At 42.1% G+C, this 215,851-nt stretch overlaps 4 protein-coding genes across 9 annotated transcripts; 1 reads left to right on the plus strand and 3 right to left on the minus strand.

Moving 5' to 3' along the window:
- The first annotated feature begins 14,237 nt into the window (after positions 1-14,237).
- Positions 14,238-58,106, plus strand: LOC311517577 (uncharacterized protein). 4 transcript variants are annotated; one of them, XM_084622528.1, is made up of 8 exons: positions 14,238-14,333; positions 36,002-36,096; positions 41,086-41,229; positions 45,465-45,530; positions 45,948-46,000; positions 48,711-49,055; positions 49,880-49,921; positions 54,530-58,106. In XM_084622528.1, exons 4-8 carry the CDS (start codon positions 45,523-45,525, stop codon positions 54,631-54,633), a joined length of 552 nt encoding a protein of 183 aa, XP_084478654.1. In that variant the 5' UTR covers positions 14,238-14,333; positions 36,002-36,096; positions 41,086-41,229; positions 45,465-45,522; the 3' UTR covers positions 54,634-58,106. The 4 variants fall into 4 exon arrangements, with proteins under 4 accessions (XP_084478654.1, XP_084478655.1, XP_084478652.1 ...); XM_084622529.1 differs by lacking the exon at positions 36,002-36,096 and adding an exon at positions 43,580-43,768; XM_084622526.1 differs by lacking the exon at positions 36,002-36,096.
- Positions 58,107-64,133: 6,027 nt separating this feature from the next.
- Positions 64,134-79,714, minus strand: GATD3 (glutamine amidotransferase class 1 domain containing 3). Its single transcript, XM_084635347.1, has 7 exons — positions 79,387-79,714; positions 75,515-75,567; positions 74,245-74,358; positions 73,764-73,883; positions 68,135-68,227; positions 67,582-67,738; positions 64,134-66,927 (listed from the first exon to the last, which is right to left on the minus strand). The coding sequence occupies exons 1-7, from the start codon at positions 79,480-79,482 to the stop codon at positions 66,799-66,801; spliced, it is 762 nt and encodes a 253-aa protein (XP_084491473.1). The 5' UTR covers positions 79,483-79,714; the 3' UTR covers positions 64,134-66,798.
- A 2,836-nt stretch (positions 79,715-82,550) lies between these two features.
- Positions 82,551-110,063, minus strand: PWP2 (PWP2 small subunit processome component). The gene is made up of 21 exons (XM_084612171.1): positions 109,929-110,063; positions 109,090-109,202; positions 107,668-107,762; positions 107,197-107,296; positions 106,398-106,541; positions 105,635-105,770; positions 104,954-105,180; positions 103,677-103,820; positions 101,928-101,998; positions 100,640-100,776; positions 98,609-98,757; positions 97,108-97,255; positions 95,413-95,563; positions 93,448-93,628; positions 92,071-92,218; positions 90,900-91,008; positions 89,999-90,064; positions 89,156-89,374; positions 86,850-87,000; positions 84,123-84,197; positions 82,551-83,961 (listed from the first exon to the last, which is right to left on the minus strand). Exons 1-21 carry the CDS (start codon positions 109,944-109,946, stop codon positions 83,811-83,813), a joined length of 2,733 nt encoding a protein of 910 aa, XP_084468297.1. The 5' UTR covers positions 109,947-110,063; the 3' UTR covers positions 82,551-83,810.
- A 2,191-nt stretch (positions 110,064-112,254) lies between these two features.
- On the minus strand, positions 112,255-209,357 carry TRAPPC10 (trafficking protein particle complex subunit 10). Of its 3 annotated transcripts, XM_084611942.1 has the most exons (24): positions 209,073-209,110; positions 186,918-186,986; positions 180,996-181,077; positions 180,186-180,321; positions 177,457-177,653; positions 172,230-172,425; positions 170,341-170,452; positions 168,885-169,132; positions 167,194-167,340; positions 165,044-165,158; positions 163,575-163,651; positions 159,391-159,482; positions 157,936-158,076; positions 156,663-156,775; positions 149,311-149,825; positions 143,999-144,140; positions 142,749-142,907; positions 137,986-138,215; positions 136,684-136,784; positions 136,039-136,165; positions 133,138-133,308; positions 127,014-127,191; positions 122,397-122,591; positions 112,255-115,628 (listed from the first exon to the last, which is right to left on the minus strand). In XM_084611942.1, exons 3-24 carry the CDS (start codon positions 181,037-181,039, stop codon positions 115,390-115,392), a joined length of 3,675 nt encoding a protein of 1,224 aa, XP_084468068.1. In that variant the 5' UTR covers positions 181,040-181,077; positions 186,918-186,986; positions 209,073-209,110; the 3' UTR covers positions 112,255-115,389. The 3 variants fall into 3 exon arrangements, with proteins under 3 accessions (XP_084468068.1, XP_084468067.1, XP_084468069.1); XM_084611941.1 differs by lacking the exon at positions 186,918-186,986 and having other exon boundaries at positions 209,073-209,356; XM_084611943.1 differs by lacking the exons at positions 112,255-115,628; positions 122,397-122,591; positions 186,918-186,986 and adding an exon at positions 124,426-124,572 and having other exon boundaries at positions 209,073-209,357.
- Positions 209,358-215,851: the final 6,494 nt, after the last annotated feature.

Here is a 215,851-nt window from a genome sequence, read left to right on the forward strand (position 1 = left end):
TTATCAATTGAATCCTCTATTAGCATTTTCATTATTTTGCCCTGGTTCCAAAACATGTCAAAATATGCCACTTTTTAAAATTATAGTCAAAAAAAGGAAGACATCAGGCCAGGAGATCACAGTGTAAATATTTGTACTGTTCCAAAATCTTTATAATAAATATAAAATGTCAGACCAACCACAAGGCAGCTGGAACCTTCTTATCAGGAATCTCATTGTAAACTGGCTTCGCAGGCTGGTTTGATAAAATGCCAGTGAATTTTAGTTCATTTGGTGGTGAAAGTACACACAACATGAATTATTAATGCTGTCTTTTAAAATAATGTATTGTGTGTTTCTTATTTTTAATGTCTGCAGTAGACAGGAGTTTCCCTATAACTTGTAAAAATCATGGCAAGTCATTGAAGATGGCAATATATGCCAGTGTACCCCCAAAGTTTTTCCCTCACAACTTCAATTTTGGTTATTGTTGCTAAACTACCAAATACAGCTGAGCAGAAAACAGAATTTCTTCCCTGTGAAAAAATGAGGGTTTTGGTTTGTTTGTTTGGGGGGGGGGGAACTATCCTGATTTGGTATGAAAAGTCTAAAACTCCACCACCACCTCCACCCCTTTTTTCTTTTTTGTAAAGAAAGTAAATCCAGAGAAATTCCCTGTCAGGAGAACTGAAACTTGCCTTCTCCCTGCCTGGTATGCAGGTATGCTGCCTGACCTAGCTGGCAGGCAGGCGAAGGACCAGTTAAACAGAGAAGCTGGCCAGCCCAGGGAAATAGCTAGTCAGGGATCTAGGGATACTGGGAACCCTGAGAGCCCACAAGTAATCCGTCTGGCAAGTGAGCTGGCCATCAGCCTCCCCAATTAATGTTGAGAGTGGAATTAATAAAATCAGCATGTTCCCACAGAATGTTTTGGTTCTGTTGAATCAACTTTTGAGATGGAAAAACTTCTGTCAGAACATTTTTGACCAGCTTCACACCGCCGGCAAACAAATTTCCCAACTGTATGAACATTCCTTTCACCAATCTATAGCTACGTTTGCACTGTTTGTTATTAAGGTCATGAACCAAGTTAGACAACTGACGCAAATTTAACCCTTATTTTTCTGCCTAATCATCTTCAGTGCTCTTTCAACCAACCCTGCCAGCTCCAATTGAACAAAGAATTACAACTGGAGGAATAACAACACTTAAAGTTGTATGAGCATTTCCATTAGAAACCCCCTATTTATTTTTAATCCCTCTTAACTGTGCATGATAATCAAGGTGGGCCATTTCCAGCACAATAGGATGTGGTGCACACTGCTAGCAGTTTTTACAATTGACGACAAATTGTACTGTATATGCACTTAGGCCTCAGTGAGTCACGCTCCACTCTGCAAGTTCCAAAGCATGTCTGAACTGATTGCTAAATTTTCTCAGAAACTCAAGAAAAGACAAAAGGTATTGTTGTTATTCTCAACAATTCCACAAATTCAAAGTTCACAGAATTCAACTCCAGCCTAGGGCAGGAGGTCAGAAAGTCCTGAGTTCCAGGCTCATCTTTTCCACTGACTGGTCTTCAATCTGGTGTTTTTCTTAGACCTCCAGTTCCTCAAATCCTGGGATTGGGTAGGACTCTCAGTTTTGATTTTAAAACATTTGCTTGAATGGCAAAACTGCCCATGACCTCTATGCAAACAGGGTCCAACCCCTTCCTATTTCATTTACAGACCTTCTATTTTTCTGAGAAAAGCATTTTTTTGGGTCCCTGCCCTACCATAAAGAACCAGACACATCAACAGAATAGTTTGTAGTTTACTCTCAAGGAAATGCATATTTGCCCTTTTCTTCTGAGATGCCGAGTGTATGCATGTGGTTGGAATACCAGAATGCAGCTGGAGACCATATCTGTGGTCTGAACTTTTACGGAAACAAGATTGTGTTTTCTTTTGTAAGTGAACTGAAATTGGTCCTTTGGGGTTTTCCAAGCTCAGTTTCTAGTTTCCCAGTGTTGGCCCTGTTTTTCACTCAGGTAAAGTCCATGCACCCCTTACAAATAAAGCATTGTCTTGAATGAGTGCCACCAACTTTTGCAGAATCTAAACTTTCATTTATGTTTGCAAACAAACCCAGATAGAGGCTGAGTTTAACCCAGTACACTGCTGTCCTCCTTAGGCTACACAGAAAGCTTCAGTGCCTCTGCTGATGCTCTGAGCTTTGCCAAGCTGTCGCACAGTGAAGGAGTCTGGTCTGCTCTCGCTGCTGCTACTCAGAGCTCTGTGAAGAATGACAAGAATCAGGCCAGTTTCATTCAAGTGCTGTTTGGGAATGTGATGAGCAGCTTCAAAGGCATGTACCAGAGCTCATTAGTGGAGAGGAAAGGATTCCAGAAATGTAAATGGGGGGGGGAGGGGAGAATCGAGTAGTAGAGACCTTCCCAATCACAGCAGCCAGGAGGCTGAGGGAGGGGTGCAGTACTGAGATCCCCAGCACCCATCCACAGACCAGCCAGGCATCTCTGGAGTAGGAAGAGCACAGTGAGACAATGTGCCTTCCCCATCCAGCAGTCAAAGAGGGTTCTGAGTTGGGGGGAAAAGACAGAGGAGTAAATCCTCAGCTGGTGTAAATTGTCATAATTCCATCCAAGTCAATGGAGCTGTGACGATTTGCTGCTGAGTCTCTGCCTGCCTCAGTATCCAGAAACAGCACCCTGTTAAGAGTACCAGCAATCACTTCTGTCCCAAGAGCTAGGGAGGCCGGTGTTCACTTCCCATTTATGAGAAGGGGCTGGTGAGGGAGTGTAGGAAAGGGGTGTGTGGATGTAGAAGGGGACTCAGACGGGAGGGATCACAAGAGGGATTGATGGGAGACTTTAGAAAAGAGAAGTACCATGCTGCCTAACGCTGGGGATATAAATGAAAGGAGTGAAAGAAAGCATAGAACACACACGTAGAGGGAAAGGAAGCCAGAAGGGGTGACAGAAGAGAGGAAACAGACACTGAAGACACAAACAGAAAGAGATGCACAATGATCTATTCAAGGGAAGAGAGAAGGGGGAAATAAAAGCAAAGCCAGGAATGGTGAGACGATCTCACACAATTAGTAATACATATTTTTTTTAAAAAAGCATTGGCCATAAAATTGCTTGCTTACTGTACTAAATTATAAAATATTGACAAACAATACGCGGCTGCTCCATTCCTTTCAGTTGCAATAGTGTAGCTTGCAGAGGCCATGGCAGCACAGCTAGTAGGTGCAGGTACAATTTCTTTAAGCCCTAATCTAGGATTTTTCATCAGTCTGTGTTGAAGCCTGTACCCCACCAGGGAGGTACTTGGCTGGGAACCGCACACTATGCCTTTATGAAAGCAAGACTTTCCTCCCTTCCCTTCTCTGAGCATCCCTGGCAGCACCGCACCCTGTACCGTCAGGCCCATGTTTTCAAAAGTGGTCTCTGATTTTGCATACCCAATTTAAGACATTTGAGGTACTCATTTACACATTACTGGGCACTCACAGGTCCCATCAATTTCCCAGTCGGGCGTGCTCAGCATCTCTGAACACCAGGCCTCTTGGTGTTGAAAGCTGGGCAGCTGAAAGCTGAAGCATCCCAAATTAGGTCCCTTTTAAAAGTCTGGGCCTTATGGAGCTAGAATGTTCCCTGCTTGTTTTGCCAATTTCTTTCCCATGTGTCATAAATATAAAGGGAAGGGTAAACCCCTTTGAAATCCCTCCTGGCCAGGGGAAAGCTCCTCTCACCTGTAAAGGGTTAAGAAGCTAAAGGTAACCTCGCTGGCACCTGACCAAAATGACCAATGAGGAGACAAGATACTTTCAAAAGCTGGGAGGAGGGAGAGAAACAAAGGGTCTGTCTGTAGTCGTCTTGGCCGGGGACAGAACAGGAATGGAGTCTTAGAACTTTTAGTAAGTAATCTAGCTAGGTATGTGTTAGATTATGATTTCTTTAAATGGCTGAGAAAAGAATTGTGCTGAATAGAATAACTATTTCTGTCTGTGTATCTTTTTTGTAACTTAAGGTTTTGCCTAGAGGGGTTCTCTATGTTTTTGAATCTAATTACCCTGTAAGATATCTACCATCCTGATTTTACAGGGGGGATTTCTTTATTTCTATTTACTTCTATTTTTTATTAAAAGTCTTCTTGTAAAACACTGAATGCTTTTTCATTGTTCTCAGATCCAAGGGTTTGGGTCTGTGGTCACCTATGCAAATTGGTGAGGCTTTTTATCCAACATTTCCCAGGAAAGGGGGAGTGCAAGTGTTGGGAGGATTGTTCATTGTTCTTAAGATCCAAGGGTCTGGGTCTGTAGTCACCTAGGCAAATTGGTGAGGCTTTTTACCAAACCTTGTCCAGGAAGTGGGGTGCAAGGTTTTGGGAAGTATTTTGGGGGGAAGGACGCGTCCAAACAGCTCTTCCCCAGTAACCAGTATTAGTTTGGTGGTGGTAGCGGCCATTCCAAGGATAACGGGGGTAATATTTGTTACCTTGGGGAAGTTTTGACCTAAGCTGGTAAAGATAAGCTTAGGAGGTTTTTCATGCAGGTCCCCACATCTGTACCCTAGAGTTCAGAGTGGGGGAGGAACCTTGACATGGTGGCACAGTGGTGGGATTAACCTGAAATCATTTTGAGATCCAGTTGAGATTTTTTGAACTAGAAATACAGATTTTAAAAAGGAATTTTTAGGAAGTCCAGAAGGCAGCTTTGAAACTGAAAGCAGCTTGGTTTCTCTCTGCTTTGTGGCCAAGCAGAGACAAAAGGGGATTATCTTGTGAATTGCAGGTTTTCTTGCCTGGAGGCAGGGTACTTAACTCCTGCAGGGAAATTCACAGTCTTCCAACCCAGAGGTTTTTTTTTTTTTCTTTTCTTCCTAAAAGTAAATAGGGGGTGTGTGCTCTACCCATTTGCCTGGAGACAAAAGTGGCAGGGTTTTTTTTTTAGGATTTTGATTTTTTTTTTTGTTTTACAAGGAGCACAGGTTTGAAAAGAAATTTTTTTTTTCTTTGGGCTGGGTAAGCAGTTTTCCAAGTAGTTGGAGGTTTTTTGCTTTAATTTGGGCCCAGAGCAGAGACAAGGGAATTGTCTTTTTCTGTAGGCTGACAATCACTATCAGAGAATAGGTACTCTATTCCAGCACAGCAAAAGTTTACAGCCAAGTTTTGTTTGTTTATTTCTAAACCTCGGGTGTAAAGTTAGTTAAAAACAGAGAGGTTAGAATGGCCAAATCCTCAGCTCGACTACAGCTGGAATTAGCCAAATTTCAGGCTGAGGAAAAACAAAGGGAACATGAAAGACAGATAGAACTCATGCGGCTGGAGAAGGAGGTACAGGAGGCTGCCCACAAGAGGGAAATGGAGGCAAGGAAGCATGTGGAGGAGATGGAGAGGATAAAGGCCCAGCAGAATATACCAACAAACCCTAGCAATCCTTCTCCAGGTACCACTTCCCATCCCAGAAAGTTCCCCACCTACAAGGCAGGTGATGATACTGAGGCCTTCTTAGAAAACTTCGAAAGGGCCTGCCTTGGGTACAACATCTCTACTGACCAATACATGGTAGAGCTGAGGCCGCAGCTCAGTGGACCCTTAGCTGAGGTGGCAGCTGAAATGCCTAAAGAACACATGAACAAGTATGAACTGTTTAAATCCAAGGCGAGAGTCAGAATGGGGATAACACCCGAGCAGTCTCGTCGGAGGTTCAGAGCCCTAAGGTGGAAACCAGACCTGTCATTTACCCGACATGCCTACCACATTGTAAAACATTGGGATGCCTGGACATCAGGAGCAAGTGTTGAATCTCCAGTAAATTTGCCCTTCCTAATGCAAATGGAACAATTCTTAGAGGGTGTTCCTGAGGAAATAGAAAGATACATCCTAGATGGGAAACCCAAAACTGTAATTGAGGCAGGAGAGATTGGAGCCAGATGGGTGGAGGTGGCAGAGAAGAAGAAAACTGGTCGCAGTTGGAGCAGAGACCAGAAGGGACCACCCCAGACCACACCCTATTACCGGGGGCCGCCCAAAGCCCCACCTACCTCCCAAAGAACCCTCCAGACCCCTTATCGTCCCACCACCCCGTTCTCCAGCAACCCTCCTCGCCCCAGTGACCCGTCAGCTGGACGATGTTTTAAGTGTAACGAGCTGGGGCATGTAAAGGCCAACTGCCCCAAGAACCCCAACAGATTACAGTTCATTGCACCGGAATCACACCAGAGGTCCACAGGCCCAGATACCTCCCAGATACCCTTGGAGCGGAGGGAAACTGTGAGCGTGGGTGGGAAGAAGGTCACCGCGTGGAGGGACACCGGAGCACAAGTGTCAGCTATCCATGCTTCCTTAGTGGACCCCAATTTAATCAACCCAGAGATCCAAGTGACGATTCAACCCTTCAAGTCCAACTCTTTCAATTTGCCTACAGCCAAGTTGCCTGTCCAGTACAAGGGCTGGTCAGGAATGTGGACTTTTGCAGTCTATGATGATTATCCCATCCCCATGCTGTTGGGGGAAGACTTGGCCAATCATGTGAAGCAGGCCAAGAGGGTGGGAATGGTCACCCGCAACCAGGCTAAACAAGCCGTGAGGCCTAGCTCTGTTCCGGAAACTTCTATCAGGACCCAGTCAGAGGTGATGGACCTGGACCCCAGGCCAATGTCTGCAACAGCAGTAGTGGATCCAGTCCCAGAGACCCAGACGGAACCAGTCCCAGAACCGGAACCAGCCAAACAACCAACACCAGACCCCGTGCCAGCACTGAATCCAGTACTTGCAACCTCAACACCAGAGGGCCCCACCGAACCTGAACTGGCAGCAGCCAATAACCCTACACAAGAGGCTCAGCCGGAGCCTGAATCCCAACATAGTGCACCAGCGGAGAGCGGTTCACAGTCAACAGAAACAGCTCCATCCCCTATATCGCTTCCAGAGGGACCAAGCCTAGGTCCACAATCCCATGAGGAACTGATGTCTCCAGCATCAAGGGAACAGTTCCAGACCGAACAGGAAGCAGATGAAAGCCTCCAGAGAGCTTGGACGGCGGCACGGAGCAACCCACCGCCTCTCAGCTCTTCTAATCGATCCAGGTTTGTTGTAGAAAGAGGACTTTTATACAAGGAAACTCTTTCTGGGGGACACCAGGAAGACTGGCATCCTCAGAGACAGTTGGTAGTTCCAACTAAATACCGGGCCAAGCTCTTGAGCTTAGCCCATGATCACCCTAGTGGCCATGCTGGGGTGAACAGGACCAAAGACCGTTTGGGGGGGTCATTCCACTGGGAGGGAATGGGCAAGGATGTTTCTACCTATGTCCAGTCTTGTGAGGTGTGCCAAAGAGTGGGAAAACCCCAAGACCAGGTCAAAGCTCCTCTCCAGCCACTCCCCATCATTGAAGTTCCATTTCAGCGAGTAGCTGTGGATATTCTGGGTCCTTTTCCGAAAAAGACACCCAGAGGAAAGCAGTACATACTGACTTTCATGGATTTTGCCACCCGATGGCCGGAAGCAGTAGCTCTAAGCAACACCAGGGCTAAAAGTGTGTGCCAGGCACTAGCAGACATTTTTGCCAGGGTAGGTTGGCCCTCCGACATCCTCACAGATGCAGGGACTAATTTCCTGGCAGGAACTATGAAAAACCTTTGGGAAGCTCATGGGGTAAATCACTTGGTTGCCACTCCTTACCATCATCAAACAAATGGCATGGTGGAGAAGTTTAATGGAACTTTGGGGGCCATGATACGTAAATTCGTAAATGAGCACTCCAATGATTGGGACCTAGTATTGCAGCAGTTGCTCTTTGCCTACAGAGCTGTACCACATCCCAGTTTAGGGTTTTCCCCATTTGAACTTGTATATGGCCGTGAGGTTAAGGGGCCATTGCAGTTGGTGAAGCAGCAATGGGAGGGATTTACACCTTCTCCAGGAACTAACATTCTGGACTTTGTAACCAACCTACAAAACACCCTCCGAACCTCTTTAGCCCTTGCTAGAGAAAACTTACAGGATGCTCAAAAAGAGCAAAAAGCCTGGTATGATAAACATGCCAGAGAGCGTTCCTTCAAAGTAGGAGACCAGGTCATGGTCTTAAAGGCGCTCCAGGCCCATAAAATGGAAGCATCGTGGGAAGGGCCATTCGTGGTCCAGGAGCGCCTGGGAGCTGTTAATTATCTCATAGCATTCCCCACCTCCAACCGAAAGCCTAAGGTGTATCATATTAATTCTCTAAAGCCCTTTTATTCCAGAGAATTAAAGGTTTGTCAGTTTACAGCCCAGGGAGGAGACGACGCTGAGTGGCCTGAAGGTGTCTACTACGAAGGGAAATGTGCTGGTGGTGTGGAAGAGGTGAACCTCTCCATGACCCTTGGGCGTATGCAGCGACAGCAGATCCAGGAGCTGTGCACTAGCTACGCGCCAACGTTCTCAGCCACCCCAGGACTGACTGAACGGGCATACCACTCCATTGACACAGGTAATGCTCACCCAATTAGGGTCCAACCTTACCGGGTGTCTCCTCAAGCTAAAACTGCTATAGAACGGGAGATCCAGGATATGTTACAGATGGGTGTAATCCGCCCCTCTGAAAGTGCATGGGCATCTCCAGTGGTTCTAGTTCCCAAACCAGATGGGGAAATACGTTTTTGCGTGGACTACCGTAAGCTAAATGCTGTAACTCGCCCAGACAATTATCCAATGCCACGCACTGATGAACTATTAGAGAAACTGGGACGGGCCCAGTTCATCTCTACCTTGGACTTAACCAAGGGGTACTGGCAGGTACCGCTAGATGAATCTGCCAAGGAAAGGTCAGCCTTCATCACACATCTCGGGCTGTATGAATTTAATGTACTCCCTTTCGGGCTGCGAAATGCACCCGCCACTTTCCAAAGACTTGTAGATGGTCTCCTAGCGGGATTAGGAGAATATGCAGTTGCCTACCTTGACGATGTGGCCATATTTTCGGATTCCTGGGCAGACCACCTGGAACATCTACAAAAAGTCCTTGAGCGCATAAGGGAGGCAGGACTAACTGTTAAGGCTAAGAAGTGTCAAATAGGCCTAAACAGAGTGACTTACCTTGGACACCAGGTGGGTCAAGGAACTATCAGCCCCCTACAGGCCAAAGTGGATGCTATCCAAAAGTGGCCTGTCCCAAGGTCAAAGAAACAGGTTCAATCCTTCTTAGGCTTGGCCGGTTATTACAGACGATTTGTACCGCACTACAGCCAAATTGCTGCCCCACTGACAGACCTAACCAAAAAGAAACAGCCAAATGCTGTTCAGTGGACCGGAAAGTGTCAGAAGGCCTTTAACAAGCTTAAAGCGACACTCATGTCTGACCCTATACTAAGGGCCCCAGACTTTGACAAACCGTTCCTAGTAACCACAGATGCATCCGAGCGTGGTGTGGGAGCAGTTTTAATGCAGAAAGGACCTGATCAAGAATTCCACCCTGTAGTGTTTCTCAGCAAAAAACTGTCTGAGAGGGAAAGCCACTGGTCAGTCACTGAAAAAGAATGTTATGCCATTGTCTACGCTCTGGAAAAGCTACGCCCATATGTTTGGGGACGGCGTTTCCACCTGCAAACCGACCATGCTGCACTAAAGTGGCTTCACACCGTCAAAGAAACTAACAAAAAACTTCTTCGGTGGAGTTTAGCTCTCCAAGATTTTGATTTCGACATCCAACACATCTCAGGAGCTTCTAACAAAGTGGCTGATGCACTCTCCCGTGAAAGTTTCCCAGAATCAACTGGTTAAAATCGTCCTTGAGATGTGGAAAATATTGTTAGTCTTTATGTACTTGGTAGTATATTTAGAGATGCATGTGTCTTATTAACTCTGTTTTCCTAGAGCTCCAGGAAGAAATCCCAGCCAGTGTTTCACCCTAGCTGAGATTTGGGGGGCGTGTCATAAATATAAAGGGAAGGGTAAACCCCTTTGAAATCCCTCCTGGCCAGGGGAAAGCTCCTCTCACCTGTAAAGGGTTAAGAAGCTAAAGGTAACCTCGCTGGCACCTGACCAAAATGACCAATGAGGAGACAAGATACTTTCAAAAGCTGGGAGGAGGGAGAGAAACAAAGGGTCTGTCTGTAGTCGTCTTGGCCGGGGACAGAACAGGAATGGAGTCTTAGAACTTTTAGTAAGTAATCTAGCTAGGTATGTGTTAGATTATGATTTCTTTAAATGGCTGAGAAAAGAATTGTGCTGAATAGAATAACTATTTCTGTCTGTGTATCTTTTTTGTAACTTAAGGTTTTGCCTAGAGGGGTTCTCTATGTTTTTGAATCTAATTACCCTGTAAGATATCTACCATCCTGATTTTACAGGGGGGATTTCTTTATTTCTATTTACTTCTATTTTTTATTAAAAGTCTTCTTGTAAAACACTGAATGCTTTTTCATTGTTCTCAGATCCAAGGGTTTGGGTCTGTGGTCACCTATGCAAATTGGTGAGGCTTTTTATCCAACATTTCCCAGGAAAGGGGGAGTGCAAGTGTTGGGAGGATTGTTCATTGTTCTTAAGATCCAAGGGTCTGGGTCTGTAGTCACCTAGGCAAATTGGTGAGGCTTTTTACCAAACCTTGTCCAGGAAGTGGGGTGCAAGGTTTTGGGAAGTATTTTGGGGGGAAGGACGCGTCCAAACAGCTCTTCCCCAGTAACCAGTATTAGTTTGGTGGTGGTAGCGGCCATTCCAAGGATAACGGGGGTAATATTTGTTACCTTGGGGAAGTTTTGACCTAAGCTGGTAAAGATAAGCTTAGGAGGTTTTTCATGCAGGTCCCCACATCTGTACCCTAGAGTTCAGAGTGGGGGAGGAACCTTGACACCATGTAATAGCTGAAATACTACTCTTGAGTTTTTGCTATTTTCCCTTACGCCTTTAGGTCAATAGGCCTTAGCCATGTGGATGGGGGTTCCCTCCCAATCAAGTCCCATTGCCAAGTTTCAGCAGTAATTTTCTATTGAGGAAAATGTTGCTGTTGACCATTGCCTCCCTATTTGTGTTGCGTGAAGAAGCTTGCCCTGACTGCCTATACATTGACCTGTATAACAATGGACTTTGTTACTATACAGGTGTGTGATGGTTGCCATCTTCTTGTTGTTTTACACTCTCTAAACCTTTCCCCCTCCTTCTTCTTCTTCTAGTTCAATGGAAAGTGCAACTTGTGCCATCACAGAGGTGAAAGGGGTGAATTGCAATTGGTCATAGTCCCAATATGCTAGAGCAACCTAAGGCTGCGGTGAAAGCTGGGTTCTGATGCAGACAAGTTGGCAGCTATATTAAGTGGAGAAGTGCACATAGTGGTCAACATGCTGAGATAAATAACCTCTCTATCCTTATCCAGACTGAGGCAGAACTAGCTTTAGCAAAAACAAACCATTTCAGAGAAGTTAAGTATGGCAAGCCAAGTGGTAGACCTATAGATCTGGTAAGGTCATTCCCTCACACAGCTTTATGAAGTAGGATTGTTTCTTTCCCCATACAAAGAACCTGATTGTTTTGGCTCACCTATCTGTAAGTCTTAAAAGGGAGGGGAAGAAAGAGGTGGAATCTATAATAATCCCATGTTCTTTTTAGCAATTTTCACCCTACTCAGCAGTCACAAAGATACAGTCATATTTCTAGATCTTTATTGGTCATAGTGTGTAATCAAAATTCTAATGAGTTCAGCTGGAAAGTTCTGTCCACATGTTTGATAGAGTGGTTTTCCCAACATATATAAAAGCTACACACCGATTCTGAGGTCACTCTGGTCTTTGGACTGTATCCTTTAAGGACTGGATCTTCTGCTATCCGGGCACTCCCACTAACTCCAAAGGAAGTGTGAGGTGGGAAAGTCTTTGCAGAAGGTTTCTGGGGAGGGCTGCCTTATTTCGTCCTCCACGGTAGGACACTTTACCATGCCAAGCCAGTAGCAAGTAGTCTAGAATCATTGCAGCACAAAGCATGGCAGTGAATGGTCCTGGGTTTTGGTTGCATTCAAGCAACATTCAGTCTTTATCTTTCTGTGTTAGCCTCAGGAGAGTGATATCATTCATGGTCACCTGGTTGAAACAGGGGAATTTTTGTAAGGGAACAGTAAAAGGACCCTGTTCATGCCTGGCTGTTTGTGCTTGGCTAAAAGGGATCATCCCTGAGAATAGCCACGCGATGGAGGGAGGGGTGAAGGGATCATCCCTGAGAATAACCACCTGGTGGAGTGAGGGGAGGGGTGTGCTGCACATCTGTAGAACTGATCGATGAAATTGTTTTTAATTGTTCACTTTATTAATATAACTTCATAAGTAAAGTTTCATGAATGAAACTACATTAATTCATAAAACCAGGTACCCCAATAACTGGCTAATTGAGTTTCACTTTCAATCCAATTGCGGCTTAAATCGCTGAAACTTACACTGTTTCAACATTGTAACTTCTGTTCACTGTTTGCCATTCCCTACACTTGTCCATATTGTAACTCAAAATCCATTTTTACTTGTCCCAAACTCCATTTTAAAATGCTCACTTCATTTTGTAAAAGCTTGCTGCAACCTTCATTTTTGCAAAACCCTGCTGTAATCTTATTAGTTTAGTTTAGATGTGTGAATGAGGTATGGATGGATGATGGAATCAACCTCCAGCCCCAGCCTGGAGGTGGGAAAGGGGGAGACAATAGAAGCCACCACCCAAGGCACTGAGCCACATGGGAAGGCCTAAGAAAGCTCAAACTCAGGGATAAGAAAAGGTTTTTTCCCTTGGAATGACTGAAAATGTAGGGGTTGGGGCATTGATTGGTGGAGCTGTTTTTGTCAGAAGCAGAAAGTGAGCAGACAATGAGAGAGAGAGTGTGTGAATGTGGCTTTGAGAGGAAGCCAAGAGAGTTTCTTTTGGGCAGAGTACTGGCCAGAAAGGCAGGCTTGGAAATGATGACAAAGAAATTGCCTCTTATTTGTTTTCATGAAACAAGACATCGTACATGCTTTGTAAATAAACAGAACTGCCCCAGAGAAATTCCTTCAGCATCAATTTCTCCTCCGAACAGATATCACAGACAAGGTCCTGTATATTAGCTAAAACACTCAAGCAAAGGGGCAGTAATTCTTTCAGAAATGTTAAAAGTAGTTCATTAATGTTTTCATGCAGTGTATTCATGGGGAAAAGTGCTTCCTATCGGTCAGATGGTAGATTTAACAAAATGGGGTCTGATTTTATTGTAAGAGAGCATGGGTACAGCAGAACCTCAGAGTTACGAACATCAGAGTTACAAACTGACGGGTCAACCATACACTTCATGTGGAACCAGAAGTACACAATCAGGCAGCAGCAGAGACCAAAAATAAAAGGCAAACACTAAACAAACTACTAAAAATATAAAGGGAAAGCTTAAAAAAAAATTTGACCAGGTAAGAAAACTGTTTCTGTGCTTGTTTTATTTAAATTAAGATGGTTAAAAGCAGCATTTTTCTCTGCATAGTAAAGTTGCAAAGCTGCATTAAGTCAATGTTCAGTTGTAAACCTTTGAAAGAACAACTCTAACGTTTTGTTCAGAGTTACAAACACCCTCCATTCCCGAGGTGTTCAGAACTCTAAGGTTCTACTGTATTCTAATTCTGAAAAGGACTGAGATACCTGAACATTACATGGCAATTGGCAGTTTAAGAAAGTCATTGGGACACATTATTAAATACCTCCCAGTAATAGCTTGTTCCGCTCTTATCCTCATCCATTCGCTTTGTTCCACTTCCTCACTCCAACTCCCATGTTTAAAAGATAATACTGCTAAAAGACCAAAAAAGGCCTGTGCAATAACTAGCCTTTGCAGTTTATAGCTAACCCATGTTTTAAAAATCCTCTAAATATTTTCACATAAATCACTGTAGGATTTTGGATCAATAGGTATGCTCTGTGACATTTACAGCATAATGTTTAGCCAAACAGGAAGGTGATAAGATGGAAGATCAAATGTTGCTGAGCATTTATTATTAGGTGGTACTTCACCACTAACTTCCAGTGAAGCAAGCTGTAGTTAGTGTGATTATTCCTTTCATTCCACAAGACCCACTATGCTACGTTTCTTAGAGACTAACCAATTTATCTGAGCATAAGCTTTCCTGAGCTACAGCTCACGAAAGCTTATGCTCAAATAAATTGGTTAGTCTCTAAAGTGCCAAAAGTCCTCCTTTTCTTTTTGCGAATACAGACTAACACGGCTGTTACTCTGAAACCTATGCTACATATGTGAGTCATTCCCGCAAACATCCTGACTTGTATCAGCACTTCCTCATTTAACGCAGGGAGTTGGTTGCAGTACTGCATTCAATTTTCAGCCCTCTTAAGCAAAGTATCAAGAAATTCCAGAGACACGTAAGTTAGTTCTTTTCAATATGAGGGGGGGGGGGGAAACTATCGGTGCTGCATGTGAGACAGGAGCTTAGATTGATCTTTTTACACTGGCTTCAGGAGTGGTGTGTGTCTAGAAAACAGGGAGTGAGAAGTGAAAGTTGTTTCTGTTGTAGGTGGCAATGTGCTGGGGGAGATAAAAAAAACCCCAACATTACAATTTCCAATGTCTTGTAAATGCCATTTGCTTTAGCTTTGAATTGGGGGCTGGAGGGAGTGTGAAAAGTGACTGCTTAAAAACTAATTGTAGAAGAGGAAAACAAATCAAGCCACTAAAAGCATACCGGTGAGAACAAAGGTAGCTCTCATCTGAAGCTAAACGTTATCTACACTATTTGCTCAATTAACTAAATGGCATGCACTTTGTACCCACTTTTCTTGAGCATTGTATTGAATGAGATTTTGGCATCAACTTTGCTGCAAATGTGAAGCTTAGATTAGTTTGCAGAAAGTGAATGCTGGACTCAAACGTGAATACTCACACTGAACACTTGATGCTGCACATTATTTAGCCAGTCTGGGAAGAGAAACTGTAACAAACCAATCTATTAGTCACATCACTAAACACACTTTAAAGGTTCAGATGCAGAGTGTTCCTAATGATCTGCTTGTGTCCAATTCACAGAGTAATTGAGCTCATGCTCAAATAAATTGGTTAGTCTCTAAGGTGCCACAAGTACTCCTTTTCTTTTTGCGAATACAGACTAACACGGCTGTTACTCTGAAAAAAATTCACAGAGTAAGAGTCAACTGCTGAAATTATCCAGCAAATATTGAAAAACAAATAAATCCAAGAAAATCTCAAGCTGCTGACAGACAACTGACTTGCTGAATTATTATTTATTGTTGCTATTGCAGTAACATCTAAGGACCCCAATGAGAGGTTAGGGTCCCATTATACTAAGCAAGTAATAAAGATGGCCTGTGCCCAAAATAGCTCAGGTGCAGTTGCATAAACTATGTAAGTCACAGAGATCAAAGTAGTCAGCGGTGTTTGTTATTTTAGCTAGTGTGAGTGATTTGTACACATCACGACAAAGGCAGGCTTTAGGAGTTATGTAAGACGATAAGTTGTTGGCATTGTGAATTTTCATGGGAGTTTGTATTCAGTACAGTACTTGCAAAAAGAAAAGGAGTACTTGTGGCACCTTAGAGACTAACCAATTTATTTGAGCATAAGCTTTCGTGAGCTACAGTTCACTTCATCGGATGCATACTTTGGAAAGTGTAGAAGACCTTTTTATACACACAAAGCATGAAAAAATACCTCCCCCCACCCCACTCTCCTGCTGGTAATAGCTTATCTAAAGTGATCACTCTCCTTACAATGTGTATGATAATCAAGTTGGGCCATTTCCAGCACAAAGCCAGGTTTTCTCCCCCCCACACACACACACACAAACCCACTCTCCTGTTGGTAATAGCTTATCTATTAGCTTATCTATCTAAACCCCTCCAACACATTATTAAGGATCTACAACCTATCCTGAAGGATGACCCAACACTCTCACAAATCTTGGGAGACAGGCCAGTCCTTGCCTACAGACAGCCCCCCAACCTGAAGCAAATACTCACCAGCAACCACATACCACACAACAGAACCACTAACCCAGGAACCTATCCTTACAACAAAGCCCGTTGCCAACTGTGCCCACATATCTATTCAGGGGACACCATCACAGGGCCTAATAACATCAGCCACACTATCAGAGGCTCGTTCACCTGCACATCCACCAATGTGATATATGCCATCATGTGCCAGCAATGCCCCTCTGCCATTTACATTGGTCAAACTGGACAGTCTCTATGTAAAAGAATAAATGGACACAAATCAGATGTCAAGAATTATAACATTCATAAACCAGTCGGAGAACACTTCAATCTCTCTGGTCACGCGATTACAGACACGAAAGTTGCAATATTACAACAAAAAAACTTCAAATCCAGACTCCAGCGAGAGACTGCTGAATTGGAATTCATTTGCAAATTGGATACAATTGTGAAAGTACAGTGAAACCACATTTAGGTCATAGCATCATAGAATATCAGGGTTGGAAGGGACGTCAGGAGGTCATCTAGTCCAACCCCCTGCTCAAGGTCTGGTCTACACTTGGGAGGGGGGGATAGCGATCTAAGTTACGCAACTTCGGCTACATGAATAGTGTAGCTGAAGTCAACATACTTCGATCTGCTTACTGCAGTGTCTTCACTGCGAGAAGTCGATGGCTGACACTCCCCCGTCGACTCCGTCTGCGCGTCACCCTGGTGGAGTACCAGAGTTGACAGGAGGGTGCTAAGCGGTCGATTTATCGCATCTAGACTAGATGTGATAAATTAACCCCCGCTGGATCGATCGCTGCCCGTCAATCCAGCTGGTAATATAGACAAGCCCTAACATACATCTCAGTCAGTCTGAAACCCAAAGGTCTGCTGCAATTTGCAGTCTGCCTCTTAGCCCCAGTCTACACTACAAATTTATGTTGGTATAACTATGCCGCTCCAGGGTGCTGGAAAATCCACACCTCTGAGCGACGGGGTTACACTGACTGAATTCCCTGGGCAGACAGCACTATGTTGATGGGACGGCTTCTCCCACTGACATAGCTACCGCCTCTTGGGAAGGTGGAGTACCTACGCCGATGGGAGAAGCTCTAGGTAGCATCTTCACTAAGTGCTACAGATGGTGCAGCTGCACCGCTGCAGCGCAGTAAGTGTGGACAAGCTCTTAGTAATATAGTGTATGCAACACAAAAATGCAGGGACTGTTGAAGCTGATCCTCCTCAGGAAGCCAAAGAATATTTTCAAGAAGTAACAGTTGCCTTTTCCACCTAACATTAGGTCATCTAAATGTTTTCAAAATTCAATCAGTCACTTGCAAAGATTCTCCCATCGGTTAGTGATGTTCTAATAGAACATTTCTCAAGTGGATAGTCCTCACCCGGCAATGCAAAGTGTTCCTTCAGTCCTGTGAAAAGTCAAATGCCTTTGCTGAGCTTTCCTCTGATGGCATGAGTGTGCCCCTCTTCAAGGGAGGCCACCCCGAGAAAACTAAGTAACATTCTATTCTTTAAGAGCAGGCCAGCTGGCTCCCACTCTCTCTGTGCTACGTTCACTTCATTTATAGTTGATTTTAAGTCAACAAAAACAAAGCCTTTTAAAAAAAAGATTGTGAAAACTAAAATAAGTTTTATTAGTCACCTCTGAACCTCACTGCGTAACATCCTGCTCTGGTTCCCTCCCCTTCCCTCTTTCGTTGCAGAAATCATACCCAATGTAAGTCGGCTCTAATGACCTGCACAAACTCTCACCAGAAGTAACATTGCTTCTGCACTTGTTTTTTTCCTCCTTAAATATTTGCTCTCCTCTTTTGCTCCATTACCATCTGCCCCTCTCCCTGTTTGATTCCCAGCCCCACATCTGCTTTAGTCCCTAAGGGTTTGGCTACGCTTGCAAGTTAGAGCGCATTAAATCAGCCCTGGGCACCCTAACTCCCGACCCGTCCACACTGGCAAGGCACTTAGAGTGCCTGGGCTCTGCAGTTGGAGAGCCCCTGGTACTCCACCTCCACGAGAAGCATAGAGCTTGCTGCGCCTTGGCTGAAATGCCCGGGTGTCAGTGTGGACAACGTGTTGCATTACTGCGCTCTGATTGGCCTCTGGAAATGTCCCATAATCCCCTGAAGTCAAGTGGCCACCCTTGTCATTGTTTTGAACTCGGCTGCCGGCATGCAGATATCCCCTTTCAAAGCTCTGTTTCTGACAGCCAGCATGCTTATCTGCTCCAGGAAAAAGCAATCATTACTGTGGAATGCTGCTGCTGAGAGTGTGTGTGTGAGAGAGAGGTGTGTGGGGGGGTCTGCTGCTGTCTGAATTTACAAGACAGCATGCTGACACACTCTCTGCCCCCCAAAACACACTGTCTCTCCCCACACATACACACAACACACTCCCTGTCATACTCCACTGCTCACCCCATTTGAAAAGCACGCTGCAGCCACTTGCACACTGGGATAGCTACCACAATGCACTGCTCTTTGTGGCATTGCAAGAGCTGCTAATGTAGCCACACCAGTGCGTTTGCAGCTGACAGTGTAAACACACAGCAACATTTTCCCTGCTACAGTCTCTGAAGGCCGGTTTAACTCCCAGCGCTCTACATCTGCAAGTGTAGCCAAGCCCTAAGGACCAGAATCTAATACCCTTACTCATGCTAATTATCAGCTTATTGCATGAGTAGTCACAGTTAGGTCTATGGGTCTATTTTTGCTTCTCAGGGTGAGTAAGGGTATCAGAATCCGGGCCTCGGGCTTTCATTAGGACTTTAGAAAGAAGCTCTGAAAACATTTTGTTCCTAGTATATACGATTATTTGAAAAAAAAAATTAACTGGTTTCTCTCCCTCTCTTTTTTTGCTGAACTTATTTCATGACATTAGCTCCCTGTAAATAGGAAATGCCTTCCCTTCCAGTACAGTGACAGCAATCCGTGTAGGCAGCTTTCGCTGTCATTCATGGGAGTTAAAGAATAATCTTCCTACAAAAGCATGGGAAAAGATATCAGACAGTTGGTGACTAACATACAGATGGCAATGGAGCAATTTCGTTTGGTTGGGCAAGTTTTGGAGGACAATAAAATTAGTACTTGAGTAGACATTTCATGGACATAGTGCAAGTTCAGTGGTAAAGAAGCATAGTGAATTCTGATGTGTATTATTGGATTTTGTGGGAGCGAAGGTCAGCCAGTTATCAGTACATCACTCCCTCCAGAGCATTTCAAGGCAGATCAAAATCCCTAGTAGGCAATTATTGGTCAAGTTTTTACACAGTATCTATTAATAATGATGATAGTGCCCCTGCCTGCTTGTCCTTTACTCAATTCTGTTTATTAGTGTGTGTAATAGTCACATAAACTTTTATGTACACACACTATGCATTTATAATATAGTCACACACAGTCCTGCTAACATTTACATACAAGTAATTTTACTCACATAGATAATCCCACTGCTGCAATTAATTACATCTTTGCACGTTCTTCATTTAAATAGGCTAAATTCAAGCTACAGGATTCTAATTTCTTTGTGAACATAAATGTTTGCAGGATCAGGCCTCAGGAAGAGTAAGGTGTATCAGTGTAAAGGAAAAGGAGCCACTGTGATTTACAGATTACCTACATACAATGAAACAAATGTAAATTAATTTAAATCTGACACCTCCAATTTTGCAATTTTTTAAAATCATTGTAAGCACTCAACACATGACAGCCTGAGAAGCAGAGATATCATCTAGCTATTTCAAGAAAGGAAGGGCAGAGGCAACTTCACTGCATATATTCTAAAAGAAATTATTCACTGGAGAAAACAGTGAGCCAAACTGTTCTCTGGTACATCCATGTAGGACCATTAACTTCAGTGGCCTGGAGCAGAATTTAGTCCACAGTCAGTATGAAGGGTAAAAATGAAAAAGAACCACTTTTCTAATTGCAAACTCTTAACACAGAGAGAGAAGTTTTCTAGAGAAGCCTAAGTAAAGGCTAAACCAGGAATTGCTCCCACTAGCCCAGTGGTTCTCAACTCTGGTCCACCACTTGTTCAGGGAAAGCCCCTGGCGGCCCAGGCCAGTTTGTTTACCTGCGGCATCTGCAGGTTCGGCCGATCGCGGCTCCCACTGGCCACGGTTCGCTGTTCCAGACCAACAGGGGCTGCGGGAGGGGCAGCCAGCACATCCCTCGGCCTGCGCCGCTTTCCACAACCCCCATTGGCCTGAGGCGGCGAACCGTGGCCAGTGGGAGCCACAATCGGCTGAACCTGCGGACGCCACAGGTAAACAAACCAGCCCGGCGCGCCAGGGGCTTTCCCTGAACAAGTGGTGGACCAGAGTTGAGAACCACTACACTAGCCCATTTTCACTCCCTCAAGACCTTGATATATCATCTCTGTTCCACTGAGTCAGTGAGCTGCCCACCCCAATAAGATTAATAGGAGGAAGGAAGTTCATACTTCTAAGTCATTCGTTCAGGCTGCCTGATGATGCAAGGTAAAAACACTGCATCAGTTACACTCATTCATATTTGGAACATTATTTTGCACAACCATGAGGGCTAGAAACTTCCTATTTTTTAAATTAAATCTTAGATACTACAACCTTATAATATGCCTAGCACACTCCAAATACCATCAAGATGCACAGGCCTTTGACAAACCCGCTCTATAGATTATTATGCCTGGGAGTGTTTTGGCTTCCTCTAGCCCAAAAAGTTTAAAGGCATACTGGCTAGAAGAGGCAGAGTCATCTACAAACAGCTCCAGACATGAAGGATCTGCTTCTGGTTTCATGTCTATTTAACTATGCAAATTCTTATAAGGAATGTGATTCAGTGAAGATTAGTCATAGATTTTCTAAGAGTCTTCTAGCTCAAAATAATTTCAAACCCCCTCCCCCCGAAAAAAGCATCTTTTAGAGTACAAACCCTGTACACACCACAATTTTTAACTGAGTTTGTAACAAATTAGCGGCATAGTTGGCGCTAAACATAATTTGTGTCCACACAACAAGGCTGTAACTTGGTTAGTAACCATAGCAGCTAATAGTGCATCCCTCTTGCCACAGCCATAGGGTGGCACATAAGGTATGGCTACACTGCACACTCCTCTTGGCAGCACGTAGAGCGTATACGCTACATGCCTCCCGAGCACGGGTATCAATAGCAACGGCAATGGTGAGGCCTGGCTTAGGTGAGCAGTGTAGACGCTCCAGAACCTTAGGGTACTTACCCTACATGGTTCTCTAGATGCCCAAGCAGTGCCTCCCCCCCCCCGCAACACTGTTATTTTTAGCGTCCTGACTCGAGCAGAGGAAGACTCCGGTAGCTCCCCGCTTCCGCTCCTTTGCCCGCTGCCAGAGCTTTTCACTGACAAGTGTAACTACACACCGCAGTGTGGACACAGCCTGCTTTTCACTGTGGCGTGTAGCTATACTCCCTACATTCTGCCACAAGTGGTATGCAGTATAGATGTACCCAGAGTGGTCTTACTGTCACTGGGTCAGCATGCTCTTGGTTAAGTATACTGTGGGTAGATGGGGGGTTTGCTTTGAGGACAGGTGCTGTGGCCATGCCTCTAACCAATTTGGCTAGTCCTCTGCTTTCCCAGATCTCCGTGCAGCTGGAAATCCCACAGTGCTTCACCCCACACACTGCTGGTGTCATTCTACATCTCTGTCCTCTGGACACGCTGCTCCCTGCTGCAGCGCTGTGGGAAAGCTGCCCATGCTTCATATTCATGCACAGTAGGAATTGCAGTTTGGCAGCATAGTAGATTTGCACACAAGCTTGTGACAGCAGAAAAGCTGCTATTTGGACACAAACAGAACCATGTTACTTGTAGTTGGTTAAGATGACCATGCCTCCAATGAGTTACACTTTGTAGTTGCACTTGCAATGTGGATTTATACTGATCCAAAGCAGAGCTGAGCAACACCCACACTGCAGGCATCAGCACCACTCACAAATATGAAAATATGTGTCACCGAGCTGTGTGGAACTCAGTGGTTTCACTTTGCAGGGATTCACTTGGGCATTTTATTCAGTTTCAGTCCATGCGATTTCACACACAGAGTTTCACTTCGGATTGAAACTCACAAGTCATAAGACTAACTCAGCTGAAGCCACAAACCTATATCTTTAAACAAGTTCAAAGCTAAACTGTAATCTGACCTCCTTTGGTTTGAAACAGAGTTTGTTTGACTGAAAGGCTCATGAATCTTAGCTAATCTTGTAATAAATCTCATGTTATTATTCAAGTTTGTAATGAAACCCGAAACAAGGTAAATTGCACACAGGTCTCTATACCAGCGTTGTTAAGTTTGGCTTACTGGGGCCAAAGATCCTCTGTATTGTTTTGTTTATTTTCTCTTCCAATTCCTCATGACCAGCAGCTGGCAAGATTCTGAATAATGGGCTGGAAGAGGAAGGGGGTCTCAATGCACAAACAGGGAAAAGCAAGAAGTTGTTTAGCTGTGGAGTCCAGATCCATTTCCCAGCTAAACCTTTCTCAAAGAAGGATTATAATCTTTTAATCTACCCTGTGTGTTCAGGCTGTGGATTTCTGCAAATTAACAAGGTTTCTGCATTTCTCTCTCAATCCACTGCACCATATGATGGGACTTCTGAACCAATGTACTGCTTCTATAAAAATGAACTTGCTCTCTGGGCACAGTTACTGACTGGATGGAGAAATTAGATGCTGCTGTTTCTGGGATATGTTTGAGCTGTGGCTGAGGAGCTTCTTGCTAGCATGTCTGACAACACTGAGTCCTTTGTCTGCTATTTTGCTTTAGGAGGAGTAGCCAGTTCTCCTGCTCCACCCTGACCAACTCTTTCTGGAACCTTTCTTTTTTAGGGGTAGATTTTAGGGATTTGTTTTGTTTTACCCCCCAAGGCTAAAGATGCTCATACAAACTCTCAAATTCAGTCTAGAGCGGGCAGTTGGACTATTTTTTCATTGTGAGAGTTCCACAGGAAAAAAAAAGACAATGTAAAATTGGTATGCTCCCAAGCCACAGGTGCTAATCTGAAAGTTGTTCTGCTTATTTTGTTCCAGTTGTGCTGAACTTCATCACCCCAAACAGTGTTGCTCTTCCCTTCTCCCCAATGTACACTACCATCTGAGGTGGACTACATCCATTTGTAGCTAGGAGGGCAGGGCACAGCGCAGCCTTCATCAGAGTAAGAATTAGTTTTGTGATTTTTTTGTTTTCTAAGACTCAAGGCAGCAGAAGGGACTTCACTGCCCTGCTGTGTAAATTCCTCAGCTTGAACAACAGTTGGAACTGCTCTCAGGATGTTATTCTAGAATCTTCTTTTGAGAGCAGGTAGCTGCCACTTGGTGCTTCCAAAGAGTAAAACAAGGATGCAGCTTGGTGTAGTGGAGAGGGAGGCAGACAGGGTGGGTTCTATTCCCACCTGTGCTGCCACTGAGCTGCTATAGGACCTAAGGCAAGCCACATTACCTCTCTGTGCTTCCATTTTGGTCATGGCTATTTAAAATGTATGCTCTTTGGGACCCAGATTATCTCCAACTAGGTGTTTGGGGCCCTCTTGGGCTGGACCATTGTATAGTCTCAGCTAGGGACTCTACACTCTACCATACTACAAACACAAAACAATAAAACATTCATTGTTCAGAAGTGTCTTCATGAGCCATGGAGTCATTCCTAGCAGAAAAGCCCTGAGCAGTATCCAGAGTAGAGGGTAACGAGGGGACTGTTGTGCTAGAAGCAATGACACCTACCGCTCCAGGTAAAACACAGCTGTGCTTGGTCTCCAGTATGTTCCCACATGCCTGTTGTATACATTTCTATAGAATATATGTGCAAAAGTGCTCACATAACCCAGCTGTCGGTGTCTAACATTAAACAGTGTTGAACAAGGTTTGGTATACAGGGACCTCAGCCTGCTTAGCACTATGGCAAACACACTATTAATTTTTTTAGCCCTTTATTAAAGATACAGAAAAGAAGGAAAGACAGGTAAAGCATTTGAAATGTAAAGTGTTAGATACGGCTTCCATTTTAACAACACCCCTGTTCCCCTTCCCTTTAGCTGGAGAGAGTCTTTAGAAAGAACCCTCCCCCATTTGTTTGTCAGTCTTTTAGATGGTACTAAAGATACTAATAACTGTCCACATTGGGAAAAAAGAGAAGAAGTTAGTTAGATGGGCTGGGCTCAGGCTGTCAGTGTTGCTATCCAATTCCATTGTTGCAAAATATGCAGTTTTGGGCAGCTAAGCTAGACTCGTGTTAGAGAGATAGGAAAGAAATATGGTGGGAAAGGATAGACGCAGGAAAGAATCAAATGCCAAATGATGTTCGGTATTTAACTGAAGCTGGTGACATCACTGGATCCCTTTCTGTAGCCTGATCTGGTTGGGACATCTCTCAGGATCAGGGTCCCAGAAGACAGTTGGTGTGGCAGCCATGACAGTGAAGCTCACTCTAGTAGCCTATTTTTCACCTCAAAATCTCTTTAATGACACAAAAAAGGAGCAGTGGTGGAATGTCCATCCCCTCATTATTTTGTCCACCAATTAGACCAATTTCTGACACACCACTTTTGGTTCATTGATAGGGCCCTACCAAATTCACGGTCCATTCTGGTCAATTTCATGCTCATAGGATTTAAAAAATCACAAATGTCATGATTTCAGCTATTTAAATGAGAAATTTCACCGTGTTGTAATTGTAGGGGTCCTGACCCAAAAAGGAGTTGTGGGGGTGCTATACCAATAAAATAAAAACCAGCAGGATCTTATTAAAGGGGAAAAGACAAAATGCCACATTCATTGTGAATACAGAAAGAATCATAGTAAGCAGTTAGTTATAGCTATAATATTCCATTCAATTTCATATTTATTCACATATTCATTCATACACACACACACACACACACACAGGTTCTGCAAGGTTGTTATCATAGTTACCAGCCTTAGAGTTGCTCATGCCAAGCCACTGGCCAGGTGGCCTGGACATGAGGAGGGAGCAGGGCCTTGTTAGATGCTCATCTGATGCTCCTGGAAGTTGGTTTGCAGAATCAGACCCCAAAGTTCTCACTTTCTAGAGTCCATTTTTATAGGAATTTCTTCCTATGCCAGTCTATGGGAATTGCTTCATCATGCTGTTGCTGAATCAATCAGCAGATGGTCTCAAGTTGCAGTGGGGGAGGTTTAGGTTGGACATTAGGAAAAACTTTTTCACTAGGAGGGTGGTGAAACACTGGAATGCATTACCTAGGGAGGTGGTGGAATCTCCTTCCTTAGAAGTTTTTAAGGTCAGGCTTGACAAAGCCCTGGCTGGGATGATTTAATTAGGGATTGGTCCTGCTTTGAGCAGGGGGTTGGACTAGATGGCCTCCTGAGGTCCCTTCCAACCCTGATATTCTATGATTCTATGAAATCCTGACGGCTCCGTGCTGCCAGATTCTTTGGTTCTTTGGTGTTCTTTGGTTCTCCCATCCTGCAGGCTGTTGGGTGGATTCCAGCCTGCCCTCCGGGGGTCGTCTGGTTATTTCCACTTGACGCCTTCTTCAGCTGATGGACACTGGATTCTTAGGCTGGCACCTCCCTGATCATTAAGTTATTATCCACACCAAGCATCCATCCACATACATCCTCTATCTCTATTTTAATCACAATTGTTAATACAACAAAAGGGCGGGGAGTCTCTGGGTGCTGTTTCTGTTGTTACAGAGTATTGCTTTGAGTCTCTCTCTGTGTGAGTGGTTGTTGTTACAAAGAATTGCTTTGAGAACAGACTCTGTCTTAGAAATATACTAACACAATTAGCAGCTTGCAAGTTTCACACATAGAGGGAGAGAAACAGTACCAAAAACCAAGAGACCTCTTAATTAGTAATACCCTGGAATTTAAACTATGGGGAATCAAACTCATTTGTGATTTCAATACAGAACTTCTTTAATATGATCCAACGGAGGGGCGGGGGAGGGGGGGTTGGAAAGTTATTGTAGTGGGGTGGTTGTGGTACTACTACCACCCTTACTTCTGCACTGGTGGCAATGCTGCCTTCAGAGCTGGGCAGCAGGAGAGCGGCAGCTGTTGGCCGGGAGCCCAGCTCTGAAGGCAGAGCTGCCGCCAGCAGCAGCGCAGAAGTAAGGGTGGCATGGTATGGTAAGGTTTGGTATTGCCACCCTTACTTCTGTGCTGCTGCTTGCAGAGCTGGGCCCTCAGTCAGCAGCCACCACCCTCCGGCTGCCCAGCTCTGAAGGCAGCACAGAAATAAGGTTGGCAAGACTGTGATCCCCCACCCCCTAAAATAACCTTGTGACCACCCCTGCAACTCCCTTTTGGGACAGGACCCCCCAGTTTGAAAAATGCTGATCTCCCCTGTGAAATCTATATAGTATAGGGTAAAAGCACATAAGACCAGAGTTCATGGGGGGGGGGAGAGACCAGATTTCACGGTTTGTGATGCGTTTTTCATGGCCGTGAATTTGGTAGGGCCCTATTCATTGATTTCCACTCCCCTTGTTTACCAATAATAATTTTAACACCGTCCTTGAAGTATATCAATAGGCCTTTTGTTTTAGCTTATTCAGTCTGTCTCCCTTTTGCAACTTTTCTCATCAACATTTATTATAAGATATCACAATCTATGAACTGACGCTCACTTTTTACAGGTTTCAGAGTAACAGCCGTGTTAGTCTGTATTCGCAAAAAGAAAAGGAGGACTTGTGGCACCTTAGAGACTAACCAATTTATTAGAGCATAAGCTTTCGTGAGCTACAGCTCACTTCCTCAGATGCATATCGTGGAAACTGCAGCAGGCTTTATATATACACAGAGAATATGAAACAATACCTATTCCCACCCCACTGTCCTGCTGGTAATAGCTTATCTAAAGTGATTTCCAGCACAAATCCAGGTTTTCTCACCCTCCACCCCCCCACACAAATTCACTCTCCTGCTGGTGATAGCCCATCCAAAGTGACAACTCTTTACACAATGTGCATGACAATCAAGCTGGGCTATTTCCTGCATAAATCCAGGTTCTCACATCCCCCCCACCCCCATACACACACAAACTCACTCTCCTGCTGGTAATAGCTCATCCAAACTGACCACTCTTCAAGTTAAAATCCAAGTTAAACCAGAACATCTGGGGGGGGGGGGGTAGGAAAAAACAAGAGGAAACAGGCTACCTTGCATAATGACTTAGCCACTCCCAGTCTCTATTTAAGCCTAAATTAATAGTATCCAATTTGCAAATGAATTCCAATTCAGCAGTTTCTCGCTGGAGTCTGGATTTGTAGTTTTTTTGTTTTAAGATAGCGACCTTCATGTCTGTGATTGCGTGACCAGAGAGATTGAAGTGTTCTCCGACTGGTTTATGAATGTTATAATTCTTGACATCTGATTTGTGTCCATTTATTCTTTTACGTAGAGACTGTCCAGTTTGACCAATGTACATGGCAGAGGGGCATTGCTGGCACATGATGGCATATATCACATTGGTGGATGTGCAGGTGAACGAGCCTCTGATAGTGTGGCTGATGTTATTAGGCCCTGTGATGGTGTCCCCTGAATAGATATGTGGGCACAGTTGGCAACGGGCTTTGTTGCAAGGATAAGTTCCTGGGTTAGTGGTTCTGTTGTGTGGTATGTGGTTGTTGGTGAGTATTTGCTTCAGGTTGCGGGGCTGTCTGTAGGCAAGGACTGGCCTGTCTCCCAAGATTTGTGAGAGTGTTGGGTCATCCTTTAGGATAGGTTGTAGATCCTTAATAATGCGTTGGAGGGGTTTTAGTTGGGGGCTGAAGGTGACGGCTAGTGGCGTTCTGTTATTTTCTTTGTTAGGCCTGTCCTGTAGTAGGTAACTTCTGGGAACTCTTCTGGCTCTATCAATCTGTTTCTTTACTTCTGCAGGTGGGTATTGTAGTTGTAAGAAAGCTTGACAGAGATCTTGTAGGTGTTTGTCTCTGTCTGAGGGGTTGGAGCAAATGCGGTTGTATTGCAGAGCTTGGCTGTAGACGATGGATCGTGTGGTGTGGTCAGGGTGAAAGCTGGAGGCATGCAGGTAGGAATAGCGGTCAGTAGGTTTCCGGTATAGGGTGGTGTTTATGTGACCATTGTTTATTAGCACTGTAGTGTCCAGGAAGTGGATCTCTTGTGTGGACTGGACCAGGCTGAGGTTGGTGGTGGGATGGAAATTGTTGAAATCATGGTGGAATTCCTCAAGGGCTTCTTTTCCATGGGTCCAGATGATGAAGATGTCATCAATATAGCGCAAGTAGAGTAGGGGCTTTAGGGGACGAGAGCTGAGGAAGCGTTGTTCTAAATCAGCCATAAAAATGTTGGCATACTGTGGGGCCATGCGGGTACCCATAGCAGTGCCGCTGATCTGAGCCATTTACAAAACACTTTGAGAATTTGTTGTGGTAGGATAAAGCAAGCCCAAAGGTCAGAGCCGGCAAACCAACCAAGGCAAGGCATTTTGTCGGTACTTCCAACATGAAACTAAAACATTAGGATTCCTAACATGATCTGATATTTCTACTAATCCTAACAGAAGAAAATCCAGAACAAATAAGAGGTAACATTTACATTCATTACAGAAGAGATTTTTCATCCTCTCAGGAATTATACACTGGGGTACAAATTCAGCAAAACATTTAAGACCGTCTCTATTCATCAAAGCTTTTAAACCCTTGTTTAACTTTAAACACATGCGTGAGTCCCATTAACATCAGTGGGATAACATATGCTTAAAGCTAAGCGCAGGCTAAAGTGCTTTGCTGAATGGGCATGGACTGCTGAATTAGGGCTTGAATGAGGCTTCCATACTATAAAACAAAATAAAAGTAAAACAAAGGCATGTTTTAATAAACATATCTATCAGAAAACTACTGCTAGCAAACTGCAGTTGCTTGGACGATGTGGATTTATATCCTCTTTAGTTCAGCCATTTGGCTCCCATCTGTTTCATGTTACCCTGCGGTTAGTTTAAAATCTTTGTGGGTTTTGTGGTGATGACGGCTATGTCAGGGAAGGGAGGCGCTGTTATTCCGTCTTCTACATACTGCTCCTTTAAACAGAGTCTTTCTGACTCAAGAAGGGCAGCTGCCATTTTCTGTGTTACATTTCAGATGCGGAACATTACAGAGAGAGTCAGTGGTCTCTCACTCACTCACATACGCACGGAGGGCCAGACCCTCAGCCGATATAAGTCAGTGTAGTTCTGTCCATTGGAAGAGGTCAGTGAAGTGTCACCAATGGATACCAGCTGAGGACCTGATTTGGATGGGTTAGATTGTTCTCTCTTTGCTTAATCTGAAATAGAAGTAATCTAGAATGGGGAGTAAAAAAACCCACATTATTTGTGCCAATTGTTCCTGCTTCATGCCTCTTTGGTAACTCACAGCAGGAGTAAAGCCAGCTTAACCTGCTACCCAGGAATTCCTCCTGTGAAGGGGAAATCCCTGACTGGTATAGAACCGCTGTATCAGCTCCACCCCTCGTTTGTAGCCTGGGATAAAGGAAGCATGTTGGGGAGCGGCTAGCAGAACTACTACATCAGCTCCACACTTTACTCACATGTGTAGTCTGGGATATAGAAAGCGTGCTGGGGAGTGGAGGGGCATGCCTGGAGTGTCGTGGCATGCCAACTATGCTTGGCTTTTAGCAGCCAAGGGTAGGTTAGAGCATCCTGGGGGCTGCTCTAGTTTATACCAGTGATCAGTACAATCCCTGGCTGGCCCCAGAATCTAGGAGGCCCCAGAGACGATACAGAGACATTTACCCTCACCCCAAGATATAGCCCAGAACTGGGGTCAGTATCTTTCAACTCAGGTCCCCACTTCAGCGCTATCTTGAACGGCTCATTTTGTCTCATCTTTCATCCGCCTCCATCATTTTCCCTTGAACAGGTTTTTTTTAATTATTATTATGATTTTATTTAAACACAACATGGAAGAGGTGAAAGAAAGGGCAGCGTGCAGTAGTATTAGGTTCGATCCTTTAAGTTGTCACGTTTCATGCAAGACCCCAGGCCACTCGTGAATTTGACAGAAAGCCTTGTATCCCAGTATAACAACGTAGTAGGGAAGGATCTAAGGACCACAGCAGTAGCAACCAGGCATGATACTGGGAAGAGGAATCCCAATTTGAACTGCATATGTGAGAGCAATACAGTAGTTTTGTTTGTGGTGGAGACTTACACAGTGAGGAGAGGAGCTGGTTGCCTAGTTTTGGAAGCGGCTGTGTTGAGAGGTCTGTACCAGTCAACTGTTTCCTTCAGATTCTACAGCTGTATTTTTGTGACTGTTTTCTATAAATCTTGTCATATTGCACTTCATATAAGTGACATGTTAGCCAGTGCCCAGGACACAGCAGGAATCAAAGCACCAGTGATTAGTGATCTGCAGTATGTGTAGGCAAAGTGTCTTCGGCATTTTTCGTGAATCCTCTTAATTTTGTGAACCCTTTGAATTTTGTTATCTTGGGGTGGAAACTGTTTTATTGTGATGCTCAGATCTATATATACTTCCCCGTGACGTCAGTTATGAAATACTTAATCCATGTGAAAACCACCTCCTTTATTACTACTCACAGTCACTTGGAATGTCTATTGATTTCTTTGTTAGAAAGATGCTAAGGGCTCTAACAACTAGACAGACCGCTCAATTCACCCAACAGTGATGCAGCCTGCCCAAAATGACAGATGGTAGCCAGTTAATTCTTGTGTAGACTTGTTCTCTGTTGAGGATGTAAAGTGAAGAATCTTATCCAGTTAATATGAGTACTTTGAGATCCTTGGATGGAAAACATTTCATCATAGCAAAATGCTTTTCAAACTTCCACCCCTCTGAAATAGATAGGCATATCCTCATTGTATAGGTAGGGAAACTGAGGCACTGAAAGTTTAAGTGACTTACTCATGATCACAAAGAAGACTGCCCCATCTCTTCCAATTCCCCAAATGAAACGACAAAGCAAGTTTTAAGCAGGCAGAATCTAATTACCCTATAAAATGTTGGTCAAGATCCTGGGTCGAGGCATTCTAAGCCTTGTGAAACTCGACACTGCTTTTAACTGCTGGAGCAAGTCGTAAACCAAAGAAACAATTTCCCAAAAACTATCGTGAAGTTTTTTCAGTCACAATTTTTCATTAAAGTTTCTAATTTTGGTAATGTTCAGTCAGCTCTATTAGGCCTTGATTCAGCCAAGCGCTTGGCATGGCTTTAATTACCACAATAGTCAAGACTTCAGTTTTTCACCCCATCCAAAACAGCTTAGTTTCAGCAGCACCATGCTAGCATCCAGCTGTAGTTTTGAATCAGAGATAAATGTGACTCCTAATGCCATTACCACTTCCTACAGTGCCCTGGGTTCATGTAGGAGGAAAAGGGGGTTCTTTTCACCACCTTGTCCCTGCCTTCAATCCATGCCCTGTGAAGACCTCTCCAATCACTAACAAGACTTTGCTGAGGAATTCTGCCAAGTTCGTGGCCTGGGATGGCATGGTCACATTGATCAATCACCCCTTCTGGTTACAGTGATGCTATTGTCCTGCCACAAGCCGTCTCTATCCCTAAAAACATAGGGCAAGACAAAAAAAGCTGCTTTCCTGGCACACTGCTGCTGCAGGCACAACTGGATATCACACCTTTTAGTGCTATAAGAAGTGGTCTAGGCATCCCCTGAATACTTCTACTAATACAAGTTGAACCTAGTATTATAACAGTGTGTGGGCTTCTCTCAAGTAGAGGCTACTAACAGTGCTAAATACTGTAATGATTCTTTGAGATTACCAAATCTATTTCACCGAGGATTAAAGCCATTCTTGAAGCCCCTACCCCATACCACCTCTTAGTTTATTTGCCTGTTAGTTCACAATGGAGTTAAATCGTTAAGTTAGATGCTACTATAGTAGAAGAGTGGCAAAACAAGCAAACAGGGATAATTTTCATGGACTCAGTACAACCTATTTGCAATTATCAGTTATCCAGCTTGATTTTAGCATGTACGCTTACATAGCATTTGTCATCCGAAAGTATCCCAAATTGCTTTACAAGATTAAACTAATACACTGTGCAAACTACAGAGTAGTACTGAAATACAAGTTATGAATGACATATGGGTACTTACTATGAAACCTTCCATATAAAGGGCAGACAGGGTTTTGCCCAAAGAACTTCATAAAAACTGGTTACAGCAATTGCACCTGGACCATTATTTCTATGGGTTTTTATGGGTCTTTTGCCTGGATAGACAATTTCAAAGAAGCTAGCTCTGGAGGACATTGGTTATGGTTGAATCTCTTAGACAAGGTGAATTTAAAAAAAAAATTAACATAAAAATCAAATTTTAAATCAGATTTTTAAAAATTTAAATATATTTAAAATTAAATTGGAAATTGACAACCTATGTTAAGGTCTAAACTTATTATAATCTATTAAGATCATTACATTAGAAAAATAATTTAAACAGTACATGTTTGCTGCCAAAGTTTTAAACAAAGTCAAACCACTAAATTGGTGGAAGTCATTTGCTAAACTCCTAGAACCAGAGTTTGTTAAAGTGCTAAATCAGCTTTTGACAGTAGTGCCCTCTTCTGCACACACAGAGAGATTATTTCCTTCATTTCAGTTCAATGACTAGTTAATTCAAAGTTTAAAAATAAATTGGGAGTTGAAAAAACAGGAGAGTTTGCTTTTGACTTCCAATCTCTGAATAAAAGGAACCATCAGTTGCATACACACAAAATGGGAAATGACTGCCTAGGAAGGAGTACTGCAGAAAGGGATCTGGGGGTCATAGTGGATCACACGCTAAATATGAGTCAAGAGTGTAACACTGTTGCAAAAAAAGCAAACATCTGTCTGGGATGCATTAGCAGGAGTGTTGTAAGCAAGACATGAGCAGTAATTCTTCCTCTCTACCCTTCACTAATTAGGCCTGGAGTATTGTGTCCAGTTCTGGGCGCCACATTTCAGGAAAGATGTGGACAAATTGGAGACAGTCTAGAGAAGAGCAACACAAATGTTTAAAGGTCTAGAAAACATGACCTATGGGGGAAGATTGAAAAAAATCGGGTTTGTTTAGTCTGGAAAAGAGAAGACTGAGAGGGGACATGATAACAGTTTTCAAGTACATAAAAGGTTGCTCCAAGGAGGAGGGTGAAAAATTGTTCTCCTTAACCTCTGAGTTTAGGACAAGAAGCAAGGGCGGTTTAGGTTGGACATTAGGAAAAACTTCCTAACTGTCAGGGTGGTTAAGCCCTGGAAAAAATTGCCTAGGGAGGTTGTGGAATCTCCATCACTGGAGATTTTTAAGAGCAGGTTGGACAAACACCTGTCAGGGATGATCTAGATAATATTTAGTCGTGTCATGAGTGCAGGGGACTAGACTAGATGACCTTGAGAGGTCCCTTCCAGGCCTATGATTCTATGTGAGAGGGTGAGAACTACTAGTTCTAACATCTTGAAGGACATGGTGATCAGAAACAATTGGTTCCGTTCACTAACTGCAGATAATATCTCCTTTGTTTAATAAATCAGTTAATTTTAAATGGAAAACATGTTTCGATAATCTTTTTTCTCAGGTATCCATGACTTTTAAGTTACTGGTAGGTCAATAAAAAAAAGAAGAAGAAGAAGAAATCCCTAAACTTGAAATGCTGGTTTTGTGCATTTTTAATCGAATTTAAATTTCCATCCGAACAGAACTTGACCAAAATCACAGGTTAAAAATTAATAACCTAGTGAATCAGAAATGCATCATTCATCATTTTCTAACATAATAAAAATATAAAAATTAAGAATCGGAATAAATTTAGCTAAGATACATAATTGCTTAAATAAATGTGTGTATAGTATAGTGTATCCTCTTGGTTATCAAAACTCAAAGTTCATGTAGAGGCTATATTCAGCTGCAGATCAACAAGTTTTAATGGTTACCAATTAGTAAGAATGAACCTTTCTTTAGGAAAATAACTAAATGTGCAAATGCAAAATACAATTGAAATCAAGGTTTCCTGCTAGCTGATTTTAATCATGATTAAAGTAGGTGATTTAAATTGCTCCACCCTGTTCTTGGAGTAGTTCCTTTGTGTTGTACAGCAGCTGGGCAAAAAGGGAATCAAGACCCAGGCTTACCTGAGCTAGGCCTCATTTATTATGAGAGCCATTGAACATTGGTCTGTGGGGTTTCCCAGCCAAGAGTGCCCTGGAGGGTTTTCTAGATTAGGAAAAAGGGTGGAGGTTAGGGTGGCATTAGCTGACCCAGTTTAGCCAACCCAGACCTTTGTGTACCCTCAGGGCTACCTAAGATAGATCTCAACTAGCTAAATTGAAATGAAATGTGTTGACCTGCAACTATGATGGATAAAATGTAAAAGTCAGGTTGCAGTTAGCAGCTAATTACTGTAAAACTAACCCCAGCCTAACGTTGGCCTCTTCTTCTAGTGTAGACACATCCTAATGTGCAGAAAGGCTGTTGTGTCTACTTTAAGATTTTTCAGACCCAATGGCTGCAGCTCCAGCTGTGCCAGTGGAGGGTGCTGTGTACACAGGACTCCGTTGTTGGTTTTGTTTTGTTCTTGAAACCACCATGTTGCCTGTGCTGACTTGGATCTGCTCTAGAGCACACAGTGATTAAACACACCTTGAACTTGGTCTAGCCATCTGCTTCCACTGGTGCTGCCCCGCTGTAGGCAAAGCAAAGGGTCAGAAAGGAAGTGGTTTTCTTGCTACAGGGCTGAATATAGCAGAGTCTTACTAGAGTTTCTCCAAGTTGAATTGCATGTGTACAATTAGGCTATTGTTCATTTTCTGTGTCCAGGATAACAGGACTTTGTGAATAAAACTAGGCTAGGAGAAAAGACACGGGGAATGTGTGTGACTAATTGCTCCTCAAAAAGGAAACTAGCCCACTGCAAATCCCCCAAATTGCCTACCCTCTTGGCAAAAGGAGCAATAATAATTTGTCTCTGCTTTGTTTTTGCGGAAGGAAGCTCAGGATTTCCCCCTTCTCATGATATTGGAACTTGGTTGCAGTTCAAGGGAGTGAAAATCTCCAGAGGAGCATGGCACACTTCCTCCCAGACATTATGAAACTGAATGGATATCAAAAAAAAAAAGAGCTAACAAAACATTCCATTGCCTAGACTTTGGTCAGCTTGAAAGTAGTCTCTCATGACTTTGATAAATAAAGTTTCCCTTCCACTTCCTGGAAAATTCCCAGAGAATTTTCCCTTGTGACCATGTTTTTTTTTTTTTTTAAATAGTAAGATATGGATTTCAGAGTACAAGGGTGGTTTCCCCCTTCCCACCTCAGTCCCCCTTTGTGTGTCTGGATTGGTGACATTTGTTGAGGGGATTTTGTAGTCCAGCAGCTAATTTTAGCATCAGCCTGACTGAAAACTTACATTTGAATGAATTAAATAAATAAACAGTATTTATTAATTAACAGAAAATGTAAAGAGCCAGTCTTCAATCACGGCACCTCAAGAAATCCGCAAGCTAATTACAATAATTAGAAGCTGACAATCTGACATTTTTAAAAAGCTGAAGCTGAATAGAAATGCTCACAATTGGGATTAATTGGTTATACAGGTATTGTGTTTAGAGGCATCTGTTGCACTTGCTTGGGGTTTGATTCTGCTCTGTCACACTCATGTAACTCTGGAGTAATTCCATTGACTTCAGTGCAGCTACTCCAGACTTACACTGCTGTGACTGAAGATATTTATCCCTAAGTGAATAAAAGGTTTAAAATGAACATGATGTGGGCACAAAATTTGACTCCTCCACTTGATTTCCCTACAAGGTTTTGCACTATCCATGTAATTCCCTTTGCAGGATGTGGTGACTTCACCAGAACACCCCCACCCCCTCAAATACTTTGTTTTTCTTCAGTTAATTTCTCTAGGCAACACACACAAATATTAGTGTCAATATAGCTCAACTTTACAACAACAAATCATTGCACACACCAGATAGAGAAAGATATACAAGTGAGGAAAATAACCTAATTCATAAAAAGTTTTAAAAAGTTGTCATCAAATGTGAACAAAAGAGGATTTAAAAAAAATAAAGATACCTCAGCTGTGTGCTTGTCACCTTCAGATGTACAAAATATGGCTCTTATTATGGAAGCACTTAAGCAGATGTGTAACTGGACTCATGCTGGTAGTTCTGTTCACGTCAATGGGGATATTCAGGTCAGTAAAGTATAAGGTATGTGGTGAAATGTTTATAGAATCTGGACCTTCAGTAATTTAGTGGTACAGCACTTAACTAAACCCAAGATCAAAACACTCCTGAGCTCTGGGATCCAGATCTCAGGGCCGGCTCTAGGCACCAGCAAAACAAGCAGGTGCTTGGGGCAGCACATTTCTAGGGGCGGCATTCCGGCGCCGGCCATAGCACCCCTAGAAAAGTGCCCCCCCCAGCTCGCCTCCACCTGCTCCCCGAGTGCCCTGCCGCCATTCTGCTTCTCCCCCCTCCCGCCCAGGCTTGCTGCGGGCGAAACAACTGTTTGGCCCGGCAAGCCTGGGAGGGAGGAAGGAGAAGCCGAGCGGCGGCACACTCGGGGGAGGTGGCGGCGGTGGAGCAGAGCGGTTCCTCTACCCCCCCCCCCACCTCTGCTCCGCCTACTCCCCTGAAGGCGCTGCCTCTCCCTCTCCTGAGAGGGAGGGGGGAAGAAGCGGAGCGGCGGCGTGTTCAGGGGAGCAGGCGGAGCGGAGGTGAGCTGGGGGGGAGGCGCAGGAAGCAATGGAGGGAAGGGGAAAATGTGGCATGCCCGGGGGAAGTGGGGGGGGGGGCCGGGGATTTGGGGAAGGGGTTGGGAAGGGGCGGAGCTGGGGGCAGGGAGGCACGAAAAAAAAGCGGGGGCAGCCGAAAATGGTTTTGCTTGGGGCGGCAAAAATCCTAGAGCCGGCCCTGGCAGATCTAAAACTGACAGCTGGCCTCTATTGCTATAGTAAGCTTTTTGGAGACCCAACCCTTACTCTCATGCACCTCCCACACCTTACGTGTGTGACTGAATTAAATTATTGCACACAGGAGCAGCCAACCTAGGTGACAGAAATACCACTAGGACAAACTATAGTTACTGGAAAAAACTGAGTGTCTCAGGAGATATTCAAGATTACAAGAAAGCATATGGTAACAGACCAGGGTAGAGCTAAGAACCTCCAGTTCAGGCATCCTGGTTCAGTTTTCATCTGTGCCAACTTGAAGAGCCAGCTACTGTCAGTCATGTCACTTATTTTAGATAATTAAAAGTGGGTCAAAACCTATGAGAGGCGTTTTTGAAATGCCTTTGGATTACTTTGGATGATCAATCTCTATATGTCTTTAACACAGAAATGCTAGAAGTCAGACACTCTTGAATGAAAAAGATATCAAATGGATTTGAAGCTGAGCTGGTAACTCCCTCCCTACTCCCATATGGCCTACTGTGGTTACCCATTTCTTACAGCAAGAAACTCATGACAGGGGGAAAAGAAATGCTGCAAGTACACACACACTTTGAAAGGAGAAGGCTACGCTTCTCCAATATGCCTAATTTTCAGAGGTGTTCAGCTCTCAGTTCCCACTGACATTGATCAGAACTGTGAGAACCCAGCACCTCTTAGAAATCAACCCACTTTTTAACTTTAGTCACCCCGATTTGAAAATCTTGGCTTAAGGGTTAAATCTCTAAGGCCTTGATCCCACAAATATACACGTATGTGCTTAAATTTTATATATGTAAGTATTCCTTTTGAACTCCATGGGGCTCCCAACATCCATTAAGTTAAGTACATGGATAAGTCCATATTATGTAATTGATATTGTTTTAAAGAAATTCCATACTGATTTAGACAGAAGTATCTTCCTAAAACAAAAACAACCTATCCATAACATGAGATAGCCCTTAATTCCACACTAATGCACCTTACACTGGTTACTACATGATGCTGCTAACTGACCAGCAGCTCATTGCATTGTTTTAGAGAACTTCTTAGAACCCTGTAAATACATTTTAAGCTGCAGCTGCTTTTGAAACCAGTCAGTCACACCCATACCAATTCCACCAATCAGCATTTATCCCTGCTCACATTAATACAACTCGCAGTCTAGTCCTGGGAGATTTCTGGTTCAGTTTTCAGAGCCGTGAGCTTTTCAGATAAAAATGAAAACCACTTCAACGATCTTCCTTGCTATTCATTTCATTCCTCCAGTACCCAAAGGAGTTTGGAAATGACAGGGCAGGGGCAGCAGAAACTTTCAGGGGAAGAAAAGGGAATCAGAAGAAAAACAAAGTTCCTTTCTGGCTGTCAGAGAGAGACCACAATAAGGAACAAAATCTTCTTCTGACTTCCTTTAAAGTTTCACAAAAGGGCAGGAGACCATCACGTCACTAGCCTCAGGAAATAAGTCTAGTCCTACAGGCACAAAGCAACGCATGGACAGAACGTGTTTCTTGGGATTCTGTTTCATAGAATCATAGAATCATAGAATATCAGGGTTGGAAGGGACCTCAGGAGGTCATCTAGTCCAACCCCCTGCTCAAAGCAGGACCAATCCCCAATTAAATCATCCCAGCCAGGGCTTTGTCAAGCCTGACCTTAAAAACTTCTAAGGAAGGAGATTCTACCACCTCCCTAGGTAACGCATTCCAGTGTTTCACCACTCTCCTAGTGAAAAAGTTTTTCCTAATATCTAACCTAAACCTCCCCCACTGCAACTTGAGACCATTACTCCTTGTCCTGTCATCTTCTACCACTGAGAATAGTCTAGAACCATCCTCTTTGGAATCACCTCTCAGGTAGTTGAAAGCAGCTATCAAATCCCCCCTCATTCTTCTCTTCTGCAGACTAAACAATCCCAGTTCCCTCAACCTCTCCTCATGAGTCATGTGTTCCAGACCCCTAATCATTTTTGTTGCCCTTTGCTGGACTCTCTCTAATTTTTCCACATCCTCCTTGTAGTGTGGGGCCCAAAACTGGACACAGTACTCCAGATGAGGCCTCACCAATGTCGAATAGAGGGGAACGATCACGTCCCTCGATCTGCTGGCTATGCCCCTACTTATACATCCCAAAATGCCATTGGCCTTCTTGGCAACAAGGGCACACTGTTGATTCATATCCAGCTTCTCGCCCACTTTCACTCCTAGGTCCTTTTCCGCAGAACTGCTGCCTAGCCATTCAGTCCCTAGTCTGTAGCGGTGCATTGGATTCTTCAGTCCTAAGTTTGTAGGAAGGGTTTTCAGTACTCTCCATGGGATATTAAGGACTCTGGGCTTTCAGAAACCCCGAATAATTGACTTCAGGAGAAATACACCAATCGTGTTTAATGACACCCTAACCTGTCACAGAAAGGCAGTCACCAAGTCACAAGCAGTTTCTCCCTGCAGGTCTGAAGAGAAGGTGGCCCCTGCTCATCTTTCTGCAATGGATTGGAGAAGCAGGGAGTTATTTACTAAAGTGTAACTGCTGCATCTGGTGCACATGTGCTATGAACAAATCCCATTTTAAAATATGGGATGTAAACATTCTGTAGAATGGAGGGCTTGTGAGAGGCATGGGATTGATTGTCCTGGAGACTGAAGTCCAGAAGAGGTTCACCACAGGCAGCCGCAGTGCAAGCTTCTTCATGTACTCTTATACCAGCGTGCCTCAAACCTTCCCTAGAAGGACCTTCACAGGAGTTCAGGCTCCATTCCCATTCAGGCATTTGTCTCCAACCCGAGATCAGCCACACTGGTGGCGCTTGAAGTGGATTTCATGGCCCACTGAAAACTGGACTCAAACCAACCATTTCATAAAGACCACTAACCAGCCATAAGATTGTAACAGCTTTTGGTCGCTACAAACCAGGGCTGGCTTCTAACCATTTGTGTAGCAGTGAGAAGTAACATCCTTATCAGTTCCCTGAGCCATCAAGAGCCTCTCCATTTTTCAGACACAGCCAGAGACAATATTACATCTATTAATATGATGAAACTTTATTCAGAAATCAAAGAGCAAGACCAGGAGAGTCCCTGTGAATTTGCTTCCTCCTCTCTTTTGTCTGATGCTCCCAGACTTTGTTACTTTGATGGCAAACTGCGAGGTTCACCTATTTTACCTAGCTTTATAGAAGCTGTGTGTGGAGAGGTGGAATACAGGTTGTGGGAAGGGAAAAAAATTATTCTGATGGAGGAGGCTTTTTTTTTTGAGGGCGGCAAATGTGAGTTCTGCAGAATCCTATCAAAGTCACTCATGTGTAGAACAAAGCAGCTAAGGGCTTTGGAACTTCTGCAGACTATAACTTGTGGCTAGAATTTGTGATTTCACATCATTCCTATATCCTTTTAACGTGATCCCTTTGTCAGTCTTGAACACCAGACTGATATCTGAAATATTCTCCTTTATAGTGACCTTTCAGAGCCAGATTGCAGTCTGTGCTATGAGAATTTAAAGCTGCCCTAAATGGGCAACTGGGAATTCCTACAGCATGGAGAAATCTCAGCAAGCATAGGGCTACCACCACAACCCCCTTCCTTCCCAGCATAGGGGCACATTACCTGAGGAAAGAAGCAAGCATGCACATAGTATGCTATATTCTGGGGATAACCAGCTGGCATGACAACCTTCTACAAGGCTATCACAAACCACAGCAATTCTGAACAGCCGTGAGATTGTTGTAGATTATGTCAGAGGCCAAACAGCCTCCAGGATTGAGGGGAGGGCAGAAAGGTGGCATAAGTCACCTTTACTCCTCCATCCCACAGATGGCCCAAGCTCTGCTACAGTGTATCTGAAGACTGAGCCCACACTCTGTGGCTGGCCTTTCACTTTGCGTGACCTAGTCATGTTTGGCAGCATGCAGCATGAGAAATAGCAGTGCATCACTTTCGAAGCATCAAAGGAAATGCAGCAGATAATCCTACAAGGCTCTCATTTGCTGAGAAGATGAACTATGCAACAGGTAAAATGAATAAGCAGCAGCTGCCAAAGCCCTGTCCAAAGCCTGGAAATCCCCAGAAATTTACCTTCAGATTAGAGTTAATTTCATATGGTTCTGTGACTTTAGAAACAAAAACCAACAAAGTGATTTAAGATTAGGAAGAGCTACATCTTTATGGAGTCTGGCCAGTGTCTTTGTCGACTTGAGACACATTTGGGAAAAATCTCATTGAATGAGCTGCAGTGAATGACCTTTCATTCCATTTACAGGTTTGGTATGCTTAAGAGAAGGCTGGGAGTATTGCCAAGTTTCAGTATGGACTGCTGAATCATCAGCACAATCTGTCAGAGAAGCCAGATCTGGAGTTCTATTTGCACGTTCACCTACGAGTGCCCTGAAAGCCAGATATCAAGGTAAGAGGATTGTGTTGGTTGAGACAGGTATAACCCACACACCTTCTGGGTGTGGTGTTCTGTCCCATCTTGTGGCACCGAGACCACTTAGAGAGAAAGATTAAGGAGTCTACTCTGCAGCCTTAGCTAACAGTCATTTGGCTTTTAGCTCATGCAATAGAGGTTCATTCACTAAGCTCCCGAGACTGCAGGTTCAATACCGCCCACCGAGAATCCAGGTCTATCAGCGTTACACAGGCAAAGGGTGTTTGCCATGAAAACCCATCATTTTTTCAGCTTCTTTTCACTGGAGAGTAGAAGTTTGGCATGTCTCTCCTAACTTTAGTGTCATGGTTTACAGGAGTAGGTCACTATGTAAAAGAGTTTGTCTGTTTGTTTTTTTTAAGTTCAGGCAACAAGCATCAGACAACTCTACTTTCTCTTAAAAGCCAAATAACTCAAGAAAATCCTAAAGGGACTAATTAATAACCCACAAACCCTAAAATGATGCCTGGCAATTCCCTTCTTGGTTCTCTTAGTCCAACTACTAGGGTTTCTGGTTAACCCTTTTGAAAGTGTCTGTGTCTTATAGAGTAGAAGTTTGTTCAGTTTCACCACCACACTGCACTGAAGAATCTCACTGTAAACCAGCAATACTCTCATTGCTCGGTGGTGTGGTAGACTTGGGGAGCCGAGAGGAAGAGTTGGCAAAGATATCAGCCCTCTTAAGGGTGGTGTGTGCCCACCGTTCATTATTCGAGTTCAGTTTGGAGGTTCTATTAGATCCACAGCTGACTGTAGATCAGGACTTTGTAACCAGGGAGGCACAACACAAAGATGGCTCATGATATGGCCGCCCTTCCCAGGTCCTCCCATCCCAGCACCCTACCAGTATCCAACAAGCGCCACCAACCAAACCCACCCAGTACTCCCAAGCCAACTCTCATTTCTCACCCAGGCCCTAATCCCCCTGTCCTCTGCAGCCAAAGCATTTGGGTGCATTGCTGCAAAAAGTCACAGCTAGATTTCGGGTTCTGGGTGAAAAACCACTGTTTTAGATAAGGTATCAAAATGTGACTCAAACTCATATATCACACTAGGAGCACACTATACCAGCTCTCTATGATCTGCTGACCCACCATCCAATGGCTGCTTATTGATTTCTGGGTCAAACATGGCCTGGAACATATCTACCTAAAGAATTATTTTTCTTCCTGTTACTCTGACAGTTCTATTCAGCAAAAGTTCTCAGGTGGAGTTCCCCTGTGTTAATTGAAGGGAAGGTTGCTGATAGGCTGTTCTTATATCTACTTCAGACTAGGAAAATAGATTGTATGTTTTAAAATAAATGATTTTCCTATGGTCAACATGGGCATGAAGAGCCCATGGCTTTGGAATTCCCCCCCCCCGTAAGAAATAATCTGAATCTATCGATCTCCAGGCCATAATACAAGGCCCATGTGTTTTTTCAGGCATTTGGGAAAGCTGTGGGTTTGCATGTTTAATTGTCAAGCTGGCTGATTCAGTTTTATTGCAGGGTTGGGCTAATTTGATTGGCTTCTAGAATTGCAATTTTTATATGGTGCAATATTTTAATTGCTGTGAAAGTTGCCTGGGGCTGTTGGAAAGTGCTTTTCCATGTTCTAAATCAAAACAAAGTATCTCTTCAGCAGTTTAGGTTGGTAACAAGACCTGACTGGCCTTTATAACTGTTTAGGGAATTACTCTTCACTGAAAACCCCACCACATTTTGGTAGTTTTTCAAACATGGTATTGCAGGGATCCACATGGCTAGCACCTCCTGGTGACCACTTCTTTGGCCACACAATGGCCTAGCCCTGTAGCCAGGTCACATTTAAGTTCAGTCCTCTTCCCGCATAAGGAGAGGCCAACTAACAAACTTGAACAAACAGCAAAACAAATGACCCTCCTGCCCTTCTCAGGCCGTGCTGAAGTTCCCTGCTCCCAGGCACTGCCACATTCTATCTTTGCTCTTTTGGCTGAGCCCTACAGCCCAGGGCTTTTCCCCAGAGGCTCTTCTTAGCAGCTTTCTTCATTAGCTTCCCTCCTTAGGCACTGCCAGCTTCTGCCAAGGATCTCCCTGCTTCGCACAGCTTTCACCTCAGGGTCACCCCCAGAAATCTCACCTGCTCTCTGCGGTTCTGTCCAGCCTGACTTCACCAGGCCCTATGTAGGAAGCTAGGGTGGCTTCCCTCCGAACCAGAGGGTAAAGAGCCAGCCTCTCAGCCTGAGTGGGCAGGGCCAGGCCAAGTTCACGCCAATCCCCGGAAGGGGAGGCGTTGGACAGGAAGTACAAAGGGCGGGTCCCTTAGTCCAGGGAGAGCAGACAGACACAGGCTGCTCCCTCCAGACCCTGCTGCTGACCCAGGAGAAACCTGACCTGGAGGAAGGACTGTGGTGACCAGGACTGCCAGCCGCCAAGGGGCCAGGCTGTAACCTGGGCCAGCGTGAACCTGACACAGAGCGGGGAGCTGGAGCTACCAGCAGCTGAATACCCGGACGAGCTGGAGGGACCGGAGAGGCCCGCTTGAGTGACCGGGTAGGAAGTAGCCCGGGGCAGAACTGCACAGCGTAGTGGGTGTATTTGGTCAGCGGGGAGCGGATGGTCCCCCGCTGACCCAGCAGCGGGACCTTCGCCTTCGGCCACTGTCAGGGCCCTGGGCTGGAACGCAGTGGAGTTGGGTGGGCCTCCGTTCCCCTACCCCAGCCAACCTGCCTTGGGTAGCAGAATCCCGAATGCCGCAGACTCGGGTCGGCGCGCCCCCGTGCCCGAGGGGCCGAAAGGTGTGACTAAGGGCCCCCAGTGGGACAGTAGCTCTGCATCGCCCCCTCGGAACCTGTCACACCCTATTTCCTCCCCTGGGGAGTTCTCCTATCTGCTGAGTCATCTTCTCCTGAACGAGCTCTCCTCTCTCTGTAGTGCCCCCTGACACTTTCATAGCTGAGGGCACTAATGTTAATTAAGCCGCCCACTGCAGGATCAGCTGGGGGCTAACTGCTAGCTCACAGGCAAGACTGAGCCTGACTCCCCTTAAAGGGCCAGCAAGCCGGTGATAGTGTCTAATACTCGCCTCACTTGAGACACTAAAAGATCCAAATAGGGTTGGCCAGGCATCCAGTTTTCGACCGGAATGCCTGGTCAAAAAGGGACCCTGGTGGCTCTGGTCAGCACTGCTGAACGGGCTGTTAAAAGTCCGGTTAACAATGCAGCGGGGGCCCAGGCTCTGTGCAGCTCCCCAGAAGCAGCAGCCAGGTCCGGCCCCTAGGCACAGAGGTGATCATGGAAGCTCCACATTCTGCCCCCAGCACCGGCTCTGCAGCTCCATTGGCCGGGAACAGCAGCCAATGGGAGTTATGGGGGTGGTGACTGCGGGCGAGGAGCTGCTTGGCTACCCCTGCACCTAGGAGCTGGGCTAGACATGCCGGCTGCTTCTGGGAGCTGCAGGGAGCCTGCCTTACACCATTGCCTGGGAACTGCCTGAGGTAAGCGCCAACCAGCCGGATCCTGCACCCCAAGTCACCTCCTGCCCTCAACCCCCTGCCTTAGACTGGAACCCCCTCCTGCACCCAAACTCCCTCCCAGAGCCCACACCCCTTCCTGCACTCCAACCCCCCGCTCCAACACCCCAAGCCCCTCATCCCTGGCCCCACCCCAGAGCCCACACTCCCACCCAGAGCCTGCACTCCCTCCTACACCCCAACCCCCTGCCTCAAGCTCACTCCTGCACTCCAAACCCCTTGGCCCAAGCCTAGAGCACCCTTCTGCACCCCAAACCCCTCATTCCCAGCCGGAGCCCTCACCCCCTCCCTCATCCAACCCAATGCCCCAGCACAGTGAAAATGAGTGAGGGTGGGGGAGAGTGAGTGACAGAGGGAGAGGGGCTGGAGTGAGGTGGAGGCAGGGCCTAAGGAGGGATGGGGCAATGGTAGGGCCTCAGAACGGGCGGGGCAAGGGTCTTCAGTTTTGTGCAATTAGAAAGTTGGCAATCCTACATCCAAGGCTGGCCCTCAAGGGAGTTGTAGAATTTCATCCATCCCACACCCTGCTGAAAATGCAGTCCTTCATTTTACCTATGTTTAATGTTATGAACTAATGAACAGAGAGAATAGATTGAACCACAGCAATAGTGAGTGGATGGAATAGGAAACTTATTCCCTTCATCCTCCTTTGGATAAATTCCCCTGGACAACAGAAATCATTCACCATTCCCTCTGTGTCCCTGTTCTTTGTACAGGGAAAACCACCCCAGCTAATGGAGTGAAAGGATTCACGGTGACTAGGACACTGCAAAAATGAACAGGTAAACTTTACCGCAGTGCAACTCATCGGGTGGTGCACATGACTGCCACAAGAGCAGAGAATAATGTCAAGACCAGACTATGTCTATGTACACATTGGCTAACTTACTTCAATGAACATACCCCAGATGGGCCTGCATAGGAACACAAGATCCAAAATCACCTCAAACTGTGGGGAAGTTCAGATCCGAAGCCAAAAGTCACGACTGACACCCAACGCTAAAAGATTAATCCAGCTGAGAGTCTAATCTGGGTATCAATTTGAATCTGGATAAAAACATTATAGCATGGGATGATTTATTGGATATAACAAAAATGTAATGTTAGCTATGCTAACTAAGCAACAATCCTGGAGTATCAGAGCCAAGATTATTCCCATATCATAATTCTACTTTTCTCTGTTTTTTTGTACTATATAGAGAATATGTCTTCTGGATACTCTCCTACTCACTGCTGTACTTTTTCCCTGGTGGTAAGTATACTACAATATGCATCCACTAGTTAGTGAAGAGGCTTGCATGTGTTAATCAAACTGCAGATTAGTGTAACAATCTAAAAACCAGAAGATGGAGACTCCTACATTTCATAATATTAAAAATAATTTTCTCACTCTTTATAATCACTCATTCTACATCTGTTTGCTTATTGAAATTGTTCTCCTTCATTGCACATGCCCTGCCATGGTAGTATAGGGTTGGGTTGCTGATGAGTGCTTGGCATTAAGCTGTTTAGAAAGCAGGCATTACACATGCCAGGGGTATAACACCAAAGAGGTTACCCTAGGAAAACTATATATTATGATCACGGTAAAATAATGAGTCCTGGGAGTTTTCTGTTAAAGACCTTAAGTCCCAAGTCTTTGCCCAGTTGGAGTCAGGCCTTCTAGAAGTTTGTTACAGTGCTTTTGAACATAATGGAACAGAAGAGCAGGATAGGACTACAGCATATGGCTAAATCTTTGGCTCCTTTGCTAAAAGCACCATTCTCATTAAATTTAGTGGAATTTATGTATATGATTCTCCATGTAGCAAGAAGAAAATATAATTCCTGCCATCCAAATGGGTACCACTTGAATGGAAGAATGTGTTGTTAAACTTGTCAACCTTTGAAGTTTGACAATGAAGTGAGCTGTAGCTCAGGAAAGCTTATGCTCAAATTTGTTAGTGTCTAAGGTGCCACGAGTCCTCCTTTTTCTTTTTGTCAACCTTTAAGACATTTCCATGGTTAATTAAATCTTTGGCTCACCTTTCTTTTTAAAATGGGGAAGTACACATTCAATCCTTCTGACTGTGCCACTGGGACGGCTCTGCCACACATCCTCTTTGGTATTTAAGATTAACATGTGTTTGTAGGGAATTATGAGGTTTATTCCACCACAGCATCAGTTTTCTGCTTAATCTTTATAAATGCCCAGATAAATAAGGGAAGAACTTCCTCATTGCACTATTTCTAATAGAGGAGTGGATTTCTGCTTAGTTCTTTGCTGCAGGCATATTTGTTTAACAATACAAAGGATTAGTCAGACATATACCATCTCAGAACCTATTGAACCAGAAAGGGATGGTCATTTGCTTCACTGTTCTGGAACCTTCTCCCCAGGTGCCTACAACATGTCTGGCTGTCTCCTACTAGGTTTTTTCCAAAATGTTGATAAAACCCATATTTTGAGCCTAAATTCCCTGACAGTCTCTCTTAAACAAACCTCAATGCTTTTAAAGTCTCATTTCTAAAACTTCATTATTTTTTATAAACTACATTGTAGTATGTTTTCCCCTATATTATGAAGTAGTCAAACAAATTAATAATTTGTCAAAATAAACAAAGTACATTTTGGGACAAGTTCTTTAATTATTTTTGAAATGTTTGTTTGCTTATTCACTAATTTGCAAAATTAGTGAATACAGCATAGGTCTCCTAGTTGTTAAAGAGCTAGCAAGACTCTGTTCAAAGAGGAAATTATTATATGGGAAATATACTTCAATCTCTGCGATCACTCAATAGCAGACCTAAAAGTGGCAGTTCTTCAACAAAAAAACTTCAGACTACAACAGAACTGGAATTAATTTTCAAACTGGACACCATCAGATTAGGCCTGAATAAAGACTGGGAGTGGTTGGGTCATTACAAAACCTAAACCTAATTTCCCCCCTACTGTTACTCACACCTTCTTGTCAACTGTCTGAAATGGGCCACTCTCATTACCACTTCAAAAGTTAATTTTCCTCCCTTGGTATCCTGCTGTCAATTGAATTGTCTTATCAGACTCACCTCACACTTAGTAAGGCAACTCCCATCTTTTCATGTATTTATACCTGCTCCTGTATTTTCAACTCCATGCATCTGATGAAGTGGGTTCTAATCCACGAAAGCGTATGCCCAAATAAATTTGTTAGGCTCTAAGGTGCCACAGGTACTCCTTGTTGTTTTTGCTGATACAGACTAACATGGCTACCACTCTGAAACATGGGAAATATAGTTCATCACAAGCTTGTACAGTGAAACACATTTAAGAATATTCTTCACAGGATTCCAGCTAGTAACAGATTACTACAGTTTACAATGGCAAGAGACATTTATGACAAGTTCTATATAAGTGATAAACACAAAATATACCCAGAGATCAACTTTTGCTGTGATTTAGGCACTAGTCTGGGACTTGGGATACCTAGGTCCAACTTACTGCTCCACCACATATTTCCTATCTGACCTTGAGCAAGTGAGTTGGGCCCCGATCCACAATGGTATGTAGGCTCCTAAACTTCCATTGATTTAAATGGAAGTTAGGAGCCTCAATGTCTTTGTGGATCTGGGCCTTAGTCTCTCAATGCCTGACTCTCCATCTAAGAAATGGGTATAACATTTTCCAAACTCACAGGGGTGTTGTGAGGATAAATGCACTAAAGATTGAGGCTCTCAGATACTGTTGGTAATGTGGACCATATAAGTGCCATAGATTAATAGATTTACAGGAGATCCATCAATGCTAGCGGCTATTAATAGCTACTGTTTTCAAGATGTGTATAGGTGTTGGTACATTGATCTCTCCACTACAGTTATTGACAATTTAGAGCCAAATTCTGAGAGGTGCTGACCAATGGGAGTTGCGGGTGCTCAGCACAATTTATCCCTTGACAATATAAATTTATCTTTTTACACTCAGCATTTTTTTTTTTATTTTACAGCTGTTCCCCACACAACCTTGTGCCACGCAGTCAGCGGAGACACCGTTATTTTGCCATGTGCCATTAAGACTTCTGAAAAGCTGAACATTTCCAATTATTCTATATACTGGCAGATAAATACATCAGTGGTAGTGCATTTGTTTTACAATGGGAAGGACTTGCTGAAAGATCAGTCCAGAAGATACCTCAACAGAACTAGGCTGTTTTTGGATCAGCTGGAGCGTGGTAACTTTTCTCTAATGCTCTCTGGAGTTGAGCCTGCTGATGAAGAGGTGTATACCTGCATCTCGAGAAACAAAGTGACCAAAACTAAGGACAAGTATAAAGTTAAACTCAACGTCTCATGTAAGACCTTTAGAAGTTGATTTCAAAGGGAGGGAGTTCAGGTGGGAGATCCTCCACTGAGCTTATTGTACCTGGTGGAGACTCACATTGCTGACACTAGACATGATAAATTTAAAAAACGGTAAAGTTCCACTGATTTTCACCTCTCCACTTCCTCATTTAAGTACAACAAGGAGACGGGCAAAGGGGAGGAATGAGAATCTTTGGGAAGCCTCAAGACTCAAATATCAGCAGAGGATCCAAGACCTGCGAAGCCAAATCCCTCTGACATTCCCCTCTTTAAATGAAACACATCTTAGGGAGAGTGCCTCCCAAGTTTTTATGTTTACATATTCTGCTGGGTGCATCCTTTCCCTACACCTACATTAATAGAAGGTGTGGGAGACTCCAGTCCATTATCCCATGCATCAACAGCTTAACCCATACGAGTTTGTTCCAAAACCCAAGGAATTCAAAGGAAAGACTTCTTGTAATTTTAATAGGGTCAGGCCTTTCAGAGCAAAGACACCAAATTAACTACCTTTGCACCTGTGACTTGTCCTTGAATGCTGGGATGCAAAGAGAAAATCTGATGTACAAAGAGCTGAACAGAGTCCAACTTACCCTGTAACTCATGGGATTCAGAGACTAGAATATGCAATAAAGGTCTCTCTCTTTTTTTTTTTTTTTCCCCTCCTATGTGAAAAGAAATTATTCAGTCATTATAACAAATGGCTGGATAATTGTGACTGCTTAATCTGCACAAGGTTTTTAACTATCCAATAGTACATTTTTTTTCCCTTTTAAAAATAAATGAATAATTTTTTATTTTTTGTTTTTTCCAGCTCCAGATAATCAATCTTTGGAAAGAAATGTTTCCCCTTCGGGTAAGTGAAAATCCTGAACTTGCCTTGAATTAGGCTAGATCATTAGCAGGGCTAGTTTGTTTTATTCTCTAATTGGTATGACTTGTTATAAGCACTGGTAAATAGAAGGAAGTCCTATAGATTTTTGGCTTTTGCTGTCACTGGCAACTCTCCTTACTGGTCCCTGCAAACTACAGAAGAAAGGAGTATGTACACTCACTGTCAGAAAGGACTCCCACTTAAATCCTTGATAGGACTATTTTAGATTGATTTTTTTGCGTGCCAGTATTGATAAAACATTAACCACTATTAAGGGCCAGAGACTGCTCTTTTTAATGTGAGAGAAGAACAAATCTATCAACTTGGCAGCCATAAGTAAGGCTAAGATTTTGTCACGGTTATTTTTAGTAAAAGTCAGGGACAGGTCACGGGCAATAAACAAAAATTCACAGAAGCCTGTGACCTGTCTCTGACTTTTACTAAAAATAACTTACAAAATGGGGAGTGGGGGGTCCAACACTCACTGTTACTGCAGCTCCAGGGTCCATCCCCACAGTGGCTGGGAGCTGTGGGGGTCCCCCACCACCTATGGCAGCTGAGAGATCTGGGGCCCCTGCTGGTTGACAGCTCCAGCCCTGCAGCCCGGTGGCTGAAGCAGAAAATGTCACAGTGGTCTCTGGAAGTCACAGAGACATAATCGTAGCATTAGCCATAAGGCTCTTAGGATTAACAAGAGTTTCTTCTGTAAGTTCTCTTGGTATAGATGAATAGTCAAATCAAAAGATCTGAGAAGGCACTTGAATAACACAGTAATAGGTGACCTAGAAATACATAAGGTAGATGGATTTGCATAAACCCTTACAAGGAAGATTCAAAAGGCTCTTGTCCCAGTGCAGTTCTGCAAGTAAAATACAGCTGTTGAATTCTAAGCATATTCACATCATATAATTAACCCCACCGAGGTCACTTGTAGAGACTTCTGGGCTCAGTGAGTTATGCGCAATGAATATGAGCTATGCAGAGAAATTGTTATTACAAGAGGATAACCCTTTGACTCGTGTGTGTGTGTCTCTCTCTCCGCTGCCTAAAACCTCAAAGCTAAGGAGGGATCTCAGGCTTTGGAGTTAGGGAGAGGTTGTGGGGTAAATAATATAGTATAATATATTATTTGAATTCAGATGTATTACTATTACCTAAACATTATACCAATCTGATTATTTGCCCCTCATTGGTAAATTCTCTATTTCCAGTCCTGATGATAGCTTAAATTAGCTTTCCAGAGTTTTAATTTGCATTATCAACGCCCTTACACTTTGTGTATGCTGTAAAACATTCTTAATGACTCATTTTACATACTTTAGATCAAAGACACGGTTGATTCCAGAAGAATTAACCCTGAACAAATTAACCCACCCACAACATGACATTTCTCTAGGGTCTGAAAAAGAGGCAGCACTAAACTCTCTCAAACAACCAAAAGGAAAGAAAAGTATTTTGTGAATTTAAGTTATGGAGTTTGCAGTAGATGATTTTTTCTTTTTAGACGTTCTCAGCATTGTACATTACTTGTAAGAAAGAGCTTTAGAATTACAGGAAATCTCCCCCCCCTACTTTTAAAAGTTCCAAATGGTGCAAAATGCAGCAGCCTTCCTCCTTAGCAACTCCAGCCTGACTCATAGGCCTTTCAAAGCACACAGGATTAATTTCAAAACAGTAGTTTTCATCTTTAAGACCATTCATGACAATGGACTAAGTCACCCCACAAAAAGACCTAAGGCAGCCAAGACTTCTCTTGCCAGTTACATTCCAAAGGAATGATCAACTGATCAGGAGTCAACCTTGTGAAAACTAGGGGCAGAGTTTTCATGGCAACAGTGAGGCCTTGTCTACACTACAGACTTTTGTCAACGCAAGTTATGCTGACATACAGCCCTGCTTTAATTAAACTGCTGTTGCATAGCCGCACTATGCTCCTTGTGTCAGCAGAGCACATCCACACCAGCAGCTCTTGCATTGACAGAGAGAGCAGTGCATTGTGGGTAGCTATTCCACTGTTCAACTGGCCACAGGGTGCTTTGGGAAGGGTTTGCAATGCCTCATGGGGCAGGTCCTGCATCATCACATGATGCAGGTATCTCAATCCCATCGTTCAGTGTAGACACTGTGTTCTACATGGACACTTTGTCACTCTAACTTTCCCACAAAAAGCTTTATGACTCGTCTAGGTGGTCTTATTTTGTTGGCAAAACAGGAGAGTTTTGCTGCCAAAAGTAGCAATGCAGTGCATATACCTCCACTGTTTTGTCAACAAAAGCTTCCTTTTGCTGACGAAACTGGGCAGAGTAAGTAGACAAGGCCTAAGATTACAGAAAAGAGGAGAAGAGAGGGAAGAGTTGGCGTTCACCCTCAGTCACCTACATTTGAAGGAGGAATATATATATTACTCAAATTTTCTGACAACTTTTTAAATTAAAAGTGGTTTTTCAACTGAACAAATTTTGATTAAAAAATTCAAATTTTGTAAAAATTGTGTAGGTTCTCATAAAATACTCACCTTTTGGTTGCAACAAACCTGAAATTTCAACAAAAAAATAGACAAAGGAAAAATATTTGCTTTTGTCATAAATTTTCATGGGGAAACTATTTCCTCAATGGCTCTAACAGTTATATCTCCAGCAACCACCCATGGAAGAGGGAAGAACAGTCAATTTGTTGGACGTTGTCTTCCATTAGTTCTCTTGTTGGAACGCGCTGAGAGAGAGAGAGAGAGAGCACAAGCTCAGTTAAATGTCTACCTTTTGGTTTAGCTATTAAAGCGCTTCAGCAGCTATTTGCTGTTCTGTAAATAAACAAATACTTTTTTCACTTTTTTTTCTTTTTTAAAACCTCAGAGATTCTCTTTGTCCTGGGGGTGACTGTACTAGCACATTGGGGCTCAAAGAGAGAACTCTTCTGGGCCAACAGCAGGGAGCTTCAAGCTGGTCCCGGCCCAGAAAACCCTTGTATCTTATTCTACCTCAAGGATTTATTGAGGACCACCAGAGGTTAAACAGTTGTTTACCTGACAGAACACAATTCTCCTTCTGGGGAAAGGATGAGAGAAAGAACAAACTACATGGTGACAGCTGTTAGTCATGTTGCTTAATATACTGCTGGAAAGCACCCACCTACTACAGTGATCAGGGCAGGAGAACGAACCTACACCAAGTACAATAAAATAGAACCTGGTCTTCACAGAGAAGGACTCTGGCCCATATAATGGTTGGGGAAATGTCTCCATAGGCTGAACTGTTTAATAATTATTGCAGTTTAAGGAATGTAAATAAAAGATCCTGGCCTGGGACCCTAGGAGGTCTCTGGTATATCTTCTTTTGTCACTATTGTGGTTTTGCCAAGGGTCTAAACAATATCATCACCACAGCAGTAGAGAGTATCTCATTATTTGTTTGGTCTCCAGTGTCTCTCTTGTGAAGGGAAATATTTCAGATCTGTTACAATCCCCTATGCTATCTCTTTACTGGGGTGAACTCAGAAACCTGCAAGAAATGTTTCAAATAATTCAAAATGCAAAAGATAAGAGTGTAAGTGATTTAAAAAGAAATCCTATAATACATTGATATCAAACATAGCTGTACAACTCAATGGAAATTTGAAGTTCATTCACTGCCACGTTCAACAAAGGTGTTAACATTTGTTTACATTTTAGGGGAGAAGTTACCAGAGGTGAAAGTAAGCCGGTACGCCCCGGTACAGCGTACTGGTAAGTGCCAGTGCGCCATACTGGGACCAACTTTCCCAGAGGGCAATTTAAAGCGCTGGGGTAGCGGCGCTGGCAGGGCTGCGGCGGGGATTTAAAGGGCCCCGGAGCTCCAGCCACCGCTACCGCCCCGGGCCTTTAAATCCCCACCGGAGCGCTACTGCTGAAGCCCTGGGGTAGCGGCAGCAGGGCTCCGGAGTGGATTTAAAGGGCTGAGGTGGTAGCAGCGGATGGAGCCCGGCCGCTGCTACCCCAGAGCTTGGGAAGCAGGGCTCGGGGCTTCGGCAGCCGCTACCACAGCAGAGCCCCAGACCCTTTAAAGCTCTGCCAGAGCCCCAGGGTAGCGGTGGCAGCCGGGAGCTTCCAGGGCTCCTCAGTGATTTAAAGGACCTGGGGCTCTGCTGCAGTAGCAGCAGCTGGAGTCCTTGGCCCTTTAAATTGCCCCCAAGCCCTGGGGCTCCCAGCCGCTGGTAGCTCGGGGATGATTTAAAGGGCCCCGGGCTCCCAGCCGCCACTACCGCAGCTGGAGCCCTGGCCCTTTAAATCTTGATTTAAAGGGCCCAGGGATTTAAGGCCCTGCCTCTTCTGGTTGAGGCCATGCCCCCTGCTCAGGACTCCAGCGTACCAGTAAGTCCTCTAACTTACTTTCACCCCTGGAAGCTACCCTTCATTTTAAAAAATGACTTGTTCTGTCTAGAATGACTGAAGCCATAACTAGTAGACTGCCAGAAGCTGGATAGGAATAGGAAAGTGTAGTTGACTTCATTTCTGAGGTGATACAGAAAACGGAAGGGAAAAGATAGGAAATACGTGTAATGGGCAACATGGGAAGGTGATTGCTAATTGTTTACAGATGTTTTCTCCTCTTTCAGGTCAAGCTCAGGATTTACCAAATTGTCCTGGGGATGCAAAAGCCCTGGATATTCTAGCACTCTGTTCTCACTTCCTGATGGTGTTGGTGGTTTGGACCTTGTAACTGTGAAATCAGGGCTTTAGTCTGCAAACTTCTCCTGGCAAGTGACTCTTGAAGCACAACACCTATCTATAAGGGTTGCACAACGACTATTCCAGAAGCCACAAACAACAAGGCATCACCACTTGAAAACTGGCCTTATATTAGGCACCTATTACCATAGTTTGGTGCTCAAATAAGCAACCTTATTTTTCAGAGGCACTGGCCCTCTGCAGGTCCAAGTGACTTCAGTCAGAGGTAACGAGCTTGCTTTGTCATCTATCTTCAAGAGCCGAGCTTTAGGCCTCCACATTTGAAAATTCTAGCCATACAATTTTCTTGTGTGTTTTTTGACGACAATTTTGAATCCAACTAAGGTTCACAGTGTTATTAGAACTGTCCTTAATATGATCTTTCACATAAGATTGCATGTGCTTTACAAAAAGGAGAAGTAAAAGAAGGAGAAAGCGTAGCTGTATTATACGTCAGAGAAAAACTGGAAGTTGTGGGGGTGGCTGCCTTTGTGAAAATCAAGGGTGGAAACATTGTGACAGGAAACTGGAGGCTGTGAACTACGATGCCCCTTTTTCACTCTGATGCATCAACTACGTCATCAGTACAAAGAAACGATCCATTCAATCAGCCCAAGGAGAAGTTGTTGGCAAAGGATGTTAAAAAAAGCAAACGATTCCAGAGGAAGAGTGCTGCCGACTACAAATAAACCAAAGACTCTAAAAGGCTCTAGGCTGTGTTTATCACTCTGCATTCCATTATTTGTTTAAAGTGTCCACGGTTTAAGGAACTAAAACTATTATCCATGTCTATGGGGATTGCATTGCCTTACTCCTTAAAATGCAGATATACCTGAAGATGTAGTCTTGCACTTTTTAAAGTTGAAAGTAGCTTCCAACTGATAAGATAAAGAAAGGACAGTATTTCTTTGACAGCCTAGTGCCATTGCAACTGCACTACTGTGTAGCTGTGAACAGGCTAAGGAATCTCTCACCCGGGCTGGAAGGGAGAGTGTGAAAGTGCCAGTCAGGATATGTCTACACAGCAATGTAAGCGTGGGCTCCTGGCTCAAGCCTAAGCCCCCCTTGTGTCCACATACTAATTGTGTTAACCCAGGGCTCGAACCTAGGGTCCCAGAAGCCTGCAGGGCTGGAGGGTCTGAGCAAGTGTTAAGCTGGGACCTAAGGTCAGAGCCCTATTGCTTTCCTGTGTGTACAAGACCCCAGCTTGACTTGGGTCCTGGAAGTCCTCTGGATGTGTCCCAGAGTTCCTTGGGGCAACTTCCTTAGTCATCTCTGTGCCGACGATGTGTGGTGCAGTCTATTTCAAACATATGCCACGCTTCCCTTTGTAAAAGGCAGCCAGTCAGATCAGCGTTAATCCATCATCATCTGAACACTGGTCTTTGAGCACACTATCAGAGAACCTGCAGCATAAGTGCTGACTGTGAGGGTGCTGTGGGGCTCAAGCACCCCCCCACCCTAATATGGGGTGCTCAGCACCTACAGAGATGGATTAATCTTTTGTGGGCCCTGGCGCCTGAACCAAGGCTCTGCCCTGAGGCCACACCACCACTCAGCTTCTCCCTCCGAGGCCCCATGTGGCCTCTTCCACTTGAGGTCCCGCCCATGCTCCACCCCAAGACCCCAGAGAGGGCAGGCGGGAGGTTTGGGAGCAGAACAGGCACTAAACAGCTGCCCTGCAGGGAGGGGGAGTGGTAGAGCTCCCAGCTCAGCATGGCCTGGGGAGGGATGACCCCTAACACTCTGGCCGCTCCCCCTCCCTGTCGGGCAGCCGTTTAGTCCCTGCTCCGCTTTGTGGTTCCCACTGGCTGGGCAGCATGCACTGTCAGGGTGGTGAGTAGGAGCCAGCCCGAAAACCTTCCCGCAGCCTCCTGCGATGGTGGCTTCAGCAACAGCTCTTATGCAATGTTGCGTAGCGCTTGTCCAGAGCAGAAGCAAAGCTGACAGGTGGGAGGTGGCTCCTCGCTGCCAGGATGTTGGGGGTCATCCCTCCCCTGGCCATGCTGAGCCGGGAGCTCTGCTGTTTCCCCACCCTGCAGGGCAGCCCCACGCTCCCAGACCCCTCCTGCCCTTTGAGCTGCGTGTGTAGGAGTGCCCAGGCAGCATGCATGGGAGAGGGTGGGAGCTCAAAACTTCCCCACAGCCTCCTGGGCATCTCTTATCCCTGCCACCAAGGATGCAGCAGGAGCAGGGATAAAGTATCCCAGGGGGAGGTGCTGGAGCACACTGCACCGCAAGCCCTGGGGAGGCACATCATTGCTCGGCAGCCAGCAGCAGCCAGGTGGGGGGTGGGAGGGGGTGTTTTTCTTCTGAAACCTACATTTTATGTCAAACTTCAAAACAGACAAAAATAAATAAAAAATGAACCAAACAAAAACACTTTCACTGAATATCCCAATTTAAAAAATTAAGAATGGCAAAGTTTCATTTCAATAGTTTGACAGTCCTGAAGAATGATGTCCTGATTATCCTCAGAATCGGTGCACATGGGCATTTTCCTGCCCATATGATTCAGCCTAGAGGTAGAGAGCCCCAGTCTCAGATCAATGGTAGTTCAGTATAAAGCCTCCTCAAACTGCAGTCATTCTACTGAGACAGCCATCAGAGAAACTAGTTTTGCAGTTTCTGTACTCGTTATGGGCACCTGAGTCCCATCAATAGCACCCTCACAGTAGGAAACAGGATGGGCAGTAGAGTTTTCCACAGTGCAACACATTCATAGGGCGGGAGGGAGGGGCGCTAGACACTCTGGGATAGGATTACTTTGACTCAGACCTGTGCACTGCAGTGTGGATGCCCGAGCCTAGGTTTGAGCACAGGTCAGAAAATCCTTAACCTAGGGTTAAAATGCAGTGTAGATGCTCAAACCCAGGGTTCTCTGACATGGGTCAGATGACTCAAGTCCCACTAACCCTAGGCTTACATTGCTGTGTAGATATACAGTAACTTTTGAGCATCCCTGAAGTAGGGGAAAGTGGCTTATAAGCGGCAGGATGTTTTAAGTATACACAAGTATTTTTTGCTACAGCTGAAGTCACTCCACTCTCCTTCATAAATAAGGCACCCAACTGGTTGTATTTGCTGGGAAGGAAATGGAATAAAATAGGAAGCCTGGAGCTCAATCCTGCATCCACTGAAAGGAATGATACCATTGACTTCAGTGAGTGAAAAATCAGACCCCTGCTGTAGGGAAAAGCAGATGAAACTCCAGGCATTCTGAGTCACTGCTAAGGTTAGGCTGAGCTGGAATTTATACCCCACTGGTTGAAAAGCAGACAGCTATAGCTGATAGATGTATTTAACAACAAAAAGTATTTGTTATGTAAGTGTATGTATTTTGATTGTCTGCCTGTATTCCAGTCTTCTTATGTTGCCTGACATCTAAGATTGTAAACTCTTCAAAACATAGCCTCGCACCTTGTAGGAAAGGCTGGAATACAAATAAACTATTACTCAATCACATGCCATACCAACACTTCTCTGCTGACCCCATCACCTTCCACAGAATTGAAGCTTTTTGAGAAGTTTCTGGCTGTGAACAAAAACTGGAACTAACATAGGACTATCTTCACAAGTCTGGTTAGCTACACAAGCCATAGCTCTGAGAGGTGTGAGCGGCCTCCCTTCATCACAACAGAGTGTTAATTCTAAAATCCCATGACAATTAAAAGGCCATTTTTTAAAAAAAGCAGTCCATATATGCAAAAATACATACATTTCCAAGTGCAAGTAGCATGATTTTACATATACATGAGTTATCTGGGCAAGCAAATGAGCAGACCAAAATAGCTGTTTACCTATAAAAACTAGCATGCAATCACAATAGCTTCACAAGCAAAAGCAGGCACAAACTACAAGGTCATTTTGGATGCTTAAATGGACTCTTTTCTTTATTCAACTTTCCCCAAAATGTCAATACTGTTAATTGCTTATCTAATGGTAATATGCCATTAACAGACAGCTGTTTTGTTGGAGAAGTTTGGGAATATATATAGGTAGAAACTGAATAGAGCACCATCCTTCCTCATCTGGCCCCACGGTGAGCTACCTGTACTCTCAGAACAGGTGTAATGACAGAGAACAGACCATTCTGTGCCTCAAGCCTCCCAAACCTTCCGCAAGAACTAGAGAGAGAGAGAGAGAGAGAGAGCTTTTAAAACTCTAAAATGGACTGAAACAATTTATCCATTTAAAAACTCAGTATCTTAATTTTGCTGACCTGAAGTTCACCAGTGGCACGGACCTCCATCTGATACTGGGAGACCATACTCAGATAAATTAACCTGTCAGATTAAGTAAATCTCCAGGCAACCACTGTGAATTTCTATATAAGTAGTTGCATGGAGACAGGAGCGCAGTTTTTATTCTTCCTGCTTATTAATTTTAGTTGCAGTAAGATACAAGTAAACAGAGCAGAAGTTTTATTGAAACAAATTGTTCATTTTTTCAGCTTGTATATTATTAAAGTTTAAAGACCTCCCTTTTGTAACTAACTGATTACATGCTTTCAGAGAGTTCAAGTAGTCTTATCTTGATATGCGAGGAGTGACACTTGCCACCAGCAACAAAGGAATGCCATTATACAGCAATGTGTGGGAATTTCACCAGTTTCAGAGAGCCAGAGCATAGACAGTGTTCCCCCTTTTTCAGTCACCAGTCAAACCAAGCGAGTGGACAACTATTAAAAACAGACAAACAAGATTTTTATAAACAAAATTCAAGAAGCAGAGCAATGTGCAGCGAGCATATTCTCTAAATCTACCCTCATTCCATTTGCTTTTGTTTGGGGGGTGTCCTAAGGCTATCTCCATTTCTTCCTACTTCATACCTTGTCAAATACAAAGGGAAGGGTAAACACCTTTAAAATCCCTCCTGGCCAGAGGAAAAACCCTTTCACCTCTAAAGGGTTAAGAAGCTAGGATAACCTCACTGGCACCTGACCAAAATGACCAATGAGGAGACAAGATACTTTCAAAGCTGGAGGGGGGGAGAAACAAAGGCTATCTCGGTATGTGTGTTGTTTTGCTGGGAACAGAAAAGGAATGGACTCTTAGAACTTAGTAACAGGTTTCAGAGTAACAGCCGTGTTAGTCTGTATTCGCAAAAAGAAAAGGAGGACTTGTGGCACCTTAGAGACTAACCAATTTATTTGAGCATGAGCTTTCGTGAGCTACAGCTCACTTCATCGGATGCATACTGTGGAAACTGCAGCAGACTTTGTATACACACAGAGAATATGAAACAATACCTCCTCCCACCCCACTGTCCTGCTGGTAATATCAGGACAGTGGGGTGGGAGGAGGTATTGTTTCATATTCTCTGTGTGTATACAAAGTCTGCTGCAGTTTCCACGGTATGCATCCGATGAAGTGAGCTGTAGCTCACGAAAACTCATGCTCAAATAAATTGGTTAGTCTCTAAGGTGCCACAAGTACTCCTTTTCTTTTTAGAATTTAGTAAGTAATCTAGCTAGATATGCCTTAGATTCTGATTTCCTCAAATGGCTGAGAAAATAAGCTGTGCTGAATGGAATGTATATTCCTGTTTTTGTGTCTTTTTGTAACTTAAGGTTTTGCCTAGAGGGATTCTCTATATTTTGAATCTGATTACCCTGTAAGGTATTTACCATCCTGATTTTACAGAGGTGATTGTTTTACTTTTTTCTTCTATTAAAGTTCATCTTTTAAGAACCTGATTGCTTTTTCATTGTTCTTAAGATCCAAGGGTTTGGGTCTGTGTTCACCTATGCAAATTGGTGAGGATTTTTATCAAGCCTTCCCCAGGAAAGGGGGTGTAGGGCTTGGTAGGATTTTGAGGGGAAAGACGTTTCCAAGCGGGTTCTTTCCCTGTTATATATTTGTTAGATGTTTGGTGGTGGCAGTGATAAAGTACAAGGGCAAAAGGTAAAATAGTTTGTACCTTGGGGAAGTTTTAACCTAAGCGGGTAAAAATAAACTTAAGGGGTCTTTCATGCAGGTCCCCACATCTGTACCCTAGAGTTCAGAGTGGGGAAGGAACCTTGACATACCTCTTCCACACACAGAGGTTCTTTTAGCAGACCACGCCCTTCTAGAAAAAGACGACTAAACGTAACTTCCTTAGTTCTTCAGAGAATTGACATTGACCTATAAAAGACATGACCTTCTCCTCAGATGCTACAAGCCCGGGAAGAGGGAAAGGCGAGGAATCAAATGTAAGACCCCTCTCCAACCTCATTACAAACAAAACCCTACAATGATACTCAGACTGAGGCTCAAGAGCTGCAAGTGGCTCTTGAATGTGTCTCTTGCTGTTCTTTATAGCACATAGTAAAACAATGTGTGATTTAATTATTAATCAAACTAAGTTATTAACCAATCATGATGCTTTCAGTATATTATTAACCAATTGTAGTTGATAAAATAATAATACTTGGTCAGTCAAAAACTAAATATTTCCCATCATATTGTTTAAATATGAATATATAGTACTATAGTAAATGAAACAATGCAGTCGCACTACTCTGGCTCTTTTGGGTAATGTGGATTCCTAATTTGGCTCCTGAACCACTGAAGGTCTGAGTATCACTGCCCTACAACTAGGCTGCAAATGCATTCTTTAAGGAGGAATCGGGCTTCAATTTGTTTTTTCTTTAACTAAGTGGAAAGCAATGTTTACTATTTTACCTTATTGTTTCAGTGCCCCAAACGTCAATATCCAAATAAAAACATTATAAGGGAAAGCAACAGCTAGACTACAAAAAGAACAGGAGGACTAGTGGCACCTTAGAGACTAACCAATTTATTTGAGCATGAGCTTTTGTGAGCTACAGCTCACTTCATCGGTTGCATCATGATACATCCGATGAAGTGAGCTGTAGCTCACGAAAGCTCATGCTCAAATAAATGGGTTAGTCTCTAAGGTGGCACAAGTCCTCCTTTTCTTTTTGCAAAGACAGACTAACACGGCTGCTGCTCTGAAGCTAGACTACAGCAGCTTTTCAGTTGAAGGAAACCTCCGTCCCATAAGACTGTTCAGAAGGTGCCCCCTGCTGGCAGCTAACATGTCTGAAGATTGTCTCATTGTTTCTATACTAGCAGGAAAGCAAAGCTTTCGTCCTGACCCATAATTTCATCCTTAGAAATAAGCACAGTTTCCAGCTGTTGGGAGTGAGACAGGGCCAAAGCTTCAAACTGCAGAGAAACTGGTATCACAAGCTCAGGCCACAGTGGATTTTTTTTAACGAGAGAACCCAAGACTACATGTTTACACGGAACACTTTGCAGCTCAGACCTTGCATATACATGCGTCACAGTGAATAATGTTGCACCTCCTCCCCACCCACTCTCCCAAAAAGTGTAACGGAAGCATGTGGCAAGAGGATCAGTTAACCATAGTCCCTATCCATCAAACATATTTAGATATGTGAGCTGCTGGAGAAGCCATGCTAATACTGGACTAAACTGTTCATTTCAGTGATATAAATCAGCTCTCAAAATATTTTGTCCGCAGACTGAAAACAACATTGTCTATGGACAAATTATTGTGTGTGTAAATGTGTGCCTGCCGGAAGAGGAGCAGGGAGAAGGGGGAAGACTTGATAAACACACCTCTGAGTTCTGATGATAGTCACGTGCTCAAGTGTACTTACCATGCACCTTTGACCACCTCAGCTGCACGGTGCCCACCTCTGGAAGAAAGGTTTCAGAGTAGCAGCCGTGTTAGTCTGTCTTCGCAAAAAGAAAAGGAGGACTTGTGGCACCTTAGAGACTAACCCATTTATTTGAGCATGAGCTTTCGTGAGCTACAGCTCACTTCATCGAATACATACCGTGGAAACTGTATGCATCCGATGAAGTGAGCTGTAGCTCACGAAAGCTCATGCTCAAATAAACTGGTTAGTCTCTAAGGTGCCACAAGTACTCCTTTCCTCTCTGGAAGAAAGAATAAGCTTCTAGGCATCTTCGAACAGCCACCATTTTGCAGAGAGAGGGGAAAAAACCAATCCTGCCAGAGAGGCGTTTCCTTCTTCCTATTAATCCCCCACCCACAACACATGGACTTTCCCTCCAAAATTACACTTGGGTAAAAGCCAGGGTAATAGTAAAGTCCTGCAATAGCAGCAGGTTTAAAATCTCATCTCACAAGAACCAGAAAGGGTTTTGTACTGTACTCATCACTGTGCAATCTTGAGTGCCTCACAAGTAAATAAAAGATTCATTCTTTCGTCTTTGGTTCTTTCTCCCTTACCTCTCCTTGGTGCTGAAGGGATGTTTTAAAATGCATTTCTTGCTGAGGGCAAGCATAGTGACAAGTCTTGTCTTTGTGAAGGCAGTGAAGCTAATTTTCCTCCTTATCTCCACACTGAAGGCACTTCCACAACTGTGCGCCAGTCCTGAACAAAGCTCTGTCCCCAGCACTCATGACTCCCTCTCCTTTTGCAGGTGGCTCCCTTATTCATAAGGAGCACAGTTGTCATTAAAAGGTCTTGTTGACTTACAGCTGGGTTCCCAAGTAAGAGTCCCAAGCTCATGAAAACTAAGAAAATTAGGACAGTGACCTTGATCCATTGTTAAATGGGCTCCAGTACAGAAACAAGAACTCCAGGGTGAGGTGTTCTCTTCCACTGCTGCTGCTTACCAGGTACACTGTTGCATTCCACACTAGCTGGAGTTTTAAGGGCTTGTATGTTTATTCCCAGGCATAGGGCATTGCAGCAATCCAACTTGGAGGTCCCAAAGCCATGGATCACCATGACTAGGACTGCAACTGTCCAAAGAGGGCATAGTTGAAAGAAAGGATTTCTGGAAGTCACTCTTATTTGGGTAGCTACATTCAGTGAATTAACCAGGACTGAAGAGCTGTACATTGGCTTGATCTGTGGCCTCGTTCTGCAATGACTGGTGGTGCTATAGGGCTAGCTATTTCTTCAAAATATCTCCCTTTCTCAAAAAGATCACCTCTGTCTAGCCCGGAGAAACGGAAGCTTTATTCCAACAGAAAGGAAAGAGTCCTGAATCTGCACTACAGCTACCTCCAACGGAGCTGCAGGTATGAAAAACCTTAAGGTACAACAGCCTTCTTGTGGTAAGACAAGAAGCTAAAGAGAAACCTCCACCTACATCCCTGGGAGATGTAGTGCCATAGAAGAGGTACACACACAGTCCTGTAGAAGACAGCGCAACAGCTGTCACTGACTGTAGGAGTTCTCACTAATCCTAGGAGTTCACTGCCCCTTCTACAGGCAAAGTATTGGAAGTTTTGCAGTGCTGTTTATAGACTATTCTTTTTTAATTCCTGCACATGTAAGGAAGGCACACATTTAAGAACATGCTTAAAAAGTTCCTTTTATACAGCCCCTTCTTCTAGAGCTTTCCCACTGACTCAACATTTAAAGATAGTTAGAACATTTCATACCCTCAATAAGGTTCAAACCCTGCCTTCTCCCCACTAAGATAACCCCATATCTGTAAAAAATAAGTTGATCCATAAATAAATTTACAAGAGAAACATCTGGAAGCAGCCTTTATTTGTAGTCAGCTACATGAACACAATGTCTTCCACTTCTATTCTTGCTCCTTTGATAACTGACGATTTCCTACATTTTCTACACGCACAAACCCAGCATTGTAACAAATCATGAGCAACATGAAGTTTCCTAACCTCCACCCAAGCACACTTAATAATATAATCTGTATGTAGCTCTTGTTTTTAGCTTCCTGAGAATCTCCATAAGAGAGGATACTATTGAAGCTCACAATTTTGACTATTAAGGTGATCAGCGTGAATAGTGCATATGCTTGTGGTGCAATTTCAAAACCTCAGCTCACGCCAGAGATGTACTTGACAAAAATGTTTTGTATTTTTAAAAAAATGCTCTAATAGAGAAAATCTCTCTTCCATAAAAGTACTTTTCTTTTCACATCTGCATTGATTAAACAAGGTTAAGAACATAGTTTTTCAAACTGAACCGTCTTTTTTACAAAGGAAAAGCATCTTCTTAAATCCCCACTGCTCTCCAGTCAAGGGTACAGATAGTATTTATGATACCTCAATGCAATATCACACAATAAACCTTAAATCAGACCGCATCAGAATCTAAATGAAGCTCATTAGTTTAAATTTACAAGAACCACCTTTAACTGAAACACCCACTACGATACATATATTCCCTGGAGCATACCTCATACATGACATTTTTGTTAACTTTATGTACATTGTTTTACTGTAGTATTAAAACCACACACAGAAAATTTCTGTAGCCACATCAAAACCAGTTTAGTTTTCTTAACAGGGACAGCAGGCCTAAAGTCTAAATAAGAATAGCACCAATAAGCAGAACAATGTATATTCATATCATTACATCTCAGAGTAAACAAATTAGCAGAGTATGTGCTGGCAAAAATATTCTCAAAATCCATGTTGTAACCTTTTAGGATCATTGTCATAATAGGACAAAAGAATTGGTACTCTTGAAAAACAACTTCATGTACAGGTCTTAAAATTCCTGTTGATTAAAAAACACAGGGCAAATGTATTTGGAACATGGTTCTTGTCTGTGAAAAGCAGGTGCCCATGGGGCACAAAGTTCTGTTAAGTCAGCATCATTTTTCTGTGAATAGAGTGAAAGACAGACAACTTGGAGCTAAAAGAGAATAGAACGCTATGCTGGCCTATAAAGGGAAAAGTTAATGAGGCAGGAAGAAAAAGAAAAATAAGAAGTGAACAGACAACATTTAGGAAAGAGATGGAAATGCTGAAGGTTGTTGGACTCTATGAATCAGTAAAGGCTCCTTCAAATGCAAATATTCTATGATTAAAAGAGATGCGGGAAAAAGGTAAAAGAAAATAACTAGACAACATTTAATTAATTTATACCTCATTCTTCTTCCATTTGATTGTATTTCGATGAAGTTGCTCTGTTAGTCTGGAAAGGGGAAGGTGGTAACCGCACTGGAGTCAGCCTGTTGCCCATTGCTAGGCAAGTAACTACGTTCATGTGGAAGAGATCTTTAAAACGTACAAGGCACTGTAGCTGATACTTTCCCCTTGTTTCAAGCCCTCTTTTAGCTATGAAAGGCCTATTGTGCAGTTAAATAAGGAGAGATTCTTCAAAATGCTAGGGCATTAACAATAAGGTGTGTCCTGCTGTTGACACACAGATTTATTCATATTTGGAAAAAGCCCAACTTTTAAAACAGAAAAAAAGCCATGAAAGGAATATGGAAAGGAGGGCTATGCAACACAGTATTTTTAATTAATGGTGAGTTAACCACGGGGCATAGAAATGACTGTTTCCACTGGCTACATCAGAGCTGATCCTGACTTTTACCTCACGGACATAGGAAATGACTGTATACGCAGCAAACTATTGCAGCCTTGCTTGAAACACACAGATAAGTGTGTCTCTATTGTTCAGTCCTCTTAAATTTCTCTGTTCCCAGATCCCAGCAATTTCTCAATGCCAAAGTTCAGACTGACACACCCAGAAAACTAAATACAATAGCTGTTTCAATGCAAGGCAGCTAGACTAGCCAGGAATGCATTTTAACATAGCTTTCCTCTCAAAGAACAGCAGTCAGCAGTAACTTCACTCCCCACATCTGAATGGCAGTCAATCCCATAGCAGCTGTATCTACTCCTCGCAATAGCAATTGAACTGGTGCATTTCAACCACACTATGCAGCCTCTGAAACAGAACTGTGAAATCTACAAAGCAATCCAGCCCTATGCTCAGTCCATTGCTCCAAATATTCTGACTCCACAGTATTCATGTCATTTGGTTTTCATGTGTGTCCCTAGTGTTTTTCAAAGGGATGGAGGGTATTTTTGCTGGAATAGTATGCTGGCTGGTCTCAGAACATTCTCACACAACCCGCACCAATTGTCAAAGTCCAAAAAATTATTTAGGTTACAGGATGCATGACCTTTACTCAAAGAGCCAGTCAACAGACCCTTTTGTTAGGATGTGCTTGGAAATCAATGCATTTATGTACCAAACGTTTTTGCAATCTCTGAACAGAGCTGGGAATCAGACTGTCAACTTTATGTCTGTGGTTTATAAAAGTGCTAATGGGGCAAGCAGGGGAAATATGTTTCTATTGATGCATGATATTTCTGGTATTGTACATTTAATTTCCTAAAGCTTACTATTATTATTATTACAGTATCCACTTCATTTGCCTGTTAATTTCAGCACACCCTTTACCATGGCCCCAATACCATCAAAGATGTGATGTAATTCCGTTTCACACATAAATGCTGGGGTAGTAACCATCTTGTTATTCACGTCTACATGAGCTTCGTGGAAGAGAGTTAAGGAAAACACAGCCAACCTAGTATTTGCAGATGCTGTCTGCAGAATGAAACATCACCACCTACATCTTCAATAAATATCTTCCCCAACCCCCAAGTAATGTAAAGGTGGTCACAGTTGTAGCCTCAGAATGGAGATGTTCTACTTATTTTTTCAGAAATACCAGTATTGTATCAATGGGGAAAAGAGTATTAATGATTACATGAGAAGATGGGAAACTCCTTGCTTAGAAGTTAATGCTTCAGGGTAAAGATGTCTTGGTCACAGCTTTAGACTTTTGGAAAAAGAAAGAAATGAATTTCAAACAAAACTGACTAGTTATGGGGTCCTTTTCCATTGATAGATTGTACTTGTAGGCCATTATATATAGCACTTCTGACTTAACCGCTGCACTGGTTGTGCCAGAGGAATTTTCAGGCAACAACTGAGCACCATGTGTAAGGATTCAGCCACACAATTAACTTGATAAATCAATGGGAATAATGCTGCCTAATCCACATGTATCATACTACAGTATAGTCCTACCAGACTATCAACAGTTAAGCATCAACTCTGTGTATTTTTGCAACTGTGCTGACTTATACATTAAGAATAGTCGTGTCCCTCAACACTTGATCACGGATTATTAATTGGAAAGGATATAGTTACTTCTTTTACACAGTGTTTTCCTCCCAGTGCTTTAATGGCTACTGCAGTTCCGGCATAAGGCCATTTCCCACCTTCCTCTTCTTCATGTCCCACAGTAACTTCAGCACCAGGAAGTACTTTTGCAGCCAACACTGGTGAAATGCAGCACAGGCTGCAAGAAAAATAAGAAAGGTTACTCCAGTGAGACTACTTCTTAAAAGAATGAATTATAATTATGAAACTTCAAATGCACATATATGTAAAGATCATAAAGTCAAACATGAAAAAGTAATTTCTTTCCAGCTACGTCAGGCTTTTCCTGGCAAGCAAGGTAAACTTTTTCTTAGCTTCTCTTTCTTCCTACCATCATGAAAGAAGATTTTTTTTTTTAAATGAACCACTAATAAATGCAAGGCTGAATACATTTTTTCTAGCTCAAAGACTAACATCCACCCACTTACCTAGCATTTGTTTTATCTCTGCTCTCACAGAAATTATCAACTACACAACAGCACTTTCAATTGCTCCTCTAAATGTACCATACCCAATGCTCCTAGAATGTACATACCCAATGGGTTTCCCAGCTTTGTGGAACTCCTTTAGGACACGTTCAACCTCTCCATTCACTTTGCAATCCTTCCCATCCACAGCAAAGGTGGAACTGCCACGACAAGAAGCTTTCGTTAACACCTCAATATAATGCTATGACTTTATATGTGGACACTCAGAGCAGCTCTCAATGGACATCAATAATGGAAAGTGGATACTAACGCTTCACTGCGTCAAGTAACAAATTATAAACTACAAATCTTAGCTTTAACTAAGTACTAAGTGTTCTAACATTTTGCGGAAACAGTATAGCAATGCTACCAGATTTTCAGATCATTACCAGAACAGAACAAATAATTTCTTATGACGACACAGCAAGGAACATCCTAGAAGAAGCCATTTCATAGAATCATAGAACCACACGATTAGAAGCAGTGGTGAGCTGGAACCGGTTTGCAACGGTTCGCTAGAACCGGTTGTTAAATTTAGAAGTCCTTTTAGAACCGGTTGTCCCTCACGGAACAACTGGTTCTAAAAGGGCTTCTAAATTTAACCGGCCAAAAGTGGCGCCTTAGGTGCCAACTCCACAGGTGCTCCAGCCCTGGAGCACCCAAGGGGAAAATTTGGCGGGTGCAGAGCACCCACCAGCCACTCCCCACCCCCGGCCCCAGCTCACCTCACCTGAACGTGCCTCCTAGGGGTGGGAGAGTCCCTCTGGCTCCTAGGGGTGGGAGAGTGGAGCTGTGGGGGGGAGCAGGGGGAGCGGCCGCTCCCCCCACTGATCACATCAAAAGTGGTGTGTTAGGTGCTGACTCCATGGGTGCTCCGGGGCTGGAGCACCCACTGGGAAAATTGGTGCGTGCAGAGCACCCACCAGCAGCGTCCCGCTCCCGACCCAGGCTCACCTCCGCTCCGCCTCTACCTCCTCCCCTGAACGTGCCGCTCCGCTCTGCTTCTCCGCCCCCCACCCCAGGCTTCCCGCGAATCAGCTGTTCGCGCGGAAAGCCAGGGCAGGCTGAGAAGCAAGCAGCAGCTTCCTGCTCAGGCCCAGGGAGGCAGAGCGGAGGTAAGCTCAAGGGAGGGGGGGAGGAACGGACGGATGAGGAGTGCCGCCCGCGGGAACGTGCGTGCGCGCAGGCGAACCGCTCCCCACCGCCACCCTTGGCCTGAGCAGGAAGCCGCGGCCTGCTTCTCAGCCCTCCCCAGCTTCCTGCCGAACAGCTGATTCGCGGGAAGCCGGGGCGGGGGAGGGGGCGGAGAAGCAGAGCGGGGCGGTGGTTTCAGGGAAGGAGGTAGAGGCGGAGCGGAGGTGAGCCTGGGTCGGGAGCGGGACGCTGCTGGTGGGTGCTCTGCACGCACCAATTTTCCCAGTGGGTGCTCCAGCCCCGGAGCACCCATGGAGTCAGCACCTAACACACCACTTTTGATGTGATCAGTGGGGGGAGCGGCCGCTCCCCCTGCTCCCCCCCACAGCTCCACTCTCCCACCCCTAGGAGCCAGAGGGACCTGCCGGATGCTTCCTGGGAGCTGCCCCAGATAAGCACCGCCGGGACCCACCTCACCCCCCAGCAGGTGCCTCTGGCTCTTAGGGGTGGGGTGGGCACCCACTACGGTGGCCCACGAGACTCTCCTGCCCGGTTCTGGGGGCAGTCAGGGGACAGGGGTCCGGGACAGGGGTCCTGGGGGGGGTGGACGTCAAGGAACGTGGGGGGGGTGGATGGGACAGGAGTCCCGGGGGTTGGACAAGGACCCCCTCGTGGGGTGAGGAGGGAACCCGTTGTTAAGATTTTGGCAGCTCATCACTGGTTAGAAGGGACCACAAGGATCATCTAGTCTAACCCCCTGCCAAGATGCAGGATTTGTTGTGTCTAAACCATCCAAAACAGATGGTTAAAAAAAAATACACTCAAATTTCTCAAAAGAATCAAAGAGAATAAGAAGACTAATTGGTCACAAGACACATGGGGTTTCACTTGGCTAATCCATGAACTTTTTGAAAGGAAATTATTTAGTGATTAGTTTAATACTATCCCAACACTTTCTATATAGACTGAGGCAGAAAGAAGTAAGAGAAAGATACTGAAAATGATCTAAAATTAAAAGTTTTATAAACTTCACTACTTCCCTCTATTATGCCCCCAAAACCACCACCACACCACCACAGAGAAAGGAAAGGTTTTTTTTTAATGTGGCGTGTAAGCACTAGAACTGCTGCCTAGTTTTGGTGGGAAATTTTTCAGTGTGGAATTTTCAGATTACAAAATGGCACACTAACAATAACAAGAATCATGTAGGGAAACCCCCGCACACCCATCCATGTGCAGCACTGAAAATGTTATACTATGGAAATCCCCAAACAATTTGAAAGAAGTCTTCCTTAGCTCCAATGGCTCTCAACCTTTCCCAACTACTGTACCTCTTTCAGGAGTCCGAGTTGTCTTGCGTACCCTCAAGTTTCTCCTCACTTAAAAACTACTTTCTTACAAAATCAGACATAAAAATACAGAAATGTCACAGCACACTAGTACTGAAAAATCGCTTACTTTCTCATTTTTACCATATAATTATAACTAGGGCTGTCAAGTGATTAAAAAATTAAGCGGGATCAATCGCACTGTTAAACAATAATCGAGTACCATTTATTTAAAGATTTTTGGATGTTTTCTACATTTTTAAATATATTGATTTCAATTACAACACAGAATACAAAGTGTACAGTGCTCAATTTATATTAGTATTTTTTATTACAAATATTTGCACTGTAAAAAAACAAAATAAGTAGTATTTTTCATTTCACCTAATACAAGTACTGTAGTGCAATATCTTTATCATCAAAGTTGAACTTACAAATATAGAACTATGTACAAAAAAATTGTATTCAAAAATAAAAAATTGTAAAATTTTAGAGCCTGCAAAAGTCCACTCAGTCCTACTTCTTGTTCAGCCAATCACTTAGACAAACAAGTTTGTTTACATTTGCAGGAGATAATGCTGCCGGCTTCTTGTTTACAATGTCACCAGAAAGTGAGAACAGGCGTTCGCATGGCACTGTTGTAGCTGGCGTTGCAAGGTATTTACATGCCAGATGCGCTAAAGATTCATATGTCCTTTCATGCTTCAACCACCATTCCAGAGGACATGCATCCATGCTGATGACGATTTCTGCTCAATAACAATCCAGAGCAGTGCGGACTGATGCATGTTCATTTTCATTATCTGAGTCAGATGCCACCAGCAGCAGGTTGATTTTCTTTTTTGGTGGTTCAGTTCTGTAGTTTCCGCATCGGAGTGTTGCTCTTTTAAGACTTCTGAAAGCATGCTCCACGCCTCGTCATTCTCACATTTTGGAAGGCACTTCAGATTCTTAAACCTTGGGTCGAGTGCTGTAGCTATCTTTAGAAATCTCACATTGGTACCTTCTTTGCATTTTGTCAAATCTGCAGTGAAAGTGTTCTTAAAATGAACAACATGTGCTGGGTCATCATCCGAGACTGCTAATAACATGAACTATATGGCAGAATGTGGGTAAAACAGAGCAGGGGACATACAATTCTCCCCCAAAGAGTTCAGTTACAAATTTAGTTAATGCATCATTTTTTTAACGAGCTTCATCAGCATGTCCTCTGGAAAGGTGGCCGAAGCATGAAGGGGTATATGTATGTTTAGCATATCTGTCACGTAAATAGCTTGCAATGACAGGGGGACAGTGTGGCACAATAAGTAAGGCATTGGACTGAGAATCCAGAAACCTTGGTTCTGTTCTCAACTCTGCTACTGGCCTGCTGGGTGACCTTAGCTAAGGGGCATGGCTACACTTGCAGATGTAGAGCCCTTTGAGTTAAACCAGTCTTCGGAGAGAGCAGTAGGGAAAGCGCTGCAGTCTGTCCACATTGACAGCTTCAAGCGCACTGTTGTGGCGGCACTTGCAGTGGCATTGGGTGTGGTGCATTATGGGCAGCTATCCCAGCATACAAGTGACTGCAACGTGCTTTTCAAATGGGGGAAGTGGAGTGTGACAGGGATTGCGTTGTGGGGGAAGAGAAAGAGGGAGTTTTTGGGAGGCTGAGAGCATGTCAGCATGCTGTCTTGTAAGTTCAGACAGCAGCAGATCCCCCCCTCCCGGCCCCTCTCTCTCTCTCTCTCTCACACACAGCATTCCATAGTAATGGTTGCCTTGTCTCGGAGCAGATAAGCATGCCGGCTGTCAGAAATGGAGCTTTCAAAGGGCATATCTGCATTCCTACAGTGATTCAAAAACAATGAGAAGAGTGGCCACTTGACTTAAGGGGATTATGGGACATTTCCGGAGGCCAGTCAGAACGCAGTAATGCAACATCTCGTTCACACTGACACCCAGGCGTTGTAGCCAAGGCACAGCAAACGTTATTCCACTCGCCGAGGTGGAGTACCAGGAGCGCTCTACGTACCTTGCCAATGTGGACGGGTAGTAAGCTAGGGGGCCCGGGACTGCTTTAATGCACTCTAACTCACAAATGTAGCCAAGCCCTCAGTCACTTCATTGTGTTGTTTTTGCGGGCTCCAGTGGTGCAAAGGGTTAGCGCACCTTACTTATAGAGCAGTGCTGCATGGAGTGATGCTGAGGTTGTGAGTTCAAGCCTCATCTGGAGCACCAGTTGTTTTTTTCTTGGGAGGGTTGTGAAACACTGGAATGGGTTACCTAGGGAGGTGGTGGAATCTCCTTCCTTAGAGGTTTTTAAGGTCAGGCTTGACAAAGCCCTGGCTGGGATGATTTAGTTGGGGATTGGTCCTACTTTGAGCAGGAGGTTGGACTAGACCTCCGGAGGTCCCTTCCAACCATGAAATTCTGTGATTCTATGACACCTACAAAAGTGCCATGCAAATGCCTATTCTCACTTTCTGGTGACATTGTAAATAAGAAGAGGGCAGCATGATCGCCTGTAAATGTAAACAAATGTGTTTGTCTTAGTGATTGGTTGAACAAGAAGTAGGACTGAGTGGACTTGTAGGCTCTGAAGTTTGACACTGTTTAGTTTTTGAGTGCAGTTATGTAACAAAAGAAAATTTACATTTGTAAATTGTACTTTCACAACAAAGAGATTGCACTACAGTACTTGTATGAGGTGAACTGAAAAATACTATTTCTTTTGTTTATCATTTTTACAGTGCAAATATTTATAATCAAAAATAATATACTCTTGGATTTCAATTACAACACAGAATAAAATATATATGAAAATGTAGCTAAACATCCAAAATATTTAATAAATTTCAATTGGTATTCTATTTAACAGTGTGATTTAAACTGCGATTAATCGCGATTAATTTTTAAAATTATTATAACATAAATCAATTAGGAACATAAATATCGTACTTTCATTTCAGTGCATAGTACATAGAGCAGTACAAATAAGTTATTTTCTGTATGAAATTTTAGTTTGTACCAACTTTGCTAGTGCTTTTTATGTAGCCTGTTGTAAAACTAGGCAAATTTCTAGATTAGTTGATGTACCCCCTGGAAGACCTATGCATATCCCTGGTTGAGAACCACTGGGGTAGACTATGTAAATTAACATATTTTACAAAAAGGCCACTAACTGTTTCCTATTATTACGGTCTGAGTTATGCATAAAGGATTTCTGTATCACTTTACTTAACTTGGCACTCACAGGTTTTTAGCAGCTCCGAATCCACCAGGGAATATCACAGCATCATGGTCCTTTGTACTAAGTTTAGCCAGGTCTGTGATTTTACCACGAGCAACCCTTGCTGATTCCACTAAAACGTTTCTTGAAGAACAAGAAATAAAGCAATAAGAGGAATGAAGCCAGTGCATACAAGTGCGGTGAAACTGTGTAAGAAAAGGGTGTTATTTTTGAAGAGTTGAAAATAATGACCCTGAATAACTACAGCTACAGCTGCTTCTGAAACAGAACTGGAATATACAGTACCCATGAGCCAAGACAAAGTCACAAGACAAAGAATCTAAGGTTTTCTCACATACAAAATACTAGTAGGCATGAAGTTAAACACTTTGGGAAAATTGCTACTAGTAAATATTTAGCACAGGGCATAACTCCTGCAGCACGTCCCTGTGGCACAAGCTCAAGAAGCAGGAGCCATCTTGTGCAAATTAAATGTAGCTCTTACCTTGATTCAGCCTCCGTTGGTTGTCCTTTGCTGTGGTCAATAACATGCATCTGAGGAATATCTGGGGCATACATCTGAACTTCAGCTCCCCCACGACTCAGGTGAACCAAAATACTGCACAATAGGTAAAAATATGATGAAAGCCTTAGAAGAGAGGGAGTCTTAAGGAGCCAGTTAGAGAAGGTTTTTATCTGGCTCTGACTCCTACCAGAAATATATTATGTTTTGGAAAACAGTACTGACAAAGTAGCATAAAAAATGACCGCAAAGTGTCAGTTTTTAGAGAACATATAGGGCAGGGGTCCCCAAACCGTGGGGTGCGCCCCCCCTAAGGGGGCGTGGAGGAACATTTGAGGGAGTGACCGCAGCAGGACCTGGGCCAGCGCCCACAGGGAGTGGGAGGGAGCACCACCCCAGCCCAGCTCCACCTCTAGCCACAGCTCCTCGCCCATTCCCAGTTCTGTCCCCAGCTCTGCCTTCAGCCCGCATGTTCCTCTGCTGACCCAGCTGTGTGTGTGTGTGTGTGTGTGTGTGTGTGGGGGGGGGGGGGGCACACAGACAGACAGATTCCATGACTGGTAAGGGGAGGGCTGCGACAGGAAAAGTTTGGGCACCAGTGGTATAGGGCATTTATTAGAGTCTGTAAAGGGGGGAAGTGAGGTGGAAGACTAGATGAGCTTCAGTTGTTACCTTAAACCCCTTTGATTGCCATGTTATTTACTCTTGTTATAGAAATCAGTACAGTCTTCCTTCAGAACTGTAAGAGGAGTCCAAATGTCTCACGAAAGGGCATTAAGATCAATGTCCCATTATCTGATATACAGTGTGATAGCTTAAACTCAATGTGAATATTAACAATCCTGGCACTGGAACTTGGCCCAGAAAGGTGATTATGAAATAAGTGAAGTCTGTGGTCTTGCTTCCTAAGCTGCAAACGCTAGAGCAGCAGCTAGCGTTGCTTGGGAGAGAAGGATTGTTGACCAATAGCTCGTTGCTCTGGCTTAGCATGTGGTGGCGATGGAGTCTGCCCACTTCTCCTCATCCGGAAGCATCCAGTATGAGAACTTAAGGACCATAAAGCTTAGACAAAATGGTGGATTTTCATGGGGTATGGAAAGAATCAACCCTGGGAGAAAACCACACACCATCAAGGCTCTTCCAGGGTAATACCGACACCCCTGGGAAACTGGAAATTAATTAAATAGAATAAAATGCTCTAATCATGTGAAGAATACTTTTCTGGACTCTGCAATAATGCAAAGCTGCTTACGCTGAGGCCTCATGGATTTCCGTACCATCATACACACCACATCCAGACAAGACCTGCAAAGAGAAAATCAAACACAATATTTCAGACAAAATATGTATTTTTCTGCATCGGTCTTCACTGCAGAAGATGTGGGGGAGATTCCCACACCCATCCATTCTTTTCAGGTGATAAATCTGAGAAAGTTACCCAAACTGAGATGTCAATACGGGAGATTTCGGAACAAACTGATAAATTAAAGTGTCACTGGGTCCAAATGGTATTCAACGAAGAGTTCTGTAGGAACTCAGATATGAAATTGCGGAACTACTAACTGTGGTAAGTAATCTATAGCTTCAATCTGTACAAGATGACTGGAGGGTAGCTAATGTAAGGCCCATTTTTTAAAAAGGCTCCAGAGGTAATCCTCGCAATTAGAGACTGATAAACCTAACTTCAGCACCAGGCAAATTGCTTGAAATGACAGTAAAGAACAAAATTATCAGACACATGGATAAACACAATATGTTGGAGAAGAGTCTTTTGTAAAAAGAAGTCATGCATCACCAATCTGTTAGAATTCTTTGAGGGTATCAACAAGTATATGGACAAAGGTGTCCCAATCAATACGGTGAGTAAACTTTCAGAAAGCCTTTGACAAGGTCATCACCAAAGGCTCTTAAGCGAACTAAGCAGTCGTGGGATAAGAGGAAAGGTCCTATCATGGAGCAGTAACTGGCTAAAAGATAGGTTTCAGAGTAGCAGCAGTGTTAGTCTGTATCCGCAAAAAGAAAAGGAGTACTTGTGGCACCTTAGAGACTAACCAATTTATTTGAGCATAAGCTTTTGTGAGCTACAGCTCACTTCATCAGATGCATTCAGTGGAAAATACAGTGGGGAGATTTATATACACAGAGAACATGAAACAATGGGTGTTACAATACACACTGTAACAAGAGTGATCAGGAAAGGTGAGCTATCACCAGCGGTGGGAGGGGGGGCGTAGGGCGTAGGACCTTTTGTAGTGATAATCAAGGTGGGCCATTTCCAGCAATTGATAAGAACATCTGAGGAACGGCGGTGGCGGTGGGGGTGGGGGTGGCGGCTCAGGCAGAGACAAACACCTACAAGATCTCTATCAAGCATTCTTACAACTACAATACCCACCTACTGAAGTGAAGAAACAGACTGACAGAGCCAGAAGAGTACCCAGAAACTACCTACTAGAGGACAGGCCCAACAAAGAAAATAACAGAACGCCACTAGCCATCCCCTTCAGCCCCCAACTAAAACCTCTCCAACGCATCATCAAGGATCTACAAGCTATCCTGAAGGACGACCCATCACTCTCACAGATCCTGGGAGACAGACCAGTCCTTGCTTACAGACAGCCCCCTCAACCTGAAGCAAATACTCACCAGCAACCACAAGCCACACAACAAAAACACTAACCAGGAACCTATCCTTGCAACAAAGCCCGTTGCCAACTCTGTCCACGTAGCTATTCGGGGGACACCATCATAGGGCCTAATCACATCAGCCACACTATCAGAGGCTCGTTCACCTGCACATCTACCAATGTGATATATGCCATCATGTGCCAGCAATGCCCCTCTGCCATGTACATTGGCCAAACTGGACAGTCTCTACGTAAAAGAATAAATGGACACAAATCAGACGTCAAGAATTATAACATTCAAAAACCAGTTGGAGAACACTTCAATCTCTTTGGTCACTCGATTACAGACCTAAAAGTGGCAATTCTTCAACAAAAAAACTTCAAAAACAGACTCCAACGAGAGACTGCTGAATTGGAATTAATTTGCAAACTGGATACAATTAACTTAGGCTTGAATAAAGCCTGGGAGTGGATGGGTCATTACACAAAGTAAAACTATTTCCCCATGTTTATTCCCCCCCGGCTGTTCCTCAGACGTTCTTGTCAACTGCTGGAAATGGCCCACTTTGATTATCACTAAAAACGGTTCCCCCCGCCCCACCGGTAATAGCTCACCTTACCTGATCACTCTGGTTACAGTGTGTATGGTAACACCCATTGTTTCATGTTCTCTGTGTATATAAATCTCCCCACTGTATTTTCCACTGAATGCATCCGATGAAGTGAGCTGTAGCTCATGAAAGCTTATGCTCAAATAAATTGGTTAGTCTCTAAGGTGCCACAAGTACTCCTGTTCTTTTGGCTAAAAGATAGAAAACAAAGCGTAGGAATAAATGGTTGGTTTTCACAATGGAGAGAGGGAAGTAGAAGGGACCCCCAGAACCTGTACTGTGACCAGTGCAGTTCAGTATATTCATAAACAATCTAAGAAAAGGGCGAACAGTGTGGTGGCAAAATTTGGAGATGATTCAACATTACCCGAGAATCTTGGGCCAAGATAGTTAAGTTCAAAGCTGACTGTAAAGATTACAAAGAGATCTGACAAAACTGGGTGACCGGGCAACAAAATGGCAGATGAAATTCAGTGTTCACATACTGGGAAAAATAATCACAACTATACGTACAGAACAATGGGGTCTAAATTAGCTGTTACCATTCAAGAAAGAGATGGATAGTTCTCTGAAAATTTTCACTCAATGTGCAGCGGCAGTTAAATAAATGAACAATGTTAGATATCACTACGAAAGGGGTAGATAATAACACAGAAAATATCATATTGCCACTATATAAATCCATGCTATGCTCACATGCTAAATATCGCATGCAATTCTGGTAACATGATCTCAGAAAAGATGTATTAGAAATGGAAAAGGTGCAGAAAAGGGCAACAAAGATGACTAGAGATATGCAACAGCTTTCGTATGAGGAGAGATTAATAAGACTTGGACTGTTCAGCTTAGAAAAGAGACAACTAAGGGGGGCTATGAGAGAGGTCTATAAAACCATGACTGGTGTGGAGAAAGTGAACAGGAAAGTATTACTTACTCCTTCACATAACACAAGAACTAGGGACCTGATTAAATTAATAAGAAGCAGGTTTAAAAACAAAACAAGGAAGTTCTTTTTAACACAACACACGGTCAACCTGTGCAACTCATTGCCCAGGATGCTGTGAAGGCTAAAAGTACAACTGAATTAAAAAAAGAATTAGATCTATTCATGGAGGATATGTCCAGCAATGGCTACTAGCCAAGGTGGTCCGGGACGCAACCCCATGCTCTCAAGGTCCCTAAATTGCCAAAGACCAGACGCTGGGACTGGATGACAGGATGGATCACTTAAAATTGCCCAGTTCTGTTCATTCCCTCTGGGGCACCTGGCATTGGCCACTGTCAGAAGACAGGATACTGGGCTGGATGGACCTTTGGTCTGACCCACTATGGCCACTCTTATATTCTTAAGCATTATGCCCTGTGTTAATACAGCAGTACCCGGAGTGGGTATCCTAACAGGGGAGAGGCAGAACATTTCAGCTCCAGGACTCTGCTTGGTGGGCGGCCAGTCTCCAACTAGCATTACCCTCTCCACGCTCTTAAAAGCCAAGTAATCTGTACTAATGGCACAAAGATTCCCGCTGGATCGCCACCCGCTGCAGAGCGGGATCTAACGAGGCAACTAACCCCGCGCACCCGGCACCCGCCCTAGCCCAGGCCAAGCAGAGGACACCGGGACAGAAGCAGGCAGCGAGAGGGTCACCTTGGGCTTATCAGCCGCCCGGGGGGGGGGGGGCGGTAAGGCGGCTCCCCGCCCAGCCCCCCAGCATGGGCTGCGCTGCCCAGCCCGTCCGGAGCCCAGGGCCACCCCGCCGCAGCTGGCGCTAAGCCCTGCTACGGGGCCCAGCTCGACCCCGGCCCGGCCCGCCCCGCCTCGCCTCCCTGGCTGCCGGGAGCCCCGCCGGAGCCCCCCGCCGTCCCGCCCGCGGCCGGGCCGCACCCACCACGGCCACCCGGGCCCCGCGCAGGCGGCGGGCGGAGCCGTGGAGCGAGGCTCGCCCGCTCGGGGCCGCCCGCAGCAGCAGCCGCGCCGCCAGCATGGCCGGGCTCAGGGGAGGCGCGGGCTGGAGTCGCCGCAGGGGCCCGGGCGCCGGGCGGGTGCAGCAGCGAGCCCCAGGGCGCGGCCGGCCGGGCCTTGCAGCCGCACAGCGCCGGCTAGAGGCGGGAGGTCCCCGCCCGCTGCTGCGGAGCCTGCTGCTCCGCCGGGGCCGGGCTTCGCCCTCTGCCTGCTCCGTGCTGGGCGTCTCAGGGCACCCGCAGAGCGCTCTGGGCGGGCGGGCCGGCCACAGGCACTCGTGCCTCGCCCCCATCCTCTCCTCAGCCCGCCCCCGCGGCCCCCTGCTTGGTGTCTCCGCTGGGGCCCGCCGGGAGCCCCACTAGCACCTGCAGGACTGCGAGCTCAGCCCGGGTAGCGTGACCAGGCAGCCAGGGTGAAAAATCCGGACGGGGGCGGGGGGTAATAGGAGCCTATACAAGAAAAAGACCCCCAAATCGGGACTGTCCCTATAAAATCGGGACGTCTAGTCACCCCAATCCCGGGTAGCAAGTGCTAGATGCCCAGCAGTAGTTGCAGGATCAGACCCTCAGATCACTGACCATCCCGACCTGCCTTTGCAAAAAGCGCTGTATAAATTTAAATGAATTTTAATAATTATTCACATTGAAACTTGGTGCTAACCATTCAGACCCCTCCTTCAAAAATGCCCACAACCAAGACACATTTTCATGGGATTTACGATTAAGCTCAAATTTGGGGTGCTAGGTCTCATAGTTGCTGTTTTCCTTGAAGCCACAGCTCCTGAAATCATATACCTACAGAACCCCAGCTTTTTGTTGGGTGTTTGTTTTTTTAAAACAGAGGTTTCTTGCCTTCTTGGTTGCAGAGAAAAGCTTGAAAACATTAGCTGACTGTTCCTGCATTGTTCAAAGATTAGAAGACAAATAAAAATCCAAAAATACCTTATTTCTTTTTTAAATCTCACAATTTTTGAATACTCAGGTTTTGGTAAAATTGTTAGTTCACTATTACAGCTAAAATAAACCCAGGCAGCAGAAGCCCAGTAGTAGGGTAAATGTGGCACAGAAGTGATGTGCAGCAAGAAGCAAAGATCAACACACAGACCAGAGATGTTAGGCCAAATATGTTCAACATGCCCCTTATGCAGAGGCTCAGGACCCCCTTCACTGCAGCTTCTCTTGTACAAAATATTCTTTTTTCCCTCTGAAACCAGAAGACCGTCTGTACATTTTGTGGAAAGTCCCTTAAAAATATTCCATGGATATTTTGTTTCTTATGCAGAGAGAAGAAATGCCACAGAGATGCTGCCAAAACCCTTACAACTCTCCCCCCCCCTCAATTCCTGCTCCTTGAAGTCCAACCTACTGACTTAAAGATAATAATTCTGTACTTATATCTTCCGTAACACCTCTCATCAAAGCACTTTACATAGGAGATCAGAAGAGGGAAATAGGAAGAAAAAACACAAACTTGCACCAGCTTAAAGCTATTTTAGACCCTTAAACATTTTATTTCAGTTTAAGTAGATATGGGTTTAGCTTAAATCTGTTTTTTACAGGATTAAGATAAAATATACATTCAAAATTAAATAAGCACAGCTACAAAGATAGTTGCATGGATCTAACTAAATTGGGTTAAAACTACACCTTTAAACTGGTGCAAGTGTGTGTAGACAAAGTCTGATCCTGCAAAATGTAGGCAAGTGGGTAGCCACATTGACTTCAATAGCACTTGTGCATACAGTTGAGCATACACTAGTCTTCACAGGTTCAAGGCCTAAATCCTTTATAGTTGTCTGCCCACATTCAAAATCACATAAACTGGGCTAAACAGGAGGAAATATTAGGCCTAATGTTGAGCTTACCAGACTCATTCTGTTCAGCTTTCAGTATCACTCTTATTACCACGCTATATGAGCACTTCACAAAAGGTTACTGGACAACTTAAGCAGGACAAATATGTTTATTTTGATAGCTCTGTCTTAGCTCAATTGAGGAATAAAGGAATGGATGACTGCACCACCCCCTACGCAGGGAGTGGTTGGTGCAGAAGCTGGCTTTACACCTGATGAAAGTACTCCAGGCACTTCCACAGAGAAATCTGGTTTCATTGTGTTGCCTGTGCTGTATAGTTGCACAAAAATACTGCACTTATAAATGTAAATGTTTTTGGCATGGGTAATACAAAAGCATAGCTCTCCCTCCACAGATGTAATCCTTTGTATTACCTTTTCCAAACTTTCAAAACTAGCATCCAAGAACTGCCGGCACACAAATTTAGGGGCAAGATCAAGGCTACCTTAATAACAATGTGGCTAATATTATATACAATTGTGGCTTATAATCCTTACACACACACACTTAGATACTATTGAGATAACCGAGGTGGCCTTACAGTGCTAAGATCCATTTCCAGTAGCTGCTGTGCAGACCCATGGTAAACAGTTCCTGTCCTGAAGAGCACACAGTCTAGAGACAAGACACACAAGAAACCGTAAGCAATGGGGCAGCAATTATGGGGTAATGTCAGCCTATGTAACCATATGCTGATACTGCTACCATGTAGAACTTTGTTCTCAATCATGTAAGATTTCATTATTTTAACAGTCCCTATCCACCTATAATCCTTTTAGCTCTCCTAACATTTGCTCTTTCCTCATTTATTTGGTTTCTCCCTTCTATGCAGCCTGTTCTCAACACCAGGGGAGAGGCCCCTAAAACCAGCATTTGATTTGAGAAAATAAGGGTTTTTTTAAAAAAGGAGAAACAATCCAGAGTGCCACGACTGGTATGTGTCCCCGGCTCTTTTGCTCCTTTAATACTTTTTATCTTTTTTGACATCTTGCAACACAGGCAAGACATGGAGACACCAAAATAAACAAATAAAAAGAGGCAATAAAAGCAGCAACAGCAAAAAGATTTTTTGATGCTAAACAATCATGTAGGAAGAATGTAAAACACTACCACCGTGGCCAGTGAAGTGACTAGAAATGACTTATATCCTGGATAATAGTGGAAGGAAGCAGTAATTCGCAAGAATAAGCATGGAAAAACAGTTTTACACTGGTATATTTATTTACTTGGATCACCAGAGTATACAATAATATTTATTTTATACAGTTGAGTCATACAAACTGATTTTTTGTATATCTAAACATTTTTGATGCACATTTTCTCTGTAACAGTTTTCAGTAACTTTTTGCCAAGTGCTGAGAGAAAGAGAGAGGAAAGCAAACCCACCAAAACAGAATTTAATAGAAGATCACTTGTGACTGAAACCAGTCGTAATCTGTGAGATATTCTTCACTAATAGAGATCTTTTAATATATTGCATGGGAGACATGCATGTTTTTTCCATACCCAGAATATCAAAAAAGTAATTCACTGGTGCTCATGTTAACTCACATTTAAAGCAACTGGGAGACCCAAACCTGCAAAATCTGACATCCTAATGAACCCTGGTTGTACTGTTTAAAAAAAACCAACCAAACAAAAAAAACAGCTGTCATGTTAAAAAGAAAAGAGAAACAAACATTCAGATATTTACTGTTCTTCTGATTTGGTTACATAGTGGTATAAGTTGCATTCAACAGGCTGGAAATTTCTGGACATAAATCTTTACTGCAATACCTTGATCATTAACCAATTAAATTCCTTGCAGATGCTGTACTGCACAGAATCTTTGCTCACACTATGGTGAAACATTTATCTCAAATATTTTTCCTTTTTTTGGGTAATATTCAGCTTAAAGTTTGGATAATTTTAAAATTTAGCAAATTATTATTATTTTATTAAATGCAACTGGGATAACATTTTAAAATGAGTTGAGGTCAATATGCAACCCTCCAAATATTTAATGAAAAATGACACACAAAAATGACTAAAAAAAGAGTTTAATCCAGGGGCACAGAAATATTGTGACAGCAAAGGCTTCAGAGAGTGATTTGCAATGCCTAAAATGCCTGTATATTTATACAAATTTTATCAAAAACAAACACACTAACAATATGTTTACTTGTGCTTTTATCTTTTTTGACAGATGAACACAAGTATCTTGTTTGAGTTCGGATACAAATCTAACTGATCACCTTTGTCCTTGCTCCCTCAGTTACGGGAAGAGGGAGGCCACAAGCCATGTTTTAGGGACTCTATGGACTACACTTTAGCTATCCTAAATCGAACCAGATTCTGTACCTTTGCAGATTACTCCAAGCCTATATCACAACATATACAAAATAAGCCACTATGAGGGCCACTTAATCTCAGTGAATTCCACTGGTGCAAGTGATTGCTTCTGTAGGTCCCCAAAAAACAAAAAGGAATAGGAAAATTAAGGGAAAATACGTTGTCCTTATGATTGCGTGGTTGCCTCTTCCATAAGATAATCACTGTTAGAGTCCTCCAACTCCTCTTCACTCACTGATGTTTCTGCAGGACGTTTCATGCCCCGTTGTTGTGAAATGGCCAAAGCATATTTAATATTATAGCGATTCCACTCACAGCTGTAAAAACAAGTCACCAGAATACAAAAACATTAAAAGCTAGGTTCTGCTTCATCTAAGTACATCACACAAATTTTCCCTCTCAGCATTCAATAGCCTTAAGCTTTTGTACAAGATTATGGTTTAAGTTTTAAAAATATTTAAAGGACAGCAATACGTACAGTTTAGAAACATCTTCAAAGTGACGTTGGATGCTCTTCTGAAGGAACTGAATCATAGGCAGCAGCTTCCCTGACCTACAAAGGAGAAAGCAAGCAACTAACTGTGTAGCCTGTATTTATACATGGATTTCTAGAATCCTTTTTCAACATTATTCTTCAAATAAAAAAAACGGTTATATTGTTAGCTCATTTTTACATATCAATGTTCTAAATCTAAAATGTCACTGAATAAAAGCAAGTGACCTTGTAACTTTGTGCTGTGTCCACCAATAAACCTGTGTACAATTTTAGCTCAGTACAACATATGTATGCAATTTATTACTCATGTTGCTTCAGCTGAGTTAGTCAAATGCTTCTCCCTCCCCAGCACCAATGTAGAAATCAGCCCCAGAAACTGTTCCATTCTGAGGTCAAATGACAACTTTTCAGAGTTGATTCTGTTTGCTATAATGAAGAAGAAGTTGACTCAAGGTATAAATTCCAGGAAAGCAAGGCAGGAAGTTGGACTTCACAAACTATCCACTGCTACTTTGTAACAAAACAAAAGAAAGAATCAATCTTCTTTTCCATTTCAGATTCATTAAATGATGGCATGATGTGTGAATAACTACTCATTCTTCACCCCACATCAGCAAGAAAAGGAATACATAATTGCTTCTTCCTCTGGTCTACGGTGACTCCCAAATAGTAGTTGGGAAGAGCTGTCAGATTTTTAATTTGCCCAGTGTCCTCATTCCAATTGCCCAAAAACTCTAAAAGAATGCTGAGCTGAAACACTCATATCTTGTCTAATTGCCTGAAAGGAACTAGGCAGGAATGCAGAATACAGAAATCATTACACTGCTTTCCAAAAAACTAGGGCTGTCAAGTGATTAAAAAAATTAATCCCCATTAAGCACGAGATTAAAAAAATGTAACTCGATTAGTCATAGTTTTAATTGCACAATAATAATAGAATACCATTTTTAAAAATATTTTTGTAGGTTCTCTATATTTTCAAATATAGGCTAGGGCAGGGGTTCTCAAACTGGGGGTTGGGACCCCTCAGGGGGTCACGAGTTTATTACATGGGGGGTCACGAGCTGTCAGCCTCCACCCCAAACCTCGCTTTGCCTCCAGCATTTATAATGGTGTTAAATATATTAAAAAGTGTTTAATATATTTAACATTATAAACATTATAACAATGTTTATAATGTTAAATATAAAATTAATATAAACATAAAATTATAACATTATACGGGGGGTCGCACTCAGAGGCTTGCTATGTGAAAGGGGTCACCAGTACAAAAGTTTGAGAACCACTGAGCTAGGGGCTAAGGGCTTCAGCCTCACCCACCCCCCATGCCTCCCTCCCCATCCAGAGGTATGCGATTAATGTGTTAATTTTGTTTTCAGTTAATCACAGGTGTTAACTGTGATTGACAGCCTACTAAAAACATAAGCAAAGTCTACAAAGTCAGCATAATTAGGTATGAAGCACTGCCCAATTGGATGTCAATTACATGAAATGTAAATAATTGTTTAAGAACAGTGTTCCCACAAGTCTTCTTACAGCTCTTTATAGCTTTATGCATTTAGCACCTAAAGCTAGAAGTTCAAACAAAGTTCTACCTACAATCTAGGAGAGCCTCCTCTGCAACTTTACTGTAGGATTCACGTTGTGTCTCCCAAATACTCACATTTCAACATACATTGGTCATTGGGAAGTCATAATAATCAAGTAACAGGTTTCAGAGTAACAGCCGTGTTAGTCTGTATTCGCAAAAAGAAAAGGAGTACTTGTGGCACCTTAGAGACTAACCAATTTATTTGAGCATAAGCTTTCGTGAGCTACAGCTCACTTCATTGGATGCATACTGTAGAAAATACAGAAGATGTTTTTATACACACAAACTATGAAAAAATGGGTGTTTATCACTACAACAGGTTTTCTCTCCCCCCGCTCCCCACTCTCCTGCTGGTAATAGCTTATATAGCTTATCTAAAGTGATCATTCTCCTTACAATGTGTATGTTAATCAAGGTGGGCCATTTCCAGCACAAATCCAGGGTTTAACAAGAACGTCGGGGGGGGGGGGGGGGGAGGGAGAATAATAAAAAAGGGGAAATAGGTTACTTTTTTATAATGACTCAACCATTCCCAGTCTCTATTCAAGCCTAAGTTAATTGTATCCAATTTGCAAATTAATTCCAATTCAGCAGTCTCTCGTTGGAGTCTGTTTTTGAAGTTGACTATCCTTCAACAAAAAAACTTCGAATAAATTGGTTAGTCTCTAAGGTGCCACAAGTACTCCTTTTCTTTTTGCGAATACAGACTAACACGGCTATTACTCTGAAACCTGTCATTGTAAGGAGAGTGATCACTTTAGATAAGCTATTACCAGCAGGAGAGTAGGGTGGGGGGAGAGAAAACCTTTTGTAGTGATAAACACCCATTTTTTCATGGTTTGTTTGTATAAAAACATCTTCTGCATTTTCCACAGTATGCATCCGATGAAGTGAGCTGTAGCTCACGAGAGCTTATGCTCAAATAAATTGGTTAGTCTCTAAGTTGCCACAAGTACTCCTTTTCTTTTTTTAATAATCAAGTAACTTTAATTGGGCTGTATGTTTCAATACAGAATCTCAAAGATAGTTGCTGGAAGCCTCTTAACTGTCTCTCAAATATTTTAAACTTTAGCCTAAAATGTCAAATTTTCTGTGTTTTGATTTTCAAGTCCACTCACCTTGTTTTTAACTTCTGTCCATGTAGCATCAGCAACCGCTGAGCCCAAGTAAGATAGAATTCCAAGTGACGAGATGTCTCAAAGGCAGAGGCTAGAAACTCCAGCACCTTTTCCACATACAGCTCTGGGAGCGATGAACAGACAACGTCAACTGTTTTTAAAAAACAAAAACAACAAAAAAACCCCATCAAGCTTTCAACTGGAATTATGGGGTGTGAGGAAAGGGAAGGAAAATTGAGGAGACGCCCTTTCAGAGACTATCCCAGTTCTACTATTCTGCATCACTGCACAGGAGGTAATCTGCCATATTGTGATTATCACTCGCCAGTCCTTCAGAAAGTAAGTTACTCCCCTCTGAATCTTCCAACCTACACACCACTTAAAAGCAAGATCCTCCTATCTACCACTAAAACAGGGTCTGCCATGACATTTATTTCCTATTAAAACTTCAACTACCTTCACTCCACCCTTTCCCTCTCTCTGCACATCCAAGCTCTGGCAAAATCTTGCTGCTTCTCACTTTATAGTAACTGCCATAGCAGATCAGACCAGTGCTCCATCTCATTGAGTGTTCCTGTTCCCAACATTGGCCAGTATAGGATGCTTCAGAGGAAGGTACTAAAATAACCCTCCCACAAAAGAAGTTTCTTCGTAACCTTTGTCTGTCAGTAGATGACAATGCCCTGAAGCATGAGGATTTATAACTAAGGCTATGCTTCTGTCATGGAGGTTGCGGCTTCCATGATTTTAAGAGATGTCAGAGTTCTTTGGCTTCAGCCCCGGGTGGCAGGCCTTGGGCTTCGTTACTGGTTTACTGTGTGTGCATTTCCATGATTCATTATTTCCTGCATCCTGTCCATGACTTTAATAAAAAGACCCATGCCAAAATTGTAGCCTTATTTATAACCCTTCCAAATAAAAATCCAATCTAATGTAACTCTGAATTTTCTCATCATCCTTATAAATGTCTAATCCCCTTTTTGAATTCCCCACAAGCCCCTGGACTCTCTGATACGTCACTGCAGTGAGTTCCATGGCTTAAGTATAACAATTCTAAAATCCTACCATTCCTTTCAGTCCCTATTGCCAAAACCCTGGTTCACAGCATGGTTCTCCCCCACCTAGATTGGATTCTCTCCAGCCTTCCCGACTCTCCCCTCTATCCAACATAAAACAGATATAATAGCCTTCTTCTTCTACCACCACCACATTCCTCCCTACTACCTCCTTCCCTGAATTCCTTTTCTATCTTATAAAAAGGAAAGGAGTACTTGTGACACCGTAGAGACTAACCAATTTATTTGAGCATAAGCTTTCGTGAGCTACAGCTCAATTCATCGGATACATCTATCTTATGTATCTTATGCACCTTTCTACCTAAAATTCCAACTCCTTATCCTCAGCCCTAAGGCTTTGCCTCCTGACTACTTTTCTGATCACCACCCACCCCGCCTTGCTCACCCGTGTCGCTTCCTCCCATTCTTGCCTTTCTGCCTTTTTCTATGCTGCTCCTCACACCTGGAACAGTATTACTTTCTGGATGTGCCAAGCATCCACTCTCCTACACCAACGCAAAAAATCTGCATCATTTGACCACTGACTTCTGTACTCTACAGTCTTCTTCCTTCCTTGCCACACCTCATTCTCTACATAAAAATATCAGCACATAAGCTATATTTACTTTATGACATTTTTATTTGACAACGTTCAGTCTCCTGTTCCTATGTTTATGAAGTTACATTTTAAGCTTTTTGGTTCAGGAAAATTATGCCCCCAAATAAGTGATGATTAATTAGCAGTATGTATGCACTGTAATGTATAGTAGTGAAATGTGCCTTTTTTATTATATACAATAAGAAAAATGACTTCTATAGCCATTTCTATTCAAATATCTTAAAGTACTTTGTGATCCAGGAATTAAGGCACAAATGAGCCCTGTGAGGTGAACATTATCCCCATTTTACAGATATAAACCTGAGGAAAAGAGAGGACTTACTTGTGCAAGGTCAAAAAGGAGAGTGGCAGAGAGGAAACAGAAACCAGATTTCTTGACTTTCAGTCTTACCTTCAGCTGCAAGACTCTCTCCCCCTTCCTCTTTTGACACATCAGTACTGAGGTAGAAATGACTAGTATCCCGAATTAACACAGCCTTCCATAAACATGCAGTAGGCTTGCTGTATTGTAAAATGTTTGGTAATAAAAGGAAGTTTAAGGGCTACACTCTGCCCTCAGACTTCAGCTCAAAGGGGGTTACACAACTGGATTTCAAATTAGGTTAATTACACTTTATGGAAGCCCTGCTTACCTTCATTACATGGTACAGTCTCTATGACCTCCTGAATTAATTTCTTCTCATTCAGCCGGAAGGCCATGACAATGGCCATGGTGTACTCCTTCTGACTCAGCACTTTGCGCACACTGCTAGGTGTGATGTCAATGTCCAACTCAAATGGATCAAAGATTAGTCCGGAGTCTAGTGAGTAGATGAGAAGGCCTTCTGTGGTGGTCGCTGCCCAGCTTCGCCCTAAAAGAGAAGTGGCACTTGATATTTAAACACAACGCACTTGTTTTTTTCTGGGGAGCGGTGATGAACATGAAGACTGTTTCCCATGCTTGCTTAAAGTGATTTGGGAAAAGGACGTCTCTCAATACTATAGATGGTTTTACTGATCAAACACCGTCTGTGAAAGGTGCCAGCTTCACAGCACGATGAACTTAAATCTTCTGGTTATCCAGAACACAGGAACAACGAAGGCAACAATAAGCCCAATACACAGCACTGTAATGTGTTCTGGAGGGATTGCTACTACGAACAAGAAATCAGCCCCTCTTCAGAGAATGCCAATAAGGGGGCCAATAAGTGACAATATTAATAACAGTGGTTTCTGCGAGGTGTTTTCTGTGCCTGGAATGAGGCCACCAACTCATTTCACATAAGCCCCTGGAGAGTCACTGAATGACAATGTCTTTATGTCACCCTAAATCTGGGGTGAATTTGAACTAATGACTCAGAAATTAGAGGCTCACATCTACCAGTTCTCACCCACTGCTCAGTCCTTCTGCAGTGTGCGTGTGTGTGTGGAGGGTGTGGGGGGGGAGAAACGGGACTCAACATTACTGATAAACTACATTTACAGTTAACACCCACCAGTAGGAGAGAAACGGAGGCATGTCACTCTTATCTCTGGTTTAAAGTGCCGAGAACTCATGTCACCTGAAACAAGAAATGAGAAGCAAGTCATCAACACACCAAACTAAATATTCACACTGGATCTGAACCCTCACCCTGGAGTTACTGTTGGTGAATCAGCAGAAACACATCTGACAAAGGAACACTGAACCATTGTGTGACAGATTCAGGATTGGTGGTATGGCGAGCATGATAGATATTGGTAAGGTGATAGATACCAACAGATCACTTAAAAAAAATCCTGAGGTATCAGATTTCCTTTCAGCTCATAGGTTACTTTGCTATTTTCCTTATCATCCTGTTGTTCTGATCTCAAACATGAGCAATACCAATGTGCCATGTTCCTACTTTGGACATGATGTTCATCACACACTCAAATGTAATCAGTCATCTTGTATTACAATAGCCTCCAGAGGCCTCAGATGAGAACGGGGCCCTGTTGTGCTCCACACACGGAGACAGTCCCTGCCCCGAAGAGCTTCCAGGCACAAGACAAAGTGTAAGAGGAGAAACAGACGGAGGAAAATGACTTGCCCGAAGTCATAAAGCAGGTCACTGGCTGAGCCAGGAACTGAACTCCAGTCTGAGTGCCAGCCTTGTGCTCTACTCACTAGGCCACAGTGCGTCTGTTTCCTATAACCTCTATGAGAAAGTATTCAACAACAGGTCACTGATCATTACATCTGCACAATGTTTTCAAACTAGCTTTGTAACAATTTTGGCAGGGTGGTGGATATGTCTAATAGCACCACCCCTTGTCCATCCCACACTGACCCAGGGTTGAAGGGATTGTTTTTATCCCATGGAGCCAAGGGCAAAAAGCAGTGTTACTAACAGTGGGATTAAGAACTGAATTTACCTCTCTTTACACCTGGAAGAGCAATGGCAACACCATCCTCATCCCCAACCCCATCATCAATCAGCGCCATGCTGCCAAATTCAGTCATTTTCCTACGATCCAAGTACTCCTGAAAAATATTCATATTCCATTTGTAAAATTGCTTCTCCTCTCCAACCGAACATGTTTCCTTATATCTGAAGAATACACATATAGCAGAGGTCCCCAAACTGTGGGGTGTTCCCCGCTAGGGAGGGAGCAGAGGAACACTCGGGGAGCACGGCTAGGCCCCGGAGTAGGGGGCCAACATGGGTATGGAGGGGGGCACGATGTAAAAAGTTTGGGGTCTTCTGATGTAGAGAGAGAGTTCTGAACAGGATTAACTGAGTAATTCACAAACATTTAATGGGTTAGCCCAGTCACCTAATGGTTATTGTTTTGTACTTTCATCCAAGAGTCTCCTTTGACTCCTGGAAGAAACTGAAGCTTACAATACTGTGGGGTCCATGCTCAGCCATTGATGAGGGAAGGAGTGCCCCTCAGTTTACCTTACAACAACCTCTACTTGATTTAGGAGTGTTCATAAATGGGTTTCAAAGAAAGTCCAGGTCAGACCTCCTCAGAGAGTGGCCATGACAATTCAAGGTGAGGAGAATGAGAAGTTGAGATCTAAGAGCTCCTAGCAAGATGGGAAGAGTGATGGAAGAGACTGCAATACTGCAGTTACTTTTAAATTAACTGAAAACTTTTGCATTTGGCAATCCTGTCAGATTACATTCATAAGTCGAAGTTTTGTGCCAGGCCCTCCCTCCCATGCTGCATCCATTCTTTGGCACAAATATGTTGTTCACAAATAAAATTATTCAGTACAAGATTGTCAGTAATTTTAAAATCTCTCCCTCTTGAAATGCAATGTAATTGCAAATTGACTTTACTATCATTATTGTCAAGAAATTTGCACTTTCAAGACCCAAGCACTTTGGCTCCTTTTGAGTTTCTTGTAGTCCAGTAGTTACGCAATTTTACTCGCTCTTTTGGTGGTTTCACCTGTGACTGTCTCCTACTCAGTACCAACAAAATGAACTCTCACTTAAGTAATAAAATATTCCTAATGCAAACCTCATTTATCAGACACTACCAAAAACAATCACAGTCTTAAAAAAAATAAACAAAAACTGAGATAGTCACTTACTTCCATTGCATCTAAGGAAAGATTACATGAGATTTCAAATTTCTTCATAAGAATCTGTTCCTTCACATGATAAATACAGACAAACTTTGATAATCCTCCTGCCAGAATAGACTGGCCATCAGCTGAATAACACAGAGTAGTGAAAGATCTGAAAAAATATATAATGCATAATTTCACTCCTACTTCTGAGCTTTGAGCAAACATCAATACAATGAATCAAAATTGCTATTGAATAAAAGAAAACCTTTTCTAGTTTAATCTTCCACAGTCATTAATTTAATATGTTTAATGTACAGAATAGTTTTGACATGACTGAGTACTTCTCAAATTCTTTATTGTGAATTATCACAATGTAGATTTCAACAGATTTGTTGGCGTACCTCCCTACCTCACAGGGTGTTGTGAGGATTATTTAATGTTTGTACTACTCCACTTGTAATACAGCCATGTCACGTCAACAGCAAAACAATTCTCGCAGGCTTTTCCATCAAGCACACTTTTCTTTCCTCTCAGACATGCAATTTTGCAATCCCTCTGGGCTTGAACCTCCCTTAGAGGGAAGACAAACCAGCCTCGGCTTAACACCCCATCAGTACCATACACTCCTGCAACCAGGCTTTACGGGATGGATGTGCATTAACATAAGTGAGCAGTAAGCCACATATGAGACAAATATCCACTACAAAAGGTTTACTTTCTTCCCAAAGGTCTTCATACCTGTCTTATCTGCAATTAAAATGATTCAGAAGAGCCAGAAAAAAATTACTATTAAATGATGAGCTCTATTTCGAAGACAGCAACTGACTGGTGTTCACAACTGAAAGTTATATAATTTTCAAAGAGTTATTGCCTCAATTTTTTGGGGTGAGGGGATAAAAGGAAAGATTTCTTAACAAAGGCATTCCATACCAGCTGTGCTCATTGTTTGAGAGATTTTTTTTAAAGTTGATTGTTAATAATGCATTTATAAAAATTTATACTGCTGGATAATAAAACCAGCAGGATATCTCAGATTACATCTTCTGAAATGAATCACCTACATATCAGCTACTCACAAAACTGTAACTGTGTATGCCTTTTACTGTCACTGATAAATGATGCACAGCATGACATGAAAGACTGAATATGGTATAAATGAATCAAGTTTAGGAGAAAGAACAGATGCTCAGGATTTGATGTATGAGTGACTCTGAGCTGTGATGAAGGTACCAAAAAAAAAAAAAAGGTCTAGAATGAATGGACAGCACACTTGAGTCAGAAAATATTCAAGTTATTTAAACAATCTCAGAATCAAGATATTCAGATGTCGGCTAAATTCTGAAACCCTCACAAAAAGGGTTGCATTTCTTGTCATTGCTACATGAACATTTTACATACTTTGACTTAGCAGCTTGTTTGGCTGTTATTTTGTCCAACTCTTTTCTTCCCATCTGAAGGTCATGTCTTCCTTCAATTGATCCTGTCTGCACTGCATTTTCATGATCCCAGAAAGTTATCTGTCCATCCAGGGTAGCAACCGCAAGCTCATTGCCATCAGGGCGGAAAGCAACAACAAGAACTGCAGAGAATTTGGTTGATGAATAAAAATGTACTTCAGTCTTAACACATTTTTTCTGGACTCTACTAAGCAAGATGGAGAATAAGAGGGTACACATTCCCATTTTTATAACAAAACACAATGTTAAGATGACGAAAACCCAGGTAGCTAGCACCAAAGGCTTTTTGAGCTATTGACAGTTTCCAAATACTATGAAACAGCAGCAATGAAAACTACAGGCTGAAACTGGCAAATAAAATGCTTACTCCTGAAGGAATTCTGTACCAAAAAATTCTGTTCACAGTATTTTAAAATGCTGAAAATTGTATTTGTCAATAAATAAGTGTGGAGGCTCCAGCAAGGCAGTGGGGAGCACAGACCACTGGCTGCACAAAGGTGGGAGATCACCTTGCAGGACCCCCCCGCAGACATGCACTCGGCAGTGAGGCTGCACCTGACCCAGCACAAGGGCCAGACCCGCCCCAGAGGTCTGTGTCCGGTGGGGGAGGGGTTGGGCTGCAGGGTGATCTTCCACTTTGTGCAGCCAGTGGTCTGTGCTTCCTACTGCCACACTGGAGTCTCCACATTTATTTATTGACAAATAAAATTTGCAGAATTTTAAAATATTGTGAGCAGAATTTTTAATTTTTTGGTGCAAAATTCCCTCAGGAGTAGCAGGTGAAGCAGCTCACCAGGGTTAGCAGCCCCTGCACCAGGCACACCAGGTGTGGGCAGGCAGGCTCAACCCAGGCTTCAATGCAATGGATCAAAGTATGGAGAGGCTTAGTGTGGGGGAGATCAAGGTGGGGCAATCTGGGTGCGGGGGATCTGGATGCACAGGGCTCATTGGGGGTTCCGGGTGCAGGGCCAATGGGACTCTGCAGGTAGGTCCAGGTGAAATTAGTTGGGGCTCCGCGTGGGTCCGGGTGCTAGAGGAAAGGGAGTTTCAGTATAGCTGGTTGAGGTTCAGTGGAGTAGGGATCCAGGTGCAGGGGGGATGGGGCTTATAGGGGTGGGGGTTCAAGTGCATGGAGAAGTCTGGGTGCAGGGTGGTGGGGCTCAACTGGGGGTGGTCTGGATGCAGGGGTGGGGCGAGGTTCCAGATGCACGCGGGTTGGGCAGATTGGGGAGCAGCTCCCCATACAGTGACTCCTTCCCCCCACAGCTGAGGAGAGATGGGGGCAGGAAGCGGCGGGGAGGGTGTGCAGAGCCAGAGGTTTCTGGGGGTGTCTGACCCAGCCACTCCGTGCAAGGGAAGTGCACTCCTTATCCACCCCAGCCCAGTAAAGACTAGCAGCTGAGCCCAGCTCAGGGTAGGAGCCATGGGCTGGGTGCCAGGACTCAGCAGGGGGCTCTGGGTGTGGAGGGTGAGGCTCAGCGTGTGTGTGTGTGGGGGGGGGCAGGTCTGAGCATGGGGGCATCTGGATACACAGGGATTGCCGGATGGACTGACTTGGCACCCGGTGGGGTGTCCCCAGCCTCCACCCCGGCAGTTACCTCTCCGCTGGCTGCTTCAGGTGCCCAAAACAACACACCCATGCTGCTAGGGAGGGGTGCATGACCGATCTTGCATCTTCCCTTTGCTTCCCCATCAGAAAGTCATTTTTCTGCGGGGAAGCAAAGAAATCTGCACAGGACATGAATTCTGCGTGCGCACAGTGGCACAGAATTACCCCAGGAATAAATGTTGACCGACTGACCTCATCAACTACAGATATTCTCAATATATTTTTGATGGAACAATACCTAAGTTCATACATAACTGCCTCTATATGACAGATTAAACAGAATGAAATGAAATTTACCATCTGAGTTCAGTGTTAGTGTCTCCTTGGTTCTCCAGCTATCAAACATATCCCAGAGTCTGACCGTTTTATCCCAAGAGGCACTAGCTAAGATACTTTTCATTGGGTTAAAACACAGACTACTGATGGGACCTTCATGGCCTGATAAGACCTAATGGAGTAAGAAAAAAATAATATGGAATAATTAAATGAAACTGAGTTCAACATATAAACATGTGGCAAAAACTGTGATTATGTCTACTAGCTGTGGATACCCTTACTACATATATTTAGGAGTATATTATTTTTTCAATGCAAGGGATGTTATGCACATACATTCCTGTGTACAGAGATGGGAAAGGACTTCCTTTGGATCTTAAAGAACAGGAAATAGAAACTAGGTAACAGAATTCCGTAATACTTGCGATTTTGTTTCCTCTGGTGAAAGACGATCAACTTAGAATTCAGAAATATAATGGATTTTTTTTTTAAATGTATAACTAACTAGCCAGAGGAATTGACAAGTAGATCATCTCTCTGGAGATTAAGGCTGGCCTGCTTCTGAAACCATTTCACCATTTGCTGTTTTCCGAATCAAAGTCCCTGTTGCAATTCTGATTGAAAGGTAAGCAATAAAAATATAAAAAATACTCTACGAGCACATCTGTGGTTTCACATTTACATTCATTCCAATTAGGAAAGGAAATTCATTTCACTTTCTTTTTTTAAACCCGCAGCTGCAGAAACAGGTGTCTGAAAAAGAGGCAATACTGGAATACAGGACTTCCATTCACTTCTCTCCCAACAAAATTCATCTGCTATCATTACTGACTTACGCTCAGTAAGCTACTCCGCAGTCAGTCAACTGGTTTTTTTCACCTAGTTTGCTTTCACATTAGTGTGGATGTTTAAGGCGTGGCCATACCTTTGTCCAGTAAGCAAGTGAAAGGCATGGAGGTGGTGACCATGCCCCTTCACAGTCATGTCTTTCCATAAGTAACACACCTCTGAGAAGAATCCAGAATTTTTAAGCCACAGTGGGGAATTTAACCTTAAACTTTTTCATGAAAACCACAAGCTTCTTCCCTTCTATTGCTCCCAGCCTGCTGTGAGCAGAGTATGGTCCAGTTCTGCACTGTAGCAAGAATGTCCTCAGGCTGTATTTTAGTCTTGAGATTCTTCCTACAACTTCTACGTCATACTGAAGTGGACAACACAGGCTGAGTTCTTGTCCAAAGAGGCGATGGTGGGCATGGAGAGGAGAGAGGTTCTCAACTGCTAGTGTTGTGTTCAGTCTAACCATTCTGCAAGGTACCACACTTTAATGTAGTCAGTCTATCAGCCCTCTTTCTGGCTGTATACATCTTCCCTCTTTCCCTTCAATAAGAAGTCATTTATGCACTAGCTGTGCTCACTCAACAGCCAGAAAAGTTCAGTAGGCTTTTCCTAGTTTGCTCTTACAGTCAGCCACTCAAGAATGCTGAAAACTAACCCTTTCCCCACAGACACAAATGTAGCATGGTCCAGAGATACCAAGTTATAGATTGCCGGGGGGGAGAGAGAGAGAAAAGGCTAATGTGGCTTTATACATATAGCTGCATCTCCTCCACAACACATAACCCTCAGACAGGGTTAACTAACCTAAAAGATACTTAACATAACCAGAGTGCTTTCTATGTTAATTGTGAGTGATCTAGAACAATCTCAGTTCCTTACATCTAACAGTCTGCCACTCTGCATTGACCAGACAAATATGTCAAACGAGTCCTGGGAACCAGCTGAAATAATCTCACCGCTGGAGTCCACCGCTAAGCAAGAGAACTGGGCTGGTCGTGGAGAAGTGAAGGTGCGGAAATTGCGGTATCTGTTGTAAACAATATGCAAACATGATTTAAAAATATATATCTTTGTATAGGTCTAAACAATTAAAAACATTAAGATCATCATAGAATCACAGAATATCAGGGTTGGAAGGGACCTCAGGAGGTCATCTAGTCCAACCCCCTGCTCAAAGCAGGACCAGTCCCCAATTTTTGCCCCAGATCCCTAAATGGCCCCCTCAAGGATTGAACTGACAACCCTGGGTTTAGCAGGCCAATACTCAAACCACTGAGCTATCCCTCCTCCCAAAAATTATGTTACAAAAATTAAAGTATTTCACATTTTAATATTTTATATATTTTTTAAAATAGCATTTTAAACCAAGACGTGTAAGAATTTAAATCTGGAATATACTTTGCAAAGTTACTACATACAGAAATTAAAATAGACATCCAAAAAAAGACATTTTTGCTCAACCAGTGGAGTTACGTATGACTTGTTCACTATGAATGAGTTCAAGACTGGCTCAGGGACTCCTGTCCAGCAAAAGCTGGACAATTTGTGAAGATGATATTTTTTAATCTCCAAAAAATATTCATGTTCATCTTTGAAGATGCTTGTTCTTTTTTTTTTTTTAATATACACACACCTATCCTGTGAATGATGGAGTAGCTTGCATGTGTCCCTGTACACATACCTTCTGCTGAATGATTGGCAACAGCTATGCCCATATGTTTTATTAGTTTCCTTTACTGAGTGAACTAGTGGAGATGTTCCTTTAGACACATGTCTTTATCAGTTAACTGATTTTTGAAGCCAGAGATTATGGATTCTCTTACTGAACTGTTAGCCTCTAGGTAACAATTGTGGTGGCCAAATCACTGGACCTAGATCCAGTCTCAGACAGAGTCTCTTATGCACAGAAGGGTGCTTTGAGGCACAAGGATAAAGGAACAACAGCCCACAATTGTGTAGTGTTGGCATAGCCTATGGAAATAATAGTTTTCTTTGTATCCAAAGATGCTTGATGATGCAAAAAATACAGACTAATCAAGTTTTAAAAAACCATCAGAAATGATCCATTCCAGATGCAGAATGAGGATCTAAAACAATTCAATACTGCACCTCTCCATCAACCACCAGGCGTGCTGGCTAGCTAATTCAGACTCCCTACCCTACTGCTTCACAATATCTGTTTTCACTTATTAGTCAAAATCTGATAAACTCACTTTAAACCTATAAAACAGCACTAAGATTTGAAGAGTGAGAAGGTTTTATGACTGCTGGGGACTGTGGTTGGCAGTATATTGCATTTAGAGACTAGGAATGAAAACACAAGATCCTGATAATCTTTGGACAAAACTGAGTGACGCACTGAGGCTTAAAGAGGATTTACCTGTGAAGATCAAAGGCTCGCACTGTTCCATCCAGGGAAGCACTCAGAATGACATAACCGGTGGAGGTAAAAGTTACAGCAGAGATGCTGCTGGTATGCTCCATAAAAGTGACAAAGCAAAAGCTGCTACTGGTGTTCCAAACTTTCACCTGCAAAAGAAGTAAGAAAAGCCCTCTAAGAATTCCTGTATCATAAACTCACACCCCAATGAATCATAGAATATCAGGGTTGGAAGGGACCTCAGGAGGTCATCTAGTCCAACCCCCTGCTCAAAGCAGGACCAATCCCCAATTAAATCATCCCAGCCAGGCCTTTGTCAAGCCTGATCTTAAAAACCTCAAAAGGAAGGAGATTCCACCACCTCCCTAGGTAACGCATTCCAGTGTTTCACCACACTCCTAGTGAAAAAGGTTTTCCTAATATCCAACCTACATCCCCCCCACTGCAACTTGACACCATTACTCCTTGTTTTGTCATCTGCTACCACTGAGAACAGTCTAGAGCCATCCTCTTTGGAACCCCCTTTCAGGTAGTTGAAAGCAGCTATCAAATCCCCCCTCATTCTTCTCTTCCGCAGACTAAACAATCCCAGTTCCCTCAGCCTCTCCTCATAAGTCATGTGCTCCAGCCCCCTAATCATTTTTGTTGCCCTCCGCTGGACTCTAATTTTTCCACATCCTTCTTGTAGAATGCTCCAGCATAGCTTCATTATTTCATTCTGAAAGCCCAATTCTGCATGCCTTACTCACTCAGACAGCACTCCCAATTCAGCCAGTGGGAGTTCTGTTTGGGAGGGAACAATGCAGGATCAGGCCTTTTATTTGTAAAATCTCAGTGAAACACATGCAAGGTGAACATCTGATTAAAGCTGGTTGAAAATTTTCCATTGGAATGATTTTCGGACAGAGAATTCACTTTACACAAAAACTAAATTTTCCACAGATTTCAATTTTGCAAGAAAATTTCAATTTTCTGTTGGAAAACTGTTCCCAGCTCCATGGCTTCCCTGTTCCCCAACAGGGTGAGAGTTACCCTGGAGCTGGGGCTCCTAGGCCAGGGAAGCCCAGCTCTGCAGGCAGCGTAAGATACTTTTTGAAAAGATCAAATCGTCGTTTTGACTTTTTCTAAGGAAAATTTCAGAACTTCCATTCTGTGGGAAATTTGATTTTTCATTATGTTTCAGAATTAATTTTCTCATTTTTCAAGTTTTGTAATTTCCCACAGAATATGAATTCCCATTTCCAGTCAGTTCTAAATTTGATTGGCAGCAGTGGGGCTATTTTTCTTTCCCAGCCCCAAATTTCAGAGTGGGAGAAAAATGTCTATATTTCAGATATATAAACTGTTAAGTCTCCAGACCATAATTAGAAAAGACAATGGCCCCTTTCAAAATCCAAAGCCTGGCTCTCTCTCTCTAATCTACAGCTTCAATACAAGTCTCAACTACGAGACACTTTCATTTTTCTTGTAAACAGCAACTATCTGCAGTGGTACATCTGAGAAAATTTTGTTTAGGAATCATATCTTTTTATAAAACTTATTTTGGATTTATTCTGAGACTGGTAAACCCCAACTGTTAGAATGGCATGGTGGATGTTTCACAATTTTGGATAATTGAGGGTCGTCTATACTAATACACCATTAATCTACCATCTCTGCTAGTGTGTTAATGTGGACAGGTATTAGGGACACTACTATCAAGCCCACACTTTGGCCTACTTTTTTCTTTATGCTGCATTGCATCTGCAACTGTTCCAAATCAAATTCTTAACTGCTAGAAACTGTAAGTAATGCAAGCACATCCCAAAGAACATCCCTACAATAACAAACCAGAATGTAGAGGCAGTGGGAAAGTAAATTGCTCCTAGCTTCCAAAACATATTTACAGGCATTGTGGCCAAAAACATTATTTTTAAAATTATGAAAAAGGATTTGTCAGTTACAGTAACAGTGCTCTCTATAGTGTATTCAGACTTGTACCACTTGCTATACTTTTGTGAGCCAAGAGTTTTTAATAACTGACTGACTTACTTTCCCATCATCCCCTCCAGTAACTAAGTATTGCCCATCTGGAGAATATGCCAATGAGACCATACTGTTGAAATGGCCCTGCTGCTTCAGCACGTAAGACTCACTTTGCCATTCCCACACCAGCAGCTGACCCAGACCTGTAAACATAATAGAGGAGAGGATAGATATGTAATTCCGACTCAGTGATGGGGCCCATCATATACAGGCTACATACCATACTTGCATACAACATCCTTCCCATTTATAAAAAAAACATGTGCATACAGATAGCCTGTGTTATGTATGCATCCACCCTAAGAGAATGCACAGTGGTTGATTTCAAGATCAAGGTGACAGACTTTCTGCAAACGTCAGCAGTTGTTACTTTGACTTAGCATTCTTATTGCTTTGCCAAGCCAATACTGCTACTGTCACTGGCAGAAGACAGATGTGTCCTGATGAGCAGCCAAAAAAAGATGGAGGAAAACCATTAAAAAAAAATTACTAGAAAGAGAAAAAATAAAATAAAAATAAAAACACACAAGCTTGAAATTGGTCTTTCCTGTGAAATATTTTTTTTTAAATCTTGCCTTTTTTAAGTGAATCAAAACTATATCTCAACATTACTGAAACACAGGAGAGCTAATGTCTACCAAAAGCAGCCAAACTAAGGTTCTTATTGGTCTGGCCAAGAAGTTACTGCATGGAATATCAAATGGCTTTCACTCAATTCCATGGACTCGAGAAGGGTTCTAAGAGAGAGACATCTGTTGAGAGTGGGGAAGGGTTCAGCTTGCATGGCGGTTGGTTATGGACTAGACTTGCAGCTCAGAGTTGGAGGAGGTTAGCTGGTGCATCCATCCAGCCATAACTTATAGCAAAGGAAGACATTTATATCGGTGAAGAGAGATGCACACAGGAAGAAAGGTAACCCAGAATAAAGGTAAAATATAACCTGTGCTCAGGCTGGTGCCACAATATACTCCCTTTAGAAGGAGGATAGTCTTAGCAGTCAGGAACTGGACTAGGAATCAAGACATTTAGGTTCTATTCCAAGATCTGCCACAGATTTCATGACAACCACTTAATCTACGTGTTTCAGTTTTCTCATCTGTGAAATATTATTTCCCTACATCAGAGGGATTTTATAAGCCCAAAATCATTAATCTATGTGACATACTCTGATAGTATGGTGATGGGCCTATAAAACAACAAATAAAACTTTAAAATGTAGGGGTCCTGCCTGACTCACTCACACCTGCAGACCTGCAACATATTGCCTTAGAAAGGCAACCCTTGAACTACAAACCTGAACATCCAAAAGCAATCCAGTCACCAGTGCAGTTGATAGAAATAGTCGCAATCCTCTGGTCTGAAATACTAAGTGAAAAATGCCAAGAAATACGTAAATTGAGGATTAAAGGAACAATGTAATTTGAGAAACTGGGTTTTGATTTCCTCTATTCAAACAAGTCCTTTGATTTTCACATTCCTATGAAATCAGAAATAATGAACACATATCCTCTAATAAATCTAAAGGAAACCAGCAAAAATACACTGCCTAGTCAGCATTGGAATAAGTTGTGCCAGCCCAGGCTTTTGGATCAAGGACATATGGAGACACTTTCACAGTAATGCAAAAGATGTAATGAGAATTTCACATTTAATTCTATGTTAAACTGAAAATGCACCACATATTTTGATCATGAGAGCCAAAGTTCCCATTAGCACAAGAGGACAAATTCTACTGTAGTCACTGGAGTTGGGTCCACTTATACTAGTGGCAAATTTGATCCTAAGAGTCAAGGAAGCAGTAGCTAGAAGTGTTCTCTGTGTTCTCAAGTGTTCTCAATATACAGGACACAGCCAACTATGTCCCAATACATGCCCATCACTGTGCTAATTGAATGGCATCAGAAAGCCATAGGTATTGTAGTCCCAGTAATACAATTCCACAGAGCTAGCAGGAACACACAGTATTTCTTCCTTCACAATATTTGTGCACATCACTCTCATCTCTCAATTCTTTCCCACTTAATGTCTGCACAACATTCTGAAGAAGTAAAATGATGTACAAGTGTTAAGTATTATTTCAAGATTAGAGTGTAAATGTATTTCAATACAAAATGACCTACAATTGAATCAATACACTCTTCCTAATCCCATCCAATTTTTTTTTTTTTAAAACGAGTGTCGATTTGAAGTGATTTGTACAGAAATTTTTGTGTGGTTTTTAAAATTGTTAAATGTATTTCACCACAGACAAAAACCACTGCCACAGTGCTTAAATGCTGATCAGTTTTACAAATTTCCACCATTTCAATTCAATAAACTTCAATTTATCAAAGGATAGATAGCCTGGAGCTAGCTGTGGAGCTGTAATTTCTTCTGATACTTTTCAGACTTCTTATGGGATAGAAGGAACAAAAAATATAGTCCAGGGTAAAGAGAGTATAAATTTGTATTTTAAAAAAGCAACTATGAACTCGAGCAAGGAGCTACTTTGTGGTACAAGATTAAAATTTGCCATATTCTAGAAAGATCTACTTTGTTGTAAATGGACAATGTGCGTTCATTCTTTACACATCCCCTTTTTAAGTTTAACACGCCATGCTACATAGCAACCATCAAAATATAATAATAATATTCATCTGCTATATCTTTTTGGTCTTAAAAGCACTTTAGAAATGTTATTTATTAATACCCTTGTGGGGTAAGTAATATTCTCATTTTATACAAGCAAAAACTGACCTAGCTGTTCAGTGACTTGGCCAAAACCATAAAGAGGGTGTGTCAAGGCTTGGATTAGAAATCAGAGGAGTTCCTGGTTCAAATCATGCCCCTCTCTAATAAAGCAATGAAGTGGAATTAAATAGTTTTATTTAATCTGTCAGACATTAATGCTCCTATTCAAATCAGTGTGGCTTCATAATTCCAACTCATGACTGAAATGCCAATTACAACACCCAGTGGACTGTTCAAGACTTTCACACCATGACATTCTTCCTTCAGCATTAGACACAATGACCCACTCTATGGCTTGTACAATTAAACTAACCTTAAGGAATGGATGAGGTTGAACTCTGGAAGCTCATGTAGGTGAAAAATTCCAGAAGCAAAACCAGTGACTAGAAGGTGCGTTTTCTTGTGATAAGCTGCAGATGTCAGGTTATTAAAATCTCCTTCTTTGTTGAAAAAGTACCTATATGCCAAAGAAAATAAACCAAAAAAGCAATGTGAAGATGACTGACAGGTGTACTTTTGCAATGACAATTCAAGATAAGGCAAGTATGTTGGAGGTGGTACCACAACAAACAAACTAAAACACAGCAGTTCTCCAAGTTGCTTATGATTTACATTTTGCTTTATTCCTCTAGCTGAACCACTCCTCCCACCATGGACACTAATTTACAGCTGTTACACTAACATAATTTAGCAGACATTGCACACGACTATACACAATGAAAGACACTTAAGGTTAACCTCAGAGGAATTAAACTGTGGATTTTCTTTTGGTCACCTAACACCAACATCTGTGGTTTCTATAAAATAAGTGGTTATTATCCCTGTATTCTTTAAGATGATTCTAAATGAGTAACTAAAGCACTGGAATCATAAATACTGCACTCTTGGTACTGAGGTTTATATTTTGTAGCTGTAGCTCTTACGGTGTTGTATTTGATGGCATTCTCAGGGTCAAATAAATGTATGTGTGAATGTTATCCAACAATTGCATATTCCATTTAAAGTTTCCTTATACTCTAAGACTATGTACTCAATAAATAAAATGTCTCATTTGGAAATGTGGCACTCCTTCAGAAAGGTAACCCAAACTGCTGATGTCATCTTAAAGATACCTATCTTCTATAGAAGTTAACGTCACAGAGCCACAATTCAGTATTTTGATGTCAACCCATCTTTTCTCACAGAAATATAGCTCCACAGTAGCAGAAACTAAGCATCTATCAGTGCCGCTGCAGATGGCGTGCCCTGGACCTCATTACATTTCCTACGTTTTTAACTTTTGATAGTAATCTTTTGTGTCATCAAAAAACAAGAACATTGATTTAATCCTTGGCAGATGGAGGAAAATCTTCTATTTACTCACCAACTGCATAAATCACTATTCACATGCTCAGGGTACGACAGAAATGTGTTTTATTGAAGGCAATTATAATAGGGTTTAATGACTGAAAGCTGGATAGCGTTGTCCACTAGCTTCAAGTAAGACAAGGTATATTAATATAAAGTGAGCAGAGCCCATTGCAATGAATCCCCACTATGCCTGTTATATCTACCTATATATATCCCTGTTATCGTTGAAAGATCACCTACTTTGCAGCACGTGAATATTTCACTTTGTCTCTCCTTTCTTGTTCATTTGTAGTGGCTTTGCCATGAATCTCCTCACCCTTGTGCTGTTCAATAAACTCTTCACCCAGGTCTTTCATTGATTCATTCTTATCTTCAGCTCTGTCCTTGGGAGGCCTGGGCTTCAGACCATCCAGGCCTGTATCACACTGCCACACACACAGAGCCCCGTCCTGGCTAATTGTGTACAGCTGGAGTATAAACACACACACATCTATCATGACCATCATACAGCCCTATGGTTCCATAATCTGCTGAATTAAACAGCATACCAGCCCTCCAAAAACTGGATTAGGGAGTCGCAATACTTACTCGATAATTAAGGTTGTAACCAGCTTCCACTATAAAGCATTATTTTAGGGCCCCTACACATTTGGCTTAGAAAATTCATTTATCATGAAAATTGTAAGATTTACTCTGAAGACAGAGGAAAACGTTTCGACAAAGTCTAAAGACAATTTGGCAAATCATGTTTGAATTACAGGACATTAAATAGCCTAACAGGTATTTTCCACCAGTAATTTCTATGAACACTTCATTAGAATACCAATGCAATAGAAATTCAGTATGGTTATCTACAGATGGAAAAATGCTGGGCCAATTTTAATGTGAATATTCAAATAAGCAGTGGGCTTGCTTACATACATCTAGACTATTCTCTTCAAAGAAGCAGGCTACGATTGCATCTTTATGCCCTCCCAGAGAGTAATAGATCAGGTTAACCCATCGCTCAGCTCCAAACACCCATGTTGACATGTCCTTGCTACCGACTGCAAAACACCTATAAAGAAAATAAAGGGGAAGTTAGATCAGAGCATGGGTTCACAAATTTTTGCACTGTGTGGACCCCATTTTAACAGAGAGGTACAGATATTCAATAGGTGATTCGTACTGGACAGATGTTCACACTACAACTGATAGTCTTAGCAGGGATGCCAAGCATTGAATAGGCAGAGACAGCCAACTACACTCACTCCGTAAGGATCATTCCCCCTCTGAGGGGATGGAGACCCATTTTAAAGGGACAGTTATACCCTACTGCTGCCCAAAATGTGGCTATATTCTATGGATATGTACTCAGGCAGCTTTTAAAAAAAACCAAAAAAAAAAAAAACCATTAATTGTGAATAAATTTAAGAACATACACTGAGAAATTGAGAAATCAAAGGGAGCCTTCAAAGCCAATGAAAGACTTGAGAATTTGGAGACTGGACTACAGTGCACAAACACAAATGAAATTTCTATTGGAGCAAAATTTCAGGATCCAACATATATACTATCCTTAATAATGAACACCAAATTAACAATAAAGTGGGATTTGCAAGAACATCTTGCAATAAAGAGCAATAAAGTGGGATTTGCAAGGGAGCAAGGAGCACAAGTCCCATTGACTTTTGTAACTACTTACTTTGAATCATCAGTCCAGTCAATACATGTTGTTTCATCATAGGGACCATAGTAAGTTTTGTCCAGAACAAAGGCATTAAATTCTCGCTTCTTCCCAGGGGCATGGTACATAAGAGCAACATTGTCCTTTGTAATCACAAATTTCCTATCACACAGAAAATGAAGAGCAAAATTATACAGAAAACCGAAGGAGCAACCAGTCCTTCCATGCCAGAAACAAGAAAAATACAACAAAACAAAATAATATTAGAAAGGGATATTTCTTGTGTGATGAAAGGATAAATATGTACTATTGCTACACTGGTAAAGACAAAGTCCTGTCATGTAAAATACATCACCTGCGTATACAGCACCCCCCACTCCAGTAAATGTGTGTATATGTATAAATAGAGTTTGTGTATTACTTCCAGAAAGAAAATTTTTCATTAAAATCAATTAAGATTGCTCAAGGAAAACAAAGTGTTAAAAGCAAGGAAATGTCCGTAGTTAAGATATCATTTTTCAACATACCTTTACCCTCAGCTTTTGACCACTTAGAGGGGCAGAGTCTGCCCCTATATAAATAAGTCTCATACATCTCCAACATCACTCAAGATCCTACAATGCAAAACCTTGACTTCAACCTCTGCAGCGTCACTATGTGCATCTCTTAGGTACCTGTGCACCAATGAACTTGAATTTTCCCATGGGGAAGTGCATTATGAAGTCAGAGTAAAGTTTCCTTGACTGGCCTAACTGTTTTTAATTAACTACAGCTTTCATTACCTACACTTTAAAGTTGTTGTTAAGTTCCTGTTTACCTGCCATCTGGGGAAAAGCAGACACAGTGCACTGGCTTCTGAAAATGGAATTGATGTATTACAGATTTACTGATCAAATTGACAAGCAAGGCAGCTCCCTCTGTAAGGAAGGAAGGAAGGAAAAGGATTACTGAAACAGCTCGACACTCTGAAGAAACTAGGTATATAGATTTATTTCTTTTTAAGCCAGACATCTTTTTTTTTGGGGGGGGGGGAGGTGTCGTACACGCTTCTCAATATAACACCATTTTAAAATATTAACATAGTAAAACTGAACAAAATTAAAGAAGCCACATTATGGTTCAACAACAACTTTGAAAATTCTGAGGAAGAAATTTATGTTTTCAGAATTAAGTTTTAGTCAAATGTGGCTAGTTATGGGTAAATATTATCATGTTTAATAAAGTGGACTCTCTTCTGCAAACTGTAGTTCTCTGACACACCTTTAGGAATAAAAAAAACCCCAAATACCTTCATCAACTAATATGGCAAGACTTCCATCTGGAGAGAGCCCCACACATGTGATATTGTGCCGTGTTGCCAATGGTAATGTTTCTGACTTATTACTAGAGGAAAAGAAAACCAATAAAACAACATTAACCACAGCAGCATAACAGTGCTCTAATGACTTCATAATATACTAATGCTTTTCATTTTCAGAGGACTAGGCCTTGATTTCTAGTGCAGGGTCAGCATGGGCTGGGAGTGGTACAGAAACAGGGTGCATAAACCCTGAAATTACTTCACGCTGCTCAACAATAACCCCTGTAGATGAATAAGAAGTGGCACTGAATGGCATGCTGCCAAGTGCTCTGCAGCATGATGGCCACAATGAAGACTTTTAAAGATAGGAAGGTTAAAAGTAGAGATCAGGGACACCAAGACCCCCATTTCCCACAGAGTAAAAAAAAAAGCACAACAGAACTGCACAGGGATACCATACCACATCAAATGCACATTGATACTATTGATTGTCTTTACTCATTGTTTTATAATACTTTCATTTGTACAGCTACTCTTCTCATCGATCCACACATATGAATAGAGCCCTGCAAATGTGTGAATATTCACATCCGTGGATCCAAATTTTACAACAGAGCCCTGCAAATCTGCAGATATTCGCTTTATATCCAGACCATGTTTGCAGATCAGACGCAGATACAAATTTTGTATCCGCATAGGGCTCTACACATGAAATATGCATTCTCTGATATCTCCTGGCAGCCTATTCTATAGGCTTGACTTTTTTTTTTTTAAACTACTGTAAGAGAGTGGTGGTGTTTGAGAATGCTAATCATTCCAGAAACCTCTGTATCAGGCAGATTGTTCCCCCTCCTCTCACCAAGATACTTTTTATTTGAGAAGACTACTATACACACTTTTATTTTGGAAGCCTGCAGTGCCTGTGCACTAAGCAAAATCTTCTACCTCCTTGTCAGTGATTAACTTGCCACACACTAAGTCTGTTCTATTCAGGTTCTCATACTATCACCTGCTGAGCTCCTTATACAGCCCTCATCTGTGTGCCTCCCAGTCTTTAATGAATTTTATAACACCACACGGAAATAGAGAAAACTATTTTACAGAGGCACAAGTTGATTTTGTGACTTGCTCAAAGATGCAGATCAGTGGTTGAGCCAAGAACTGAACACAGGTCCCCCAAATCTTAGTCCAGAACCCTACCCTGTCCACTAGACTAGGACAGCTTTCCTACCATTTATCCCATGCCCATCGCTATAGTCATATCCAAATATTTCACTATCCAGCATCGCCAGCCCCAGTTCTGTGCCAGCCTTTCAGGAGCTAAAATGAAGATATGTGATTTATACATAGTCCAACTGGACTATTGCATCAGTTAGCAGGAGAGGCACTGTGCAAGCCCGGGTCACTTACTTTTTCAGGTCAAAGACGGTGACTCTGTTCCCGATGGGGCTGATGACGCAGTTACCATCTGCGGTGAAATGCAGGTTCCCACGCCGATAAACAGTGCCCAGCAAGTTAGAGAACTTGGGAGAGAAAGGAGAGGGTGCTCTTACTGGGGGCTCAACAGGAAGGCGCATTCCAGGGAAGGGATGCTTAAAGATCAGGGTGGGGTGGTTACAATCCCCAAAGGGGGAGCTCAATGTGCTGGAGGAGCAGGCAGGGGTTCAGAGAGGTAAAGAAGGAACAGTCATTAAGCGCTCAGAGCAAGTGCGTGGGGAGCACTGGGGCAAACCAGGGAAGAATGCATGGGGGGGGGGCACAGTGTAGAGCGATCCTTGCAACAAGGGATGGGCTGTTCCCAGGGACTCCAGGTGTGTGTGTGTGTGTGCGGGGGCGCTCTGCAGGGAACACGGTAGGAGGTGTGGGGGGGGGCAGTATAGGGAGAATTCATGGGGAGATGCCACGGATTCAGGGTGTTTGAGGGGGCAGCTTTGGGGCTCTGCAAGGAGCACAGGGTGGGATGTGTATGGGGGGCAGTGAAGGGGGATCCCAGCGACTCAGGATATGTGTGTGTGTGGGGGGGTGCTTAGGGCTCTGCAGGGGGCACGGGGGGTGCGTAGGAGGGGCAGGGCGAGGGATCCAGGGGGGGTTCCCAGGGCAGGATATGGGGGGAGGACTCTGGGGCACGGTCCCAGGCTGCGGGGGGGGGGTGTGTGCAGGGGCGGCTCAGGGGCAGGGCCCAGAGAGCACCACCCGGGGGGGGGAGGGGGGCTCCGGCTGTGCCGGTGACACGCGCGCCAGCCCCTTACCCTGTAAGCGAACTTCATCCCCGCGGCGGGGCTCGCGCTGGCGCCAGCGGCTCCGCGTCTCCCTGCAGGCCGAAAGCGCGTGCGGCCCCTCGCGCCGCAGGCTCCCTCACTTCCGGGTCACTCAAGGGAGGCGGCCCACCCCACAAGCGCCCCCTGGCGTCCGGGAGGGGCAAAAAGCCACCGCAGCTCCAGGGAGCAGCCCTACGCATGCGCCTCCGGGCGTGCGCGCAGCAGTGGAGGGTGGGGGCTGGTCGCTGCTCCAGCCAGGGTGGCTCCGCCTCTTAGGAACGGGGAGGCGCTGACCTGGGGGGGTGCGGGGGGGGGGGGGAGCTTGCGCGCGCGTGCGAATCTTGCGCTGTAGGGATCGCGCGGTACTGTGCCCCCGCCCCCCTCTTAGCGGGGGAGAGAGCCGAAAAGCAGGGTAAAGAGGATTCAGCACCCCGGCCAGGCAGCGGGGCACGAGGACGGGCCTGCTCCGGCGCTGAAGCGATCTCAGACCCCTTCGCCCTTGTCTTGGAGAACTCCGGGAGGACGGGGGGGGGAGGTTGCAGAGGGCTGGAGAAGGGGAAGAGTAGAGTAGTTACTTTAAAAGGGTAATAAAGAGGATCTGGGCAATTAAATAGATAAACTGATGATTTGTTGCGGTATTTTTCCGGCTAACACACACAGAGGTTCACAGGGCAATGCGGAGCAGCTGGCACGGATGGATCAACGACAAATCATGCCAACGCATCCTAATGTCTTTTAACATGGCTCCTGGTCTAGTAGATGTGTATGTGCAGTTGTGCTCCCGTCAGTGGCACAGATCGCTACGGTGGGGGACACGTGTCAGCCCCACTCTGTTCCCATGGGAGGGGTTTGCTCAGCACGCCCCAAGACCATATCTACATTAGGAAATGTCTTAACCTGTTTTCTTAGTCTAGATATGATCAAAGACAAAACTAAGGCCGTGCTCCCACCAGAGTTCAAATTATGCACCAGAAGAGACAATATACGTCAAAGCACCAAGGAAAAGAATAAAAATTTCCCTGACAGTCTACTCCCTATGTTCATGGTAAGGAAACCCAGTGTAGAGAGGATCTTGTTTTCCAAAGCCTATCTGCCCAAATCCATGACCGAGAACACCAGCACCTTAGTGGAAATGAAGTCCACTCCAGCCAACACACTAGCTTTCTCAGTACTCTTGCATCCCAGCTGAGCTTTCCAGAACCTTGTGGCACTAATGGCAAGAGACTGCATTCCCCCCTCACCTCATGGTTTAAAGCAGGGGTTCTCAGACTTTTCTTCTGGTGACCCCTTTCACACAGCATGCCTCTAAGTGCGACCCCCCCTTATAAAAATACATATTTAAATATATTTAATATATTAATTTTTTTATTATAAAAATTTATTTTATATTTAAATATAAAAATATTTAAAAAGTGTTTTTAATGTAACACCATTATAAATGCTGGAGGCAAAGCAGGGTTTGCGGTGGAGGCTGACAGCACATGGGACCCCCCCATGTAATAACCTTGCAACGCCCCTGAGGGGTCCCAACTCCCGGTTTGAGAACTTCTGGTTTAAAGTGATTTGAAGTAAAAGCATGTTCAAAAGTATGGTAGAGACCTTCACCATACTAAAAGCGAGATCTCTTTCTGATGACTGACCATGGTACCCCCAGGCAAAACAGAGATGGACTTGTCTCACCATATGAAAACTCTGCTGGCTCAGGAAATCTACAAGTATTCCTAAAGCAGGATTAAATTAAAGCAATACAGCAATTGCCTGGTCCCTCCTATATACATCACTGTGCTCGCCTTTGAGTCTGTACCTTATCCACCCCTCCCACAGAGAACAGGTTACCTGGCCACTGGCCGGTTGGGGAGAGAGGCTGTATCTTTTAAAGTCTTCTCTCCTTCCTTAAGTGATGGTGAAGGTCCCATGGAGCAAATGGCATCAGGCCTGTTCTGTAGTGACTACACATTGCAGTAAAAGGGGCTCTAAATGAGCGCCAAAAGACTAGCATTTCAGTACTAGCAGTGGAGTTACCTGAAACATGAGAAGCAGCAGCCCAGATTCCAGACTTGGGTTTCCACCTTGCAAAAGCAATAACTGATTGGAGTCCCATGTATGGAGAAGCCTATTCTCCAGTGCTTTGTTTCTGTAACAGTTATGCTTCAAATACCTCCCATTTAACTAAGACTTCCTTAAAGGAAAAATATTAATCTACTTCAACCCAATCAGAGGAAGTATACATTCTGAATAGAAATAGTCATAAATGGATTTATAATTACTTTGCTATTTAAAGTGCAAAAGTGTGAGAAATCACAACAGAGAATCTGGATTTCTTTTTAAAACATGTATATTTTTAGAATTATAATGCTTACATTTTCATTAAACAATCTTAATACAATTTGTGTTTAGTCTAACAATATATATACATTACAGAACAATGTGAAAATGATTTAATAGTAAACCAAGAAAACGGAATTAATCATAATACCCGCAGTGTCAAAGTCACTAACTTGTCACCTTTTCCAGTCAAAGAATCCCAGCAGCCATCCATACTAAATGATACTTTGGGTTTTATCTGGATTAAAATAGTCTAAGTATAAATTCCACAAAGAAAGGGCATTCCTTCACAGAAAGAAGATGGAATAAAGACAAGGCTTTGCACTAGCACATCTAATTATATTTTAGCAACCTTGGTCTAAGTAAAATATTTAGATTAATACAAGATGTTTACTCATTCTCCAATTTCTTTTCCATTCCCTTTCAAAGAGGATGGTTTTATTTCTTCACTTACTTTCACATAACCTGAGTTTAAAAACAAAAGAAAAAATGAGGAATAGTTTATCAGGAGATCCTATCCTCATTTCTCTTTTATATGTTTATTTTTATTGACAAATATTTAGTATGGGATATTTTCCTGTGTAGAGTGCCTTGACAATGGGACTTTATACAACTGCAGGTAGAAAGTTACAATCTCACGTTAAAGTGTAACAATTTCCATATTAGCAGGAGGAAACGATGAGAGTTATAATCTTTCCAGTCACACAAAACTGTGACATTCACAAAAATTATACCTCTTTTTTACATTTGATAGTATTTACAATGTTTGACAGATAAGTATATATAGCTTATCTGTATCTTCAGTTACACACATTGTCACTTTGCTTCACAATTATTCTACATCTGCAAATTTTCCTAAGTAGAAAACCAACCTACTTCATCCATCCTATATGCAGAAGTCTTGCCTCTAAGTAGTAATAATTAGACTTAGCCTTTGTGGTAGTTTTTGTGATGAAAGTTGATTGTTTAGATGTCACATTTATACTGAAACATTTTCCTGTTTTAAAACAATGGCACACAAAATACCAACCACTTAAATGCAAATAAAGTTTTTACCTGGGAACTCAATTAGAAACCAAGTAGCTTACATTATCGGAATGCATTTTTGAACTCCAACAGTCACTCTTGCTTCAGTAGAGGTCAGTGCAGGATGGCAATTCAGGTTGATTTTGTAGTGTAGGGGAGTTCCCAGTGTATACAGACTGTATAACCTGTTTTCCCTCAGTGAGAAGCAAAAATTAGGACAGCTGACTGTTCACTCAGGTTGTTTTTGTTGATCCCTCCTCCACGTTTTTGATTCTTATATATGCAATAGACTGTAGCTACTCAGAAAACTACAAAAGAAGTTCATGATGCTAAAGAAAGGAAAAATCAGCAGAGCAACTACCACTTTAAGGTTGTAGTTCACGTGGCAAATTGAATGAGTTTTATTAATTTTAAATTCAATTCATTGTAGATCAAATATTTTTGGCAGATTTATGGAAAACCTTTAAGTTAGTTACTTACCTTCTCCTAGCTAAAGAACAAAAAATCCCAATAAACTGATGATTGCATCATCCAAGTCTGAGTGAATTTCAAAGCATAAGAAAAGGAGTCACGAACAAGTAAAAAAACCCTGAACACTGCAAGATAAAAAAAATCAGACTGAAGATAGTTTAAATATTTGGATTTTTCTTTGTTCTGTGTTCCTCTATACTTAAATATTAAGAACCTACGGAAACAACTGCAGAGGATTCCTATTATTCCTTTAAGATTCGCATTGTACAGGTTTTTCACCAAGAGGCCACATATCTGCTGGAATCGTGTATCAGTTTACACTGATTTTTTTTCCCCTCCCAAAGACTTTACCAGTGAATTTCAGTGAAATACATATATACAAAAATACAGAGCTTTTGAGAACTGGAAAAGGTTTAACACACCACACTTATTTACAAGCTGTGACTTTCACACCAATAAAAACACACATTTATTTTCTCCTTGATTTTTGGTGCAACTTATACACAGACATCAGTTAGTTTAGACTTTTGTTTAAATAATCAACCATATATACAATAAAATTTACAACTGAAAAATAATCAGTTGGTAGGGTATGACTGCAGTTTGCTGGACCAGAAGAGGTTCAATTCTAGGACCTTAATCCTTCCCCGTAATGAGAATGGAAAGAGTAAAGTAATCTTTAAGTGACATTTACTTTCAGAAAACTAGGATTAAGGTGCAAAAATATATATTGCTCCAGAGTCCATAACAGTAAACACTAATTAGGGCCAGGGAGTCAGAAGGAACAGACTTTGGTTTTTAAAAAATGAGCTAGTATTTAATAAAAAAAGTTACCTAGCTGGTCTAATGCTACTTGCTTCTCATTACTTAAATATCTCTGGGGGAAAATGATGATCCCATGAACATTTATTCCAAACTTAACCACTTACATGCCATGCTATTGTTCATATCAAGGGCCACGCCTTTTAAAAGGTCTGACTTAAATGAATGTCTTGGTATGATTCAAAAGGGCTTATATGGGCAAATAATTCATATGTCCCAAGGCACTGAAGAGGTTAAGCAAGTCTTCAGGAAAAATATATATATAATTTTTAAACTCTTCTAGATGCTGTGGGATTCAGAATCACTCACCCTATTCTTTAGAAATCTAGAAAGCTACCCTGGTCCAGGAAACCAGACAGTCGTGTGACTAGAAAGGCACACATTTGAGTCATTAATAGCCACATTGCAAGGCTTACTGTATGTCAACCTGAAACATTTGTGTGAACAGAAATCTGACTACTTTAAAAGAAAACAGCAGATCTGGAGGATACTCCAGTAACATAAATAACAGACCAACTGCAGCAAGCATCTTGACTTTACCAGCAGGTTGCGATTGAAGGGAAAAAACAGAAAATCATTTTACACAAAACATACTAAAGTAGCAATATAAACTAGTTGACAACCTCCACTGTATATTTAAATTGATCAAATTGTTTGATGCTTCCATGGCCAATCAGCGTTGAGTTGCCATAGGTCTGATTTAAATCAGAATGTTACAATGGAGAATAATCAGGTTATGATCTATTAAAGTGCATTCATATCAAGTCTCTAATGGTTTTTGTTTTCCTTGTTTATTTATATTTAGTCATCATGTGATATTGACTTCCAGAACATGGTCATCCTTGGTGGGAATGACAAGGATTTGCATGCTCATGCTGGAGTTGAAGACCTGACCAGGTGAAAAGGATTGTAGACGGGGCATTGGCAGACCTTTATGTTCCCCGCTGGCTGCCGAATGCAAACTGCCTCTACTCTTTATGCTACTGTTGTCAGCCTGATCATCCATATTCTTGTCCACAGAGAGGTTATCATTTTCAATCCAACTGTCTGTTAAAAAAACACAACCAACCATTCTATGAAATGAATTAATAAAATAACAATTAAAATGTTGTGGTTTGACTGCACTGCAGCACTGGCGTTACTACTCATTGGTGAGGACAAAACAAAGACTTGAGCATCCTAGTAACAATCATGACCGCTTGTCACCCTCTCTGGCCATACAGGCTATATAGATTTTATTTTAGGTTTTTCACTATTGCCATCACGGGTGCAGCTTCACTATTGTGAAAAAAATGGTGGAAGTGCTAGATTACAGAAGGCTCCAGAAGGCCCTGGTGTTTTAACTAGAAAGTTCTACACCTCCTCAGAGCTGGTCTATATGCCAGGGACTGCCAGTAACTTGTCTACACTAATGCTTCACCCACTGGGAGAAATTTCAGAAAAAGGCTAATTCAGATAAGAGTGAATGTAAGTGTTTTCCATGTGCCTGTAGTCTGCTTGCAAGCCAACATCCTAGGATTTCAACATTCAAGTACCGTTATAGAATCATAGGACTGGAAGGGACCTCGATAAATCATCTAGTTCAGTCCCCTGCACTCATGGCAGGACAAAGTATTATCTAGACAAATAATACCCTGACAGGTGTTTGTCTAACCTGCTCTTAAAAATCTCCATGGATTGCAATCCAACAACCTCGCTAGGCAATTTATTCCAGTGCACCTGGACAGTCAGGAAGTTTTCCCTAATGTCCAACCTAAACCACCCTTGCTGCAATTTAAGCCCATTGTTTCTTGTCATATCCTCAGAGATTAAGAACAATTTTTCTCCCTCCTCTTTGTAACAACCTTTTATGCACTTGAAAACTTATGTCTTCTCTCAGTCTTCTCTTCTCCACACTAAACAAACCTAATTTTTCCTCATAGGTTTTGTTTTCTAGACCTTTAATCATATTTGTTGCTTTTCTCTGGACTTTCCAATTTGTCCACATTTTTCCTGAAATGTGGCGCCCAGAACTGGACACAATATTACAGTTGAGACCTAATCAGAAGAGCGGAATAATTACTTCTCATGTCTTGCTTACAACACTCCTGCTAATATATCCCAGAATGAGGTTTGCTTTTTTTGCAATAGTGTTACACTGTTAACTCATATTTAGCTTATGATCCACTATGACCCATAGTGCCCATTCTGCAGTCCTACATCCTAGGCAGTCATTTACGTACGTACGTGTGCGTAACTTATTGTTCCTTCCTAGAGTAGAGTACTTTGCATTTGTCCTTATTGAATTTCATCCTATTTACTTCAGACTAGGGCTGTCAATTATTCAGTTAACTCATGCAATTAACTCAAAAAAAAATAATTGTGATTTAAAAAATTAATCACATTTCTAGTCATGCTGTTAAACAATAGAATACCAATTGAAATGTATTAAATATTTTAGATGTTTTTCTACATCAATTATATTGATTTCAATTACAACACAGAATACAAAGTGTATGGTGCTCACTTTATATTTTTATTACAAATATTTGCACTGTAAAAATAAAGTAGTATTTTTCAAATCACCTCACACAAGTACTGTAGTGCAATCTGTTGTGAAAGTGCAATTTACAAATGTAGATTTTTTTTGTTACATAACTGCACTCAAAAACAAAACAATGTAAAACTTTAGAGCCTACAAGTGCACTCAGAAAAAAGAAAAGGAGTACTTGTGGCACCTTAGAGACTAACCAATTTATTTGAGCATGAGCTTTCGTGAGCTACAGCTCACTTCATCGGATGCATACCGTGGAAACTGCAGCAGACTTTATATACACACAGAGATCATGAAACAATACCTCCTCCCACCCCACTGTCCTGCGGGTAATAGCTTATCTAAGTTGATCATCAAGTTGGGCCATTTCCAGCACAAATCCAGGTTTTCTCACCCTCCACCCCCACACACACACAAACTCACTCTCCTGCTGGTAATAGCCCATCCAAAGTGACAACTCTCTACACAATGTGCATGATAATCAAGGTGGGCCATTTCCTGCACAAATCCAGGTTCTCTCACCCCCCACCCCCATACACACACAAACTCACTCTCCTGCTGGCAATAGCTCATCCAAACTGACCACTCTCCAAGTTTAAATCCAAGTTTAACCAGAACGTCCGGGGGAGGGGGGGTAGGAAAAAACAAGGGGAAATAGGCTACCTTGCATAATGACTTAGCCACTCCCAGTCTCTATTTAAGCCTAAATTAATAGTATCCAATTTGCAAATGAATTCCAATTCAGCAGTTTCTCGCTGGAGTCTGGATTTGAAGTTTTTTTGTTTTAAGATAGCGACCTTCATGTCTGTGATTGCGTGACCAGAGAGATTGAAGTGTTCTCCAACTGGTTTATGAATGTTATAGTTCTTGACATCTGATTTGTGTCCATTTATTCTTTTACGTAGAGACTGTCCAGTTTGACCAATGTACATGGCAGAGGGGCATTGCTGGCACGTGATGGCATATATCACATTGGTGGATGTGCAGGTGAACGAGCCTCTGATAGTGTGGCTGATGTTATTAGGCCCTGTGATGGTGTCCCCCGAATAGATGTGGGCACAGTTGGCAACGGGTTTTGTTGCAAGGATAAGTTCCTGGGTTAGTGGTTCTGTTGTGTGGTATGTGGTTGTTGGTGAGTATTTGCTTCAGGTTGCGGGGCTGTCTGTAAGCAAGGACTGGCTTATCTCCCAAGATTTGTGAGAGTGTTGGGTCATCCTTTAGGATAGGTTGTAGATCCTTAATAATGCGTTGGAGGGGTTTTAGTTGGGGGCTGAAGGTGACGACGGCTAGTGGCGGCCTAATAACATCAGCCACACTATCAGAGGCTCGTTCACCTGCACATCCACCAATGTGATATATGCCATCACGTGCCAGCAATGCCCCTCTGCCATTTACATTGGTCAAACTGGACAGTCTCTACGTAAAAGAATAAATGGACACAAATCAGATGTCAAGAACTATAACATTCATAAACCAGTTGGAGAACACTTCAATCTCTCTGGTCACGCAATCACAGACATGAAGGTCGCTATCTTAAAACAAAAAAACTTCAAATCCAGACTCCAGCGAGAAACTGCTGAATTGGAATTCATTTGCAAATTGGATACTATTAATTTAGGCTTAAATAGAGACTGGGAGTGGCTAAGTCATTATGCAAGGTAGCCTATTTCCCCTTGTTTTTTCCTACCCCCCCCCCACCCCCGGACGTTCTGGTTAAACTTGGATTTAAACTTGGAGAGTGGTCAGTTTGGATGAGCTATTGCCAGCAGGAGAGTGAGTTTGTGTGTGTATGGGGGTGAGAGAACCTGGATTTGTGCAGGAAATGGCCCACCTTGATTATCATGCACATTGTGTAGAGAGTTGTCACTTTGGATGGGCTATTACCAGCAGGAGAGTGAGTTTGTGTGTGGGGGGGGGTGGAGGGTGAGAAAACCTGGATTTGTGCTGGAAATGGCCCAACTTGATGATCACTTTAGATAAGCTATTACCCGCAGGACAGTGGGGTGGGAGGAGGTATTGTTTTATGATCTCTGTGTGTATATAAAGTCTGCTGCAGTTTCCACGGTATGCATCCGATGAAGTGAGCTGTAGCTCACGAAAGCTCATGCTCAAATAAATTGGTTAGTCTCGAAGGTGCCACAAGTACTCCTTTTCTTTTTGTGAATACAGACTAACATGGCTGTTACTCTGAAACCTGTCAAGTGCACTCAGTTCTACTTCTTGTTCAGCCAATCGCTAAGAAACAAATTTGTTTACATTTACTGGAGTTAATGCTGCCTGCTTCTTATTTACTATGTCAACTGAAAGCGAACACAGGCGTTTGCATGGAACTTTTGTAGCTAGCATTCCAAGGTACTTTACATGCCAGATATGCTAAACATTTGTATGCCCCTTCATGCTTCGGCCACCATTTCAGAGGACAAACTTCCCGGCTGATGACGCTCATTAAAAAAGTAATGCGTTTATTAAATTTGTGACTGAACTCCTTGGGGGAAAATTTGTCTCCTGCTCTGTGGTTTTACCCACATTCTGCCACATTTCATGTTACAGCAGTCTCGGACAATGACCCAGTATATGTTGTTCGTTTTAAGAATGCTTTCACTGAAGATGTGACAAAATGCAAAGGTGGTACCAATGTGAGATTTCTAAAGATAGCTACAGCACTCGCCCCAAGGTTTAAGAATCTGAAGTGCCTTCCAAAATCTGAGAGGGATGAGGTGTGGAGCATGCTTTCAAAGTCTTAAAAGAGCAGCACTCTGATGCGGAAACTACAGAACCCGAACCACCAAAAAAGAAAATCAACTTTCTGCTGGTGGCATCTGACTCAGATGATGAAAATGAACATGCGTCCGTCCACACTGCTTTGGATTGTTATTGAGCAGAACCCATCATCAGCATGGACACATGTCCTCTGGAATGGTGGTTGAAGCATGAAGGGACATATGAAACTTTAGCACATCTGACACAAATATCTTGCAACGCTGGCTACAATAGTGCCACTTGAACACCTGTTCTCACTTTCAGGTGAGATTGTAAACAAGAAGTGGGCAGCATTATCTCTGATAAATGTACACAAACTTCTTTGAGCGATTGGCTGAGCAAGAAGGAGGACTGAGTGGACTCGTAGGCTCTAAAATTTTATATTGGTTTTATTTTTGAATGCAGCGTTTTTTGTACTTAATTCTATATTTGTAAGTTCAACTTTCACGATAAAGATTGCACTTCAGTACTTGTATTAGGTGAACTGAAAAAATACTATTTCTTTTGTTTTTTACAGTGCACATATTTGTAATAAAAAATCAATATAAAGTGAGCACTGTACACTTTGTATTCTGTGTTGTAATTTAAATCATAATTGAAAAAGTAGAAAACATCCAAAAATCTTTAAATAAATGGTATTCTATTATTGCTTAACAGCGGAAGTATGATTTTTTTTTTTTAATAGCTTGACAGCCCAACTTCAGACCATTTCTCCAGTTTGTCCAGATCATTTTGAATTTAATCCCATCCTCCTAGCTTGTTATTGTCTGCAAACTTTATAAGCATACTCTCTATGTTATTATCTAAATCACTGATGAAGATATTGAACAGAACCACACCCAGAACTGATCCTTCCAGGCCCCACTCGATATGCCCTTCCAACTTGACTGTCAATCACTGATAACTACTCTCTGGGAACAGTTTTCCAACCAGTTATGAACCCACCTTATAGTAGTTCCATATAGGTTGTATTTCCCTCATTTCTTTATGAGAAGGTCATGCGAGACAGTATCAAAAGCCTTACTAAAGTCAAGATATACTAGGTCTATTGCTTCCCCCCTTTCCACAAGGCTTGTTACCCTGTCAAAAAAAAGCTATTAGGTTTGACACTTTGTTCTTGACAAATCCATGCTGACTGTTACTTATCACCTTATCTTCTAGGTGTTTGCAAATTGATTGCTTAAAGTTATTTGCTCCATTATTTTCCCAGGGACTGAAGTTAAGCTGACTGGTCTGTAATTCCTGCGTTGTCCTTATTTCCCCTTTTATAGATGGGCACTATATTTGCCATTTTCCAGTCCTCTGGAATCTCTGTCTTCCATGACTTTTCAAAGATCATCGCTAATGGCTCAGGTATCTCCTCAGTCAGCTCCTTGAGTATTCTAGGATGTATTTCATCAGACCCTGGTGACTCGAAGACATCTAACTTATTCTTTCCCTATTTTAGACTCAGTGAATGCCAGTAAAATGATCAATGTTAGACATAAGAATGGCCATACTCGGTCAGACCAAAGGTCCATTTAGCCCAATACCCTGTCTTCAGACTGTGGCCAATGCCAGGTGCTTCAGAGGGAATGAACAGAACAGGTAATCATCAAGTGATCCATCCTGTCGCCCATTCCCAGCTTCTGGCAAACAGAGGCTAGTAGTGATTGGACGTCCCTAACCTTTTTGGTGAAAACCAAAACAAAAAAAGTCATTTAGCACTTCTGCCATTTCCACATTTTCTGTTATCGTTCCCCCATCCCCCCCACTGAGTAATAGGCCTACCCTGTCTTTGGTCTTCCTCTTGCTTCTAATGTTTTTGTAGAATGTTTTCTTGTTACCCTTTAAGTCTCTAGCTAGTTTGATCTCATTTTGTGCATTGGCCTAATTTTGTCCCTACATACTTGTGTTTTTTATATTCCTCCTTTGTAATTTGACCTAGTTTCTACTTTTTGTAGGACTCTTGAATTTCAGATTAAAAATCTCCTGGTTAATCCAGTGTGGTTTCTTGCCATACTTCCTATCTTTCCTATGCAGTGAGATAGTTTGCTTGTGTCCTTAATAGTGTCTCTGAAAAACTGCCAACTCTCTTGAACGGTTTTTCTCCCTAGACTTGCTTCCCATGGCATCTTACCTACTAACTCCCTGAGTTTGTTAATTTGTAATGATGCATTTTAACTCCATGATAGTCAACGCCTAAAATATTGAACAATCTTAAAGGTTACATAAAATTAAAAAAAAAAACACAATATTTTCTGGTTAGTGTTCCTTGTTACAGACTAAAGCTATACTCAGAATTTAAAGTTTGAAGTAATCTCTCACTTTTATTCTCATTAAAGCAGTGCCCTGTTTTGAAAATGACGAACAGCTGTCAATGAAAAGTAACAAAAACAATGAATCTGGAACAGAATTACATCAAGAATGGGTTTCATTACTTTGAGCTTTGTTCTGCTTTAAAAACAGGACAGCCAAAGAAATAGAGTGCCATTTCTATAAACCAGGTTTTCTATGTGGTCACATATTCAAGACAGCCTTACCAGCATCAAGTTGCATGGAGTGAGCAGAATGATGAGGGAGGTATTTAAATAGTTTGACATCAGGAAAGGGGAGGTATCCAGCAAAAAGTGGCATCACTTCCATGTGCACTTTGTGAGTTGCTTGAGCTGCTACAGGCATAGATATTACCCCTGAGCTTTTTCCACAGACTGCCCAGTTACTACTGTTGTCAACAACTGAAAAAGAGTAGAGAGAAAATGCTATGAAATGAAAAAATTTCTGAAAAGAAATTAGTTATGCTTCTACATACATTTAAAGTATTTTTGTTTTGTTTTGCAGCAGTGCCCAGGGACCCCATAGCCCTATTGTGCCAATGACCATACTGAGTAAGATAGTCCTATCCCAAACAGCTTGCAATTTAAATAGACACAGGGTAGGGGAAAGGGATCTCTCATAAAAGCAGAGTGATTTTTCACCAGAGTCATATTAGTTCTACGATATCTGCTTTTGTTTCAGGTTCCCTCTTTCCCGCCCACCCCTCCCTAAACAGGGTAGGGATTTTGCTTGGTTTACTTTATTTTTATTTACATTCAATGTATTATAGGTACGGATAAGATTGTGTCGTGGTAAAATTAGGCAAGATTCATGGAACAGTCATGGCAAAAATGAACAAAATCATGGTGTGGTCATAAAAAATGTGTAATATTTAACAAAATATTACTGTGTAACATTTACATGAGACAAGCAACATTGATGCAATAGCTTTCGCTTGTTAACATTGTAAACTATTTCGAGATTCTATATGCATATTGTGAAATCATTTTTCAAACAAAAAAACTACAGAACAAAAATAACATTCTTTTTCAAGACCCTATTTCACACTGTTGCAATTCTGACATAACAAGTTATACATAGACAGATTGCTATTCTTTATGCAGTGTCTGTTGTCCCCAAGCACATTTTTTATAAGATGAGATGGCGTTTTCGGGGTCTATGCTGTTGACTGGTACTGCTAAGCAGAGCTGGAAATCTGGCCATCATGCTTCTCCAGAACTAGAAACGTCCTCATTCTTCAATTCTTGCACTGCTCTGCAGTAAGCCCAATATTCTCTCTAGGCTGGAACGTTGTCATCAAACAATGGCATATTTTCAAATACTGTGGTCTCATGAATGTCAACATGTTTTGTTTGATTTGGCTCCAATACACTGCATGTACTGAAGAAAGTGGCAGCAGATTGGCAAAAGCAGGAGGTTGAGTCAGTGTCCAAGTAGGACCATTTTTTTGAGCTTTCCAAGAGTGCCGTTTTTGCTGTTGGTGGTCAGCAAGTTTCAGAGCAACTCTCTGCCCACATCACAAGATCACACATGTCATTTGAGACTTGATGAGCACAAACTGTGGGCTTTCATAGCTGTAAGCGTGTTTATGATTCGGGGTGCAAACTCTTTTACAGCCTGGAGTTCTTCAATAACTGCTGTGGATAGGCAAAGATCCACAATCTCTTTAACACTTCAACTACTGCTACAACCATTCTCCTCACTAAAAAAATTAAACAATCTTTAGTGTGTTCCATGTGATAAAGGCTACACTGAACCAGCTGTTCCATCTGTTTATTACTGAGGTCGGTGGGATGGAAGGACTTTTCCCTATTTCCATTAGAAATATACGGAACCAGGCTTTTCTGGCAGGGCAGGTAGTGAAAGTATGTTTTACAGCCACAACTAAATAATTTAGTCTCAAAAGTATCTTCCTCCATAGAGCATCCACAAGGTTAAGCAAACATGCCATACACATAAGGTGTACAGAATTTAAAAACAAAGGTTTCAAACCTCGATCCCAAGCTTTCCCCATGTATGTGGCATTATCAGTCACAAATGCAGAGATGCGATCAAATGGTATTGCAAAGTTTTCATTTTCCCATATTGCATTGCTGACTGTTTTAAAATTGACTGCTTCCAAAACTTCACACTAACAAAAATATATCCAGCTTGTGATTACCTGCATCTGAAGTACTTGCATTTTCACTGCTTGTTGGGATGGGGATGGCAAGAATGTTAAACACATACCTGTCTTCAGCACTGGTAGTTTCATCTGCTCAGTGACAATTCCTTTACAGGTGTGCAACTTTTCCTTTAATTCTTCAGTGTAACAGTCAAACTCTTTGGGTAGCTAAAACTTTCTAAGTTGATCTGCGCTTGGTAGAACACCTACTTTGCTCTCTAAAAAACATCAGTTTTGGATTGTCAAGGGCAGGCAGGGGGATATTTGCAGCAGAGAAGTCTTCTGTTAATTTGAACATTTCATTTCTCTCAAATCTGCTTCTCACTCTTGGTATTAAAGAACAGTAAGTTTTCTGCTTTTTAAAAATTTCTATCTTCAACCACTTTTAATGCCTCATTTGTGCTGATAAGTTGTACTTTCAAGATGCTTATCACAGCTACCCTCTCAAAATCAACAGGTACATCGAATGATGTATAAAACATCTTGCCTCCATTTTCATGGAAAGTTTTAGGGTACTGCTCTGCTCAGCACTTAGTCTTATTTCAAATAAAGTGGCAAAATTAAGAAAACAGCAGCAAACAAAAATGAACAAAGTGCTGTAACCCCTACTTTTAGGAGATGTGTGACTTTTGTGTTGTCCATGTTACCCAGGGCCCTGGTTAGACTCCCTGGGCCAAGCAGAAATTAAGGAGTGGGCCCGCAGAGAAGGCAGGTGTGGCAGAGTCATCACTAGGCAGGAAGGCCTTGAGACTCATTGATCTACATGTGCTGGATAGAGAGCTGCAGGCCCCCCTGTGGTGGCTGAGAGCTGTGCCCAGGGCCTGCCCACAGCAGCTGAGAGCTCCAGGCCCCACTCCCAGCAGCGGCAGAGAACTGTGTGTGTGTGGGGGGGGGGGGGGGGGGGGGCGGCGCACTACCCCAGGGCTGAAGTTGAAGAGGATAGTGTCACAGAGGTCTCTGAAAGTCATGGAATCTGATCTCAGTGACAAAAATCTTATCCTTAATTACAGTTCAGGGAAGGAAGGAAACTAGAAGTGCATGGGAACAGATGGAGTGAGACTGAAGTGAGAAAATTGCATTAGGGGAGCTTTAAATATCTATTCCTGTAGCCAGACAGACAGACAGCCCCCCCCCCCCCCCTCAGACCAGCATTGCTGGAAACACAGGAGGAAGCCGGAACAGGGCACTTAACATATATTCCAGCACAGCCTTTGAAGCTGTGAAAAGCACAGGTGTACTGCTACAATGTGCCTCTGGGAACAGATACAACGATTAAGCTCACAGCAGGCAGAGGCCCTGTGACAGACATGGCTCTTAGCCCCTACTAAATAGGGTGATGCACACACACCAACATCCTAGGTGGGAAAATATTTACCCTGATAAAAGAAATGTCCAGTAGTCGAAACTTATTGTTTCTCTCCTTTGCAAGTGTAAACTACTCTTGCGAAAGCTGGCGTCACCCAGACAGACCAACCTCAATTTGGCATAAGAAAGGAGAAAGAGAATAAAGGAGTACAGAGGTATAAGTAGGGGACCTACAGCACCATGATTTTTGAGTGCTTTTCACTATTTATCTGCTGGTCAGATAAGTGACAGCCTCCCAAGGCTTCTGCAGCTAAGAGGGTCCCTAAGCCTTGTCCCTTATTCGTCTTTCCGCGGAATTGAGTGACCGATCCTGACTTGGCGCCGCTGGAATCGAGAGATGCAAGGAGGGTAAGAAGTACCCACACCTGATCTCCTATCTTTAGTGTACACATATTTTGAAATAGAGCTCTATACTTTGTTTTCTTTCTTTGGGATTGTGGCTTCAGTTTTGTAACTTGTTTGTGTGTGTAACATCTCTACATTTAAATAAGTAGGCACTAGCAATTTTGTAACCACATGATTAGAATCTAGCTTAATAAATTTTGGTAACCATTTATGCATAAGCCTGACTTGTTTTCTCTGGCTTACTGTAAAGCAGCCGACACAATTAAAGAACCTCAGCTGTTTTGGCTCTAAAGCCTGGCCATTAGGTGAGAGTACTAAGAGCCTAGCGTTGAGTTGTGCCGCCTCCACGGGGCAAACTCTTGGGGCACCTGTCAGTCAATCCTGGCTGCCCGCTGCGAAGGAGCTCTGAGCACTAGCAGTTAAAGTCACGGGTGTGGAGAGGCTCTTAGTGCTGCCATTGGGGCACCTGTCAGTCAGTATTGACTGCCCGCTGCAAAGGAGCTCTGAGCTCTAGCAGTTAAAGTCACGGGTGGTTAGGACCTTGGGGCATCCGTCAGCCTAGCCCGGGCTGCCCGCCGCGAAGGGACAGTGCGTCCTAGCGGTTAAAGTCACGGATGGTATAAACGGGCATAGCTGGCACCTCACCAAACATCCTTGGCCATCGGCTAACAATTCCCTACGTTGTTGCCTACTCAAGGCTCAAGCAAATATCTGCCCATACTGAAACAATTTTTGAAAAGTAAATTATGCTCTAACCTGTTTTTATGTTAGTTTTTATTTTAAGACAGATAAATGACAAACGTTTTAATATCCAACCTTGTCTACAAGACTGCATTATGATCATTAGAAAGGGTGGCAGATATCAGTATCAAGACAGAAGCAAAACCAATAATGAGAATTGCATTAATTTCTCAAAAATTACAGGAGAAAAAATAGTCATTATTCCTACCTTCATACATAAGTTTCGTCGTGCAGTACCCATCTGATTCCGTTAATGCTTCATCTTTATCCACATCTAAGAGGTCAGAGAGTCGGGTGATTGACACCTCCAAAGAGCAGAGTGAGCCTGTTTTACAATACTCTGCCCCCAACGGTGGAAAAATCTGAGCTCTCACATTATACAATGTCTGGCATGAGGAAAAAATAATGATCTGTAAGTACTGAATCAATTATATAAACATGTTTTTTACATATAAATTCAAACTGACCAGATACTATATAAGTTACAAGCTCATACTTAACTTCCATGCCATACTACAACCCGTATTACAAGACTGAGAGATTGTCTTCACGTATAAACCTACAGCAGCTGCTGTAGCGCTTTAATGAATACGCTACGCCGCCAAAGGGACAGCTTCTGTTGGTGTAGTTAATCCACCTTCTCGGGAAGCAGTAGTTATGTCTGTGGGAGAAGCTCTCCTGTCGACATAGCACTGTCTACACGGGAGGGTGGGGGAGAAGTGGGGATTGAGCAGTATAACTGTCGTTCAGGGGTGTTCTGCTTCAGGATTTTTCACACCCCTGAGCAATGCAGTTATACCGCTATAGGTCCATATTGTAAACCTGCCCTCAATTACAAGTAGTGATCATTTGTTATACTACTAATTTTAGACACAATCTGAAGAAAAAAGGAATTTCACCATTCTTGCTGTCAAGATCTTCTAATAGTCCAAACATATTCAAAGAGGCAAGTATAAGTTAATTACTACAAAACTACTGGTGCCGAACAGTTTAATGGAAATATGCTGTTATGGTCATTACCAATTTTTAGGGAACAAAAATTAACAGAGGAGGGTTGGGCTGATCCAAGAGACCAGTGAAATCTAGTTACATCTGAAAGTGGGTAGGCAAAACACACTCCCCTGAAGCTTTGCTTAAAGCCAGTTTACAGAAGCAGCTAAAGACCTAACGTAACATTCAGACAGAGTCAGCAACGCCTACTTTACTGGTTTAAACCCAAGAAAGGTTCAAATGGGGGACTGTTTGTCAGTTTTGCTCACTGGGCAAGGAGAGGCCAACACAAAGATTGCTGCTAATACTATTTAACTTTGAGTTATATCCAGTCAAGCTTTCTAATTGATGAAGAAGGCAATGAATTTGTATTGTGAAGAGAAAGAGGAAGCACTTAAGATAAAGGCCAAAAGAAACCCAAACTATTCCATCAGAAAAGCTCACAAATGAAGTCACAAGAAAAGGTGAGATTTTTCAAACATCTTTCTTTAAATAGCAAGCCAAAAAGAATTTTTGACCATGGCATTTTGATTGATGCAGGCCTCATCAAGCTAGCAGGAAGAAAGCAGCTCAGTACAGTCTTCTCAGTCGAATACCCTTGGTGACATGAAGCCATTGTGCAGGGCAGGAGGGAAGGAGAAAGTCAAATTCTTCAGAAAAGATGTTGTTAATGATAGCTAAATGATCTCATTTTTCATCTTTGTGGCTCATCATCATCTCTAGTCTTGAGCTGTGAAATGGATGCTGACATCATTTTATGTCTTTTAAAAAGAAGCAACAGAAAAGATGGTTCCTTACCTGTTCTGTAACTGTTGTCCTTTGAGATACGTTGCACACATCCATTCCATTTCAGGTGTGCACACAACCAGTGCACTAAAGCCAGAGATTTCCCCCCTCCCCCCCCCAGCGCTACCCGTTGGGGCAGCACACAACCCACTGCATGCTTGTGCTGACAGCCAATGGTATAAAGGGCAGAGCCACTCTGACCATCCCTTAAGTTCCTTCACACCAGAATCCAGTATGCTGAGACTCCAGTGTAGAGGGGAAGAAGGGTGAGTCGTAGAATGGAAACATGCAACACATCTCAAACAGTTAAGGAACAAGTTAGTAACAATTTTTGTTTCAAGTGATTGCATGTGTCCATTCCTTTTCGGGAGACAGAAATGGTTCAGAATGGAGGAGGGTTTCGGAGTCTATCTGAACAAGGATTGCAACACAACTTTCCCAAACCTATCATGATCTCTTGAAGTTTGGGAGACAGCATAAAGCTCAGTTAAAGTATGTACCAATGACCAAGCTGAATCCCTCCAAGTGTCACCGATGGGCATCTGACACAGGAATGCAGCTAAGCTAATGCTGCTTGTGCTCTTGGAGCTAAAATTCTCTCAGGTGGAACAACCTTGGTAATGTCATAGCAGTATGCAGGATGAGATCCAGAAGATATTCTCCGCACAGAGAAAGGTTGCCCCTTCATTGTATCAGCAAAGGAAATGAACAGCTATGGGGACATTACTGCTTTAGTCCTGCCCAGGTAACTGGCGAACACCCTGTGGCAGTCCAAAGCATGGAGCTTTTTTCTTCATCCTTATGAGACTGAGGCTTCAGAATAAAGGTTAAGTAGATAGGAGATACAAAAAATGAACAAACAGCCCTAGGTTCAAAAGGTGGACCCATTAATGCTGACAAAACTACATTTAGATCTTATGGAGGCATGGGGTTTCATAGGTGGAAAGAGTCTGATTTTTTTTTTTTTTTTTTTAAGAAATTGGAAAGTTATTGAGTTGAAAAACACAGATTTAATCCTCTATAGGAAGAAGGAATGCCACCAAGAGAACTCTCAGGGAGCTGATGGAAGAGCCATTTTTCCTTTAGGTAAAGTAAGTATTTCAGAATAAGCTGAGGAGAGGACTTTGTAGAAGTAACCATCCTGCTGCTGGGACCACAGAGAAAAACATCTCCACTTCATCACGTAAGCGTATCTGGAGGATGGCTTTCCGCTGTTTAGAGAATATTCTGAACCTCTAGGGAACATGCAGTTTCCTCAAGCATTAGCCACGGAGCATCAACCGGTCATGTGAAGACTGGGAAGCAGCATCTGGCCGTGGTCCTGTAAAATATTCATGTCTTGAGGGAGAGTCATGGGATCCCGACTGTAAAGACTCAGTAGGTTGAGAACCAATGTTGTCAAGGCCAGGCTGAAGCCATCAGGATTAGAGTAGTGTGATCCTGTCTGAGCTTGATCATCACCTTTGGAATCAGAGGAATAGGGAAGACATGTAAACAGCAGCATGTCCTTACACAACAAAAAAGGCAGAGGGCTACAGCTACACAACAAGCTAGGGGTGAGTCCTCTGCTCAGGTACACATAGCAATGCTAGCTGTCATCAAGCTAGTGAGGGGTTAAACAGCGATGTGGCCATGGTAGCACAGGTAGTGGCAATGGAGGCAAGACTTAGCTGCATTTTCACTGCTATTTATAGTCAAGCTAGCTTAAGAGAGCTAGCATGACTGTGTATGCAAGCAGGGGAAATCACACACCTACTTTGTACTGTAGACATAGCTTGAGATAGAGCCTGGACTGTCACCTGCTCTAGAATGTAACAGAACACTTCCTCTTCAGTTACATAGTGAAGAGATCTTTCTCTTACTTTTCCCAAGCTTGAAAAATGGATTTTGCAATGTGTGTTTTGATGGACCATCTGTAATTCCTGTTAACTGTTCTGTTGAGATGATCTGCCACATGGTTCTGAACACCTTGGAAGTGTTAAGCATTGAGTATGACAACATTTCTCATACAAAGATCCCAGATATCTACAGCCTCTTGCAAAGGCAATCTGACTTGGCACCTGTCGCCTGTTCAAGTAGAACCTAGCAGCAGCATTTTCCATGAGCTTGCACAGTGTATCCTTTGATTTGTAGAAGGAAAACAACACACCAGGTGAATTGCTTTCATCTCTCAAACATTTATGTGTCAAGAGAATTCCTGATCTGACCAAAGCCCCTCCGGGTCTGGAGGTCCCCCAAGTGAGGGATAAGGCATCCATGACCAGAGTCCTAGAGGGTGGAGTCAGGGGAAAAGAGACCCCTTTGCATACATTGGCAGGGTCCATCCACCAATCTAGCAATGACAAGAGACATTTGCAGGTATCTGAGTCAATATGTCCAGCAGGGGATGAGATGGATGGTATACAGACTTCAAACACCCCCACATGCTTCCGAGTGGAAGTATAGCATGCTGAGCCAAGTACCTGCCAGCTGCCACATGCCCTAGAAGTCCCATCAATTCCTTACTGTTGTACAAGGATGGACCTTGAGGTCCTTGCACAGGTTAGTATTGCCTGAACTCTGGCTTGGTGACTGGATGACGGAGTAGAGACCTGCTCCTATAAACTCGATCCTCTACACGGAGAGCAATACTAACTTGCCCTCTTTGATCAAGAGGCCTAAGCAATTAAAGGAGGACTGGATCTTTTTGATGCTAACCTCTACCTGTTTGCCTGGATCTTTCCTGAACTAGCCAATCATCCAGGTATGGAAACACTTGGCCACCTGCCCGCCTGAGATGTGTCACCACCACTTCCCTATATGTTGTGAAGACTTGAGAGGCTGAAGACAGACTGAAGGGGATGACAGAATTGATAATGAACTTATCACAACAAACCCTTAAAAACCTCTTGTGGCTCTGGTGAATGGCCACATGAAAGTAAGTGTCCTTTAAGGGCTTGTCTACACAAAGGATAGTTTGCAGTAAACTGGGATGTGGGCACTAGCCTGCTGCAGACTAATTATGCAGATTCTGCTGACATGCAAACATTCGTATAAACAACCTAAATTATGGGCAACACACCAATTGTTGGGATCTAGGTACAGGATAATACAGGCTAGTAACCATGCAAAACCTTCATTATGTATTTGTTTAGGTTCCACAAAACTAGATTAGGTCTGTGGCCTCCCTTGGATTTTGGGATAACAAAGCATTGGGAAGAGAATCTCTTGCCCTGATGTTGAGGGTCTTCTTCTATGGCCGCTGGCTGTAAATAATATTTTATTTTTTGAATGACAACAGTCTTGTGCGATTGGTCCCTGAAGAGAGATGAGGGAGGAGGACTGGGAGGACAGAGAAACTGCAGACATCTCTCACTTCTATGGTGCTTAGCAACCAGTTATTGGTTGTAACAAACATCCAAGCACCTAGGAAGTTTGAAAGTCTGCAAAAGGGAGGACAGGAGATATTAAGACACTGACAAGGTGGTACTTTGGCCTTGCCTTTGGAGTCAAATAAGACTATTTAGATGTCACAGGTTGTCTCAATGAAGTTGAAGCAAAAGGAGGTCGTCTCCTTCTTTGGAGCCTATGGTGTGTTCATTTGCTCATTCTGCCTTGTTGGGTAGAAAAAGATGTCTGTGCAGAGTCTGAAACTGCTTCCTCTGGGATACAAGTCACCAGAAACCTAAAAGGGTAGAGCCACAGCATTTTGTACATCTTCCCAGAAGACAAGTTACAGCCCTCAAAAGGAAGATCCTCAGTCATCTACTGGACTTCTGTTAGTATCCCAGATGACTGTAGCTAAGAAAAGTGATGCACTGTGACTGTAAATGCCATCACTCTTGTCACAGAATCTGCATCAGCCAAGGCCACCTGAAGTGAGGTTCTGGCTACCAGATTCAGTAATCCTTGCCTGATCCTGACTAGGCCAAGTGAAAGTAAGTTTGTACATAAAAATTTAGCCATACCACCCCATACTAGTCAGATTTATTAGCCAGAGCAGTGCTTAAATCCCAGGGACTTAGGCATGCCCTGGTTCTGAGGCAAAGCAAAAATTCAAAATAGCAATAAAAAAGGAAAAAAACAAGTACCATTAACTATACAAACTATTTACAAAAAGTTTAGAAAAGTTTTTTGTGAGAAAAGGAAAAGTTGTGAGATGAGAGACACACTGGCTACTGACCACAGGTATCAGAGTAACAGCCGTGTTAGTCTGTATTCGCAAAAAGAAAAGGAGTACTTGTGGCACCTTAGAGACTAAATAGTCTAAGGTGCCACAAGTACTCCTTTTCTTTTGACCACAGGTAGTGAGAAGGAACTGACGGAATGGTAGGAGCAGCTCTGCCCTTTATGCCATCAGCTAGTAGCATGTGGAGGTTGCATGCTCCTACCAGTGTGGGTAAAAATTCTCCAGCTCCAGTGCACTGGGCATGCAAACACCTGAAGTGGAATGGACATGTGCAATCAAATAAATTATAGTTAACAGAGACCTATCCCTGGACTTCCCATCACCCAAACAGATTCTTCCTTCCCCCCGTTAAGTCTAAGGTACACAATATGTAGATAAAAATACTTACAAAATAATTTTCCACTTGGAATTCATAAGTGTACGGCTTCAAGGAAAATGACTGCTCTTCAGAGGTATCTGGAGAGAAGCTAACCGAAAACTGGCACTGCAAAGAGGGGGGAAGTTCTTTTGTCCACTTCAATTCCCATACAAAGAATACTGACTGCTTACTGTATATGTGCTGAAAGAAAATTATTCATCCATAGTATGAACTCATGTCTTAATATCAGGAGCTTTCTATACTGCTAGTCTAATGAACACACAGTCTTGTTATATACACTACTACCAGACCTTTTATTATATTTATACATGCATCAATCCATGAAATAACCATTTTACAGTTCTCACAATCTAAAATCCCCAGACATGTACTGGCCCAGATTGTTACAATGAGAAGGGAAAAGTTTCATTGCCAGAATCAGTATTTCAGGCATGACACTTTTTTTTTGGGAAGAGTAAATATAAAAAAGTTTATTTATTAAGTTTGCTGCTCAGGAAAATACACACAAAAAAGAGTCTCTTAAAACCAGGTAAAAAGCAGATTGATGCCTATTACAGACCACTGTTTTGTCATCGTATCTCAATCCTAGTTTGCAGCTCCGAGCTACTCCACTTTTTGGCCATTCTTGACCACAGAATGCCAAAACCACCAAACTATGTGGTAGCTTTTTGCAAGAGGAACAAGAAGGGATTTGGAGACCAACAAGAAGGTTATTCACCCTGTGCAGTAACTGTGGTTCTTCAGGTGCTCCACAGTAGGTGCGGCAGTACCTCATGCACCTGGGATCAGAGATCATTAGCAGTGCCCACTGGACTGCACATGTGCACCTCCCTATCTCACACCATGAGCAGCATGTATATATAGCGCTGTGCTGTCCAACCGCCACCTAGCTCCTTCTCTACCCCAGAATTTATCTTTCAGCTCTGAAGCAGAGGGGAGGAGGGCGGGTAGTAGAGCATCAAAGGGACACTCATCTTGAAGAACTTCAGTTACTGCACACTTCTTCGAGTGATGTCCCTATGGGTGCCTCCACTGTAGGTGACTATAAAGTAGTGCCCCTAGTTGGAAGGCTGGGGCTTTGGAGTGGCAATCGATCTGGATGATACGACAGTGTGTCCTAGCACAGTATCACATGCTGAGTCATACGTAATAGAGGATGCCTATGTGGCTGCTTTGCAAATGTCAGCAATCGGCACACTGAGAAAGGCAATTGAGGGGGAGAGAGAGGGTGGAATGTGCTTGAGTTCCAGAAGGAAGTTGTCAATTGTATAGTTGGTAGGACAGGTGTGTACACTGCAAGATCTAGTTGAAAAGGCATTGCTTAGACATGTCTGCACCTTTCATTCTTTTGGCTGTTCATAGGAATAAATGTTGCAATTATCTGTAAGGTTTAGTTCTGTCCAGGTCAAAGGCTAATGCTCATCTGACATCCAAGGGTGTGTAATGCCGCCTCCTGCTGGTTGCTGTGTTTAACGTCTTGGTGCTGAGGGAGAGGTGCATTCTCTTGAGCAGCCAGCAGACGGAGTAGAGTTCTTGCTTGGTGCCATGGGTTTGCTCAAAGCCGAAGGTGTAGGTGCCAAGAGCTTGGCCGGTGCTAAAATGGACATCACCAATGCAGATGGCTTCATTGAGGTCATGATGCCCGAAGTTGATCTGGTCCGGCAGTTGGCACTGTTATTGATGGTCTCATGTTGCAGTCTCCGGTGCTAAGAGACAGTGCTAATGTCTGAAGGTCTGCCCATTTAGGGTCTTTAGACCTCTGTTTAGCTGTGGTACTGGAGGTACTCTGATGGCCCTGGAGCTATGTCTCATCCCCGAAGATGTTGAGGCTACTGACCTTGCAGGGCATAGAGGTGGCGGTGTTTCAGAGGGTGATGAGGAAGCCCATTCCTTCCCATCAGCATGAGAAAGGGAAGATTTTCTCTTAGGACGTGGAGAATGAGGGTCGGTGGACGACCTAGCGGGGGAAGTGTCCAGGCCAGGGTCTGATGCTGGATGCAATGACCTCGCCATGAGAAGTTGCAGCCAAATGTCCCAGTTTTTTCTGGCCCTGGCAGTCAGGCTGTGGCAATGGATAGACTTCTGTGGGACGTGTCCCTCTCCCAGGCAGTGGCTGCTCTGTGGATGACCGTGGTTACTGGAAAGGTGTCCCACAGGAAACTCATCTCTTAAACCAGGGAGATCCGGGCCTAAGAGTGAGGGAGAAAACTTCCCCGTCGAGAAAAGCAGGGAGCAGGAAAACTAAGTCCTAAGCTACAAACTAACAGGGAGGATAAGAGGAAGGAATTAATTTTTTTAAGGGAGCTGGCAAGGAAGGAAAGAACTACTACACTAAAACTAACAGGTAAGGCACTATTTAATAGCTCAAAGGATAGGCAGGTATCTCTGCAGATTCCATCCCAGACCAAAGGTCTAAGAAAGAACTCAGGGGTGGTTGGAGTGCAAAGTGCTATATATACACGCAGCTCATGGCATGAGATGGGAAGGTCTGTGTGTGCAGTTCAATAGGCACTGCTAACGAAGATCTCCGATCCCAGGTGCAGGGGCTGTTGCCGTACCTAGAGTGGAGCACCCTTAGAGACATCATTCAAAGAAAAAACTAATAATTTGTGACCCGCATTAGGATTTCATCTTGAGTCTGCAGATATGAAAGTCTATTGCAGTGAGTGACCTAGCTCCCAAAATACCCTTTAGTAGAAGGTCACCCTGATCTGTTTTTCAGAGATTGCAAAGACCTGAATATTTGCATTTGGGTGTGTCAGTCTTGTTATATTATCTCTTACGAAAGCCATTCACCGAGATTCTAAGCATTTCAGCAATATAAGTGTCAATTTTTTCAATTTTGTGCCTTGGTACACTCATCTTATTCCGTACATCTAAAAGGTAATGAGCCACCAAGGAGAATCTTACCTGTTGGGATTCTGGCTTCAGAGGTACCAGCTGTAGATCTATGCAGTTACCAAATTTTTTTAGGTTATTGTCTGAAAGCTGGAAACAGAGTTCCGACAAATTCTGAACACAAACCTGTATATATTTCCTGAAAATTAAGCATTGAACATACAATAATATACGTTGTATATTGATATCAGTTTCACTGCAAGCTCATAGAAAACTTTATTAAAAACATTTCATCCTCGCTACAGAGTTTCTCTAATTGTGACACTCAGGCAAGAACAGTAAAAATGACTGGCATATTATTTCTTTTCCTCTCTGCTTAATTGCTAATCTGAGTCTGCAGAAGTAGGTCTATGGTACAGTTATTTTTTATAAGTAGTTTTGCCTTTACTGAGTTCTAACATGGAGACCAAAAGATGGAGAAAATTAGCCTATGACTATATGATTAAAATATACCACCAATAATGTATTTGTTGTTCTGCTGATGGAGTGTGAAAGGGAGAATGGGTGAATCCAAAAATGAGCATTTCATAAGTGGCAAAACTCACCACCCACTTACAAAAAATAAAAACTTATGTTGAAAGTTTACATACAGAACATCAACTTCTACAAACATTTTCTAAGAGGAAAGAGATTATAAATATTTAAAGACTACATTACCGTTTGCCAGCTGACAGTAAGGAATGCTTGGCATTAAAAGGTACACTGAATGTTAATGCAATAATGGTGGAGTAAATTGACCAGGGACAATCAATGGTTACCTGGAGAAAAGAAAGAAATAGAATTCTTATTCATGCATAATGGCTTTATTTTCCAATTCCAAATACTTAAACATTTCCCAGAAACTTTGTCTTGACCAGTCAAACCTAATGCATCCAAAAGGGGGGAAAAATTGATTTATCAAACAACTAAGCTTGTTAAGGTGGGAAGAGGATTTTTCGTGCGCACGCACACACACAGCTTGGTGTCTCCCTGACGTCAACTCCTAAGCTGACTTATCCATGGGATCTGCCTCTTCAGAGCACTTTCTTTAAGGGCTGGCAAATATTAAGGGAGAACAATGCTGCCACCAGGGGCATCTTACTGCAATAACCACATAGATTTTGTCAGTCTCAAAATAAATTACTAATGGAACAAACCTATTAACTTCATAACATAATGTAAGGGATGATTAATCTGCATTCTGAACTTCAGCACAGAGCTTCAAAAAAGTTCCTCCTGAACTGAATGCAGATTTTCCCTTAACGTGTATACACACTAAGTGAAATAACTTTTCATATATGCATATGTTCATAATCTTTATGAACACCAAACGCCCCCCCCCCACCATTAGTTTCCAAATGGAACCAATCCGCAGTTTCTTTTAACAATAGTTAAGCATGTGAGAAGTAAGAGTGCCAGTACATTGTGCAGACCATTTTAGTTATAAACATAGGGCAATAAAATCAGTAACATGGGACAGAGCGCTCAAATTAAGTCCCAGCTGTATAAGGAAGTGTTGTTACTGGTTTAATCAGAACATTCTTTTCTCTTAATACTGAAGCAGTGTACCAGAATGGTGCAGGGATACTCTGCATACATAAATTACATCTTTTTGATGGATCAGAAGAGAGGCTTTGATCATTGGAGTCATTAAAGATCCCAGGCACTTAAAACAGAAGTAGGGGTGTTAACTATGGTCTGTTGGCCGAATTCCAACTTGGGTTGTTGGCACAGAATGTCAAACCTCAGAGAAGGCTAGTATTTGGTGAAGGGAGACTCATCCACCTATAAAGTTCTGTGTATTTTTGTACGTACCTTAAAAATTCTGTACACATACATTTGCATCTATTTCACACAGTCTGACGTGCTTTCATATCCTTTAAGCTAGAAGGTGTTCTGTGCAAGTAGGTTATTCTCACTCATAATTTTGGTCAATTTAAACACTTGTGGTCAAAAAATTAACTTTTTTGGTCATCTTACTTTTTGGTCAACTGTAGCCATGCAGTTGTCCGTTTTCTGCTTCTCTTTGCTTTTCCTGTGCAGTTCTTTATTTACCAGATTTTCACTTTCCACTGAAGCTGTTGGGGTTGATGGCAAATAGATAACTTCTAGGTCAAATTCAATCACATGATATGCAGGAGCCACTGGCAAGGTGATGCTTGTGATCTTTTCAGAAGACTGGATCAGTAACGATGATTCTGAGACTTTTTCTACAATTGTGTAGAATATGAAGTAATTTTAGAAATATTCCTCCCCTCCACAACCTCCATTTTTCATCTCTAGCTATCAAGTCATGAGATCATATCCTGAAAGGCTAGAAATGTCTTCTTTGATCAAGAAGGAGCCCTAAAAGGCTTGGTACCTATAGTGTCTATAACTCACACCTCCCTGTCAGTGAGGACTGCAGCCATACAACTCATTGTAGAACTCCAAGAACTCCACACTGGCTTCCTTAATGAAGTCTCTGGCTACAAATACATTATGAAGCTTAGGTTGGCAGAGCCTCCCTAGTATAGAGCCTTCACTTACAGAACTAGCTTTTCTGTCCATGTAGGAACACCACTTTCCCGAATGATGTTAGCTACATCAACAGAATCATTCTTCCATCAACATGGCTGTGTCTATACCTGGTGTTTGTCAGCAGAGCTATGCTGGTCAGGCATGTGGGGTTTTTCCACATCCCTGACCAATGCAGCTTTGCCAACATAACTTTCAAGTGTAGATCAAGTCAAAGACCCAATATCATGAAGAACCTTACCCTTCATTATTTCCATTAATTTCCAGTGTTTCCCTAATTCTTCTTGAAGGGCTACTGGCTACCTTCCTTGGTAGTCCATTCCAATATTTAAGGAAATTCTTGACAGAGCAATTTAATGACTAGTCTGAATCTTATCAATGTTCCTTCAGTCCTCACCTGCTCCATTACCCAATCCTTTTTTACCACTAGTCCCCGTGACTCCTCATATCCTATTACTTCATTCCTTTCATTTTACACAAGCTTCATTACTGATAACACAAGACTATGTATAATGAAGATTTAACCAGCATTCGTGACATATCTTAAAAATTTTCACATAGGATGCCTACATTTATCCTATTTTTAATCTCTCCTTATTCAACTATTGAGTCTTTGCTTCTTGCTTTTACATATCAACTGAAGAATAGGATTGAGATGCACTAGCAGAGCTTTGGGAGAAGCTGGGATATGATTAAATGAAACATTGGCTAGAGAGGCAAATAATTCTTCACTTTCCTGCGCACTAACCATTGCTTTATAAAAAACATATCCTAGCTTCTTAATTACATAATTTTCATAGAATCATAGACTTTAAGGTCAGAAGGGACCATTATGATTGTCTAGTCTGACCTCCTGCGCAACGCAGGTCATGGAATCTCACCCACCAACTCCTGTAACAAACCCCTAACTTATGTCTGAGCTATTGAAGTCCTCAGCTTGTGGTTTAAAGACTTCAAGGTGAAGAGAATCCTCCAGCAAGTGACTCGTGCCACACGCTGCAGAGGATGGCAAAAAACCACCAGGGCCTCTACCAATCTGCCCTGAGGGAAAATTCCTTCCCAACCCCAAATATGGCAATCAGCTAAACCCTGACCATGTGGGCAAGACCCACCAGCCAGACACTCAGGAAAGAATTCTCTGCAGTAACTCAGATCCCACCCCATCTAACATCTCATCACAGGTCATTAGGCATATCTACCGCTAATAGTCGAAGATCAATTAATTGCCAAAATTAGGCTATCCCATATCATCTCCTCCATAAACTTATCAAGCCTTGTCTTGAAGCCAGATATGTCATTTGCCCCCCCACTGCTTCCCTTGGAAGGCTGTTCCAGAACTTCACTCCTCTGATGGTTAGAAACCTTCGTCTAATTTCTAGTCTAAACTTCCTGATGGCCAGTTTATAGCCATTTGTTCTTGTGTCCACATTGGTACTGAGCTTAAATAATTCTTCTCCCTCTGTGGTATTTATGCTTCTGATATATTTATAGATAGCAATCATATCTCCTCTCAGCCTTCTTTTGGTTAGGCTAAACAAGCCAAGCTCTTTGAGTCTCCTTTCATAAGACAGGTTTTCCATTCCTCGGATCATCCTAGTAGCCCTTCTCTGTACCTGTTCCAGTTTGAATTCATCCTTCTTAAACATGGGACACCAGAACTGCACACAATATTCCAGATGAGGTCTCACCAGTGTCTTGTATAACAGTACAAGCTTAAGTACCTCCTTATCTCTACTGGAATTACCTCGCCTGATGCATCCCAAAACCGCATTAGCTTTTTTGATAGCCATATCACATTGGTGGCTCAGTCATTCTGTGATCAACCAATACTCCGAGGTCCTTCTCCTCCTCTGTTACTGCCAAGTGATGCGTCCCCAGTTTATAACAAAAATTCTTGTTATTAATCCCTAAATGCATGACCTTGCACTTTTCACTATTAAATTTCATCTTATTACTATTACTCCAGTTTACAAGGTCATCCAGAGCTTCCTGTATGATATCCTGGTTCTTCTCTGTATTGGCAATACCTCCCAGCTTTGTGTCATCCACAAACTTTATTAGCACATTCCCACTTTTTGTGCCAAGGTCAATAATAAAAAGCTTAAATGAGATTGGTCCCAAAACCGATCCCTGAGGAACTCCACTCGTAACCTCCTTCTAGTCTGACAGTTCACCTTTCAGTGTGACCCACTGTAGTCTCCCCTTTATCCAGTTCCTTATCCACCTTTCAATTTTCATATTGATCTCCATCTGTGACATTATGAGTATAATACAATATCTCATTGAAAGGTGACAGGGCCAGAAAGAGTTTAACTCACAAACTGACCTGATCCATGGCTGAACTTTAGAGACTGGTTAGGAAGGTAAGTAAATGAACAGAGCTTTGAAATGCAAGCCTGCATTGTTAGAGATAGAAGAGTAGATGTTTGTTCAGGTCTTGTGATGTAAGTCTATTGCTATAGCTTTGATTCAAAGATAAAAGGAGTATTAGTATTTAGGAAGATACTTGACTGAAATAGCATTATTGTCTATGTCTCTTTGAAGGTTGTGATAACCTGTGTCTGAACTGTTTAATGGATAAATTATCCTGTGCTAATTGCCATGATGTTTGGAAGAAGGAAAGTCAAGCCTATTGTTTTCTCAGGCCAAAAGGCTGCTGGAAATTTATAAAAACCTTGGGACACAATCCTTCATCTCAGATCTGCTTTGGGTTTCAAGAGGGGGAAACCTTAAGCCATAAGGATTGAGATCCCCAATCACTGACTGGGGTCACCCTGAATATGGACATTGGACTATAACCTATGGACTATTTCTAAAAGGACTTTTGGCAACTACAAGCTCATCTCTGCTATGTATCTGAACCTCAAGAATTGAATTCAAGTCTGTATGTATTTTGATCTTTTAATCAACACTTCTTTTTTAATAAATTTTAGTTTAGTTAATAAGAATTGACTATAGCGTGTATTTGGAGTAAGATCTAAGATATTATTTGACCTGGGTCTGGGACTTGGTCCTTTGGGGTCAGGAGAACCTTTTATTTTATATGATTTTCAGAATTCATCATCATATGTTCGACATGTGTGTCTGGATGGAGGCCTGAGGCTGGGTACTTTAAGGGAAATGCATTATTTGGACTTCTGAGTAACCAGTGAGGTACTATAGAAGCTGTTTTATGCTGGCTTGGTAAATGTAAGTATTGGAATATCCACCAGCGTTTGGGGTTTGTTTGCCCCATTCTGTTTGCAGTTCACCCTGATTGAGTAACCTCAGCTGGCTCCTACAGACAGCACCATCTTTTCCAATTTAGCTAATAATTCTCCATGTGGAACCGTATCAAATGCCTTACTGAAATCAAGGTAAATTAGATCTACTGCATTCCCTTTCTCTAAAAAAGGTTAGCTTCTCAAAGAAGGAGATCAGGTTGGTTTGACACAATCTACCTTTTACTATGGTACAAAGCCTCTGTACAGGTAATGTCCCACAATGGCAACACAAAAGTAGTCTAATTCACTCTAATCCTCAACCATTCCTTCCTCCCTACATGGACCTTGACCCATAAAAAGCAGTATTTCCAGGACTAATCTGGTTGACTGAAAGTTCATACTTTTCTTGAGGCAATCAAATGCAATGAGAACTCAACCACGGATTCATGTGTGCAGGAGGCTTAAGTAGTCAACTGTCTGTTTATACAAAATATGCAAATTCAAAGCTAGACAGGGTGGTACAGAGAACTCTAACTGGACTTCATTACAGGTCCTGTAAGGTGTTCCCAGGATCTCCTTCCTTGCAATAGGTGAAAGTGTTGCTAAGGTTTCCTCTGTTGCGTGGTGCCACTTGCAAATATACTACACTGATTTAAAAGTTGCTTATGAGACAAGTTAATTTCCTAGTGAAGGGCACACAGACAGTAAATTAATCTTTCCCAGAATATATCTATTCTTTGTTATTGAGATAAGACCTATACCTGAAGTCACTAAATCTAACTGGTCACATGTACAGTTTCCAAAACAGCTGTAGAAAAAGGCCAGGACTTACAGAAGTTTTTGTGCTCTGAAATGCTGAGTTACCAGTTCCCAATTCATGGTTACTGACAACAATGGTGTCAAACGTTCTAACATCTTATAGACCACTCTGCTGCTATACAATAAATATTTACATTATGCTTATAGGATTTCTGCATTTTCACAGACTGATGGCAGATAATTGATTTTGGCTATGCTGCTTACCCCTGGTATTGGAATAGATCAATGCTTTGCTCTCTGGATGGTAGAGGAAAGGCATGGCATCAGCATTACTGAGCTGCAGAGTATCTCCACTCTTCATGGTATAATGGCCAGTAGTCACTGTGAACTTCACCCTCTGAGGAATACCAGCCAAAAGGCTGTCTGAAGAAAAAGAAAGCAAACAGTGCCAGTGTACGCCAGCATTCTAGTTATTAAATGGTTACAATTAGCTGCTAATGTTTGCTAGGAGTATACAAATAAACATTCATAGCTCATTTTTCACACAAGTGCATGTTAACATCAACTTGAACATTTTACTTTTTGGTGCTCAATTATGGAGTAGTTTTCTAAGAAATTGTCCAAGAAATAGGGAGAGTTTCAGCCATTCAATTTTGGGAAATTTTCACTGTTGCCCTTCACCTGAAGTCAAAGCATTCTCAATCAATGAGGTGCAGCTGTGGAACAAGCTTCCAGAGGCAGTCGACTAATTCAAAGTCTGACCACCTTTAGGACTCTGAGACAGCTTTCCCATATTAACCAGAATGATACAGAATATGTGAAGATGTATGAAGAAGGGGGAAAATGTGTGTTCTAGAGATACAGCCCAAGCACAGTCTTTTCTACTAAGGAAGGGGGGAACAGTAGAAGACTTCAGGAAGCCTAGAGGACCTCACCAGTAAAATCTAGTTTACCAGGATCATTCTTTAGCATGGTGATGGGTCCCATAGAAAGCTCTTAGATTAGTGATTCTCCTTCCACTGAATTCAAAGGAAAGACTCCTATTCATTTTAAAGGGAGTTAGAGCAGAGCCTCTTTGGTAGGTGAGAGTGCAAAGTAAAGGGATTTTGCTAAATTACCAAAGCCAATACAGTGTCACAAAACTAGTAAGAAATTCACAATGGTGCAGTCAAATCACTATCTATTCTCCCCATCAACGTGTCCAGTGATGCAAGATCAAACCCCACTTGATCCTTCAAAAGGATACAGACACATATATGCACTCCAACTAAGCCAGATTCTGAAATTCGCAATCAAATACTAGTTGTCATGTCACTTGACAAGTGGGATTGATAGCGTTCAGACTCACTAAAGCCTAAAGACTCATATGTTCTCAATAGAAGCAGTTTTAAAAGGAAGCTGCAAAAGACAGAGCAAAGTAACTCGTTTAGATGAAATGAGAAGTAACAAACATGTCATGTATGAGAAAGTAACATGGACAATCAACACATTCTTAGTGTTACAAGTTTACTTACCAGTCAATGGCTCCACTTTTAGCTGGGGCTCCTGAGAGTACACATCATATTGCACAACTGGGTAAATGTGAGGAAGGACAAAGTGCACTTTACCCACTGACGTGCACAGCTGCCTGAGAGTATATGTCCCAGGTTCTTTGGCCTTTGAAAAATAAAAAATGAAACTGAAGAGTGGATTTTCAATCTAGCAATTATTTTTACATTTCTCAAGAAAACCCTTTGTTTTCTCCACTGAACTTCTGACAAATAAGGGACAAATACATCTCAGCCCATTTCTAACTGGTATGCTTTTATCTGTACAACTAGGTGAATAAAAAGAATTAAGAGGGGAAAAAAATTCATGAAATTGCCCAAGCACTCCGAATTCAATTTTCGTAAGTGTCTGGTAAAAATGTTTATCCCAAAGGACCCCACCTAATAATGGCAGGGGGGGTGAGGAGGGGAAGCAGGAATGTTGTCCATTTGATTCAAGAACAAATGGAAGTGCTGTCAATTCAAGTACTCTGTTACCCTAAGTACCTAGCATAGCAACCTACTCTGGTGAGGATTTATATTTCATATATATATATAGAGAGAGAGACATACATACACACACATGTGAACTGAGGGCTACATACATTAAAATATAATGAATATGCTCATCTACGATATTATGGATTTTACCAGGTAGTCACGAACAGCAGAGTGACTTTTTGGCTAGCATTCATAAAACCCCAAACTGTGCAACGAATAACCTTCAAATCAATATAAGCCTATAATGTTTTCACACTTTCTTCCACATTGTGTGGACACCTATTAATGAATATATTTTAATCCCATATTCTCCCACAACACTACTTTAAGGCTAGCTATGATAGGATAGCACCATTGTAAAAAATAATAAAATGGTACACCTGTAGGTGTGCTTCTAGAAGATGCATTAGTTCTATCCCTGGTGAAGGACAATGTGTTAGTCACTGCTGATAAACAAGATTTGAAGTTTGGGAGTGGTTCCCCCTGCTCCCCTTTTTGTCACTTCTTACTGCACAGCATTGAAAGTGCTATAAATCTTTGTTAATGACATAGGCTGCTCTCACAGCAGAATTAGAATTTTTTGGGTGCTTGAAATGAACTTTAGTTTTAATCAAACTAGCACAGTTATAGTCCATTGACCAAACAACTGAAATGATACAGCTGTTTATCCTGTTAAAAGCATGGAGGGCATTTGAACACCCGAACAACATCATGCTAACAGAAGGAAAATGCTGACTTTTAAGACATCTAGTATTTTGAATTTTTCACAAGGTAGAGCAGATTTTTTTTAAAAAAATCCTCCTAATTTTCTTAAGCATAATGTACAGATTTGTGTTGTGTGCGCCATATCACATCACATCTGATGTGGAATTAACCCATAATACACAAACCCTATGCAGCCTGAAGCATTTGGTTTTTGTCTCACAGCGAATACTCAAATTCAAAATTTTTCAGTTGTAAGTTAGTGGTACTGCACCTGCCCCAAAATTATAACCTTAAAGCCTCACCATCTGAGTGTTTTCTCGCCACTTTTTCCAGCTTGTAACTGGACAAAAGCATTAGTGCACATTATGCGCTAATGTCATGGGAGATTTCATGTAATGTAAACCTAGGAGTCATAGGAGAGGGGATCCAAAGAATGTAGAAAACATTTTCTGACCTGCTATAAAACTTTAGAATGAATACATTTAAAGAGGTTCAGTTTGGAGTATGGCTAAGAGAGACTGCTGCAAATTTAGTATGAAGCAAGTGCTATGCTCAGTTTAAAAACCTGCAAACGAAGCAGAGTGCATATACATCCCATATGGAGGGGGGCATTTTCTTTCCCCTTTATTGTTCCCTCAGTGCCGTTGTTAGGCTGGTCTACACTTAAATTTTTGATCGGCACAGGTATGTTGCTTCCCCTGACTAACGTAACTGGGCTGACCTAAGCCCCAGTGTAGACGCAACTCAGCAGACAGAAGACTGTTTCCATCAACCTAGTGACCACAGCTCAGAGAGATGATTCCCTACAACGATGGAAAAAAAGCCTTCCAGTGCCATAGGGAGTACCTACATTATGGCACTACAGTAGTACAGCTATGCTTAGTGTAGACATGGCCTTCATCATACACAAGTGAGAAAGGTTTCTCTAATCCCTTCATTTAAATCCCTTGTCCTGTTATGTTATCGAACAGGAGTAAGGGATCGAATATGAAGCCATCATCCTACAGCAGCGTGCTCAATTTTTTTTTTTTTTATAAACATTCCACCTCTAATTAATATATTTTCAAGGAAAATACCACCAAGTGGTATCTAAGTTACTTGATACTGTCAGTTCTAGAAATTTAAATCCTGTTCTTCGGAAAAGAGGATAGGTGCTGGGTGCTACACTCAGCATGAAGGAATCTAACAGCACAATTTTCCCTCTTGCTGTTCTCCTTCACTACAGGAAGAGAATTAGGAAGTTAACTGTCCCTCCTATAATATTGGCCACCAGAAATATACATAGTATGAGATACAAAGAATAGTTCAAGTAGTAAATTGTATCTTCATTTATATTCCATCTTTCTTCTTCCACAGTTTAGTAGATTGCTTCCTCATCCATGAAGCCAAAAACACTGTGCACACTAATCTCCTCCAGCCTTCTCCCACTCGGGTTCTTCAGACTTGGATCCAATTTTATATGAAACTGCATCTGCAGCCACCTAGCCCTCTGAAATCTCCAAATCGCATTGCACTGCCTTTATTACTAAATATGTCTTGTCACTTACTCACAAGAGGTATTCAAAAACCTAAAAATTAGATCAGTAGGTAGTGTACAGATCACATGGTTGCCAGCTCTCAATTCAAGCACCTGCTGCACCAACTTGCATCTCCAGCAGATAAGTGCTACCTATACAGGCTCACAGTGCCAGCCTGCCCCGGTATGAGCACATCTCTCGTGCTTGCTGTCTCAATGCTGCAGAGACTGAAAAACTAAAGCACAGACTGCCCTTAGCCTGTAGGCTAAATAGAAAAGTTACATGTTGAGATGGTGACAGAATGAGAGAAGGGGATGGAAAAGTGAAAGATTAATTTGAGTCTCAGGAGTAGTGGAGTAACACACAGATCATTATGAGAACATTGGAAAAAACCTCCATGACCAGCACTGTTAAACCTTCAATTTTTAAAATAATCTATAGTTTTGCTTTTGTTCAGTTCTGTATAAGGTTGCAAAGTTAACTACTAAAACCTTAGGAAATGCCAACATTAATTCGAGGCAGTGTATAATTACAAAAATCATACTGTTTTATCCACAGGACCTTCGCCTCACTCAGTATACAGGACGGGCAGCGCTCAGGAAATGAGGCAAAAATTCAATATTTCTTTATACTCAATGCATTGCCCCATGCTTTATTTACTGCACACCATCGAGACACTGCACTGAAGATAGAATTATTCATTTCCTCGTGGTTTATCTACAGTGTGCTCATCACTGTAGTATCCAAGTTTAAGAACACCCCTCTCTGGAGGTCTGAAGATTTTTGTTTTATTTATTTTTTTTTAAAACATACAGACAGGGAACTGAAGCACAACATGATTAAGGCAAAAATTTTTTTGCAAGAGGCTGCATTCTGAAATACGCATTTTTCAGAATATTTTAAATGCTATATAGACATACCAAATTATTCCTCACAACACCCTGTCAGGCAGGTCAGTAACTATTATTCCCATTTTACAGGTGAGGACACTGACTTTCTAAGTGATTTGCTTAAGGCCACACAGTAAGTCAGTGGCAGAGCCAGGATTAGAACTCAGGACCTCCTAACCCCATCACTCATTCCTTCAGTCCATACTACCTTACTACTAGAGGTATGAAGCGTCACAGCTCTCAAGTTATGCCTACATTGCAATTAAAAAATGGTGTCTGGCACATGCTGGCTGACTTGGGCTCAGGCTAAGGGACTGTTTAATTGCAGTGTACATGCAAATAAACAGCCCTGCAAGCCAGAGTCAGCTGGCACTTTTTAATTGCAGTGTAGACACACTCTCAGTGATTTCAGCTGCAACTGAGTTACTTCGCACTTCTGAAAATCAGGCCCCAGAGGTTTCAAGTAGGGCATCCAGAAAATAAAGCACACACAACTAGTGACCATCTTTAAGAATTTTGGTTTAAAGTGACTTGCCCAGCATCATATAAAAAAAATCTGTGGCAGAGACAGGAATACAACCAGTTTTCCTGGCAATATTCAATTGGCTTAACCAGAGCCATCTCTTGTGTAGCGCAAATTGGGGTGAACGCTCTGGGCCCTGCGCTTTGGGGGGCCCTGCGCTTTGGGGGGCCCTGCGCTTTGGGGGGCCCTGCGCTTTGGGGGGCCCTGCGCTTTGGGGGGCCCTGCGCTTTGGGGGGCCCTGCAGGCCAGTGTGATTGGCTGGCGTGGTCAGTCCCGGAAGAGACGAATTCGTCACTTCTGCCCCGGGCCCTGCACTCCCCTAGGGACGGCCCTGGGCGTACCTGTATATTTCTCTTCTTGCAGCTCTCTCCTTCAATAACTACATACCTTCCATCTTCTGCAATGAAGGAGACGGAGATCCTTTGAGGAAAAGAGTATGTGGTAACATAGCTAAAGAATGTCATACTCACAGGGAAGAATTAAAGTTACACAAGCAACCTGAATTCTGACATTTCTTAAGAGCAAGTGGTTGACTTTGCAATCTTAACCTCTTTTTGTATGCAATGATTACTATAGCTGCTATCACACCACACTCTGGAAGTAAGCGACCACCAACGTGATTATGTATTGCTACAGCTAAATCTGGCAGATACGGACACTGGAAAAAAGATTACCTGTAATAGAACACAATAAGAAAAACACCTCCCCACCTGGAACCTTTTATGCATTACTCTGAGCAAGTCTGACTATGAAACAAGAGAATCTTACCTTTTCTAGAACATGATGGACAATGAACATTGCAGTTTGGGACAGATGTAATACTCATCTGAATTCTAGTTGTTAGATAAGGGTTTTATTTTTATGAAAGTGATAACTGGATAAATAAAAAGGACTTAAAATGAGTTTGGTGGGATCACTCTAGTCTCTCATTTCTGCACACCAGAGAACCAACCACACACTTTAGCAGAGTTAGCAGCCTCTCTTCATGATCGGCCAAGGTCTGCAATAACAGGGGTGAGCCAGGAAGAGTTAAGCTGCATTGGCAAAGCTGTGGCAGGGGAGCAACACTGGATAGCACTAGCCATCATTATGCCCTTCTCTAGTTAGTGCTTTTAAATCTTCTCTTTCATGAGTGCTATGCTGACTCAATTGTAAAAAACATACCTGAGTTCTGAATGTTATTGTATTGACCCCTGGTTCCAGTATAATGTTGCTACATTTTAACATGTGAGCCCCATCCTCTAGAGTCACCCCTGAGGGCATTTCCAGAGAAGAGCTGCTTTCCTGCCTTCGCAGTAGCATGTGCACATTTTTGCAGATTATTCCCGTTGTGTTCAAAGAGTTATCCGAAGGGCTCCTTTCGTACATTTCATATAACTCCAGTGCTGGCAAGTTGTTTCTTGACAAAGGGAAACCGGCAACCTCATTCGGGAAGCTGATAATACCGTTGGAAGTTTTGTGTTTAGTGAGCCATTCAGCTGTTTTCCGGTAACTATTTTTCTCAATGCTGAAGTGGACATTGATGGCAATCTGATCCACTTCAACTGGGATGGGCATTTGGCTCAGCAAAGTCAGCTCAATAGACAGTGTTCCACCCACATGGATAACAGCATTTGGAGGGTCAAAATGTAGAGTTTTCAACTGTGCAAAGGAATACATAGACAGTATAACCTTTTGACCTGGAAGTACAGACAAGAACAAGGTATTTTATTCCACTCTGCTTTTGGTAATGCAAGGTTAGCCTTTACAGTAATCCATTTTTTAAAAAAGTGTAGACATTTTAAAAACTATGTTCCCCCCCCAATACCAAAGAGACAAAACACTATCTTCCTCTTAAACTAAACGGAATAAAAAATTTTAAATTCTTGATGACGCCTAAAAACAAATGTTTTTTAAAGTTACAACTTTAGTTCTGCCTCAAATACAGTTGTAGTGAGAAAATCTGACAAAGGAACTGTTCGTGTCAATAGCTTTTAAGCCGTATAGTACACCTAAACTGAAGAAAAAAACAACTCCACACCCCTGACGAGTATGAGTCTCAGCTGACTCAGGCTTGCTATATAGGACTAAAAATAGCAGTGTAGACATTCTCACTTGGATTGGAGCCCAGGCTCTGGAACCCAGTGAGGGGAGTGGATCTCAGAGCACTTTTTTTGGACAGTGTAGATGTACCCATAGCAAGATCTATTATTCATTCAACCTCTTCAGAATCACTTACTCATGTAGCAAACATTTCCCAATCTAAGCAGCACAGTATCATAAGACTAATGCTGGGCTATTATTCTTTATGCTCCTGTACACCTGAACAGTTAATTTAACATGACAGAATATTCCAGAGGACATACCACCGTAGCAAACGTAAACTCATGATAGTCATGATCAGAGTGGTGCCTGGAGCCACTCTCTGCACCAGGTCAGGTTCCCCTCACTCTTACATAATTGCTAGATGCCAGAAAACAACCGGTGACAGGCACTTAAAATATATATATATATATATATATTTCAGCTAGGAAGCAGGCCTAGCATGACACATCAATGGTATTTCCAAGGTGTCTTCACTGTTGTAATCTAAGCAGAATATCAAGAAATATGTACATAAAGATGAGCAAAAAGGAGTACTTGTGGCACCTTAGAGACTAACCAATTTATTTGAGCATAAGCTTTTGTGAGCTACAGCTCACTTCATCGGATGCATACTGTGGAAAGTGTAGAAGATCTTTTATACACACAAAGCATGAAAAAATACCTCCTCCCCATAGCTTATCTAAAGTGATCACTCTCCTTACAATGTGAATGATAATCAAGTTGGGCCATCTCCAGCCCAAATCCAAGTTCTCTCACACACACCTCCCCACCCACACACACACAAACCCACTCTCCTGCTGGCCTAATAACATCAGCCACACTATCAGAGGCTCGTTCACCTGCACATCCACCAATGTGATATACGCCATCATGTGCCAGCAATGCCCCTCTGCCATGTACATTGGTCAAACTGGGCAGTCTCTACGTAAAAGAATAAATGGACACAAATCAGATGTCAAGAACTATAACATTCAAAAACCAGTTGGGGAACACTTCAATCTCCCTGGTCACGTGATTACAGACATGAAAGTTGCAATTCTTCAACAAAAATACTTCAAATCCAGACTCCAGCGAGAAACTGTTGAATTGGAATTCATTTGCAAATTGGATACAATTAACTTAGGCTTGAATAGAGACTGGGAGTGGCTAAGTCATTATGCAAGGTAACCTATTTCCCCTTGTTTTTTTCCTAAACACCCCTCCTCCCCCAGATGTTCTTGTTAAACCCTGAATTTGTGCTGGAAATGGCCCACCTTGATTATCATACACATTGTAAGGAGAGTGGTCACTTTAGATAAGCTATGCGGAGGAGGTATTTTTTCATGCTTTGTGTGTATAAAAGATCTTCTACACTTTCCACAGTATGCATCCGATGAAGTGAACTGTAGCTCACGAAAGCTTATGCTCAAATAAATTGGTTAGTCTCTAAGGTGCCACAAGTACTCCTTTTCTTTTTGCGAATACAGACTAACACGGCTGTTACTCTGAAAGATGAGCAGTATATCTTCAGAAAAAAAGTTTCCCCGAAGTGTGCTCGGAGTTTAAATCATAGTAAATGCTTCTGAGGACAAAGTACAGGCTGGAGTAGAGAGGAGAAAATCAAATATTTATCAAGGCAGTCAGAAGAAAAGCCATTAGCCAGAGGGGAGCACAAGGCTGACACTAGAGAAGGCAGGACAACAGTCTGCAGAGCATGATTTCAGAGCTACAGGGAGTGGGCTCCAAAGGCAGAAAGGTAAATCAGGGGGTGTAAGATGGTCGGAGATGAACTGTGAGCTGCCCTGGTAGCGGCAACAGGGAAGTAGAAAGGTGAGGAAAAACTAAAGAACCTTTCTGGTATTCAACTGAACATGTTAATTAGTGCATCATCCATTATTGCCAATAATGCATGAACTAAGAAGTGCTTCCAAAAGTCTCTCAGCCCAATACCATTTGTAATATCATTACAAAAAGTGGACAGACCAGAATTTAGATAGTGTTATTATGAGTTATAAAACTAAACAGAAACATACATTATAGTAAAGTATCCACTGCCTGACAGTACAACAAGCCTGTAAAAGCCAGGAAATTCAGAGTTACAGATGCTATCAGGCTCTATCCTCTACTCTCAGAGCTGCACCTAATTCCATAGAAGCAGAAACTGAGGGCTCAAAACTTGGCTCTCTTAAAATGGTTATAAAATCCCATAGAATTGGTAATCATCTTGTTTATTACTATATTTTTGTTTACAAGTAACATCCCCAGTGACTCCAGATCACACCACCTTTGGGCTTGTCTATACTACAGTTACAACATGGTTCCAATTTGTGGTATAGACGAAACCCCTCCCTGATGGACCTGCAACCTTGTTGTGGTGGTGAGGCTTGCGTGGGCTAAAGACCCTCAGAGCTATATTATTCAGAGCTTTTATACTCCTGGTAGTGTCCCCCTTAACAAGCAGGTCTGAGGTGAGGCTCCTGACTAACTGTGGTCCAAACATCAAAAGACCTCAACAGTTGATCGGGTGCATACAGAGGACCTTCTAGTACTCTGCAGCTGTGAAGGTGGATGAGGGCTGCAAGAGGAGAGAGGCCCCTGGCTGTCTTGGATCTCCTTGCCACTGGGTCAGGGTTTTCCTCCTGTAAAGTTTTGTGTGGTTACCACCTGTGCACCAGTTTCCCCACAGCTTCCCGTGGGGATCAACAAGCGTCTCATGACTCTTTGGCTCAAGCTTAGTAACAATCAATATGCCATGGTCATCAGCGCATACGCCCCAACACTCAATGATGAGGAAGACAATAAGCAGCAGTTTTACAGAACTCCTGATGCAGTCCTCACAACCACACCTAAGGCCAACAAACTCATCCTCTTGGGAGATGTCAATGCTAGAGACAGATGGGATTCCCAACTCTAGAGAGGCACAATAGGCAAAGAAGGGGTGGGAAATGTAAACCCCAATGGTGGTATTCTTCTTAGCAAATGTGTGGCGCATGACCTGCTCATCACGAATACCATCTTTAGGCAGAGTAACAAATTTAAGACCACCTGGAAACATCTTCGGTCCAAACACTGGCACCTCCTTGACTGTGTTATAGTCAGAGTCCGAGACTATACCGACATCCATACAACATGAACAAGGAGAAATGCCCACCACTGTTGGACAGACCATCAATTAGTAAGATCAGTCACATACCTGCAACTCGCTCCACCACACCACGAACACCCAAAGACTAAGCGAAAGCGGTACAACGTCAAAGCACTTCAAGGCCAAGACAGCTGTGAGATGTTCCAGCAACATCTGTCTGAGAAACTCTCTAACCTGCCCGACATCACTGACATCCAAGAGCACTGGGATCAACTTAAAAACACCATTCACAATACATGTGCTGAAACCAGAGAACATTCCACTCATCGGCACCAAGACTGGTCTGACAAAAACAATGAGGAAATCCTAGCATTAATTCAACAAAAAAGAAATGCATTTTGTAACTGGCAAAATGATTCCTCTAACAAATGAAAACATGAGACCTATCACCTGCTTAAAGCCACAGTAGGCTATGTGACCTCAAAAACAAGTGGTGGAAAGAGAAGGCCTCAGATCCAGGATTTCGTAGACCAGGATGACAGGAGAAGCTTCTTTCAAGCAACAAAAGCTATATATTTGCCAAGCCCCAAAGGCCCAACCCGCTTACATTCTCAGGATTCCTTCACCTTCCTTAAGGACAATGCAGCTATTAAACAACACTGGAAGGAACACTTTTGAGAGCCTACTAATCCACGGTCTCTGAAGACACAATCGAGTTTATTCCAGAATGCTGAGCAATGGAACACCTTGCAATCGCCCATCTTTTGAGGAAGTCTGGCAGGCCATCACTTAGACAAAAAAAATCACAAGGCACCAGGCCCAGACCGCATCCCAGCTGAGGTTTTTAAAGCTGGTGGAACAATGCTCCAGCACAAACTTTGCCAACTCCTCAACAAAATCTTGACCTGCGAAGAAATTCCACCTGACTAAGAATGCCAACATTGTTACAATATTCAAGAAAGGGAAGAAATCTTTGTGCGGGAACTACAGAGGTATTGCTCTCCTCTCCATCACAGGGAAGGTTCTTGCCCAGATCCTACCAAACTGCCTCCTCCCACTTGCCAAGGAACTCCTCCCCAAATCACAGTGTGACTTCAGGTCACCTGGAGGCAAAATAGACATGATCTTCATGGTACGACAGATTCAGGAGAAGTGCAGAGAGCAACACCAGCAATGTTCACGACATTCATCGATCTAACCAAGGCCTTTGACTATCAATCGTGATGCCCTACGGAAGATGCTATGTAGGTTTGGCCGTCCACAGAAATTCATTTCCGTCATCTGACTGCTCCATGATGGGATGACTGTCACCATTTTGTGCAACAGCTCAGAGACCAAACCATTCACCATTTGCACTGGTGTCAAGCAGGGCTATGTCATTGCTTCAGCACTCTACTCCATTTACCTTACCGTGATCCTGATTCCCATTCACGACTGCTGTCCTGACGGAATCAGGATTGAGAAGTTGGCGATCCATACAATACTCAAATCTTCAATGTCTCCAAACAAAATCTAAGGTCATGAGAATTGGCATCACTGACCTACAGTAGGCAGATGATTGCATCATTCTTGCACACACCAAGGCCAACCTGCAAAGTGCCTTAAATCTTTTTTGCAGATGCCTATCACAGCCTGGGTCTCTCTCAACATTGGAAAAACCAAGGTACTCTACCAACCCTCACCTGCACAAACTACTCTTTGTACTCCACAAATCCGATCAGCGGAGAACCCCTGGAAAATGTGGACCATTTTCTGTGTCTTGGCAGCCACCTCTCCCAAACAGCCAGCATTGACACAAAAATTGAATACAGAATCCGCTTTGCCAGCGCAACTTTTGGAAGACTACTCAAACAAGTCTTCAATGATAGGGATTTACAGGTACCAAGGTCTTGATTTACAAGGCAGTTGTCATCCGCACCCTTCTCTATGGGTGAGAGACCTGGATAATCTACAGATGTCGTTATCTCAAGCGGCTGGAGTGGTTCCAGCAGCGCTGCTTCAGGAGGATTCTCAGGATTAGCTGGGAAGACCTACATACTAACATCAGTGTTCTCTCTGCAGCCAACATCAGCAGCATAGAAGTGCAGGTCATGAAACACTAGCTCCGCTGGGCTGGCCACTGTGTATGTATGCCTGACACTTGCCTCTTGAAGTAAGTACTCTTCTCTCAGTTAAGTCAGGGAAGAAATGCTCGCGGAGGGCAGCAGAAGCGTTTCTAATACATACTGAAAGTACGTCTTAAAAAGGGAGGCATCAACCCAACAAACTGTGAGGACTTGGCACGGAACAGAACAAAGTGACGCCACACCATACACCAAGACACAGCTCACTTTGAGGAGAACAGATGTGCTCATGAGACAGAGAAGCGACAAAGGAGGAAAGAAAGGGCATAACAGTCCAGTCAACAACTATGTCTCCTACAAGATTATACCGGTCACTTCTGTGGGAAAATCTACAGGGCAAGAATTGGGCTCCTCAGCCACTTAAAAACCTCACCAATGAACCCCTTTGACAGACATCATCCTCGTTTCGAGGGATAGCCAAAGATGATGATAGTTAGGTTCTGTTTATGTTGCAACCAAGCAAAGGCCATTGGGCATTAGCAGACTTAAAGAATACTTAGGTCACATCTACGTGCAACTACCGCTTAAAGCAACTGGAACCATGTTACCACCAGACAGTTTCATATTGGTTTCTGCCCTTCTGGGGACAAACTTGTGCAGGAGCATGCGTGACTACTGAAACAAGCTGAAACTCAGGGGATGAGAAGGTGAACAACAATATGCAGAAAAAGAAAGGGATATATATTAATAGACCACAAAAAGCAGAAAACATCTGAAAAAACAAAGACCTTACCACACTAACAATCTTCATAGCTATACTTCACTACTAGTGGAGCTTCACTAGCTGAAGCAGTGCTGGGAGTTGTAGCGAAGAGACGGGGACAGACAACACTGATAAAAATGCCCATGCCCGGTCTACATTACATCTTATATCACTAATACCAATGCTCCAGTAGCTAATTTTATAGATACAAGATATGCTAGTGTAGATGCAGCCATAAAAAAAACGGACTACTATAGCAGAACTGGAGAAAAAAAATCACTCAAAAAGTACCCCCAAAAACACACACGTCCCTAAAAACTTTTGAGGGGCTTGAGGTGAGAGGTGGAAAAAGTTCCCGATTTGTCAGATAAAAGTGAAATTAAATCAAATAAAATAATTGAATACATGGGGGTTGTGGTCCAGAAGTTACACACAGAGCAGTGAGCTCTGATCAGAAAAACTTACTATCTCCTTTTGAAAAGAAAGATTAAAGATCTGATCAGCTGAAATAAGATGGTCAAATATTTAAATCTAGTCTCACCTTTGCCCTCTGTTTCCTGGTTGGCAAAATTTAAAATTTCTTCGCAGAAGTGTTGTCGCTCATCTTCTGTTAAGTGATCATCACTGGCTAAAAGACTGCTTGTTTGAAGATAGCTGACATACCACGTTAAGGAACTGAGGGGAAAGAACTACAATCCATTTCAGAAACACTTTGGTGGGGAAAAAAATTTGATGAATTTTTGAGTTACTGCTTTTCTACTCTCCAGACACTGGATAAGCTGCTTTAGCATCAACAGACATTCCCATTAGAAAATAAAGCAATGGAAGGGTTCACTATCATTAAAGCCCACTACAGAAGCATCTTTTTATTTTACTGCAGATCTAATAAAGTTATCCACCACACGTAGTCTGTTTTTTATGTAGCAAAATGCAGTGTCTCAAACACATAACTGACTGGAGGAAAATTCACTCTCTTTACTAACCACAGAGGAATGAACTCTATGGCCAAAATATTGATGCATTACATTACACTGTGATAAAAATTAAATTTTAAATAAGCTCTAGCATTTGATTAAATTATAATTTATTGGTGTGTACCATACATTTAATGCACAGAACTCTGCTCTGAGAATCCGCCAAATGTGATAGTAGCACTTACCATAACTAATCATAAGAAAGGAATTTATATTCTCTTGGAGTTCTTGGGGTACAGGGACTTGCTGCAGTACAGTAGTCACTAAGACTACATAATCATTAGCTCAACAGCATTTTTGTAAGAGCACATTTTGAAACATACACAATAAAAATTTCAAGTGCTCAAGTGACTTGGGAGCCTAGGACCCATTATTAGAGGAGACCTCAGCAGTTAGGACCCTAAATCTAACTGAAAATCAGTTGGACTTAGCCTCCACTATGTTAATGTGTAGGCAGAAACTGTATATAGTGTGATGTTTATTGGACCAAAAATAAGTAACATTATACAAACTTTAGGGCTAACATACCCTTTGCTACAAGTGCAAACAGAAAATGTGTACACTAGATTTGTTAGTCTAATATAATGGATCACATTATCTATGCTGTGTCAACTCTGTCTCAAGGACTCCGATGTTGGAATGCAAAACAGGGAAACATAAGAAAAACCTGTATAAAGAGATCAAGGACATTGAATGGATTGTAGAAAAGTCAACAACAGACTAATCTCATTGGCTACTGACTGGACTCTCTCCAGCCTCTCAACAGATTTAGGTCAGAAAATATACATGTCAACAGTACTCCAATCTGAACTTTCCAGATTTCTTTATTTTAGAAGATACTTTTCAATTTGCCCAAGGTGTTTCTGACATTCTGCTAACTGCTTTCTTGTATGTGTGATAAGCAATGCCCAGCCCTCAGCAAGGTAAGTTCTTAGTGCTCCTTGAAGATAGACCTCTGCCTTCTGTGGATCCCTCTTCCTCCTGGAAAATAAACAACAAATAGTTCGTACCTGATCTAGGTGAAACAGAATGCCATGGACACATATATCCCAAACTTCTAGCAAGTTAACGACACTGAAAAAGCAGCCACTTTTTTGAGATATACTCATTGAATATGCACTTGATAAAGTATTGTAATGAATGATCACGATATTGATTTTGCCAACACCGTATACTGGGGGATTGCTTATGCATTTCACCCAAAGCCAAAAATTATTTTTAGTTAGAAATACTATACAGTAACTACACAAAGCATTCAAACACAAATCTGTCTTGAAAAACAAAGGAACCAAAGTCAAGGTTCTCCCCCTGCCAGCCCACTGGGGTTCATTAGTGTGATGCAGATGTCTCATTTTTATAATTAAAAATACGCTTATTCAACAAGTTCTAAGTATACTAAAACTGGGGGGAGGGAAGAATGGGGGAGATAGGGATCATATAGAACTATTTTGTAATTAAATGGTCTCTCTCGTGTCCTTCAGGCCAAAACCTGAGTGAATTCAGACCTTCCAGCCATAGTATGAGGGTCATGATTAGCTATGATGCATCAGCAAGAGAAACACATTCCAGTATAACGGGGCCAAACACCAAACCAAAATACCGCCCTACTCTGAAACTCCCTGAAATGTAAAACTGGGAAGCATTAATGAAATCTCTTCAGCGGAGCTTAACTGCACATTGGTTTACCTTCCAGTGTGATTTAATGTTGAGCATATTGCAATTAATAATAAAAACTTACATTAACACATATAGTAAGTGTTGGAAATCACATTAGAAAACATGCCTGAAAGCTTTTTAGCCTAGAGTAGGTGCAAGGGATACAGCTATCATCAGCCAGTTAATAAAAACAAAAGCAAGGAGGGCTCAGAGCCAAAAACTCACTCCTAACTGCTTACTCAGCACATCTGAATATTTATCTTTATTATTCCCCCACTCTCCCCTCTCACCCCCCAAAAAAGGAGGAGGGGGGAGAAATCACCTACTCACTGCTTTCGGGGCCTTTGATATTAAATCCAGCAGCATAAGTTTATTCTAGCCGTCGGATTGCCTGACTATTATTTTGGGTACCGTGGTTTGGCATGACAGATTATTAGTGTATCTTGTTAATTTTCTGTATTATGTATTTTATTGCTGAAAGAAAACCAATTTAGAATACTTGTATTAATAGCACCTGGACTATTAAAAATATTCTGTTAAATGCTTCTTTCAGAATACAGTTAATTTCCCTTACAGACTGTGTCCAAGCTTTTCAACACTATGGTATTTTTAGAAGACATTCTTAAAAAATTCATTTACATATAAAACTCTGCCAAGTCCTTTCCAACGAGTTTAGCCGAGCGGATTCTTCCAATATTTGTGTACATTTCAATGGTGGCATGGGACAGATCCTGTTTAAAGGTAAAGAAACAAGAATTTAACAAGTGCAAAACTTGGAACAGAAAAGAATTCATTCTTAAACCAAAAACCCCAATGAACAGTTCAAAGTGAACATAATTATTTGTTGATTTTTGTATAACATTTTGTTTAGTAGTTGTACACAAGATGCTTCACAAGGGAAATGCCACACAATTATGCTAGTTTATTTGAGGGACAATCATCTTAAAATAAAAATGTCTTGAAACGACTTAACAATTACTACTACAACTGAAAGAAATTGGAGAAAGATGGGGGAGGGGGGGCGCAGCGCAGATCTTCAACACCTGGTAACACTTTGCGTCTAAGTAGCCATCACTGTTTCCCCTGTATAATCAGTAACCCTCTACGTCGGTATTACACAGAGCAATAGAGGAAAGAAAAACATCTTTTAAAAATAGGACGAGATTTTAATACCACAAAAAATGACAGGGATTAAGGGCAGATGTAGTTGTACAAGATGTACTTGAAACTACTTTCTAACTCATTTTTAAAGTGACTACATTTCTAGGTGACCGTATTCTGTTACCCTCTAGATCTTTGTGCATCCTGTTCACATTTATAAGATCATTAAAAGTTTGTAAAAGAGCCTTGTCATTTGGGGTTCTAATCATACATATTATGCAGCACTACTTGGAAATGTGTGCATGTACTGCTGGAGTGAGAGAGATCACGTAACTGGTCCTATTCTGAAAGAAGTTTAATCTGAATGAAAGAGGAACCTCAATCAACAGGTGCAATTCCCAAACAAAGAACTAAGAGTTATAGTTGTACATGGATATATTTTAAGACATTTATACAGTTAAATAAATTGTTTGAGGCACTCTGCTGGAAGACAAGCAACCCAGAGTTAAGGTTCCACAACCAACCTTGAGCCCCATTCCCTGCACAGCCAAAACCTGCAGGTCAGTCTCCTTAGCCCCCGTCCCTTTCCCCAGCTAAATTTTCAAAATGGCTAAAGACCCCTCTCCCCCCGAAACACATTAACCAGAAAACCACCACATATATCACATGTTGGCAACCCCAACTCCTTCAGGCTTCTCCTCCACTCTGGGCCACAGATACCAACATTTTGTATCATTCTATCCATATACAGGCTAGAAACACAACCCTCCCTTCCAGCTATGTTCAGCAACATTTCACCTCCCACAGAGAGTCTAAAGAGTCTTTCCCATTCAACATTGCACAATTAAGATCTTCCTAGTCAAGTCTCTATATATAGACTAAAACCCCGCCTTTCTCTCAGTAACATCTCAAGATGGTTTTAGCCCACCCTACAGATGGGGTTCTCAAACTTCATTGCACCGTGACCCGTTTCTGACAACAAAATTACTACACAACCTCAGCAGGGGGCGTCCAATGCCCGAGCCCACCCAAGCCCCACTGCCCTGGGCAGGGGAGGAGAGGAGCTGAAGCCCAAGCCTGTAACCCCAGATGGTGGGGCTTGGACCTTGGCCCTGGGACCCAGCAAGTCTAATGTCAGCTCTGACGACTCCATTAAAACATTTTGAGAACTGCTGAGACAGACCAAACATATCCCTACATCGTCAACCATAGATATACTGGCTATAGACACCTCAGTTATATACACACAAAAGATAGGAGCCAACGTGTGTGTAGTAGATTTTACACTTGATATGAAGAGTTTCTAAAATTGTTGTGACTTGTTAATCTCTGTTAATTAGGACACTCTCCAGAATCCGAGAAAGTAGATCGTGGAGTTGTAGCTCAGCATTTTCTGACTTTCAAAATTAAAAAACCCATAACGTTGCTTAAAATATATGTGACTATTTCCAAATTTTTCAACATCTATAATTCTTAGGTTTAGTCAGAAATTTCCTTACTTTTCTAATTTTGATTAGATAGATATCTTGATATTTTTGTGTTGTCAGTAAACAGAAATGTCTTGTTATAAAAATATGAATGTGTTTTAATTTCAAATTATTGATGCAACTGAGGTTGGAAGTATATACACTTTTACAGTGTGCACTAATTCCTTATTTGAATTTCTAATGCATACAAGTTCTGTGTAGCCAGAAGAACAAAGGAATTTCACTAATGTAACTTCCAAGCTCTGCAGGCATTTATTTAGCTTACAATTTCTTAAATTCTGCAAGATCTCAGAGCTTAGTAGAGACCTTTACAAAGCTCTCAGAAGTTCAGTTCAAATTTTTGCATCATCATTCCACAAATTTACTAGTTTACTAATTTGCATTAGTTCTTACTGAGAAATAATGTAAGACATCAAATTTGAAGTGTTTAGACCAAACCTTTTTTGAGATACTTTAAAAATTGTGCCCTTTTTCAATTTCGTAAAAAAGTCACATTTTAAAAGTGACTTGTTCAATTTCCCTCAACCTCTTCCATACCAAATGTCAATGGCCTAACAGAATGTACAAGTTTCAGGCACAAGGGAGCTTTTCCATAAAAAAAAATTGGGTGATGTGAAGTCAGACTTAATACAAAGTAGCTTACAAATATAACTACAGAATTATTACTGGTTTCAGAGTAGCAACCGTGTTAGTCTGTATCCGCAAAAAGAAAAGGAGGACTTGTGGCACCTTAGAGACTAACAAATGTATTTGAGCACAAGCTTTCATGAGCTACAGCTCACTTCATCTGATGTCATTGGTGTCAGCTCTGCCTAGCCTGCTTGATGGCCCCGTAAGGGCCATCAGCTATACAACTGACCCTTTGAGAGAAGGCAGACACGCCTTGGGACTCAGCAAGGTATGCAGGGACATGCCTATGGACAGAACTCTGAGGTGTTTCCATGCCATGTGATGCACAGCTTGTCTTTGGAACAAGAAAGACTGACCACATGACAAGAGAACATAAAAAGCTGCTGCAGCTCCTCCATCTTGTCTTCAATCCTGCTTCTTACCTCTGGAGGGACTTTGCTACACTGGAGCTTTGAACAAAGGACTGAATGACCCATCCCAACAGTGGATGTACTCCAGAGACTTGATTTGAACCTGCAGTTTATTCTATCACTGCTGCAAGCCTGAACCAAGAACTTTGCCATTACTGTATGTAATTGATTGCATTTAACCAATTCTAGCTCTCATCTATATTTCCTTCCTTTTATGAATAAACCTTTAGATTTCAGATTCTAAAGGATTGGCAACAGCGTGATTTGTGGGTAAGATCTGATTTGTATATTGACCTGGGTCTGGGGCTTGATCCTTTGGGATCGAGAGAACCTTTTTTCTTTTACTGGGGTATTGGTTTTCATAACCATTTATCTCCATAACGAGTGGCACTGGTGGAGATACTGGGAAACTGGAGTGTCCAAGGAAATTGCTTGTGTGACTTGTGGTTAGCCAGTGGGTGAGACCAAAGTCTGCTCTGTTTGGCTCGTTTGGTTTGCCTTAGAAGTGGAAAAACCCCAACCTTGGGCTGTAACTGCCCTGCTTTAAGTGAGCTACAGCTCATGGAAGAATTATTACTGTGGCTTCATAATAGAGAAAAGGAGATACCAAGTTACAAAACAAGTTATGATTCTTTAACACACAACTAAGGTCTTTATCATTCAACAAGATATGCTATCTCCAACCCTTACACCTATGCTGAGGGTCATCAGCTTCAATGGGACTAACATTATACGCAGGAAAAAAAATCCCATTGCAGATCACCACTTAAGAAAACTTCCTGAAAAGCTGGATGCAAACATCAAACTGTTTCCTGAACAGATCTAACTTATCGATCGTATAATCTAAGTTCAGAATGATATATAGTTTCTGAAAGTATGGCCAATTTTTTTTTAGAACCTATAAAGTTACAAATCCATTTACATCCCCATAGTAATAGGTAGGCAAGTTAAACCAAAATTTAAAAACCTGGTACCTAATGTTAGGCTCCCAACTACATACCGTGGCCCTAACTAAATGACAGTGTGCACATTTGAACGTCAGACTGCATAAGTGCCACAATACAGATTTGAGACGTTAACATTAGGTACCCAAGGCTTGAAAATGATGGCCTTAACCATTCCATGAATATACATATGTTCATCATTTTCAATATGTATATTTACTACAGTGTAAACACTTATATGCCATACTTACTAAGTAGTGTTTTTCAAAAGCTTCCACAGATGATAAGGCCTCCTTGAGTTTCTTATAAGGGCTTTGTGTGGTGTTAGCTTCAAAATAAAATGAACGAGATACTGACTTACAAACAGATTTTTGTTTTAACACGCAATAATCAAATGTAGAGAGAACATTTTTATATTATGTGCTATATTTAAAGATAGTCCAGAATATTTAGGTAACGTAATCTTATTTTTACAAATTACAAATTAAAATATCTAGTTAACAGGATTTGTTTTACTGACCGCTACATTTGCTGCTCCAGTCAAAATTCAAATGACATTACAGCAGTTAAGAAAACTTCCCTACACTGTTCTAAAAATAGTGTTCTAGATCACATTCACCAAAATCTGTCAGAACATAAAATTATATTTAGATACTCCCCTGTATCTTAGCAAAGTTAAGACTTCTCATACTTACCCATTATAGGATTTATAAAAAAACAGTATGAGAAGCTTCTGTAGTTTATATTAGAGAGACAAAATAGGTGATGTAATGTCTTCTATTAGACCAACTTCTGTTGGTGAAAGAGCTAAGTTTTTGATCTTACATAGAGCTCTTCTTCAGGTCTGTACTTTATATGGTATTTTAGTCTCTCAAATGACTTTAAAGTGTTGCATTCTACTAGAAAAGTCTGAAATACTGGAACTTAAAAAAAGTTGTTTGATTTAACCTCTTTATGTCACTCCAAACACTTGGTGAGGAGAAAAAAAGCTACCAACTGCAGCAAGTCAACAATTATAAGAGGGAAAACTCGCTTTTAATGGAATTGCAGTAGACTGCATATTGCTGGATTCCCTTTCACTCATTATCCCACCTGCAAAAGTAGAATTACATCTCAGCATCTGGCAAACAATACAAATATACTAATTGTACTAGGAGATATTTAACATCTGGAATTTTTTCAATGAATTGTTTAGAGATTCAGCCTGATACAGAAACAGAAAGCCAACTAAATCTATGTGGTTCTGACTAATACAGTACAGTTATGTCACTTTATAGCCCTAGTTACATACAGGGTATACAATATCAGATTAGGATTCGTCTGTTTCATTCTCAAACTGACTTAATTTTAAAGCTTGTTGTAGGAGCAGTAATAGAAGTAATGTATAATTCAGAACCAAGAGTGGTCAGAAATGTCTGCTGTGGCACCTCATAATGTTGATAAAGAGAATATATACTGTGAAAGCCACAATCCACAATAAAGGGTTATAATTACAATTTAAAAAAAAAAAAAATTGAAAGAAACCACACACTATACCACTCTTAAAGAACATATGCTCCCCCTTTTCCCCCTCTCCCCCAAAGTATCACATGTACATTTATCTACCTACAGAATATAATTTAATTCTCCCCATCTAAAGAGCTAATCTAAGAGGGAAGCCACCACATATTTAAACAGATTGCAAGGTATTACATAAAGTACATATGAGTTTTGGTAGTACCTGTTTCAGGGCGCTCTGCTCCCAAGCCTGCTAACAGATCAACCGTTCTATTAAGATCTTCAGAATTTGGTCCCTTTTCAGACACAAGTCCACACAGGTAACCAAGGGACTTTAGCTATGGAAATAAATACAAGCAATAAATGTGTTCCAAAAAGTTACGAATATCAGTATAAAAAACCTTGCTAACAAATGTCTTCTACATCATGACTCCCAACAGATCAGTACAGGATATTTGGATAAATACTGTTGTCATATTACACCACTTATAAAGCCTTCATTAAAATGGTCTCCTCCTTAAAATGGGACAGACAGGAGAGCCTTCTAAAAGTGGCTGAGCATATTACTTGAAAAGCTGAAAGGAATCTTATCAAAGACTAAATTATATTTATGAGTCAACAACTTTTGGTATTAAAGACATTAAAAATGTAAACACTTAGCACTTTTATTTTTATACAACACCTGAAATATTGATACTTATTAAACCCAGAGGCTTGGGGAGGGGGGATTGGGTTTTTTTTAAATGTATAGAGAACAACTTTGATTGGTCTGGCAGTTACTAACAGTCAGGTGCATTTAAAATACCAGGTTCATAATATTATAAATTAGTGTCTTGTGTTTCAGTAAAAAAAATTAAACCACACAACTGTATGAAGTCCAGAGCCTCCAATGTACAGATTGGGTAGATGTACAGGCTGAAAACTCATAACACATCTAATTATTTATATAATGCTGTATGTGAAGTGAAACATTTCTTCCTGAATAGAGATGATCAGCAGGGCTGCCTTTAACCAACACAGTGCTGTTAAAGATGTAGGTGAATAGTTACCAATCATTATGGGACTGAATTGGGGGTAGTTTGCTAAATTCTGTGTCAAAGGATGCTGTCTGACTGAAGGTCAACCCTGGTGATTATTTTCTGATGTGAAGAATTAGATTGTCATTTTAGCATAACAGAGGTTACTGATCAACAAGTTATCCAACCTATTTTACAATAGGGTCTCATTACTTGTCTTGCCCCCCTGAAGTAGTAAATTTCACACTGTATGGGACTAATTTTCTTTTAATAGTTCTAAATGGACTTTTCGTAATCCCACCTCATTTTCTGTTTTGCCATTGATTCTGGTCCTCTTCACTCCATACCTCTACCTACACTGCAATCCTTCTACAGACTAACCTCTCCCTCCCCATTTATCATATCCACTCCACCTGTACTCCAACAATTATCTCCTCAACCCTATTTCAAAGCCAAGTGCATCCCCCAAAAGTTTTAATATAAACAGTTATACATTGTAACAATGATTTGTAAATAGCTTAATGTACCTATCACCTCCTTGACTATTTTGCTTGTATGTTTTTCAATTTTACCATGACTTTAGTCTTGCCTTTTTAGGATATAAGCTCTTTTGGGCATGAACTGTCTTCCTATGTTTATACAGCATGTACAACAATGGAGCCCTAATCCTGATGGGGGGTTTTAGGAGGTACCACACTATAAACGAAGTAAAAATAGTAATTAATAAAAAGAAAATGTGAGAAAGTTCCCAGCAACTTGGGAAAGTAGCAGATAAGTGGGCTGTTGAAGCTAACATTGTCAACAACGGTGAGGGTCAATTATTTCTACTGTAATTATAGAACATCCATAACTTCTATATTGTAACCAGATTTCTACAAAATCCATAATATGCTGGAATAAATAAGAAGTTTGGGGAAAAATCAAAATATAAATAAAAAGTTTGGAGGGGGAAAGGCTCTCATTCAGCTCAGGGTTTGTCTTCTTGCAACACATTCACAGTAACCTCCTCCTTTCAGCTGACAGATTTCATGGGTTCATTTCAAAGCTAATTCAGCACCACTACAGATCAGCTAGAGCAGTCATTGCTTAGAAACATGAAGCACTTCTCTTTCTCTCTCTACATCAAAGACCTGAGCATGGTGCTTAAGTATTCCCAGCCCTTGCCTCCCAATGAAGAAATAGAAAAAAACGTAAACCTGATTATGCCAAGTAGCACAACACAGTACTACCAGGTTAGTCTACAGATCGGTGTATTAAAGAACTTCTAGATTCACAATAAAACATGTCCCAGTTTGTCACAGAGCCATGGCACATTTCAAGTGATATCTCCATAACTGAAATGTAACAGCTTGATTACCTTTTCAGTGGCGTAGCTCCATAAGCCAACTGTGTGGGAAACATTGGCATCTACTTGTGCTCGGTCACAGCAGCCTTCTATTCTTTGTAGGACCTCTAAACAGCTCAAAAATACCCAACAATCCAAAGCTCCAGGAGGAACAGAGACCTGAAGATGAACAGTAAAGGTAACTGAGAAATGAATAATTGCTTGATCATATTAGGACATAGCTTGAGAGACTGGGGAAGAGGTGCACTGCATGGGAAGTAGCTTCCATTTAAGGAGATTCAGAAGACTGAGGGCTAGTGTACACTACCACAACATTGGCGCCGCTGTAGTGTGTCTGAAGACACGCTATGCCAATGGAAGAGTGCTCTCCTGTCAGCATAATTACTCCACCTCAACTAGAGGTGGAAGCTATGCCGTCAGGAGAGATCTCCTGCCAATATAGCGCTGTGCAGACACTGCTTTAAGCTGATGAAACTTACGTTGCTCCGGGGGGGGGGGGTGAGAGAGGGAGGATGGGGTTCACACCCTGAGTGACGTAAGTTACATCAGCTTAAATTGTAGTGTAGATGAGGCCTAGGTTTGCTCAATTTGGAAAGGAATAAGAGAAAATCTGAAAAAAGCATATTAAACAAATGGTATGAATACATTGGGAACTCCTACTTATTCTGTGTTAGGATACATGACCAATATGACTCAAATTCTAAGGCATCAAATTTAAGGTGGAGAAGAGGAAGTGTTTTTTAGTGCAACTAATAATCATCTCATGAAATTTTCACTACCATGGTATCTTAGAAACAATCAGAAGGATTAGTTTTGACTAAGAATAGTATCTGCAGTTACAACAGCAAGGATAAGACTAATATGAAATGAATCTCAAGCTCAAGTCAGGAAGACATTTTCCCATGACGACGTAGTACTGTTCCTGAAAACAGATATATGATGAGTGTACTAATACTTAACTTTGGTCATCTGATATACATTGGGGATGGTCAAAATTTATCCCCCCAGCATATCTGATAAAGCCATGGTACAACATTAAGATATAGTAGTAGATTCTCTCTCTCACACACGCACGCTGTTCTGAAGTGAGCTGCTGGCCCACATATCAAGAAGATAGCCTTCCTGCCCTATTCCCCACACAACTATACATTTGTTACCACATAAGTTAATTATTGGTTATAGATCATGACATTGGTAATGAATTCAGGAAAGAAGCATATGAATGACTATCAGCTTCATAGTAAATTTATATTAGTTTTTCAGATCAGGCCCAGAACATTTTAACAATACAAGACATCATAATACTACCTCCAAAAAACAAACCTTTATGCAGTCTCCATCTGTATGGCTACTCAGCAAAGAAAAACCCATGACTGCCCCATGCCAGCTGACTTGGGCCCACATGGCTCAGGCTGCAGGACTGTTTCACCGCTGTGAAAATGTTTGGACTCTGGTTCAACTCCCTGCTCTGAGACCCTCCCACCACACAGGTCACGATCCTCACAGGTAGATATTTATTTTAAAACATAGTAATATATATGTAATATTGCTATAATATCACCATTGGAAACATTTTTACACCATTATACTGATCGTACACTAGCAGTGCTAATTGTGTCAGCGGTGACTGACAACTGGACAGAAACCTCTACTATTAAACAAGAGATGTGACTTACATAATGAATTGTGTTACACAAACTCACTTCTAGTAGCTTAAGCTCCTGCACACAGTTGTGAAGCAGCTCTAGTGCTCGCTGGGACACCTCCCACGGTCTCTGCAGGAAGATCAGCAGCGTGCACTGGCGAGAAAACAAGTAACTGCGCAAGTCTAAGAGAGTGGCTTCTTGATTCTGAATTAGCTCTCGTTTCTCCATATCTATTGGTTTACGGAGAATCAATCCATTCCAGCTCCGCACTGGTTGACAGAAAAACGTCAACCAGTTTGCTCCATCTAAGTAAACAAATATACAGTTAACGTCCAAACCCATTACTTTAAAGGCTTTTTTTTTTTTTAAACCCCCACAACAACCTTAGTGCCAAACTAACTCAAATACCTATATAAGCAGCCACATCTCCCATTACTTACTCTAGATACTTAAAAGTAGGCAGCCAATTTTCAAAATGCTGACTAAATACCTGACAGCTATAAGCAATAAGACAATTGGTTTACAATGCATTTCTGGATGATTAAAGTAAATCAAGTGAAATTACAGATAGAAAGCTGAGCAACTTTAGCTGCCTGAGCATCCATTAATTACACCTCACCATGATAGGTGTCCCCCTTGTTTTAGTCATATCTGCCTTTATCCCACTAATTCATGATAAGTTATTTGTTAAGTGTTCCATACATCTTTCTATTTTTACATCTACACTCAGTCATATCTGAACATCTTATGCTGTATTATGAAATATAACATCTTACTTATACAAAATAATTGATTTCACATTACTTGACACTTTTCGAAAGGTATGTGTCCCATGTTACTGACAAACTGAAATGAACTCAAGTCTCATACTGCTTGTAGAAAACAATTTATATTAAATATACAAGGAAAGAATTGTATACATATGCATTAACTGGGCATGGCATAATTCTAGTGTCTAGAATTTCTTACTGAATCTAATTTGAAAACCACCTTTTAGCCAATGTCTAAAGTAGCCTGTAATCATGCATGTTGTTAAAAAAAATAGCGTTAGATTCAACGGGAAGCCTTCAAAATAGCATGCAAGAAGATTTGATTATTAATGACTCAACAACAAGCTTTGGGAAGAAGCAGCAGCACCAGGGCCAAATCAAGACATAGGTACTTTAGACCCATGGCTAGGGCCCCAGTTCTTGGAGTCACATGAGACCAGAATCTCAGCTTTCATTATGTTTCTAGACCTCACTGATGCAAAGAAAAGCTTGAACACATGCCCAGAGTATAACTGTTGCCTGTCTGAACCTGGAGAGAGCATGAAACAATAGCTCCAAGTATCATGAAGTGTCTCATGCATCTTAATTGAAATCTGCTGCCCCCCCAGGAAAGGGTGTCGCAGAACCATATAGGAAGGTTGAGCCTAGGGCCCCTGTTTTACTTTAATTTGGTCCTGAGCAGAACAGGGAGTGGAACCAACTAATCTGCTGCATGCATTCACTTGTTGATTTAAAGCACTTACCACCAGCACCAAAGTTAACAACATATTGAGAGAACAAGGCATCAAGTTCATCATATTGCACCAAGGCATCTTCAAACTGCTGCAGCATTTCAAAGACAAAGGCCAGCTCTTCCTTTTAACACACAGGCAAAGAAAGGTACAAGTTATCAAAACGTGTTGCAGCCAATATTGTGGATTTTAAAAATTAACTATGAAAAGGACTCACTAGCCCAAAAGGACTTCTCCAAACTTGTCTCTGAGGGTTTGAATACCCAGGACAATGTAATGTTACAATTAATTATACTGCTATAACTCCCACATGGACACCCTCATAAGAGGGTCTTTTTCCAGGTTAACCTGTACTGCTTCCAAAGCTAAACAGGAACAAGCTAAACTATAGTAAGCCTGTCCACATGGGAAGTTATAGTGGTATAATTATACTGGTAATTTTTTCTGTACAGACAAGCCCTGACTCACTATAATAAAATATTCAGAACAAGCCTTAACTCTCAGGAACCTCATAAAAAACTCACCTCTTCCAGAAACCACTGCTGATGTACTTATAATTTATACATTCTATTTGTATAATGGAGACACTAGTTGCAGCTCCACAATTAAAGTTCGGTTTTACACTTAAAGCAGGGATTCAAAATCTGTTATGTATGAAAAATTCCACTTATTCTCCCCCAAACAACAGCATTTACTCCATAGAATAAATTTTCTGGGAATTTACAAGTAAATCTGTTAATGAGTTTCAGAGTTAAAATTAGTTAAACAGGTCCTTTAAGAAATTTAGCACTTGGTGTCACCCTTTTTTCCACCCTGAATAGGATTAACCAAATAATGCAAAAGCTTTGAACATCAGCTTATGCCCTGAATGACTACAAATAAGGTCTTTAGTATTTGTGGTTTCAGATTAAACTGAATTTTAAGACATTTATTTTTCTTCTCTTCCCCACTTCTCATCCCCACAGTCATCATAAGCAGAGTTAAGGCTTTACCATGTTGAGAATTTTTTTTTTTTTTAAACCTTAACTGATAATTTACTGTGTTCAACACACTTGAGTTTGGGATAATTGCAACAGCATCCCCGTAATGTATTTTGCCCTAAATTACTGATAACTACTCTCACCCTTAACTGCACCTTAATGAGACTTCTCCTGTCCAACCATCTAGTTTTGTGTTACATAATGAGCCGGGGGGAGGGAAAGAGAAGTCTCAAGAGGTGGTGGGACCAATCTTACATAATGCAAAAATTCAAAACTATATGGCATCACACGTGGGAAATACGTTCTAGTCTATGTTTTAAGAGAAATATTCTAATCAAATCAATCCCTAATGTTATCATTTGAATGTGCAGTTTTTTCTGTAAGTGTTTAAATGTTTGTTAGAACAAATCATATACATTTAAGAGTCATCCAGATCTGGAAATTCAAAACATCTGAAAACAGGATTCTCTCCAGAGAATTACATGATTTCATTTTAAAAAATAACTAAAGTCATTTATACTCTGATAACATTCTAAGCAAAAGAAAGTTTAGTAATATGTACAGCACATTGATATAATATTTTAACTAGAAGGGTTCATTTGCACAGCCATAATATACTTTAATGTTAAAGACACTTTTACACAAAGGCAATGGAACTAATAAAATGCAAATCTGTGCTCACAACTAACCCATAGCCTTTCTGCTGTCCAAGGTCCGAAGACACAGAAGCCTGAACAGATCTTACAGGTGAACACAGCACCACAAAAACATTGCAGGCAAGAATAGTGACAAGTTGCCATAATACTAGCCTCCGTATCTTTTTAAAAGGAGAGTCTGATCGAAAAAAATACAGCCAAGAAGAATACTTTCAACGAAACAAAGGACTAAAAAGTTGTTTAAAAATGTCATCTAAGTCTGTACCTGCACCATGAAATACTCGCAAAAACTCCACCCTGGCTCAGTCCTCTTCTCCCTCAAAGTTCTCATGTCATCTTCAAACTTGCCTAGATTTTTGGTAAAAGACATGAGAAGCAGCGTCCTGAGTTTTGTCAGGAAAGCGTTCCAGGATTCCTGAGAACGGGAAGAGTCTTTCAAGGGGTCAGACAGTACCACACATCTGTAAAGATATCGGTGGAAATTATTTTGTGGGACTAAAAAGTAACATCCAGACATAAAATAAACTTATAATAGCCCCTACAATTACATACTATAAAAAATGTCAAATGGAAAGAGCAAGGAAACTCAGATTTCCATTCAACATCAATTCAAGACTTCTTATTAAATGGTATGAGCTAAGGACAGAGAGTCAATGGAGGTAACAAATAATAGCCTTAAAATGACAATGTATATTGAATAGCCTTAAGCATACTGTAGATAGAAAGGAAGCATTCATTAGACTGGGAGGGGGGGGAGGAGGAGGGGTTAGGCGGGAGGGTCCTGATACCTGTCAGGAATAGTCTAGTTATTACATAGTCCTGCCTTGGCAGGGGAGTGCAATAGACGACGTATCGAGGTCCCTTCCAGTCCTACACTTCTATGATTTTATGATAGGTTTGGAAAGAGAAATTCAAGTCTGGGTTCCACAACACAGGAGAGTTTACACAATGAGTATATTCTATTTTTTCAAAATCAATAAAAATAGGTTTTAGAAATCCAAAAACACAAAAAAGCTCTCCTTGGAAGATAGCTAGCAGAGCAATAACTAGACTTATTCCTAGAAAGGACTATGTAACAGAATCACATCTATCAGGTCACATCTAGACCATCTCTCATGGGCCAAGGCAGAATTATTCCCACAGTAGATTCTGTAGGGCTTCATTTTATTTCAAATGTTCCGCATGGTAGGACTCCCACAGCTTCACTCATAATTTGTGAAACAGTTATTTGAGAACTCATGATCAGGACAGGCTGATAACCAGCATATTTTTCTTTGTTTAAAATTTCATGCTGTGATTTACTAATATTCAGAAAAGGAATAAACCTTTGTGGAGGCAGGGAAATCCCCTTTCCAATTCAAATAGAGATCCCAGTTACTGAAAGCTACCAGAAACTATTCTGCTGTAGAATTTTTAATCCAAGCCAGACAATTAGAAATTGAACACCCTCAGCTACATTTAATTCAGATTTGCCAAAAAAAAAATGTAATAAGCTGATATCATCCAAATACAAACAAGATGCTGACAACATGCAGCATGTTCACATTGTCATCTTAGATTAACATATGAGGAGTGCTAGGATTCACACCTTTAGTTTCAAAGGATCACCTCGTCATTCACTCTTTACACAAGGTGATGACTCTTCCAATTAGTCAAAAAGTAAATTATTCAGAAGCGATCCAGTGCAGTGTTTTGGGGAGGTGTAAAAAAAAAAAAAATACAATAAAGGTCTGCATTAAAAATTGATTTGAAACTGATTACTCCATTTCCCCGATCTCTCTTCCCTTCCAAGGCAGGAAACGGTTGTGATAATGCTGTACACACTTTTCACTGTATTTTTCTTGAAGTAACAGCTTCAAAAATTGGATTTAATGTAGTACAACAGAGGAGAAAAGCAGATTAAACACTGGTAGAAAAGAACAGTCTAAGGCCTTGTCTACTCTACACAGTTGTTGACAAAAGTCTGCTTTCGTGAACAAAACAGTGGAGGTGTACACACTGAAATGCTCCTCCCGCCGATGTAACTCCCTTGCTATGCCAACATATTAAAAACACCTTAACGAGCAGCACAGAGCTTTTTGCGATGTAATTAGAGCTACGCAACATCAGTGTAGACACCTCACTTGATTATGTTGCCCTAACTCAGTTCCAGGAGGTGTCCCACATTGCCCATCATGACCACTCTGGTCAGCAGTTTGAACTCTGCTGCCCTGAAGGTACACAGGTATGCGGACCCTCCCCCCTTCAAAGGCCCAGGAATTTTTGAAATTCCTTTTCCTGTTAGCTTGGCCTACACAGTTCACACAGCATCTTCCCAGCTGACTGTGCCAGCTTTACGCAGCAGACGTGCTCACATGGGGAGCACACCCGGCGGTGTTTGATCGCACAAGTATATGGGGAGAGGAAACTGCAGTCGCAGCTTCGCACCAGCCATAGGAATTTCGATATCTACAGGCTGATTGCTAGTGGCTTGCAGAAGAAGGGGCACAAAAGGGATGCGCAGCAGTGTAGTGCTAAAGTCAAGGAGATGAGGCAGGGGTACCAGAAGGCAAGGGAGGACAACCATAGTTCTGGTGCAGCACTGAAGACATGCCGCTTCTATAAGGAGCTGCACACTATGCTCGGCAGCAACCCCACCTCCATCATCAAGAGCCCCCTGGACACTGTGGGGGACTGGAGACAGCAGCCAGCAGACTCAACCCCAATGAGAAAGTGGTGGACAAGGAGGTGGAGCTAGAAAATGAGGTGGAGCACATGGCAGAGTCATCCAGTGACACAGTGAGTCAGGACTCTTCCACTCCAGAGGGGTCTAGCCAGTCCCAGAACTCCAGCTCTGGCACGCAGGATGCAGGAGAGGGGAGCTCTGGTAAGTGTTCATTTTGATTTGATACTGCACGGTGAGATGAGACTGAGCTCATATATACTGTGTTATACTGTAGAAGAGGGATATGGGGCAGAAATTAACAGAGACTGTCCATCTTTGCAGTGAGGTCATGGCAGAAAAGTTTCTTAATGTACACGGGGATGTCTCTGGAATCCCCCAGAATGATTTCTAGGAAACTTTCCTGTAGGTATTCTGCAATCCTCTGAAGAAGGTTCCTTGGGAGAACTGCCTTGTTTCAACCTCCGCTGTAGGAAACTTTGCAGTGCCCCCTGGCAATTATTTCTGCAGGGACCAGAGTGGCACACAGGCGAGCATCATACAGAGATGGTCTGAAGCCACACGCATGCAGGAGATGCACCCGTGCATTTTGAGTTACCTTTTAGGAGTGAGATATCTGGTTCAATTACCCTAGCTTGTGGAAAAGAGTACCAATATTCAGACCAGGCTCCCTAGTCGCTTAGAGCAACATTGAAACACACTGGCTATAGGTACGACTATTTGCTTCTTGCAATTAACATTTCAGCAGGCACTACAGGGGTAATTCAGGGAAGCAAGTAAACACTGCCTGGCCGAATGCATCACATACAGACATTACTGGGAATCATTATTAAAATGTTCCTTCAAAGCCTCCTTGATTCTAATAGCCTCCCACTGCGCCCCTCTAATTGCTGTGGTCTTTGGCTGTTCAAAATCAGCAGTCAGACAATCAGCCTCAGCAGCCCACCCTTGGGGAAACTTTTCCCCCTTCAATCTGCAAATATTATGGAGAGTTCAGCAGACCACAATGGCCTTTGGAATATTTTCCTCATTAGGGTCTAATCTACCAAAAAGACAGCGCCAGTGACCTTTTAATCAGACAAATGCACATCAACGGTCATTCTGCACCTGCTGAAGCTATTGAAGCGCCCTCTGCTGCTGTCTAGGTTCCTGGTGTAAGGCTTTATGAGCCACAGGAGCAAGGGGTAGGTGGAGTCTCCAAGGATCACTATAGGCATTTACACATTCCCTGGTGGAATGTTCTGGTCTGGAAAGAAAGTCCCAGTGTGCAGCTTTCTACACAGTCTAGTGTTCCAAAAGATGTGTGTATCATGCACCTTCCCTGACCACTCTGCACTGATAACAGTCAAATGGTCGCAGTGATCCACCAGTGCCTGCAAGACAATGGGAGAAGTAGCCCTTTCGGTTGATATACTCTGTCACGATATGGTCTGTGGCCAAAATTGGGATAGGAGTTCCATAGATCACCCCTCTGCAATTACGGAATCCCATTGCCTCAAAGTCATCAATTATTTGTCGGGGACATTACTGAGAATCAGAGTCCTTCACAGCAAGAGGCGATTAATGGCCCTGCACACTTGCATCACCGCAGCCACCACAGTGAACTTTCCAACTCCAAACTGGTTTGCAACTGACTGGTAGCAGTCTGGAGTTGCCAGCTTCCACACAGCGATCGCCACTCACTTTTCCACAGTGAGGGCAGCTCTCATTCTGGTGTCTTGGCACTACAGTGTTGGGACACATTCCGCACACAGTTCCAGGAAGGTGGCTTTACGCATACAAAAGTTCTGCAGCCACTGCTCGTCATCTCATACATTCCCCATGATGTGATCCCACCACTCAGTGCTTGTTTCTCAAGCCCAGTACCGACAGTCCACCATGGCAAGCTGGTCCATGAATGCTGCAGCAATTTTGAATGGTTTCCATGGCAGACAGCAGGGCAGGCATCACCAGTTCACTCTGTCACAGCTCATGAAATACTGCAAGACCAGCCACATTGTGTTCATCATGCTCATCACCAGACTGGTCAGCAGTTCAGGAATTATGCTGTCAGACAGATGGCAGGTGCACAGTTACACTAACTGTTGAAAAACAGTGCAAAACGAAGTAGGAAGCCCATGGACTGATGGGACAAAAGGAAATGCATCATGCAACAGTAAGCATGCCCCTATGGTGCACTGTGATCTGTTCCCAGAGTTCCCAGTGGCAGAGGGTGGAGAGTTGCAGTGACATAGCTACCCCTGATGCAACACTGTCAATGAAAAAGCAATGACTGTGGATACGCTCAGCTGACACAAGCAATGTTGTGTGGACATGCTCCACTGATGTTAAAGCAACTAATGATGGTCGACAAAACTTAAGTCATCTTAACTCTCTAGTGTAGACATGGCCTAAGACTTTACTCTTGTACTTTTCCTCTGGTGATGGGTTTACATAAACCTTGAAAAACAAGGATTTGAAGTTCTAAAAATTGATTTTGGTTACTTCATTCATTCTGAATCAGTGTCTACAAAAATACAGCTTCAGTATGTTTAAAGCCTTTTATCTTTTCTGGAAGAGGTGAACATCCAGAATGTAACTGTAGTCCTACAGAATTTTTTTTTTTTTTTTTTTATTCCAAACCACTACTAATTCAGGAAAAGATACAGCAAACTTTTTCCTCCATTGGTTCATATTTTGGGACAGATGGACATACATCTTACCAATGCCATTTGCTTAATGTTAGGCATTAGGGTAGTTACTATTCTTTTAAGTGAGAAATTGGACCTATTAAATGGTTATCCAGAAAACTAGTTTTATAATTAAACAATATTTTTCAAAAAGTCCTTACCTGTCACTTTGCTTGTTACAGAAGTCGTTTCTTATTTTATCTACTATAGATGTTCGGGGAAGGATGTTGGTTTTGTTCTTTTTTTTTGTATCACTCTCAACTACCACAATTAACCAATCCACAGAGCTGTGCACTTTCAGAACATTCTGCCACTTGGTGATGTCATCCTTTACTGTAGCTTTGTATACTTCTGTATCCTGGTATTATAAGTAATGAATTAGCAAATCAAATCGACAATCTGGACAAATTTGAAAGGTTTATTTTGTTAAAACAGGAAAAAAATATTTCAAATGATGCCAAACTGAATTAGTGACACAGATTGAGAAGTTAAACAAGGACAATGTCAAGGTAAGGTTTTATTCTTTTGATTGCTTACTTTATTATAACTACTTTAGACTATTGCAAATGAATGATTTTTAAAAATCAAAGTTACCCTGAACAACTCATTGAAATTTGGAACTCGATTAAACTAAGACAATGAAACTAGACTGATTAATTTCATTTTCTGGTTCTAATACACCAACAGTGCTGTGGCATTTGGGTTTTCCAACACTGCTGGAAAGTTTTAAGTTGTCTGTATCTTCAATTACTTTAAATTTAAACAATTGAAGTAACTCATTTTCTGTAACTTTTTTATAGATCAACTATGAACATGTTGCTATGAATATTCACAATGCAAAGTTGTGTTGGTTAGTTGTGATTGGTCAAGTCAGATGGTTAGTGTCTTTTTTTTTACTGTATGAATATTTCTCCTATAATGAGGATAACTCCCCATGAATGAGATATTGCAGATAAACAAGATTAGGGAGTTTTAAATGTTTGGATCACAAACCTTATCTAAAACATGATTCTTGTAGCAGATTAATTTCTCATTTACTGGCTGAGTGAATTATCTCCCATTTTCATAATAGGTCAGTGCAAGTATGCATTGTTTTGCTGCCAAGGATGTGGTCAGATTCTTGTGTAGTTTAGTTTCCACTGTGCCAAGGCTCTGGGAAAGGGTTTTAGAAACCCTGTACTCCTGCTGTGTCAAGCAGTGTCACTATAAAATATAAGTTACAGTTCAAATGCTCAAGTGGGCAAGTTCAAAATTCACTTTTTATGAGCACTTATGCAAGACAGATTTGATTGCCTTCCATGATCATCTGAACAAACGGAAGACATTGTGTACAGGAACAGCAGAAAAGTCAAAAAGTTCATTTTTAAATTATAGTGAATACTTGCAGGATTTTTTGGTGTTATTAACCCACCTCTAGTGTTCAATAAACAATGTCAAAGTGTCACCAAGTCATTGGCTACTATACTAATACAACTGTTCCCAAAATGGACTTCCAGGGTGCCCCACATTAAACTATGCAGTCATGCATATTGCCATGCACTATGACTGTTACCTTTTACTTGCTTAGTTCTTAATGCATAACATATTGACCATGTTTTATTAGTTTTCTTTAGTATCGTAGCTTTTATTAAAAAAAGCTTTAAATTCTTGTGGTTACCTTTATTTTGCTAACTTTTCAAATAACTCTAGATGGTTAGAGCAGGATTTTTCTTTTATTTAGTCCACAGGCAATACTTAAAGCATTTATTATACCAGAGGTGGGCAAACTACAGCCCACGGGACCATCCTGCCTGGCCCCGAGCTCCCAGCCAGGGAGGCTAGCTCCTGGCCCCTCCCTCGCTGTCCCCCCTCCCCTGCAGCCACACCACCGCACGAGCAGCGCTGCTTGCACCCGCCCACCTCCCAGGCTTTCCAACAAGCCTGTCCTGCCGCTCTGAGCAGTATGGTAAGAGGGCAGTTGGATGGGGCAGAGGTTCGGGGAGGGGGGTGGTCAGGAGACAGGGAGCAGGGATTGTTGGATAGATGGAGTTCGGGGGGGCAGTTAGGGATGGGGTCCCAGGAGGGCGCAGTCAGGGGACAAGAAGGGGGTGTGTGGATGGGTCAGGGGTCCCGGGGGGCTTGTCAGGGGGCAGGGGTGTGGATAGGGGTCAGGGCGGTCAGGGGATAAGGAGCAGGGGACCCCAGGAGGGGGTGGGTTCCCAGGGGGTGGTTAGGGTCAGGGGACCCCAGGAGGGGGTGGTCAGGGCACAAGGAGCAGTGGGAGTTGGATGGGTGGGGAGGGTTCTGAGGGGGGCAGGCAGGGGGTGGGAAGTGGGAGAGGGCAGGGGCCAGGCTGTTTGGGGAGGCATAGCCTTCCCTACCTGGCCCTCCATACCGTTTCGCAACCCCGATGTGGCCCTTGGGCCAAAACGTTTGCCCACCCCTGTATTATACTATCCTTACATTCCAGTTTCCCCACTATCAGGAGGTGTAATTCCCAGATCTCCTGTAACGTCTTATTTATGAAAGACAGATTTTCACATTAGTGATTTCCTAACCTGCTAGATTTAGTATATTGCATACCATTTCACACCTCACCTTCCATCAGAAACCACAACTGATTACCTTGGTGATTTAATGCACTTGAGAAATTCAAGTTCCCCAAAGCTTCATCCTTCTGAAGTGCCATCTAGTAACATCAAACTTGTTTCATATTAGGACAATGCAACTCCCCCAACCATTATTGACCCTGGTAGTAACAAATGTAACAAATAGGAATAAGGGGACAGGGTGTAGAACCAGCACATCCCATTTACCAAACCGGGACAGTACAGAGCTTATTTTACCTTCAGGCCCACTCTCATACCTTATTATGTGCATGGTTCACGCTTAATATTTTCCTAATACTTACACAACATTCCGTCCAATAAATATGAAGGAAGGGAAAAGTCAGGAGAGCCTTGTTTCCTTCTTTGGGTAACAGCTCTTCTTTAAATTGAACAAAATTAGATTCAAGATGAATCATCTTAGGAGCACGTCCGTAAGACCTATACAGAATATTAAAAGAATTACAATTCATAATTGAGAAATAAGCAGCAAAACTAAAAGCAGAACAAATGACAGGGCAAACATTTATTACAAATTTAGCTTTTTTTAAAAAAACCTCACAAAACTTAACTGCTCTCTAGGGTTTGATTTGTGTAGCGTCAACTCAAAAATTCATTTGTTTTCTCATAAAATAAGGCACTGTCTTTGCAATGAAAAGGGCTGGAAACTTCCAGCTTTCATTTTAAAAAGGATTCTCCTTTACATGTTCTTGTGTTCCTCCAAAGTTAGAGGCAGTCTTTGGCTGTGGACGTGACAGGGTCCAAAGCACAATTCTGTTTTTAACTCTTTCCCATATGTCCATCTAAACAGGAACCAGACTTACCTTCAAAGCATGGTTGCCCAAAGTGCAACCTAGAGATACCAGTAAAACTAATCTTTAGTGCAGCAAATCTCTGATTTTAAATTCAGCCTGGGCTAAATGTGGGAACATCCATCTCAAAGGGCCCAACATTCAGAATTCAGGGAAAACTGGCTCTGAAAACCAGAAATCTTTCCTCCTGTTCAGCTTCTAAACCCAACTCACTGCACAGTGCCACATTAGTAGTCACATTTTCCTAAATCCAACAACGTGCATTGAAATAGAGCAATGGCGGGGGGTGGGGAGAAACACTACCTTCTCCATTCCATGGGTTCTTTTGGAAGCTGCTGAGAGAGCATGGGATATACAGAAGTGAATAAATTCTGATCTCCAGCACCTAAAATTAAAGAGACCCATATTTTAAAAAAGTTCCCTTTTAAAACATATACGGACAAGATTTAAGCGTAAACTATACCACACAGTTACATTTTAAGAAACTCATTTTCATACTGGATACATGGATAATACTTCTGTATAGAAAAATGCTTTAAAATAGTATCTTGTTACTGAATCTCTCTACGAAAAAATCATTCATATAGCTGTCCCAAAATTCCATAGAAGGTGTGAGAAAGGAACTCAACTACAGCCAAAGGTCCAATGTCATACATCATCACAAAAACAGAACCACCTCCAAAAACTTCAATCAGCTTATTTACACAAGACAGACTAGGTCGGGGTGGGCAAACTACGGCCCGCAGGATAACCACCCCCATGGCGCCGCGGACCTCGCACTGCTCCAGGAAGCGGCCAGCACCAACATCCCTGCAGCCCCTGGGGGGCGGCGGGGCAGAGAGCTCCGTGCACTGCACTTGCCTGGGAGCACCTCCCCCGAAGCTCCCATTGCCCAGGAATGGGGAATCACGGCCAATGGGAGCTTCGGGGGAGGTACCCACAGGCAAGTGCAGTGCACAGAGCTCTCTGCTCCTGCTCCCCCTCCCCCAGGTACCGCAGGAACATGGTGTTGGCCGCTTCCCGGAGCGGCACGTGGGCCAGGACAGGCAGGTAGGGAACCCACCCTGGGCCTGGTGCATGCCACTGCCACCCCAGAGCCGCTCCAGGTAAGTGACACCAGGCTGGAGCCCGAACCCCTGCCACACCCCTCCTGCACCCCAACCCCCTGCCCTGAGCCCCCTGCACCTCACCCCTGAGCTCCTGCAGCACTCTTCCCTGCACCACTGCCCTGAGCCCCCTCCTGCACTCCAACCCCCTTCCCTGAGACCCCTCATACACCTCTCCTCTGCCCCAACCCCTTGCCGTGAGCCCCCCTCCCACACCCCGCACCCAACCCCCTGCCCCACCCCTACATTCGTGGCCCTACAAGCAATTTCCCCACCCAGATGTGGCCCAAGGGCCACAAAGTTTGCCCACCCCTGGGCTAGGTACTAATACCACTGTACTATGAAGCAAGATAAACATAACAAAATGTACAATCCAGCACAGAAAACAGTAACTGATTTTCAGCAATATAACATTATCCAGCTGACATTTACACCCTTGGCAACAAGAGGTAATATGATATTGACCAAACCATTTAGTCTCTTCCCAACCCCCAACTCCAAAAAAAGATCAAGTAGATCAAGAGAAAATCTTAGTTTTAGAATGGTTATGTTTTATTATGTATTATGTAAAATTACAAAACAGTGAAGACTACATCCCTCATTTCAATACTCCTTAAGTTTAACTTCTTAAAAAAAATGTCTTTTCATAATGTAAACCTAGAACCTCAAGACCTTTTTACTTTCCCAAGGGATTTTATCATCTAAATTCCTACACATCAATTTTTGCCTGTTTTTAAACTAGAGCATGAGTCAGCCATTGATTTTTTTCATTCCGTACATTGTTCTTCCTATCATTTGAGTACCACCTCTCCATTAAAATGACATCAGTAACTAGTGTTGCAGCTCAGAGTAGATTCAAATTGTATATCTGATATAATAAACCATTTGGAGAATAGTGCGCATCAGATTAAAATTTTAAGTGTCAAATTTTAGACCTATAAAAAACAAACAAGATTACCCAAAACTTAAACACAATGAATTCACACAATCAAAAAAAATCCTGATGTAGTTAAGATTGGGGGTAATGTCATCCCAAGGCATAAGGTAAATTAACAGAGAAATGGACTTGTAAGAAGCGTGAAAGGTTTTTTGCCTCTCAACTTGAACTGTCACCACCGAGCGTACAGAACCACCTCATCCTGTGATTGTGTGAACTGAGAAGAAAGAAAACTCCAACACTTGCAGATCCAGCCTTCCCTTAGCTTGCCTTATAACACCTTGGAATGGGAGAACAATTCAGCTTTTAAATTTGGTTCATAATCAAGTTTTGGATTGGTAAAATAGCTCAGTACGCTTATTGCATAATTTAGCATTTAGTAAAAAGGAAGGAATCAATCACCAACACTTAAAGTACCAAAAGGAAAAGTAATTCTAAAGAGGTGATTTGGATTTTTTAGCTTCAAAAAATATGCAACTACAAGTGTGATCTCTCAACCAGCGAACAAAATCATACTAAGGCACTAGATTTTTTTTTTTTTTTTTTTTAAACAACTGCTGCTTAGCATGAAGATCTCTCAACCAGGATTAACTCATCTTTATAAATGCACTGAGATATATTGGATGGTTAGCTATATTTAGTTTAAATCGTGAAATCTGAAACATTTTAACACCAGAAGTTTGGTTTGAGATCCCAGCTACCTTTAATACAAGAACAGGACACAGTTTATATCCTGCTTCTGAGCTCCCTGTTGGCAGTGTCACAGAACAGTAATTTTCAACCTCTTCATTTGCAGACGCCTAAAAATTTCAAATTGAGCTGTGGACCCCTTTGGAAATCTTAGGCAGTCTAAGTATATTAATAAAATTTGCCAATGACAAAGTTGGGAGGTATTGCCAATACGGAAGAAGACCAGAATATCTTACAAGACGATCTGGGATGACTTTGTAAAATAGAGTAATAGAAATAGGATGAAATTTAATAGTGCAAAATACACGGTCATGCATTTAGGGATTAACAACAAGAATTTCTCCTGGACACTGGGGACTTATCAGTTGTAAGTGACAGAGGAGGAGAAAGACCTGGGTTTATTGGTTGATCACAGGATGACTATGAGCCATCAGTGAGATGTGGTTGAGAAAAAGGCTAATGCAGACCTAGGATACATCAGGTGAGCTATTTCCAGTAGATATAAGGAAGTATTAGTACCATTATACAATGCACTGGTGAGACCTCATCTGGAATACTGCATGCAACTCTGGTCTCCCATATTTAAGAAAGATGAATTCAAACATGAACAAAGTGAAGAAAAGGGCTACTAGGATGATCCAAAGAATGGAAAAACCTACCTTACGAGAAAAGACTTAAATAGCTTGGCTTGTTTAGCCCAAGCTAAAGAAGACTGAGGGGAGATAGGATTTCTCTTTATAAATACATCAGAGGAATAAATACCAGGGAGGAAGGGGAGTTAATTTAAGTTAAGCACCAATGTTGACACAAGAACAAATGAATATAAACTGACCAACAACACATTGAGGCTTGAAACTGGATGAAGGTTGCTAACCATCATAGGAGAGAGATTCTCCAACAGCCTTCCGAGGGGAGCAGTGGGGACAAAAAACCCTAACTGGCTTCAAAACTGAGCTTGATAAGTTTATGAAGGGGATGGTATTGAGACTCCCTACAAGGGCATGCAGCTGATCTGCGATTGCTATCAGCAAACATCTCCTCAGCTGGTGATGGGACACTAGATGGGGAGGGCTCTGAATTACTACTAAGAATTCTTTCCCAGGTGTCTAGCTGGTGGATCTTGCCCACATGCTCAGAGTCTAACTGATCACCACATTTGGGGTCAGGAAGGAATTTTTCCCAGCATCAGATTGGCAGAAACCAGTGGGGGGGGTCACCTTCCTCTGCAGCATGGGGCACGGGTCACTTGCAGGTTTAAACTAGTGTAAATTGTGAGTTCTCTGGAGCAAAGTCTTTTAACCTCAATTTGAGGACTTCAGTAACTCAGCCAGAGGTTAAGGGTCTATTACAGGAGTAGGTGAGTGAGGTTCTCCTGCAACACGCAGGAGGGTCAGACTAGATGATCACGATGGTCCCTTCTAACATTAAAGTCTTCAAGTCTGCAAACCATAGGCTGAAAACCGTTGTCATAGAATTATTTCAAGTTATCAGAAAAATCTTCCACTGTGTGGCCTTGCAAGTGATATGTATTGAAAGAGCAAAGCATATTTTCCCTCCAACAATCTTTGCAACAAATTAAAAAGGTATTGACAGCATTAATACCTTGTATTTGGAGGGAACAGATGTTTAACAATAAGGAAGGTACAGTAATTTCTCATCCCTTCATATTTCTTTTAGGCCATAGCTCCCCATCTAACTGAGTGTGAAATTCAAAACAGATTGTGCAAGTAGGTAAATATATATATATTTTTTTAATTAAACAACAAGGATCTCACTTTTTCCTCAGATGGGATTTTCTGGCAAGAGCAGCAAGCTTTTCAGCTGATAGCAACATGTGTGATTTTCGCAGTTGATGACAATGGCCAACATGTCTTTGGTAAAGTTTTAAACAACTCTCCATGCAAGGTGTCTGATAGCCTCCAGCTGCTAAAACAGAGGTCCCCAAACTGTGGGGAATGCCCCCCTAAGGGACATGGAGGAACATTTGGGAGGCATGGCAGGGCCTGGGTAGGATTGCCATCTAATTGCTGGTAACTGGACCACTGAGGCCCTGACCCACCACTTCCCCCAAGGCCTCATCCCGCTCTGCCTCTTCCCTTGAAGCCCCTCCCCTATCACATGCTCCTCTCCTACACATCTGTCCATTGCTCGCTCAATCATCTCCACTCCCTCCCCCATGGTTGGGCTCCCTCTGCTATGGGGCTGGGAGAGCCTGAAAAGGAGCCTGCCTGCAGGTAGGAGGTGGCTCAGGCTGAGCAGGGGCTAGCATGGGTTCATGACTGAGCATCTCCCCATGCCCAGCGGTAACTGGACTTTTGGTGTCCAGTCAGTACATCTGACTGGGCACTGCCAGGACCCCCTTTCGACCCAACTTCCCAGTCGAAAACCAGGCAGCTGGAAACCCTAGGCCTGGGCCAGTCCCCACAGAGGGCTGGGAGGGAGCGCCACCCAGTTCTGCTCCTAGCTCTCCACTAGCCCTGCCCCCAGCCATGGCCCCTGCCCCCTTGCATCTGTCCACATTCCCCAACCCCCTCCCCCCGGGAGCCACAACAGACAGGAGTAAATGGAGGGGGGCATGCAACCCTGAAAAGTTTGAGGACCACTGTGCTAAAGCACCTCATATGCATTCTGGAAGTTTTGAGGTTCTCCTCAAAGGAGGAGGAAAAAAATGGAGAAAAAGAAAAAACTCAAAAGGCTATAGAAGCCAATAAAACAAGATGCTGCTTTAAATCAGCCACAAACCTCATCAGACAGCCATTCCCAGCGCTACTGGGAAGCATGGGAGAGGATGCAAGCACACTGATCAGATCAGGAATGGGGTCAAAAGCACTGAGCCTCACTTCAACTGCTATTTGTGCTGAGGAATTGGCAACAGGCATTCCCCTGTTCCTCTAAAACAGTGCTTCTCAACCAAGAGTACACATACTCCTTAGGTATGCAGGTCTTTCGGGGGTACATCAACTCAGATATTTGTCTAGTTTTACAAACAGCTATGTAAAGAACACTAGTGAAGTCAGTACAAACTAAAATTTCATAGACAATGAATTGTTTATACTGCGCTATATACTGAAATATAAGCACAATATTTATATCCAAATTTATTTTATAATTATATGGTTAAAATGAAAAAATAAACAATTTTTCAATAATAGTGTGTTGTGACACTTCTGTATTTTTAGGTCTGATTTTGTAAGCAAGTAGGTTTTAAGTGACATGAAGCTTCGGAAGTAAGCTAGACAAATCAGACTTCTGAAAGGGGTACAGTAGTCTGGAAAGATTGAGCACCACTGCTCTAAACCACTGGCAAAAGACCCTTGGCCTATCAAAACTGCTGGAGCAGGAAGAAAGGTGAACAATTCTGGCTGGAAAGAAAGGCCCACATAAAGCCCCAAAGAACAGCCCCGTCCTCCCCCCCCACTCCCCCCCCCCACACACACACACTTCTTCCTTCCAGAGAGACATAAGCATGGTCCCCCAGCATGGCTATTGTACCTTTGGTGTGCCAGTAAGTGGAGCTGGCTTTCAGCTTGGGTGATCATATGAGGAACCTTGCATCAAACCCTACGCAAGAAAAAGGCAGAAAACCTAATGTAGAGACAATGAATATGCACACACAAGAGAAAAATGTGACCAGAACCACAAAACTTTTGATTTCTGGCACTCAACAGCAATATCACAGTAAAGGAAGAGTACTGTATGCATGCACAAGTCAGTGTATTAAGTCCTGGCATGGGAATCTGAACATGAATGACGTTATAACGTAATCATACTGCTTTGTACTCATCTTAGAGCTGTTTATGACCTTGCAGTTAATCTTCCCTCCCTTGCAAAGTTAACATGCTGCAGAATAGCAACATCTGATGTTAAGATATTGCCACTTCTACAACTGTAATTTCAGAATTTAAAGAAAGTTATGGGTTTGTTAACTTCTGTTTATTATTAGGTTTCAGTGTATTTTTTAACAACAGTATTTCCCTTCCCTCTAATATTCAGCTTTCAGTGATTGCATTAGATTATTAGAAATAGAAAATTATTTTCAAAAGTTTTAACGCTAAGGTAATGACTATGCAATACAGACAAGCATGAAAACTTCATGAAATTTTACAGGTATCAGTATCTTCTCAAAAGATTTGCGCCTCAGCAACAAAAATAGAACTGAATGAAGTTTTTGAAGACTTAACATTTTAACAAATCTGAACAAAATGGTAAAGGATAAATTTGCTAGAAATCGCCCTGCTCAAAGTAGTTTACACTAATATATGCAACTTCATCACTTTCCAGTAAACATCTTGCATAATATGTATAACACGTACTGCAAATACAAGATAGTAATACAGAATGAATTAGGGTGGATACAATTGTCATTGGCGCTTTGTGTAACACTGTTCATGAATAATTAGAGTCTCCACAATGGACTATTATCTTCTATTCACCAAAAATGAATTTCCATATCTTACAATAAATGAAAAATTAGTTTTCAGTTCCCCATATGCAGTCTCACACAGCAAAAGCCATAAGTAATTGCCAAATTTAGAATTTAAAATCCATTTCCAGGTTTCATTTTTAAAAAGGTCACTCATTGTGCAAGTTACAGATTGTCTACAATTAGGCGTGCAGCAATTTTTCATTTTTGGAGTATAGTGTGCCCAACCTGCTACACATGATCATGTCTCATTTGAAAGCTTATTTTATGTACATATAGATGAGGTTTGATGTGGAGCTGTCAAGTGGTGCATAAGCCTGTAGCTGAGGTAAACCAGTGGTACCCAAAATGAGAACATGTCACTTTTTGCACAGTTCCAAAAACACTGCAACATGATTATGACTACAGTTTTTACTGTTAAAGTTCATTTCAATATCTTAATGTGGTGCTTATTGGTTAAAGCTACCAATGTATTAAAGACATTGGTTTTGCATGGGTGCATTTTTTTAGCAGGTGGCAAAAACAGCAAACAACATTTTACAGTATACGAACATGAAATGTTTTCACATTGCATATTCTTAATTGTCAAAATATCTCAAGTGATAATAGTTTTCTATATTTTCAACTGAAATTTTCTGACCAGATAAGTTTTATACAGAAAGTTGTACATCAGTAGCAGCAGATTGCATGCCCATAGTTTGTACTGCATAGTGGGTTGATATAAATGTATGTGAATTCCTAATGTAATGCTTCTCCTTTTGTAAGCTATTGTACATACAGCAAAGCATCATGTCTGCCTGCTAGAAGGTTTTAATTTGTAACCGCCTATGCATGCAGTACCAGCCTTTGAAATATCCTAGAAACTAGCTTAATTCAGTGACACTTATGCACAGTATTAGTGTTAAAGATGAAATATACAGCTTCATATTGGGCTTCAATCAAAGTGCTCATTAAACAAAAGGGGCAATTACTAATATATATATAATTTAGCACAAGTCTGTATAGTTGTGAAAAATTGGGATAGTGGTGATGCTAATGCTAACAATATATTTGGGGATTTTACTTCTACAGGGAAGTTACAGTATATGAAGACATGGAGGATACAAGCCCCTTAAATCTTACATCAAAGAGAAAGACTCTCCACAAACTTTGACAAAGCACATTTTTCAATAAAATCAAAAGAATGCAAAAAACTGTCAAAAGCTACCAGTGCTGGACAGAATGCTGTGATGATGGCAGCAGAAGCCAGAATAAATGAATTGGTGGCTACTGGATGAGTTTTATAGTTTTAGATGAGGGCCACCAATATGCTGTCTTGGGGATTGCTTACAGAAATACACAAGCAAGTCGACTGGCAGAAAAGTCAGAGTCTGTATTGAACACAAGAAAACAGACTCTGAATCTGTTAACAGAGCATCATGTTCACTTGCTTCTGTAGCCACCAGAGCGAGCACATCTTCCAGCAATCAGTCCTGTTGCACGGTTTGCTTGACTTGATTGCTAAAGATGCAGTTTATCCTGCAACATGTCTTTGTTCCTAAGTGAGTAAAATGAATCAAAGCAAAATCTAGCTACATTGCAACAACACAGTCACCTTGTGACACCACATTTTATCAGTTGATTGAAGAGAAAGACACAATGATTTTATGTACAACAAGGCTCCTCTCCCCCATCCAGGCTGTTACAAAGATATAACGCCCTACTTCCCTCAGATGGGGAAACTGCAAGCTATTCCAGTAGAAAGTTACAGACAAAATTAGAAAAACAGTATGGTTCTGCAATTTAATTCTATGCACAGCATGGATAAGACAAGTCTACCATTGTTCTATGCAGTGCAACAGTAGCTGATGCTATCTAAGCTACTAGTAATCTGAAGCAGGAACTTAAGTCATTCAAATATTTTGTGGGTGTTCTTCTGAGCGAGCCTGATGAACAGCTTTCAAATGAACAAGGGGTTTGTATTATGTCTCTTCAGTCGCTTAGTCTGAAACAGCTAAAATGAAAGCCTCAGAATATAATCCAAAACCACGTGATTGTAGTTCAGAGGTCAGCTACTTTTGTGCCCCAACTGGTGCAGAAGTTTGTCCTTTGGTTGATAAAGAGGCATATAATTCAGCCAGCAATGAGTATCATCCTTCAGAAGACATGCAAAGAAAGTGCCTCTCAACTGTAGAGTGTACAGTACTTAGCAGTTCCAAATTATCACACAACCACACATAAATCTTACAGCACAACTACACCATGAATTCTGCATCAATTAAGGTGAGCTGAGGGTTCATCAATAAGGCTGCAAAAATTGAAGCAGAAAGATTCCAAGGAGGCGTGTTCATTCCAAATGGAATTTTGCCACTTCAGGAGGGTGGAAATCTCATTCATGAAGGAGACAATATAGACACTAACATACAGACCATTGCTGGAAAGAATACGGCCCATTTAACGGCTAGAGTGGGTTTCAAGAACAGTTTGCAGGTAGTGCAGCATCACAGGAAATACCAGTCTCCCTGGGTAATTAGAGTCTCATACACTAGGCAGTGTCTGAAAAAAAAAAATCGAGAACAGACCCAGAACCGAATTGCCATGAAAAAGTACGTAAGAAAAATCAATTCTGTCTACAATCAGCATACTCTTCCCTGCACAGAACTGTGTACATGTCAAGGCAGTAAAGACTGGTAACCCAAGCACTCTCAGATCATAATGATGAACATGATGATAAAGAGGTTGACTAGAAATGTCACTAGCGCGAATACATTTACATACCTGTAAAAATTTATTAGATTTTGTTTTACACTTTGGATTGTTGTTGTGATGCTCTGAGATCAAAGAAATACAGTCATTAAACTAACCAAAATTAATGCAAATATATTAAAGTGGTGATTTGAATCCATTGATATCATTGTTTATCCCTGGTTCTATGGTAATGGCACCACTTGACAGTTTCACATCATATCTCATCTTAAGTAGACATAAGTAGCTTTCTGATGATGTATGATGCGTGTGTGTAGAGAGAGGGTAAATTAAATTGACCAAATCAGTGGCCATTCCTGCTCACCTAAATATGAAAGTTCTAACCGATTTGTATGACAACTGGCAAGCTAAGTTCCCTGTAAGCTGCACAGCCAAGCAGCAGCCTATTAAGCGCCACGCAGGAGCTCAGGGAACCCAGCCCCCATGGACCTGCCACAGCCAGGTGACAAGCGCCCCAGCCCCAACCCAGCCACAGGACAGGTGCCCCGGGCCCAACCGACGCCGGCCCTGCTGTGGCCGGGGGACAGGCGCAAGCCCGCAGACCTAGTCCTGGAGCTACCACCATGGGGAGAGGCGCCTCTTCCCTCCCCTGCAGCCCAGGTGCTGCTGCGGGAAGAGAGAGAGGGGAGTCCTCTCTCCCCACCATAGCCCAGGGCAGCCTGCACCCCAAACCCCTCATCCGCAGGCCAAGCCAGAGCCTGCACCCCCAGCCGGAGCCCTCCCACCCCTGCACTCCAACCTTCTGCCCCAGCCCTGAGTCCCATCCCACACTCCGAACCCCTCGGCTCCACCCCCACCACATGAATTTTATTGTATCACATCACCTTCATAATGGTGAACATAATAAAATTAATTCTACACATGTTGGGGAAAAATCAGAGGAAACACTGCTGGCAAGTATATCATAATTAGACAAATATTTAAGGGGGTTTTGCTGCAGTCTCTGAAATGTAAGAAATTAAGGAAACCCTTAACCACATGAAGATTACTGGCAACATCCCTCTTTCTGAAGATTGTGAAATATTTATTTTTGAACCTGGTGAGGACGACTTCTTAACAAGGGAAAGATTTCAGTTTTCCTGTCATTTCTTAGTGCAATGGTATAGTTCATCCAAGGTTCCATGTGCAACTCAGGCCAAATGTTACTGCATCAACAAGATCATATTTTGAATACTACATTTAATTTCTGGAATACTGAAGTGGAAAGCAGAATGGAAAGTGCTCCAGATTTAAGCAGCCACACCATGCAGTGTAGAAAATAGAAGGAGATGGTGATAAAAAGGTGGAAGTCCCACATTTTTTGGCTAAATTTTGGAGGCCATCTTTTATTCTCAGGAAAGTATCAGATGTTAGTAAGACACTTTTGTATATGACCCTCCTAGGGCAGTACTTCACAGATTTGAAACTATAGTCAGTTTTATGTACCATTTTCAAGGCCTCTCAAATCTCTCTGTACTTGGCCAAGGTAGAGAGAATTTCAGCTATGCATTTAAGCCAAATTTGGTACCACAGAAGGGAGTGTTACTCCATATACATAACGCCACAAAGCAATAGCTATCTATTTCTGATTGCTGGGAAAGAGATATAAACCTTCTTCAGTCAGGCCACAGGGCTTCCCTGAATTAATTCTTGTTTGACCTAGAGCACAACTTTTAATAAAACATCTAATTGTTCCAATGGTTAATTACCCTCACTGTTAAAAATTTGCTCCTTATTTCTAGTCTGATGGTGATTAACAGTTTAACTCAGATAAATCTCAAAGGAATTTCATGAGAAAGAAAAGGCTAGCCAGAGGACTCCGCCCTGTCAAATTTCAAAGCCCTGCTACAAACAAAGATGTTTGAGCTTCACAAAAAAGTGGTTGCCAGAATATTTTAGAATTGAAAGTGTTAGCCAACCTAAACACAGGGGGTAACAGACAATATCAGTGAACTAAACATGGTCAGAAAAATCTTGCTGAAGAATATAAATGCAGAAATGGAGCCAAAGTATTTATATAAAAACACTGTGAAACATAAAACATACCAGTATTCATTTTCCATAAATTCATCAGCATTTAGTTTAACATTGCAATATATTAGTCTGTCAAAACACTCTAGTCCATTGACTTTATTATTTCAGGCATATTGTTACATTCAAACTAGTAGATGGAGGTCAGGTGCTTGAGCTGGCCTACAGTATGTATCTCCTTTGGAGTAGAGATGTCAGTTCCTCCTACCGCCATCTTAACTTTAATAAAGAAAAGACAGATATTCTTCGAAAACACAAAGAAGGTTTATTAAGGAAGCGATAAACTGCAATTGTGGTTGCTCCAGAAAGGTAGGTGTGAAGCCTGGTCCCTCACAACCCCTTTAGCAATAACTTCCAACAGAATAAACCCTAAACAAACACATCCCAAAACTATACTGTGTCACAATGGATTACCTTGGTCTGAATTAGGTAGCTGATGGTGATATCTGTCCTTGCAGCTCGGGTTTGTTGGATCCTGGACCTACGACCTACAAAACAAGCCCTTATACAGTACCACTTATTAGTGCCATCTATATAATAAACCTTGACCTCAAAAGTTGGATAATTTTCCCCCTCATTCTCTTTCTATAGAAAAGCAGTCTTTAACTCAAAGTTTTTGGTAGACACTCATGGATTCAGCATATTTATTTTTAAACGTTTTAAGAGATAATGTGTAGGGCTTTATATATTTTGTATTAAATTTAGATTTCATTTTAAACAGTTTATTTTTAAAAAGAAAAACATTAAATAAAATCAAAATAATCCAATTTAAATAATTTTTTTTAAATCATCCATTTTTATCCACTCTGGTTTCTCAAGATTGACTGTACAGTTCTATTTCAGACTATGATCTCCAGATGCCTGTACTGTACTGTAGAAATTTTGTTACTCACTCTTCACCACAGTACTCTTCCTGCATTGCGATCCAGGAGCAGTACACCAGACCCTACAACTGATTTAAGCTTACAGTTTGTGAAGTTTACTGTAAGCTTAACATTGAAACAAATTTAATCCCCATTATTGCTGATTTTGTCTTAACTGCAATTTATAGTAGCTGGATAAGGTAAGCCAGAGGACAGCTCCTGATTTGTAAGTCACAGCAGTTCGTACAAAATGAACTATAACTTAATGGTCTAGTAACGGCTTGCCAGCACATAGATGGGAAACAACGGTTCTGATCCAAGGAATATCAAAGGCTAAAAAGGAAAAATCCCTACATTTATTCTTGGAGAGTGAATGGAACACTTCACACTGCACCCCAGAGACCCCCACTAGCAGACACTCCCGAAGACTTCAGCATTTAGACTCTTGAGCCAAAAGGATCAACACTATAACAGAATCCCCCAGGGCATGGGCAGTGTGAAAAGAGTCAGAAGAAAGCCTAGATGACCCTTACTCAAAAAAGTAACAACTTTAACAGACCGATCATAACTTTCACATCTGAGGATGTCTGGATAGGAGATTGCTGCAAACTGATAAAGCACTCTACTATATACTGTACACAGAGACTATTATTTTAAGTGATAAAAGAAGTTATTTGGAAAACAACCTAACATGACCCTTAAAGGAACAAACTTGGTACACCAATACTTTTCCAAATAGCAAGATCCCAGGATTTTTTAATTATACGTATGTAGCATTTCACATGACCTACAGTTTATACCAGAGTAAACAGCACCCCATGAGCAAAGAACCAAAAGGTATTGAGTTAGACACAGCCATGTATTTGTACACCGATCCCATTCACGCAGAGTAAAAAAGCAATGCTATAGGGATTAGTGTCAGTTTTGTTGGCTCTATACATATTCCTCCACCTCTTAGGTAATTTTATCTGTTAGACTTGTAATTTACAATAGTTCATCCTTTTAATGCTGAAAAGCTGGAATATAATTACGGCCCTACCAAATTCATGGCCATGAAAACTGCATCACCGACTGTGAAATCTGATCTCCCCTGTGAAATCTGGCTAGTGTAGGAGAGAAGCAGGGCTAGGGGTTCTTACTGTGTGCCAGTCTCCAGATGCTAGTCCCAGTTGGTATGGGGAGGGACTGGATTTCCTCTTCCCCTGCAGGGGCCACTCCTGGGGCTGGGTCAGACCCACCTCCAGGAATCTCCCCCAGCTGCAGGTAGCTCTAAGACTCCTGGCTGGGAGCCTCACTCTGACGGCAGCACTGCTATCAATAGCAGCTCAGAAGAGGGGCAATACTGCAACCCCCCAACAATGGCCTTGGGATCCCCCCTACTGCCCCCTTTTGGGTCAGGACCCCCATGGATACAAATCTGTGAAATTTCAGATTTAAATATCTGAAATTTACGATTTTTAAAATCCTATGACTGTGAAATTGACCAAAATGGACCATGAATTTGGTAGAGCCCTAAATATAACTAAAGCTACCACACCAAGTTTAAAAAGTCTGGTTCATCTTAACTCAAACGGAGATGCATACCTCTGATTAGTAAAAATGCTTCCACCACTTAAAGAGATGAGGCAAAGATCTTTACAAGGGAATGACAGCACATATATTGTTCCTTAGGGAAGCATGCAGGAATGCATCTAGAATAGAGCAGCAAACAGAGTCATAAACCACCTTCTAGCCACAAATGGTTTATGTCTGGAACCTACAGTAAGTACTTTTATTTTTTCCTTCAGTTACTCATTGTTGACCCATCAATTTCATCAGGAGTTTGGAAGATGCAAGAAGGGCCATACAACAATGTGAAATAATCTGGCATTTCTACAGTGTCTTTCTTCTGAGGGTCTCAAAGCACTTTGCAAAGAGAGGGTCTGGATGTAGCATTCATGATCCATGATCTTCAATGGGTGCTGAATTAGGCCCTAAACCAAGTAACTCTGTAATATAGGAATTATGTCCCTTTTACAGGAAAGGAACCAGGCACAATTTTTCCAAGAGTAGCTGCGGCAGTCTGTACCCTTATGTTTACCCCTCTTATAAGGCGATGAAATTTTGTACAAAGTATGCCTCGTGAGAGATCGTTTGAAAACTCACAATTTGCTGATCATTATTGTTCTGGTAAAATGTGTGTGGCAACATTGTATGCAAAATTATAAGATTCTACTATATAATACTTCTGAGACATGTTCCAAGTCTGCAAGAATAGCCACAAACTAGTTCCTCAGAAACAAAAGGTAAACCAACGCCTCAGCCAGGTGTCAACAATATCAATCAGCTGGTCAAGTGGCTATTATTTGGCAGGAAAAGGTGTGAGAGAGAAATTTATATCTTGGCAAAAAACAGCTGGAGGTTTCTGTATCCACAGGTGGTATCAATGTTATACCAATAAAATAAAAACCAGCAGGATCTTATTAAAGGGAAAAAGGTAAAATACCACATTTATTGTGAATACAGAAAGAATCATAGTAAGCAGTTAGTTATAGCTATAACATTCCATTCAATCTCATATTTATTCACACATTCATTCATACAATCACACACACACAGGTTCTGCAAGGTTGTTATCATAGTTACCAGCCTTAGAGTTGCTCATGCCAAGCCACTGGCCAGGTGGCCTGGACATGAGGAGGGAGCAGGGCCTTGTCAGATGCTCATCTGATGCTCCTGGAAGTTGGTTTGCAGAATCAGACCCCCGAAGTTCTCACTTTTTAGAGTCTATTTTTAGAGGAATTTCTTCCTATGCCAGTCTATGGGAATTGCTTCATCATGCTATTGCTGAATCAATCAGCAGATAGCACGTTCCTGACGGCTCCGTGCTGCTAGATGTTATCTTGTTCTTTGGTTCTCCCATTCTTGAGGCTGTTGGGTGGATTCCAGTCTGCCCTCCGGGGGGGGGGGGGGGGAGATGGGGTCCTCTGGTTACTTCCACTTGACGCCTTCTTCAGCCGATGGACACTGGATTCTTAGGCTGGCACCTCCCTGATCATTCAGTTATCCACACCAAGCATCCATCCACATACATCCTCTATCTCTATTTTAATCACAATTGTTAATACAACAAAAGGGTGGGGAGTCTCTGGGTGCTGTTTCTGTTGTTAGAGTATTGCTTTGAGTCTCTCTCTCTGTGAATTGCTTTGAGAATAGACTGTCTTAGAATGTACTAACACAAATAGCAGCTTACAAGTTTCACACAGAGGGAGAGAAACAGTACCAAAAACCAAGAGACCTCTTAATTAGTAATACCCTGGAATTTAAACTCTGGGGAATCAAACTAATTTGTGATTTTAATACAGAACTTCTTTAATATGATCCAACATCAACACCACCTGAAAAACAAGGGAACTAACACTGAACTGGAGGTGGTGTCCTGGTCTAAAGGAATCCAGCCAGTATGACTGCTGAAGCATGTGGTGAGAGACCTCTTCTTTGAATTCATTTAGCTTAAGTTAGCTATGAGCTACATTTTACCTTTTTCCTTGTAACCAGTTCTTACTTTTATGCCTCATTACTTGTAATCGCTTAAAATCTTTGTCATTAATAAAGTTGGTTTATCGGATGGGATATAGCCATCTGCACTCACTGTAAGACTACTCAGAGGGCACAAATCAGCTGTGCAGAAGGAAAGGACCTCCAAGCCATACTGTAGCAAAGGATGGGGGAGGGAAGTGAAAGGGTGTGCATAAATAGTAAATAAATAATTTTGGAATCTTCCACAGGATTGAAGCCAGGCTGCCTCCTGGGAAGAGAAAATATTTGTTCTTTTGGAATTGGCTGAGGTAAGCCTTGGATTTCCTTGCAGACATAAAAATTATGAAAATACACTACTACAAGGAGGCATCCTTTGTTGCTGTATTCCTTAAATTTGACAAACGTAGACCAGCCCTAATCTGTAGGGGGGCAGTGGTAGAATTCTTCTTGTTTGGTCCTTATAATGGCAGGACTGCTAGTCACTGTCCCTGGGTTAGTGGACAAAAACTGTCCTTCCCAGGTTCTTGGAGCACTTACTGTGTATCAACTAGTCTATATCCTACCTCCAAAAATATTGTTTTTAATATCATAAATATAAACACACACAGAGCAATCCTAGTCTTCGAATGATGTCACCTGCTCGCTACAAGCAGCAGTAATGCTAATAAACCCAGGTATCCCGAGTCTCAGTTTAGTGTCCTAATCACTGAACCATCCTCTCTAGAAGCTTTGTATCTAAAATGTGAGTGCATCCTTTGGAGTCATCTTTGTGTAGTTGGGGCATAAGTCTGCCTTTCAGAGGACAAAGGATTGGGACAAGAAATGTTTGCTAAGTCAGCAACCAGCCCACAATTAGTCTGATCTTTGAGGAAAGGAGTCCCATGAACCTTACTGTTTTTCAGATTCAAAGGCAAAATCCACTTACATGTCCACACTTTTTCCTTCAGTTGTATTTTACTTGCTGAGGGAGCTACCCTTTTGTAACCTGAAACAGGATGGGAGGTACAATCACCTGCCAACAAACCATTATTTTGTAGGCTTCCCACACCCTCTGACTGTTAGTGCCAAAAAGGGTTTGGTTTGATTATTTCCGTTCCCAAATTTCACAGTCAAGACCTAACCTCTAATGCATGCAGTGAATTTTAACAGTACTGTATTTAACTGATCAGTACTGCAGATGATTGAAAGCACTTAAATATCCTTTGTCAGGGGTTCAGCTGTCACAAATAGGTGATAGGCAAATTGGTGCTTTAACAAGTGTTTTTTATAGGCATGCTAATTAATGACACTCAGATGTGCGTCTGCTTACAGGTCAGTAAAATTGGAGGCATTCATGCGATGAACACCATAAAAATATTTTTTAGGAAAGGACAGGTGGTGGAAACATATAGAAAGCACTTGTTAATGTGAAACAACCATTATTTTATAGGCTATTCTTCTTTGAAACATATGCAGATTATGCAACTTGCATATTGTGAGACTGTTTAAGATCCCTCTTCCACGGATCATTGTATATCTTTTATTTTTTCCATTTAAGACAGGAGGCAACATTTCTAGTATCCTGCTCTGATAACTAGGCAGTCAGAAAACCTGCCTTTAATCCCCACTCTACTATGAGCTTCTTGTATGCCCCCTTAGCTAAATCAATTATTGTGTGGCTCCATCTCCCCACCTGTAAAAATTGGGTATTTATCTCCTACTTTGAGATCATCATAAGATAGGCATGCTTTATAAAGCATGCCTATTTGAATATATAGGTAGAAAGACACTTATGACAAACTATCAAGATAGCTGTAAATTAACAATTCTATAACAGAGCTATGAAGACACTTTTCAGAACTTCTAAATTGAAATTTGAAAAGTTATTATGTAAATGTTATAAATACCACTTTTTGTGGGTGAACACACTTAGTGTGAATTATTGATTATAAGTGATGCAGTTATCCTAAACTGGTGAATACAAAACACACATAATAAAGCAAAAATCAGTATTTGTAAAGCACAGTGAAGAAGTAAAGTGCAGTCATATTTCCAAGAAAAAACATACTGGAGAGGACAAAGAGATAAAAATTGATGAGAAGGATTAATGTACATATGCTTGGATCACCAGAATCCCTCAGAAAAACTGGAAGCCATTCAGCTTAGAAGTTTGTATTAAAAATATCAATCATTATTAGGATTCCACCAATGTTATACTGTTAGCCCTTTTGACATGGGCAGTTAGCCAATATTCAGATCTTGGGGTTGTTCCCTCCAAAGGGAGAAATGGATGATGTAGTCAGGTATTTCTTTGATGTAATCCTGATTTACAAAGAATGTACATAAAATCCTTTTTCCCTAACAAAGGAGGAATCAAACAGGAGACACTTTATTTGCTTACAGTTCCAAGCCTCTTTCCAGCCAATACTCCACTGAAAAGCACTCATTTCTCTCCCCTGCCCCACCCCCCCAAGGTCATGCTACAAGTGGTTCTCTATCTCTGGGACCTCCTTGCCACCTTCTCTATGGACTTCTGTTTTGTTCCTGCCCCTTCTCTCACCAACACCTTCCTCAAACACCACCCAGCCCCCTTGTTTGCATTCTGATCCCGGGGGGGGGGAGAGGGGGGAATCACTCAGACTGCATAAAGACAGGTTTCAGAGTAACAGCCGTGTTAGTCTGTATTCGCAAAAAGAAAAGGAGTACTTGTGGCACCTTAGAGACTAACCAATTTATTTGAGCATCAGCTTTCGTGGGTGACTACCCACTTCATCAGATTCATGTAGTGGAAATTTCCAGAGGCAGGTATAAATATGCAAGTAAGAATCAGGCTAGGGATAACGAGGTTAGTTCAATCAGGGAGGATGAGGCCCTAATGGATGTCAACACTGACTTGGGAGATGGGGCAGATCAGGGGAGATATAAAACCCATACTTCAGTTCAGGGCTGGTTACAGAAATAGCAACACCACCTGCTCTTCATCCACTTCCTACCTTTATGTGAGTGAAGTGAATTTCATCCAGTCAGAGAAAACCCTGCTGGGGGGTATGAATAAAGGGAGAAATGTTCTGTTTCACTTGTTTGTACATGAAGTTATTTAAATCTTTTAATGTCTTCTAGTCTAACATGATAAATGGGAGAAGAACTGATAAATGCCGATAGGCTAAACTAGAGCTTCCTACGCTCCACTCCTACTCAAGCCTCACACATGGCCTGTGCTTTGGTTGGTGTCTTTTACTGTTTTAGCTATCAATACGCAGCTTTATTGCTTTTTACATTTCTCCTCACAGAAGGGTGGCTGTTACACCACCAGTTTCAATGCGATTTCACTCAACATGCAACCTAATGTTAGTATTGACTAGAGCCATTTTTAGAAGAGGCACCACTTTACAGTAACTTGAAGAGTAGGGTGAAAAAGGAAAGGGATACATAAAGTATGGTGTCCAGAGAGTAGTTATACTTCTGTTTACATTATCACTCTTTCAGCACTCTCATAGAAATGTTTTATATAAGGTTTTTTTACATTTCAAATGTAACAATTGTGCACTTAATGTGGGATTTTATTTTCAAATTCCTGACAAAAATTGTTTCCAGGTGGACTAGAAGACTGCCTAAGGTCACGACAATAAGCAAAACACTTTCGCTGGCTTTAAGCAACTAGTACTATATTTTGATATATTAATCTGGCACACTGACAAGAACCTATATATTTTACATTTGTCATAAGGAGGAGTAATCGAATACATAAGTATAGAATAGCAAAGTGTTGGCTGTACAGTAATAATGGGCTAGAGAGATTTATATCTAAGAATTACCATTAACAAAAAATTTAGACTATTCACTCCCACACATTTTTCTGATTTGGGTTGCACATTGCACTTGTTTCTGTAGATCTTTCTATTCCCTCCCAGCCAGGGAGACACTTCCTTGTTTTCATGGGGTGGGCGCGCGCTGAGATAAGAATTATCTCCTCCCATCCCTCAGTGACCTCTTTAAAACTTCTCTCCCTCAAAGGCTCTGCAATGACAGCATACATTTCTCTGGCAACAACAGGCTGGACTCATCTCCCTCTACATACCACAAATGCTGCTCCTTCAAGGAGACAGTTGCTTAAAAGAACAATGAAAGGCACTCTGCATAGCACTTCTAGACCCTGTTGGGCCAAAAATGGGCACTTACTATATGAGCACTTCAGAAACATTAATGAATTTATCCTCAACCTGCCTGTGAGAAAGTATTTAGTCCTGTTTTATATAAAGTGAACTGAGATGTAGCATAACTGTCCAAGTGACTTGTCCAAGGTCACAAAAACCTGACTTCAAGGAGCTGGGAGATGAACAAGAACTCTCCAGCCCACGTCCAGTATCTTATCTACAAGACCATTATTCCTCCCAAACTGCAACAGTTCTCTCTCTATTTTTTCCTGTCTCCTCTTTCTCCATTTGTGTGCATCTCTTCCCTTGATCATCCCTCCCCTAGTTTCTCTTAACCCGTCAGCTTTCATCCCCAGAACTGCACCAGTTGCGGTTTTGCTGCTAGCCCTGCATTACAGTGCTTCCTCAACAGCAATGACAGAGAAAGTGCAAATGATGAAACCCTATTTAGGTTTTCCTTTCTTCCACAGAGAAAGTGTTACGTGCAATTCTCTACTCCTTTAGGACCAATACTCGTTATCTAGGGAGAATATAACAAAATAATGGGCTTAAGCTACAGCAGGGAAAATTTAAGACCAGCATAACTACAAGAACAATTACAAAAGAAGCAGCTGCTGGGGAGACTGCAAAAACACAAGCATCTGACGTATTCTTTTATTAGGGATAGTTCAGCAAAAATGTAGTCAATCTGCAATGATGTAGGAGATGGACTAGAGAAGACTCACTGACAGATCCCTGCCAAATGGTATCATTCTATGCATTAAAAATGGAGAATATGGATAGTAACAATTTACTAGCAAGTCAGCTAAAGGAAACCAGACTACATCAGAACAATGGTCTATATATATTTGTAAAAACATTCCATCATGCTAGTACATGAATATCTTGGGAATTACTGTTCAGACAGAGCATCTAAAATCCTTTAGATTGTTTTTTCTTCAAAATGCATGGATGATAGCATAAAGCATTTTAGAACAAATGTGAAATTTCAAACCTCACATTTCAAATCTTTCAAAAAGTAACTTGTTTAAGATACCAAGGAATGCAGTCTTTACTGTTTTAAGGTGTTAGTGAGATCAGTTAATTCAACGGAAAACAAAGACCTGAGTTCAAGACTTGTCAGTTTGCTCCTTCAGTTACCTGACTTTCAAATACTGCCTGTTCACATTAAAAGAACATTGGTTAATTAGCAAATTTGCACCAGAGTAATACTTCTGCAGCAGCACTGGCTCCAAAAACTTGAAACTTACTTGAACCACTTAATATGACTGGTCATCTTCCAGACTCCAGCTGTTGCATGAAGATACTATGGTGGAAAGCTTAAAGCATATTCCTGTTCAGTAATTATCTTCCTATGCTTCCGGAATAAACATGATTGAAAAAGAGAAACTAAAAATCAGGGCTATGCTGGTAATGGAGCAGTAGTGCAACACAGCCATGCACAAACTGTGTTGGATTCCGGCTTAACCCTCTGGTTTGCAACCCAGCAGAAACTGGCAGCGATGAGATAGCTACTCATACCATTATGCAGAGCCCCACTGGCTATTTCAGGAGAACTATCCAGACCTCCATGGCAATGAGGATTTCTTTACTTTGTATGTCCTAGGTTTCTAATGTGTGTGTGTTTGGTTTTTTTTAAAAGTAATTACCACATTCATGTTGAGATTTTTATTGTTTAAGTTACATGTATTCTAAACCTTAAGGATTTTTTTCCTGCAGATAAGTGAATAAGAACTATATTAGTCTGTCAAGTTTAAAGTTATTTATATTTTGCCAGTCTACATGCGATGCCAAAAATGGTCAACTACATTCTCCTACCTAAATTCCTCTTGCAATTTGAATTTCACAAAGCAGTCCTGAGTTCCTGTCCTAAACTGCTTTGCAGTGATGCTATTGGAAAAGATGTTGCCTTTCAACCCCTCCTTGACAGTAACATTTGTGTTGGGGGTGAACAATTTTATAGATATGAAATAGAAGGTGTTCAGACACCTGGACAATTTGTATAGTATAAGAACCTAAACAGAACAAACTATTTACAGGGTTCTGAATAGCAATCGTTAAACTGACTTGTCTATCAGTTTCACTCTGCTGCTACCACCAAAAGGTGTAGCAGCTTCCATTTCAGAAATCCAAGCTTGAATTCTGAAAAAATATTGACCATTTGAGGACTAGTCACCACTGGCAAGTAAAGAAGATTTTAAGCCAAGTATGTTTCCATGTTAAGTAAAGACTACCTTTCGAGGTACACTTATGAAAGTCACTGATATGACTTCACAAAATGGGTTGTATCAAACTAAATTACTACTTTTTTATACTGTATTTAAATATAATAATCCCATCATAAAGCAGCAAACACAGATAAAGCTGGAATTCTTGATCTTGCCATGAATTATTTTGACAGAGCAGAACTACTCACAGGTATGAGGTTCATTTTGCTTTAGAAAAAAAGTAGCACTTTTTCCAATGCAATTTCCAGGCTTCCTATGATCTTCTATGGCAACTATTTTTTATTTTAAATACAGCTTGTTGAAGAGGATGGTGTTCAAAATGAGTTTCAGCTCAGAAAGAACTGGGTCTCTCCAACATTTTTTTTTTTTAATCATTTAGAACAGCTGTATAGGTTTCTTAGATTGGCAGAAGTATTTCTAAAAGGAGGGTTATTTCACAATGTAAGTGTTTACCAGATGCTGAACAGCGAAGAAGGATCCAATCGTGGTAGTAACAGAAAATATATTTTTAGAGTACAAAAAAACAATTTAGTCAACTTTCACCCTTAATTCATATAAACAGAAACTGGTTGGCATTATTTCTTTGTATCTCAGTTCGTCAACATCAAATTTTTATACATTTAATCAGACAAACAGCCTACTGATAACCGGGGGCAAATATTACTCCTACTCATAGTTACCTGAAGACTGTACATCACAAAACCTTTTTAAATACAAGAGAACATTCACATTATTTTAAAAAAGAACAGCAGTATACAAAGTAAGCAGTATTATTTGTTGAATTACTTCTATCATAATCTCACTACCAATGAAGTACTTTTGTTAAATTATTTTCTGTACTAGCCACATGGATATTTTGTACCGTGTAAGATTTAAAGCATTTTCTCTCAGGTGATATCAAGTACAGAAAAGAAGCAGGAAACTGACACGGTATAGAAAACAACTCAGAAGTCTGATGAGGTCACAAACTATTCAAGCTTTACTGTCATGGTTACCATGAAATCGCCAGATCACCTACATTTAGGTACGCAGTCTTTAAGCCCCTTTGTTTTTAGTTTAAACCTATTTTTACCGAAAAATTCTCATGTTTTACAAGAAGTATATCAATTTTTTTCCTATTTCTACCCTACTTTTGTATCATTCAAATATATAAATAGCTTGTATTATCCGAAACAAACAATACATTGCATGAGATATGTATTACAATAATACATTAATCTGTACATATGCAAAGCTGCCTGTTGAAGTAAGACTATGTTAGTCTAGAAGATACACACAATAAAGAGGCTCACACAGGCTCTGAAGTGTGTGCATGCCTGAACATACTGATGAATCTCACATGCAAGCTGTTAGCAGATAACAGTTTAAAGATCTGACACACTAAAATGGGAAGAGAATGAAAATCCGTATCAGAGTATGGTTCAGAACAAAAGAAAGCATTCAAACGTTTTTAAAAAACAAAAACAGGAGAAAAGGATGAAGTTGAGTGTATGCACTCTAAATGGTGTGGCCCAATTATTACATGTAAATATTTATAGATTAATAGTTTTAAATCTACAACAGAAAACTGTATTCAAACAAAAATTTTATTTGGGGATTAGAGATGTATTGTTTTCTTAAACTCAGAGGAGCGTGTTTTGAGTTCTGTTTTAGTTCTGCAGCAAACCACATTGATGAACGGAATTCAAAGCACTAATCTACTGAATACTTTTCCATGCATCTTTCCGTCCACCAAAAAAAAAAACAACAACCCTGAGATTTATCCACAAAAATTATTAATAGTTTTTTGCACTATTTTCACCTGTTTCTGTTGTTGTGGTAATAAACACTGATAAATTCCCAGTAAAAATTAAATAAAATAAAAAATAAAAAAGGGCCCTAGTAGTCTTATAGCTCATATATCTAGATTCACATATAGTATCTGTAGAAGTACTTCCACAGAGCCTGAAAAGTCCTTTAACAGCAAGTTAGTTAAATTTGACACTGTACTGAATGTGAGCCTGAGCAACAAAACACACATCGGAGAATTGTACAGAAAAATAACCAAGCCTTTCCATGGTTTTGGAGGGCTGGTAATGGCCCTTCCCTCAGGTCAGTGTTGAACCCTTTGGGATGAGACAAACAAAAACAAAAACCACAAAACCCTGATCACTTATGGTCACAAATGTTTTGCAAGCAAGGCTACTCATAGGTTTTTGCAGTAACCTCTGCAAAACAGTTGTAGAACTCCCTGAAGCTCCTGCCATCAGGTATCCTCAACTGTGCACACCTCACCTCCCACAAGCTGGGTCTATCTCTGTTTTTACTTGTTTGAGACTCCATGGTCCCCGGTACCTCTCCCTACCTGGATGGGGAAGCCACGAAGTAGAACCAAAGTGCATCTCCCACCACTTAAAAAAAATTGGGGAGTCTGGATGGCTTGAGAAGAGTCCCAGTTATAAAGCCTTTGCCCACTAAGTCATATGATCATATCCAGCTCAGGAAGGTACCTGAAGTCACCACCATCCACAGTTGTTCAGCAGTCTATGCAGTCTATGTAAAATGAGTTAAGCTGTTTAAGTTCAGTTCCTGCTGAACAGGTGTCCACATCACAAAAAGCACTATAACCATCACACTTGTTGGTTGTTTCTGAAATGTCTTTCAATTCAAAACTGAGGTACCTGGCTGAGATGCATGGTGAATAGATTACTGTTGCAGCTCATGCCACATCTATGTTGTGCATAGATGATTTCAGTCTTCAGGGCTGTCATCCCAACACTTTTCACAAGCACTAAGTTCACTTACAGTTTGTAAAAACACAGATGTATTTTTAATTCCAAAGTGACTGGTGCTAAACGAGAATGGAATTCTAAGTGTGGAACTCTGAAAAGTTTTAAGGGATATGAGTGCAGTTACTCAAATAATTTTTTGTTGTATTCTTTCAATGTAAAGACAACTCAATCAAGTTTCATCAGAATTGACAGATGAACAACAGACCCTGATATGAAGCACAAAATATTTCAGTCTGAAGTCACATTTGGTCAGGGTGAGTAACAGTTAAAAACGGTGAGGCTATGAATGCCCTCCTCCTTAGCCCTATAGTGTTAACATAATACTGTAATAAGGAAAGCATGACAACATTTTTAAAGTTTAATTCATGGGTATTTTTCTTAATGTAAGTTTGGAGTAAAACTGATTTGAAAGATTTCTGGAGTAGGTGGAAATAGAAAGAAGGTTCTACATATCATTATATTTAGCTTACAAGCAGTATCAATGAAGAAACAGGCACAAAGATGTGAAAAACGTCATTCCAGGCTGCATAAGTAAATCCCATTGAGTTTATAGTTAGGAGTCTTTTCCATATACCAAACCAGTCTAGAAAGTCAGACAGATTTTACAGAACTCCGATACAAAAATGTAATATTGCTAAAGTAAGAAGGTGCACTCGCATACCCAATGGGTTTGGGTTTATTTTATAGATACCTCTGATGTTTTTACAGGGACCACCACTCACAGTTATAACAACTGGATGTGCCTGTAAATCTCTAAATACTTGGACAGATAAAACACTGAAGATTTTTGCTTGATATAATTCCAAATTAACTGCTGCTTTTGGTGTGTACCAAGTCAGTCCATACCAGTATGAAGCTGATCTGATTATGTATTCCAAGACAGCACTACAGTATTAAAACTGTTACACTGTTCTTCACCTAAACTCTAATTTGCTAATTGTGTTTGATCTGATCCCTCCCTATATTTATCCTTCTCCAAGCCTCAGGTTTGCTGCTGCCCGATCACCAAAGCCCTCTAAAATTAAACTTCTGTCCTGCCTCCCCTCTGCTTCTTCCAAAAGCAGTTTATCACAGCATAACTATACATTTGTTCAGGTTTTTTTTTATTAGAAGTGTTAACATGCATTCCAAAAATAATTCTTATAAGAACTGTACAACTGCAAGTAGATACCCCATAAAACTGGACAGATGGATTGAGTAGGACTTGCAGAGAAGCACCAATATTTTAAGTGACAGATGAGACAGAGTAGCATTCTCATGCCTTTCCCTCTTCCCACAATCATACCCGAATGGAATTGACTGTGGCAATTTGAAGGATGAAAACATTTGCTAGGATTGGGCCATACTTGAATTAATTCCTTGTTGCCAGCAATTCATATGCCTACAAATGAATCTCAAACTCTGGTGCCAAGAGTTAAAACACAGCAAGGTTTGAAAACTCTCTCGCATGTTCCACTATGTCAGTCATGAAGCCATGTCCCTATATACTTAAGGGAAAGTTTTTGTTTTTCAATGGGAACTTTTGGCTCCGTAAAAACAGAAATAGTCATAATGGCTCATCCCCAAAATCCATCTAGTCCTACATTCTGTCTTTGACAGTAGCCAGCACCAGACAGTTCAAAAGAAAACATAAGGATTGTGTAATTTTGGGTATCCACCTTTAGACTTTGAGATTTAGATTTTAAAGGGACCTAATGAAGTTAGGCACCTAACTCCCAGGGAAAATCATAGAATCAGAGAATATCAGGGTTGGAAGGGACCTCAGGAGGTCATCTAGTCCAACCCCCTGCTCAAAGCAGGATTAATCTCCAATTTTTGCCCCAGATCCCTAAATGGCCCCCTCAAGGATTGAGCTCACAACCCTGAGTTTAGCAGGCCAATGCTCAAACCACTGACCTATCCCAGGCAGGCATAACAAAGCCTGTGCCAAACTTTAGCTCACATCCTAATCTCCAACACTGATTGGTTTACCCAGGGGTCAGCAACCTTTCGTGGTGTGCGGAGTCTTCATTTATTCACTGGTTTCAGAGTAACAGCCGTGTTAGTCTGTATTCGCAAAAAGAAAAGGAGTACTTGTGGCACCTTAGAGACTAACCAATTTATTTGAGCTTAAGCTTTCGTGAGCTACAGCTCACTTCAGCAGATGCGTACTGACTATTATTCACTCTAATTTAAGGTTGCATATGCCAGTAATACATTTTTTAAAAGATCTCTTTCTGTAAGTCTATAATATATGACTAAACTATTGTTGTATGTAAAGTAAATGAGGTTTTTAAAATGTTTAAGAAGTTTCATTTTAAATTAAATTAAAATGGAGTGCCCCCAGACCAGTGGGCAGGACCTGGGCACTGAAAAACAGCTTGGGTGCCACCTTTGGCACATGTGCCATAGGTTGCCTATCCCTTGTTTACAGTATAAAGCATGAACATCTCTTCCGAAAGCTGTTAGAATTAACTCCTGTTTCTGTAGGGAAGGATATCCAGAGCAACATCAAAGCCAAGCTTCTTACAAAATCTAAAATCAATAAACTTGTGGACTACTTTTTTTAAAAATCCACATCAACGTTTATAGTGTTCGAGAAACGTAGGTGCCCCTGCACGGGCTGCAAACCAAACAGTGCAGTGTTACAAACCTGAAAAATCAACACTGGCTCCCAATCATCATCACGGGCTCTCCAAAAAAAAAAAAAAAAAACCTGAAAAAGAACAAGAGTGTAGGGAGCGCCGCCCCGGCTTCCTGGAGCTGCCGCTTTCTCTAGCCAGAGGCGTTAGGAACAGAGAGATTTAAAACAAGAAATCGCCCCTGACGTGCCCTTCCCAGAGCCGCCCCCCGCCCCGCCGGTAGCCGGCAGAACCCCGGGCTCTGAGCGCCCCGGCTCCCCGCTGGCCTCGGGGGGCCGGGCCCGGTCACACCCCCCCCCCCCCGAGGGCGCTTCACCCCGCCCGGGTCACTCACAGGTCACGATGGGCTTGTTCTCCATTGTGTAGATCACCGGGGGCTGCGGCGGCTGCTGCTTCTTCTCCTCCTCCTCGGCGGCCGCCGCCGCGGAGTCCATGGGCGGGCGGGGTCCTCAGCCCCGGCTCCGCGCCATGGAACCAGCGCCGCCGCCTGCCTCTTCCTCCCGCTCCCCGGGGGCCGGGATGGGATCCCCCGGCCGCACGCGCTGCCCCCGCGGCCCTGCTCCAGAGCGAGGAGCGGCTCGCGCTCCTGCACTTCCCGTGTGGCTGGCGGAGCATTACCGCTTCCGGGGGGAGGGGCGGGGTTAAAGGGAAGAGGGCGGTGCGCGGCCGACACAAAATACGCTTTAAGCGGGGGGCGGGGCCGGGAGAAGGTTACGCGGAGGGCGGGACAGACGGACGAGTGAGGGCGCGGCAGGAGCCCTCAGGGAGCCGCGCGCGGAGCCGGGGCGGGGCCTCGGATGAGCCCCGCCCCCGGCTCCCCGCGAGCCGCTCTGGAGACGGGCGCTGTCAGCAGCACGTTGCCTGGGGCAGGGTCCGGCAGGTGACGAGCTGAGTTCGCGCCTTGGCTCTCCCGGCCCCGGCCCCGGCCGCTCCTCGCGGGGGCATCCCGGCAGCCCCCCCAGTGCCACCTCCCTGAGGGCTTAGCTACCTGGCACCCTCCCCCGTCGGGTTCCTCTCGCCCCAAGGAGCAACCCTGCCGCCCCTTATCAGTTCTCTTTGGGGCACCCTCCAGCCAGGTTGCTGCACCCCAGAGCTGAGGGGGGAGGAGGAAGCAACAAGGTTAATAGCAAAGTCTCACGTTCAAAGGTGAGCTAGTGCAGAGGAGCAAAGGGGTGCAAGTTACACAGACAGAAAAAGATGCAACCTCAGGTTTTACACTTAGGAAGTGAAAAATCCCTTTTCTAACCTAATACAGCTATTGCTGAGCTCCCCAGCATAGCCTCTGGCCTAGCACCCGGCTCCAGTGTTGCAGGCACAGCAGAGCGCCTAGATGCTGGCCCTCAGTTTCTGGCTACCTTTCGCTTCAATCCCCTTTTCTTTTAACAGGGATTGCAAATTGCAGGGGAGTTTTCCTTTTTGCCAGCCTATGGTGATTCATGGTAGGGGAAATTCCCTCCTTGTTTGGTTTTGCAAGACTGGCAGTTTTCTTTTTAATATCAAGTTTCCATGTTTTCCCATTAATTTTAATGGGTCACCTCATCTTTTTCTGGGTTGTACGGTGCTAGATGTTTGGAGCTAGGCTCATCTGGGTAGGGAGGCAGACTCTCCCTGCCTGGCTGACCACCTGTGGTGAGACAGCACTGAATGTTGCAGCACAACTACATAAATTCATAACTGTAGTCGGTATACGTATCTCATAAACACCGTCAAGTTCAGCACATTACAAGCTTTTATAAAAGACCTTACTCAACATGTTTTTACATAGTAACATTGTATACAAGCAATTGATTCAATTGCTTTTGGGGGTGGGGGCTTCTGACCCCCTGTTCTCCTGTTGGATGTCTGGACCCTCCAGCCTTGTATAAGTAGGGGCATAGCGAGCAGATCGAGGGATGTGATCGTTCCCCTCTATTCGACATTGGTGAGGCCTCATCTGGAGTACTGTGTCCAGTTTTGGGCCCCACACTACAAGAAGGATGTGGATAAATTGGAGAGAGTCCAGCGAAGGGCAACAAAAATGATTAGGGGTCTAGAACACATGACTTATGAGGAGAGGCTGAGGGAGCTGGGATTGTTTAGCCTGCAGAAGAGAAGAATGAGGGGGGATTTGATAGCTGCTTTCAACTACCTGAAAGGGGGTTCCAAAGAGGATGGCTCTAGACTGTTCTCAATGGTAGCAGATGACAGAACGAGGAGTAATGGTCTCAAGCTGCAGTGGGGGAGGTTCAGGTTGGATATTAGGAAAAACTTTTTCACTAAGAGGGTGGTGAAACACTGTAATTCGTTACCTAGGGAGGTGGTAGAATCTTCTTCCTTAGAGGTTTTTAAGGTCAGGCTTGACAAAGCCCTGGCTGGGATGATTTAACTGGGAATTGGTCCTGCTTCGAGCAGGGGGTTGGACTAGATGACCTTCAGGGGTCCCTTCCAACCCTGATATTCTATGATTCTATGACCCTAATTGTCACAGACCCTAGAGCCACTGGTTACAGTGAGGGGCAGGGAGTGGAGTTTTGGTTTTTGCCTCAGTCCGGGAGGGGCTAGCGGGAGCAAGCTGGAGGGGCTCAGGCCAGTTTCCAGCACATCACACCACTCAAAGCTGCTGGGCCAGGGCATGGTTGGCCAGTCCCTTCCGCTGAGGTGAGAGGTAACTGGTCCTGGGCATCCCAGAGTTCATGCTGCTCACACAGCAGCATGGACACTGACCCAGCCTGTGCCTGGATTCTTGCAGGCACTGGTGGACCCAGCCCACAATCATGTATCTGACAAAGTTGTAAATAGAGAGACAAGGTAGGTGAGGTCATAACTTTTACTGGACCAACTTTACCTCACTTAACCCTATCTTGTCTCTCTCCTCTCTGGGATCAACACACAGCTACAACAATACTGCAAATAAAACTTGTAAATTGTTCAGCAGCATTCGTTTATGCCCAAGTTTAGGGGCGGATAGCGGCAGTGGGTTACAATGGAGCACAGCTTCACTTGAGGCAGAAACTTAGCAAACAGACCATTAGTTTAATTAGTCCCTTGACTCTTCTATAGGAGTGAGAGTAACCACTAATGTAGAAAGAAAAGGAGTACTTGTGGCACCTTAGAGACTAACAAATTTATTTGAGCATAAGCTTTCGTGAGCTACAGCTCACTTCATCGGATGCATTCAGTAGAGGCAATTCTATGACTTGTGACACTGTGCCTCTGCCCCCTTACACTGAAGACCCCCACCAGGAGCCAGTGATGACTTGTGACATTACTTTTCTCTTGTTCTGCAAAGAACCATGACGTTGTCTCTAGCCAGTGCAAACCAATATAAAAGATTCCCAAACTTTAGGCTGCAAAGAACTGGATAGGCACATAGTGCAGCCTCTCATTTCCAGCAGCTACATTCAAACAGCTAAAAATATACTAAATTCTTTCCTACTATTACTTTTGTATGAAAACAATTGCTGTAGCTGTGTGATTACGTTTAGGAGAAGCCATTGTCTAGGCAGTCACGTGTGAGAGAAAGGGTGTTCAGGAGAAAATCACTCTATTATGATAGAATCATAGAAATGTAGAATTGGAAGGGACCTTGAGAGACCATCTAGTCCAGTCCCCTGCATTCAGGCAGGACTAAGTATTATCTAGACCATTCCTGACAGGTGTTAATCTAACCTGTTTTTTAAAGCCTCCAATAACAGAGGTTCCACAATCTCCCTAGGTAATTTGTTCCAGTTTTTCCTCATGTCTAAATTAAATTTTCCTTGCTGCAATTTAAGCCCATTACTTCTTGTCCTGTCCTCAGTGGTTAAGGAGCACATTTTATCACCTTCCTCTTTACAGCAACCTTTTACGTACTTGTAGACCGTTATGTCCCATTCCCGCAACCCTTCATTCAGTCTTCTCTTTGCCAGAGTAAACAAATCCATTTTTTCAATCTTTCCTTATAGGTCATGTTTTCTAGACCTTTTATCATTTTTGTTGCTCTCCTCTGGACTTTCTCCAATTTGTCCACATCTTTCCCACAGTTTGGTGCCCAGAATTGGACACAATTCATAACTTCAGATACAATGATACATGGATTTAAACAGGATAATTAGACTTAACAGATTATAAGATTTCTATTGATACCTTACATGACATACTTTGTACAATATTTATTCCAATTTTGCAACAGTGGTGACTGTATTAATGTAACCAGTTATCATTCTTTTTTATACAGCACCACAAAAAGCTTTACTGAAGTCAAGATATATCACATCTACTGCTGCCCCCTATCCAGAAGGCTTGTTACACTGTCAAAGAAGGATATTAGGTTGGTTTGACATGATTTATTCTTAACAAATCCATGTTGATTATTACTTGTCACCTTATTTTTTTCTAGGTGCTTACAAATTGTTTGTTTGTTATTTGCTCCATGATCTTTCTGGGGCACCAAAATTAAGCTGACTGGTCAATAATTCCCTGGGTTGTCCTTATTCCCCCTTTTAAATATATTTGCCCTTTTCCAGTCCTCTGGGATCTTTCCCATCCTCCACAAGTTCTCAAAGATAACTGCTAATGGCTCAGAGATCTCTTCAGCCACCTCCTTAAGTATTCTAGGATGTATTTCATCAGGCCCTGAAGATTTTACACATCTGACTTGTCTAAGTAATTTTAACTTGTTCTTTTTGATGTTCACTATGTTAGTCATCTGATTACTGTTAACTTTTTTTGGTGAAAACTAGGGTTACCACCTGGCCAGTATTTGACCAGCTGGCTGTTTGTTTGTTTTTGGGGTTTTTTTTATGGATTTGCCAGTCCACCTTCTGTAATAAAAAGTTGTCTTCAATACATTCCAGGACTGTGTTGGATAATCTGCATGCTGCTGTATTGTTTTCCCAACAGATATCTGGGTAGTTGAAGTCCCCCATCCCCACCAAATCCTCATGTGACCACTTATAAAATGTCTGAGAAATCTGACCTACAAAACCCCCTCAGAAATCATCCCAATTACAGCTTTAAATTGAGAACAGACTACTTTTTTTTTAATTGTCAAATCCTTCACCTATTCAAGACTCACTGCTTATGTGAATAAAGTCATTAAAATGACAGTGACCGGCAGTAAATAAACCTGACAAAAGTGAACTAGTAAGATCTAGTCAGAGTGATATTGTCCAACGCATATTAAAGAATGAAGGTGTGGCAGGGGGTAGTCTTTTGTTTGTTTTTTGATTAGTTTTGTTCTACTAAAAGTTGTTGGTTTGAGAGTGTGACATAGAATATCAGGGTTGGAAGGGACCTCAGGAGGTTATCTAGTCCAACCCCCTGCTCAAACCAGGACTGATCCCCAATTTTTGCCCCAGATCCCTAAATGGCCTCCTCAAGGATTGAACTCACAACCCTGGGTTTAGCAGGCCAATGCTCAAACCACTGAGCTATGAGGGTACAATCTAGGCCAATGAGTAGCTGTCTCACCCCTGCCCTTTATAATGCCTTGCTGCTGTGGCCTCCAACCTGGACAGTTCACAAACAGCCTCCAGCATGTAAGTCACTCCCAACTACATCTGTGTGTGTGCTGCAGCCCGCCAGCCACACCTTGGCTCTTACCAGACTTAAAAATTACCACAGGGTGACCCTAACACACTACCAGTCTCACATTTTCCCCCAGAAACATTTGTCCTGTATTTCCCAGCCCTCTCCCAGATAGTGCCAATATATTCATTTAATTATTCCTTTAAGGGAATAATACGCACATAACTTGTTACCCCAAATGGAGCTACCCAGACACTTCAACTTGAACACATTTGATAAAACAATAAAACAAATTTATTAACTACAAAGAGACAGATTTTATGTGAATACAAGTAATGAGGCATAAAAGTCAGAAATGGTTACAAGAAGAATAAAAATAAAATGCTTACTGGTGCCTAACTTAACAAACTACATTAGATTCAAAGCAAAGTTCTTTCACCATATGCTTTCAGCAGTCTTACTGATATACTCTTTAAGTCAAGACCCCTCCCACAGAGTCCAACAGCTGCTTCCTTTGTCTCTTCAGGTACAGTGAATGCAATGGGCAGGAGAGAGATAGGAGCATCTGGCCTTTCCTTTTATAGTCCTTCTCCTGCTTTGAGAAGCATTTCCAGCTAGAAGCAAGGCAACAGGCAGTCTGTGTGGAAAGAAACTGCATACTGTTTCTTTGCTAAGATGTAGATTTTTTTGGCCCTGCCCCCCACTTTCCAACCAAAGAATGGCCACGTAGCATGTAGTAGTCCATCAGCCTTATTTACACCTGGCTTATACATATTTTGTTATTGTTTGAATGTACTAAATTCTTTATTTAGGCTGTTTAGGTATGTTTAGAGCAATTACATGGATACCATTTTGCCTTTGGATTTAATAAAGGAATTTTTGGTTCAATTACTATTGTGATAATATCCTGCATACATAATAATACTTCCAAGAGTAGAGAATCATTAAACAAGACAAACACAAACTCAAAGTTAGGCAAAATTATGTTTTGGACTATGTTTTGAAAAGTGAGGTAAGGCATTGCTAGTATCCTTCAGGAGGAAATGGGAAGACAAAAGGGTCAAAGTAATTATGGAAAGGGAAGAGCAGGGTAAAGTGAAAAACAAGATATTCTTAATTCTTTGAATGGTTTCTAATTAATTTACTTTCTTTATTTCTTTCTCATGGTGCCTAAAGAGCTATCTTGTCTTGAAATTATATATTTTTAAGTGGCCATTAATTTTGTATTTCAGACACACTAACACTGATCATTTTATGGTTGGTTGGCCATTGTGGCTCCACAACTGTCTTCAGTTTATCTCTTTGTGGTCAGCAAGATAAAATCATAGTTTCATACACAAACCACCACGCACTGCTATGGTCTTGAGCCCAGTGAGCAAAGCAGCAATCTTTGCTGTTTAACATTTCAGGCTCTGTTATGTCACACACCTGAAAGTTTTCTCTAGTCACATTTGGAAACATCCATGTCAACAGAACAGGGCTGCAACTGCAGTTTAGATGATGAGGTGATTAGAAAAGAATACATGATTGTGGGGTAGTTTATAGCCAGTTTGAAAGTCTCTGAACAAATATTTTCTCCTAAATCTCATCATCATCATTAGCACCCAGAGATAAAAAGTAGTATTG

The sequence above is a fragment of the Lepidochelys olivacea genome (genome assembly GCF_965140295.1).
Source record: "Lepidochelys olivacea isolate rLepOli2 genome assembly, chromosome: 1".
Lineage (NCBI taxonomy): Eukaryota > Metazoa > Chordata > Testudines > Cheloniidae > Lepidochelys > Lepidochelys olivacea.

Excerpts from the sequence above, each read along its gene's own strand:
- LOC311517577 (XM_084622528.1), top strand. Across the intron at positions 49,056-49,879 it reads AGTTAAACTCAACGTCTCAT|CTCCAGATAATCAATCTTTG; the intron begins GTAAGACCTTTA and ends TGTTTTTTCCAG. Across the intron at positions 49,922-54,529 it reads AAGAAATGTTTCCCCTTCGG|GTCAAGCTCAGGATTTACCA; the intron begins GTAAGTGAAAAT and ends CTCCTCTTTCAG.
- GATD3 (XM_084635347.1), bottom strand. The coding sequence starts at position 79,482 with ATGCTGGCGGCGCGGCTGCTGCTGCGGGCGGCCCCGAGCGGGCGAGCC. Across the intron at positions 75,568-79,386 it reads GCGGGGCCCGGGTGGCCGTG|GTCTTGTCTGGATGTGGTGT; the intron begins GTGGGTGCGGCC and ends TTCTCTTTGCAG. Across the intron at positions 66,928-67,581 it reads ACTGTGTAAAAGAAGTAACT|GAAGCTCATGTAGACGTGAA; the intron begins ATATCCTTTCCA and ends ACTCTCTTCCAC.
- PWP2 (XM_084612171.1), bottom strand. Across the intron at positions 105,181-105,634 it reads TTGAAGAGAATAGTCTAGAT|CTGTACACAATTAGCCAGGA; the intron begins GTATGTAAGCAA and ends TTTATACTCCAG. Across the intron at positions 100,777-101,927 it reads GATTGCTTTTGGATGTTCAG|GTCTGGGTCAGCTGCTGGTG; the intron begins GTTTGTAGTTCA and ends TTATGTTTACAG.
- TRAPPC10 (XM_084611941.1), bottom strand. The coding sequence starts at position 209,172 with ATGGACTCCGCGGCGGCGGCCGCCGAGGAGGAGGAGAAGAAGCAGCAG. Across the intron at positions 170,453-172,229 it reads GCGAGTATTTCATGGTGCAG|GAAGAGCTGGCCTTTGTCTT; the intron begins GTACAGACTTAG and ends GTGTGTTAAAAG. Across the intron at positions 167,341-168,884 it reads AGGAGCTTAAGCTACTAGAA|GTCTCTGTTCCTCCTGGAGC; the intron begins GTGAGTTTGTGT and ends GTTCATCTTCAG.